Consider the following 288,358-nt stretch of genomic DNA (forward strand, 5'->3'; position numbering starts at 1 on the left):
CCACCCGTTCTTGTCCCCAGTGGTTCAGGTCTTCCCAGCCTAGGAGCTAGACTTGTAAATGGATGGTTCCAGCCCCAGACACTGCCCAACTGTAATTCCATGAGAAACCCTAAGGGAGGCTGGCCTTGTGGAGGTCGGTCAGCCCCAGAACCATGAGAGATAAAAATAAAATGATTGTTGTTTTAAGCCACAAAGTTTTGTGATGAATTGTTATACAGCAGTAAATAACACAAACAGACCCCATTTCAGAATAATGTTTCCAAGTACTAAAAGAGCATATATAGGATTACAAAGGCACACTGAGAGATTAAAAACCCAGTATATGACAATACATGTGCTTTTCATCAATGTATTAAATAAGATCTAGTGTTGCGTATAATGACTACTGTAATTTCAAAGTGTTGATTGTTTGGAGTTGTCCACACAGCAGACGTTTTTTGTCTGTGATATAAATAACATGATATAAAGATATTTGCTACTTTTTGATGAAGTCACAGGTAGTTCTAATACTATGGCCACATGCTGCTTTTATTCATTATGGAAGGAAAAGCTAAATTTCAGTTACCAGTGAGTGAAAAGAAAGGAATAATGGTGTAATTTTTTTCCCATCCAAGTTCATGGACTGCTTTCCTCCACCCCCCACACCCAACTGAGAACCACAGGAAGCTGGTGCTTGCAAGAATCTCAGGAATTATAAACCAATCCTGTCTTTTCCATATGTTGGAAGCAAGGGGCGTGACATTAAGTCTGATGATAAATTGAGATTATAATGGAGTAATCATAGCTCAGGCATACAAAAATGGAGTCAGGTGGCCATTGAGGATCTGGTCTCAGACATGTCCCTGCACCACTGAGGACCAGAACTTCCTGTGAACTATGCCTACGCCAAGGACACCAGCCATTTTTAAAACAACATCTGGTAATTGCAACCTTGAGTCTCAAGGTTGTTCCCCCTTGTAACTAATTATGCAACCATTTTGGACCCCAACCAATCCTTACTTCATAAGCACCCTTACTTCTTGCCAGCTCCAATTATGATTCATGATAAATCACTCATGTAACTAACCGGAACCTTGCAGTTTTTGCCTTTATAGACCTCCCCCATTTTGTAGTTTGGTGGAACACAGTTCAAGTGCTTCTTGAATACGTGGTCCCCTGGGCTTCTTGAATCTGTGTCTCCTGGGCTGCAGTCCTAACAAACCCCAAATAAACACCTTTTTATTTCAGTCAGGTCTCCATTTCTCAAATTTTGGTTAACAAGCCTTTGCTCAATGTGAGTGGCTCTTTGGTAGCCGTGTCTTTCCCAAGCCACTCCTCTGTTCCCCTCCTCTAGAGTTATCTGTCTTGTACTCTCCCTTCATGGATCTGTCTGCATCTCTTTCTCCATGGCCTTTTCTTCTTCTGTGACCCCTCCTAGTCATGAAATTAAATGCAGAGCTTTAAAATCAAAGCTGTGTGTATACTCACTTCTTTCTCAGTCTTGCCCCACGATTCAAGAATTCGTTTACCGGGTACTCAGTTTTCTTCTTTACATGCTGCGATTTGTCACGTGAACCCTCTACTTAGATTAAACAGATCATGAAACCAGGTACATCCCTGTGCCCCACCCCCAGAATGCTCTGTCCACTCCTCTACTTACCTAAATTAGTGTCTCCTCAGTATGTAGTCTGTGCTCTGCTTGTAGCAGAATCGCTTGGCTCCACCTCTAACCTAAAGACCGCCAGGGGGCAGGTCTTAAGAACCTGCTTTTTAACAAGCTGCCCTGGGTGGTTTAATGGCCCTGATAGTTTGAGAACCCCCCACCCTGGTCGACAGATGTCCACACAATTTCCACCTCTTCTGCCCACCACGGCCTCACCTGCCTCTGACATTCCCATTTTCAGAATTGCTATTTATCTTATCCTGCCCTGCCTTCTTGATGGAAACTTTAGAGCAGTGAGGAAGAAAGAAGAGGATCAGGTGGTGAGCACTTGTCATGTGCCAGACATTCTATGAGATCCAGTGAAGTAAATGTTATTGACCTTGTTTTACAAATAAGAAAATTAAAGTTCAGAAAGTTGAGTGACTTGTTCTGGGTCACACAGTTACTAAATGGTGGAAATAAACTTACAGCCGTGGTCTTTTTTTTTTTTTTTTTTTTAAGCTCCAAAGCCTCTGTTCTTCTCCTGACACAGACCTTATTCAACTGAGCGTCAGGGTTGAAGCATAGCCACTTTCCATATGCTAAGTCCCAATGTATGTTCCTTTTTCCCAATAACCTGAACTTAATAACCTGAGCTTTCCCTTGAGCCTTTACAGATTTTTCTCATTTTATGCCCCGCCCTTCCCATTCAACATATGTCTTTCTAAAAGTCCTTCTCTGGTCTCTTCTCTTTTCTCACTCTTCATACTGACCTCATTTTTTGAACTATATGCTGGATGCTCAAATCTATCTCCAGCCCAGCCTTCTTTCTTGAGCTTCAAACCCAGATGCCGGATGCCATAGGTACTAAAGTTCAACAAGCTGGACTCTATTCCTTGGCCCTATTCCCATCTACAAACCATCTCAGTCACTGTGGCAGATTCTGAGGAAGTGTTCTTTTAACATCTCTTCCAGCCTCTATCTAGTGGATATCCCCAATGCAGAAGCCAGAACGCTCCTTCTCTTCAACTCTACCTCTAAATTTTCCAGAGCCCAGAGCTCAGTCCTACACTTACACCTTAGGTGTTCTTTCAGTTCAAAGGCATTCAGTAGCATATATTTGCTGATGAATCCTGAATTTCTCTACCAGACCTCTCCCTTGAGGTTCAGACTTGTATATTTGACCTCATAAGGGCAGTCTCCATGTGGGCATCTAATCAGCATCTCAATATGTCCGGAAGAGAACATTGAGATCCCTGCTGCCTGCAATGCTCGCCTTCCACACTGTAGATGACTTACTCCTCTATCTCCTTCAGATCTCTGCTTGGAGATGCCTTGCTCTACTCATCCTATCTAAAACAGAGCATGCACTGTCACTTTAGCCCACCTAATTTTATTCCCATTGTATTTGCTTAACAGGAATTAGGTTATTATTGTCTCATTCCTCCACTATAATGTAAGATTTCTAAGAGCAAGAACTTGTTCACTGCTATATCTACGGTACCTAGAACGGTTCCTGCACATAGAAGTGCAAGAAATATTTCTTATTCTTAGATGCCCACTGCCACTTTCCCAATATAGGACACCATTACCTCTCACCTGGCTTGCTGCAAAAGTCTAAATGTTCTGTTTGTCTCCAGTTCCAATTGTTTTCCAAACTGAAGCCACTGTGACCGTCCTAAAATGCAAAGCTGTTCATCCGCTGCCCTTCTTAGACTTTTTGGGAGGATCTGTGTTAGTCTGGACCCTGGATCTCGAGCATCAGAAACCCAGCTTGCTCAGGCAAAAAGAAATTCTAGGGTACAAGAATCTAAAAAACTGTTGAGTCACGAAAGTGTGGGATGCGCTGGGATGCAGTGGGATTTCAAGAACAAAGGGGATGGGGGATTCAAATGCTCCCTCCTCCCCATCTCTCAGTGATGTTTCTGTTATCAACTTTATCCTCTCTCCTTCACACTGGCGTTTTTCACAAACAGAAAACACAGCTGCTCACAGGTTACAGGTTTTCCATCCCATTGTACAGACAGTGACTCTCCCTTTCTTTAGTTCAAGTTTAGTTGAAAAATTCCAAGTCAGAACTCCACTTGGCCTGTTTTGGGTCATATACCTAGTCAAGAAACAGTAACAGTGTTCAGGGGGTAGAGTAAGACACAGGCATTTTCTGTGGAAGCCCTTTGGCTGGAGTGTGGGGATGAGGCCCAGTTCCCAGAAGAGGGTGGAGAGGTGCTAGACGGACAGCACACAGTAGGCTGTCACAGTCCCTCATTGCTAGAGGAAAAGCAAACTCCTGGCATGCTGCAGGACCCTGCCACATCTAACTCCACCTACTTTTCCAGCTCAGCATGGGTCTTTCCCCTCCCCAGCTTTACCAAGATACTATTGACTTAGAATATATGTAAGTTTTAGGTGGACAGTGTGATTATCAGATACATGTATATAATGCAAATGATCACCACAATAAGGTTTGTTAACATCTCCCTCCCTTCACGTAATTACAATTTTTTTGTGTGTACGTGGTGATAGCATTTAAGATCTACTCTCTTAAGAACATTCAAGTATGTAATACAGGATTTTTAAAAAATTAATTAATTAATTAATTTATGGCTGCTTTGGGTCTTAGTTGCGGCAGGTGGGCTCTTCCTTGCCACATGCGGGCTTCTCGCTAGCTGTGGTGCGTGGGCTCGGTAGTTGCGGTGCGCGGGCTTAGTTGCCTCGTGGCATGTGGGATCTTAGTTCCCCAACCAGGGATCGAACCTGCGTCCCCTGCACTGGAAGACGGATTCTTAACCACTGGACCACCAGGGAAGTCCCTATGATACAGTATTGATAATTACAGTCACCATCCTGTGCATTTGATCTCCTGATCTTATTTATCTCGTAGCTGGGAATCAGCACGGGTCTTGATCTCTCATTCTGGGCACCAGGCATCCTGAGCTCTACTTGTGCCTCAAAGCACAATGTTGACCCTTCTATTTGGAATCTGTATCAGTTAGATTCTCCAGGAAAAGAGAACCAATAGTATGTATATGTGTATATAGACAGATATATTTTAAGGAGTTGGTTCATGCAATTATGGGGATGGGCAAGTACAAACTCTGGCAGTTTGGAGACCCAGGGGAGAGTTACAATTCAAGTTCAAGGCCGTCTCCTGGCAGAATTCCTTCTTCCTTGGGGGATGTCCATCTTTTTTTCTATTAAGGCCTTCAGCTATTTAGATGAGGCCCTCCCGCATTATGGAATCTAATCTGTTTTATGCAAAGCCTACTGATTTAAATATTAGTTCCACCTGAAAAATACCTTCACAGAAACACCTAGAATAATATTTGACCAGATCTGGATACTGTGGACTAGACAAGATGACACATAAAATTAACCATCAGAGAATGTTTTCCCTCCAACCTCCCAGGTCTTCTGGCTTATTCCTATCTTTCAGATTTTAGCTTAGTCATATCTCCTTTGAGAGCCTTTTGTGACCAGCATTGGAGTAGGTACCTCTCTTTTGAACCCCGTATATCAGCCTGTGTTTATTAATATGATAGACTTATTACATTATATTACAAATGCCAATTTTTGTGGTTTCTTCCCTTGCACAAGAAGTAAATGCATGAACATCAAAATTATTCACTATTGGATCTTTATGACTTTCATTGTACCTGACATGTAGGAATTGCTCAATAAATATTTATTGAAGTAATGAATTCTACGTGCTTCAAGTTTCTACACTTATTGGCTACATCTTCTTTCTTTCTCTTCCTTCTTCATAACCAGAGCTGTAGCTTGACCTGCCACTACATTTTTGCCCCAGGGTTCTGAGTTTTCCCCAGGGTGCCAAATTTTAAATAATTGTGAAATTAATTCAACAACACATGCATGTAGTATCACTAAGTTTAACACCTAGTTAGAAAGAATAATTAGTTAAAATAGGAAACTACCAGATGGAAAGTATTATCAATAACACCCCTATGTGAGCCAAGACATGAATTGCAAAGTTAATTTGAGGGAATGTTTTATGCTTGCCCTGGCACCAAAATTGATAGTTACAGTGATGCTGGAAGTTCTGTTCTACACAATAATTTCCGATGGCAGATCTATTAACTTTATTCAGTATGTGTGAGGATGAGAAGGCATAAAATATACTCACACCAAGAAGTGATCAGAAGGATAGATTATGGACCTGCCTTTCTGTATTCGTCCTGTTGTTTGGAGCATTAGGATTTGAGGTTTGGCCAAAAAAGACTACAGGATTACTTACTGGTGGTAATCTGTGAAGATCAAGGAAATATGCACGTAGGAGATACGTGTCCACCAGCAGGTAGAGCCTCCTCTAGTGCCTTCACTTGTAGGATTTGCAGCCATATGGGTCTGCCACTGGGAGAGAGAGTGTGAACTACTCTGGACAGTTGGTGCTGTAATGACCCCAGGTCTACCCAAAGATGTGGGTGTTTTACCATGCCTCCGACATTGAACATCAGCCTGGAGTTTTAGCCATAAAGGTATTAGCACATGAAGTTCTTCACTGCAGAAAATCAAAATTTAAAAGAGGGCTCCCTGTTTATGTAGCTTGTAATATTCAGCACTTCAGACTTTTCTCCATCATTATATAACTGAGTATTTTTTTCTGTCCAAAGTCCTAGTCAGATTCAGAGTTGCTTATGAAGCTCAGAGTTCAATCATCAACCATTCCATTGACTTCTATTTCTTTGCTCCTGTGCTTCCTTCAAAGACCATAAGTTGCATTTCTCAGACACTTGAAGCATTTGCTAAGGGGTCAGGGTCGTACCATCCCAGCGGCTCAATTTCTTGCCCACCCGTGTGGTTCTCCCAGGGGCTGGCATTTGTGGAGGAGTGAAGGTAATATGGACATCACTGGAAGACCCCTCTCTGCCACCTGTCAGCTCTGGGGGTCTCAGACTCCTCACCCGTATGGCAATGGCCATATTGATGATAAAAGTTATGCTTTCAATAATAAGTAATGCTTTCAATAATAAGTAAGTAAATAAACTAGAATAAAATAAAATAATAAAATGTGTGCTCTCTGGAACTTCAGAAAACCTTGTAACTGAGTGCCAGCAGGTAAAATGTTAACATCCCTCCTTTGCTAGTATAATCATTTTCACTCTCTTCTCTGCCACATCCTCCAGGTGCCCCCAATTTATCTATTGTAAAGAGTTTTCCTTTAAATGAATTAAGAGGCATTAACCATTGAGGTTTCTATTTCAGTTGCAGAAAGAAAATGTAATCAACAAGGAAGCCAACCTGGTATTCAGAGGGTCAAGGGAGGTCCTTAGATTTATTAGCACTTCAATCTGATGTCTTATAAATAGATTAAAATCAGGCTAATCTGGTATCATTTTGTCTTTATGTGTGAGGGCTAGGAAAAAGTAAATTAGCTGAAGAAATCTTGAATGGGGCTTGAGTGGAGGTGTAAAATGAAAAGATGCAATTGCATGTCTCTAGACCATCTCTGTGTTTCGAGGGAAATTATAACTGAGAAATCATTAGGATGAAAGGAAGACAATATGACACTGAGATGCCACTCTTGAAATAAGATCCCATGTAAACCAAGTAATGGGTGTGTTAACCATGGGGGAAGGGAAATGCCACACCACCCCTTGCATGATCAAGTGTGCTTGTTTCCCATAGCTTCTGTAACAAGAATGCAAATTAATTATCTTACCATTTTGGAGGTCACAAGTCTAAAATGTGTCCACAGGGCTGCATTTCTTCTGGAGGCTCTAGAGAAGACAGTGTGTCCTTGACTTTTCCATCCTCTAGAGATTGCCCACATCCCTTGGCTTGTAACCCCTCTCCTCCATCTTCAAAGCCAGCAGCAAGGCATCTTCAAATCTCTCTCTGACCTCTGCTTCCACTGTCACATCTTCTCTGACTCTGACCTTCCTGCTTCCTTTTTTTTTTTTTTGCATGGTTTTTCAACTTTTGATCACATGTAAGGTGAATGTTTTTACACTTTTTATTTATTTATTTAATTTTGGCTGTGTTGGGTATTCGTTTCTGTGCGAGGGCCCTCTCTAGTTGCGGCAAGTGGGGGCCACTCTTCATCGCAGTGCGCGGGCCTCTCACTGTCGTGGCCTCTCTTGTTGCGGAGCACAGGCTCCAGACACGCAGGCTCAGTAGTTGTGGCTCACGGGCCCAGTTGCTCGGCGACATGTGGGATCTTCCCAGACCAGGGCTCGAACCAGCGTCCCCTGCATTGGCAGGCAGATTCTCAACCACTGCACCACCAGGGAAGCCCTCCTGCTTCCTTCTTAAATAAAGACCCTTGTGATTACTACATTGGGCCCACCTGGGTAATCCAAGATACTCTCCTAATCTCAAAATCTTTAATTTAAGCACATCTGCAAAATCACTTTTGTCCCGTAAAGTAACATATTCATAGTTTCCAGGGATTAGAACATGGACTTCTTTGGGAGGTCATTACTCCGTGTACCAATTAAAGGATGTGAAAGTTATTTTTGTTTCCATGGTGAGTTTGGGGTCAAATTGACATGCAGCTAAACTGCTTCAACACTGGCCACTGCTGTCATGGTTTGCATTTCTCCTACAATTTCAGGGATAATACAGATCTAAGTGAGCACTGATCATATAACTAGAGCCTATCTCATGAGCTGTATTTAGCATGTGTTATTTTTAATGTAAGAAAACAATAGCAAAGAGGTGTTAATGTCGAGTCATATATACATACCTTGTTTCATTGTGCTTTGCTTTATTTTGCTTCACAGTATTGTGTTTTGTACAAGTTGAAGGTTTGTGACAACCCTGTGTTGAGCGTCTATCAGTGCCATTTTTCCAATAACATTTGCTCACTTCGTGTCTCTGTGTCATATTTTGGTAATTCTCGCAATATTTCAAACTTTTTCATTATTATTATATTTGTTATGGTGATCTGTGATCAGCGATCTTTGATGTTACTATTATAATTGTTTTGGTTGTCACAAACCGCATCCATTTAAGACGGGTGAACTTAAATGACAGATGTTGTGTGTATTCTGACTGCTCCACTGACCAGCTATTCCCCCATCACTCTCCCACTCCTTGGGCCTCCCTATTCCCTGAGACACAAAAATCTTGAAATTAGGCCAATTAGTAACCCTACACTGGCCACTAAGTGTTCAAGTGAAAGGAGAAGTTGCATGTCTCTCACTTTAGATCAAAAGCTAGAAATGATTAGCTTAGTGAGGAAGGCATGTCAAAAGCCGAGAGGCTGAAAGCTAGGTCTCTTGCATCAAACAGACAAGTTGTGAAGGCAAAGGAAAAGTTCTTGAAGCAAATTAAAAGTGCTGCTCCAGTGAACACATGAATGATAAGAAAGTGAAACAGCCTTACTGCTGATATGGAGAAAGTTTTAGTGTTCTGAATAGAAGAGCAAACCAGCCATAACATTCCCTTAAGCCAAAGTCTAATCCAGAGCAAGGCCCTAACTCTGTTCAATTCTATGAAGGCTGAGAGAGGTGAGGAAGCTTCAGAACAGTTTGGAGCTAGCAGAGGTTGGTTCATGAGGTTTAAGGAAAGAAGCCACCTCCATAACATAAAAGTGCAAGATGAAGCAGCAAGAGCATGTAGAAGCTGCAGCAAGTTATCCAGAAGATCTAAGATAATTAATAAAGGTGGCTACACAAAACAACAGATTGTCGATGTAGATGATGCAGTCTTATATTGAAAGAAGATGTTATCTAGGACTTTCATAGCTAGAGAGGAGAAGTCAATGCCTGGCTTCAAAGCTTCAAAGGACAGGCTGACTCTCTTGTTAGGGGATAATGCAGCTGGTGACTTGAGGTTGAAGCCAATGCTTATTTACCATTTTGAAAATCCTAGGTCCCTTAAGAATTATGCTTAATCTAGTATGCCTGTGCCCTGGGACTGGAACAACAAAGCCTGACAGCACATCTGTTTACAACATGGGTAACTTAATATTTTAAGCCCACTGTGGACCTACTGCTCAATAAAGGATTCCTTTCAAAATAGTATATTAGTATTCACTGTTCATTGACAATATACCTTGTCACCCAAGAATTCTGATAGAGAGGTACAGTGAGATTAATGTTGTTTTCATGCCTGTTAACACAACATCAATTCTGTAGCCCATGGGTCAAGGAGTAATTTCAACTTTCAAGTATTCTTATTTAAGAAATATATAATGTTTCATAAGGCTATAGCTGCCATAGATAGTGATTCCTCTAATCGATCTGGGAAAAGTCAATTTAAAATCTTCTGGAAAGCATTCACCATTCTAGATGCCATTAAGAACATTTTGATTCATGGAGAGAGGTCAAAATATTGACATCAATAGGAGTTTGGAAGAAGTTGATTCCAACCCTCATGGATGACTTGGAGGGGCTCAAGACTTAAGTGGAGGAAGTAACGGCAGATGTAGTGAAAGTAGCAAGAGAATTAGATTTAGAAGTGGAGCCTGAAGATGACTGAATTGCTGCAATCTCATGATAAAACTTTAATGAATGAGGAGTTGCCTCTTGGATGAGCAAAGGAAGTGGTTTCTTGGGATGGAAACTACTCGTGGTGAAGATTGTGGAAATGACAACAAAGTATTTAGAATATTACATAAACTTAATTGATAAAGCAGTGGCAGAGTTTGAGAGGATTGACTCCAATTTTGAAAGAAGTTCTACTGTGGGTAAAATGCTATCAAACAGCGTTGCATGCTGCAGAGAAATCATTTGTGAAAGGAAGGGTCAATTCATGCAGAAACTTCATTGTTGTCTTATTTTAGAAATTGCCTCAGCCACCCCAACCTTCAGCAACCACCACCCCGATCAGTCAGCAGCCGTCAGCATGGAGGCAAGTTCCTCTACCAGCAAAAAGATTATGACTTGCTGAAGGCTCAGATGATGGTTAGCATTTTTTGGCAATAAAGTAGTTTTTAATTAAGGTGTGTACATTTTTTTTTAGACATAATGTTATTGTACACTTAATAGACCACAGTATAGTGTAAGCATAACTTTTATATGCACTGGGAAACCAAAAAATTTATGTGACTCTCTAAATTGCAATATTTGCCTTAGTGGCAGTTTGGAACCGAATCCACAATATCTCTGAGGTATGCCTTTAATGTTAGAACTTGAAGGGATCTGAGAGATCATGTGATCCAATCCTGTTCATCTTACACATGAGGAGAATGAGGTGCAGAGAGACCAAATTGACTTGCCAAGGTTACCAGCTAATTAGCGACACAAAATACCAGCACCTCGCTTCCTAGTTCTTTTTTTTTTTTTTAGGCAGAATACTCTTTGACATAAATTGCAGCAATATCTTTTTGGATCCACCTCCTAGAGTAATGAAAATAAAAACAAAAATAAACAAATGGGACCTAATTAAACTTAAAAGCTTTTGCACACCAAAGGAAACCATAAACAAAACGAAAAGACAAACCACAGAATGGGAGAAAGTATTTGTAAACGGTGCGACTGACAAGAGATTAATCTCCAAAATATACAAACAGCTCGTGCAGCTCAATATCAAAAAAGCAAACAACATAGTTCTCTTCTCATTACATCACTTGGATTGTGAGTTAAGCTTGGGAAGCTCCCTGGAGTTAGTCACTGATGATCTGATCTTGTCATTTGTTTCCTCCAATATATTGGGTAATAACATTAGTTACATTTAAAAAACAAGAAAAATAGAAGTAAAATCTCAATGAAGTTCACTGATCTAGGATAACCACTGTTTACCAATGTAGCTGATGCATAGAGTGATAGAATAGTAGCAAATGGATTTAAATCTCAGGATGAAGAAACTTTTTTTTTTTGTAGTTTCAGAAATGTGGTCTAAGGAATATGGGTAAAATGAGTGTGGAGGAAAATGTCTAGTTTCCTTGGGCTTTTTAAAAATGCTTGTTTTACTTCAAAGTTTATAGAAAAGCATTTGCTGAAAGTCAACTGTGTGTAGGATGTTGTCCTAGGTTCTGTGAAAAAAATAATAAAAAAGTTTTTATTGAGATTTATTACTTACCATTTGAATTTCTCAAACTCCTAGAAATACAGAGAAAAACAACTTTAAATTTTAAAACACAACAATCTTGAAGTTGCAAAAGCAGGGCATTGAATGAGAATAATTGAATATGTGGCACATTAAAAAATGTGAAATGCAGTTCAGAGTATATTCATAACACTTTAAAATTCCTTGTGGATGGAAATCCATTTCCCTGCTTCCGTTGAAGTGCTTGATCTGCCAAAACTAGATTAGCCAAAGCACTAAGGCGTGGTTAAAGTATAGAAATCCAGTATTTTGCCAAATCCTAACACAGATGGGAAAAATAAGTACCAACCCTCACACCTTCTTGAGCCCTTTGCCATTTGGGTTCATAGTTCTTACAGGCCTGGTTTGCTGATTCCTGGTTTGTTTTTCCTGCAGTGTTTGTTAAATCAGTTTCTCCAGTACAATAAATTGCCCTGAAAGAGCAAGGCAGTTTGCTTTGGAAACCAAATGAACCCTTTCAGGTCACTTGGTATCTTGCGATACAATTCATTTGAAACTTTATTTTGCAATATGGAAATATTTAGGAAAATTAGTAAACTAGAGATGATATGAATAATTTGACTCAGAGAGTCACTCACGTTTTTACTTCTTTGTAGCTTTGAAATCATTGAAAAGGGAAATAAAAAAGAGAAGAGGAGAAAGATTGTGCTGGAAAGGATGTTTCTGAGATGAATTAGGAGTGGTGGCTGAGAAGTTGGGCATCTTGGAAGCCCAAATTGGTTTCAGACAATAACTCCTACAACCTGCAGGTCTGAGGCTTTTGCAGAAAGCTGATTGATGGTAGCTGCTGTCTTGGGATGACCAGTTCAGGCTCTGAGATTGACTGATCAGTCAAGCAATTTGGATATGGGCCCCTGGATCAGAAATTGCACAAAGGACGATGACAGCAGTGAGTAGAGTGAATTTCATAAGTTGTCACGATTCTCTTGAAGCACTCGTCTTGGCTCTCTGTGCAGCCTTGAACTGAATACCATTGAATTCCACCTGGGGGAAACAAGAGGTCATGGTAGAAGAATCCCTTGGGAGGTACAACCTACCTGGCCTCAGTTGCTTCAGATAACTAACAGGTTAAAAAAACAAAGACAAAGGAAAACAAAGCAAAAACTCTAGGTCTATCGGGATACAATCATCTTGCCTTTTAAGAACTCCCACCTAAAGTTATTCTAGTTGTGTGCATTGCAATACAAAAGCTTTGAAATTGTAAAGCAAAATAGCTTTCAAACTCAGTTCATAAAACTATGCAATTGCCAGTTTCTGTGTAGAAATTTCTGAAATGTTAGCTTTTTAGAAACTTGCTAATAATCATCCCCCAGTTTTACCAGGTCATGAGTTATTCAAAGGGCCGAATCCACAGAAGGGTCATTTAGATGTGTAAGTGCTTCTTAGGAATGGAGATGTGTCGTTGACCTCATTTAATTTTCCCCCAATTACAAGTAGTAATGCATGTTCGCTGTGGAAAATGTGGACAATACACAAAAGTGCAAAATAAGTGACAACAATGTCCTGTAATCTTAGCATTCCCAGTTTCAGTTGTATGGGGGAGAACACAAATGAGCAATTCTCTAAAGGCAGCAAAACATGGTTGGAAACTTGAGAAAACAGTAGCCTTTCAACTGTGGGCGATTTTGCTCCCCAACCCCAGGACATTAGATAATGCCCATAAACATTTTTGTTGCTACAACTTGGAAGATATTACTGGGATGTAGTGGGTATAGGCCAGCAGTGTGCTAAATATCCTACCATACACAAAATATCCCTGTATAACAAAGAATTATCCTGCCAAAGTGTCAGTAGTGTTGACAGGGGCTTCCCTGGTGGCGCAGTGGTTGAGAACCTGCCTGCTAATGCAGGGGACACGGGTTTGAGCCCTGGTCTGGGAAGATCCCACATGCCGTGGAGCAACTAGGCCCGTGGGCCACAACTGCTGAGCCTGTGCGTCTGGAGCTTGTGCTCCGCAACAAGAGAGGCCGCGACAGTGAGAGGCCCGCGCACCGCAATGAAGAGTGGCCCCCGCTTGCCGCAACTGGAGAAAGCCCTCGCACAGAAACGAAGACTCAACACAGCCAAAAATAAACAACAACAACAAAAAATAGTGTTGACAAACTATTGATAAAACCATCAAAAGCCTAAGTTCCAGTGGTATTTGTTTTGCATCAGCATGCAATGGCAGACTTTCCATGTTAGGAAACTGCTCTTCCCACAACATTGTAGTTATTCCAGGTCCTTGACCCAACCAAGAGCTATTGTCAAGATTTTGCTGTATAAGCTTCCAAGCTCTTTCTTATGTGCAGAGTTTTTATGGTAAGTTGACTAGATGGCTATCTGTCCACCTTCAGGAAGGGAAGTCACTGAGAGCTAACGTTTCATGGCTCCAGGGGGGCTTGGCCCCTTTCCTCTTCAATAAGGAAAGGGTTCTTGACTGGTATGGGTGAAAGTCAGAGGGAACTTGGGGCTCAGAGAGGGGACATAGGTTGAACAAAGCTCAAGTAACCCTGTTAAAACCAAAACCCCAGCAGACATGACCCCAAATTTTCTTCCTCTCTCCCAACTGACTTTGATTTCCTCTAATTTTTTTTCTCCCCTTCCATTTCCATAGAGAAATTTAGAGTTTTGCTTTGTGGATTTTTATACATAAGTGGCACACTATACGTACTGTTTTGCAACTGACTTTTTTTCTGCTCAACAATGTTTTAAAGATTTTTTTCATGTTAACAAAAGGATCTGGTTCATTCTAAGTACATAGCAATCCATGGTCTGAATATATCATAGTTTAACACCTATAGACAAACATTTAGATCATTTCCATTACTTTACTATTAAACATAATGCTGCAATGATAACCTTGATACATGCCTTTTTGTGTTACATGTAAATATTTCTTTGCAGTAGATGCCAAGAAATAAATTGCTTTGTAGACAACTGTGCTCATTTAAAATTTTAACTGAAACTCACAAAGTGTCTTTAAAAAAGTCAAACCAATCTAAACTGTCATTAGAAAATGTATGAGAGTTCCCATTTCCCCATATTGTCACAACCCTTGATATTATAAAACTCATAATTTTTAGCAATCTGATGGGTTAAGAATATTATTTCTGTAATTTGCATTTCTTTGATATTTACTGATGGGTTGAGCTGCTTTTTATGTGTTTTTTTTTTTCAAAGTTTAGGGCTGCTCTGTTTGTTTGTTTGTTTGTTTATTTATTTATTTATTTATGACTGTGTTGGGTCTTCGTTTCTGTGCGAGGGCTTTCTCTAGTTACGGCAAGCGGGGGCCACTCTTCATCGCGGTGCGCGGGCCTCTCACTGTCACGGCCTCTCTTGTTGCGGAGCACAGGCTCCAGATGCACAGGCTCAGTAATTGTGGTGCACGGGCTTAGTTGCTCCGCGGCACATGGGATCTTCCCAGACCAGGGCTCGAACCCGTGTCCCCTGCATTAGCAGGCAGATTCTCAACCACTGCGCCACCAGGAAAGCCCTGCTTTTTATGCTTTTAGGTTAAGTCATTTATATCTCCTCTTCTGAAAATTGCCTTTCTATTTCTTTAACAAGTGTGTTTTTTTTCCTTTTTTTTGATTGTTGGTCTTTTAAAAAATGAGTTTTTTAGAAGTTCTTTATTCTGGGTAGATATTAATATTTTCTTGTTTTTTCCCAATTATTTTTGCCCAGTTTATTCCTTATCTTTTATAGTTTTGGAGTTATCATTCATTTCATAAATTTTAAAATACTGATATATTCAAATTTATCATTTCCTTTATGATTTCTGTCTTTTGGATGTTAAGGAGGCCTCCTCTCTTTCAAGCTTAAAATATGTTTTTCAGTATTTTCTTCTAATGTTTTCATCATTTGGATTTTTATGTTTCTCTCTTTAATCCATGTGGACAAGGCCAGCTTCCTGGGCATTAAACCTGTGTGATTACACAGAGCCCTGCACTTAGAGGGAAATTATGTATTAATTTTTTGTGAGGATGTGAATGGTGTGAATGAGGCAGTATATAGATTTCTTTAGGAATGTGTGTTCTGGAGTTAAGTACTCACATTTGAATTAGACTACAACACTCCTTAACTGTGTAACATCATGCAAATTTCTTAATCTTTCTATGCCTCAGATTTCTTATCTTTAAATTGGGAATAGCGACAAGATCCAGCTCATATCATTGATTTATTGGTGTGATGTAATCTAGGTAAAGCCCTTAGTATAGCATGTAGTAAATGCTCAGTGAATGTTTGCTCTTACATAAGGAGTTTTCCTGTGCTCATTTTAGTTAAATGTTTTTAAAGTGTTATGACTTACCTTTAATATGGACCTCTTTTATACAATACTGTCCAGGTTTTGTTCTGCAGGTTCCAAAGTCCAAAAGACATCCATGGAAGGGGATTGAGAGGTTGCATGATCTACAAATCACACCTCCAACACCTCCAAATACAGGACAGAAAAAATAAGGGAAAAATAGAGATGGACACCAGAGACAGAAAAAAAGACAGAGAGAAAAGAGAAATCCAAAAATAAAGCAATGATTTTCAACTTTAAAAAGTATGCAGTATTTTATAAATTGATTCTAAAAAGTCACATAAATTTAAAATATTTTTATTTGGAGAATTTAATAGGGGAAATTTCATAACATATGCTACATTAAAGAACTGGAAGCACTCTGAACTGATACTAATTAAAAAAATGAAGCCAGGTGGGCTAAACAACTTAGTTGGTTAAAATGTATTCAGTTCCTCAGAGCCTAATTAAATCAAACCAAAGTTATTTGGCCAGGATATTTAATTTCAGCCATATATCCACTGTTAGGTCTTCATTTCCATGTCTAAGGAAGTACATTATATATAGTAGGTTCTCTGTATTTATTGTTTGATTAATATTTACATATTGGTAATCTTCAATACTCAAATTCAGTGGCTTAAAAGTGTTATTTATCTTGGTTATGTAGAAATAGCCCAGAGATTTTTGACCTTGGTCAACGTAAATAAGATTGGAAAACATTAACTGGAAGATTACTTTCCAAATCTGACTATGCATCAGATTTACTTAAGCAGTTAAAATGAACACAGATTTCCACAGCCTCCACAGAACCTGAGTTAGAATCAATAAGAGGTGGGGCCCAGGAATCTGTACTTTAGATATCCAGAAACAGTGGAGGGCGTGTGATTTGAATGTAGATGTCTGGACCAGTTTTTGAGAACCACTGGTTCTATTGAATTCAGGAATCTCCTTTATAATAACCCCTATAGGAAGCCTTGGCTAGTGATGGAGAGCTCATCATGATTAAACCAGTGCAGATTGTTAAAGAATTCTTCTGAAATTGAGCTGAAATTTGTCTTAATGTTCATGGTTCCAATCTTTTAATATATGAAAACTATTGCTGTTCCACTCCTATTCACTGGTTAACTCTAAAGAAGAGTTTACTAAACATTTTGTGCAATGTATTTTATATCTCCGACATATTGGGGATTAGAAGAGATCACTTTTAATAGAAAATAGTCTGGCTGATGAGGCTAATTAACCTCTGTTGACTATTCTCCCCAGCTTCAAACTCATCTAAAGATATTTTGGAAATATCACATTGGTTTTCTCATTGAGCATGACAGAATTTCAATCCATAATCAATGATCAACCAGCAAATATTTTTTAAAGAACTAAGCTTATGCCAAGGATTCTGCTAAGCAATTTACATTTCCCACAATAAATCTTTCAGGCAGGTATTATAGTTGCCCACATTTCACATAAAAGAAAACTGAGGCCTTAAGATTTTAAGTAGCTCACTTCAGTGGCAGAGACAGGAGTTGAAAGAGGTCTGATGAAATCCAAACCCCTTGTTTTTAGCAAGCACACCATGTCACTGAAGTTGCCTTTGTGTATCCCAAACCTTCTGATGTCACCTTCTTCTTGCTGGAGATTTTGACTCTTCCAAGATTCAGGGTCAGTCTCCTGCCCAGAATACTAGGGCTGCTTGCTTCTTCAGGTCATGCCTAAGGGAGTTTTCCTCCTGGACTCGTGATTTCTCAATTCATAACTTGTCCTTAATGATCCACTACATAGCTCAGACCTTGGTGCCAGTGGCCCCTCCGGTGGAGAGCTTATATGATGCCAGATCTTTCTCTGCTGTGCCTAAGGCCCCTGGACTGTTTTCCTGGATGAGATCTGCTCTAGTTTCTTTCTCTCCCTCTCAGATGGTCCTTCTTCCTTCTGATTCCACACCCAATATCCACAGCCTTCTTCCTAAAACCTTGGCCCTGACATTCTTTACTACAGCTGAAGGCGATGCCTTAACTTTTAGGCTTTCTGCTGACCGTATTTGTTCCATTGCATGAATACTTATAAATATGTTCACAGATCCATTTCCTTTCTTCCAGTCTCTTTTTGTCTGAAAATTTATTGTTGGTTTTATTAATATAACATATGATGTATACCAATTTGACAACTAAATTTAAAGTTTCAGGTTTTATGTTAAATTAATAGTTTCCTCACATGATTAATTCTGAAGTATCCTGTTCTACTTTATGATCTTATTGTGGGGAAAATCTAATAGACTATATTTAATTACTCAAATGCATATTATAAATATATATGTAATTATTTAAACATTATAAATCATGATGATGGTGATCTTTTTAAAATAGCCACCCCTTACTTCATGGACACTCCTTACTTCAAAATTTCTCTTTATGCTGAATTTTCTTCTTTTACCCTCACATCTTCCCTGTGTATTCAACAAAATTAATGCAATCTCCTGCCTCAATCATTTTTTTCATGATATCCAAGACAGGGAAGATGTTCTGTTGAAATTTTTCATCTATTCTTATGTTCCCTTCCACATTCTTTACAGAAGAGAAGTGTAAAGACTTAAAATGCAGCAGAGACCCAAGCAGTTTGAGTTTGCTCCTGCCCTTTCTGCAAGGGGTCATCAAAACTCTATTGCGCATTGTATATAGTAATGAGGGTAGTGTGGGAAGCAGAGACTACAAACAAGTGGTTCAGGGGCTAGACCTGGTCTGTTTAACTTGCATAGTGCTTTCAAAATGTTAACATTTAAAAGTTGGGAGAGTTTTCCTGCAAACCTGAATATCTGGCTTCTCCTGAAGAATCAGATTTGGCAGTGTTCAGCTCTCCTTTCTCCATGTCAGCTGGGTACTGGCTGCCCTCCTCTGGTTTTGTTACTGGATGATCCCCCCCACCCCCCCATTTATATTATCTGACCAAACACTTTAGGCATTTGAGATGGTGATCCCAGTATTAGGTACCAAAAGTCTCTAAGTGTCAGTATTAGAATTTTATTTACCTCTGGGATACCTTTTAGATTCTTCCTACTGACATGTGGTCTCCAGACCAACAGCATCGGCATCACTTGGAAGCTTGTTGGAAATGCAGACTCTCAGGCCCTACACCTGACCTGCTGAATCAGATTGTGCATTTTAACAAGATCCCCAGGTGACTCATATGTACATTAAATCTTCTGACTCTAAGAGACCCTGCCCTGTTAACCCCTGGGTTCAGCATAGAGCAGCCATCTTCATTAACCATATTACCATTTCATTGGGAAGGAGAATTCCCATGTGCTTAAACATGCCTGTTTGGAGATATTACCTTCATGAACATCTACCTAATTTGAAGGGCCTTAGGAATTCTGTAAAAGGGATTGAAAGCTCTCTGTTATGTGGTTCTTCTATAAATGAAGGAATATTAGAGTTGGTGGTGATGAGCACATAGAAAAAGTGCTGGGAGAGCCTTGTCTATGCTTATTTGGTCATTTTTTGGGTCATATTTATAAGGGCTTCCTGCCTAGATTGATTAGTTCCAGCTTAATGATAATAATAGCAACATGTGGGCCACCATCTACCAGCTCAGTTTACCCATGTATAAAATAGGAAATAATAGCACTTAACTCATAGGATTGTCATATGGATTCAGTGCATTAATACAAATAAAATATTTAGACCAGTACCTGGCATATAGTAAATGCTGAATAAAGTTAGCTCATTGTTATTTAAGGGTTTACTCAGGCTTTGTTTTAAGGACCTTTAGTACTTTATTAAGGCCACCCTCCACTTATATTGTAATTCTGCAATTTCTTGAGTAATTTTTCCTCTTTTTTGATTTATGTTTTCTTAATGACTTACCACCTAAGAGGCAGAATAAGATAAAAGTGCCACTGAAGACAATCCTTCTCATTCTAAGATTTCTAGCCAAAAAAGAAGATGGATGGAAGGACATGTACCACCATTAAATCTTTCCTAGGGAAGTAATAAAGTTGTACACTTGTTAGCTATTATAAAAAGGGAAATCACTAAATAAGTTTCATTTCTTTCATTAAGAAACTATAAAGAAATTCATTTTGTGAAGGAGGAAAAACAATGTACCTGTCTATGTCAAAAATTCACCATAAAACTTTTCTTAGTTCCAGAACATTTTAAGTTTAGCTGTCTTCTTATTATCAAATACCATTCCCTCCCTTAATAATTTCCCTGAATTGAAAAAATAGGAAATAATATAGATAACGTTTCTAGAACAATATCGTGTTAAAAATACTTTTAACTATTAGCCAGAAAATTTTTATTTATGCTTCCTCATAAACTACTGCTTTCATTGCAAATGATCATATTTATAAGGAAAGTATTTATATCATAGTTAACAATAGTTAACACTTATTAAAATGAAGAGAAAGAAATTGTCAGATTGGCTAAAATATAACATTTCAGTTATGCATAACTTACCTGCCTTCTTCATAAATGTATTGTGGGAATTTTCTAGGTCTGAACTTCTTTAAAAGATAACAAGTAAAATTTCTGATGTAATAAAGTTCGTTATAACTGAAACCAGCAAGTCTGATCCTCTAGATTCCAAACAGTTTAAACAGTAAAATTTGCCCAAGTAAACAGGAAAAATTTTCACCGGAACACTCTGATCTATAGGGAACTTAATTGCTTTATTTATGAAATTAACATAATAAGACTAAGTCAGGCAGTTGTTAAACTAATTAACTGTAAATATGGCTAAAGATTTCTATGTTCACTATGCTACAGATTAATTAGTTCACATACACATAGCCACGTGGGCCTTCTATCGGTTCAAAGTACTTGATCTTGATATTTTTAAAAATGCCATGTAATCTTTATAATAGAACTTGGTGCATTCAGAAAGCAATTTGATTTTTTTTTAAACATCTTTACTGGAGTATTATTGCTTTACAATGGTGTGTTAGTTTATGCTTTATAACAAAGTGAATCAGCTATGCATATACATATATCCCCATATCTTGTCCCTCTTGCGTCTCCCTCCTCCCCTCCCTATCCCACCCCTCTAGGTGGTCACAAAGCACAGAGCTGATCTCCCTGTGCTGTGTGGCTGCTTCCCACTAGCTATCTATTTTACATTTGGTAGTGTATATATGTCCATGCCACTCTCTTAGTTCGTCCCAGCTTACCCTCCCCCCTCCCCGTGTCCTTAAGTCCATTCTCTACATCTGTGTCTTTATTCCTGTCCAGCCCCTAGGTTCTTCAGAACTATTTTCTTTTTTTTTTTTTAGATTCCATATATATGTGTTAGCATACTGTATTTGTTTTTCTCTTTCTGACTTACTTCACTCTGTATGACAGACTCTAACTCCATCCACCTCGCTACAAATAACTCCATTTTGTTTCTTTTTATGGTTGAGTAATATTCCATTGTATATATGTGCCACATCTTCTTTATCCATTCATCCGATGATGGACACTTAGGTTGCTTCCATGGCCTAGCTATTGTAAATAGAGCTGCAATGAACATTTTGGTACATGACTCTTTTTGAATTATGGTTTTCTCAGGATATATGCCCAGTAGTGGGATTGCTGGGTCGTATGGTAGTTCTGTTTTTAGTTTTTTAAGGAACCTCCATACTGTTCTCCATAGTGGCTGTATCCATTTACATTCCCACCAACAGTGCAAGAGTGTTCCCTTTTCTCCACACCCTCTCCAGCATTTATTGTTTGCAGATTTTCTGATGATGGCCATTCTGACTGGTGTGAGGTGATACCTCAATGTAGTTTTGATTTGCATTTCTCGAATGATTAGTGATGTTGAGCATTCTTTCATGTGTTTGTTGGCAATCTGGATATCTTCTTTGGAGAAATGTCTATTTAGGTCTTCTGCCCATTTTTGGATTGGGTTGTTTTTTTTTTGTTATTGAGCTGCATGAGCTGCTTGTAAATCTTAGAGATTAATCCTTTGTCAACAAAGTTGCTTCATTTGCAAATATTTTCTCCCATTCTGAGGGTTGTCTTTTGGTCTTGTTTATGTTTTCCGTTGATGTGCAAAAGCTTTTAAGTTTCATTAGGTCCCATTTTTTAATTTTTGTTTTTATTTCCATTTCTCTAGGAGGTGGGTCAAAAAGGACCTTGCTGTGATTTATGTCATAGAGTGTTCTGCCTACATTTTCCTCTAAGAATTTTATAGTGTCTGGCCTTACATTTAGGTCTTTAATCCATTTTGAGTTTATTTTTGTGTATGGTGTTAGGGAGTGTTCTAATTTCATACTTTTACATGTACCTGTCCAGTTTTCCCAGAACCACTTATTGAAGAGGCTGTGTTTTCTCCACTGTATATGCTTGCCTCCTTTATCAAAGATAAGGTGACCATATGTGCGTGGGTTTATCGCTGGGCTTTCTATCCTGTTCCATTGATCTATATTTCTGTTTTTGTGCCAGTACCATACTGTCTTGATTACTGTAGCTTTGTAGTATAGTCTGAAGTCAGGGAGCCTGATTCCTCCAGCTCCATTGTTTGTTCTCAAGATTGCTTTGGCTATTCGGGGTCTTTTGTGTTTCCATACAAATTGTGAAATTTTTTGTTATAGTTCTGTGAAAAATGCCAGTGGTAGTTTGATAGGGATTGCATTGAATCTGTAGATTGCTTTGGGTAGTATAGTCATTTTCACAATATTGATTCTTCCAATCCAAGAACATGGTATATCTCTCCATCTATTTGTATCATCTTTGATTTCTTTCATCAGTGTCTTATAATTTTCTGCATACAGGTCTTTTGTCTCCTTAGGTAGGTTTATTCCTAGATATTTTATTCTTTTTGTTGCAATGGTAAATGGGAGTGTTTTCTTAATTTCACTTTCAGATTTTTCATCATTAGTGTATAGGAATGCAAGAGATTTCTGTGCATTAATTTTGTATCCTGCTACTTTACCAAATTCATTGATTAGCTGTAGTAGTTTTCTGGTAGCATCTTTAGGATTCTCTATGTGTAGTATCATGTCATCTGCAAACAGTGACAGCTTTACTTCTTCTTTTCCGATTTGGATTCCTTTTATTTCTTTTTCTTCTCTGATTGCTGTGGCTAAAACTTCCAAAACTATGTTGAATAATAGTGGTGAGAGTGGACAGCCTTGTCTTGTTCCTGATCTTAGTGGAAATGGTTTCAGTTTTTCACCATTGAGGACGATGTTGGCTGTGAGTTTGTCATATATGGCCTTTATTATGTTGAGGAAAGTTCCCTCTATGCCTACTTTCTGGAGGATTTTTATCATAAATGGGTGTTGTATTTTGTCTAAAGCTTTCTCTGCATCTATTGAGATGATCATATGGTTTTTCTCCTTCAATTTGTTAATATGGTGTATCACGTTGATTGATTTGCGTATATTGAAGAATCCTTGCATTCCTGGGGTAAACCCCACTTGATCATGGTGTGTGATCCTTTTAATGTGCTGTTGGATTCTGTTTGCTAGTAGTTTGTTGAGGATTTTTGCATCTATGTTCATCAGTGATATTAGCCTGTAGTTTTCTTTCTTTGTGACATCTTTGTCTGGTTTTGGTATCAGGGTGATGGTGGCCTCGTAGAATGAACTGGAGAATGTTCCTCCCTCTGCAACATTTTGGAAGAGTTTGAGAAGGATAGGTGTTAGCTCTTCTCTAAATGTTTGATAGAATTCACCTGTGAAGCCATCTGGTCCTGGACTTTTGTTTGTTGGAAGATTTTTAATCACAGTCTCAATTTCAGTGCTTGTGATTGGTCTGTTCATATTTTCTATTTCTTCCTGGTTCAGTCTCGGTAGGTTGTGCATTTCTAAGAATCTGTCCATTTCTTCCAGGTTGTCCATTTTATTGGCATAGAGTTGCTTGTAGTGATCTCTCATGATCATTTGTATTTCTGCAGTGTCAGTTGTTACCTCTCCTTTTTCATTTGTAATTTGATTGATTTGAGTCTTCTCCCTTTTTTACTTGATGAGTCTGGCTAATGGTTTATCAATTTTGTTTATCTTCTCAAAGAACCAGCGCTTAGTTTTACTGAGCTTTGCTATTGTTTGCTTCTTTTCTTTTTCATTTATGTCTGATCTGATCTGTATGATCTCTTTCCTTCTGCTAACTTTGGGGTTTTTTTGTTCTTCTTTCTCTGATTGCTTTAGGTGTAAGGTTAGGTTGTTTATTTGAGATGTTTTTTGTTTCTTGAGGTAGGATTGTATTGCTATAAACTTCCCTCTTAGAACTGCTTTTGCTGCATCCCATAGGTTTTGGGTCATCGTGTTTTCATTGTCATTTGCCTCTAGGTATTTTTGATTTCCTCTTTGATTTCCTCAGTGATCTCTTGGTTATTTAGTAGTGTATTGTTTAGCCCCCATGTGTTTGTATTTTTTACAGATTTTTTCCTGTAATTGGTATCTAGTCTCATAATGTTATTAGGTTGGAAAAGATACCTGATACTATTTCAGTTTTCTTAAATTTGCCAAGGCTTGATTTGTGAACCAAGATATGATCTCTCCTGGAGAATGTTCCATGAGCCCTTGAGAAGAAAGTGTATTCTGTTGTTTTTGGATGAAATGTTCTATAAATATCAATTAAGTCCATCTTGTTTAATGTATCATTTAAAGCTTGTGTTTCCTTATTTATTTTCATTTTGGATGATCTGTCCATTGGTGAAAGTGGGGTGTTAAAGTTCCCTACTGTGATTGTGTTACTGTCCATTTCCCCTTTTATGGCTGTTAGCATTTGCCTTATGTATTTAGGTGCCCCTCTATTGGGTGCATAAATATTTACAATTGTTATATCTTCTTCTTGGAATGGTCCCTTGATCATTATGTAGTGTCCTTCTTTGTCTCTTGTAATAGTCTTTATTTTAAAGTCTGTTTTGTCTGGTATGAGAATTGCTACTCCAGCTTTCTTTTGATTTCCATCTGCATGGAATATCTTTTTCTGTCTCCTCACTTTCAATGTGTATGTGTCCGTAGGTCTGAAATGGGTCTCTGTAGACAGCATATATATGGGTCCTGTTTTTGTATCCATTCAGCCAGTCTGTGTCTTCTGGTGGGAGCATTTAATCCATTTATATTTAAGGTAATTATTGATATGTATGTTCCTATTACCATTTTCTTAATTGTTTTGGGTTTGTTATTGTAGGTCTTTTCCTTCTCTTGTGTTTCCTGCCTAGAGAAGTTCCTTTAGCATTTGTTGTAAAGCTGGTTTGGTGGTGCTGAATTCTCTTTTGCTTGACAAGCTTTTGCTTGTCTGTAAAGGTTTTAATTTCTCCATGGAATCTGAATGAGATCCTGCTGGGTAAGAGTAATCTTGTTTGTAGGTTTTTCCCTTTTATCACTTTAAATATGGCCTGCCACTCCCTTCTGGCTTGCAGAGTTTCTGTTGAAAGACCAGCTGTTAACCTTATGGGGATTCCCTTGTGTGTTATTTGTTGTTTTTCCCTTGCTGCTTTTAATATTTTTTCTTTGTATTTAATTTTTGATAGTTTGATTAATATGTGTCTTGGCGTGTTTCTCCTTGGATTTATCCTGTATGGGACTCTCTGCGCTTCCTGGACTTGATTGACTATTTCCTTTCCCATATTAGGGAAGTTTTCGACTCTAATCTCTTCAAATATTTTCTCCATCCCTTTCTTTTTCTCTTCTTCTTCTGGGACCCATATAATTCGAATTTTGTTGCGTTTAATGTTGTCTCAGAGGTCTCTGATACTGTCCTGAATTCTTTTCATTCTTTTTTCTTTGTTCTGCTCTGTGGTAGTTATTCCCACTATTTTATCTTCCAGGTCACCTATCTGTTCTTCTGCCTGTTATTCTGCCATTGATTCCTTCTAGAGCATTTTAAATTTGATTTATTGTGTTGTTCATCATTGTTTATTTGCTCTTTAGTTCTTCTAGGTCCTTTTTAAACGTTTCTTGTGTTTTCTCCATTCTATTTCCAAGATTTTGGATCATCTTTACTATCATTACTCTGAATTCTTTTTCAGGTAGACTGCCTATTTTCTCTTCATTTGTTGGTCTGGTGGGTTTTCACCTTGCTCCTTCATCTGCTGTGTGTTTCTCTGTCTTCTCATTTTGCTTCACTTACTGTATTTGGGGTCTCCTTTTTGCAGGCTGCAGGTTTGTAGTCCCATTGTTTTTGGTGTCTGCTCCCAGTGGCTAAGGTTGGTTCAGTGGGTTGTGTAGGCTTCCTGGTGGAGGGGACTGGTGCCTGTGTTCCGGTGGATGAGGCTGGATCTTGTCTTTCTGGTGGGCAGGACCACGTCCGGTGGTGTGTTTTGGGGTGTCTGTGACCTTATATATATACAGTTTTAGACATCTTCTCTGCTAATAGGTGGAGTTCTGTTCCTGTCTTGCTAGTTTTTTGGCATAGAGTGTCTAGCACTGTAGCTTGCTGGTCACTGAGTGGAGCTGGGTCTTAGCGTTGAGATGTAGATCTCTGGCAGAGCTTTTTTTTTTTTTTTTTTTTTTTTTTTTTTTTTTTTTTTTTTTTTTTTAATTTTTATTTATTTATTTATTTATTTATGGCTGTGTTGGGTCCTCGGTTCGTGCGAGGGCTTTCTCTAGTTGCGGCAAGTGGGGACCACTGTTCATCGCGGTGCGGGGACCGCTCTTCATCGCGGTGCGCGGGCCTCTCACCATCGCGGACCCTCCCGTTGCGGGGCACAGGCTCCAGACGTGCATGCTCAGTAGTTGTGGCTCACGGGCCCAGCCGCTCCGCGGCATGTGGGATCCTCCCAGACCAGGGCTCGAACCCGTGTCCCCTGCATTAGCAGGCAGATTCTCAACCACTGCGCCACCAGGGAAGCCCTCTGGCAGAGCTTTTGCCATTTGATATTACGTGGAGCCATGAGGTCTCTGGTGGACCAATGTCCTGAACTTGGCTCTGCCACCTCAGAGGCACAGGCCTCACATCTGGCCGGAGCACCAAGACCCTGCTCTGTTTTCTTCCACCGGCCGCTGATGCCTCTGCCGTGCTTGCCATGCTGGAAGTTCTCAGGCTGTTGTGGATCATGCGCTGTGCGTTCAGACGTGGTGATTCTGGGAACAGTGAGAAGCTTCTTTGTTTGCAGTCTACCTGCTGTGGACCTCATATCTTCCAGGAGGGCTTCGAGCAGTAGCTCTGACAGAGAGATCCAGAAATCTGCTTACATTTCTCTCCCTCCTGAATCAATTCTTCTGTGGGAAACCAAATGCCATGAAACAAGGCTGTTCAAGCAGACTGTGGAGGAGTCTGTGTGTCAAGGAATGCAGGTCTCTGACCAATAGCCAGTGAAGAATGGAGACGTACGCACAGCATGCGGCTCTGTAGGCACGAGAAGCTGGGGCCACTGAAGGTAGCACCTATCGCTCCCTATGGGGTGGCTGGAGTGGCCCAATTTGATTTTTAAAAATGTTTATTTCCAAATTAATATGTAATTACAAATTAATATATTCTTTTTGAAACAGATTAAAATATGAAGACTGTTGAAATCTCTTTTCACCGTGTTCCCACCAAACTGAGTGTCTATCCGAAATGTAACCATATTAAATATGTTGGGTGTCCTTTTTATTCTGCGCATTTTCATAATACACTTGTAATTTGGGAATATGTGTAATATTGCTTTTTGTTTTATTTTTGTAAACATAGTATCATATGCTACATATTATTTTTCCCTTTGTATTTCACTCAAAAATATGTTTAAAATCTTTCTAGGTCAGTCTTTAAAACTACTTCATTGTTTTTCATTGCTATATAATATTTTTGGTATGGATATACCATGTTCATTTAGCCTTTCCCTGGTTGATGAGCACATAGGCTCTTCTTGTTTTGTTTTGTTTTGTTTTAATGACAAACAATGTTACAATGTGTGTATATGTCCTTGGGCACATATGCAAGTAATTTTTATAAGACAGATCCTGAAAAGTGGAATTGCTTGTCACAGGGTATATTTCTAATATATTTTAATAGATACTATATAATTGCCCCTGAAAGTAGCTATCAATCTTCCTACTTCCTAAAAGAGTATGAGTACTTTTTTCCCTCATACCCTTATTAATACTGAATCAAAGATTTGCAATATAATGTTTATTATTATCTACAAATCTAAATTAAAATAACATTATATTTTAGCCTATCAAGTTGACAAAGATGAAAAAGTTATTGTTGACAAAAGGTATTCTGAAATATGTACTTTTAGTCACAGTGTCAGGAAATGTAAATTAATGTGTGTATGTACAGGTACATGTGTGTGTTAGTACATACATACTATTAGTACATTTACTCATATATACATTAGTGTATTAGTACATGTATGTATTAGTACATATGCACTATTATTACATTTACTCATACATACATACATACACAAGAAATACTTTGTATTACACCATATATATAAATACTTTGTATTACACCATATATATTACAGATTTGTAGCTTGCTTTAAAAAAAACACTTCATGTTTTGAGTGTTTATTATGTTATTAAATATTCCTTAAGAATATATTTTAAAGATTCTGTAATATCCAACATAGTAAGTCAATAGACTTACTGTAGCTTATTTAATAATTCCCACATGTTTGTATATCTCTCATATTTTAGTTGTATCTGAATATATTTTTAGGATAAATTTGTAGAAATGGAATTACAGGAACAAAGACATAAACCTTTTATAAGGGTTTTGATACACATTAGTAAGTTGTTTTCTAGAAAAGTAACACCAGTTTAGAGCTATAGTGTGGCATATTCATTAAAAAAATTTTTTTAATTGAAGTATAGTTGATTTAAAATGTGTTAATTTCTGCTGTACAGCAAAGTGATTCAGTTATACATATATATACAGTCTTTTAAAAATTCTTTTCCATTATGGTTCCATTCTATATGTAATAATTTGCATCTGCTAACCCCAAACTCCCAATCCATCTCTCCTCTACCCTCTCTCCCCCTTGGCAACCACAAGTCTGTTCTCTATGTCTGAGAGTCTGTTTCTGTTTGTAGATAGGTTCATTTGTGTCATATTTTAAATTCCACATATAAGTGATATCATATGGTATTTGTCTTTCCCTTTCTGACTTACTTCATTTAGTATGATAATCTCTAAGTCCATCCGTGTTGCCACAAGTGGCATTATTTCATTCTTTTTTATGGCTGAGTAGTATTCCATTGTATATATGTACCACATCTTCTTTATCCATTCATCTGTCGATGGACATTTAGGTTGTTTCCATGTCTTGGCTACAGTGCTGCTATGAACATAAGGGTGCATGTATCTTTTTGAATTATAGTTTTGTCTGGATATGTGCCCACGAGTGGGATTGCAGGATCATATGGCAACTGGGGACCCACCATACTGTTTTCCATAATGGCTACAGCAACTTACATTCCCACCTTGGCATATTCATTTTTCAATTCCCAGTGCTTAGCTTGCACTGTGCCTAGGCCATAATAAGCTCTCAGTTAATGCTAATTTTCTTCAATCCCTCTGGACGTTTTCCTTTTGCTCACATACCTTCCTTGTAAGTTTGTTTTTGGCCCTGAGGAACCACTATTAGAAAAGTATTTCCTTGAATCAAGGTGAAATTATCTGATTAGTCAATCTGTAAACATATGTTTACACAAATATAAACTCTTAGGTATTAATTATGAGGATATTTTCCTTGATATATATTATCTATATCTCCTTTCCTTTAATGAGATTTTTTTTTGAGTCTCTAATTGGTATCTGTAGGAAATAGATTTTGGTGAAAGCAATCAATATGGAAAGTGGGGCCCTGAAAGTAGCCACTGGGGGTCTTGGAGTTTCGGGATAAAAATTTCCATCTGAGATGCCCTAAGAAAGGTGACTGGATACAAAATAATGATACTCAAATCAATAGCAGTACATACTGTATAATTCCATTAAACATATGAAATTCAAGAACAGGCAACATGAGTCTATAGTGATTGAAGATGGAATAGTGGTTAAATCTGGGAAGGAGGATAGACTTGAGAAGGGGCTTGAGAAAACTTTCTAGGGTGAAACGAAAATGTTCTGTATTTGATCTGGGCGGTAGACATGTGTTTATGCAAATGTAAAATGGTACTGAGCTGTACATCTTAGATTTGTACATTTTACTGAATAATACCTTCAGGGGTTATATGTTTTCATTACCCTCTTCATTAGGGATAAATCAGTGGGAATGTTTTGCAAGCACCTCTGTATGAATTAGGTTTTTACTGAATTGTGTAAAGGGAGTGACATTATTCAATAAATGTTTATTCAGTTTCTACTATACTCTAGACATACTGATTTCAATTTTTTTCTAAATCATTCTGGGAGAAAAGTGAAAGTTAAGTTGGCAAAGGTGAGACTGGAAGCAGAGAGAAAGTTCGGAAAGTGCTGTATTAGCTCTGTCAAGAGATGATAAAACCTGGAACCAGGGCAGAAGCAGGAGGGATGAAAAAGAGGAAATGAATGAGAGAAATGCTAAGAATTAAGTGTTCACTATCTTAACACTAATGGTCTTGAGTCAAGGAATACCTTAGTCCTAACTCTCTCTACTGTAGCACTCCACTTAACACCCTTTAAAAGAATTATCTCTTTATATTCTCTCTCACTAGATTGTTATCTCCTTGAGTGAAGAAATGCCAACTTGTTATCTCCAGCTTCTAGTAGGATGCCCGGCACATAATAGGGGTTTGATAAATGTTTGACAAATGAATGAGATATCTTTGGTGGAAGGAAGATCAGAGGAAAGAATCTCAGAGTAGTATGGGGGTAAGAGGTTGTGAGAACGGTAAGGGACATTGAGTGACAAGGATGAGCAATGTGGTTGGATGGACTCTCCTTGGGCTGCTGTAGACTGAGGTCCAAGGTGCTGGTTAAGGCTTGAGGAGATGAGCAAACTGATTTTTTCTAGGGGTTGTTTTTCTGTCTCCTAAGATAGTTCTCCCCTGGCAGTAAGAAGGAAGAAGTAGCTGGTCTCTAGGATGCAACCTTCTGATTGAAATCCTAAAATCTAAGCTAGCTACGAGTCCAGAGTTTTTAAAGTTGGATAGGCTGGAGCACCTTGGGAGAGCTCTATCCAGGCAAATCAGGACAGGATTGTCTGCCTCCCTGGATGGTCACCTCTGTGGTAGTACAAAGACATTTAATGACCTTAAATAATTCACTTCATTGTCCTGAGCCTTGATTTCCTCATCTCTATAACTAGGGGCTAGATTATAGTGTTCTATGGTTCTACTGGTTCAAAATCTTGGTAGCTCCATTTTAGTCCTCCATCTAGTGAGCAGAAGGAGGAACTCTAAAACCACAACTTAGATAAAACCTCCTTAGTATCAGGAAAGGACATTTTGTGTTCTATGAACCTTGATTTCTCACCATAGTAAGAGGAGTATATATGCATATAAGGGGGCTGGTACCTGTCACCATGGACACATAGATATGGACACTGCAGAGTACCACTAGTGAGTCACATTTAAGGTGCTCTCCTCTGTTTTCTGGTAGATTTTGTGATGAAGAGAAATGTGAAGGTGCATAATTTTACATTATGCCCGGGAGGGTAAAATCAGGGTTAAAAAGTGCTCTAATACTTTTGAAGATGATTTACCTGTGGAGCCATTGTCATCCTAATCTCTGCTAAGGACTAATGCTGAATTATATTACTTTGAAGCTAGAAAACATTACCAACAACCTGCTTAGGGATAGAAACATTTTTATTCCCATTTGGGGAAATTCAGAGAGATTACAATATTTCCTTAACATGACACATTGAGTAAATGAAGATCTGGGACAAAAAACAACCAAGTGTCCTCATGCTTCATGAGGTTGCTTCCTAAAATACAAATAGTCTGAACTTCCTTTACGGGTGACAGAGATGTTACAGTAGTAAATGAATGTTATAATTTATATGCAATAATAACTAGAATTTATAGCAGTTTAAGATTCTAAACCAAACTTTAGATATTGCCATTTATTCCTTTATTCAGTAATTACTTATTGATCTCCTCCTATGCATCAGATACTGAATAGTTAAAGCAAAAGAAAAAAAAAGATAAACAGTAGCTTGTCCTCATGCAGCTTGTATTTTGTTGGGAGAGAGAGAAAATCAGAAAGTAAATATACATACATATAAACAAATTAAATAATATCAAATAATGATAAATGCTATAAGAAAATAAAATAGGGAAATGTGATAGAGAGTGAAGACAGATAAGAAATATCTATCAGAGTCCCATCAGGTGTTATGGGTTGAATTGTGTTCTTCCAAAATTTATATGAAATCCTACCCCTGTACCTCAGAATGTGACCTTATTTGGAAATAGGGTTATTGTAGATGTAATTAGTTAAATCACATCATTAGAGTAATTCCTAATTCAATACGACATGAAGGAGAAATTTGGACACAGACACACACAGGGAGAACATCATGTGAAGATGAAGGCAGAGATTGGGATGATGATTTTATAAGCCAAGGAATGCCAAAGATTGCCAGCAGGGCTTCCCTGGTGGTGCAGTGGTTTAGAATCTGCCTGCCAATGCAGGGGACACGGGTTCGAGCCCTGGTCTGGGAAGATCCCACATACCGAGGAGCGACTAGGCCCGTGAGCCACAACTACTGAGCCTGCGCGTCTGGAGCCTGTGCTCTGCAACAAGAGAGGCCGCGATAGTGAGAGGCCCGCGCACCGCGCTGAAAAATGGCCCCCACTTGCCGGAACTGGAGAAAGCCCTCGCACAGAAACGAAGACCCAACACAGCCAAAAATTTAAAAAATAAATAAATAAATAATTCCCATTTAAAAAAAAAAAAAAGATTGCCAGCAAACCATCATTAGCTAGGGGAGAGGCATAGGACAGATTCTCCCTCACAGCTCTCAGAAGGAGCCAACCCCGTCCACACCTTGGTCTTGGACATCTAGCTTCCAGAACTGTGATACAACAGTTTATGAATGATAACTTTCTGTTGTGTAAGCCACCCAGTTTGTGGTACTTTGTTATGGCAACCCTATCCGACTATTACATCAGGAAATGGATGGCACGCTGAAGGTAAAAGGGATTTTAATGAAGGAAAACCAGCAATGGATGATGAAACACCCCAGACCCCAAAATAGGAAGTGACTATAACTCCTGAGCCTGAAGGGATGAAGGGAAGGAGCCATTAGTGGAAACTCATGGGAGGTGATAGCTATAGAACTTTGGTAAAAAAAACATGGCCACCACTAACCAACAACTCAGCATTGGGAGAACCAGGGAAATACCCAGATCTTTCTTTCCTTCTGCCCTTCTGTTTCCTGTCATTGCTTCCCATTGGCAAAACCCAATAGAAAGAGAGAGCAAAGAGGCCTGGTTGATGTATTCTATGAAGGTCAGCTTTCTGAGGGACAGGTTAGAATGGAGAATAGTAGACAGGATATCTGGAGGAACAAATGAGGACTATTTAGGAGGGGTTAGAGAAGGTCTTTTTTGAGCATATGGCATTTGAGCTGAAAACTCAATGAAGCAGTGATCATAGGGAAGTGTGTTCCTGCAGAGGGAACAGTAGGTGTAAAGACCCTGAGGTGGGAATGAACTAAGTAATTTGAGAAACAAAAAGGAGAGCCAGAGTGCTTATAGTGTGGTGAATGCAGGGGAGCATGTACTTGGTGAGCTGAGAGGTGGGCAATTGTTGGAACTTTTAGGGCCTCATGAGGTGTCAAGAAGAAGGTTAGACTTGTAATTGTAATGGGAAATAAACAGAGAATTTTAAATTATTGAGATGTGATGTGATTTGCATTTTGAAAGGATCACTTTAACTGTTTTGTGGAGCCTGGTTTTAGGAGGGTGAGTGTAGAAGCAGGGTGCTTGCGTAGGAGGTGATAGCAGTACCCAAATGAGACATCATGGTGGCTTGGACAAAGGTGGTAGAAAAGAAGGTGGAGCAAAGGGGACAGATTGAGGGTCTATGTTGAAAATAGGGAAGACAGGGCTTGTACTTCAATTTATGTGGGAAGAAAGGAAAAATGAGGAATTAAAGTTGATGATGTCTGGGTATTTTGGCTTGAGCAATTCAGTGTTTCATATTTACCGAGATAAGGAAATCAGGGGAAGAGCAGATTTGAGAGGAAAACTATGAGTTCTGATTGGGATACATTAAGTTTTAAATATCCTATAAACTTCCAAGTAAAGATTTAAAGTAGCAGCTGGCAATGAATCTCAAGCTCAGGAGAGAAGTTAGGGCTGGAAATATAAATTAGATGTGTTATTTGAAGCATATATATGAAATTGGCTAGAACTGCCTACTGCAAGATTATACATAGAGAAGAGAGGTCTTTTTCTGGCAATGTGGAAAGCTAGAGATTCTGAAATTCATGCCTGCTGCGTGACATCTAAAAATACTCAACAACAATAAAAAAAAAAAACTCTTTTGAAATAATCAAATGAGCTCTTTAAGAAACTAATGAAAATTCTCCAAGGTTAGGAATAAAGAGGAACAGGAGAACCTGGAGGTAAATGTTGTGGACTGAATATTTGTGTCCTCCCAAAATTCATATTGAATTTGAAGCCTTAGCCCCCATTGTGGCTGTATTTGGAGGTAAGGCCTTTGAGGAAGTAATTAAGGTTAAATGAGGTCATAAGCATGCTACCCTGATCTGATAGGATTAGTGTCTTTGTAAAAAGACATTGGAGACCTCCAGCTTCCACCCCCTTCCTCAGTGTGAAGACACAGGGAGAAGGTGGCCGTCTGCAATCCAGGAAAAGGGTCCTCACCAGAAATCAAATCTGCTAGAACATTGATCTTGGACTTTTAGCCTCTAGAACTGTGAGAAAATAAATTGTTGTTTAAGCCACTCAATCTGTAATGTTTTGTTATGGCAGCCTGCGCAGACTAAGACAATAAATGAACCTTGAATCCTTTGCATATATTGAAGCCATTGGATATGGGTGGCTTAGGGCCTTGGAACACAAGAGATATTGGAGACAAAGTCTTGGGTCAGTGCAGGACATAGATTTTACTAGAAACCACCTTACATAAATCCAGGACATAGAAAGAGCTATGCTCTTAGGTAAAGAGTGAACTGGAAAAGGAAAGCTCCTGTCTCAGAAGCAGACAGCAGTATTGGGCATGGTACTGAATGGAGATTAAAGAAAAGAACTGTCTCCTCCTAACAATCTCTTTCATATTTGGCTGAATTTATATTATTTTCATGGTCCTAAGAACTACAGGCTAAAGATTGTAGTTTAAAGTAGGTACTGGTGTCCTCAGGCACAGAGCAAAACCAATACAAATTCTCCTTAGGGGACTTTTTCTTTGTTTTAGGCCTCAGAGAATTCCCACAAAGTTTCAAGCAAATTTAAAACACGTGAGAAAACAAGCTACTTTGAACAAAGGTAGCAGAAGAAACAATAAAGCAGAATTAGAATTGTAAAATATTCAAATTTGGAATTACTGGATGCAGAATACAGAAAAGTATGTTATTGCTTAGCAAAGTAAAAGGAGGAAATAAAATCTGACAAAGAAATAAAAGACTACCAAATTGAGCAAATAGATTGGAAAAAAAGCAAATTGAATTTCCAGGAATAAAACATATACTCTTTAATTAAATATTTAGTGCCATGTAAGAGACACTAGTGGTAGGGTTTACTGACGTGAACAAAATAAACAAAAATATTTGACCTCATACAGCTTACCCTCTAGGTGAGGAAATATATAAAATTTGAAACATAGTGGAAGGGTTCAAGAGCAGACAATTCAAGCTTAAGAAAGAATTAGTGAAATGGAAAATAAATCTAAAGAAGTAACATAGAATTCTGCCTAGAAATACAAAGGTATGAAAAATGTGACAGAGAGATTAAGTGATAGGATAAGTAAGAAGGTATAAAAGACAGTAAAGTTACAAAAGGAGATAATAATGTGAAAACCAATTTTCAAAAGTTAATGGTTGATAATTTGTTAAAAGTCATGATTTTTCAGGTTCATATTACAAAAGTAAGATGTTAAAAGTGGCCTGAGACAAGAATATACAGTGGAGAAAAGACAGCCTCTTCAATAAGTGGTGCTGGGAAAACTGGACAGCTACATGTAAAAGAATGAAATTAGAACACTCCCTAACACCATACACAAAAATAAACTCAAAATGGATTAAAGACCTAAATGTAAGGCCAGACACTATAAAACTCTTAGAGGAAAACATAGGCAGAACACTCTATGACATAAATCACAGCAAGATCCTTTTTGACCCACCTCCTAGAGAAATGGAAATAAAAACAAAAAGAAACAAATGGGACCTAATGAAAACTTAAAAGCTTTTTGCACAGTAAAGGAAAACATAAACAAGACAAATAGACAACCCTCAGAATGGGAGAAAAATATTTGCAAATGAAGCAACTGACAAAGGATTAACCTCCAAAATTTACAAGCAGCTCAGTATCAAAAAAACAAACAACCTAATCCAAAATTGGGCAGAAGACCTAAATAGACATTTCTCCAAAGAAGATATCCAGATTGCCAACAAACACATGAAAGGATGCTCAACATCACTAATCATTAGAGAAATGCAAATCAAAACTACAATGAGGTATCACCTCACACCAGTCAGAATGGCCATCATCCAAAAGTCTACAAACAATAAATGCTGGAGAGGGTGTGGAGAAAAGGGAACACTCCTGCACTGTTGGTGGGAATGTAAATTGATACAGCCACTATGGAGAACAGTATGGAGGTTCCTTAAAAAACTAAAAATAGAACTACCATATGACCCAGCAATCCCACTACTGGGCATATACCCTGAGAAAACCATAATTCAAAAAGAGTCATGTACCACAATGTTCATTGCAGCTCTATTTACAATAGCCAGGACATGGAAGCAACCTAAGTGTCCATCAACAGATGAATGGATAAAGATGTGGCACATATATACAATGGAGTATTACTCAGCCATAAAAAGAAACGAAACTGAGTTTACTTGTAAGTGAGGTGGATGGACCTAGAGTCTGTCATACAGAGTGAAGTAGTCCAGCCACACCAGTCAGAATGGCCATCATCAAAAAGTCTACAAATAACAAATGCTGGAGAGGGTGTGGAGAAAAGGGAATCCTCCTACACTGTTGGTGGGAATGTAAATTGGTGCAGCCACTATGGAGAACAGTACAGTATGGAGGTTCCTTAAAAAACTAAAAATGGAGTTTTTTAGTTTAGTTGTATGATCCTGCAATCCCACTCCTGGGCATATATCTGGAGAAAACTCTAATTCAAAAAGATACACGCCTCCTAATGTTCATAGCAGCATTATTTACAATAGCCAAGACATGGAAGCAATCTAAATGTCCATCAACAGATGAATGGGTAAAGAAGATGTGGTATACTGTATATATACAATGGAATATTATTCAGCCATAAAATATATGAATAATGCCATTTCCAGCAACATGGATGGACCTAGAGGTTATCATACTAAGTGAAGTAAGTCAGACAAAGACAAATATCATATATCACTTATATGTGGAATCTAAAATATGACACAAATGAACCTATCTACAAACAGGAACAGACTCACATAGAAAACAAACTTATGGTTACCAAAGGAGAAAGGGAGGAGGGATAAATTAGGAAGTTGGGATTAATAGATACACACTACTGTATATCAAATAGGTACAATATATCAAATAGGACCTATATGTAAAATAGATAACAAGTATCTATGGCATAGGGAACTATATTCAGTATTTTGTAATAACCTGTAATGGAAAAGAATCTGAAAGAATACACCTGAAACATTGTAAATCAACTATACTTCAATTTAAAAAGCTCTTAAAAAGAACTAAAAGTACTAATAAAACTGACAAACTGCTAATAAAATTATTCAAGAAAAAATAGAATGCAAAAATTAATTATTCGACTGACTGTGGATTTCTTATCAGAAAAACAAAAGGCCAGAAGATAGTGGAACAATATAATTAAAGTACTAAGAGAAAAGAATTGTCAACCCTGAATTCTACATCCAGCAAAAGAAAATGTCTTTTAGGAATGTAGGCAAAATGGAGACGTTCTCAGGTGAAGAAAAAGCAAGAGAATTGTCACCAGGATACTTTTTCTAGAAGAAATTCTGAAATTCTGAGTTCTGCACACTGGAGGGAAATGATACCTGGGAGAAACTTAGAACATCAAGAATAAAGGAAGAACAACAGAAATAGCAAACATCTGGGTAAATGGTATAGACTATTTTTCTTTTCTTAAGTTCTTTTTAAAAAAATTTTTATTTTTTTTACAGCAGGTTCTTACTAGTTATCTATTTTATACATATTGGCGTATATATGTCAATCCCAATCTCCCAATTCATCCCACCACCACCCCCTTCCCCACTTTCCCCCCTTAAGTTCTTTAAATACATGCGACAGTTGAGCAAAAGTATTTAACATTGTCCGGTAGAGTTTTCAACATAGTACAAATGCTGACTATAATACAAAGGAGGAAGAGTGAAGGGTTCCATGTGGTTGGAAGGCTTTTGCATTGTATGTGAGGTGGCAAAATATTAGCTCTAAGTAGATCAAGAAAGGTTTGTATATTATAATCATGACAGCAACTACTAAAACAATAACACCAAGAGGTATAGCCTCCTGGTAATCCTAGAACAAATAGAAAATCAGCAAGGATATAGACCTGGATTTCTTTCAAGGGCACATGGAACATTTGCTAAGACAGATAATATAATTATTCATAAAATAAATCTTAAGTTTTAAAGAAATATTTATAATGTCAATAGATTTTTGACAAAGGTCAAGAAAGTATAGTGTTTTTCAACAAATGGTGCTGGAACTATTACATGTCCATGCAAAAAAATTCACCTGAACCCATACTTCACACTTCATACAAAAATTAACAGAAATGCATCACAGAGCTAAATATAAAACATAAAATATGTGTACTTTCCACAAGAAAACAGAGGAGAAAATCTTTGTGAGTGTGAATTGAGAGTTCTTAGACACCAAAAAGCAATTATCCATAAAAGAACAAAAAAAACTTGATAAATTGAACTTAATCAAAACTAAAAACCTCTGTTCTCCAGAAGATAGCCACAAGAATGAAATGAAAAGTCATAGTCTAGGAGAAAATATTTGTAAATTATATGTCTGAAAAAGGACTTGTATTCAGAAAGTATATAAAGAACTCCCACAACTAAATGATAAAAAACAAACAGCCCAGTTAAAAAAAATAGGCAAGGGATTTGAACAGACACTTCACCAAAGAAGATATACAGATGGCAAATAAGCACATGAAAAGATGCTCACTATCATTAGTCATTAGGAAAATGCAAATTGAAATCATAATTAGATACCAGTATATACTATTAGAATGGCTAAAATAAAATAAAAAGAAACCCAACAATACCAAGTAATGGCTAGGATACAGATCACCTGGAATTCTCATTCTTTGTGGGAATACAAATTGGCAGTGTCTTTGAAAAACAGTCTGGCAGTTTTTTGTAATAATAAACATACACTTAGCATATGACCTAGCAATCTCACTCCTACATATTTACCCAAGAGAATGAAAATGTATGTTCACACAAAAACCTGTACATGAATGTTTATGGCAGTTTTACTCATAGTTGCCTCACAATGGAAGCAATCCAGGTGTCCTTCAATCGGTGAATGGGTAAACAAACTGCAGTACCTCCATGCAATGGAATACTACTCAACAATAAAAAGTAATGAACTACTGATATACAAACAACATAAATGGATCTCGGTTGCATTATTCTGAATGAAAGAAATCATACCCATAAGGCTGCATATTCTTTGATACCATTTAAATGGCATCTGGAAAAGGCAAGACTATAGTGGTTGCCAGGGGTTGAGTTGGAGGGGAGGGACTGACTACAAAAAGATAGCAAGAAGAAATTTTGGGGGGGTGATCAAACTGTTCTGTACTTTTTTGTGGTTGTAGTTACAAGACTATGCATTTTTGAATTTTAGTGGATATAAATTTAAAAATTAATGGGAAAAAAATCCCTGAGTGTTGGCAGGGAGAGATACTGGGAGTTACAAGAAACAATAAAGGGGGGGTATTCTAATTTATTATTTATACTGGGGGATCAGGGAAGACTCTGAGGAAGTGACTTAAGCTGAGCTGTGAAGGATGTGGAGGAGTTGGCTAGGAGAGAGGTAAGGGAAGAGAAGATTACAGGCAGAGGAAATAGCTTATAGAAATACTTGGCAAGGCAAGTGAGTACTCTGGTTCTTAAAAGCTGAGAGAAAGCCAGTGTGGTTGTAGCCCAGAGCACTAGGGCAAGAGTGATGAGAGGTGGGATTTAAGAGAGAAGGCCTTATGGGCCATTTAAGGATTTTGGCTTCTATCTGAAAACAATGGGATTTTGCTAACAATTAGGAATAGCTTGATTAGATTAAGAATTGTGCTTTAAAAATAGGGCTGCATGTTGGAGAACAAATTGAAGAGGAGAGAAAGTAGCAGTTGGAAGATCTGCTTGGTGAAGTGACAGTTCCAGCATAAAGAAAAAATGGTCTGGGACATAATCCTTTCATAGACTGTATGTAATTCACACCCTCCTTCTGGGAAAAAATTAGCACTTCTAATAAATGGTTATGACAGTTTCTAATGAATTTTGATGAAATGAAGAATTGTTCTGGTTAACTAGTGACCCATACAGTTGACTATCAGCTAACTATCAGTCAGGGATCTACTGACCTTCAACCAGAATTATTCTTCCTTTCTATATCTAATCCATTTTCTTTGCTAGAAAATTTCCCTGCCTAGAAATAGATATTTTAATTGACCTAAAAAGAGCATTTTTTTCTTGCATGCATGCGAGAATTATAATAAAATGTTGACACATGTTTATTTTAAAAAAGATTTTTAGCAAAGTTTCTGGGTATAAGATCAATGTCCCAATATTAACGGCTTTCTGAAGATCATCAATAAACCACTAACATAAATTCTAAATAAAAGATGCCATTTCCAATAGCAATTGGAGGGAATTTGGGAATAATTACAACAAAAGTACATGTATACAATGGAATATTACTCAGCCATAAAAAAGAACAAAATAATGCCATTTGCAGCAACATGGATGGACCTAGAGGTTGTCATACTGAGTGAAGTAAGTCAGACACAGAAAGACAAATATATGATATTGTTTATATGTGGAACCTAAAAAAAAGGGTACAAATAAACTTATTTACAAAACAGAAGTAGAGTCATGGATATAGGAAACAAATTTATGGTTAGCAGGGGATAATGTGGGGGAAGGGATAAGCTGGGAGATTGGAACTGACATATACACACTACTATATATAAAATAGATAACTAATAAGGACCTGCTGTAAAGCATAGGGAACCCTACTCAATACTCTGTAATGGCCTATATGGGAAAAGAATCTAAAAAAAAAAAAAAAAGTGGATATAGGTATAACTGATTCACTTTGCTGTACACCTGAAACTAACACAACATTGTAAATCAACTATACTCCAATAAAAATTAAAAAAGAAAAAAAAGAACAAACTACTATGCATAAAATAAATAAACTACAAGAATATATTATACAGCACAGGGAAATATAGCCATTATTTTATAATAACTTTAAATGAAGTATAATCTATAAAAATATTGAACCACTATGTTATATATCTGAAACTAATATATTATAAACTATAATTCAATTAAAAAAAGATATGCAAGGTCATTATGAAGAAATTATAAAACTTTATTGAAAGTATGTGGCTGTCCTAGGACAGCCATAACAAATTACCACAAATTGGTAGATTAAAACAACAGAAATTTATTCTCTCACAGTTCTTTATGGCAAAAATCCAAAATCAAGATGTTGGCAGGGCTGCAGTCCTTCTGAAAGCTTTAGGGGAGAATCCTTCCTTGCCTTTTCCAGCTTTTGGTAGCTCCAGGTGTTCCTTGGCTTGCAGCTGCATAAATCTTATTTCTGTCTCTACCTTCACAAGGCCTGTCTTCTGTGTCTGTTCTCTTCTGTATCTTATGACACTTGTTCTTAGAGTTAAGGTCCACTTGGATAATCCAGGATGATAGCATCTTGAGATCTTTAATTATATCTGCAGAGACCCTTTTTTTTTCAAATAAGGTCACATTCACAGGTTCCAGGGGTTAATACATGGACATATCTTTGGGGGGCCGTCATTCAAAATAAAGAACCAAATAAATGGAGGGATGTACCATGTTCAAAATAATGACGACGACTATTATAATGATGTCAATTTTTGCCAAATTGATCTTGCCAAATTGATCTTGCCAAGTTGATTCAATGTTACTCTATCTCCAAAGGTTTTTCCAATGGAACTTAACTAATTGGTTCTAAAAAGGACAAATAGCCAGGATACTTTTTAAAAAAACTGGGCTAAGAGATGTGATCAACTAGATATAAAGATTTATTTGAAAACTATACTAAAAAAGATCACATAGCATTGACACAAAGATAAACAAACTGACCAATGAAACAGAAATTAACCTACAAATATATTGAAACCTGATAGATGTGGCAGTGCAGATCTGTGGGGAAGGAATGATTTTTTAGATGTTCCTGGAGCAATAGGTTATCCACACTGAAAAAACTGAAATCAGATCCCTACCTCACACGATATCCAAACATGAATTCCAGATGTATTAAAGCCCTACATATAAAAGCCAAAACTTTAACAGTATTTGAAGAAAATACAGAAAATTATGACAGTCGAGCAGGAAATGACTTATTAAGCAGAAGAACAAAAGTACTAACAATAAAAGATTAAAAATGATAAATTTTACTACATTAAAATTAAGAATTTTTTGTAAATGAAAAGATATCATAAAGAGAGTAAAAAGATATGCTGATTGTCCTTTATATGCCCCCATAACTTGCTGTATATTACACTACTATATACCCCCATCCTCACCTCCTTTACCTTCCAGTTTCAGGGGGCTTCTTGTCAATATTTCCTGTCCAAGGAGAGTTCCATCTCCTCAAAGAATGTCCTGCTGGTCATTCTTAATCACTTCCTTTTGGGAGTTCTTAGATTGTTTCCATACCTTTTGCTATTTGTAAAAATGCTGTGAAGAAAAAAAAAAAAAAGATAGGCTGAAAACTTAGAGAAGACATTGGATACATACAACAAAAGATAGATATCCAGAATATGTAAAGAATTTCTGAAAAAACTGAAAGACCAACAAAATATTCATATATATTCTATTATATCTACATGTATTACTATATCTATTAAATTATATTCTAATATAAAATTGGGCAAAATGCCTAAGCAGGCATTCTAAAGAGGAAATGTGAACAAAAAAACTTGTTCAATCTCATTATTAATTATGGAAATACAAATGAAAACATTAATGAACTATCACATTACACCCACTAGATTAGCAAAAATTTGTAAGTTTTAAAACATTGTATTCTGCTAGGCCTGAGAAGCAACAGAAACTGTTGTTGGTGATAGTGGATATTGGTACAAGCATTTTGGATCGCAATATGGCATTATCTAGTAAATTCCAACTTGTGCACACCATATGACTCAGAGATTCTCTTCCCAGGAGTAGATTTTGGGGCTTAGAGAACCTCCCAGCCTGTAGACAGCAGGCATGTATAAGAATGTTCACAGAAGCAAGGTTTGTAATGACAAGTAACTGGAATCAACCCACACATCCATCAGTAGGAAAATGGATGAATAAAGATGTAGTCATAGGGTGGAACACCGGAGAACCACGAAGAAGGGTGAACTACAGCTGCTCACCTAAGCACGAAGGACTGTTTGAGACTTAATATTAAATGAAGAAAAAAGAATGACTTAGAGGAATATATTAATGTTTTATAAAAAAACTGTGGTCAGTTTTTTCTTCTGTTTTTCACCTGTCATAATTGGCCTCAGAACTGTGTGAGGAAATAAGTTTTTGAGGCCTGCTTTGGACAGTAGAAAGGGCCAAACTAGAAGAAAGGAAAATAGACATAGGATCTTGGATGATTTAAGACAATGGGTGAGAAAATATTGATTACAAGATCTACACAATGAAGACACAGAAGCAGAAGGGGAGAAGGTATTCAGCATCTGGAGGTTGGTTCCTCATGGGCATGGCTGTGGACCATGTTACTTCTGGTTGGTCTTCTGCTGGGTTGGGCCTGGAATGACCATTGAAGTGTATGTCTCTGGCACCTTGGTTGCCAGGCTGAGTAGCCAATATCTCATAATAACTATAAATGTAGTATAACCTTTAAAAATTGTGAATCACTATGTCACACACCTGAAACTTATATAATATTGCACATCACCTATACCTTAATAAAATATTTTTTTAATATTTTAAAATAAATAAATAAATGAAATATCAAATTTGTGGTAATTTTTTGTATGTGAATTTTGCAATCTGGTAATTTTGTATATTTTGCCTTTTAAAAATATTTTCTTGTTCAGTCTTTCTAGTAGTTTGTCTATATATATATAATTGGTCTTTTTACAATCTAGCCTCTAGGTTAATTTATCAAATATTTTCAAATTCTCCAGTATGTGAATGTTTCATATTTCTCTCTTTTAAACTCATTCTTTTGGTTTGATTATATATATATTGGATCTCTTGGATTTGTACTCCACAGCTCTTATCTTTTGTTTATCTCTTTTATTGCTTTTTTATTTTTTCCCCAAGTTCTGGGAGGATTGCTTGGGGCTTAGATTCCAATTCACTGATTTGCTTGAAACTTGACAACCAGGTTTTCTATTTTCTCAGTCTTTTCTGATTTCATATTTTTTCCTTTTTAATTACTGCTTATTTTGATGTTCAATATGCAAAATCCTCTTCAACCAGTCAGAGAATTTCCAAAATTTCATACAGAAATATTTAATCTCATTATTCAGATTTCACCCAGATTAATACATTTTTTGACTTGTGCTACCTTTTCCTCTTTTCAGTTATTTACTGAATTAAAGAGGGAGGTCAGAGTTTGTCCAGTATTGTTGGTCTAAGTGCTTTTAGAGCTTATGTGGGTTTGAAGTTCCAGACCAACTAAGCCTAAGATTAGCTGGGGCAGCAACCCCATTCTTTCTCTGGCAGAGTTGCCTTTATTTGGAGAGATCTATAGCAGCCTTTTTATTTTTTTCCCAGCATGGCAGTCCATTTGCAGTGTAAGATATTTGAAAGGACTCCAAGATCTCTGCTCCTTGTGGCTCTGGCATGTAGTGCACTCCCCAGAGCTACAGGCTGATTCACATTTGCCCCTTACAAGGTCACCGATGACTATTGTTGACTCCAGCCCTTGCTACTACAATGAAGGACATAGTCAGATTTTGCTGAGATCTCTTTTCATTTAATTTCCAGACTTCAAAGAAACCTGGGGTGATAGGTCTTTTCTTTGTGGTATTTAGCAAAGATTCCTTCATTTCTTAATTACCAGCATTGCTATGTTTCCTATTTATGATAGCGATAGGTTATTTCAGTAGAAAACTTGGATGGAATATAAGGTAGTTAAATGTATCCTCAAGTCACCATTTTTAGCTGAAAGCCATCTCTGCCTTTCTGAAATCTGGGACAGCTACCAAATCAACACCCCCACGTACTAGTAATGGCTGGCAGAGTAGGGAATCGGGGGCAGAAGATTTATGCCCTATATTTATTTCATTTCTCAGTCATCACCTACAAGCAGATGTCTTCTACAAGAACATCATTTCGGTGGCCAAGAGTATCTTGGAAAGAGGAAGCCAAGATATTTTCCGTAATGCCTCATCTTCCAGTGTTTTTGATATCTCAAAGTCACCAGATCAATGAAATGTTCAGTAATGGCCATCTGCTTTCTGCATTCTGCAATCCCATCTGTTGCTGCTGTCAGGGTCCTTCAGGATCACAGGTAGATACCTTTATAACATCTCTGTTTTACCCCCTACAAACCGTTTCTTGTTAATAAGATTTACCTTCAGGTGGATGGAAATTTAAATAATTCCTTCCACATGTAAATTTTCTTCTTTTAAATTTAGATTGTCAGCATCCCATTGCACACGCCCATCAACTAGACTAAGGAATTTTGCCAAGCATGCCCAGGTTTTAATAGTGACATCAAGTTTCCTTTTAAAATTCTAGACACAAATACTTGGCTTATCATTTTATATTTAGGTTTTATTTCCCATATAATTTTTTTCCTCAGGTACTGGCCAGATTTCCTCTTATTTTCAACTAATTACTGTGGAGTAGGCAGTGCTCAAATTCAGTGAGTTAGGAGCAAAACTTTTGGAAGCTTAGCATTTGGCCAAAGCCTTGAAACTTCAGCAAGAAGAATGCCAAGACTTCAGTTATTTCTGGGAAGTACATGTGAGATAGGACACTTGAGCAGAGAAGCCTGTTAGGAGCTGAGGTTTGATACAAGCGCTACTTTGGGGACTTAGCAGGAAAGCCTAGATGGAGTGACACTTAATGTGAGTGAACCCAGTCTTATTCATAAGAAGATTGCCAGGGGCTATTTTTTTTTTTTTGTAACATCTTTATTGGAGTATAATTGCTTTACAATGGTGTGTTAGTTTCTGCTTTATAACAAAGTGAATCAGTTATATATATACCTATGTTCCCATATCTCTTCCCTCTTGCGTCTCCCTCCTTCCCACCCTCCCTATCCCACCCCTCTAGGTGGTCACAAAGCACCGAGCTGATCTCCCTGTGCTATGTGGCTGCTTCCCACTAGCTATCTATTTTATGTTTGGTAGTGTATATATGTCCATGCCACTCTCTCACTTTGTCACAGCTTACCCTTCCCGCCAGGGGCTATTTTACTGCTAACACTTATGAACAAAATCGGAAGCCTTCTAAATCTGTAGGTGACTAAACAAATTTGACAAGAGTAATAGAGTGCTACTGATGCTACAGTACAAGTGGTTATTACCATTCAATAAACATTTATTGAGTGACTACTGTATTCCAGTCACTGTGCCAAAAGCAAAGTCTACCAAGATGCTTAAGACCTGCCCACCAAAAACCTGATCATTTGGGGATAAGATTATATTAAAAAGAGGAGCCTATAGAATTCTGTGATTCAACCAATTGTGTTTCATCTAACTCTTATTGATGTTTTCAAATGTTGATTTAGAAAATTTCAAACATATACAAAAGGAGAGAAAACAGTGTAATGAACCTGGTGTATTCATTGCTCAGCTTCAAAAATTATTAATACGCGGTCAAGCTCTTTTTATCTAGATTCCCTCAACTCTTCCCTCATTGAGATTATTTTAAAATATATCCTGAACATCATATAATTTCCTCTGTAAATATTTCAGTCTGTATCTCTAGAAAATAAGGACTCTCTTTTTTAACATACCCACGATACCATTATCATCACATGTAAACAAATTTACAATAATTTATCAATATCATCACATAAAAGTTCACATTGAACTGATTGCTTGCCCTATTTTAAAAAACTTTTTTTTTTTTTTATAATAACTATTTTTTTTTAATTGGCGTATAGTTGCTTTACAATGTTGTGTTAGTTTCTGCTGTACAATGAAGTGAATCAGCTGTATGTATACATATATCCCCTCCCTCTTGGACCTCCCTCCCTCTCCCCCTCCATCCCACCCGTCTAGGTCACCACATAGCAGCGAGCTGAGCACCTTGTGCTACACAGCAGGTTCCCACTAGCTATCTCATTTACACATGGTAGTGTATATATGTCAATCCCAATCTCTCAATTCATCCCACCCCTTCCCCCCTCCCCCCGTTTCCACCTGTCTGTTCTCTACGTCTGCATCTCTATTCTGGCCCTGCAAATAGGTTCATCTGTATCATTTTTCTAGGTTTCACAAATATGCGTTAATATATGACATTTGTTTTTCTCTTTCTGACTTATTTCACTATATGACAGACTCTAGGTCCATCCACGTCTCTACAAATGACCCGACTTTGTTCTTTTTTATGGCTGAGTAATATCCATTATATATATATGTACCACATCTTCTTAATCCATCCATCTGTCGATGGACATTTAGGTTGCTTCCATGTCCTGGCTATTGTAAATAGTGCTGCGATGAACATTGGGGTGCATGTATCTTTTTGAATTATGGTTTTCTCAGGGTATATGACCAGTAGTGGGATTGCTGGGTCATATGGTAGTTCTATTTTTAGTTTTTTAAGGAACCTCCATACTGTTCTCCATAGTTGCTGTATCAGTTTACATTCCCACCAACAGGGTAAGAGGGTTCCCTTTTCTCCACACCCTCTCCAGCATTTATTGTTTGTAGATTTTCTGATGATGCCCATTCTAACTGGTGTGAGGTGATACCTCATTGTAGTTTTGATTTGTATTTCTCCAATAATTAGTGATGTTGAGCAGCTTTTCATGTGCTTCTTGGCCATCTGTATGTCTTCTTTGGAGAAATGTCTATTTAGGTCTTCCACCCATTTTTTTGATTGGGTTGTTTATTTTTTTGATATTGAGCTGCATGTGCTGTTTGTATATTTTGGAGATTAATCCCTTGTCAGTTGCTTTGTTTGCAAATATTTTCTCCCATTCTGAAGGTTGTCTTTCATCTCGTTTATGGTTTTCTTTGTTGTACAAAAGCTTTTAAGTTTCATTAGGTCCTATTTGTTTGTTTTTGTTTTTATTTCCATTACTCTAGGAGGTGGATCAAAAAAGATCTTGCTGTGATTTATGTGAAAGAATGTTCTTCCTATGCTTTCCTCTAAGAGTTTTATAGTGTCCAGTCTTACATTTAGGTCCCTAATCCATTTTGAGTTTATTTTTGTGTATGGAGGTAGGGAGTCTTCTAATTTCATTCTTTTACCTGTAGCTGTCCAGTTTTCCCAGCACCACTTATTGAAGAGATTGTCTTTTCTCCATTGTATATTCTTACCTCCTTTTTCATAGATTAGGTGACCATAGGTGCATGGGTTTATCTCTGGGCTTTGTATCCTGCTCCATTGATCTGTATTTCTGTTTTTGTGCCAGTGTCATATTGTCTTGATTACTGTAGCTTTGTAGTATAGTCTGAAGTCAGGGAGCCTGATTCCTCCAGCTCCGTTTTTCTTTCTCAAGATTGCTTTGGCTATATGGGGTCTTTTATGTTTCCATATAAACTGTAAATTTTTTTGTTCTGATTCTGTGAAAAATGCCATTGGTAATTTGATAGGGATTGCATTGAGTCTGTAGATTGCTTTAGGTAGTATAGTCATTTTCACAGTATTGATTCTTCTAGTCTAAGAACATTATATATTTCTCCATCTGTGTCATTTTTGATTTCTTTCATTAGTGTCTTATAGTTTTCTGCATACAAGTCTTTTGTCTTCTTAGGTAGGTTTATTCCTAGGTATTTTATTCTTTTTGTTGCAGTGGTAAATGGGATTTATCACTTCAACAAAAAGAATAAATTAAGGGATTACTTCCTTATTTCTCTTTCTGATCTTCATTGTTAGTGTATAGGAATGCAAGAGATTTCTGTGCATTAATTTTATATCCTGCAACTTTACCAAATTCATTGATTAGCTCTGATAGTTTTCTGGTGGCATCTTTAGGATTCTCTATGTATAGTATCATGTCATCTGCAAATAGTGACAGCTTTACTTCATTTTTTCCCGTTTGGATCCTTTTATTCTTTTTCTTCTCTGATTGCCATGTCTAGGACTTCCAAAACTATGTTGAATTACAGTGGCCAGAGTGGACATCCTTGTCTTGTTCCTGATCTTAGAGGAAATGCTTTCAGTTTTTCACCTTTGAGAATGATGTTTGCTGTAGGTTTGCCATATGTGGCCTTTATTATGTTGAGGTACATTCCCTCTATGCCCACTTTCTGGAGAGTTTTTATCATAAGTGAGTGTTGAATTTTGCCAAAAGCTTTTTCTGCATCTATTGAGATGATCATATGCTAAAAAACTTTTTTTTTTTTTTGAATCACAATCCAAATAAGGTCCATAGTTTGCCAATGATTGATTGTCTTGAAGTTTCTTTTAATCTATGGTGTCTTCCTACATCTCTCTTTTTTTCTTGAATTTTTTTTTTGTTTGTTTATCTTATAGTTTCCCACAGTCTGAATTTTATTAATTGCATCCCCATGGTATGTTTAAAGTATTTCTTTATTTGCTGCATTTCATATAAATTGGCAGTTAGATTAAGAAGAGGCTTGGTATATTTCAGGTTAGAGTTGTTCTTTGTTTTTTTTTTTTTGACACTGCTTCATTCGTGGTGTGTTTTCCATCATTAGGAAAACAATGTCCTAGTGTCTTTCTTTTTGTGACTTTCATTAGAGGTTACAAAATGGTGATACAACAATTCTATCATTCCTTTTTCATTTACTTTTTGAAATACTTCTATAAACAGAAACTTCCCCTCATCAACTATTTGGTTATCCTGTAATACAGACTAGATAGGAAGGGCAGGAAAGGCTTGATTCTGTCCCTTTATTTATCAGATTTCAAAATAATGAGACATTCCCCTGCCATCTTCCAAAGGAGACCAATTAGTTTGGTTTTAGTATAATTATAAACTCACAGTTTTAAACATATATAAAGTATTTCAATCCATTGAAGTTATTATGCTTATTGATGCTCAAATATCCTATTTTAGCCCAGCAGAACTTATTTAAATTGAGTCCTGAGTCCTTTTGACACCACCCTGGTGGTCTTCAATAGCTTCCTTGCTTTTTAGAAGAGCACGATGTCCTAGCATATATTTTACACTTCCTGTCCTAGACCCAAAGAGCCCTGGTTGTTTAATAGGGAAATGATATTTAGAGATTATAATCTGGACACTAGGGGTGCTCATTGCTACTGAGTTGGTCATTGGTTCTTTGCCTTTACAGTGATTAGAGTTAGGGAATATGTTTGTTTGTTTTTTTTGTTCAGGTAAAAGACATCATGAATTCATACTTATCCTTTCAAGGCCAAGTTATGACTTGGTTTTTACTTAACCTTATCAGTTATACATCTGTATCTCCTGGCAGTTCTCTATGACACTAGCCTAATTAAATGTTTTATTTTTCCCATACAGTACACACAGCAATCTCAGAGAGCAATTCTAACACTACCACCTCCAATATGATTACTGAAAATGGTTGAAAAAAATTTTTTGCAGCTGTTTTTGTCCTTAAAATACATCTCTAATGTCTCCCTTAGGAATATACAGTTCTTGTGTTTTAAAATTCTTTGTTATAATTTCTCTCTTTGAGATTATTCTCCCAACTACGAATTGTTAAAGAGGAAACCACAGGCTCAAGATGACATCACTTGTACTAAAAAGCCTGTTATACCAGACCTAGATTTAATACCTCACATATTGCTGTTTGGACCTTCACCAGAAATATAATCTTAATCAGCCAGTCTGGAATTTTCTGGTCAGCACCAGTGAGGTAATCTGTCATATGGGCCCTCTCCATCCCTTAAAAGAAGAAGTAATTTGCATGGTAGACTTCCTCCTTCCCCCCAAAAACGTAACTTGGGCTGAAACAATATTTTCTTTTCTTTTGCTAACAGCTTCCTTGCCCCATCCTCCTCCTGCCTATAAAATCTTCTATTTTGTACAACCCCTTGGGGTGCCTTTTTATTTATTAGGTGGGATGCTGCCCAATTCATGAATCCTTGAATAAAGCCAATTAGGTGTTCAAATTTACTCAGTTGTTTTTAAACAATATATAGCCAGATTCATTTTTTCATATTACTTTCAAATTCAGAGCTTGTTTTTATTATTTAATTTTGTTTGCATTTTTAAGTAAACTATCTACGTGGTTCTAAAGCCAAACCTACAGAACAAGGCATATTTAGAGAAGTCTTCTATTCTTGTCCCCTCTACCATGTTCCCTTCCTCCTCCTATAAAAAGCCATTTTAAAAAATGGTTTATCTTTTCATTATTTTAAAATATATAATTAAATAAATACATCTATGATAATTATTCATTTGGACCTTTGAACCCAGCCCAGGTACAAATGAATACAGTTGACTCAAAAACCCACATGAAGCAAAAGAACTGCCTGCGGGGCCCTACCCAAATCTCTGTCCCAAAGAATTATGAGAAATGATAAATTATTGTTTTAAGTAACTATGTTTTGGATGGTTTGTTATACAGCAATAAATAGATGATACTACAGTATATCCTATAGTTCATGCTATAATAGTGTATAGAATATTAATATTTATCTTTTAATGTGTGTCAGAAAATAGGTTTTTTTTTTTTTCCTTTGAGAGTGTGAAAAGAAAATCAAAATGGAGGCAGTACTGCTAAGAGAGCTCTTTAAAATGGAGGCAGGAGGCCATTGTGATTTATGCACATCTCAGCCCAGATGGGATCTAAACTTTGACCACTTATTGTCTTAATGCAGACATCCAGAACATCTGCACAATATTCCAAAAACTGAAGATACTTATTGGACCCATATCCTAAAATAACTAGTGACAGCCTATCCCTTCAGGACAAATATTCCTTTCAATTTTACCCAAGTGGCAATTCTTAAAACCCCAAATAAAACTTTTTGTTTTTTTGCAGCCTAAATACTGATTATTGTTTGACAAGAATAACAGGTAGGCTGAAAAATCATCGTTAATTAATATTAATACCATCATTAGGCTGACATTGGAGGGATTTGCCCCACAATCAACTTGATTACAAAGATACTCTCAATGGAGAAATGGCATGAAAATACACCATTTCCTGGTGTTAGGGAGGAAAATAAATTTCCCTCTACCGTCCTGAGTCTTTGGCTGAGACCCCCTGTAATAAAAGACAGATTAAAAAGAGAAAAACAAGCAGAAGTTTAATAACGTGTACCTCCTGTATACACGGGAGAAACCCAGGAAAACTGATTAACTCCTCGAAATGGCCCAAATCGCCACCTTAAATACCATCTTCAGCTAGTGACAAAAGAAAGATTTTTGGAGTGAAGGGGAACCAGTAATTGGAGGATACCAGAAAAAGCAGGGTAAGTAAGGGTAAGGTTTGTTATGCAGACTTAAATCTTATGATTTAGTCATCCTTCCATTCTTGGTACAGAGAGGGAGACACACTTACAAATGGAGGTTCCCTTTATAAATTGTAAATTTCCCTTACAGAAGGGTAAATTCTACTCTGTTTTCAGAGCTTCTCTTGGATCTGCTGTTTCTCAAAATAATCAGCTCAAAACAATCATTATGCCAAAGAGATATATTTTGGGGTGGTACCTTCTACTACCCCTTACTGGATTTGTTTGATGGACTAATAGAGATGCTGCAAGAGTCTTTGGTTTATGGGTGAATTTATATATATGGCCTGAGGAGCAAAATTAGACTTCCTTCAAGGTGCCATAACGCATTAGTGTTCTCACCATTCATTCATTCAGACTGTTATGTATATCCCTTTAGGAAGAACTAGGAGTCCTGTGACTCTGTTTTATTGCTGAACTATTGTTTAAGCTATCATTACTTTTCTTGCTTGACTGCTTTTCCTTTCTTTCTGCATTCCCTCACTTCTGTAATTAGTAACTGCTTGAGTCTGCTCTTTGGAACTTGGGGAAGACCTGGAAGACTAAAGCCTTTTTCTATAAACAAGGAAAGGAGGGCACAGAGGCGCTCTTGTACCTGGGAAGCCCTGCAGGGTCCTGCTCAGTTTCAGTCCCACTTTTTCTTTGATATTCCTCAATCTTGATAGGAACAGGAGCAAGACAAGAAAGGGAATAAATTTTTGGATAGAGAGGTTAATCATAGACTTGGCAGGGGAACTCTGTTTTAGGGGGACTTGGTTTCAACCCCATGTGACTAGGAAGCCATGGCACTATTTGAATTGATGGAGATTCCTCTTTTTCTGTTGTCTGCATTCCACCACCTCCCTTTAGTTTGAATAAGCCTTCTTAGACAGTATGGGTAGAGGAAGGCCCAATGGGCATACTGGACTGACAATAATGCAGTGATTAATTGAAAAAAAAAAAAAAGAAGCAAAATAAGAAAATGATGTGAGGACAGTGTTCCTGAGTTTGTGGAAAAGGCAGTACTAGTGATTTCTAGAGTGTGCTATCCTATAGCCACGAGACCAGTAGTGCACCTCCATGTGCCTGACAGGCATTTAGTGCTGTTGGATTTGCTTTGATGCTGGTGATTCTGTAGTTCTACCCATCATAAACTTCTCTCTGATTTCCAGTGCTTTGGTTTCTTTGGAACAAGCTCGCTGGTTAAATGCTTCTGGGAAAGTGGAGACATGGTTACACAAAATACATAAATAGGTGTAGGGGAAGAAAAATAATTTTCCCCCTACCCCTCTAGGTTCTTGGCTGAGAAACCCCCTGTAATAAAAGACAGATTAACAGGAGAAAAACAAACAGAAGTTTAATAACTTTTTAACCTCCTGTACACATGGGAGATACCCAGGAAACTGTATAAATCCCAGAAATGGCACAAGCCACCACCTTAAATAACATTTCCAGCTAAAGACAAAATAAGATTTTAGGAGAGTGGGATGGGCAGTTATGGGAAGTTATCAAGCAAAGCTTGGAAAACAAGGGTCTGGTTGTTATATAGATTTAAATGCCTTTCCCACTGATGAGTTTCTTATGATTTAGTTATCCTTCCCTTCCTGGTACAGAGAGGGAGACACTTAAAAATGGAGATTTCCCTTATAAATGTAAATTTCTCTTACAAAAGGGTAACCTACTCATTATTGGAGCTTTTCCTGTGTCTGCTCTTTCTTAAAAATGACCATCTCAAGATAATCCTATGACAAAGAGACATATTTTGGAGTGGCATATTCTGCTCTCCTTCACAGGCCAACTGGCTTACAGAAGTATCTCCCTCTTCAGGATCATTTCTTGATTTATTTAATTCTAACTGGTTTGGTTCATGGGGACCATGCCTTGGAAAACTCTTAGGAATGCTTTTAATAATAATAATTATCTCCCTGGTACAGTTGCATTCTCTCAAGGGTTTTAAATGCTTGTACACAGCCAGGGGCCAGCCAACAAATGGTCTCCTTCAGACTGGAATGACAAAAAAGATCCAAGGAACAAAGACAACATCAGGATTACGAACCTGACATCATTTCCTGCAAAATATATACCAAAGAGGCAATTATAACTTAGAATAACTTGCAACATTGTCTTTGATCAAATCTGTTGCTTGGCCAGAGGTTGATCAAAAGGTAGAATTGTCAAACTGATCTCACATTAACCTTCCTTGGTAGATCAAGTGCCACTTATCTTGGGAAACCACATCAGCAAAATGAAACTTAACTTTTAGGTTTCATATTCTTGTTTATGTTCTGTCAGCCCAGAATTCAGACCATCTGGCTAACCAGTTCATGATCACCAAGTAACGCAGGTGATCTCCTGTTCCTGTGTAACCCCAGCCAGTCAGATATTTTTATTCCTTATTTTCCTTGTCCCCTATTTTTCATCCAATAAAAGCTTCCTTCCTTCTGCCCCACTTTGCAGTTCTCCAAACTCTTTGAGAGTGGAGACGTCCCACTCCATGAAGTGTTAAAAACTTGTTTCTATTGCCTAAATTGTCTTTTTTAATCATCTTAAAAGCGCATACTGGGCATTTAAAAATAGTGAATTGAAAAAAAAAAATAGTGAATTGATCTATGCTAGGTCTTTGTAAATGCAGAACGAGGATTGAGCTCTCATAGTCACCAGAGCAATTTTCAAAAAATATATAGCTTTATGTTTAAACAGATCTACTGAATCAGAATTGTTGGGATATGGAGTCTGAGAATTTGTATTAAATAAAAGTCCTTTAGGATGATTTTAATGTTCAGGTAGGATTGGGGACCAGAAGTATATAACACGAAATATGAAAAGAATTTATTTTAACCCACAGAGATGTCAAAGGCATCCTGTTCCTCAGCATTTACTTTCTTTCCTTTGACTCTCCTAAAACAATATCCATAAATAAACATTGAAAGCAAAGAGATTATTGACATCGTTGCTATGTGTCATGCCTTCCGTTTGAGAATGTTTCTGAGTTCTCGTTGATGTTTGGCAGTCTTACCAGCACATCCTAAATTAAATCAGATAGCTGCTTCTCCTAGCAGGGCATTGGAATGACTCCAGCTAAGAATCGATCCAGTAACAAACAACTTAATTTATGATGGTATAAAAAGCCTCAGCCTCAGAATATCTGTAATTAGGAAGAGTCCAACTGAGATAGAGCTGTGCTAAAATGAATATTCTCGTCTCCTTCCTTTGCACACTGCGTGCACGCACACACACACACACACACACACACACACACACACACACACACACACACACACACACACACACACTCTTCTTCATAGATCCTCATAGCCAGAATACTCAGTGAAAAATCATTTGGTCTATCATGTGGGCTTTTAGGCTTTTTGGATGAATAGAATATCCTGAAACTGTGATAATCCTAAGGGATGAAGTTGCCCCAACAGCCCTTGGAAGGTTAGAGGAGCTCAAGATAAAAGAAAATAGAGTCCTTTATAAAGATGTTCATGGTACTGTCCATACTCTGTCATGTTCTTAAACAGAAATAGACTCATTAATAGGGGTCTACCCCCCACCCCTGCTCCCTGAGTCACCTAGCATCCCCTCCTGAATCAGCTAGGGTTAGCTTCAGGTATGAATGATGCAAACCCCCATGTATTAATGATCTAAGATAGAAATGTATGTCTTTCCCATGAAAACAAAGTTCTGAGGTAAGCAGTCCAAGGCTGGTGTGATGAGACCACCATTAACAGGGACACTGACTCTTTTCTGTTGCTTTGCTATTGTCAAAAGGGGGCTTTTCTCTCATGCTCCAAGTGTAGGAAGCCTGAGTTCCAGGAAGCAGGTCCACAATCTTGCCGGTAGGAAGAAGTGGGAGAGGAGAAGAGAGAACAACTCCTTTTTAAAGGACACAGCGTTGGCCAGCCAGAGCCACACGTGTTTGCAAAGAGAGCTGGGATATGTCATCTTTATTCAAGTCAGCCATGAGGTTAGCTAAAAGCTGGGGTTCTATTACTAAGGAATAACTGGAGAATAGATAGTGGGGGACAAATCAGTGATTTGATCCCATCTCTTTATAGGCAACCTTCGTTATCAATTTTTTGTGTAGCCTTCAAGAGATAGTCTATATAAATAGTTAAGCATACATGTGTACATATCCACACCCCTGCTTCTTTTTTTAAAACAACTAGAAGCCTACAAATTACACTTCACTATTTCTTGTTTGTTTGTTTTCTGTGTAAAGTATATTCAGGAGATCAATTACTATCTGTCAATATATAGATTTATCCTTTTTAAATGGCTGTGGAGTTCCCCATTAAGGTGATACACCATAACTAAAAGCCCACTAATGGCATTTAACTGTGTTTTGGTCTTTTTCTACTAGTATAAATATTCAACAATGGCTATAATTCTAAGTTTGCTCACATGTGTAAACAAAGCTATAGGATGTATATATAGGAAAGGAAACACCGGGTCTATATTTTGATAGCCGTTATCAAATTGCCTCCAAAGAATTTGCTCCAGTAGTTTTTTGGGAAAGCGTTCCTAAGAGAGAAAATATTCTGAGATCTCACAATATTCTACCTGTACACTTGATGTACATTTATATTTTGCCTGGGTATGGATTTCTAGGTGGAAGATAATTTTCTTTCAGACTTTTGAATGCTTCGTTCCATTGTCCTAGTTCAGTGTCATTCTGATTCCTAGACTGTTTTATTTGATACATAATATGTTTCTTTTTGAAAGTGTCAAAGACATATTCATTCCTGGCATTGTGAAATTTCACAATGATGTGCTGTAGTTTTCATTTTCACTTATTGGACCACCCACTTGCTGGGGTCTTCCAACCTGGATACGTAAGACTTTCAGTTGCAGGAAATGTTCTAGTACTCTTTCTTTGATACTTTGCTCTATTTTCTCTGTTCTCTCTTTATGGAACTCCTATTAATCAGATGTTGAAGCTCCTAAAATGATTATCTAATTTTCATATACTTCATATCCTATTGTCACCTCTCTGACTTTTAAAATTCTATATTTTGGTGTGATTCAATAGCTCTGTCTTCCAAAGGGAGACTATTGAAGTCTGAAAGACTTGAGTATATGCAGGAAATAAGTCAACAGAAGAGGAGAGATTGAAGATACGGGAAAGACAGAAGGAAACTGATAGAATAGATTCCTGAAGGAGTTAAGAAGGAATGGGATCCTCAAATGGGTTCACTAGTTTTGCTTAAGATGAGGCAAAAAACCTCATTCTCAGATATGCTAAGATTCTGCACCCAAGTTTCAACATGTGGTTTCTTTTTTTCCCCCAACAACACCAAGCAATTCTTGGACATGAGCTGGGTGTCTTACAGTTCAACTCAATTCTGACACTATATCCAAGAGATAATGTCAGATCCCACAGATTAAGGGCTCAGCCCTACAAGACTGCCAACTCCCAATCACACTTCAAATGCCAGTCGTAAGTCCAGGTTATCACCTGTGCCTCTGACCAACTGACTATAGACGAGAGGTTCCAAAGATTCCCTCCCTGGGTTCAGTTGATCTGTCAGAGTGTCTCAGAGAACTCAGAGAAACATTTTACTTACTAGATTACTGGTTTATTATAAAAGGATATAACTCAGGAACAGTCAGATGGAAGAGATGCATAGGGCAAAGTATGGGGAAAGGATGAGGAGCTTCCATGCCATCTCAGAGAACATTACTCTCCCCAAATCCCCATATGTTCACCAACCCAGAAGGTCTCTGAACCCTGTCCTTTTGGGTTTGTATGGAGGTGTTGACCTAAAACAAATAGACTGCCAGCTATTTCTCCAGCAAAAATGGGTTTATTCAGGATCAGCAGAGAATTACAATTTGGGGTCTGCAACCATGGTGGGCCATGTGCAAGTCCCCCACAGCAAGGGAAGGAGAACTCTTTTTTAGAGGGGAAAAAGAAGTTGGGAGGGCCTTAGTAAACAGAGTCCATGGTTATTTATTAGTTAAGTCCTTGCCAGGAAAGAAGAGGAGTCTTTCTTCTTCCTGCTGGGCTCTGCTATCATCACAGGGAGAGAGCGCTCCCCTTTCTGGTCTCCTGATTCTATTTAGTTGAGGTTTCTGTTTATGAATTTTTTACAGAGACATGAATGATTCATCACATAAGTATGATTAAAATTATTGGCTGTTGCTGTTTGATTCAACCTCTGGCCCTTCTCTCCTCCCCAAAGGTCAGGGGGTAGGACTAAAAATTCCAACCCTCTAATCACATGGTTGGTTCTCCTGGCAACCAGCCATCATCCTTAGGTGAATCCAAAAGTCATCCATTAACATAACAAAAGGCATCTTTATTGCTCTCATCACTTAGGAAGTTCCAAGAGTTTTAGGAGCTCTATGCTAGGAAAAATGGAGGAAGACCAAATACATATTTCTTATTATAAATCCCAATATCATAGATGCAGTAAGCAAAGCTATGCCTAAGCACTAAAAGTGGCACTGTGTAGTGTTTTAAATGTGGGCTCAGAGTCAGAGATCTGTGTTTAAGTTCTGACTCTCCTAGTTACTAGCTCTGTAACCATGGCCTTGATGGTGGACCTCTCTAAGGTATGTGTGTTTAGATGTAGATATAGATATGTATGTGTATGTGTATACATATATATATATATCCATAAGGAGAAAGCAATAATAATATAATACTAGTTCATAGGGTTGTTGATATTATAAGGATTATAGGACAAAACGTATATAGAAAGGATTTAAGGGAGGAAGTAGAGATTGAGTGTATGGGCTCTTACACTTGGACTAATCCCTTTACTTTCTGACACCATAACTACAAACATCTGTACTTGGGTTCATCATTCTATAGCCAACATTTATTGAGTGCTTAGTAGATGCGTGTTACTATGATACATAATCGTAATAAATGCTCATATGTTAGCAATCATATTATTTAGCACAGTACCTGCCATCTAGTAAGCATGTTGTAAATTTTAGCTCTCCAAAGATATGGTCAGATATAGATTATTTTAAATAAGAAAAAAGAAAATAATTTAACACCTAATAATCTCCACCTTCTTTGTGAAATATAGATCAAAGAAATCTATAAAAGTGTGGGTGTGAGTGTTTGGGAGAGTGATTGGGAGTGAGAAATAAGCTTAGATAAATGCAGTATAACACTGTTAAATAGCGGTGAGGGTCTGTTGAGATTAGACACCACAATTAGCTGCGGAGATTAGCAGTTCCATTGTCATATCATTAAGAAAACTAAGTCATTTTCTCCAGCAGTTCTCATCAGCATGGAGGCAAATATTTGGACTAATCCAGGTTAGAAATTAGAGGATGACTGCCATGTTGAGATAAGGGAATAAAGAATGATGCCACAATAATTGTTGAAGCAAAGTCCCAGGGAGTCTAGACTAAATGGGGAAAGAAGTGAAGCCAGGGGGCTTCTCATATGTTTGGAGATAAAGTGGCATCAAGATGGACAAGAGGAAAGAGTGTAGACTTGGTGGAAGTATGGAAATGAGAACACGGATACCTCAGATTTAATGTGAGTTTGGGCAGAGTCCTCAGGGATCCAGTCTTGAGGACAAAGTCATCTCAGATCAAGATCTCAGATAAAGATTTAAGAAATTAATCTTTAAAACTCTACTACTTGCTCTAGAGGTACAAAGCTGTAAGAATGATCAATCTTTGGTTCATTTAGTTTTGGAGGAGTCATTTATATATGTTCCACAAGAATAGAATAATTCTGTGACTCTGTGACTTCTTATTTATAACCTTAAACACTCAAAAAGACAAAAGTGATGCAGGCACAAAAGTTTAAAAGGTAAATCTCTCCCCTTCTCCAATCCAGTTCCCAGAGGTAATCACCCTTAGAGATGAGTGTTGTCCTAGTTTGGGATCCCCCAGAAATAGAGCCTGAGACAAGGGCTTGCAGGACTGTGGTGCAGGTACTCCACATGGAAGGTCACGGGGAGCAGGAGAAAGAGGCAAGAAAGAAGGGGCAGCCAATATATGGCACATTATCAAGATTCTGAGTGTAAATTCCACCAGAATCTAGAAATATACAGTTTGACAGGTCCTCAAACATTTAAACTTCTAGTTATCTTACAACTAGCATTTTCACTCATGGGTATATGTATCCAAAAGAATTGAAACAAGGACTCAGATACTTGTATACCCATGTTCATAGCAGCATTATTCACAATAGCCAAAAAGTGGAAACAGCACAAATGTCTATCAACAGATGAATGGATAAATGAAATGCAGTTTATACATGTAATAGAATATTATACTTCAAAGTTGGTAAGAGACAAGATCTTAAATGTTCTCACTACAAAAAAGAAATGACAATTATGTGAAGTGATGGAGATGTTAGCTAACATTTTGGTGGTAATCATATTGCAACATATAAATGTATGAAATCAACACACCGTATGCCTTAAACTTACACAATGTTATATGTCAATTATATCTCAATTTTTTTAAAAAAAGGAAAAATTATTCAAATTTAAATTTAAAAAAATGCAATTCTGTTATATGCTATGATATGGATGAACCTTGAAAACATTATGCTAAGTGAAATAAGCCAGACACAAAAGGATAAATATTAAATGATTCTACTGATAGAAGGTACCTACAATAGACCAATTCACAGACAGAAAAAATAGAGGTTCCCACGGTCTGTGGGGAGGGGAGAATGGGTAGTTACTGGATTTTGAGTACAGAGTTTATGTTGGGGATGATGAAATGGAAATGAATAGTGGTGATGGTTGCACAACAATTTGAATGTACTTCATGCCACTGAATTGTGTATTTGAAAATTGTCAAAATGGTCAATTTTTATGTATATTTTACCACAATAAAAAAAAAAGAAGTATGCAGAATGACTCCCAGACCTGTCCATTCAAAGATTGCAGTTGATGGTCTGGAGCATTTATCCATTAGCTTTTATTCCCCATTAGTTGAGTGTTTCTCATGGAGGTGTTCACTCACTTGTCCTTCTGGGTGGCTCTTTTTGCAAGTCTCAGTGGGCTCCCTTGAGAATCCCCAAGGCAGAGTTTGGAAAGGCCACAGGCATTCTCTTTTGGTGGGACATCATCAGCTTGAGTCTGAGCTTGTGTGGAATCATCTACCACAACTGTGGCTGATATCTGAGATGGACAAAGGAAATGTGACACGGGACCTCAAAAAGTCTCTGGCACAAGTATGTGTTCTTTTGGACAATTCTCTCATGCATTTAAAAATATACAAATAAAGCTATCTATCTATATCTATACCTACACACATTTCTACACACTGATATTTTTTTCCATTGCAAATATGAAATCATGCTATTCATGTTATTTGCCGACTTGCTCTTCTCATAGACATATTTCTAACTTAGAACTTATAGATGCTCCTCAATCTTTTAAACCACTGCAGAGCAGTCCATTGTACGGAGGTGCTTTACTTTTTAAACCCACTGCAGTTGTGCTCCTACATTCATCAATAACAAAATGACTCTTGCCACGGTCACTAATAACCTTCATATCTTTAAATCCAATGAGTCCATTTTTAGTTCTTCTCTTATGTGGCCCTCCCTTGCTGTCATCATCTTTGTTGTGTTTTTCTTTGATGTTTGTATTATGATGAGTATATTCTTTGCTTCAAGTCACACCTATTTCAGACATGATTTTAAAAGAATTAGCAAATGTGATGATACATTCAAAGTCAAATTGTAATATAAGATAGAATAGGGTTTGTTTTTCTTGCCCTATTTTTTTAAAGAAAGTATGTTTTTCCAAGCTGTTTGCTCTTGAATTTTCTGTAAGCAAGAAAAAAATTCTCAAAAATGTTTGACTTGATGTTTGAAGAAGATATCTGCTAATTATAGTTTTCGGGCATGTGCAACAAAATAACACACACGTGGATTACAGCATTCCATATTCTTTGCTGACACTGAGTGAAATAGGCTATTATTAGTTGAGAATTATGTGGGCAGAATATAGATGGGGGGGATTTTAACAATTAAGTGAAAAGACATCTTTTTCTCCTTTCAGTGTCAGTACATTTTATTGTATTTCAAGAGCCAGTCTTATTTAATTGAAATCACTTCAGGAGACTTAGGAGTATTAATTTTGAGCTTCCATTAACTTTCAAAATTTGGGTTTGGCGCTTGGGACTACGAGTACAAAGTATAACATTTATATTAGTTGGAATGCAAAGAGCATAGGGGTGAAAAGCACAGGCTCAGCCATCCTGGGTGTTTTAATCAGCTTGGGCTGCTATAACCATAGACTGTGTGGCTTACACAACAGACTTTTATTTCTCACAGCTCTGGAGGCTGGAAAGTCTGAGATCAGCATGTTCTGGGTTTGGTACGGGCCATCTTCCTTGCTTGCAGTCATCAACCTTCTTGTTGTATTCTCACACAGGAGAGAGAAGGAAGCTCTGGTGTCTCTTCCCCTTCTTATAAGGGCACTAATCCCATCATGGGGGCTCCACCTTCATGACTTTATCTAAGCTTAACCACCTCTCACAGGTCCTATCTCCTAATACTAACACACTGGGAGTTAGAACTTCAGTATATGAATATGGGGGTGGGGGAACACAAACATTCAGTCCATAATACTGGGATGTGTGTTTTGGCGCCTATTACCTGTATGACTTTGGTTATGTCACCTAACCTTAGTTTTCTCATCTGTAAAGTGATAGTCACATTTCGTAATCTCATACAGCTCCTGTAAGGATGAAACGGGATGACATTTCTGAAGTTCTTGATGAAGTGCCTTTTGTTTATGTAGCTATTATTAGGACTCTTCTATGACTACAAAGTGTCAATTACTCTTCACAACCCTTCAGTACGGTGGTGATCAGTTGTGTTGAAAGAGGAGGCTCTCAGACACAATGGAACCTGAAACTATTAACTGTGCCAACAAGGACACCTACTTGGAGAGGTGACCATCTACACTTGCTGCATTCTGACAAGGTTTTAGGATGCACTGAGGATTCACAGAATGCTAACTGACAGGCAGGTAGGCCAAATTCATCACACTGTAACCCCCACAGGGAACTACAGAAGTGCAAGAAGCCAGAGACCTGATGCAAGTGCTTTTAACTTAGGATCCCACCAGGATTGGAGGGAATGGACAAGCTTCAGATGTACCCATGCAAATGGGTTTTATCTGCAGAGAAGCCCAGAGTGTCCTCAGATTCTCAAATGGGTCTCCAGTTCAACAAACTTTAAGAGTCTCTGACCATAAAGAAACTTACAGTGTTTTCCAGAGCATCACCCTTAACTAAATTTCCTACACCCCATACTTTTGAATGAAAAACTTGTGTTTTTCTTCCCTAGGAAAAGATTAAATTCTATTTTGATTTTCAAGATCTAAAATTTGATAAATTAATACATTTTTGGAGGGAGTTTTTAATTAAGTAACAGAAAAGAGCTATCTGTAAATTAGAAAATAATGAAGGAAAAAGAAGCTGCAGTCATTTTCTTTAATTTTAATATTGCAATGTAAACTGAATGTCCCCAGCTCACCAACCAGTGGGTATAAATGAGATCACTGGAACATTAATAAGGCCTGCATTTAGCTTCCTCATAGACCATATATCAGGACCTCTGTTCATCTCCAGTTTTTTGGCAATTTCATGGGTATCTCACTTGAGCTCAGGAATAAGTCTGCACATGTTCTAATTTTGTGTCACTACTGATGTCCATTGCTATTAGCCATTGTATTGTAGTTCTGTGGCCAGGATCCTCAGTGGGAATGCTGCTTCCTGGCATTCCTGCTCCACAGCTGCCTTGAGATTCCTGCCAAATGTCACCCTGTGCTGTGCAGAGATTGCAGACATGCTCTTCTCTCTAAGTAGCAATTTGGCACATAGTGCTATTGTGTATGCAGTATACACAAAATGCTCATCAAAATGCTCATCTCATCAAAATGCTTTAGCTTTCACTTACAACTTCTCCCTTCTTCTCTACAGGGAGTCCCTGACAGGTGGGGTGGATAGCAGACACTTTTTAATCTTTCTTTTCCACATCACTCTTTTCTCTGTCCCAGATGACCATGAAAAAGGTCCCTGCCTTCTTTTGTGTGTGTGTGTTTGGGGGTGGGGGAGGGCACAAGTCTTACATACTGAGTGACACAGGCAAATAAATCTCTGGAGTTAAGGATTTGAGGATGTTACCAACATCTGCTTATGCTCAGCTTAGATACCTCTTTAACTTTTTAATAAAAGTAATAATAAACCTTTTATATCAATTAGAATGCTTTGGGCTGCAAGTAACAAAATATTAAATTTACAGTGTCTTAAACAATAATGACACTAACATCTTCTACAATGTGCTCTAGATAAATGTCTAATGTAAGATTGTCTATTTTATTTACCAGTGTATCCCTAAAGCCTAGGACACCTGGCAAGAGTAAGTGCCCAATAAATATTTTTTGAATGAACAAATGAATGTCCACGCAGTTCTTCTGGCTTTCTTTCACAAGCACAGGAGAGTAGCAGCTGCTCTAAATATCATGTTGTAACCAAAACAAGAATAAAACACGCTGGAGGATAAAAGACTCTATCCATATGTACCTATTCTAGCAGGTCTTTCCAAGAAGACCTCAGCTGACTTCCTATTCTTCAATGTCTAGAAATAGATTACAAGCCCACTGCAGACCAATCACAGTAAGAGCAATATGGGATTGTCATAATTGACTTAAGTCGGTCTTGATTCATCTGATGAGGCTGAGCACTTTGTAACCTAAACAAAATTGGTAGCTTGAATGGAGAGAATGTCTGTTGGGTTGCTAATCAACAGTGTCTGCCATACCCTTTCCAGTATTTCTAAACCCAGTTTTTGTATTTGTTCCATTTCCTCACTTGCAAACATATGTTGGTGATTGGAGTAAAATAATCGACCATGTCCTCATTTTTAAAAGTCTTCCATTGGATAGAAATGGGCAGAGTATCTGGTCTGTGTATTTTCTAAATGAAGAAAAAAAGCCCAGCAGTCCAGATCTTCATTATCCTTGGAAACTAGACTATAGCAAGGGCCTCCAAGTTGGCCTCCCTGCCTCCAGCCTCTTTCTGCTCTAATCCATCTGCCTCACAGCCAACAGAGTGATTTTTAAAATTACAGACATGATAGGTTAATTTTTCTGCTTAAAAATTTCTGATAGTTCTCATCACCTCTCATCTCATTAGTATCACAAACAATGCCCTTCACAGTCTTGACTCATTCTCTCTCTCCAGTGTCATCTTCAACTCCCTTTCTTACCCTCTTCAGCTTCATTTTGCCATGAAAGGCATTCTCACATATCTGTGCCTACTACAATGGCATTCCCTCTTTCTGGAACATCTTTCTCATTTTGTCTGCCTGGTCATCTTCATTTTATGAGCTTTCCTTGATAGCTCTGGGAGTCACAGATGCAAATATCTGTAGTTATCAGGTGGATGAGTGAGGTGAGGTAGGTATAAGGAAAAAACGTGCTTCTGATCATTGAACTTAGTGTCTTAGAGACAATAGGGAGTTGTGGAGACTGTGGCAAACTGGAGAACATATGCTAAAGGGGGCGTTCATTACTCAGCTTCAGCAGATTGTTGCCATGATGGAACGTGGGCCTTCATTTCCAAATATTCTGACTACTCCAGAGAAGCCAGAAATGAATATTTTATGTGAAATCTCCTAATTTTATGCACGTAGAATTTTAATTTTTCAAAATATTGTAGATGGAAACCAAGCGAGATAGAGTGGGCCGTCTGTTTTTCATCACAGCCTTGGTTACACCCTCCTCTGAGCACCCATAGTATAGGAAATTGCTGAGTGGCAATTATGTAAGTTTCAATTTGATACTTTGATCCTGCTATCAGTGTAGCATATAATACGGTGGAGAATGGTTATTTGAGAATGGCTTGAGCTGTTCCATAAACCTTGGGTACAGGATGTCAGACTTCTTAATTCCTTCCCAGAGTCTGCCCCAACTGGCATTGGTATGACATACAATTATTTATTTTTTAGGGCCTTCATCCGCATCTCTTCCCTGTGGAGAACACCCCTAACTTGAACAACCTACAGTGTGGGACAAGGCCATGGTGAGGTTTCCTGTCATGCTTCCAGTTCCATTCAGAGGCAGGCAGTTCCTTTGCTCTAGGCACATACTCTCTCTGTCTCACTCAGCCCTTGGGACTCGGCTGTGGCTTCCAAGGACATGGTACTCAGTAAGGAGGCATCCCTCTTTGGGGTGCTGTGTGAGAGCAGAAAGCAGGTCCTCACCACTGGTGGAACCACACCTCTCTCCTTATAGTCTGGGGGAATCCAGTTCTTCCCAGAGTTGGGCTGCTCCTCTCCTTCAAACTTGGAGCATTTTCCTTTTCAGACAATCTGGATTTTTGCATCCCTGGGCTTGGATTTTGAAAAGCAAAGACCTCTTAAGAAGGAAGAGAAAGCTTAACCCTTAAAATTAGAAACTCGGGTCCAACTTTTGAGCCTTTAAAGAAAACATTGCACAGGTTAAATGTGCCTATTAACTTATAACACTAGAATATCAATAATTCACGATGCTACATTTGTTCACACAAAAACCTCCCTTACATTGTGTAGCTCACACACTTAGCAAGGCACCTGGCACTTAGTAGATTCCCAACAACTGATCAATGAATTGACCTCAGTATACCAGGTTTTGAGAAAGAAAGGGTTGGAGAATGAGAGGGAAAGAGAAAGAGAGTGAAGAGGGGGCTGGAGGAAGAGGACAGGCAGGAGGGAGAGGAATGAACAATTATTGAGTACTGATCATATTTTGGTTCTTTGTAGTTATTGCATTTAATCCCAAGAGAAATAATCATATAGGCATTTTCATTCATATTTTACGGGAGAGGATACGAAGGCTGAGTGAAAGGTTAAGTAATGTACCAAGATCACTGAGCTTCCTAGCTGAGCTGGGATTTAGACTGATATGCCTTTCACTCCAAAGTCCTGCTAATTATTACACCTGCCTGTCCAAATAGTCCCAACTAATCTGGAGATACTTGAGACTCTGGTGGAAGCTGCCTGCATTTGTTGAATTTAAGATAATAGAAAACTCGCCTATTATTTGGCCTGGGGTCACCATGGAGTGAAATGCAAGAAGCTGAATGGATGAATTGGGAGATTGGGATTGACATGTATACACTAATATGTATAAAGTAGATAACTAATAAGAACCTGCTGTATAAAAAAATTTTTAATTTAATTTAATTTAATTTAATTTAAAAAAAAAAGAAAAAGCTGGAACCTGAGAGATGGTTTCCGTAGAGGCCAAATGTGACTGTAGCACAGCATGGCTTCTACTGCGCCTGTGCAAGAAGTCCAAATGCCCTCAGTTAACCAGTTCTGTGCATTCTAATGGCTCTGAACTCAGTTTTCTAAAGGAAAGTGCTCCCCTGCTCTACTCTAAGAAACTTTTTCTGACAGGAGACCTTTTACTAATGCCAGTGGTTTTTCACTGTGAGCTCTTAAGAGGACTAAGCATTGGGGCTCTCACACTGTCCATGCGAAATTATACAGGATTATTCTTCTAGTTGAGAAAGAGTACCTCTGTCCCCAGAATGTTCCAGACAGACAAGATCTTCTGGGGTCCTCACCACTGTAGGGGACAACTTATTCTTTTCTTTTACACCTTCTTTCTTTTCTATGCCTCCTTGATGTCTCTGTGTCTACAGAAACTCCTTTAAATTATTGCCTGTTCTAGCCAAGACAGCTCTGTGTATAAAAGTCTGGTTAGTTTCACTCCGGTGTCGCTTGGATTTCTTTTCTGTGGTGCACAGTTTACAATGTGAACCCAGATTAAGAGGGAATGAGTTGATCCTTTACTGGTGTATTAGTAGAATGTCAATTTAACAGAACCCACTCAAGCATCCTACAAAACAAAGGATTTTTTGAACGCAGGCTTCTGAATTTGCATGATTTATAAACTTGGGCTAGTTATGAGGGAGGTCAGCCAGAATTAAGAAAAACTCTGAATTATAGTTTAATATACTAGAAAGAAAATTTGTTATTCTTATTATTTTCCTCTAAGAAATAGAATTAATTCAGTCTAAAGTATTTCCAAATCAAGGTTACCTAAGCCTGCTTTTACATGTAGAAGCTTTGCATTTTTGGTTGTTAGGATCACGAATTTATACTTAAATTAATACTACAAAGTTGTAAAATACAGGCAATTCTCTTAAGTAAGTCACTGACCTTCAACATGATATGAATTTTTTAAAAATCAGAAACTTATACAAATGTAAATCACAGCTGAACTGCTTGAAAATGAGGGAGAAGGTACACAAGCAGATCTTTAGATGACAGTAATAGCTACTATTTATTGTGTTCCAGTGCTGTACCAAAAGGATAATCCTAAGAGGTGATAATTAGTATCCTAACTTTTCAGTTAAGTTACAGCTTTTGAGGAGGCTAAACAACTGGCCCATAGCCACACAGCTAGTAAATAACAGAACCCTGGCTCAAGCTGAGTGAGCTTGTCGCAGACCTTTGTTGCTAATGCCCAGTTTACACTGTTTTCATTTTAGTGCTAAAGGAGATTTAGAGTTGAGCTAGTCCAGTGTTTCTCAAACTGAATGATGAACGATTATCCCTTAAAAAAAAAAAAAAAAAACTCATGTGGATTCACAGTGTTGACATAAATTATTTTTATTATAAGAAACTTAAATATGTATAAACTATGTTCCTTTTATTCCCATATTTCTTATATAAGCCTAAAGTCAAACCACATTACAAATTAAATATCAAGAAAATTACAAAACCAATAAAATGTTAAGTTAATAGCATTAACATGACAGAAAATGCTTTTCTGCTGAAACTAAATTGCCTAGATTAGCTTTAAAAATATCAAAAGATATCTACTAATCACTAGGGTAGAAAATCGGAGTCTGTAGCAATGGGGTGTTCATATAAATGTAATGTTCAGAATGTTATTAATAATTTCAAGGCAGTGAGAGATGTTCAGATGCCAATTTTAATGGAGTCTTTTATAACTCTGTAAATTATCTTATTTACTTGAAGGTAAGGTTAGCATTCTGCCTTTTGGGAAATCTACATTAAAGAATATCTGATTGAATTATCACTGGGCTGTGAAACTAAGATGTACTCATTATGTGTTAATTGCCTTACAAAACTGTTCTTGAACTATTGCAGACTGGTACGGAGGGTACCAGAAAGTGGATTCTCTTGGGTTCAGCAACTCTAAACTACTGCTATGCTGCATGATGGTTCAATGCTCTGTCTACTTGTCTCTTTTCAAAGTTTTGTGTACTAATTAAGGATAGTGTTAGCGGTTACAACAGGTAACTGAATTTTCAGTAACTGAACCCAGTAAAATTTTGCTTCTCACTCCACAGTCTGGTCAGGCAGCCTTCCATGTTACTCTTTCAGGGACTGGTCTCCTTCCATTTTGTGGCTCCACTTGCCTTTGGTCCTCAGTGGCCTTTCTGTTCAGCTGGCAGATGGGGAAAGAGAGCAAAGGCTGTATGTGCTGTGAGGAGGAGAGTGGGTGCTTATTTGGGCCCAACGTGGAAATGGCACACATAACTTCTGCCAGTCACCCAGCCACACCCAAATACAAGAGAGGCTGGTAAATGTAGTCCAGCTGTGTGCTGAAAAAGGAAAAGGAAGCAATAAATATATAGCAGAATATTTCCTCATTGTAAGAAAAACATTGTTTTTTTTTTTAGTGAACCAGAATTTCTTAGATGAGCCAGATTATAAACACAGGTATGAAAATGGGTCCCGTAGTGATGTAGCAGTGACTAGATTAAGTGGCTATCCTGACCTACATATGCTTATACTAATATTTTAGATTATCCCTGAAATGAAAACATTAAGTGTAAAAATTGTCTCTGAAAACTCAAAGGCCTCTAAGAAGATACATAGAATCCTCAAGGTCCATACATCCTAATTTTAAGGACGATCACCCTAAATGAAATCTCCATTCTAGTGTGGCTAGAGGGTTTCCTGATGCCTGTTCATTCACCATAATTATTCCTAGCCTTAGGCTTTTGTTTATGCAGTTTACCTGCCTAGAACGCTCTACCCATTTCTTTCCAGAAATTTATCGAATTCCTACTGACCACTTGGCTGATGGTCCCACACCTCTAGGAAGGTTACCCAGCCTTCCTGTCATCCAGGATCTCTGATTTGGCAGAACTCTTACCTTACACAGAACTAAAAAGTTATTCATATCATTATTTAGTTTATGCATATATGTCTTGTTTCATGACTTGTTTCATCAAGTGATTTCCCAACCAGAGCCTGGAGGAGTTTTTCACTCCACAAAGAAATGAAGAAAATAAGGATAGAATGCTGGGTTTTTGAAAAGGTTTAATTAATTCAACCTTCAAAATTTTTTTCCTGAGAGTACATATTTTCTATTTTTTAAATGTTAAAATGACTTTGCTTTTATAAAATGATGATTTGAAATACAGAGAACAATCTCTGTCTTTCTCTCTGTTTCTCTGTCTCTCTCTCTCCCAATGAAGAGACTGAACTCAGAGAGGTGAAGTAACATTCCTAAGGTTACATTGCAAGGTCAAACCGAAGTGTTTCAGTCAGGATATTGTGGACAATGAATGACAGGAAACTCAAATGAAACCCAAGTGTCTTAAGCAGTAAAGAATCATATGAAGAAGTCCTGAGGAAAGGCTTCTATGCAGGGTTGATTTATTCAGTGGCTCGATGATGTCATCAAAGGTCCAGATTCTTTCTCTATTTCTTTTTTTTTAAATTTAATTTAATTAATTTATTTTTTATACAGCAGGTTCTTATTAGTTATCTATTTTATACATATTAGTGTACAGATGTCAATCCCAATCTTCCAGTTCATCCCACCACCACCACCCCACCCCCGACTTTCCCCCCTTGGTGTCCATCCATTTGTTCTCTACATCTGTGTCTCTGTTTCTGCCCTGCAAACCAGTTCATCTGTACCATTTTTCTAGATTCCACATATATGCGTTAATATACAATATTTGTTTTTCTCTTTCTGACTTACTTCACTCTGTATGACAGTCTCTAGGTCCATCCACGTCTCTACAGATGACCCAGTTTCCTTCCTTTTTATGGCTGAGTAATTTTTCATTGTATATATGTACCACTTCTTCTTTATCCATTCGTCTGTTAATGGGCACTTAGGTTGCTTCCATGACCTGGCTATTGTAAATAGTGCTGCAATGTACATTGGGGTGCATGTGATATTTTGAGTTATGGTTTTCCCAGGGTATATGCCCAGTAGTGGAATTGCTGGGTCATATGGTAGTTCTATTTTTAGTTTTTTAAGGAACCTCCATACTGTTCTCCATAGTGGCTGTATCAATTTACATTCCCACCAACAGTGCAAGAGGGTTCCCTTTTCTCCACACCCTCTCCAGCATTTATTGTTTGTAGATTTTCTGATGATGCCCATTCTAACTGGTGTGAGGTGATACCTCATTGTAGTTTTGATTTGTATGTCTCTAATAATTAGTGATGTTGAGCAGCTTTTCATGTGCCTCTTGGCCATCTGTATGTCTTCTTTGGAGAAATGTCTATTTAGGTCTTCTGCCCATTTTTTGACTGGGTTGTTTGTTTTTTTAGTATTGAGCTGCATGAGCTGTTTATATATTTTGAAGATTAATCCTTTGTCCGTTGATTTGTTTGCAAATATTTTCTCCCATTCTGAGGGTTGTCTTTTCATCTTGTTTATGTTTTCCTTTGCTGTGCAAAAGCTTTTAAGTTTCATTAAGTCCCATTATTGTTTTTATTTCCATTACTCTAGGAGGTGGGTCAAAAAAGATCTTCCTGTGATTTATGTCACAGAGTGTTCTGCCTATGTTTTCCTCTAAGAGTTTTATAGTGTCCAGTCTTACATTTAGGTCTTTAATCCATTTTGAGTTTATTTTAGTGTGTGGTGTTAGGGAGTGTTCTAATTTAATTCTTTTACATGTAGCTGTCCAATTTTCCCAGCACCACTTATTGAAGAGGCTGTCTTTTCTCCACTGTATATTCTTGCCTCCTTTATCAAAGATAAGGTGGCCGTATGTGCGTGGGCTTATCTCTGGGCTTTCTATCCTGTTCCATTGATCTATATTTCTGTTTTTGTGCCAGTACCATATTGTCTTGATTACTGTAGCTTTGTAGTATAGTGTGAAGTCAGGGAGTCTGATTCCTCCAGCTCCGTTTTTTCCCCTCAAGGTTGCTTTGGCTATTCAGGGTCTTTTGTGTCTCCATACAAATTTTAAGATTTTTTGTTCTAGTTCTGTAAAAAATGCCATTGGTAATTTGATAGGGATTACATTGAATCTGTAGATTGCTTTGGGTAGTATAGTCATTTTCACAATATTGATTCTTCCAATCCAAGAACATGGTATATCTCTCCATCTGTTTGTGTCATCTTTGATTTCTTTCATCAGTGTCTTATAGTTTTCTGCATACAGGTCTTTTGTCTCCTTGGGTAGGTTTATTCCTAGGTATTTTATTCTTTTTGTTGCAGTGGTAAATGGGAGTGTTTCCTTAATTTCTCTTTCTGGTCTTTTGTTGTTAGTGTATAGGAATGCAAGAGACTTCTGTGCATTAATTTTGTATCCTGCTACTTTACCAAATTCTTTGATTAGCTCTGATAGTTTTCTGGTGGCATCTTTAGGATTCTCTATGTATAGTATCATGTCATCTGCAAATAGTGACAGTTTTACTTCATTTTTTCCCATTTGGATTCCTTTTATTTCTTTTTCTTCTCTGATTGCCATGACTTCCAAAACTATGTTGAATAACAGTGGCGAGAGTGGATATCCTTGTCTTGTTCCTGATCTTAGAGGAAATGCTTTCAGTTTTTCACCTTTGAGAATGATGTTTGCTGTGGGTTTGTCATATGTGGCTTTTATTATGTTGAGGTACATTCCCTCTATGCCCACTTTCTGGAGAGTTTTTATCATAAGTGGGTGTTGAATTTTGTTGAAAGCTTTTTCTGCATCTATTGAGATGGTCATATGGTTTTTCTCCTTCAATTTGTTAATATGGTTTATCACATTGATTGATTTGCATATATTGAAGGATCCTTGCAATCCTGGGATAAACCCCACTTGATCATGGTGTATGATCCTTTTAATGTGTTGCTGGATTCAGTTTGCTAGTATTTTGTTGAGGATTTTTGCATCTATGTTCATCAGTGATACTGGCCTGTAGTTTTCTTTCTTTGTGACATCTTTGTCTGGTTTTGGTATCAGGGTGATGGTGGCCTTGTAGAATGAGTTTGGGAGTGTTCCTTCCTCTGCAATTTTTTGGAAGAGTTTGAGAATGGTGGGTGTTAGCTCTTCTCTAAATGTTTGATAGAGTTCACCTGTGAAGCCATGTGGTCCTGGACTTTTGTTTGTTGGAAGATTTTTAATCACAGTTTCAATTTCATTACTTGTGATTGGTCTGTTCATATTTTCTATCACTTCCTGGTTCAGTCTTGGAAGTTTATACCTTTCTAAGAATTTGTCCATTTATTCCAGGTTGTCCATTTTATTGTCGTAGAGTTGCTTGTAGTAGTCTCTTGGGATGCTTTGTATTTCTGCGGTGTCCGTTGTAACTTCTCCTTTTTCATTTCTAATTTTATTGATTTGAGTCTTCTCCCTCTTTTCCTTGATGAATCTGGCTAAAGGTTTATTGGTTTTGTTTATCTTCTCAAAGAACCAGCTTTTAGTTTTTTTGATCTTTGCTATTGTTTTCTTTGTTTCTATTTCATTTATTTCTGCTCTGATCTTTATGATTTCTCTCCTTCTGCTAACTTTGCGTTTTGTTTGTTCTTCTTTCTCTAGTTCCTTTAGGTGTAAGGTTAGGTTGTTTATTTGAGATTTTTCTTGTTTCTTGAGGTCGGCTTGTATAGCTATAATCTTCCCTCTTAGAAATGCTTTTGCTGCATCCCATAGGTTTTGGATTGTCGTGTTTTTATTGTCATTTGTCTCTAGGTATTTTTTGATTTCCTCTTTGATTTCTTACGTGATCTCTTGGTTATTTAGTAACGTATTGTTTAGCTTCCATGTGTTTTTGTTTTTTACGTTTTTTTCCCTGTAATTGATTCTAATCTCATAGCATTGTGGTCAGAAAAGATGCTTGATATGAGTTCAATTTTCTTAAATTTACAGAGGCTTGATTTGTGACCCAAGATGTGATCTATCCTGGAGAATGTTCTGTGCGCACTTGAGAAGAAAGTGTAAACTGCTGGTTTTGCATGGAATGTCCTATAAATATCAATTAAATCTATCTGGTCTATTGTGTCATTTAAAGCTTCTGTTTCCTTATTTATTTTCATTTTGGATGATCTGTCCATTGGTGTAAGTGAGGTGTTAAAGTCCCCCACTATTATTGTGTTACTGTTGATTTTGTCTTTTATAGCTGTTAGCAGTTGCCTTATGTATTGAGGTGCTCCTATGTTGGGTGCATCTATATTTATAATTGTTATATCTTCTTCTTGGATTGATCCATTAATCATTATGTAGTGTCCTTCCTTGTCTCTTGTAACATTCTTTATTTTAAAGTCTATTTTATCTGATATGAGAATTGCTACTCCATCTTTCTTTTGATTTCCATTTGCATGGAATATCTTTTTCCATCCCCTCACTTTCAGTCTGTATGTGTCCCTAGGTCTGAAGTGGGTCTCTTGTAGACAGCATATATATGGGTCTTGTTTTTGTCTCCATTCAGCAAGCCTGTGTCTTTTGGTTGAGCATTTAATCCATTTACATTTAAGGTAATTATCAATATGTATGTTCCTATTACCATTTTCCTAATTGTTTTAGGGGTTTTTTTGTAGGTCATTTTCTTCTCTTGTGTTTCCCACTTAGATAATTTCCTTTAGCATTTGTTGTAGAGCTGGTTTGGTAGTGCTGACTTCTCTTAGCTTTTGCTTGTCTGTAAAGCTATTGATTTTTCCATTGAATCTGAATGAGAGCCTTGCCAGGTAGAGTAATCTTGGTTGTAGTTCCTTCCCTTTCATCACTTTAAATATATCGTGCCACTCCCTTCTGACTTGTAGAGTTTCTGGTGAGAAATCAGCTCTTAACCTTATGGAAGTTCCCTTGTTGCTTTTAATAATTTTTCTTTGTCTTTAATTCCTGTCAATTTGATTACTATGTGTCTTGGTGTGTTTCTCCTTGGGTTTATCCTGCCTGGGACTCTCTGTGCTTCCTGGACTTGGGTGGATATTTCCTTTCCCACGTTAGGGAAGTTTTTGACTATAATCTCTTCAAATATTTTCTTGGGTCCTTTCTCTCTCTCTTCTCCTTCTGGTACCCCTATAATGCAAATATTGGTGCACTTCATGTTGTCTCAGAGGTCTCTTAGGCTGTCTTCATTTCTTTTCATTCTTTTTCCTTTATTCTGTTCTGTGGCAGTGAATTCCACCATTCTGTCTTCCAGGTCACTTATCTATTCTTCTGCCTCAGTTATTCTGCTCTTAATTCCTTCAGTGTATTTTTCATTTCAGTTATTGTATTGTTCATCTCTGTTCGTTTGTTCTTTAATTCTTCTAGGTGTTTGTTCTTTAATTCTTCTAGTTCTTCGTTAAACATTTTTTGCCTCTTCTTGATCTTTGCCTCCATTCTTTTTCTGAGGTCCTGGATCATTTTCACTATCATTATTCTGAATTCTTTTTCTGGAAGGTTGCGTATCTTCACTTCATTTAGTTGTTTTTCTGGGGTTTTATCTTGTTGCTTCATCTGGTACATAGTCCTCTGCCTTTTCATTTTGTCTATTTTTCTGTGAATGTGGTTTTCGTTCCACAGGCTGCAGAATTGTAGCTCTTCTTGCTTCTGCTGTCTGTCCTCTGTTGGATGAGGCTATCTAAGAGGCTTGTGCAAGCTTCCTGATGTGAGGGACTGGTGGTGGGTAGAGCTGGGTGTTGCTCTGGTGGGCAGAGCTCAGTAAAACTTTAATCTGCTTGTCTGCTGATGGGTGGAGCTGGGTTCCCTCCCTGTTGGTTGTTTGGCCTGAGGCGACCCAGCACTGGTGCCTACCTGGCTCTTTGGTGGGGCTAGTGGTGGACTCTGGGAGGGCTCACACCAAGAAGTACTTCCCAGAACTTCTGCTATCAGTGTCCTTGTCCTCACGGTGAGCCACAGCCACCCTCCGCCTCTGCAGGAGACCCTCCAACACCAGCAGGTAAGTCTGGTTCAGTCTCCTATGGGGTCACTGCTCCTTCCCCCTGGGTCCTGATGTGTGCACTACTTTGTGTGTGCCCTCCAAGAATGGAGTCTCTGTTTCCCCCAGACCTGTTGAAGTCCTGCAGTCAAATCCCTCTAGCCTTCAAAGTCTGATTCTCTGGGAATTCCTCCTCCTGTTGCCGGACCCACAGGTTGGGAAGCCTGACGTGGGGCTTAGAACCTTCACTCCAGTGGGTGGACTTTTGTGGTATAATTGTTTTCCAGTTTGTGAGTCACCCACCCAGTGGTTATGGGATTTGATTTTATTGTGATTGTGCCCCTCCTACTGTCTCATTGCGGCTTCTCCTTTGTCTTTGGAGGTGGGGTATATTTTTTGGTGAGTTCCAGTGTTTTCCTGTCGATGATTGTTCAGCACCTAGTTGTGATTCTGGTGCTCTCGCAAGAGAGGGTGAGCGCACGTCCTTCTACTCCGCCATCTTGAACCAATCTCTCCCTTTCTGTATTTCCTTCTCAGCCATCTGCAATTGGGTGGCTTTGGTTTCAAGGTGGTACTCATGGTTCTAGATGTCATAAGCAGACATGCTAGTGTTTGGCAACGTGAAAAGAGATGGTCTCTTTCTGTGTTTTTCTTTTGTAAAAGTGAGGAAACCTTTCACAAAGGTTACCAGCAGACTTCTCCCTCAACTCACTGGCTAAAATGTGTCACATGCTGAGACCCAAACCAATGACTGTGGAAAAAGGAATGGGGTGAACATGATTGGTCAGGATGTACCATTGAGTTGGTTTAGGGTCACCTTCCCTGAGGAGTAGAAAGAAAACAAAATTGGGTTTTATGAATGCAAAAGAAGGGGGAGAAATGGCTGTCAATAAACAATCATTAAGGCTCACTATGCCAGACTGATAGACTGATTCTAGGGGTCTTCCTACCACACAAAATACTGGTTGAATGAATAGAGAGAAGTGAAAATATACATGTAGGAGAAAGATATTTAGAATATCAATTAAGGCGTTGAGAGAAGGAAAACTGATTTCTCATTTCTTTCTTTAGAACCATCAAATACTTTTATAATTTATGATAATGCACATTTGTATGAACCATATAGAAATTCCTCCTTCAGGCTTTCTTATGTTGCTATAAAGATAAATGAGCTCTATGAAGTCATACACCATAAATATAAGTTTTTATCACAATACTGATTATTACAACTCTATTTCTAAAGAGCTGTAGAAATTTCATGAAAAGAAAAATGAAACTCTAGGAGATGCATAGAAAAGCCAAACAATTGCACAGATTTTTAAAGCAGCATTTTCCAAAAATATGTCAGCGCAATATAAATATATGAAAACATGTTCAGCTTCACTAGTAATCAAAGGAATGCAAATTAGCATGAGAAACATTTTCACTCATCAAACTGGCAATTGTTTTTCTAAGCTTGGTGTTAAAGGTTGGTGAGTGTGTAAGAAAATAGGCATTCTTATATACTGATGGTGGGATTGTAACTTGCTGCATCATTTCTGGTTGTCATTTTAACAATGTGTGACAAAGGATTATTTATTTTCCGTCTTCACTAGATCTTAGGGTCACTGAGTGCAGGGACTATATTTGTTCTGCTGAATATTCCTGGTGTCTAGACCATTGCCTAATAATTCAATAAATACGTATCTAATAGTTATTGACTGGTCACTAAATATTTGCTGAATTAATAAACAGATATTTTAAAAAGGTAAGCATAGCCTTTAACCTGGCATTAAAGTTTCTAGGAATATATATGAGAAAAATAAGAATTATAAACCAAGAATCATTTATAAAGATGTTTATCCCATTGTAATTTACAGCTTGAACAAGATAAAAATGTCAGTGGGGGAATAATGTTTAGCATAAGGGATTAGTATTCTAAATGTTAGCATATCCAGATGATAAGAGCTAATAAAAAAACATTGCAGACGGTTATTTAGTAACATTGAAGATGTTCATAAATGTGTATTCTCAAATCAAGAAAGTTTTAACAATAGCATGACCTCTTTTGTTAAATACATGGATATGTGAAAATGCTTAGAAAAAATGCTGTAAATATATACAACAAAATGTGCACAGTGATTATTTAACTTTGATGGGAATATAGCTGATTCTTTTTCATGTTTTTAATACTTAACATGTTTTGTAATAAGGAAAAGAAGCATAAATGTTCTTTTGTTCAAGTGAGTGATTTGGAAAAAAAAAACCTCTCTCCATTTGATTACTCCTAATCAAATGTCATTTTATTTTGGTAATGATGGCTTGATAAAGCTATATACTATATCAACCCAACTAAGCATAAAGAATCAATCTGTGGTACTTTTGTGGCAGATTGTGGGATGTTTTCCCACTGTGACTCCTGCAGCAGGTTTTTAAATGATATTTTAAACATTACCGAAAAGAGTCACAAATTTCTGTGTAAACTGTGGAAAAAAATTTAATCTATTGTATTTGAAGTTAAGCTTCAACCTTGTATATCTTATACTCGAGAGCAGCAACTTAATGTTTTAAAAAGCTGCTTGCCTACATCTCTTTCTTTGACAGTGCTATTTAAAGTGTGGTTAAGCACACTTATCAATAGGATGTATGAGTCATATCAATAATTATGAGCAACAGCAATAGTTTTCTCAAAGATGTGCAGCATTTTTTTAAAACATTAAGCAAAATGGCATCTTTATACAGTTGAATGGTGTTAGGGGCTGTTTAGAAGCAATGGAGTCTTTTGTTGTTTCCAATCAATCTGTATCATTGTAGATGAGAAACAAATCAAGTCATGCATTAACATAAAACATGACATTTTTAACATGACCCAGTTGATGCACATATTATTGGGCATAAATAAACTCATTGTCCCTAAGACATGATTCACATTCCCTAACATGTTTTATATGGTCTAACTTTGTTTATCAGCAGCCTCCAGGTAGCTCCCTGGTTTCTCCATAGTAGATATTTGAATATTTTTCTGCTCTTATCAAGCCTATGCTTTCACTAACCTGTCCCTTAATACATGACTTCAACACTTGCATCATTCAGAAAATAGAAGGCACCAGAAGGAAAATGACTGTACTTTGCTTCACTGAAACTACAGATTTACCTACCTTAGCACCCACCAATCCACTTTCCTTCCTACAGTGAATTCCTCTATCTGTGCTTTGGATCTCATCTTCCCCTGCCTTCTCAGGACTATACTCCACAAATTAGCCCCCTTTTCTTATCTCCAACTCTGACTTCAGCCATAGGCATCTCAATATCCTCACAAGTAGCACATGGATAGCATTAATAAAATGGCAATTCCCCATTTACTAAGCATTTCGTCTGTACTGGGCACAGAGCTTTGAATCTATTAGCTTATTTCTTTCAACCTCTTTGTATGGTGGGTGTTGTTTTCCGTATTATGCAGATGAGGGAATTGAAGCTCAGAAAGGTTAAGCACCAGCTAAGATTATGCAACACGCATGTGGCAGAGTTGGGATTCAAACCAAACTCTGTCTGATTACAAGATTATATCTTAACTGTTGTGTTATTTTGCTCTTGTTTGTCTCTGAAAAACCCTCTCTTGGACTCAATCTCTATCTCATCATAGACAACTTCCTGGAAGACCTGTATTCACCTGCTCTCTCTACTTCACTCCTCACACCTCACACCTCAACCCACTGCAACTTGGCCTCTGCAACATCGTCAGTTACCTTCTCATTTCTAAAGCCAGAAGGTCTTCTGAGTCCTCTTCACAACTTGATTTGTCGGAGACTTTGACTCTGTTGACAGCTCTCTCCTTGAAACATTTTCTTCTGTGGACTTTCATAAAATACCCACTTTGCTAGTTTTTTTCCCTACTTAATCTTTGGGGTTGCGAATTACTTCTTTTTTTTCTCTTTGTGTTAAAATTCCTCAGATCTGTCTTTTGTTTGTTACAAATACAAATGTTTTCATTACAAATACTGTCCTAGGGATCTCATCCACTCCCATGGCTTTATGTCTATTTGCTGATAAATCCCTCATTTCTGTCTGGATCCCGGGTCTTTGTTCTGACCTTCAGACCTGAATATCTGCTGCCTGTTTCACATCTGACTTTACCTGTCCCTCAGGCACAGAAGTGGAGTAGTGAAGTATTGGGAGCATCCTATCTAGACTCACGCCGGGGCTTGAATCCTGGTACCACCACCTAGGACCATGTGCCTCTGGGCATTCAACCCTCTGGGCCTCCATTTCCTCACCTCATCTGCAGTTACTGAGTACACACACATAAAATTTTTCTCTTTTTTAAGAAAAACAGGTCTTAGGCAAATAAAGATACTACTATACCATTGAAGGTTATTTTTCAAATTATTGTGCAGGCCACCTGCCACTCCATCAAGTGAGAAAATAATGGTATGTTCTTTATTTTAATAGTCCAGTATCCTATTTTTTATGGGTCAAAAACTGCAAAGGAGATGGAAAGAGAGATAAAGGAGGGAGAAGGAGAGGGAGGAAGAATGGTTGAAATTTTTAAAAAATTAAAAAAAAGAAAACCTGAATTTTCATAAAAATTTACACAGATTACTATTAATTAATGGTATCATTCAAGGTAATTAGTGTCAGTTATTCACTAAGAGGGACTTGTGGCATTCAAGCAGATTGGTACTCAGTAAACAATAATCAGGAATAGTGTTTCTCAAATCTGCTGATCATCAGAATCACTACAGAAAATTTAAAATATACCTATGTGAATTCCTCCCCAGATTTACTGAATCAGAATCTCTGGGGATGGGAGCCAGGAATATGTATATTTTAAAATTCTCAGCAGATTCTAATGATCTATCTTATTTGGAAATCACTGTTGAGCAGGGTTTATTTATTTTTATTTATTTATTTATTTATTTATTTATTTATTTATTTATTTATGGCTGTGTTGGGTCTTTGTTTCTGTGCGAGGGCTTTCTCTAGTTGTGGCAAGTGGGGGCCACTCTTCATCGCGGTGTGCGGGCCTCTCACTATCGCGGCCTCTCTTGTTGTGGAGCACAGGCTCCAGACGCGCAGGCTCAGTAAATGTGGCTCACGGGCCTAATTGCTCCGCGGCATGTGGGATCTTCCCAGACCAGGGCTCGAACCCGTGTCCCCAGCATTGGCAGGCAGATTCTCAACCACTGCACCACCAGGGAAGCCCCTGAGCAGGGTTTTAACCTCCAATATAATAAAATAGTCATACCTTCTTTAGAACAAATGAAAACTATTTTTAGTGCTATATGATATTTTATGTTTGAATCCTGGATACTTTGAGAAAGGACTCAAAGGACTCATCATTAATGGCATTGACCTAGGTAAAGACTACATTTAGGAGCTTCAAGATGGCGGAAGAGTAAGACACCGAGATCACATTCCTCCCCACAAATACATCAGAAATACATCTACATGTGGAACAATTCCTACAGAACACCTACCGAACGCTGCAGAAGACCTCAGGCCTCCCAAAAGGCAAGAAACTCCCCACATACCTGGGTAGGGCAAAAGAAAAAAGAAAAAACAGAGACAAAAGAATAGGGATGGGACCTGCACCAGTGGGAGGGAACTGTGAAGGAAGAAAGGTTTCCACACACTAGGAAGCCCCTTCGCGGGCGGAGACTGCGGATGGCGGAGGGGGAAAGCTTCGGAGCCACGGAGGAGAGCGCAGCCACAGGGGTGCGGAGGGCAAAGCAGAGAGATTCCTGCACAGAGGATCAGTGATGACCAGCACTCACCAGCCGGAGAGGCCTGTCTGCTCACCCGCCGGGGCGGGCGGTGCTGGGAGCTGAGGCTCGGGCTTCGGTCGGATCGCAGGGAGAAGACTGGGGTTGGCTGCGTGAACACAGCCTGAAGGGGGCTAGTGCACCACAGCTAGCCGGGAGGGAGTTCAGGAAAAAGTCTGGAACTGCCTAAGAGGCAAGAGACTTTTGCCTCTTTGTTTCCTGGTGCATGAGGAGAGGGGATTCAGAAGGCCGCCTAAACGAGCTCCAGAGACAGATGCGAGCCGCGGCTATCAGCGGGGACCCCAGAGACGGGCATGGGACGCTAAGGCTGCTGCTGCCGCCACCAACAAGCCTGTGAGCGAGCACAGGTCACTATCCACACCGCCCCTCCCGGGAGCCTGTGCAGCCCGCCACTGCCAGGGTCACGTGATCCAGGGGCAACTTCCCCGGGAGAACACACGGCGCACTTCAGGCTGGTGCGGCGTCACGCTGGCTTCTGCTGCCACAGGCTCGCCCCGCGTCCGTACCCCTCCCCCCCGGCCTGAGTGAGCCAGAGCCCCAAAATCAGCTGCTCCTTTAACCCCGTCCTGTCTGAGCGAAGAACAGATGCCCTCAGGCGACCTACATGCAGAGGCGGGTCCAAATCCAAAGCTGAACCCCAGAAGCTGTGCGAACAAAGAAGGGAAAGGGAAATCTTTCCCAGCAGCCTCAGGAGCAACGGATTAAATCTCCACAATCAACTTGATGTACTCTGCATCTGTGGAATACCTGAATAGACAACGAATCATCCCAAATTGAGGAGGTGGACTTTGGGAGCAACGATATATATATATTTTTTCCCTTTTTCTCTTTTTGTGTGTATGTTTCTTTGTGTGATTTTGTCTGTATAGCTTTGCTTTTACAATTTGTCCTAGAGTTCTGTCAGTTTTGGTTTTTTTAAAAATTATTTTTCTTAATAATTATTTTTTATTTTAATAACTTTATTTTATTTTATTTTCTTCTTTCTTTCTTTCTTTTTTTCCTCCCTTTTATTCTGAGCTGTGTGGAGGACAGGCTCTTGGTGCTCCAGCCAGGTGTCAGGGCTGTGCCACTGAGGTGGGAGAGGCAAGTTCAGGACACTGGTTCACAAGAGACCTCCCAGCTCCATGTAATACCAAATGGCAAAAATCTCCCAGAGATCTCCATCTCAATGCCAAGACCCAGCTCCACTCAACGACCAGCAAGCTACAGTGCTGGACACTCTATGCCAAAAAACTAGCAAGACAGGAACAAAACCCCATCCATTAGCACAGAGGCTGCCTAAAATCATAATAAGGCCACAGACACCCCAAAACACACCACCAGACATGGACCTATCCAACAGAAAGACAAGATCCAGCCTCATCCACCAGAACACAGGCACTAGTCCCCTCCACCAGGAAGCTTACACAACCCACTGAACCAAACTTAGCCACTGGGGACAGACACCAAAAACAATGGGAACTACGAACCCGCACCCTGTGAAAAGGAGACCCCAAACACAGTAAGTTAAGCAAAATGAGAAGATAGAGAAACACACAGCAGATGAAGGAGCAAGGCAAAAACCCACCAGACCTAACAGATGAAGAGGAAATAAGCAGTCTACCTGAAAAAGAATTCAGAATAATGATAGTAAAGATGATCCAAAATCTTGGAAATAGAATGGAGAAAATACAAGAAACGTTTCAAAAGGACCTAGAAGAATTAAAGAGCAAACAAACAGTGATGAACAAGACAATAAATGAAATTAAAAATTCTCTAGAAGGAATCAATAGCAGAATAACTGAGGCAGAAGAACAGATAAGTGACCTGGAAGATAAAATAGTGGAAATAACTACTGCAGAGCTGAATAAGAAAAAAGAATGAAAAGAATTGAGGAGAGTCTCAGAGACCTCTGGGACAACATTAAACGCACAAACATTCAAATTATAGGGGTCCCAGAAGAAGAAGAGAAAAAGAAAAGGACTGAGAAAATATTTGAAGAGATTATAGTTGAAAACTTCCCTAATATGGGAAAGGAAATAGTCAATCAAGTCCAGGAAGCACAGAGAGTCCCATACAGGACAAATCGGAGGAGATACATGCCAAGACACATATTAATCAAACTATCAAAAATTAAATACAAAGAAAAAATATTAAAAGCAGCAAGGGAAAACCAACAAATAACACATAAGGGAACCCCCGTAAGCTTAACAGCTGATCTTTCGGCAGAAACTCTGCAAGCCAGAAGGGAGTGGCAGGACATATTTAAAGTGATGAAGGAGAAAAACCTACAACCAAGATTACTCTACCCAGCAAGGATCTCATTCAGATTCGATGGAGAAATTAAAACCTTTACAGACAAGCAAAAGCTAAGAGAATTCAGCACCACCAAACCAGCTTTACAACAAATGCTAAAGGAACTTCTCTAGGCAGGAAACACAAGAGAAGGAAAAGACCTACAATAATAAACCCAAAACAGTTAAGAAAATGGTAATAGAAACATACATATCGATAACTACCTTAAATGTAAATGGATTAAATGCTCCCACCAAAAGACATAGATTGGCTGAATGGATACAAAAACAAGACCCATGTATATGCTGTCTACAAGAGACCCACTTTAGACCTAGGGACACATACAGACTGAAAGTGAGGGGATGGAAAAAGATATTCCATGCAAATGGAAATCAAAAGAAAGCTGGAATAGCAATTCTCATATCAGACAAAATAGACTTTAAAACAAAGACTATTACAAGAGACAAAGAAGGACACTACATAATGATCAAGGGATCAATCCAAGAAGAAGATACAACAATTGGAAATATTTATGCACCCAACATAGGAGCACCTCAATACATAAGGCAAATACTAACAGCCATAAAAGGGGAAATCAACAGTAACACAATCATAGTAGGGAACTTTAACACCCCACTTTCACCAATGGACAGATCATCCAAAATGAAAATAAATAAGGAAACACAAGCTTTAAATGATACATTAAACAAGATGGACTTAATTGATATTTATAGGACATTCCATCCAAAAACAACAGAATACACATTCTTCTCAAGTGCTGATGGAACATTCTCCAGGATAGATCATATCTTGGGTCAAAAATCAAGCCTTGGTAAACTTAAGAAAATTAAAATCGTATCAAGTATCTTTTCCAACCACAATGCTATGAGACTAGATATAAATTACAGGAAAAAATCTGTAAGAGATACAAACACATGGAGGCTAAACAACACAGTACTTAATAACCAAGAGATCACTGAAGAAATCAAAGAGGAAATCAAAAAATACGTAGAAACAAATGACAATGAAAACATGACAACCCAAAGCCTATGGGACGCAGCAAAAGCAGTTCTAAGAGGGAAGTTTATAACAATACAATCCTACCTTAAGAAACAAGAAACATCTCAAATAAACAACCTAACCTTACACCTAAAGAAATTAGAGAAAGAAGAACAAAAACACCCCAAAGTTAGCAGAAGGAAAGAAATCATAAAGATCAGATCAGAAATACCTGAAAAAGAAATGAAGGAAATGATAGCAATGATCAGTAAAACTAAAAGCTGGTTCTTTGAGAAGGTAAACAAAATTGATAAACCATTAACCAGAGTTACCAAGAAAAAAAGGGAGAAGACTCAAATCAATAGAATTAGAAATGAAAAAGGAGAAGTAACAACGGACACTGCAGAAATACAAAGCATCCCAAGAGACTACTACAAGCAACTCTACGACAATAAAATGGACAACCTGGAATAAATGGACAAATTCTTAGAAAGGTATAAACTTCCAAAACTGAACCAGGAAGTGATAGAAAATATGAACAGACCAATCACAAGCACTGAAATTGAAACTGTGATTAAAAATCTTCCAACAAACAAAAGCCCAGGACCAGATGGCTTCACAGGGGAATTCTATCGAACATTTAGAGGAGAGCTAACACCTATCCTTCTCAAACTCTTCCAAAATATAACAGAGAGAGGAACACTCCCAAACTTATTCTACAAGGCCCCATCACTGTGATACCAAAACCAAAGATGTCACAAAGAAAGAAAACTACAGGCCAATATCACTGATGAATATAGATGCAAAAATCCTTAGCAAAATACTAGCAAACAGAATCCAACAGCACATTAAAAGGATCATACACCATGATCAAGTGGGGTTTATCCCAGGAATGCAAGGATTCTTCAAAATATGCAAATCAATCGATGTGATACACCATATTAACAAATTGAAGGAGAAAAACCATATAATCATCTCCATAGATGCAAAGAAAGCTTTCGATAAAATTCAAGACCCATTTATGATAAAAACCCTCCAGAAATTAGGCATAGAGGGAACTTTCCTCAACATAATAAAGGCCATATATGACAAACCCACAGCCAACATCGTCCTCAATGGTGAAAAACTGAAACCATGTCCACTAAGATCAGGAACAAGACAAGGTTGTCCACTCTCACCACTATTAGTCAACATAGTTTTGCAAGTTGTAGCCACAGCAATGAGAGAAGAAAAAGAAATAAAAGGAATCCAAAATGGAAAAGAAGAAGTAAAGCTGTCACTGTTTGCAGATGACATGATACTATACATAGAGAGTCCTAAAGATGTTACCAGAAAACTCCTAGAGCTAATCAATGAATTTGGTAAAGTAGCAGGATACAAAATTAATGCACAGAAATCTCTTGCATTCCTATACACTAATGATGAAAAATCTGAAAGTGAAATTAAGAAAACACTCCCATTTACCATTGCAACAAAAAGAATAAAATATCTAGGAAAAAACCTGTCTAAGGAGACAAAAGACCTGTATACAGAAAATTAAAAGACATTGATGAAAGAAATTAAAGATGATACAAATAGATGGAGAGATATACCATGTCCTTCGATTGGAAGAATCAATATTATGAAAATGACTCTACTACCCAAAGCAATCTACAGATTCAATGCAATCCTTATCAAACTACCACTGGCATTTTTCACAGAACTATAACAAAAAATTTCACAATTTGTATGGAAACACAAAAGACCCCGAATAGCCAAAGCAATCTTGAGAAAGAAAAACGGAGCTGGAGGAATCAGGCTCCTGGACTTCAGACTATACTACAAAGCTACAGTAATCAAGACAGTATGGTACTGGCACAGAAACAGAAATATAGATCAATGGAACAGGATAGAAAGCCCAGAGATAAACCCACACATATGGTCACCTTATCTTTGATAAAGGAGGCAAGAATATACAGTGGAGAAAAGACAACCTCTTCAATAAGTGGTGCTGGGAAAACTGGACAGCTACATGTAAAAGAAGGAAATTAGAACACTCCCTAACACCATACACAAAAATAAACTCAAAATCGATTAAAGACCTAAATGTAAGGCCAGACACCATCAAACTCTTAGAGGAAAACATAGGCAGAACACTCTATGACATAAATCACAGCAAGATCCTTTTTGACCCACCTCCTAGAGAAATGGAAATAAAAACAAAAATAAACAACTGGGACGTAATGAAACTTAAAAGCTTTTGCACAGCAAAGGAAACCATAAAGAAGACGAAAAGACAGCCCTCAGAATGGGAGAAAGTATTTGCAAATGAAGCAACTGACAAAGGATTAATCTCCAAAATATACAAGCAGCTCATGCAGCTCAACATTAAAAAAACGAACAACCCAATCCAAAAATGGGCAGAAGACCTAAATAGACATTTCTGCAAAGAAGATATACAGATTGCCAACAGACACATGAAAGAATGCTCAACGTCATTAATCATTAGAGAAATGCAAATCTAAACTACAATGAGATATCATCTCACACCAGTCAGAATGGCCATCATCAAAAAATCTACAAACAATAAATGCTGGAGAGGGTGTGGAGAAAAGGGAACCCTCCTGCACTGTTGGTGGGAATGTAAACTGATACAGCCACTATGGAGAACAGTATAGATGTTCCTTAAAAAACTAAAAATAGAACTACCATATGACCCAGCAATCCCACTACTGGGCATATACCCTGAGAAAACCATAATTCAAAAAGAGTCATGTACCAAATGTTCATTGTCGCTCTATTTACAATAGCTAGGATGTGGAAGCAACCAAAGTGTCCATCAACAGATGAATGGATAAAGAAGATGTGGCACATATATATAGAGGAATATTACTCAGCCATAAAAAGGAGCGAAACTGAGTTATTTGTTGTGAGGTGGATGGATCTAGAGACTGTCATACAGAGTGAAGTAAGTCAGAAAGTGGAAAACAAATACCGTATGCTAACATATAGATATGGAAACCAAAAAAAAAAAAATGGTCATGAAGAACCTAGGTGCAAGATGGGAATAAACATGCAGACGTACTAGAGAATGGACTTGAGGATACGGGGAGGGGGAAGGGTAAGCTGGGACAAAGTGAGAGAGTGGCATGGACATATATACACCATGAAATGTAAAATAGAGAGGTAGTGGGAAGCAGCCGCATAGCACAGGGAGATAGCTCAGTGCTTTGTGACCACCTAGAGGGGTGGGATAGGGAGGGTGGGAGGGAGGGAGATGCAAGAGGGAAGAGATATGGGAACATATGTATATGTATAACTGATTCACTTTGTTATAAAGCAGAAACTAACACACCATTGTAAAGCAATTATATTCCAATAAAGATGTTAAAAAAAATAAAAGACTACATTTATTAGTCTGCATTGCAGCAAGGGGTGACCATGTGACTAAGTTCTGCCAACTGCATGAGAGTGGAAATGAGGCATGCAAATTCGGGTCTGGCCTTTCAAGCAGTGGATTTTAATGGTTTTTGTTCCATAGGCCCTTTTGACAGCCTGGAGTAGACTAAAAGCTCCTTTTTAAAATAATATTTTTATATGCATAAAGTAAATACTTAGAGTTACGAAGGAGACCAATTATATGACATACTGATATCAAAATATTAAAAGAATAAATTTGTGATACAGTGATATAGATGTTTATCAACACATGCAACACCAAGATTTAGCAGCAGGTTCATGGCAGAATTATGAACATTAGGGTTGCTTGGGGTGAAGGTTGGGAGATATTTCAGGGTAGGGTAATGCTTGGATTCAAAGCACTTAGGTTTCTCTGGGTTCTAAGAGTAAATGGACTCTATTCTCATGTTTTCTAGACTCTAGAAACTTCTAACTTTGTCCTAATCCTACCCAAAGTCCTAATTCTCAAGCATCACTTAAAGGAAAATTATAGATGCATAATGGACATGGCTTTCCTGTGAATTAGGAAGGTAAAGAGCAGGTTCAGGAATGTTTTTAAACAAGGCAGGACCTTTTAAAGTGTTCTGACTCTGGTTTACGTGATTTTGTCAACCCAGCTAAAAGAAGTGGTATTTCCTTTATTGGGCTCCTCAGCACCTAATTCATTTATCCATCCATCCATCCATCTATCCATCCGTCCATTCATCCAACAAATATTTTTTGAGAAAAATGAATCTGCTATAGTCCAGACACTATACTGGGTTAAAAATGTACCACTATACTGGTAAAAAATGTTGGCGACTCATAAACTTGCCAGATGTTGTGTAGTGGTTGTGACCTGTAGTGACAGGCCAATGGCACCTCAACCTTAAGTCTGATCACATCTGCCTGTCCAGTTAGAACAAGATAGGAATTAGATTTACAAAGCACTCTAAAGGGATAGTGAGGAACTAGTTAGTTTTTGGCTCCCTGTTTTAAGTTTGTCGTATAACTGCCTGATCTTTTCTGAGAGTATCTGTGTCTCTCTTTGAGCAAACTGCTGGCTTGTAGTAGGTCAGTTCAAGGAGAGCATACAGTCATTCCTAGGAAATTTCCATAATAAAAAATTCTCTGTGACCCTAATGATTCAAACTGGCCATCTGCCTTGCTCAAAATCACTGGGAAATATGTTGCATCCTAAATTTCCATTTATTAATGTCTGACTTAGCCTGATCTTTTAAAAACTGAATGGCACTTGCTATATTGAGCATTGCTATATTTAATGCTCATCTTGGAATAAAGTAGAAATTATGTCCTTTTTTTTAAAAAAAAAATAAACATTTGAACCAGGTTGAATCAAAATCAGTTTTTTAATTTAAATTGGTTGATGGGAAAATAAATCTTTCTGAAATGAGCACAAAAAAATATATGAAAGTAAATCTTTCCTGGGAGAATCTACAATATGTCTGTAGGTTTAGTTGTTCTTTCCTTTCAGGCTCATCCTTGGGCATTTTCTCAGGTTACCTGCCTATATCAGATCAAATGAAATGATGTATGAGACTGGCCTTGTAAGCACCACTGTTCCATGCAAAAGAAGGCATTGCCACTGTCAACTAATGGCCTAAGAGGTCATTTCCTCCAAAAGAAGTTAGGTGGTTTTCCCCATTATGTATCTGTTTATCTTTTACTTTTGGCTTGTTTATTCTTTTTCGTATCTATGTGTAACTGTAAACCATTTATTAGAGAGGACTTTGAATCCTGTCTGTCAGTTCTATCAAGTATTTTTCTTGGTGGATTCACTTGAGCCAAAGACTTCTAGATTTTCTGTTTAGTGGTTTACTGGATTTTTGTTACTGGTTACCCACATTCCCACAGAGAAGGGACTTCTGATAAATGGAAAATAATTTCATATCAGAAGGAGATAAATGTAACTGGCATAGAAATGAATAGGTAAGATAAATGAGAGTTGTATGGCTGCTTCTGAACCTGCCTATTACCACCATATTATCCTTGACGTACTTAAAAGCTATCTCTATAACTAAGTAAATGGCAAATGGCAAATGGTTTATTTACCATTCTATGTTCTCTTAAATAAGGGGTTCAGATATTGGAGTGGTAAAATGTGGTAGGGTGGGGGTGTGTTGGATGGCTTTCTTGACATTCTTTTGAAAAATTTGCTTTACGTTGGCAGTCTCTTTGCTAATCGTAATAGTAATAATGATAATAATTAAAAACTACTATCATTTTGGAGCACTTACTATGTGCTAGGCATTTTATATACATTATCTTCACAACAAAAAGGGAAAATAGGTGCTATTATTTGCTTGCCAATGCCTATATATGTGTGTATATATATTTATATATATAGATATATAAAGTAGTAAGCATATAATGTTGATATAATTAGAGTGGATTAGTTATTTGCATTAGGATTTTGACAACTTGTAGGAGTTCTTTACCCGATTTCAAGCCAGCTGTAAACCCTCATAAAAGTCTTGTGAGACAGGCTGGCAGCCAGCGTCTTTATATAGGCAGGGCTTGAGCCTGGTTCAGTTTTTTGCCTAACACCTAACTTATTTTTAGAATGCAATACATAGTAATAAAAATAAAATAGTGAACAACAATATAATCAAAGTAATACAAATGTACTTCTCAGATTAGATGGGCTCTCACTGGAATTTCTTTTAGGGTGTCTGAGGTATTCCTTGTCTGGCAATAGAGATGGAATAAAATTACACCAATTTTAGATTTCTTTTGATAAAAATTATTCAAGCTTTCAACAGAATAGGCCATCAGCCTCTCCCTGTGAGTAAGCCAGGCAGAGCTGGAGTCTCCACTGACTGCTTCACTCCTCCTGGCACATTTGCCTTGCCACAGTGAGCTTGTGTGTGCCCTCCACACCTGTGGGCATCCTCTGGCTGTGTCCACAATCCTCGGGTAACATTAATCACCACCCCTCTGCTTCCAGACCAAGTTAGGATGGAGTCAGGGTGTCACTGAAGGAAAATTACCTTTTGGGACCCACACAGGGCTCATGGCATCTGCTGCAGTATATTCTTCACATTCCCATATTCTGGCCTTCAGTCTTACAGCTCCACTGATGTGATATTGCTAGGAGCCTGGAATTCGCCAGATACGGGGAGACAGATTAATGCTTTATCTAGCTCACAACAGACTCCATGTAAAAACCACCAAGTTAGGGTATTTAACTGACAATGAGAAATGTAACTGCCAAAAAGAATTTCTCTTAGTGAAATCTATATGAGAAGCTAAATCTTAATCAGAGGGTTGCTTGGTTAGCATTAAAGCAGGGCAGGGGAGTTAGCATAATGAGTTGAATATTTAAAGACCCCAGGGTCATGTTAGTCTGGGACCAGGAATCTTGTGGCCACCAAGATGGGAAACGGTAAATTCTTAAGCCAGAGCATTTCTGCCCCTGGAAGTTTCCTGCCCTGGAGATGACTAGTGCCTGCTGGAGACTGTTAGATGATGCTGGAAATATTTCCCCTGGCCACTGGCACCTCCCCAGTGCACTGCACTGAGTAGGCACTAAGAGAAAGATAGTTAAACAACAAGCCCCTATAGCACATAGACGTAAATGCCTTTATTCTAATCCTACTACATTCACATTGGGAAGTGATCATATTTCTGAACTAAGATGCCAAGTAGTTTAAGAAAAAATTATCTAGCTAGAGAATAAAGGTGGTAGATTAAAATAAGCCAAAAAAAAAGGGGGTGGAGTCCAAATCCCATATAGATGTTTCAATTTCATTTAATGGCTTATTTGTGTAGATAAGAGCATTTTAAAAAAACAGACACGTCCAGGAGGTTTAAATCTATGTAATATTCATAACTTAGTACACTTAAATGAATAATTTTTGGTGACATATAATGCTTGATTTACAAAAAATGACAAGATACAGAGAACAAACTAGTGATTACCAGTGGGGAGAGAGAAGTGAGGAGGGGCAAGATAGGATAGAGAGTTAAGAGGTACAAACTACTATGTATAAAATACATAAGCTACAAGAATATATTGTATAGCATGGGGAATATAGCAGATATTTTATAATAACTTTAAATGGAGTATAATCTATAAAAATATTGTATCATTATGTTGTACACCTGAAATTAATATAATATTTTAAATCAACTATACTTCAATTAAAAAAAAGTGACAATCAAGAACTTTACACAAGAAGAAGCTGAGACCCACAGAGTTGAATACATACAAATGGTTAGAGGTAGAAGCAAAATATACACTTGCTTAACTTTCAGTCCAAAGTTGTTTGCATAATTAAGTACAGCTTATTTTTCTTCTATCACCCAGTTGATATGCACCAAATAAGGAATGGAATTTGGGTTTGAGAGAGAGGAAGAGGGGTAAGGGGTAATTTTTTTGAGAATGAGACAATGTTAGGGGCCAGGGAACCTAAGTAGAGCCCCAGTGGAAGGTCATAGGGTGCAGAGAGGACCATAATGGACATCTTCAATTCTGCAGTTTTTTTAGAACTGGTCAGCGGCTCTCATGCCAGAGTTTGGGTAGCTTTATGTTCTATTACTTCAACTACATTAGTTTTGTAATACACAAAACACTCATCATCAAGTACATGAGGGGAAAACAGAGCTGCGGGAAGATGATGACACTAAGACCTGGAGATCCTGGTTAATGGATAACTTATGAGAATGTAGCAAACTCATTTGTTTTTCATTCTATATTTATTGAGTACCTCTGCCCAGATATGCCCTGGGCGTAACCCAGAGGACACAAAGGTGAATAGCACATGGTCCCTGCCCTCAGGAAGCCACAGTCCAGTGAAGTCTTTCACTTAATCAATTACAGTTACTGCATAATATACCCGATGATCCAAAGGTATATAAGGCATGGTGATAACATAGAGATAGGAGAATATAATTCTATTGGGAGTGGTCAAAGAAGGCTTTCCAGAAAAGGTGACCTATGAACTGGGTTTTGAGTAATGAATAGCCTTAACCATGGCCTTAAGCTGTTACCTCATCCCACCACACCCCTGCTTCATGAACCCTGTGCTACCCACTTTGCCACTCTTAACTGCACCATGGATTTTTCCTTAATTGCAATGCCTTTTCTCTATTACTTAAAAAGTAAAAAAGCTTACTTGTCTTTCAAGGCCTATCTCTAGCACCCTCTAAACCAGAGATCAGAAAACTATGGCTTGTGAATCAAATTTGGCCCACTATTTGTTTTGTAAATAAAGTTTTATTGGAACACGGCCATATTCATTCAAGTATCACCTTATAGCTACTTTGGGGTTACAACAGCAGAATTAAGCAGTTGTTTAAGAGATGGCATGGCCTCCAAAACTGTGTATCCTTGAGATAATAGTTATTTAACTTTGATGTTTCAATTTCCTTATGAGTCACATGGCAGTAATTATAAAAGCTGCAGCATGTTTTTATAATGATTAAATGAGCTGTTGTGTATTTGATGGGTGCTGTGATGTGGCACCCTCATCCCTCTTCTGAATGAGGATCTATTTCCTCAGTTGTCAAAAGATAGCACTTAGCTGTCAACCTTCTGCTGTGTTGGAAGAAATCTTCACCTCAGGTCATGACTCTTTTCTGGGGCAGCGCCCATCTAATGACTAATTACTCTGGCAAGTATGGACTTACCCCCCTACCCCCCAACTCAGATCTGTACCAGCACCAGAGGTCCCCATGGATCATGGAAATTCAGGCTTTTCCTGTGCCCGATCCTGCTACCTTCCTCACTCTTCCATAGGTGTTGATCTCAAGAGCATTCCCTAAACTCCTTCTCAGGGTCTACACCCAATGACCCCCACCTGTGATAGTAGGTACCAGGATTGGTCTCCAAGCATAGACACTAAGATGGCATTTTGGAGCTGATCACCATCTCCTGGCTGCCAATGTGAGTGCTGTCACTGGTAGGTAGAACATGCATAGCCCAGGCAGCTGTGCAGTTGTTTCACCAGTCATGACCTGCTAGTGGAAGGGGCTGTGCTGGCTGGTGCTGTGTGTCAGGCATTTGAGAAGTGAGAAGGAAATAGTAATCTCAAGGGCAGTGAATTGGCTGGCTGTGGTCAAGTTCCACTGATGCCCTGGAAAAGGGTAGCAAAAGAGCTAAGATGGATTAATCAGCTATTAAATCCTAATTGTGAAGACCAGACGGCCTCCCTGGAAACATAAAAAAACGGCTCTTATATCATAAATTGAGGATAAGGGGTTCAAATACGAGGACCAAGGCCAGGATTTAATGGTAAGAGTAGCTGAGGCAGGTTTGTTTTGCCAAGGTTGGGAAAAATGGGCCCCTGACACAAGGGATGGGTGTATCTATGTGGATCCCCCCCAACCCTCCAAGAATCTTTAATTTCCAGATTACCCTGAACCCTCTGAGCCTGCACAAATGGCCCACTCTTCCTCTCTGTTAAGGGCTAGATACACACACACACACACACACACACACACACACACACACACACACACACACACACACACACACACACACACACACACACACACACACACACACACACACACACACACACTCTCTCTCTCTCTCTCTCTCTCTCTCTCTCTCTCTCTCTCTCTCTCTCTCTCTCTCTGTCTCTCTCTCTCTCTCTCTCTCTCTCTCCATGCTTGAAGTTAATCCTCTGTACTCATTCAGGATCTCCGCCATCTCCCCTCCCAATCCCCAGGTCAATAACTAGGATTAAATCACAATATACCTCTGCCAAGGACCTACTGGAACTGCTAAGGGAGGAAAAGGACTATCCCCCTATAGTCTAACTTCAGGAGTAGCCAACTGGGGAAGTATGCATGGGACTGGGTTCTGAGCGTGCCCGGCCAAGGTGGGTGGACGATAAATTTAGATATGAGAGTTTGCCAATATGAGAGCATTTGCCCACAGTACAGGATGTAATAATATCCTGGCAGGGACCCAAGAGAAATGATGTGAACGTGTTGCAGGCTGGCTCCCAGAAGCATGGAAAAAGCAATGCCACATACTAAGTGAGGTAGAAATGATGGAATTGATGTGCCAGACAGCTTTACACAATGGAGAAAGGAAAGAACATGTTCAACGGCTCTTCTCCCTTGCCCAAGTTGACAGTAAATGACACGTGCAGCAGTCTTAGCCTAGTTTTATTATTGCTATATCATTCTGAAGATGTCCAGATCAGTCAAGAGGATGCAGATTTGTGTCAAGAAGAGTACTCCAAGAATGTCCCATAGGGACACAGTAGTCCAGACACACTGGGAGATACACAGACCATTGAGGGTTCTGCTGGATTCAAACAGTTATAGTTTCTGGAATCCTCTTACCTCCCAACACCACATCCTCAACCAGATATCCCTGTATCTGTCCTAGGTGTGCAGGTTTGTGGCTCTGGCTTATGGGACCCCATTATGCAGGGCCGCCTTGTATAGTTGTGTCTGGCTCTGAGATGGGACCCATCATTTCCAAGGACAAAGTGTAACAGAGGAAGAAAAGGAGGCAGCTGGGTGCCCTTTGTGTGATTATCAATTTCAGGAGAACTGTTCTTCTCTAATAACAGGAAGTAATTTTTGCTTAGGAAGCAATCTCTGAGCTTTCTCTTTTCTGGTCTCCATCTATATTATTTATTGATTTGCAGGTTCCAGCATGTCAGCTATTTTACACGAATTCTTTTCTATTTTAAAAATCAGTAATGTATATAGTTTAGATACTATTCGGACATCCCTTGTGTATTGTTCTTTGGGAACGTTGAGCTGAGAATGCTTGCTTTTAGATTAGCCAAGTGACCTTATCACACAAAGAAATTATTACCCATCATTTTTTTTTAACATCTTTATTGGAGTATAATTGCTTTACAATGTTGTGTTAGTTTCTGCTGTATAATAAAGTGAATCAGCTGTACCTATACCTATATCCTCATATCCCCTCCCTCTTGCCTCTCCCTCCCACCCTCCCTATCCCACCCCTCTAGGTGGTCACAAAGCACCGAGCTGATCTCCCTGTGCTATGCGGCTGCTTCCCACTCATCCATAAAAAGAAACGAAATTAGGTTATTTGTAGTGAGGTGGATGGACCTAGAGTCTGTCAAACAGAGTGAAGTAAGTCAGAAAGAGAAAAACAAATACCGTATGCTAACACATATATATGGAATCTAAAAAAAAAAAAAAAAAAGGTTCTGAAGAACCATCATTTGTTTTTAAACTCCATGGCCTTACATCGTCCTGATTTTCCATGGGTAGAATACATATTCACGCTGGTTGCAGTTTAAGGAGAGTTAAGAAAGCTCCCTTATTTTCTCTTAGACTGACTTCCTAGAAATATTCTCCCCAAAAGTGTTTTAAATTCCACTATAATCAACACTGTTGTACAATAATGCTATGAATGGGTCCAAAGTAGTCACTCTACATAATGCAGTGCTGCTTTAATGCAAGGTTCAAGACATAAGCCCGGGGAGCCTGCTGGAAGGACTGAAGCCAATGCCAAATCCCATTACATTGGAATCTGAGCTATCACAGGACTGTGTTATCATCGTTTCATTCCATGTTTAGCAAACTGGTCTCTGGTTACTCGTTGAACTCTCCCTGTGTTTCTCATTTACTTCAGAAGAACCAATCGGGTTCTCTCTTTACTCTTTGTTTAAAGAGTGGATATCATTGATGTAATGGGGAGCAGGAAGACCATGAAAAAGAGAACAATAGGAGAACAAAGGGAAGAGATTCAGCAAATAGGTATAAACACCAGTTTGGGGCTGAAACAGTTTGCTCAAATAAAAGACCAAATAGGGTGATGGAAAGAATTTGGAGTTAATTGCCAGAGTTCTGAGGCTCTTAGAGAACCAGTGTTGCAGTCTTGAACATAGCAATTAATGTTTGTTTATCTCAGTTACTTCATCTGTAAAATGCAAAGTACTATGCTTGCCTTGCCCATCTCCCTGGCTGATTGTGAAACCCAAGTTTATATTTCTGATGACTCTCCGTGAAACATACTGTGCTCTAGGAAGGCACTTGGTTTTTGTTATGGGTTTCTGAGTGTGTATAAATCATGTCTCAAAATCTATTGGGAAAGTAGTTGGGTATAAAAGAGTACATAGAACTGAATTAATATTTATGAGACATATCAAGAATAGGGGAGTGTCTACTTGACAATTTTGCCAGGTTGCAATCCTGGTGCTGCTATTATAGAGCTGAGGATGTCCCAGTTGACCAGCCTCCACTGGGGGAACTGTGGTTTTGGCGAAGAAGGTGGCTGGTCCAGATCACATCCGTCTATGATATCCAGTAACTTGGGTTTATTGTTGGTTACCTCTCAGTTGAGTGATATTTCCCTGGAAGCACAAGATTCTACAGTTTAGGGAAGACAATGTCAGCTAAAAAAGAATTCCTGCTCCATTTGCTTTGTTTTGTTTTTCTGTATCAGTATCCACAGTTAGCTATTCATTGGCAAGACTGACCCATTTTTACATCCACTTTTGAATAAATAAATTTTTACCCAAGAAAGAATTAAGGTATGGTCCTGGACATCATGGCCTTTTTTTCCTTTGAGTTTTCAAATTTCAGTCAACAAAAGAAATCACATCATCAAATAATAAAAATAAATAATATTGAGCACCTTCTATATTCTAACTGCTGTGCTAAGAATTATATGTATATTATTTCACCAATTCTAATAGTGAAACTGAGAGTAGGTATTTGTGTTTCTGTTTGGAGAAAGCAAGATTTAAGATGAAGCCACACACACAAGATTGCATAGTCATAAGGGGTAGATCCAGGATTCAGATCCAGCTTTATCTTATTTTGAATTCCAGATCCTTAATCACTTTGTTCTCCTACCTTCACCTAAGGGCATCTGCTCTGAGGAAGGTGTGCTGTGTACTGGGGATGGAAGGATGAATAAAGTAGTAATTCTGTCCTCATCAAGTTCCATTTGATGTTTGAATGAGCATTATAAAAGCTATTATTGAGAGGCCCACAAGACTGAAATGATTACCATAATAGTTTTTCATAGAAATAATAAATTTTTACAATTTGAGGGGAAAATATTCCATTTTTAAGCAGTAAAAATGATAGCAGAATGTGTGTTATATCTTGACTTCAGCAAGGCGCCAGACAGTATTTCATAACATTTTTGAGGGAGAATTGTAGAACTATCATGTAAATGACAGTGTAATATGGAGAATTCAGAGCTGATTAAACCCATACATCAAAATGTATTGACTAATACAGTCAAGGTCAAGCTGGAGTGAGGTTCTGGAGGTGAGCCATTGGGCTCTGTCTTTACTCATGACCTACTCATCTCTTTTAACAGTGCCTTAGGTCATTGATTCGTTTAGCACATAACAAATCTGTGGATGGCATAAGACTTTGAGAAATAATTGACACATTGAATTAAACAAGGTCATTATCATTAAGGATAATGTAAAGCCTTTGATTTAGGTTCAGGAAGTCAACTACATTTGTATAGAATGATACTAATAATGGGCTAGAAAGATTTAAACGTGCAGTATGTCTAAATAACAAAATATGTATGCTAATGGAGCAGGTGTTACCTTAGACTGAAATAATAGAAGTCTTATGTCCAGATCAACAAAGGTAAGTTTCAGTGTATTTATTGCTGTACTTTAAAAAAATATTCTGACAGTTCCAGGTGTCTTCCTTGAAATGAGATATTGACCAGATAGAGGCAACAGAGACATTTATTGAGGACCTACTATGTACCAGATTATGTGCTAGGTGTCATCCAGATCTCACGACATCTCTGTGAAACACTTTTAAAGAAGACGTAACAACTGAACCTCAGAGAGGTTAATAAGTTGTTTGCAGTGAAGCTGAGATTTGATGTCAGATTGATGTAACTCCAAAACTCATAGCCACACCACCACATCAGGCTCCCAGAGGGCTCTAACCTCTGAAGGGAGCAACCTGGGGGTGGGAATGAACGGAGGTAGCTAAGAGTAGAGGAGAAGTGAATTAACATTTATTAGGCATCTACTATTTGCTAGACATGTTACATGCATAGTCTCAATTAATATAGTAACTCAACAAAATAGGTATTATCACATACCCATTTTAATATGAGAAAACTGAGGTTCAAGTGGCTAAATACGACCTAGGCATTTTGAATGTATAGAAATATTGAACCACTATGTTGTATAACAGGAACCAACATAGTGTTGTAGGTCAGTTATATCAATACTTCAAAAACAAGCAAACATGCAAACTCATAGAAAAAAGACATCAGATTTGTGATTAATAGAGGCAGGGGGTAAGGGTGGGAATTGGATGAAGGCAGTCAAAAGGTACAAATTTTCAGTTTAAAATAAATAAGTACTAGGGATATGATGTACATGATAAATTAACACTGCTGAATGTTATCCATGAAAATTGTTGAGCATAAATCCTAAGAATTCTCACTGCAGTGACAAAATACTTTTTTTCTATTTCTTTAATTTTGTATCTATATGAAATAATGGATGTTCACTAAACTTGTGATAATCATTTCATGATGTATGTAAGTCAAATTATGTTGTACATCTTAAACTTATACAGTGTTGTATGTCAGTTATATCAAAATAAAACTGGAAGAAAAAAATAACTTATCTAAGGTCACCTAATAAATAAGTAGTAGAGTCACGATCAGGCTACTCATCTGTTCGATTCTATGACCATGGTTTGCCATTAGTTCCCCACTTTCAGGTATAACACATGGCACCCATATTGATTTTGCCCAGTCTGTAAATCTGTGTTGTAATTAACTTTTTAGAAAAAAAATCTCAATTTTTAAAACTTAAATTCAACTATTTTTAAAAATATTTATTTATTTATTTTTGGCTGCATTGGGTCTTCGTTGCTGCACGCGGGCTTTCTCTAGTTGCGGCAAGTGGGGGCTACTCTTCGTTGCGGTGCGCGGGCTTCTCATTGTGGTGGCTTCTCGTTGCGGAACACGGGCTCTAGGTGCGTGGGCTTCAGTAGTTGTGGTGCACAGGCTTAGTTGCTCCACAGCATGTGGGATCTTCCCAGACCAGGGCTCGAACCCGTATCCCCTGCATTGGCAGGCGGATTCTTAACCACTGTGCCACCAGGGAAGTCCCTAAACTCAACTACTTAACTGGAAAATTGTATACAGAACCATAAATGAGAAGCCAATTATGCCAAATCTATAAAAGAGAAACTAACACCCCTTTGCTATAAACAAGAAGAGACCATAAACATAAGAATGTTATCGGGCTTCCCTGGTGGCGCAGTGGTTGAGAATCTGCCTGCCAATGCAGGGGACACGGGTTCGAGCCCTGGTCTGGGAAGATCCCACATGCCGCGGAGCAACTAGGCCCGTGAGCCACAATTACTGAGTCTGCGCATCTGGAGCCTGTGCTCCGCAACAAGAGAGGCCGTGATAGTGAGAGGCCCGTGCACCGCGATGAAGAGTGGTCCCCACTTGCCGCAACTAGAGAAAGCCCTCGCACAGAAACGAAGACCCAACACAGCCATAAATAAATAAATAAATAAATAAAATTAAAAAAAAAAAAAAAAAAGTGCTGAGTTTAAAAAAAAAAAAAAAAATGTTATCAACAAAAGGATGTTGGATACTAGCTAGATATTGTTGCCTGCAGAAGGTTCTAACTCTGAGGTCCCCTTTCTCTTTGTTAGAAAGCAAAATTAGCATGGTTACTAAGCCATTTAGAACCCTGACCTGAAAAGAACTGAAGAATTCAAACAGAAGTAATTTTCTCACAATAATTATATGTAATTCAACGCTGTTTAATGCAGTGTCTGGGAGATAGCTGAAGTCATCTCCTGAACCATCTGAAGACATCTCAGCTTTCACCAGTTGCTCACATCCAATATTTTTGAATATACTCTTTACCATTCTTCTTAATTGCCTTGCAGAATAGTAGGATGATGAATCTGGTGGGGGGAAAAAAAGGCTTAGGACAATCACCACCATTTCAAATTCTGGAGGGCTGACATGTGGGAGATAGTACTTATTTCTTATTTTATCCTCAAGAAAGTCAAACAAGGACAAATTGTGTGATACTTTGAAATACAACTTTCAGTTCAATGTAATATACAATATGAACATTAAAACTAACAAAATAGATGGCTATTGCTCAAAGAACTGAGTTCTTTGCTCATGAAAATTGATAGTGGACCATCTTCCAAGATTGATATAAAAGAAATGATTCTATTGTTTGGGGGATTGAGGTCAAATTAAAGATCATTTAGAACTTTAAGATCATTTTCAGTTCCATCATTCTCTATGATTCCATGATGCTGCTAGTAGCTCAAAGATCACTGGACATTTAAGATCCTGTAGCTGATGATCTTACCTAGACAAAGATTTTTCAACCTCAGCACTACTGACATTTTTTGACTAGAAAATTCTTTGTCCTCTGCCTTGTAGGATGTTTATCAGCATTTCTGGCCTCTATCCACTAGATACTAGTAACACCCCCGCAGTTGTGACAACCAAAAATGTCTCCAGGCATTACCGAATTTCCCCTAGGGAGCAGACCACTCTTGGTTGAGGATCACTGTTCGAGACCCACTTCTCTCTGTGCATATTTGTTCTTTTGAGATAGTAATCAGTAAGAAATTTCTTAAATATTTATATCTTATACATACCTTTACCATTGCACTTAATGCATTTAACAAACATCTACAACATGCCAGATGCTGTGTTAAGCACTGTGGCTACAGTGGTAAAGGAGACAGAGCCAGTCCACACAGAGCTCTGTGGTGGGTGGATGGGATTGCAGGGGTCGAGGGGAGAAGAGACAGACCTGTTTATGGTTTATCAGAGTTAACCTGTGTTCCTGTCCACCTGTTCCACAGGTGGAAACCTGTGTTTCCACCATTACCTTGGGAGCTTCCTAAGGGTGAGAACCACGTCTTTGAAATCTTTGGGTTCCCAGGGCCTAGCTGAATGCCTGGAATATAGTAGGTGCTCAACAAACATTTGCTGACTAAATGAATGAGAGGGCAGAAGATTGGGTAAGGGCAGGAAGTGGTAACCTACCCAGCACATTAAACCACCACCACAACAAAATCAACCATGTTTAGTTGATTGGGGAAGGAGGTAAATTTATATAGTTTTTGTTAGGTCTTGTGGAAGATTAATATCATTGCATCTTTCCATAGTTTCATTTTTTTTTTAATCATAGAGTTTTACTAAAAGCCAGGAATAGAGAAATCTCAGAATGAGGGAAGTGTACTTATAGGGGTATGGGTAGGGGGGAGGGAGGGGAACTTTGGCTCAGAGGATTTCCATACTTTCATTGTGTGTTGTTTTTATGAGCATTGTCCCTTATCCTAACACATCTAGGAATATAAAAAAAAGATGAACCAGGCATGACCGGCCACCCTTCTTTATAGCACTTTACCTTAAGGTTGACAAGTAAAAATTTGACCCAGAGAAATGATCAAAGCAGTGCGTTTTGTTGTGGCTCATTTGAATTAGGCATTTTGGTGTATTTGGTCTAAGTGCAAATTTACTGAATTTCATTACCAATTTCAAGATGGCATGAGGGATAAGTAAGGATTGGGAAGATTAATGATCAAATTGACATTGCAATGCTATATGTTTTAAGTCATTAAACTATCTCTCCATTGAAATAACCACATCAATATGTCCCATACCTGGAAATGACATAATTTACATAAAGTAAGTGCATGGCAAATAGAGAAATTCCTTATGGCACCAAAAATGTTAAATATCTTTATTCTAAGTCATAATGGCTGAATCTCTGACCCAGATCTATGTATTTATGTCCTTCTAAGGGAAGAGCAGTCTGTAAATAAAAATTAAAAGAGTAGTTCATTCTGCACTTTATTTTTTAAAAGGTCCCTTACACTTGTGATTCTTAGTGTGAGGACAGGAACTATTTCACACTTATTTTTATATCCCATACAACACACAGCACATTGTCTTACTCATAGGAGGCACAAAGCAAGGTTTATTGAAGGAAAAAAGAAAGCATGTTGCAATATAATTATTTCATGTACATCATGGATTCTGTCATACTTTACCAATATTTATACTTGTTATATAGTTGACCCTTGAACAATATGGATTTGAACTGCTCAGGTCCACTTACTGTATATGTATTTTTTTTCAATAAATATATTGGAAAATTTTAATGGAGATTTGAGACAATTTGATAAACTCTCAGATGAACCATGTAGCCTAGAAATATCAAAGAAATTAAGAAAAAGTTAAGTATGTGAAGAATGCATAAAATATATGTAGATATTAGTTGATCCTTACATAGGCATAAGGTGAGTGATATTTAATATAAAACTAATAATGTGTTCATTTTCTTACTGTTTCATAACTTTGCTTTCAGAGAATTACATTACTGTTCACTATGCCTCCCTCTTTCATAATTGGTGAAACTGCACATCAGTCTGTCATCACAGGTAAGTGATTTTTTAAAAAATGAAGTTTCCAGTACTCTATTATGAATATGATTGTAATACTGTATGCCATAAAAATTTTATAATGATTCATTCATTAGTGTATAGGGTAGGCTATACAATCGATATGTGAAGCAATTGTATTGATTACACTAGGCTACCATATTGCTATCATATTGCTGCTGCTTTATTATCAATGCATGAATCATTACACCTGTAAATAAATATGAATTTCTTTTTCACGTTATCTTTTCATTTTTGATGTCTAGTGTTAATAATAACCTCTACAGTATTTTATATCATATAAGACAATTTTGATATAGGTACTGACAGATGATTCATCTTGTAAACAGATGATTCAAACTTACTGTAACGATAAATACAATACCGTACTGTAAATGTATTTTTGCTTACTTATGGTTTGCTTAATAACATTTTCTTTTCTCTAGCTTAACTTTATTGTAAGAATACAGTATATAACACATATAACATACCAAATATGTGTTAACTGTTTATGTTATCAGTAAGGCTTCTGGTCAACAATAGGCTATTGTTAACTTTTGGGGGAGTCAGAAGTCAAACACAGATTTTTAACTGCTTGGGGGTCTGCACCCCTAACCCCCAAGTTGTTCAAGGCATCACATCTCACATTGCCCTCTATGGTGATTGTTGTGGGACCGGACATTGGTCCAGTTGGGGCAAATAAGGCAAAGAGCTGTCTGTTGTTGTTTTCCTGGAAATTTGGAGGAAGGTTGTTTGGTACTTCCCTCAGTTGAATTTGAGAGAGTATGAAGTCTAGAGCTGTTGCTGCCATGTTGTAGCCATAAGAGAGATGCTAGAGAATTAAGTCTGTGTGAAGGAGGGATGGAGGAGGGGGGAGGGAGGGGGGGGAGAGAGAGGGGGAGAGAGAGGGGGAGGGGGGGTGGGGGAGGGAGAGGGAGGGAGGGGGGGAGAGAGAGAGGGAGAGAGGAGAGAAACAACCGGGTGCTGTAGACATTGATGGAACCTGCAACCAAGCTGTGCCAGAAGCCAGTGAGATTATGTTTTTGGTTATATGAGACAGTATATTCTCCTTTGGCTTAAAAAGTTTGAACTGATTTTCTGCCACTTTCAACTCAGTCTTTACTTACACATGCCCTAAACTCAAATTTCATTTTCTTCATTTCACAGCATATTATAGTATTATACACACTATGGCAATTTTAGTGCTGCGGGGGGGAGATGAGGGTGTCTGAATCGGGGGTTTAGGATATATAATGTAACATTAATTCATCTAATATTTACTGAGTCCCTATTATATTCCATTGCACAAAGAATTCTGAAAAACAAACCAAACTTATAAAAGCAATTAGAAAAACTGCTTTTCTTAGATGTTTTTATTCTCCGATTAGGGCTAGATTTTTGTTATAAATATAATCAATGTTTTTGCATTTCATAGGGAAGAGTCTTCTGTAAATGGTAGGTTCCTTCATTTATACGTAATATTAAAAATGATCCCTTTAGAAATATGCAGAGAGGAATTTTTGACATTTATAGTTTCCCAAATAAATTTAATTTTATACATTCAAATAATACTCTAAGAATTCCTCAGAACTCTTTTTTTCCTTTAAAAAATCATTATTTTATCATTTAATTTGAGTTTCAGTTAGCCTTTAATTTCCATATCCAAAGGGGCTCTAATTGTGTAGCTTTTCTAAGGATGGTAATATTTGGCTTTCTGCTGGGATAGAGTCCAACCTTGACATGGCTTCTAGAAGCATGGACTCTATAGGCATGCAATAGCTGTTATAGTATATTGACTATCATGTCATTAGCTGGCGCCAGCATTTTCCCAACTTCGGAACCATGATTGCTCAAGCCACTTGAGTTGTGCATTGATATCCTTGAGGAAAACCAACCTTTCTCTGTGGTCTTAAGAATTAACACCTAAGTAGTATTCACTTAATCCTCTAGGTCTCAGTCATTGATGTGGCATGATGGATATGTGTAAAATATACTCTTTTAGTTCAAGGCAGAAAATTAACAACTAATTCCCCAAAATGTGTGCAATCAGGTCAATGATTCCCCACCCTAGTTTGGTTTTTATCAACCTAGAGTCCCAGGATACTAAGGAGGATTATTCAATAAATTAAAAAACATATTCCTTAAGCTATTTCTAACATTTCACAAAGCCTAACAGAATTTGTGCAACTTGAGATAGATTGCATGGGCTACATGAAATGTTAGATGTGCTTTTGTTTTGAATTATGTTAACTCAACATACTGATACTAGACAGTTCATGTTGATCAGCAAAATTTGATTGGTAGTTAATTTGGTCTTTAATGAAAAATAGGGAAATAATTTATTCAACAAAAATTTATATCAAGCATCTATCTTATCTTCTTGATGGATAAAATGTTTTAAAACTTAAGATCTTAGCAGTCCTTGAGAGTAAAGAAGTATGGAGCCAGTGATAGTATGTGACCTTCCATCTTATAGATGGAGAAACCAAGCCAAAGAGGTGGAATGACTTTCCCAAGGCACCACTGGCTAGTGGCTAAGCTGGAACAGGAGTCTATAGATATTGATTCTATCTGGTGCTTATCCTTTGATATTAAACATAGGAAAATATCTATGTTAGGGCAGAAATGTAGGCAAAGTAACATCAGGTCAATAGTATTTGCTTTGAGCTTGCTGTCATGACATGGAAAGTGGCATAAGGTAATCTCTGCTAAGGTGCTATGTGATTCTAAGAATCAGCAGTATGAGTAGGTGGAGGTAGCTACTTAACATGGTTCTGAAAGCTTTCCAGCCAGGAAAAATATCTTCCTGCACCAGCTTGGCATAAAACCTAATTCATGTTGAAACACAATCCTCTCGTTTGGAAGTTTTCCTTTCTTCGTTAAAATTCAAGTGAAATATATGCCTTCTTCCAAATTTCTCCAAATTTAATTGCTGTTCTACAAAGTAGAGGTAGCTTCTCTCTAGCTTAGTTTTCCTTTCTACAAACTTCTAGGCTGTCTATTATCTTTTGTCTTTTCTATACTTGAACTTTTCTAAGAAAATCTCAAGGGTGCTAATGGTGATGATATATCTGGGTAGTGAGATGTGAGTATTTTTTAAAATAATCAAATCTTGAAAAATGAACATATATCAGTTTTACAAAAGCAATAAAGTAGCTACTTAAAAATCCAGACTTCTTTAAAACAAATAACGTTAAAGAAATCACATAACCTCTGCATTGTTATCAACATGTGTCACTTCAGCCTTAGTCTTAAGTGCATTTTATTATATTCATATAATTTACAATTTGATATGTAGTATATATGATAATATGCTATTTGCCAGTCATGCTAGGGAAATGTTATAAAAACTAATCCTACTCCTAGAGGTGATGGAGAGAAAGAAGATTAGTATAAATTGCATATGGACAAGATAATATGTTTCATACACTGTTACATCCACAGAGCCTGGCAGAGTGCCTATCGTAATATAGATTTCCAATAAATATTGGCTGAATGAACAAACAGAAGAAAATGTATAGGGACTAGTACCATATTCTCATAAAAATCGGCTCAGTGAGGTTTGAGCCATTTCTCTGTTGCCAGTAAATGCAGAAGTGAGATATTCACAGACATAACTACTGCTACACAGATGATTTTGGGGAGCCAAGGGTGCTCCTTTGATGGGTATGCAATCCTGTGTTCCCACTTAAGAAGTGGAAAAAATCAAGATCATTATGATTTGCTATCTATCAAGGCTTCCTACTCAGGAGCACACAGTTTTAAAAGAAATCCATTTATCCCATCTCAGATTTTTGGTGTGTGTGTTTTTTTCCCTAAAGCATAACGAGCTTGTCAGAGTTTCCATGGTGAACGTGGGGCACCATGGAAACTGATAGATTTAGCTACACGAAAAGAATAAATAAAATAGGCAGGCATTTATTTCACTATGCAATGACAACTTGTCTCCCAGATAGGAGAGGAAAGTGGCTTCTCATTTAACCCGCCTGACCTTCACTCTCTGTGCCTCTTGAAAGTGTGAGTTATTCTCACTGGATCATTTTACTGACTTATGTTGATTGGATTGTTCTTCTCCTCAAGGTGCATTAGTCTTACTTTGGTTTTTCTTCAGGGTAGATCTGTATGTCACTGGCAGCTGTTGAAAAATCATGTACAATGTGAAAGTTGTAGATGACAACCCACAATGTGGTGACCAAATGAGTCATGGCAAAATTGAATGGAAATTCTTCACAGTCTACTGTGATGAGACAATGAGTGAGAATAACTGGAGTTAAAACCCAGGTCTATCCTATACTAATTGGATAGGCAAGCCAACTGCCCTGAACCTCAGTTTCCCCATCTCTGAAATGGTTAAAATACATCCTCTTCCTACTTTATAGGGTTGTTGTGAGGTTCAAAATGAGATAGTAAAAGAGAAAGTTTTTAAAACAGTCAAGCTCTATCTAGCAGGAGAGATTGACCAGCTGCAGGTATAGTTACACTGATAAGGTGATCAAAGTGTCAAAACTGGTCATGCTATGGTCCTGTTCCTTGCTTCACACAATTAGAGGTTCAGTTTCTACTGGTCCCATCCAGTTGTTGTTGAGTTTGAGATCACTTGGCTCCATCTGAAGAAGGGAAAAATGTGATCTTAAGAAATGAAGCTTTTCAACTTTTCTGTATGTTTGAAAATTTTCACAATGAAATGTTAGAAAACTAAATAAATGAAATAAAACTCTTCCTTAAATTCTGGTCCCAGTGAATTGCTCACCATTAGCACACACCCGCTGTTCTCTTCTTTTTTATCACTGAAATATAGACAATAGAGTCATCTCTTGAAATCCAGCATTTATATGTTTATCGAGCAGCTCCTACTGGTCAGACGCTGTGTTAAGGGGGTACAGAGGAAAAAGGGAAGGAAGAAAACATGGTCCTTAAGGAAACAGCAATCTTCTCAGGGAGACAGACGGATAAGGAATACTTACAGCAACCCCACAAACTCAGAGGAGGAGCACTTAACACCTGAGAGAGAGAGGAGGTGTAAAGATTTCCTGGAGGTGGGTGGGAGTGCGCAATTAAGATGAGGGATTTAGCCAGGGGAGAGTGGGCAGTAAAATGAGGCAGGCGCAGTATAAAGTGGTATAAGGGCGCTGCAGGCAGAGAGATCGTGAGCAAAGCAGATGCATGGTATGTGGGATACTGGAAGAAGAGCCTGAAGAAGCAGCCAGGGCTTCAGGAAGCGTCCACGGCAAGGAGAGTCTCTTTTCTTCGGTAGGAAGTGATACGTAGGGGTAGGGCACTGAAAGTGCATACCACCGTTGGATTTCCTTTAGAGAAATTGAGTTGGTGAGGGTTGAAAGGAGCCATTATTGGCAGGGAACAGTGATCCTAGAAAATAGCAGTGAAATGCACATTGAATAATAATCTCTAAGGCTCTTTCAGTTCTAATATTGCATGAATTTAAAATGGGCTACAGAAAGAGCTGATGAATACGAACAGGTATTTCCTTGAGACTTCGGAGGCACAATAAGCACCACTTGTCACATACTTTGCCCTGGTCAGAATAATTATACTAAACCAGAGGCTGGCTTGCCGTATGCTTGAGCTGTGTTTCAAAGGTAAATATAAAAGCTCTGCACTCCTTTCTTCCTCCAAACCTCAGTAGCCTCCAGAACGTTTCCCTAGGGATAACAGGATGGGAGTCAAAATTGCAGGACTAGGAATTTAAAGGAGTCTCCACCCAGGTGAGGATAGTTGGGAAGCCAAGATTTCTTGATGTGTGGCTGAGCTGAGGGTACTGGATCCTGAGCGAGGTGCCTACACCTTGGCTGGGAATGGAAGTGAAATTGTGCCCTGCTTGGAAGAGCTAACACTCACCTGAGAAGTGCTAATGCCATGTCACGTGGAGGCCCATGGCCATATCTTCTGTTTAAGAAGATCAGCTTTATTCAAAGCTACACAATGATTAGTCATTCCATAAGGCCACATGAAACAAAGTCAATAAACATCAAAACACAATTCCCCAGCAATTCCACTACCTCAACAGAATGACTGCCATTGTTTGGTACACTTTTTTAATTCTAGCCATTATGCCCTAGGCTTTTCCTGATTTTAACCATAGCATAAATGCCATTAAAAAAAAAACAAAAAAACTTGACATTTTATTATACGTAATTCCTACAAGATTACATATATCCCGTATTGTTTTCAATAACTGCATAATATTCTACTAAGTAAATAGATTCTAATTCACTAAACTAGACTCAATTGTTGGACATTTAGGTGGCTTTCATTAAAAAATATATTAGCTGTATTTATGTTAGGAAACCAATACATCTTTTAGAAATATTTAATTGATTCCTCTTTTACAATAACAGCCAGACATTTTCTTCACTTTTCTTTCTGAGGTTTGTGTGTACACAAGCCTAGATCAAGAGGATGTTTTCAGTGTTCTGTCTCTTGCGACTGCAAGCAGGGAGTGTGGTCTGCATAATCAGAAGTAAGCGACAGGGAGAAAGGGCTGATGTCTCCCTGAGGCAAGTGCAAAGCTCTCAGCTTCCTGATCTCAGGGCTTCCTAATCTGAGTTCTTGGCAGGTGATCAACCAGCTTGGTGTGCCTGGGACTGAGGAGTTTCCTGCATTGTGAGACTTTCAGTGTTACAGCAAGAAAAGTCCCCATAGTTGGTCACCCTACACCTTGGTAAGGGGGAGGTGAAGGAACTGAGAAGGGAATGAATCATTTATATAAGCTACCCCTGTGTCATAAAAGCAGCAATTCAGAGAAAGCTTGCTCATGCACGGCAATGTGAAACCCTTATCCTTTATGTAGGAGCCAAAATAGATATTTATCTCAGGTTACTGCTCTGCTCCCAGAAAAACCATTCATTCATTCATTCATTCATTCAATATGTATGAAACACCAGGCACTGTTCTAGGTATAAGACTGCTGTTCTTGTGGTGCTTCTATTACTCTGTGTGTGTGTGTACTGGGGGAAGGGAAGCAGAAATAAATGAAAAAGCATAAAATAAATGAGAATGGATATGATAAATGCAATAAAAGAAACAAAATAGTTTAATGCGATAGAAACTGCCAGGGATGGGGACGTGCTATTAGCTTGGTGTTGGAGGGAGGTTACTCTGAAGAGCTGACACTTGAGGCAAACCAGTGATGAGAAGAGCCAGTCATGTGAGTATCCACAGGAGGCATTAGGGGCAGAAGGAGCAGCATGTGCAAAGGCCCTGAGTGGAAACCAGTTCTTCTTCCTGGAGGAACTTAGTAAAGTACTTTGTGCACATACTGTAGGGAAGGAATGCTGACCTAGAATCAGTCTTAGCAACCACGCAGTCCAAGTTCCATTTTCACAAACAAGGATAAGGATGCCGAGTCCCACCTGCACTGACCATAGTCTCTTGATTCCTAATCCAGGACTCTTTCCACCAAGCCATGCCACACTGCCATTTCTGGCTACTTGGCTTGAGTACTTAATTTTCTCCCCCTGTACAACTGGAAGTAAATCAAAGAGATTCATTTATTTTAGGTATGAGAAAAACTGGAATTGGAGTTGTTTGTGGGTGGACACAAGGGCCAAAACATTGGCCTCAGGTGAAGAGAGGAACTTTGGGGTCAAGATTAGCCTCCACCGGTGGGGCCCCCATAATTCTGTAAGACATGCTTTCAGAACATCAGGTTAGGACAAATTCTGCAGCCCACAGAAAATGAAACTGGTTGGTAAAGTAGGCAGCCCTAACAGACCTGTCACCCTGGCACTGAACTTGTGCCCGTTCAGACCTTGTGGTACTACAGGTTGAAAATGTCCAGGGTTTGGCCACAAATAGTCCTAAGAGTTTAAAGGGCAGAGAAAGCAGATAGATGCAACTCTGGGCGTGCCAACTAAAGGAAGGTGGAGGAAGTTGGGGCCCGCGGCAAAAGGAAATTTAATGACCAGTTAAAGGTACAGGGATGGAATCCTGAATTCTCCAGCTCCTTCCTTCATCTCCCGCCCCCTGGGTGGGTGACAACAACCAAGGGTTAAAAGAACCGCAGCGTGAACGGTGATTTTGGAAACTCAAAGAGTTAACGTATCAAAAACTAAAGCAGGGGAGGAGAGACTGGAGCCAACTCACGGGAGAAAAAAATCCTATTGGCATCGAGGAGGCAGGGAGCCAGCCCCTGGGCGCGGTCTGCAGGGGGCAGGCGATCGCGCGGGGAAGCGGGGGCAGGACGAGGCCGGCGCTGGTGCCGGCTTGGCAGCTGCCCGCAGCCGCAGGGAGTCCTCGCCGCGCCTCCGCCCCGGTGCGCCCTCCTTGGGCCGCGGACTCCGCGCTGCGCTCCACCGCTGTCATGTGTGCCGCCCGGATGCCGCCCCTGGCGCACATCTTCCGAGGGACGTTCGTCCACTCCACCTGGACCTGCCCCATGGAGGTGCTGCGGGATCACCTCCTTGGTGTGAGCGACAGCGGCAAAGTAAGCGGGTGCGGGGTCTGGCGCACCCTGACGGGCGGGCGGACAGGTGGAAGGAAGCTCGCCGCGTGAGCCGCGGAGCCCGGAGTTAGCTCCGTGTGGAGCGGGCGCCGCGGCGCCAGAGTTGAACTTGAGCGTTTTGGCTTTGGGAGAACACCGGGAGAGCCCTGGCACTGGGTTCGTGGGCTGGACTGGGAGTAAAGTGTTCCCAGGTGCTGGGAGCCGTGGAGTACGCACACCCACGATTGGTTCGACAGCCATGCAGGCTGTGGTGGCAGGGAGCGAGGCTATGCCCTGCCAAATCTTAAGAGATCATTAATAAACTAGCAGCGCGCTTCATTCATTTTTGTATCTCAGGCGCCTGACACAGTGCCTGGCACCGCCTAGGCGCTCCGTAAATTTGATTGAATTTATTGTGAAAGAAATAACAGAAGGGTCATTTGATCAGTGTTGTTGAGCCCTTTCAGTGCATTGGAATAAGTAAAGAACTGATTTCATTCACCTGATCATTCAGCAAACCATATATGAATGATTCAGACTAGATAACTTGTAATACTAGAAAAGATAGTCTGAGATAAATTACCCACCCAACCCCCCCCCCCCAGCCATTTGCATCAAAGCAAGCAGTTCCATTTTAAGGTTCAAAATGTCTTCTATGAGAGTATCTTTCACACTTATGTTTCCAAAATCAGGATTTCTGCAAACGACATAGGTAACTTGACTCTTCCATACACAACAGTGGTAACTGTATTGGCAGTGGCCTGGCCAGTTTCAGTGGAAGCCATTCCATTTTTAGGAGAAAAATTAAAGATAGAGATGGGTTATTTTTGAGCTTTTCCCCAACTACCGGTTTGGTTAGCATAAGTACACATATTTGGAACTTGTCAGCTTGAAGATACTATTCCTGACTAAAGATGCTTCCAAGTCAGTGACAGTTTTGAATCGTGACTCTTACATTTGGGGATAACTAAACCCTGTTTTCTTTTGGTGCTTAAAAATCTATACTCCCTGTGTATATTCAGGGAGCCTGCTGTTGTGTTTCCAAGGTGATGAAACTCTCAGAGCTCTCCCAAATGGGGAGACTCCAATAAACCCTGAGACTGATGAATTGTTGCCTTGGGTACTTGACCCTCAAGTTTCAGGGACGCCTTAGGCTTGGGACAAGTCCCAAGAAGCAAAGGAAGAGAGACTGCTAAACCAGGGAAAGATTAGAGGTATTTGCTTAATCACAAGGAATTGTTCAACAATTAGGTTTCTTTTTAAAATTTAAATTTTCATTTCCAAGATTTGAATTGGTAGGATAGCAGGTGAGAGAATTGACTAGGGGACTGCCTTTAACCAGTGGAGAGGAGGAAGAAAAGGAAGTAATTTATCTAAAACTTTACCTTTTCTGGGGGTTGCACAGAAGAAGAATAAAAGAGTGTCCTGAACATGAAATTAGTAGTTGAGTCAGGGAGTCTATTTATATCTAAGGAGCATATTGAAGTTATAAATTTAGAAAAATGCCATTCCCCCACAAGATAAAATTAACTAGGAATCAGATACAAAGGTGAGTTAATCAACTGGATTAGATTTACAGTATACAATGTCCTAGTCAGTGAAATGGCAACTGTTTTATCGCTCTCCTGCTAAGTGCAAGGCAGTTAATTCCTGACTGTGTGTAAAGGGTGGACATGTCATATATATTTTAAGACTTGATTTTCTTTCATTTGAAAATGGGACTGCCTCACCTTTAGAGTTGCTGGGATAAACATATTATTCATTTAAAACTTTTCAAGGTTCTTACAGAAAATTATATTCCCATGAAGTAAATAAATATGCAGCTGATCTTTATACTTTTACTGAGCTCCCAAAGCTGTTCTCAAACCTTGGGATGAATCAGAAACATCTGGGGTGTTTGTTAAAATGCCAGTTCCTGGGTGTCGTCTTCAGAGAATCTGAATCTGTAGGCCTGGATTAGGTCCTAGGAAGTGGCATTCCAACAAAGGTCCCAGGAGATTCGGACACAGGTAGTGGATGGATTACATTTTGGGTAACCTCAGTATATAGGTTGTGTGATGCAGCCAGTTATGTGGGGTCTTGGGTGCTCAGTTCTCCGTTTCCAGCCCTGGGCTGGGGTAGCATCTCAGAGAGACGGGACATGATTTCCTCTGTCCTCCCTCTCCCTTCTAGACCTAATCTTTCATTTCATTTAGGCCCAGAGAATGGTAATGATTAACTGCTTTTAGTTCATTAATTAAAACTCATTCAAAATTAGGTTAATTTTAAAAAAAATTCTCTAGTCAATATTTTAGTATTGGGCATTTTGAATTCAGAGTTAGTTTTTCTCCTCAAGTGGCATGTAGCTTTTTGAAAGAAAAACTCCAGCATGTGTAATTCATTTGCAGATAGGTAATTAATTGTGAGACACTGTGTGCTCAAATATTACTAAATTATCTGATTCTTCCAGCAGGGTCAGGTTGACTTTAAAGATAGGTAAAGATGTCTTGGGTCTTTTAAGCACACTTAGCTGAAAGCAACAGCAAGGAAGAGAATCATTTTGGAAGTAGTGCCCTGGGGTAGCAGGAGCAAGTCCTATGGAGACCTGAGTTCAAGTCAGGTCTCCACCACCTACATGTTCAAAGTCCATGGGTGAGACCTTAACCTCTCTGAGCCTCAATTTCCTCACTTGTAGAATCAGATACTTTTGCTAAGGATTAAATGAGATAATGTATGAAAATTCCTGTCACTTAGTGGATACGCAACACATACCATGTTCATTTTGTCCCCTTCCTTCCCTCTGTGCCTAGCAAATCCTTAACCTCTTGCTCACTGTAGCATTTTTGCATATTTCCACATGGTGGCACCCATGCAGGCCAACAGGTAGAGAAGGAAGCCATGGCCTGGGATGAAATATGTGGGAAGTGGGGGAGGTCACTGGACCTCTGGTGTGCAGCCTCACTGCTCATGCCATTGACCCTCTGGGACACAAAGATGCAACTAGGAAGAAAGATCTAAACAGCAGTTGCTGCCAGTTCGCTAGCACATCATTTTCAGTGTCTCTTTTAGTCTTCAGTGTGATTATCTCCTCTTAAAGTTGGGAAAGTTGAGACTTGAAAAATCATGCATCCAGAGACGGATTTTGAATTAACATGGCCAAAGCCCATATTCTCTCTCTCTCTCTCTTTTTTTAATTGGGGTATAGTTGCTTTACAATGCTGTGTCATATTCTGCTGTGGCCACCGCAGAGGACGGAGCTGAGCTCCCTGTGCTATACAGCAGGTTCCCACTAGCTATCTACTGTACACATGGTAGTGTATATATGTCAATCCTAACCTCCCAATTCATCCCACCCCCTTCCCCACCAGTGTCCACACATCCGTTTTCTACGTCTGCATCTCTGTTCCTGCCCTGCAAATTGGTTCATCTGTACCATTTTTCTAGAGTCCACATATATGCGTTAATATAAAATATTTGTTTTTCCCTTTCTGACTTACTTCACTCTGTATGACAGACTCTAGGTCCATCCACATCTCTACAAATGACCCAATTTTGTTCCTTTTTCAGAATGGCCATCATCAAAAAATCTACAAACAATAAACGCTGGAGAGGGTGTGGACAAAAGGGAACCCTCTTGCACTGTTGGTGGGAATGTAAATTGATACAGCTACTATGGAGAAGAGTGTGGAGGTTCCTTAAAAAGCTAAAAATAGAATTACCATATGACCCAGCAATCCCCACTACTGAGCATATACCCTGAGAAAACCATAATTCAAAAAGACACATGCACCCCAATGTTCATTGCAGCTCTATTTACAATAGCCAGGACATGGAAGCCCATATTCTATTTACTAGAGTAGCCTACCTCCCTGAGGCACAGTCCCTGACCTCAGTGAACTTGCACTTTTAGCAAGGGAGCTTAGAATTTTACCTGTAATAAAAGTGGATTGATTCCTGAACCAAAGACTGGGCTCATTGCTGGAGATACACTGATGAATGAAATATGCAAACTCTGCCCTGCCCTTGTGAGGTTGATCATCTCGTGATTAACAGAATCTGCTATGACCTGTCAGAACTTGAACTAATCTGGGAGGTAGGGAAGAGCCTTCTAGGTAGAGGGAATAGCCTGTGCAAAGGCCCTGGGGTAGGAAGGAATGAAAACATCAAGGTGGTCAGAATCCAAAGTTCTAGGAGAGGATAACACAATGTAAATCTGGAGAGGTAGGCAGGGCATAGGGAGTTGGGGGAGGGATTGTGCCATGACCAAATTTTGCATTTTTTTTTTAAAGATCATTTTAGCTTCAGGATAAAGAATGCATTGGAGAGGAGTTAAGTGCAGGCAAGGAGATCAGATAGGATCCTGTTGCAGTAGTTTAGGTGAAATGGGATGTGGCTTAGAAGAGAGAGGCAGTGTAATGTATCAATTAAGAAATGAACTCTCAAGAGTACTTCTATCACTTATTACCTATGTGAATTTGAATAAGTTACTTAACAATTCTACTTCCAAGTTTCCTCATGTATAAAATGATTACTATAATCTACCTCACTGAGCTATTGAAAAGACTAAATGAATTAATAATTGTAAAGTGCATAGAATAATGCCTTGCAGCATAGCACATGCCCAGTAAACATCAGCAGTTATTATCAGCAATGGAGATGGAAAGAGGTGGACAGAATTGGTAACTATTTAGGTCAAATTAATTGGATTTGATGATAGGATTAGAAAGATGTTTGTGAATGTATTAAATAGTATGGTGGGATACAAATTGGTTGGTGATAGGAAAAACTTGATGAAGGAAGCCAAAATTGAACTGGACATTAAAGAACACACAGGACTTGAACATGCAGAAGAGGGTTAAATAGCCCTGGTTAAGGGAAATGAGTCAATGTTCTGTAATTTCTAAAACTGCTAGGAGGAGCAAGAGTTGTGTTTCACCTGTGACTGCATCATCACCTTGCTCTACCAGGAGTTATCATAGTCTGAATCACAAATCTTAGTGGTTGTGTGTCATCTTTTCCTTCTGCTTGGGCAGGTGAAGACCCGTCTTCCTATAAGCTCAAGACCTCAGGATATCTTATCATTTTGAAGCGGGAATTTGGGATAAGCTATCCCTTCTGAGGCTGCTGAATCAGGGCTTCACTTTCATCAGAAACGTGTTCGTGCCCAAGGATCACATTATCATCCTGTAAATTCCCATTTTCTGGAAGGCAGATTGCTTTGTTCAAAATGCTCATGGCAGACCCTGTTGGTTACCCACTCACTAGCCATAACCACTTCTTCCTTATTAACACTTCCTGAGTTTGATAGCCTGCAATATACTTGGCTCATGGATAGATCATGGTGTAAGCCAGTCATAGTAATCATAATCCTGTTTGCTGGATACTTATTTTTCCAGTTTCCAGGTAGCTAAGGGTGGCCAGTGATGCCATTCCAGCATTCAGGAAGTCATCTCAGGGGCTTCTGGGAAATATTTTTTTCCCTAATAAATAGACACAGATGTGGGAAGAGAAGTCCTTCATTTTTTGGATACTTTCATGCGAGGAGTGGAGCTGCTGCCACCACTGTTTGAGACTATGAGGAAAAAATTAAGAGGTTTTCAGAGGCACCAACCTAGTCCCTCTTTGAACATCATTGAATACATACGTGAATAATATTGAGTAGTTAACGGTCCCTGGAGCTGCCTACTACCTTGACTTCTTTTGCGAGATAATGAAATGTCTTTATTGTCTACCCTTCTGTCAATTGCAGCTCAAAGCACCTCTAACAATTATACCACTTTTTCAAAGAATCATATTATTTTTCAAAGGACTGCTAGCTGCCTTCTCCTTTTTCCGTTTCTGTCTTCTCCTTATTTGCCAAAAATGTCAGTGTCTTTCCAGGCACCCATATCAGTATTCAGGTCCCCCCAGTTATCCCCTGGGGTATCTTTGTGCACACCCTTTCCATTTTCATTGGCCCTGTCCAGCCTTCCATTGCCTCTTGCCTGAAGTATTACAGGAACCTCCTAACCGTTTTCTCTTCCCCCATTCTAATATCTCTTCCACATTACTGACAGTTACTTTCCTGGAGCATGGGTAGTGTCATGTATCTTCTCTTTTGCAACTACCTATGGCTCTCTATTGCCTCTAAGATCCAAATGCCCCAGGAAGATATTTTAGACATGACTTTGGCCCTAACCTGCTTTCCTAATACTTCCTCCTGTTCCATCCTTCTCTCTTGCAAATAGGAGTAGGATTACCATGAGGTATCCACAAGCTGAGGGATATCTATCCATGCCAATTTCTCACTGTTTCCCAGCACATCACATCTTTTTACACCTCCACCTTGTTGGTGCCAATCCCTCAGCCTGGAATAGTCCTCCTTTATATAATCCCTTTTCCATTCCACCTCTGTCAAAATGAAATCTTGCTTTTCCTCCAAGGCCCAGTTCTGATGTCCCCTTCTTCCCAAAAGCTTCTCTGGCGACCGTCCCCCAGTTGAAATAAATTACCTTTTGTTTTTCCATAAAATTTGCATATATATTCACACCAGTGTTTTCCTGGTGGTTAAGAGCATGGCTTCTGGAGTCAGATTATGTGGATTCAAACCCCAGCTCTGCCACTTACTTGGAAACATTTCCTAACATATTTGAGCCTTGGTACCCTCACTTATAAAATGTGGACAACAGCACCCTGAAGAAGAGGTAAGGCAGACGAGATAGTGTATGTAAAGCACTCGGCATATAGTAATTGCTCAGTAAATACTGGCCATTGTTATTATTTTTCTCTCGCTAAAGTGATTATTTAACTTTTGCCTTTTTTTTTTTTAATTAATTAATTTATTTTGGGCTGCATTGGGACTTTGTTGCTGAGCGCCGGCTGGCTTTCTCTAGTTGCCGCGAGCAGGGGTTGCTCTTCGTTGTGGTGCACGGGCTTCTCATTGTGGTAGCTTTTCTTGTTGTGGAGCACAGGCTCTAGGCACGTGGGCCTCAGTAGTTGTGGCACACGGGGTCAGTAGTTGTGACTCGCAGGCTCTAGAGCACAGGCTCAGTAGTTGTGGTGCACGGGCTTAGTTGCTCCGCGGCACGTGGGATCTTCCCGGACCAGGGCTTGAACCCATGCCCCCTGCATTGGCAGGCAGATTCTTAACCAACTGCGCCACCAGGGAAGTCCTCACTTTTGCCTTTGATTATACTTAGCTTTATAGAATGTTCTCACTCATTGAACTGATTTAAAGTTCTTTGACAAATGGGAGGTGAACTGGAGAGAAGGTAACGTTTATTAAGTCATAATTTGTGTCAGACACTCTGCCAGATTCTTTATACGTCAGCAGTTCTGAGATGAGACATCATCATCATCATCATCATCATCATCATCGTCATCATCATCATCATCAATCTTCTTCTTCTTCATGATCCCTACTCTACAAATGAGGAAATGGAGGGTCAGCTAGTTAGTTGACTTGACTGCAGTCACGGTGAGTAAGTGGCAAAACCAAGAATCACACCCAAGTCCGTCTAATTTCCAAGGTTCGTGCTCTTTCCAGGAGTTCTGGCTGCCTCCTGTCATGAGGAGGGCTGACACTCTATTGTCTTTAAGGCTCCTCAACATTGTCTTATTGTTTTAACACAAAGTAGGTGATCAGAAAAGTGTTTTGAAAGTGATGTGTAGTACAAAGACATTTGTGTGTGATGATTTAAAAAAAAGACATTTCTAATTCCAGAGTTCTGTTTTGTTTTTTTTTTAAAGCACTATTTGACTTATTCTTCGAGGCCTTGAAGCAACACTACTGGGCATGACTGGAGTTTGCCGCCCTTCTGGTTCTGTAAAGTTGTCTGTTAATTCCTGGAATTTCTTGGCAGTCTGGTTGATTCAGCGCTGTGGCTGTGAGGCAGCATAGGTGTTGGTGTATCTGACACATGGCTGACTGGGAGCTTCTGACAGGTGCAGAGGTGGTGGGCAGGATCTCCTGCAGGCCTATGGCATGCCCATTCACTTAATGGGCATTGATCTGACTATTTAGGGATAAAGGCCAGGTGGACTTCCCTTACCTGCAAGAAGAGAATCCAATCGGTCATGTGTTTACAACCCCCTTTTTGTAGAAAGGATTTAAGGCAGCTCTAGAGGGCACAGGCAAGTGGTGATGCTTTTATACATTTAAGGGAGAAGAGTCAGTTGTTGACATAAAACAAAGCTAGGAATTAGATTTAAAATGCATCTCGAAATGACCTACACTCTTATTGGCCTCTAACTTTCCTAGGTGCCAGCCATTAAAAGGACACGTGTTACCTAGCTGGCAATATCTGTACTAAAAGCAGTTGCTCAAGAGGAACACCCCTGTTCTTGATGCTGAGTTCGGATGGGAATTTCTCCTAGATGGACACTGTCTCTTATAATTATGCTTAACAACTTTCCAGTGCAAGGTAGCATTTCATAGGATTGCCTCTCTTGAGCTGAAGATGTGACAGGAAGAAGGGGGTCCATAAAACTATTCTGTAGTGCTGAAGCTGTGGGGAGGGGACAGTGGGAGGTGGTCCAGGTACCCAGGTCTTGGCTGTTCTGAAATGTCCTAGAGATGGACTTCAGGATGTCAGAGGGGTGGCAGGACTCCATGTCTTCCAGGTACTGCTAAGAGTGGTCCTTTGGATGGGGTTATGATGAACACCAAGAGGGAGGAGCCTAGTAGTTATTGGCATAAGCCTGGAGTGCAGTTTGTTTCGTGTTGCCAGTAAAATTCAGAACCACCTACCTTTACTGCTAATCCAACTTTGTGGATGTTGAGGAGCCTCACAAGAGACTATTCAATAATTTCAAACCCATTGACATTGGTGAGAAATCCATTTCCATGGTGGCCGTGGCTGCCCTTTGTGACCACACGATGCTACACTTGGGTGCTAATCCCAGCCATCTGTCTGCCATTACTATGCTGTTCTGTCCAGGCTGGAAAGGGCTTTCCTCTAGGTCAGCTCAGTGGCAACTCCACACCCCTGTGCTGTTTGTTCTAGAACAACTCATACAGACTGCTGTGGTCACACTGGTCTTAATATTTAGCTCCCACTCTAGGGAGGAGAACAATGTGTTATTCTTTCCCGGTGCATCCAAGGCACTAAGAAAACAAAATACAAGATAAATTCTCAGTTGGTCACTCAACTACAACAGTAAGTTTTAAAAATGAGTTCCATGGTATATTTAAATTATGATTTTAAAAGTTTGATCAATAAAAATATAAGTAGCACATTTGTTATGTTAAGCAGATGTGCATTAAAATACTATAACATGAATAAAAAGGAAATAATTTTGTGTGTAAGTCATCTTCTTACATTGCATTGGGTTTCTAGCCCATGACACTGGGTTATAAACTCATAGACAGGAGGTACATTGATGGTGCTATTGCTCACATTAACAACTACAATAATATTGAACATTTATTAGACACTTGTTATGTGCTAGGTTCTGTACTCAGTGCTTTGCAAAGCATAATTCTCCTGACTACTTTATGAGGTGAAACTATTACCGATTCCTGATTAGGTTCTTTCCCTACCTGGTTATTGTTCATATCAATAAGGTGAAATTACTTTTTTAGTAGCAAACAGAAACTTTATTCGTTGGCCAAAGAGTGGAGACGGAGGAGCTCATGCTCTAAAATCACCTTCTCCCCATTACAGGCAAGGCGAAATTCCTATAGAAAAAGGTGAAGGAGGCTATGGGGCACGGGCATCTTTTATTATCCTGACTTGTGGAAAGGGGTGGTGATTTTCCAGAATGCAGCCCACGCCTATTTTCAGCCCTTGTATGGTCCTTCAGTGTCTGGGTCAGAAGTGGGTTTAACCAGCATGGCGCAGGTGGGAAGAGATCTTATTACAGTGAGACGGTAATGAGCTGTAGAGAGACCTTTGTTCCAATTTTTAATTCGGCTAGCTTATGCCAGTTTCTTGTGGTTAAGCGCTCTTGTTCTAATTATGTAAAAACAACTAGAAGATACAGTCAGTTTTTGGTTTTCTGCAAGTTTGCCTGGAGTAGAGAGTTTACCAGAAGTGGGGCACTTCTTTGTCTCCTTGCCTGAGACAGGTGCACTTGTGCTTTACAGAGACAGTTTAGGTACAGATTAAGGACCCTTGACCTCATCCCCTGGGTGACAATACTTTTCCTTATTTTATTGACAAGGAAACTGAGACTCAGAGTGTAAATCCTAACTTTGAAATAAACATCTGATTACTCTACATTGGATGACTTCTCTCTCCTAAAGCCACTGTGTAGCTCTTTGTTTTCAGATAGTCAAATGGCAAAGTTATAATAGCGTTCTGTACTTAAATTGTTAATACCAATTTAATCCCTAAGATTAAAGGTGAAGACAGATTCATCTCTTCTGATACATTTTTTAAGACTGAGCAATAGGGAATTTACTGGCAGTCCGGTGGTTAGCACTCTGCACTCTCACTGCCGAGGGCCCAGGTTTAATCCCTGGTTGGGGATCTAAGATCCCACAGCCACAAGGCGTGGACAGAAAAAAAAAGAAAAAGACTGAGCAATAAATGTTGATCATCTCCCCCAAAATCTTACTTTGACATTATTTCCTACCTTCTAAAAAGCCTTACCCTTTTCCTTTATGAAAGCGTTGTTTCATTGACGTTATTACACTAACTTATTGACTCTAAAGGATAAATTACATTAACTTTATTTTTTTTCTTTTTTAAAGTATTTGATATATTTTAAGCATCAAACAATAGACTACATGCTGTGTTAGATATTTTATCTTTTATCACATTAATACTCTACAATCATATGAGGTAGATTTTTTTTCTCTTATATTGGAGTAGAGTTGATTAACATTAACTTTAAATTTAACTTCTAATTGAGATCTGTTTTTCAAAATCTTTTGACTGTTGAAGTTGGTGCCTTTGCTTGTGAAATGGTGATTTGTTTTTCATGAATTAGTTATTCATGCACTGTTACCTGAAACCGTTTCATAATAAATACCCTTCATGCCTTCTCTTCTCATCATGGTTCTGCTCAGGTTGGCATCACCATTAGACCTGCTTATATAGTCACAATGCTTTTTCTCTTCTCAGCCTGTTACTGGGTTTTAAAAAATTATTTTGACAGAATGAACTTTCCTCAGTAACCTCCACCTGAAAACCCAGCTGTGTTGATCTCAATTTATCAACCAGCTATTGATTCGTGAGTTAAAAAAACTTTGAAGGCTAAACAATTATAAGGTAATTCTAATTTAAAGTGAGTCCTTCTAGACTTACATATACTGATATAGGAATTTTAAGAACCCAAAGATTTCCCAATAGTTTAAATGGACAAAAAACTGTATCGTATGACCATACAACACTCTCCATTCACCCACACACTTATGTACACACATATAAAACACATTTCTGGGAGGCAATATTAAAATTAAAAACCTAAATAACATTTAGTTTTGTAGAGTAGGATTGGAGAGTTGGGGATGTGGAGAAGAATTTTCATGTTCCACTTTATAACTTTCTGCATTATTAGTTTTTGTTTTATAATTTTCCATAAAATTCACCATTTTAAAGTGTACAATTTAGTGTCATTTATCACATTCACAATGTTGTACAACCATCAGCACTATCTAGTTCCAGAATATGTTCATCACCCCCAAAGGGAAACCCATTAACCATGAAGCAGTCCCTCCCTATTCCTCCCCTCCTTCCCCTGAGCAACCACTAATTTGCTTTCTGTTTCTATAAATTTGCCTATTCTGGATATTTTATATAGATGGATACATACAATGTGTAACCTTTGTGTCTGGCTTTTTTCACTTAATGTTTTCAAGGTTCACTCATGTTGTGGCATGTGTCAGAACTCCTCTCCTTTTTATGGCTGATTAATAGTCCATGGTATAGATATACAACATTGTGTTTATTCATTCATCAGTTGATGGACATTTGAATTGTTTCTACCTTTTGCCTATTGTCAACAGTGCTACTGTGAACATTCATGTGCAAGTTTTTAAAACCAATTTATTGTTTAAAGTCGTTTTATGGTTCCACGTTGCTTAACTGTGGGATAATTCCTGGCCTAGCCTTGCTAACTGATTGCCCCACCTTTCATATTGTTTACGCCCTTGTGTCTTTGTTTATGCTCCTCCTTCACCTTCCTTCTGCTGGTTGAATGTACCTTAGAAACTAGTTTAAATGTTACTTCCTCAAGGAGGTCATGGCCGACATTGCTCCCTGCCATCCGTTTGCAGGCGGAGCTGAACCTGAACCTGGCTTCTTTGTGCCTCAGTTTGTGCTTGGCACCTCTTTGTGGCTCTTTATTTTGTGGGTCTCTCCTATAACCCAACCTTGAAGGCAGGGGCCATGACTTGATCACTTTTGTATTCACGGCTCCTAGCACATGGTAGGTAGGCACTCAGATGAATATTTGTTAGATAAACGATTCTTGGATTTTTTTTTTTTACTGCAGGATAACCAGGTTGGAAAAGTTCACTTTAGGATCACCAAAATGTACAGCCAACGAAAAATATCTTCCAAATAATTGTTTGAATAAGAACTCTGGGTTTTTCTAATCTGGATGTTTGATACAATGTACTTGGCCACTGGGAGCTATAATTAGTTTCATGTCCTAGTGAGTAATTAAGAACCTTGGAAGAGTAGATTCTAATTGGAACTCTGAGACCTCATAAAGTTTTCAAATGCCTTTAACTTGGACTGTGTTAAGGATCTGGAATAATGCAGATTATATAGGCCTGCTTTCTCCCTTTGGTTTTATATTATGGTTTAAGTGTTCACTTCTTCATAAAATGGTAATTTACTTGAAATGTTGCTTGTAAATTGCCACTTACAATTTACAGTCCTGGAACATGGTAGACCCTCCGAAAACAATAGCTCTTATTATCCATCCCCTGCCCCTCACAGTACTTGGTGCTTTAGCACAAAATCAGCATTCAATAAATGCTTCTGAGTAAAAGAATGAACAGAATGGGCTGCTATACTGAGAGTACACTATTCCTTTTGACCCTCAGATAGTCCTGGCTGTGTAGGCAGGAAATAGTTAATCAACATGCTCAGCTTGTTGTAGCCAATATCTGTGAAGGTGCAACAGAAGAAGTAACATTGTTAATGCCTTCCAAGAGTGGGACAGATTTTTTTCTTTGTGCTATTTAACTTGGAAGTTGTTTCCCTCCTGCCATGTGGAGGGTGGTCTTATGTAAACCCTAACTATTTTTTGAAGTGCAAAAACACAGGGAGAAACCGTTCCAGCTCCCTGGGACATGAACCTCCAGCTCCAGCCTGTGGACTCACTAACCTGTGGAGTTAGTGCCCTTGGAGCTCATAACAACTGATAATGGCTGATGAAGAGCAAAAACTTAAAGGGGTTCAGGATAAAATGGTGAGCAAAAGGAATGCAGATGCTGCCTTATTTGTACTCAGAGTCAATAATCAAATGAGCATGAATAAGTATATGATCTCTACAAAGGAAAAATGCAGAGTGCTATGGAGGTATGAAGCCAGAGGACCTGGCTTATTTTGAGGAGGTGTTTCAAGATGCATCCCTAAAGAAGTGACATTTGGTTGAGTCTGAAGTCTAAATGGAAGTTAACTAGGCAAAGGAAAGGAGGGGAAAGGCCATGCAAAGACCCAGTGGGGTGGAGGAATTAGGAACCTGTGATGGAGGATGGGGGTGGAAATAGATGAAGCCAGAGAGATGAGCAGTAGCCACGGCAGTGTCTTTGTAGGCCTTTCCCTTTATTCCAAGGGCAATGGGAAGGCTATGAAGACTGTTAGAATGAAGAAGATAGATCAGATTTGCATTTTAAAAATATGTAAACAGTCACACCTGTCAGAATGGCTATCATAAAAAACCCACAAATAACAAATGTTGGCAAGGATGTGGAGAAAAGGGAAACCTAGTACACTGTTGGTGGGAATGTAAATTGGTGCAGCCACTATGGAAAACAGTATGGAGGTTCCTCAAAAAACTAAAAATAGAACTACCAGCAATTCCACCCTTAGGTATATATCTGAAGAAAAGGAAAACAGTAATTCGAAAAAAGGCATGCACCCCAATGTTCATGGCACCATTATTTATAATAGCCAAGATATGGAAGCAACCTAAGTGTCCATCAACAGATAAATGGATAAAGAAGATATATATAAATGAAAACAAACAAACCTACATATATATATATATATATATATGAATTGTAGGGCGGAGAACAGACTAGAGCAGAGCAAGAGTGGTTGCTGTAGGAGATGTGTTGGAAGGAATTGAAGTGAACCACGAAAGAGAGGTAGGTGGTGGTAGACTTGGAGAGAAGTAGGTCCATCTGTGAGACAATAAGGATGCAAAAAACTCAATGGGATTGGGTGACAGGTTGGATATGGGGTGGGGACAAGCTTCCCCTAGATTTCAGGCTTATACAACTGGATGGATGTGGTGGACATCATTGAGTTAGGGAACAGAGAAAGAGGTCAGACCCTGAGGTCTGTTTTGGTCATGCTGAGTTGAGGTGCCCTTGAGATATCTGAGTAGGAGATAGTGGAGTAAGGATTGAGCACAAGAAGGTAATGTCATAGAAGGCAAAAGATGGGGATTCTTCAAGATGGAGGGAGTAGAGCAAATGTCACATGTTACTGAGAAGTAGAGGAGGAATAATACTGGAAAAATTTCCAATGGATTTAGCAACATGAGATTATTGTTGAACTTACGAAGACTTATTTTGGTGGAGAGAGAGGGTGATAGTCATCTTGGTTTGGGTTTGAAATGGGTGAAAGATAAGGAAATACAGATAGTGATCATAGACAACCCGTCTGAGATAAGTGTGTAATATTTTTATTTATCATAAAGTGCCTCCAATAGTAATAAAATACAAATAAGTTACGTATGTTTTATTCCCCCAGTTAAGTTATTTGAGGGCTTTTCTACAAATGTTTGTGCTTGTAAAAGTTACATAAGCATGCTAGTATTGCCCATTTACAAATATTTGAGTGGACGCTAAAGCATTGGCAAACGTGTATGTGCCAGAGTCTAGAATTAGTTACAGCCTTCTTAATAATCATTTTACTATCTTATCTCAGAAATGTAATTTAGCACCTCAGAGTCACTGGAAGTCTTGATATTCAGTCAGTATTTTTGTTTTAAAGTGTGGGATGCTACTAGTGAAGCTATTTTCATTTTATTAAGACCAAACAGGGAAGGCATCATTTTTCTGTACATTTAAGATTGTTTTGAAATTAAAACAAACAAAAGCAGGTAAGACAGTAGAAACAGATGTTTCCTGTATTTTAAATGCGCTTTGATCCTGGGGAAGCATTTTTGGACTCCTGCCTTCTCTAAGGGAATTAAGAAAACCTCACCTCACTCCCTCTCTCCCGGGTGGATGACTGTGCAAGAAAGATGTAATCCGGTTGAAAAAAACCACATATAAATGACTCACATTAGGAGGGAAAACTGCAACCCGTATGTGTATGAATGGAGGCCTGAACAATCATTCTTTTTTTCTTTCTCTGTCCAGACAATCAAATAGGAAGGAGAAAAACAAGATTTATGCTAGATTTATGACAGTTGAAATTAGAATAAGGAAAACTATCCGTGTAATCTAGACAGGATTGGATTCTTCAAAAATGCCAAATCATTGGGTACATAGAGTGAGAAGACAGTTAAGAGGAAAATATGTGGAAAAGGAATGATGTGACGATTATGACGATATAAATACACATCAGTTTACATTTTTTTCATGTCTTTGGGCTTCCCCATCTTTGTGTCTTACCCTGAATGCCCTAACCCCTTACTCTTCCCTACTTATAACTTATCCATCACCTCCTCCAAAAAACAACCTGATTTTTGTTGTCCTCACTGATTTCTCCTTTCTCTGAGTTTTCACAGCTCAGTTCATAATGCCAGTTTGGCTCTTAGAAACATGCCACTGTGCATTGTTCTCAGTTTCCTATCTGCACATAAATTTTATTTCCTCTGCCAGAAAATAAACTTTCAAAAGGCAAGAATTATTTCTTATACATTTATCTGAATCCTTAACAGTTTGATGGGCATATGATGTACATTTAAACAATATGTGTTGCCTTGAATCATTACCAGGTAAAATGCGTTACTGAACATGACAAAAGGTAGGCCAAGGAGTATATTTTATACAACTTCCAGCCAAATGTTGGCATTTTTCCTCCAAGCCTCTGTACCTAATGATTTGTTTGCCATACACCCTGTAACAGGCCCTTGGTGAGCACAGGTGTGACTTTCTCAGATGAATTTGGAAGGTATTTGTAATTTAGTGGAGGTGTATGTCTGAATCCCTAAAGCTGCATGGTGGTGTACTGGTCAGTATCACTTAACCAGCCATTGAGCCCATCTTGTCCTCCAGCGTCAGCACCTCAGTATCATTTCTGGTCCTTTTTGTATATGCAGTAACTCTCATGAAGAAGGTGAAAAGCAACCCACACTTAGCATATTTATTAAATGTTACTATGTTCTTGAAAAATTGATGACCCCAGTGTTTGTAGCAGTATTATTTACCATAGCCAAGATATGGAAGCAACCTAAGTGCCCATCAACAGATGGATGGATAAAGAAGAGGTGGTAAAAATATATACAGTGGACTATTACTTAGCTATAGAAAGAGTAAAATCTTGCCATTTGTGACAACTTGGATGGACCTGGAGGGTATTACGCCTAGTGAAATAAGTCAAACAGAGAAAGACAAATATTGTATGTTTTCATTTATATGTGAAATCTAAAAAAGCAAAACAAAGAAATATAACAAAACAGAAACAGACTCACAGGCATGAGAACAAGCTAGTAGTTGCCAGAAAAAGGGGAGTGGGGAGGGGGGGTGAAATAGGTGAAGGGGATTAAGAGGTATAAACTACCAGTTATAACATAAATAAGTCACAGGGATATGATCAATATGTTATAGTCAATATGTTACAGTAACTTTGTGTGGTGCATAATCTATAAAAATATCGAATCACTACTTGTACACTGCAAACTAATATAATATTGCAAGTCATCTATACTTCAATTATTAAAAAAATGAGCAAGTGAAGATGTACTGCTGTCAAAGCAGTTTCCTTTTACTAGCATTGCTGCTGCTGTAGATTATTAATTCCTTGAGGGCAAGGATTTATGTCTTACTCATATCACATTCACCAGGCTGGGCACATCATCTGGTAGATAGAATGTGCTCAGCAAGTATTTGACGAATGAACAAGTAAGCAAATGATTAATCTCTAAAAAAGGTAAAAGATTGTATAGCATTTATTGTGTGCCAGGCACTAGTCTGAGTCTTTTACATGTATTAACTCATTTAATCATTACTACAACTCTGTGAATTAAGTACCATTATATCTCCATTTTGCAGATGAGGAAACTGAGTCACCAACAGATTGAGTGCCTTGTTCAGGGTCACATAGCTGGAAACTGATGGAGTTAGGGTTTAAATCTACATGGTCTGGTTCTAAAATCTGTACTTTTAGCAGCTCTGATTTGGGAGAAATTAAATGCTGTACTGGTAACCAAATATTTGGGGATATATGAAAACCTTAGGATATAGTCACCAGTCTCTGTTATAAAATTTTTGTTTGCTTTTGGCTTTTTGTCTTACCAGAGAAAACTCATAAGGCATTTTGGCGGTTTGTCAGTAAACTTTCTAAAGCGATTATGTGTCCTTTCCAAGATCACTAATTTGCTAATTCTTACTCAGGTTTTCAGGGACGCTGTTATGTCGTTGCATGTCAGAGCTTTGGAACCAGGGGCGTAGGCACTGGCTTTGGGAGTGGGGAAAAGTAAACTAGTGTCAGTGCTTGGCTCTGGCATCCTCATACAGGAGAGGGATTTGCAAAGCCAGTAGTGGGGCTTGTTCTGAATTTCTTTATTAGCTTCAAGAGTTGAGTTTGTTGAGCTAATAAGCAGGCAGTTCAATGAAACTCACAATATGTTGGCTGTTTGAAACCTAGCATCAGGTCTATCCAGAGCCACCACAAAGAAAAGAGAGACAAACAAGAGCGAGTATCAATCACATGGAATAGTTCTGATCAGACTCAGATTTTATTTTTTAAATCTACTCTTTTGGACATAGAGCCACAATTTGACAAACCTTGGCTGCTCTGTATGCATATTCTCTAGATGGCCACCATGATTTCCATACATGTTCATACCGACTTTTAAGTAGGCTTTGTAAATCAAACCTTGGACTAATTGTCCTGGTGTAACTTATTTAAAGAGCTACTCCCAGTCGCAGGTACAAAGTCTTGGGAGTTCTGTTTGGCAGAAACAAATGGAACCAAAATTTTGCTTTTCTACTTTCATCCAATTCCCTATATGTAGTCAATCTGATTAAAACAAACAAATAAACACCCAAAAAACAAACCTGGCTACTGAGCTCACACTGGAATTGGAAATTGTGAAACATTTGGTTTTCCAGGGGCACTAGGAAGGTCTTTGTAATTAATGTGATAGAAACAAAGAGGTTTTCAATTTCACCACATATGATAGAAAAAAATAGTAATTTAAAAAATGTATCTTCCAGCTCTGAGAGCAGGTAAAGGTCCCCTGAACCTCCAGTAGGAGGTGCTCTTGCTAATTCATACAGCTGTGTCCCAATGACCAAATGGGATGAAGAGAGATGAACTGTAAATTAAACAAACAGAATGAAGCATAAAGTGCTTTTCCCCCTTTAAAATTAGGGAATATGACATGAAATAGCATTCTCTGGTTGCCATAAAAATACAACAGGAAAGTTGGATTAGACTCACAGTTTTGACTAATGAATGCTGTGCTCATGAAAACACATAATTATCCCTGAGCTCTTTTTTTTTTTTTTTTTTAATTTATTTTTGGCTGTGTTGGGTCTTCGTTTCTGTGCGAGGGCTTTCTCCAGTTGCGGCGAGCGGGGCCACTCTTCATCGCGGTGCGCGGGCCTCTCACTGTTGCGGCCTCTCCCGTCGCGCAGCACAAGCTCCAGACGCGCAGGCTCAGTAGTTGTGGCTCACGGGCTTAGTTGCTCCGTGGCATGTGGGATCTTCCCAGACCAGGGCTCGAACCCATGTCCCCTGCATTGGCAGGCAGATTCTTAACCACTGTGCCACCAGGGAAGCCTATCCCTGAGCTCTTGATGTGAGCCAATTGCAGTAGCTTGGGTGAGGGGGCACTTGCACATATTAATTTTAAAGATAGAATACTGGTTGGCAAAAATGACTCTCCTAGTACTATATTAAAGGATACAGCAAGAAAGAAGGAATACACATAAAGACTGAAAGAAACATAAATCTCATTGCTGTTTTCATTGAGAACAGATTTCTTAGAACTTAATAACTGGATTTTTGTGGAACTGTATTTAAAGAAAATTTTATAGATTAAATATTGTGAAAAAATGTATTAGGCCATAAGTTGGGATACCTTAACTAGAGAAGGGATTCTACTACTCATAGGATTGTGTGATCATGGGCTAGTCTGGGTCCTTTGTGTGTCTTTCTTCCTCATCTGTGAAGTGGGTTTGGGGATACGGTCCTCCAGAAAGGACTTTTATTTTCTTCTGTTGGGAGCTGGGGACCGTTGGGGTCACCGGGCATTTTGTCTGAGCTTACTGCTCATTGGTCCTCTTTCACCCTAGAGCCTCTTTTTAGTCTCTCTCTTTTTTTTTAAACCTTGATACTTCCCTTGTGTCCTGCAAGCATTACCTAAAAAGTCTTATGCAGCATAGAGTTATTTGTACCTTTAGAGTATCTCACCCCCTTATTTATGGAAGCAGAAATTGCTGGTGTTACTGAATACTTACTCTATGCCAGGCATTCTTTTGAGCATTTTACTTGTGCCATTTCACTTAATGCCAACGACAACTTTATGAGGAAGGTAGTATTTTTATTCTCATTTTATGAGTGAGGAGACAGAGGCCTAGTGAGATTAAGTAATGATTTGCCAATGTTACACAGCTGATAAATGCTGGAACTGGGATTTAAAAAAATACACCAAAAAAAAAAATCCATGCACATGATAGGAAATTCCAAGTTTACAAAAGGATATATGTAGTGGCTAGCAGGTCCTGTTTTTATTCCTGTCTCCTGGACATGACAGTGCCCCTCCCAAAAGACAACCACTATTACCAGTTTCTTATATATTTTTCTAGAGATAATGTACAACATATAGAAGCTAATATATATATTTTACGTATTCAAGTACTTATATATTTTTATATATTCATTTTTTCCCCACAAATGGTGGTCTACTAAATGTTTAATGCTTTGCTATATACTGTCAGCCCTCCATATCTTCAGGTTCTGCATCTGGGGGTACAAAGGGTCAACTCTGGGACTTGAGCATCCCTGGAGTTTGGTACCCTCACGAGTCCTGGAACCAATACCCCGTGGATACTGAAGGATGACTCTTTGACATCCTTGCATACCAGTACATAAAGATTTGCCTCATTTTCTCACTTTTCCACAGTTTTCCATTGCAGTGATGGGCCAGAATTTATTTCACCATTCCCTATTGATGAGTATGTAAATTATTTCATCTGTTTTGCTATTACAAACAGCGTGGTGCTGGGATGTGAACTCAGATAATCTGACTCCTGATCCCTACTTCTTTGCCAACCTTCTCATTTGCTTTCTGCTAAGGAGTTTCCTCTGTACTCTGAAAATGATGATGAGAAACATTTTAAAATAGGGCAGTGACATGTTACCAGTGCTCTGTTGTTGAAAGAGAACTCTGGTGGCTGCAGGGAGGAGAGTCTAGATAGAGAGGAGTTTGGAAGCAAGGGTATTCTTTTTCCAATAATTAACACCACTTTCCCCTTCACCATGTGGACAATGTGATCTCTTATTCTTCCATCTCCAGGGACCTCCATCCTCCTTCCACTCCAGCCACTAGCATGGCCTCACGTGGAATCTTCGCAGCTCTGACCACGACCTGTCCCTTGCTTCGTTCCCAGCCCTCAATTTTCATGGGAGTGGGCCTTACCCTGTTCTCCTCTGTCTGGATTTGATAGAAAAATAGAAATAACAAAACTAGAAAGTAACGTTTCTTGAATTCTTACTCTATCCCTGGCATTTCTCATTCATTACCTCTTTTAATCTGAAGAATTATTAGTTTTATTTTAAAGGTGAGAAATTGAGCCTTAGGAAATTTAAGTAACTTGTCCAAGGATTTTCAGATAGTAAGAAGCAGAGCTTAGATGCAAACCCAGGTCTTCATGGTTCCTGAACCTGCACTCTCAGCCCTCAGATGATGCTACCTATGGCTTTTTCAGAGGGATGGATGCCCTTAGCCCCCCTGTACTGGGTTAGGGTGAGGGTTAGAGTTAAGGCTGGGCTAGGGTTCACCTTAGGATCGCCCCTCTATCTCTGATGCCCAGCCTGGATGTGGCCTGTCCCAGGCTGTTTTGGGATTGCTGGCTCCTGGGGGACATGGGGGTTGGCACGAAGCTCAGCCCTGCCCAGTTTCTCTACATTCATATTGTCAGTTTCATGTTTAAGGATAAGCCTTTATCGGCCCCTCTCTCTATTTTGAAACTCCCTCCCTCTTTTTTCTTCTTGTTCTGATTCTTTTCTTTCAGCCTTTCTATATTTGAGTTCCTTTGTGTGTCTAGCACTTTGGTGCCAGAAATACCAAGGACCAAGGGCATCACTGTCTTCTGAGGAGGTTATACTTTAGTGGGGAGACAAATAGATGAACTCTAGATTATACTGTATTGAGTTTAGTGCTTGTATCAATATTAGCTTCCTGTGGTGTTACCGCAGACTTGGTGGCTTATAACAACACACGTTGATTCTCTTACATTTCTGGAGGTCCAAAGTCTGAAATCCGTTCCCCTGGGCCAAAATCAAGGTGTCAGTAGGGCCCTGCTCCCTCTGCAAGTTCTAAGGGAGAATCTATTTCCTTGCATTTTCCAGTTTCTAGAGCTACATTTTTTGCATCCTTGATTCCTGTGCCTTCCCTCCATCTTCAAAAACAGCATCTCGCCCCAGTGGTCACATTGCCTTCTGCTTCTGTGTCAAATCTCCCTCTCCCTCTCTCCACTAAGGACACTTGTGATTGCATTTAGGGCCCACCCCGGTAATCCCGAATAATCTCTCCATATCAAGATACTTAATTTAGCCACATCTGCAAAATGCCATATAAGGTAACATTCGCAGGTTCCAGGGATTAGGAACCGGCTATTTCTGGTGGCCATTATTCGGCCTACCACATTGCTGATGGCAGGTGCATGCAGACATTGCCAAAGAGCAGTTTCTTTAGCTTGAGGGGTCAGGTCAAAAAGGGCACCTGAGGAAGTGGTTGACCCTTCAGCTGAATTCTTAAATAGGTAGGAGTGAGCTTCCATTCATTCCATTCATTACTCCCCAGGCCTGTCTCCCTGACTTTACCTTTTCCAGTTCCTTTCCTGGCTCCTCTCACCCTTCTAGACTTTAAAAATCAGCCACAAAACCCCAGGCTTCCCCTGTCAGCGCTTCTCACTCCATCTTCTCTTCCCCAGAAATGTCAGCCTCTTGCGTGGGGTTCACATTCACCTCTGCACAGATGGATGCGATATCCATCTCCAGACCTGTGAGTTTCCGTCCTCTGCCCACACCTGCTGTTGGACAGCTCTGTCTGCAAGTCCTGCTCCCCTGCGTCATCTCCCCTCAACACCTCCGACTCACATCTCCTTTGGTTGTCATAGTTCTCTCATTTCATCCTCATTCTCTCATTCAGAGACTTAGTATTTCTATATATCCTCACTGTTTCTTCTGGATCCACTGCAGTACCAAGTTGTGTGGGTCCTTCCTTAACATTCTGCTCCCATGATACTTCTTCCCTCTCTGCTCCTCTCTCCACTGGCCATTGCCTCTACCCAGATGAACCATTCAAATGGTTGGCTAAGGGTTCTTTCTATCTCTAAACTCTCCTCCTAAATTACCTTACGATCATTGCTCCGTTAATTTTCATCTGCGACCCTTGTTTAAAAACTTCTAGAGAAAAAATTCTAAAGTCCTTTGTGTGACACTTCAGGGTTCTTCAGAGGCCAGCCCTACATCACATTCATTTATTCATTCATCAGGTGTTTAGTAGGCATCTCTCATGTGTTCCCCTCATGCCAAGAAGTGGAGGTATGATAATAAGTAAAAATAGACATCTCCACCTTTGTGGAATTTGTCATCTAATGGTAAAGACAGATATGAATAAAACAATAATTATGAATATGTGTGAAATTGCAGCTGTCGTAAAACAGTAGTTCAGACTTATATAATGTCTGTGATGTGTCTGTCACCCATCTAAGCATTTTACCTATGTTTCATTTAATCTTCATAACATGTTCATAACTATTATTCCCACATTACAGGTGAGAACACAGGCACAGAGAATTTAAGTAACTTGCCCAAATTCATAAAACCGGAAAGGACTGAAGTCAGGCATCCTGGTTCTAGATTTGTGTATTGAATAACCACGATGTTGTATTTTCATAAAGAATAGGTGCCTGGTGCTTAGAGAATTGTTAATCGGGGGTGGGATATGAATGAGGGGTGTTATGAGGGATTTGAGTTCATCAGGAAAGGCTTCCTAAGGAAGGACAGCTGAACTGAAATAGGAAAAATCAATTGGGATTAATTGGGCAGGAGGAAAGAAAGGTGTTCCATGCAGAGGGGGGGAAAAAAAGGCCCGATGGTGGGGAGAGCAGGCTGCTTACAGAGTCTTCAATGGGACCAGTGTGGTGGAGCAGAGAGAGAGGGGGAGGGAGGAACAAAGAGTGGGATTTGGCTGAGGTGGGATTAGGCTGGGAGGCAGGTAGATGCCAAACCACCCAGGACCCTACAGACCATGTTACGAATGTTTTTCTTGGCCCTAAACACAGTGGGAAGCCACTGAGGTTTTAAGCAGGGGGTAAGAGAGATGTGACAAAGGTTTCTGGATTGTGCCCTGAAAAGATGTGGTCTCATTTTCTAGAGCAGAAACTCTGGAAAGGGACTCAGTTCAGGAATAAGATCATGGACTTTGTTTGCACATGTTGACTTTGAAGTGCTTTGTGAGAAATACTAATGAGATATCAAGGACAATGTCAGATATAGGAATCTGGAGTCCATATAGAAGTCTGAGCTGGACCTTTAAGTTTGGGTGAGCAGATGGTGCCACACTGAAGGAAATGGTTCCTTCGTTATATGAAGCATGGAAGGGCTCAGCCTTGTTTCATTGACCATTTGTGACACAGAGATGAACTTGCTGAAGGAATTCTCTCCTGCTAAAGAGCACATTAAGACCTCTTTGTGAGGTCTGTGTTAATCTTTTTGCAGCAGATTTGAATGTGGGTTGATAATCAGCCAGAGTGGGAGGAATTAATTTTAGATTCCTTCTCTACTTTCTGCTTTTTACAACAGAATACTATTGGTAATCATTTATCCTTCAATGATGAGAACTAGTTTTTGGAAATTGTGGTTTGAGTGTATTAAGAGGAGACTGGCAGGAAAAAAGAAAGAAAAAAAAGCTCTGTGAGCAGGCTTCTTAAGATTACAGTGTACCCTCACTGTTCACATCAAAATGGATTGTATTTGTTAGCTGTTGCTGCATAACAAATTACCCCAAAACTTAGGGGCTTAAAACAACAATTTATTATCCTTACAGATTCTTTGGGTCAGGGATTCAGGAGCAGTTTAGCTCAGGATGTCTCATGAGGTCTCAGTCAAGGTGTTGGCCAGGGCTGAAGTCATCTGAAGGCTTGACTGGGGCTGAGGGATCCACTTCCAAGGTTCAAGTTCATTCACATGACAGTAAGCTGGTGCTTACAGTTGCGGACAGCAATCCTTGGTTTCCCCCCATGAGAGCTTCTCCCAGGGCTTCTTAAGTATCCTCATGGCAAAACTGGAGGCTTTCTGCCATAATAATAATTCAAGAGTGAAAGAGCCAGATGGAAGCTGTCCCTTTCATAAGCTAGCCCGAGAAGTCACATAGCATCATGAGTGCTTTATTCCAAGCACATTAAGTTTGGTACACCTCAAGGCACCTTTTGAAGAGAGGAGTGTCGAAGAATTTGTGGACATATTTTAAAGCTACCACATGGATGTTTAGAATCTGAGCTGTGGATGGAGCCTCCACTCTCATCCTGTGTAGGAACTAAATTCTGCTACAACATCCCTGACAGATGGTCACTCAGCCTCTGCTTAACACTTCCAACTATGAGGAGTTCACTACGTTGTGAGTCAGTGAGTTCCATTTATATCCAGTTTTAATTGTTAGAAGTTTCTTCTATTCATGAACTTGAGAACACTATTGCTATTTCATTATTGAAGCTACTTTTGCTGCTCTAGAATGGCACTTTTATGTCATGACTTTTCCATTATTTGCAATGATGGTAATCTTCTTGACTTCTCTCTTCTTCAGACAAAATACTGTCAGTTTCATTCAGAATTTACTCTCATGTTTTGATTTCAGGGTCTTTCCACATTCTGGTCACTTCCCTATAAAAACATTTCAATTCAGTTCATCCCTCCACAACTGAAGATCAATTAGTCCTGTACCCCAAGCTAAGCGTAAAAGAACACCACAAGGTAGTCTTCACTTTGCATAATAATGCAACAGAAAAAGGGCCCTGAAAGCTGAAATCATGCAAGTAATTTTAAGAATCAATGGGAAAAATTAACGATTACTCTGAGACCTTTTAAAACTGTTAAAACATTAAAAACTTTCAGATCTAAATGCATGGGGAAATGAAATAAACAGTGAAACTAGTGTTCATTTAGTATACTGTAATTTAAAACATTAGAAACATAAAGTGTTTCATTTCTTTGTTTTAAAAAATCTTAGCAAGAGTAGTTTGAACAGTGCTTGCCTTTTTCTTCTTATCATAAAACTGATAATACAGAGTAAGCATCTTTTGTTTGCCTTGCAAATTGTCATCCTGCTTTATAAATTTGGATCAGCTTCCAATATTTTATCTTTTGAGCTCTGAATGTCGTGAATATCTCTGAGACACATCTCAATGAATGAAGCTTTTTGCTGCTGTTGTTTCTTCTGAGACATCTTCAATCACTATCCTAATTTGTGTCAATAAGTTCACCTCCACTGAGTCCCTGGGGCCATAGATCTAGAGTATCTTGAATGGGGGCAGTGCCAACATTCCCGACGATAAGCTGTTTTTTCCATAACTCCATTTATGTTAGATTCAAGTTTCATTGTTTGTGCTATCATTTTTCATTTCTTTGCTGCACTTTCATCTTTGTTGAGCAGTTTGCTCTTTCAATTATTCATTTTGTAAAATGCTGTGTGAGTTTATTGCTGGAAGACAAGGAGGCAACACAACTACATGCTTTGTTGTCTGTGTATTGAACTGATGCACAGTGATGCACAGTGACCAATCACCACAGACTTTGGAAGAAGTGATGTGATTGGCCACTGATCATGATACACATCTGTTATGTATATAATGATTTGTGGAATGGAGAGTGAGGAGCCAAGTTTGTACTTCATTCAGTCACTCACAGTTAATATACCATGGTAACTGATATTTGAACCATGTTTTGGGGGGCTGGTTTTATTTAACTGTCTCAGTACCTGAGATTTATGTATATGAGAACCATGCAAAGCAAGGACTGCCTATGTTTATACAAATCTGACCTTAGAATCCGTTTCTATAGGCAACTATTCCATACTGCTAATTTTGAACTCATCATCCTTGCTCTTATCAGGTCTCATAATCTTTACCTCGTGCATTTGATTTTCCTTAAATATAAATGTTGGATTTTACTTGCATTCCTGTTCAGCTTCGTCTTATTAGTCTTAGCCCGTGGCTATCTTTTAAAAACTTGATTGTGCTACCTGGGGAACAAACTGTCCCTTCCAAATGGTTATCCTTTTCACATTTAAGCTATTGATAAGAACAGGGCTGGGGCAGAGCTCGGTGATATGTCTCTAGAGCTCTCCAGCCACGCTTCCCTCATCCTATTAATCAACCCTTTGAGTAGGAGTAGACAACCAGATATGAATTTCTCCACATCTGCCTATTTTGAGCTTGTTCAACAAAGTTAACTTTCCGGTGCCATCAGGTGCCTTTCTGAAATCAAAGCGCACTGTGTCAGCAGTTGCCTCCTGAAATAACCCCTCCGGTTACCATGTCAAAAATCAGCATTACTCATAATACCTTACATTTATGGAGAACTTTTACAGTTCATGGAGTGTTTTACATATTTCCATTAAAAAATATTTTGTCTTGATAGCATTGAAAGGAGATGTGGCAGATATTCTTACCATATTTTCAAACATGATAAGTCAGAAAGGTTAAGGGATTTGCTTTGTTCACAGAGCTAGTAAATGGTAGAATCTTGATTCTTTAGTTAAGTCTAGTGTATTTTTTGCCACCTCAGATTTCTCAGATGAAGTGCCTACAGTAAACACAAAAAGAGAGTTTCTGTAATGTTTTTCCTTTGTTGATTTATTAGACCAGTCTTATAATCCCCTCTCCCATAGAGTCTTGTATTGGTTTGCTAGGGTCGCCATAACAAAGCACCACAAGCTGGGTGGCTTAAACAACAGAAATTTATTGTCTTCCAGTTATGGAGGATAGAAGTCCAAGATCATAGTGTTGGCAGGGCTGGTTCTTTTTGAAAGCCGTGAGGGAAGGATCTTTTCCAAGTCTCTTTTCCTTGGCTTGTTGATGGCCATTTTCTCCAGGTGTCTCTTCACATCATCTTCTCTCTATTTACGTCTCTGTGTTGACATTTCCCCTTTTTTTATGGACACCGGTCATACTAAATTAGGGCGCACCCTAATGACTTCATTTTAACTTGATTACTTCTGTAAAAACCTCATCTCTAAATATTCTGAGGTACTGAGCATTTAGGACTTCAACATATGACTTTTGGGGAGACAATTCAACTTATAACAGGTCTCTAAGGCAGATTTTATATTTGAAAATAATGATCAAAGGAGCAGGCTTGTGTAGCCAGTGTAGGTAGTACATGCCTGTATTTTCTTATCCATATCTATGCAGTCTGATGAGATAAACTTTACCATCAGTTGATATCCCCTTTCAGTTTTCAAAAGAGAGAGTAGGTGTTTTTCCTAAAGTCATTCTCAGTTGTCCACTTGCTGAATTTAGTCTCTGAAGATGTCTTTTGTAAGGCAGCTGCTGAAATTATTAGCTTGTTTAATGACTTCAGGATTCAGATGTGTCATTTAACCTTGGCTCTGAGATTTGTGGTGAATTTGGCTCAGTGCTTAGTTATGATTATACTGCCATCTAAGTAGATTCCTTATTCCACAAATTGGTTAAGGCATCAAGGGATTCTTAATTTAGGGGACAAATAAATTAGAGAGTAACAGTTTGTACCCCCAAAACATTCACAACTATCAGGTGCATGTAAAGATTGTTTAGCACGTTACTGACCTTTTTAAAAAGAAGGGACAAATATAATATCATTTTAGATTACTAGCATCAGCATCAGAATACTATAAATGTTTCACCCGTGTCACTCTATTTTCTCATTGCCTCTACCTTCCTGTAGTTTTACTTCTTGGTCATTTGGGTGTTCCACAGAGCATTAATGCTCATACCAATGTGAGCATTTCATATGACACGGATTTTGCTGTTTAAAAAAAATTACATTTAGTGTGAGCGGAGAATTTTTTTTGCTCATATATTTGTTCATATAAAAAAACAGTTATAATGTTTCTGTAAGGTGTAATGAATGAAGACATGGTGAACCCTTCTGTTATCTTTGATGCCTCCTATATCCCATTTTCTTCCCTTGTACTCTGGTGAAATCATTATCCTAAATTTTATGTTTATCATGTTCTGAACTTATACTTTAAGTATTTGTGTTTCTAAACAAATATACTGTTTAAGTTTTATAGTCAAAAATTTTAAACTTTTTAAGTCATTGAGAAATTATTTAAATAGTTACAAGAATAATATAAATAACTCTCATATAGCCTTCACCCATGTTCCCCAGTGTTAACATTTTACCATATTTGATTCACAGTTCTTCCCTACTCTCTCCAGATATATGTAGGTATACATATGCCAGTACATACACACATATTTTTTCTGAGTAAGTTACAGATATCCTGTTCCAGTTTAAATACTTCAGTGTGTATTTCCTAAACGTAAGGATGCTGTCTTACACAGTCATATGCAAAAATCTAGATCAGGAAATTAACATAGATATAATTCTACCACGCAATCCACAGATCCATTCAAACCTCGCCCATTGGTCCTATAATATCCTTGGTACCTTTTTTCCCCTTTCTGGTTCAGGATCCTCTCCAGAGTCACAATTGCATTTAATTGTCATGTTTCTTTAGTTGCCTTCCATCTGGAACAGGTCTTCAGTCTTTCTTTCTCTTTCATGTCCTGGATAATTTTCAAGAATACAGAATAGTGTTTTTTCAGGAGTATCTCTCAATTTGGGTTCATCTGATGTTTCCTCATGTTATGCATTTTTTGGCAGGAATGATGCTGTGTTCTTCTCAGTGCATTATATCAAGAGGCACAACCTTGATTTATCCCATTATTCTTTTTTTTTTAACTTCTTTATTGGAGTATAATAGGAGTATATACTCCAATTTATTGGAGTATAAAAGGCTTGTTGCTATGGAACAGAGTAAACTGCTCTTTGGGCCATTGTGAAATACCTTGGCCATCTAACAAAACAAGGTAATATATATTGCAACACAAAATCCACTCAGGCACAGTAATGGGAGATAAAATCAGATAAAAATGTGAGGTCTCAGTGATTTCTGAAGCTTTTGGACAGAGATGAAAATTGCCATACTAGCTCAATTCATATCAAACAGATAAATGGAAAAGATGAAGGGAGACTGCTTTTTAAAATAAACTGTCAGCCTATAAAAGTAGAATCGAGTGAATTCATGTTACGAAGGCACCAAAGGGTAGCATGAAGGACTTAGATCTTCAGGTACAATATTCTCATTTCACAGATGAGGAAACAGACTGGGATATGTGACTTGTCCAGGGTCACCAGGCAAGGCAGGAGTATCTGCTGGACTTGACCCATCTTCCCTGAGATTCTTCCAGACCTCTGTGACTGCTTCTCTAACAGTATAAACCAAGAGTCAGCACACTTTTTTTTTTTTAACATCTTTATTGGAGTATAATTGCTTTACAATGGTGTGTTAGTTTCTGCTTTATAACAAAGTGAATCAGTTATACATATACATATACACCCATATCTCTTCCCTCTTGCGTCTCCCTCCCTCCCACCCTCCCTATCCCACTCCTCTAGGTGGTCACAAAGCACCGAGCTGATCTCCCTGTGCTGTGCGGCTGCTTCCCACTAGCTATCTATTTTACATTTGGTAGTGTATATATGTCCATGCCACTCTCTAACTTTGTCCCAGCTTACCCTTCCCCCTCCCCATATCCTGAAGTCCATTCTCTAGTAGGTCTGCGACTTTATTCCCGTCTTGCCCCTAGGTTCTTCATGACCTTTTTTTTTTTTTTTTTTGATTCCATATCTATGTGTTAGCATACGGTATTTGTTTTTCTCTTTCTGACTTACTTCACTCTGTATGACAGTCTCTAGGTCCATCCACCTCACTACAAATAACTCAATTTCGTTTCTTTTTATGGCTGAGTAATATTCCATTGTATATATGTGCCACATCTTCTTTATCCATTCATCTGTCGATGGACACTTAGGTTGTTTCTGTGTCCTGGCTGTTGTAAATAGAGCTGCAATGAACATTGTGGCACATGATTCTTTTTGAATTATGGTTTTCTCAGGGTATATGCCCAGTAGTGGGATTGCTGGGTCGTATGGTAGTTCTGTTTTTAGTTTTTTAAGGAATCTCCATACTGTTCTCCATAGTGGCTGTATCAATTTACATTCCCACCAACAGTGCAAGAGGGTTCCCTTTTCTCCACACCCTCTCCAGCATTTATGGTTTGTAGATTTTTTGATTATGGCCATTCTGACCGGTGTGAGGTGATATCTCATTGTACTTTTGATTTGCATTTCTCTAATGATTAGTGATGTTGAGCATCCTTTCATGTGTTTGTTGGCAATCTGTATATCTTCTTTGGAGAAATGTCTATTTAGGTCTTCTGCCCATTTTTGGATTGGGTTGTTTGTTTTTTTGATATTGAGCTGCATGAGCTGCTTGTATATTTTGGAGATTAATCCTTTGTCAGTTGCTTCATTTGCAAATATTTTCTACCATTCTGAGGGTTGTCTTTTCGTCTTCTTTATGGTTTCCTTTGCTGTGCAAAAGCTTTTAAGTTTCATTAGATCCCATTTGTTTATTGTTGCTTTTATTTCCATTTCTCTAGGAGGTGGGTCAAAAAGGATCTTGCTGTGATTTGTGTCATAGAGTGTTCTGCCTATGTTTTCCTCTAAGAGATTTATAGTGTCTGGCCTTACATTTAGGTCTTTAATCCATTTTGAGTTTATTTTTGTGTATGGTGTTATGGAGTGTTTTAATTTCATTCTTTTACATGAGGCTGTCCAGTTTTCCCAGCACCATTTATTGAAGAGGCTGTGTTTTCTCCACTGTATATTCTTGCCTCCTTTATCAAAGATAAGGTGACCGTATGTGCGTGGGCTTTCTATCCTGTTCCATTGATCTATGTTTCTGTTTTTGTGCCAGTACCATATTGTCTTGATTACTGTAGCTTTGTAGTATAGTCTGAAGTCAGAGAGTCTGATTTCTCCAGCTCCGTTTTTCTTTCTCAAGATTGCTTTGGCTATTCGGGGTCTTTTGTGTTTCCATACAAATTGTGAAATTTTTTGTTCTAGTTCTGTGAAAAATGCCAGTGGTAGTTTGATAGGGATTGCATTGAATCTGTAGATTGCTTTGGGTAGTAGAGTCATTTTCACAATGTTGATTCTTCCAGTCCAACAACATGGTATATATCTCCATCTGTTTGTATCATCTTTAATTTCTTTCATCAGTGTCTTATACTTTTCTGCATACAGGTCTTTTGTCTCCTTAGGTAGGTTTATTTCTAGGTATTTTATTCTTTTTGTTGCAGTGGTAAATGGGAGTGTTTCCTTAATTTCTCTTTCAGATTTTCATCATTAGTGTATAGGAATGCAAGAGATTTCTGTGCATTAATTTTGTATCCTGCAACTTTACCAAATTCTTTGATTAGCTCTAGTAGTTTTCTGGTTGCATCTTTAAGATTCTCTGTCTATAGAGAATATACATATTCTCTATGTATATATCATCTGCAAACAGTGACAGTTTTACTTCTTTTCCAATTTGGATTCCTTTTATTTCTTCTTCTTCTCTGATAGCTGTGGCTAAAACTTCGAAAACTATGTTGAATTAGAATGGTGAGAGTAGCCAACCTCATCCTGTTCCTGATCTTAGTGGTTTCAATTTTTCACCATTGAGAACGATGTTGGCTGTGGGTTTGTCATATATGGCCTTTTTTATGTTGAGGTAGGTTCCCTCTATGCCTACTTTCTGGAGGGTTTTTTATCATAAATGGGTCTTGAATTTTGTCAAAAGCTTTTTCTGCATCTGTTGAGGTTATCATGTGGTTTTTATCCTTCTATTTGTTAATATGGTTTATCACATTGATTGATTTGCATATATTGAAGAATCCTTGCATTCATGGGATAAACCCCACTTGATCATGGTGTATGATCCTTTTAATGTGCTGTTGGATCCTGTTTGCTAATATTTTGTTGAGGATTTTTGCATCTATGTTCATCAGTGATATTGGCCTGTAGTTTTCTTTCTTTTTGACATCTTTGTCTGGTTTTGGTATCAGGGTGATGGTGGCCTCGTAGAACGAGTTTGGTGGTGTTCCTCCCTCTGCTATATTTTGGAAGAGTTTGAGAGGGATAGGTGTTAGCTATTCTCTAAATGTTTGATAGAATTCGCCTGTGAAGCCATTTGGTCCTGGGCTTTTGTTTGTTGGAAGATTTTAAATCACAGTTTCAATTTCAGTGCTTGTGATTGGTCTGGTCATATTTTCTATTTCTTCCTGGTTTAGTCTCGGAAGGTTGTGCTTTTCTAAGAATTTGTCCATTTCTTCCAGGTTGTACATTTTATTGCCCTATAGTTGCTTGTAGTAATCTCTCATGATCCTTTGTATTTCTGCAGTTTCAGTGGTTACTTCTGCTTTTTCATTTGTAATTCGATTGATTTGAGTCTTCTCCCTTTTTTCCTTGATGAGTCTGGCTAATGGTTTATCAATTTTGTTTACCTTATCAAAGAACCAGATTTTAGTGTTATTGATGTTTGCTATCATTTCCTTCATTTCTTTTTCATTTTTTTCTGATCTGATCTTTATGATTTCTTTCCTTCTGCTAACTTTGGGTTTTTTTGTTCTTCTTTCTCTAACTGCTTTAGGTGTAAGTTTGGGTTGTTTATTTGAGATGTTTCTTGTTTCTTGAGGTAGGATTGTATTTCTATAAACTTCCCTCTTAGAACTGCTTTTGCTGCATCCCATAGGTTTTGGGTTGTCATGTTTCTAGGTATTTTTTGGTTTCCTCTTTGATTTCTTCAGTGATCTCTTGGTTATTTAGGAGTGTATTGTGTAGCCTCCATGTGTTTGTCTTTTTTACAGATTTTTTCCTGTAATTGATATCTAGTCTCATAGTGTTGTGGTCGGAAAAGATACTTGATACAATTTCAATTTTCTTAAATTTACCAAGGCTTGATTTGTGACCCAAGACATGATCTATCCTGGAGAATGTTACATGGGCACTTGAGAAGAAAGTGTATTCTGTTGATTTTGGTTGGAATGTCCTAGAAATATCAATTAAGTCCATCTTGTTTAATGTATCATTAAAAGCTTGTGTTTCCTTATTTATTTTCCCTTTGGATGATCTGTCCATTGGTGAAAGTGGGGTATTAAAATCCCGTACTATGAGTATGTTACTGTTGATTTCCCCTTTTATGGCTGTTAGCATTTGCCTTATGTATTGAGGTGCTCCTATGTTGGGTGCATAAATATTTACAATTGTTATATCTTCTTCTTGGATCAATCCCTTGATCATTATGTAGTGTCCTTCTTTGTCTCTTGTAATAGTCTTTATTTTAAAGTCTCTTTTGTCTGATATGAGAATTGCTACTTCAGCTTTCTTTTGATTTCCATTTGCATGGAATATCTTTTTCCATCCGCTCACTTTCAGTCTGTATGTGTCCCTAGGTCTGAAGTGGGTCTCTTGTAGACAGCATATATACGAGTCTTGTTTTTGAATCCATTTAGCCAGTCTGTGTCTTTTGGTTGGAGCATTTAATCCATTTACATTTAAGGTAATTATTGACATGTATGTTCCTGTTACCATTTTCTTAATTGTTTTGTTATTGTAGGTCTTTTCCTTCTCTTGTGTTTTCTGCCTGGAGAAGTTCCTTTAGCATTTGTTGTAAAGCTGGTTTGGTGGTGCTGAATTCTCTTAGCTTTTGCTTGTCTATAAAGGTTTTAATTTCTCCATCGAATCTGAATGAGATCCTTGCTGGGTAGAGTAATCTTGGTTGTAGGTTTTTCCCTTTCATCACTTTAAATATGTCCTGCAACACCGTAGTGGCTTGCAGAGTTTCTGCTGAGAAATCAGGTGTTAACCTTATGGGGATTCCCTTGTATGTTATTTATTGCTTTCCCCTTGCTGCTTTTAATATTTTTTCTTTGTATTTAATTTTTGATAGTTTGATTAATATGTGTCTTGGCATGTTTCTCCTTGGATTTATCCTGTATGGGACTCTCTGCACTTCCTGGACTTGATTGACTATTTCCTTTCCCATATTAGGGAAGTTTCCAACTATAATCTCTTCAAATATTTTCTCAGTCCCTTTCTTTTTCTCTTCTTCTTCTGGGACCCCTGTAATTCGAATGTTGGTGCGTTTAATGTTGTTACAGAGGTCTCTGAGACTGTCCTCAATTCTTTTCCTTCTTATTTCTTTATTCTGCTCTGCGGTAGTTATTTGTACTCTTTTATCTTCCAGGTCACTTATCTGTTCTTCTGCCTCAGTTATTCTGCTGTTGATTCCTTCTAGAGAATTTTAAAATTTCATTTACTGTGTTGTTCATCATTGTTTATTTGCTCTTTAGTTCTTCTAGGTCTTTGTTAAACATTTCTTGTATTTTCTCCATTCTATTTCCAAGATTTTGGACCGTCTTTACTATCATTACTCTGAATTCTTTTTCAGGTAGACTGCCTGTTTCCTCTTCATTTGTTTGGTGGGTTTTTACCTTGCTCCTTCATCTGCTGTGTATTTCTCTGTCTTCTCATCTTGCTTAACTTACTGTGTTTGGGGTCTCCTTTTCACAAGCTGCAGGTTCGTAGTTCCTGTTGTTTTTGGTGTCTGCCCTCAGTGAGTAAGGCTGGTTCAGTGGGTTGTGTAGTCTTCCTGGTGGAGGGGAGTGGTGCCTGTGTTCTGGTGGATGAGGCTGGATCTTGTTTTTCTGGTGGGCAGGAGCACGTCCGGTGGTGTGTTTTGAGTGTCTGTGAACTTATTGTGATTTTCGGCAGCCTCTCTGCTAATGGGTGGGGTTGTGTTCCTGTCTTGCTAGTTGTTTGGTATGGGGTGTCAAGCACTGTAGCTTGCTGGTCTTTGGGTGGAGCTGGGTCTTAGCATTGAGATGGAGATCTCTGTGAGAGCTTTCGCAGTGTGATATTATGTGGGGCTGGGAAGTCTCTGGTGGTCCAATGTCCTGAACTTGGCTCTCCCACCTAAGAGGCTCAGGCCTGACACCCAGTCAGAGCACCAAGACCCTGTCAGCCACATGGCTCAGAAGAAAAGGGAGAGGAAAAAAAGAAAGAAAAGTCAATAAATACAATTATTGAAATAAAAAATATTATTAAAAATAAAAAAATTTTAAAGTAATTAAAAAAAAGAAAGAAAGAAAGAAGAGAGCAACCAAACCAATAAACAAATCTACCAATGATAACAAGTGCTAAAAACTGTACCAAAAAAACCCAAAATGGACTGACAGAACCCTAGGACAAATGGTAAAAGCAAAGCTATACAGACAAAATCACACAAAGAAGCATACACATACACACTCACAAAAAGAGAAAAAGGAAAAAAATATATATACACACAAAACGAAGAGAGCAACCAACTCAATAAACCAATATGCCAATGATAATAAGCTGTAAATACTAAACTAAGATAAACATAAAACCAGAAACAAAGTAGATGCAGAAAGCAAACCCCAAGTGTACGGTTGCTCCCAAAGTCACCGCCTCAATTTTGGGATGATTCCTTGTCTATTCAGGTATTCCACAGATGCAGTGTACATCAAGTTGATTGTGGAGATGTAATCCACTGCTCCTGAGGCTGCTGGGAAGAATTTCCCTTTCTGTTCTTTGTTCACACAGCTCCTGGGGTTCAGCTTTGGATTTGGCCCTGCCTCTGCATGTGGGTTGTCTGAAGGCATCTGTTGTTCACTCAGACAGGACAGGGTTAAAGTAGCAGCTGATTAGGGGGCTCTGGCTCACTCAGGCCGGGGGGAGGGTGGGGTATGGAATGTGGGGCGAGTCTGCAGCGGCAGAGGCCAGTGTGACATTGCACCAGCCTGAGGCGCAGCGTGTGTTCTCCCGGGGAAGTTGTCCCTGGATCACGGGACCCTGGCAGTGGTGGGCTGCACAGGCTCCCGGGAGGGGAGGTGTGGATAGTGACATGTGTTTGCACATAGGATTCTTGGGGGCTGCAGCAACAGCCTTAGCGTTTCATGACCATCTCTGGTGTCCGCGCTGATAGCCACAGCTCGTGCCCGTCTCTGGAGCTCCTTTAGGCGGTGCTCTGAATCCCCTCTCTTCGCACACCCTGAGACAATGGTCTCTTGCCTCTTAGGCAGGTCCATACTTTTTCCCGGACTCCCTTCTGGCTAGCTGTGGCGCACTAGCCCCCTTCAGGCTGCGTTCATGCAGCCAACCGCAGTCCTCTCCCTGGGATCTGACCTCCGAAGCCTGAGCCTCAGCTCCCAGCCCCTACCCGTCCCGGCTGGTGGGTGAGCAGATAAGCCTCTCGGGCTGGTGAGTGCTGGTCGGCACCGATCCTCTGTGCGGGAATCTCTCTGCTTTACCCTCTGCACCGCTGTTGCTGCGCTCTCCTCCGTGGCTCTGCAGCTTCCGCCCTCCGCCACCCCCGTCCCTGCCATTGAAGGGGCTTCCTCATGTGTGGAAACCTTTCCTCCTTCACAGCTCCCTCCCAGAGGTGCAGGTCCCGTCCCTATTCTTTTGTCTCTGTTTTTTCATTTTTCTTTTGCCCTACCCAGGTACGTGGGGAGTTTCTTGTCTTTTGGGAAGTCTGAGGTCTTCTGCTAGTGTTCAGTAGGTGTTCTGTAGGAGCTGTTCCACATGTAGATGTATTTTTGATGTATTTGTGGGGAGGAAGGTGATCTCCACATCTTAATCCTCCACCATCTTGAAGGTCCCCTGTCCCATTATTCTTGATGTTAACTTTGTTCACTTGGTTAAGGTGGTATTTACTAGGTTTCTCCAGCATAAAATTACTGTTTTTCTCTGTAAGCTAAATTTTGTGGGAGATACTTTGAAATTATGTAAATATCCTGTTCCTTAACAAATTTTCACCCACTAGTTTTAACATTCATTGATGATTTTTTGCATGAATCATTTATTACAATGATGGTTGCCAAATGCTCATTTTCTAATTCTGTCATTCCTTCCACATGTATTAAGTGGTATTCTACTGTAGGGAAGAACACTCTGTTATTCGTTCATTCATTTATTTAGACTCAAGGATTCATATTTTATTTATTGGGGTTTAATTCATTATTATTATTATTTATTTTGATGCTCAAATTGGCCTATATTTGGCTAGCAGGAGCTTCTTCAAGAGGGTTCCTAGGTGTTTTTTACCACTTTCCAATCGCATCTTTAGCATTTCCTCACTTTTGACACTTTTATTCCAGACTTATGTTGTACTTTCTGTGCTCCACCTGTAGTGTCATTCTGGTTCTTTCTAGTGGAGAATGGTATGTAGAAACCAAGATCTGAGCATTAGGGGTGCTGATTAATACAGGGTGTCATTGTTTCTAGGCCCTTTTAGCAAATAGAGCTAGGAAGGATAGACATAGACACACACAAACACACACACACACACACACACACATATATTTTTCTTGGTCATTTGGGCGTTCCACAGATTACCAGTGTGAGCATTTCATATGATATGGATTTTGATGTTTTTAAAAAGTAACATTTACAGTAAGCAGAGGCCATGTGTGTGTGCACATGCATACACCTGTGCACGTATATGTATGTGTATATCCTTCTTAGCTCTATCTGCCTATGTGTGTGCATACATGCACTTACTTGTTTATTTATTGATCTACCTAAGTTAAAAACCATGAGTTGACACAAATACCTCCAGTTCAAATCCAGTATGACAGAGTTTGTTTTAGCCTTTCCCTTTTCCATTTTTGAAACTCCTTTCTGAGAAGCCTGGCTTTCATTATTCACAATATATTTACATACTTGCCTGTTACCCTCATGTGTAATCACCGTGGTGGCTGTCTCCTTAGCCACATCTCTGCACATTTAACTTGCCTCTTTGACTCTGTACTTCTCCAGTCCCAGTTCCCTTGGCACTGTTAGCCTTCTCAGTCTTGACCATCCCCTTCCCCCAACTGTCTCCATATTCCTGGCCCTGGCAGGCCCACCAACCTGGGCTGTATTAAGGGAAGGGAAGGAAGAGGAAAGACACTAAGAAATATATTATAAAGAAAAAGAAACGAAAGGGGAGAGCTGTTTTATTTATTTCTGTGTGAAATGCTGTTCTAAAAATATATAATAGTGTTGAGTAGCCCTTACTTCGAGGCTGGCTGTGGTTCAAATTCTAAATTTACCCCCTACCAGGTGTGTAATCTTGGGCAAGGTACTTAACATCTGTGTGCCTCAGTTTTCTCACGTGTAAAATGGGGCTAGTAATAATACCTGTCTCATAGGGTTCTGGTGAGGTTTAAGTGAGTTAATACGTATAAAGTGTACAGGACAGTGTCTTGCACACAGTATTTTTATTATTATCAGACAACCTATCATTGTGAAATATGTTGTTTTTTTCTAATAAAAAATTACTAAATACCAATGAATCATTAGTGATGTCTTCAGTAGAGATAAGAAAAATTACTACAGTTACTTTGTCATCTATCAAAAAGTATATGTTTTCTACAGGAAAATAAGGCAGCCAGAATTGGTACTTTTCCAAGAGTTGTTTTTTTTTTTTTTTTTTAAATCAGGCTCTAAGTTAAAGGAAAAATCATTAAAAGTTATTGCCAAATAGAGATATTAGTCTAAGCCACGGGGATGGTTTTCAAATTATACAGTTTTAATTCGCATGCATCTTTTTAGGAGTCTGCATCAGAAGTTGGCAGTCTGTGGCCCACAGGTCAAATCTAGCCCATTGCCTGGTTTTTATATGGCCAGTGAGCTAAGTGTGGTTTTTACATTTTTAAAAAACTTATTTATTTTTATTGAAGTACTGTTGATTTACAGTGATGTGTCAGTTTCTGGTGTACAGCAAAGTGATTCAGTTTCATTTATATATATATATATTTTTTTTCTTTTTCATATTCTTTTCCACTGTGGTTTATTATATGATATTGAATATTTCCTATGCTATACAGTAGGACCTTGTTTTTTTAATCTATTTTATATGTAGTAGTTTGTATCTGCTAATCCCAAACTCCTAATTTTTCCCTCCCCCACCCCCTTTCCCCTTTAGTAACCATAAGTTTGTGTTCTATGTCTGTGAGTCTGTTTCAAAAGTAAGTTAACTTGTGTCATATTTTAGATTCTACATATTAGTGATATCATATGGTATTTGTCTTTCTCTTTCTGACTTACTTCACTTGGTATGATAACCTCTAGGTCCATTCATGTTGCTGCAAATGGTATTATTTCATTCTTTTTTACGGCTGAGTAGTATTCCATTGTGCATATATACTACATCTTCTTTATCCATTCATCTGTCAGTGGACATTTAGGTTGCTTCCATGTCTTGGCTATTGTTAATAGTGCTGCAGTGAACACTGGGGTGCATGTATCTTTTCTAATTATAGTTTTGTCTGGATATATGCCTAGGAGTGAAATTGCTGGATCATATGGCAACTCTGTTTTTAGTTTTGTAAGGAGGCTCCACACTGTTTTCCACAGCTGCTGCACCAGTTTACATTCCCAACAATGTAGGAGGGTCCCCTTTTCTCCACACCCTCTCCAGCATTTGTTATTTGTAGCCTTTTTAATGATGGCCATTCTGACTGGTGTGAGGTGGTACTTCACTGTAGTTTTGATTTGTATTTCCCTAATAATTAGCAATGTTGAGCATCTTTTCATGTGCCTATTGGTCATCTGTATGTCTTCTTTGGAGAAATCTCTATTTAGGTCTTCTGCCCATTTTTACATTTTTAAATGGTTTAAAAAAGTAAGAATATTTTATGACAAGTGAAAATTATGTAAAATGCAAATTTCATTTTCTATAAGTAAAGCTTTATTGGAGCATAGCTACACCTATTTGTGTATATCTTATCTATGGCTGATCTTGCTCTACAGTGACAGGGTTGAATAGTTACAACAGAGACAATACGGTCCACAAAGACTAAAATACTTACTGTATGGCCCACTCTCACCACTATTATTCAACATAGTTTTGGAAGTTTTAGCCACAGCAATCAGAGAAGAAAAAGAAATAAAAGGAATCCAAATCGGAAAAGAAGGAGTAAAGATGTCACTGTTTGCAGATGACATGATACTATACATAGAGAATCCTAAAGATGCTACCAGAAAACTACTAGAGCTAATCAATGAATTTGGTAAAATAGCAGGATACAAAATTAATGCACAGAAAACTCTTGCATTCCTATACATTAATGATGAAAAATCTGAAAGTGAAATTAAGAAAACATTCCCATTTACCATTGCAACAAAAAAGAATAAAATATCTAGGAACAAACCTACCTAAGGAGACAAAAGACCTGTATGCAGAAAATTATAAGACACTGATGAAAGAAATTAAAGATGATACAAATAGATGGAGAGATATGCCATGTTCTTGGATTGGAAGAATCAACATTGTGAAAATGACTCTACTACCCAAAGCAATGTACACATTCAATGCAATCCCTATCAAATTATCAATGGCATTTTTTACGGAACTAGAACAAAAAATCTTAAAATTTGTATGGAGACACAAAAGACCCCTAATAGCCAAAGCAGTCTTGAGGGAAAAAAACGGAGCTGGAGGAATCAGACTCCCTGACTTCAGACTATACTACAAAGCTACAGGAATCAAGACAATATGGTACTGGCACAAAAACAGAAACATAGATCAATGGAACAAGATAGAAAGCCCAGAGATAAACCCACGCACCTATGGTCAACTAATCTATGACAAAGGAGGCAAGGATATACAATAGAGAAAAGACAGTCTCTTCAATAAGTGGTGCTGGGAAAACTGGACAGCTACATGTAAAAGAATGAAATTAAAACACTCCATAACACCATACACAAAAATAAACTCAAAATGGATTAAAGACCTAAATGTAAGGCCAGACATTATTAAACTCTTAGAGGAAAACATAGGCAGAACACTCCATGACATAAATCACAGCAAGATCCTCAGAATGGGAGAAAATATTTGCAAATGAAGCAACTGACAAAAGATTAATCTCCAAAATTTACAAGCAGCTCATGCAGCTCAATATCAAAAAAACAAACAATCCAATCCAAAAATGGGCAGAAGACCTAAATAGACATTTCTCCAAAGAAGATATACAGATTGCCAACAAACATATGAAAGAATGCTCAACATCATTAATCATTAGAGAAATGCAAATCAAAAGTACAATGAGATATCATCTCACACCAGTCAGAATGGCCATCATCAAAAAATCTACAAACAATAAATGCTGGAGAGGGTGTGGAGAAAAGGGAACCCTCTTGCACTGTTGGTGGGAATGTAAATTGATACAGCCACTATGGAGAACAGTATGGAGGTTCCTTAAAAAACTAAAAATCGAACTACCATACGACCCAGCAGTCCCACTACTGGGCATATACCCTGAGAAAACCATAATTCAAAAAAGAGTCATGTACCACAATGTTCATTGCAGCTGTATTTACAGTAGTCAGGACACGGAAGCAACCTAAGTGTCCATCAACAGATGAATGGATAAAGAAGATGTGGCACATATATACAATGGAATGTTACTCAGCCATAAAAAGAAACCAAATTGAGTTATTTGTAGTGAGTTGGATGGACCTAGAGTCTGTCATACAGAGTGAAGTAAGTCAGAAAGAGAAAAACAAATACCGTATGCTAACACATAGATATGGAATCTAAGAAAAAAAAAAAAAAAGGTCATGAAGAACTTAGGGGCAAGACGGGAATAAAGTCACAGACCTACTAGAGAATGGACTTGAGGATATGGGGAGGAGGAAGGGTAAGCTGGGACAAAGTGAGAGAGTGGCATGGACATATATACACTACCAAATGTAAAATAGATAGCTAGTGGGAAGCAGCCGCACAGCACAGGGAGATCAGCTCGGTGCTTTGTGACCACCTAGAGGGTTGGGATAGGGAGGGTGGGAGGGAGGGAGACGCAAGAGGGAAGAGATATGGGGATATATGTATATGTATAACTGACTCACTTTGTTATAAAGCAGAAACTAACACACCATTGTAAAGCAATTATACTCCAATAAAGATGTTAAAAAAAAAAAAAGTGTGCTGACTCTTGGTTTATACTGTTAGAGAAGCAGTCACAGAGGTCTAGAAGAATCTCAGGGAAGATGGGTCAAGTCCAGCAGATACCCCTGTCTTGCTTGGTGACCCTGGACAAGTCACATATCCTGGTCTGTTTCCTCATCTGTGAAATGAGAATATTGTACCTGAAGATCTAAGTCCTTCATGCTACCCTTTGGTGCCTTCGTAACATGAATTCACTCGATTCTACTTTTATAGGCTGACAGTTTATTTTAAAAAGCAGTCTCCCTTCATCTTTTCCATTTATCTGTTTGATATGAATTGAGCTAATATGGCAATTGTCATCTCTGTCCAAAAGCTTCAGAAATCATTGAGACCTCACATTTTTATCTGATTTTATCTCCCAATACTGTGCCTGAGTGGATTTTGTGTTGCAGTATATATTACCTTATTTTGTTAGATGGCCAAGCTATTTCGCAGTGGCCCAAAGAGCAGTTTACTCTGTTCCATAGCAACAAGCCTTTTGCCCGCATTTGCCATCTGGTGTTTGAAGCCTGTATCTTGTGGAGATTTTTTTCATTAGCTGACAGTCATTACTCATCTGCTTTTGGCTTTAGTATATCTGACATTCTCATTATTGCTCATCCTAAATAGTCTCTGTTTTAAGTAAGAGAGCACTTGGAGTTGTTTGCTTAATAGAAGGGATTCAATTTCCTCATCTGGAAAACAAGGGGGTTGGATGAGAAGGTTCCTGCCAGTTGGCACCATCTATGATTTTATGAAACTTGGGTTTTAATGACTTATGTATGTGATTGACAGCCCACCTAGACTGTGGTCTGTGAAAAGGAAGGCCATGCCATGATAGGCTCTCTTGATGATGAATAACTGAGTAAGTGAATGAATGGCCACATCAGCCCAGGTAACATCAGGATGAGAGAGCCATTGCCCCATAAAAGCAATACCAATGATATTTTGTAATTTTTCCACATTCATTTTCCACAATATTTTTAGAGGTTTCCTAAAAATAAATCTCAAGGCCATGACCTACAAAGCCCCTTGCTACCTCCTCCATCTGATTTTTTACTACTCTTTCTTCTAGTCTTTATACTATATCCCCAGTGGTCGTCCTGGTATTTCAAAACATGCCAAGCATCTAATTTAAGTTTAATTTAAATATACATATCAGGGTCCTTGTACTGGCTGTTCCCTCTGCCTGGAATGCCGTTCCAAGAATATGCAAGTGGTTTATTCCCTTCATGCCAATCTGTGCTCAAACATCGTCTCCCAGAGAGACTATCACATCCCACATCTTATTTTATCCATTTACTTTGCTTTATTTTTCATCATAGCACTCACTAATATAGTCAATGTGTCTTATATTCATCTATCAATTTATTGTTCCTAGCCCCTGGAATAGTGCTTTGCACACAGGAGTCACTCAAGCAGTAATTGTTGAGTGAATACATGAATGAGAACAAGAAAAAAAAATCTATTAAGTACTTGATTTGTGAATTAAGGTTCTCTCCAACTCCACTGTTAAAATACACACCTGTTTATAACACAACTTGTAGTTTTTTGCCTCTATGCCTCTGCACCTATCATTATTTACCCCTTCTATCCCTTTCCCACTAATTCTGGATACTTATTAAGTCCCAAATCCTACCCCTCATTGTCTGAGTTCTGCCTTTTCTTTGAAACCTTCACTGATCCCGCCCACTATCTCTTCATCTGAACTGGTGGGGCCAATGGCACTCTGTCATCATGCCCTCCCCCATCTGATTCATTATCTATCTCTGCATGTCTTAACTCCCCGACCATAGGCTCTATGAGTAGAGATTATTTTTATGTATTTCTATTTTGTTTTACTTTATATTTGCATGTATATTTTAAATGGAATTGACTTTATTGTTTTAGATAGAATAAAACATTTACTATTAACAATTTTGAATCTGCAAAGATATAAAGATGAAAGCAAAAATTACCCCCAAATTCTACTGTAAAGAGAAAATAACCACTGTGAACGTTTAGACACACCAACCCAACACACACACACACACACACACACACACACACACACACACACACCATATTCTTATAAAACATTGGATACCATATATGTTATCTAGTACCTTGAATTTTTTTTTTGCATTTAAAAAAAAAACTTAAGATTATATCGAGGATAATTCAGTAAATATGTCTTCACTGATACTTCTAATTGCTGCAGTTTCATCATATTTAACCAATCCCTTATTTGACTGACTTTGAAATTATTTGCAATTTTTAGCTATTGCAAATGTTTGATGTATATTTTTGGGGTAAGTGGGATGAGAGATTTGAAGAGAGGGTAGACTTGAAATCATCGTGGTGGAGGGGTGGAACATGAATTGACTAGAGAAATACTCTTCACATTTTTTTTACTAATGTGCCCCCTAAAAGAATTTTGAAAAATTCTATTTGCTTTTGCATTTTTATAAGTTGATATGTATAGTTTTTATTAAATTTTAAAATGTTTAAAGCTTATAATTTCTGGCAAATTGTAAATATATACATGTTAAAATTAAGCTATGCTATTACTTTTTAAAAGATGTCTGATGGAATCAAAATATAGTGGTTTGATATCTACCTTAATCTATTTTTCAAAAAATCATGAACTAGCTCCGTATTAATGATCTGAAATGGTATACAGTCCCTTTTTCTTCTAGAATTACTAATTCTGTTCTCCTTTTCTTACAGAGTTTGTGCTAATACAATATAGTTTTACACTTCAAAGCCTTTTACTGGTCAACCATTGCAATGAAATTTGTGTGCATAAATTTAAATATTTAAAATTTTCTGGGACCACAAGGAAATTTTTAAATGTGTATTACACATTTTGAAAAGTAATTTGTTAAATGTATTAATAAAATAAAAAAGCTGTTTTTTTCTTCCAACTAGGTAATGTATTTATGGATGAGTGTTACTTGTTGGTAGAATTAAATAGGAGCAGTATCAATTTTTTTCTTATTTTTCATTTTTATAGATGTAAGTTCTGAGAAACATTTTCACATTAATCAAGTAGATGGGAATGGGCAGAGTTTTGTTATAGCAATTTTCCTCAATCCTTTGAACTCCGTTTGAGTTATTTGATAAAAAAATTGTGTATAAATTTATTACCAAAAAATACTTCTAATGATCTGTCAGTGGATAAGCAATTAGGCCTCCTGTCAGTTTTATTGACAGTAAAGACAGGGCTGGAGAAATGTCTTAGGGGGCCAGGCACAGACATTGGTTGGAGCACCTTTGAACTTGATGACTATGGATATTCTGTCTACTGTGTGGTGTGCTTGCCCTAGTGCTGCTTGGCTCCTCAGGTGCAGCCCAGAGAAGCAGGGCTGGGTTTCGTCAGGGCTGAAAATTCAGCACATGTGTGTTCACTAAAAGATATTAGAAATATGAAAAAATAGCTGGTGGAATCCAGGCTGGACAAGGAAAGTGGTGAAAGATGGACTGGGGGAAAGTAGAGAGGAGAAAGTAAAGGGAGGGCTCTTTAAGGTAGATGATTGTTTGGAATAGCTGAAGTGGCAAACAGGAAAAAGAGGGAATGGTGGTCAGTTGTGTGATTCCGTAGTTTTAGAGGTAGAGCAGTTACGGGTCGTGAACATGCCCAAGGTGTGGCCATGACGTGAAGTTCATAAACTTCATTTGTTCATAAACAGATCACATGAAGATGAGTTCATGGAAATAGGTGCTATGATCTCAAAAGGGTTGTCCATGTTGATATGATAAGGAGTGAAGGCAGGGCTTGCAGTGGAGAGATAGAGTGTGGGGCAGGCATCAACAGATTTGAACAGTGAGAGAAGGTTGGTAAAGCAGAACAACAAAGAAAGAGGAAGAATGCCTTGAAAGCTGAAAGGAGTGGGTCTTAAGGGAGCTTTGCATATTTACAAGAAGCTGCAGGAAAAATGGTTTAGAAATGGCCATGGTGGGTATGGAAACTCATTGCCTGACCCTGATGTATGAATACCTGTCATTTGAGAAGTGTAGGGGAGGCCATGTCCTCAGGGAAGAGCCCCAGTTATCAGGAGGGAGAAACTCAGAGCAGATATTGAAGACACAGGGAAATTTGCTGTTGATGGATGGGCAGTAACAAGAGGTCACAGTGAAGTGGAGAGTGGTAGGAGCAGGTCCGGAACAAGAAAGTAGCACAGAGCTTTTTGAAGAGAATGTTACAGATCAAGATCCCTGCTGTGTATTTGAGGAGCAGGTGAATTCTAGTTTTCATGTTGACTGAAGAAAACAGAAAAGAGGGCAGGTGGATTTAGCCCAGTGGTCTCTGAGGAGTAGGGCCTTTGCCCAGCTACTCAACATCAGCTTTAAGTTCATTGAAGATGTGTCTTGCTTGGTTGAAATAATTGAGGCTTACATGCTGCAGACATGCTGAATTATTATTTTAACGTATTTTTGCTTTTTATTGCCAGTATATCATTGGGATTATTTTTGCATCTGTATTATTAATTATTTATTTAGTAATTACGTTACAAAAGGCATTGGCTTATATTATAATTTTCATTCTCTGTATATCTGTGTTTATGTATATGGTGTATTTTTTCAGGTTTTGGTATGAGGATTATGGTAGCTTTTAGAAATAGAGAGGTGTCCATTGTTTTCCACGCTCTGGAGCTCTTAGCACAGACATTTTCTGTTCTTTGTAAGCTAGAAAGAACTTTGCTATAAAATTCTCTGAATGTGTGCTATCTAATATGGCATAATAAGCACCTGAAATGCGGCTAATATGACTGAGGAACTGAATTTTTAAATTTATTATTTTTATTTTAAATTTAATTTCTCATTTAAAAATTGATACTCATCTCAGTGTTTCAGTGTTTTGGGGACAAACTGGTTATGTGAGTCTATGTTTTGTAGATTATGTAAAGTCTAAATATACAGATGAAGTATTTCTAATGAAAATTTACCAGCCAGATTGAAATGTACTTTAAATGCAAAATATACCCTGGATTTTAAAGACTAAGAAAAAGTAAAATCAATAACTTTTACATTGATTTTTATGTTGACATAATAATTTTTTGTCATGGCCACCTATGTTGTTAAATAAAAGATGTTATTAAAATTAATTTTACTGTTCCTTTTTACACTTTTAGTGTGGCTATTAGAAAATTTAAAATTATAAATGTGGCTTTCATTTGTGACAGGCATTATATTTCTATTAGACAGCATGGTTCTGAACCATGAGCTTTCCTAAAAGGAAGTAAAACTTCCTCAGTTTCTTTTTTTTTTAATTTTCATATCTGCTTTTATTTATTTACTTATTTTTAATTAATTTTTTTGGAGTATAGTTGATTTACAATGTTGTGTTAGTTTCTACTGTACAGCAAAGTGAATCAGTTATACATATACATATATCCACTCTTTTTTTAGATTCTTTTTCCATTTAGGTCATTACAGAGTATTGAGTAGAGTTCCCTGTGCTATGCAGCAGTTCCTTATTAGTTATCTATTTTATATATAGTAGTGTGTATTTGTCAATCCCAATCTCCCAATTTATCCTTCTCCTCATTTTCTTATAGAGTTACTGGCTCATTCAGTTTTCCTATCTCTCCAGAATAAATTTTGATCATTTACATCTTCCTCAAAAGTATTTATTTCAAATATATGAATATAGTACTTTGCAAATATTTCCTTCCTCCCTCCCTCCCTCCCTCCCTCTCTCCCTCCCTTCCTTTCGGTAATGGTAAATGGTAAATGGTAAATCAGCTCTAAGATACATTGATAAAATTCTGTTTTTGTGATTTTCAATTAATTTTGTATCTGCTTTGACATTTATTGATTCAAACATATTTTTAGAATCATCAAATTACTTTTCCTTATTTGTAGGAATTACATTTTTATTTTCTCTTCTGATAAAAATCCCTGTTTTTTAAAAAAGGATATCATCAATGAATAGAGAAGTCAATATTTATTTTATTTTATTTTCTGTTCCACAAACTATTTTTCCTGCAGTATATTGCCTTGCTTCTAATTGTTTAGATACATTTTATATAACAGTTTTCTTTCAATATTTCATGTTCCATGAAACATTTATTTTTACAATATTGCATTTAAAAATGAAACAGGATATGTCCTGCACATATATTTCATTTTTCTTTGTCCTTTCTTGCTTTGCAATCCACTTTTACAGAGAAAGCAATCACACTGTACTTAAAAAGAATCAACAGTAGATGCAATGTATCTACCATTTAAATGTTCCAGGGATGTGCTAACTTCTTAATTGAAATTACCATATTTAGCCTTCACAGTAGCTCTGTGAAGTATGTACTGATGGTATCCTCAGTTTGCAGATGGGGAAACCAGACCAAGAGGAACTGGAACCCATCCAGGGTTTCCCACCTATTGCCCATGGACTCATATGCTCCATGGGAGAGATCATTCTGTTAGTTTCTCATGCACAATACTAGAAGAATATAGCAGACCTCTTTATAGCAGATGTCTAGCATCAGAACATCAACATAGTTCATGCTAAGAGTCCATTGTCAGGCAATTATTACATGCAGTTATGTTCAGTGTTAATAAATTGTCCCATGGTATACTACTACCGTGTTCTGGACTTGGGTTTCCTATAACAGCCTAACAAAAATCTTTCATTCATCTGCAGTGAGGTACACTTTCTATAAACAATTGTTTCCTTTAATCATTTGGTGGGTGGGGAGAAATAGATACCAATTAACCATTTTTAATACTGTGTATCTTCAAATTAGAATTTTTGAAGTCTTACTTATATCTATAGAATGGCAGAAAAGGAGACACTTCATACAGTTTACTTCTTTGGGCAAGCAAAGGCAAATCCCTGTCTTTTTGCCTCTGAACTCTATCCCATTTGCTGTCAAATACCTTTTAAAATTAATTTAGCTATGGTATAGTCTCTTTTAAGATTTAGATAGTTAATAACAACAAATGACTATGGTTCATTAATTTGTGATTCTTTTCTTTCTTTTTTTTAAAGATAGTGTTTTTGGAAGAAGCATCCCAACAAGAAAAGCTGGCCAAAGAATGGTGCTTCAAGCCATGTGAAATAAGAGAACTGAGCCACCAGTAAGTCAGAGCCAACATTTTCCCCTTTTACTTGATGCTGTTAACTAGTCTCAAATGATAACCTGTCTTGAGAGACAGAGAGGCTTTTTTTTTTTTTGAAGGATGAGGTGGGAACGAGAAGGTAAATAGAGAACATGGAGCTGAAAGACAGAAACTTTGAAAACTAGAGGCTGCCATCATTCATTTACTTCTTCAGCAAATATTTGTTGAGCTGATTATGTGTAAGAATAGGATCTGGAGGTGAAAATGATCTACAGAGCCTTGGTCCTCACTGGGTTTACGGACCATGGGGAACAGGGAGCATAAGCAAGTGCACAGATATGTAAGCATGACAGTGAAGCCTTCTATAAAGGAAGTAACAAGGGAGCATGATAGAGATAAACTAGTGCGGTGGAGGGGAGTTTGGGGAGGAATAACTCTGACAGTGTGCTTAGGGAAGACCTATTTCCAAAAGTGCATTTGAGCTACGATTTTATGTTCCAGCTACTTTAGTGGTTAATATTTGTGCCAAATGTGTTTCCTGTTGATTGGTCTACTCTCTTCATAGCCTGGGTGATTTGTCTTATAGAAATGGGAATACTTCTTTTAAACTCAAAAGATTTTGTCTAGTTTCAGGCCAAGTATGTTTCCAAAGTCAATAAAAGTTCCAAAGTCAACCAAAATGGTTTTCATTCTAAAAACACTTCTATAACTGGGGAAGTGGCTTTAGAGTAATGTAGTGGGAACACTGAATTAGGAATTAGAACACCTGCCACAAATCCTCACCCTACAGCTCTGCAGCTGTTAGATGGAAAGCAAGCCACTTCCCCTCTTTGAGCTCGTCTCCTGGGCTGTTGGCAAAGGATTGTCCTAGATTGTGGTAGACACCTTGCCCACTGCAGGAGGACTGTGAATTGGGTTCCCCCTTAGGCTTTGAGGCAGAGGAGCTGGCCACAGTCCAGAGAGATGGGGTGACTGACCCTAAAGTTTTGTTGCATTTATACTCACATCTCCTCCTCCTTCCCTCTCTGTGCTGCCTCCCTGTTGGCTTAGAAGCATGTGGCCAATGGGCATGCAGATGAGTCCAATGGGCATGGAGGTCATTTTAGGCACCTCTGCTGTTGCTATCTGTTTCCTCTGCTAGATTTTCTTGAGAATATATGTTGAGCAATAACTGACATTTGTAAGTCACCTTCTTGCGTTGCTTTGTCATGAAGGATCAGAAGGTGGCTTGGGAGTGGATGAGATGGAGGTTGGGAGAGGGTGGGAGGATGGTGGAGTGGCTGGAGGGTGAGGAGTGAGGTGAACACATCTGTGGGTCTTCATATCCTTTTGTCCCTCTTTATGAGGCTGCTTTTGGAGTTAAATCCATCTAACAAATGCGTATTCCAGGAGACCTATAAGCACTACACACAGAAAAGTGGGAAGGTAAGAAAAAATGTGAACTTTGGTGGAAGACTAAGATCTTTGAAGAAAAATTATATTTAAAATGCAAAGTGATTTTTATATCAAACCTATAAGATAGGTACAGTTGAATTTCTTCAAGTCAGGATTAAAATACATGATGTCTCTGACAGTCTGTTTAATAGAGTCAGTGTACCTACAGCTATCTCAGCACCGTGTGGATTTTTTTTAAATGAAAATTACAGCTGGAGCACTCTGAGTCGTGCTTTGATAGGAGTGGATCAGACTATGACCATGGACCAGAGAGAGGTTGACAGGGCCAGGATTAGGGTGAGGCAAGTGAGGCATTCACCTTGAGCACAGAATTTAAGGATGTTGGGGAGGGCAAAAAACTTACTAATCAAGATAAATAATACTTTAATGCAGTATTTTTAAAAATCAAAATTAATGCAAAAAACCCACAATGAACAAAATACCAAAATTTTTAATAAGGACAAGATGCTGTTGTTTGTTTCACACCCTTGCATTTTTGTGCAATGAAAGAGTGGTTTTCAAACAGCCCAGGATTCCCAGGCCCTTGGGACCATTGCATCCCCAGCAGTGCATGTTGATGAGGGTTGCCAATAGTGTGCAAGCAGACTGAGTAACTTAGGCTATTATATAGAAGGTCATGTGTTTTGATTGTAGGGCTTTTTCTAGCATTTTCCACTTGGTTAAAAGACAGGTGGATGTTCTGACACGTGTATATAGGGGCACATATTGTTCTTTTCCCTCAGGTTCTGATACAGCCTAGGCAGCACTGCAAGTTTGGGATGTGAAGTTGATGGTTTTTATCTGGGGAAAGTTGAGATTTTCTAAGGAAGTTAGGATAGTGATTAAGTAAAGTGAAAAGAGCAAAGTGGAAAAGCAGAAGGAGAAAGGAGAGCTTTTTCACCTTCTCCTGCTTCAGGCTTCAAGCCCCCCTGCTTTGCCTGCAGTTTGACTTTTGATGGCAACCATTTAGCTGCAAGTGATATCTTGAGTGGAGTTCTAAGCCTGGCTGGGCCACTCATCATCCTCAAGCTTCCTTTGTTCTTTCCGTAGATGAGTAGCTGGGCTCAGTGACCGCTAATCTCACGTGCAGCTCTGACGGTCCACACACTCCTGCCTGTACTGCTATCTGTAATAATCCTGGAATATAATTTTGATTATGTGAATGTTTCTATTAATAAGCATTTCATAATACTTCCTGTTTCCTAAAAAGGATTGCTAGGCTTTCTGGATGAAGGTTAAACTTCTGATACAGTAAATCCTTGCTCCCTGTCGCCTCTGAAGACTTTGTATCCTGTGTTATCTCCTTTACTTCTTTCATCTCTGGTACCTTCAGAATATGCTCAGGTTTCTCCTACATGGAAAACAAAAAGTGACTTTCACTCTTCCCCTACATTACCATTCTAACTTTCACTACTGAATAGTTTTTGCCCAGTACTTTCTCTACACCTGTCTTTCCTGTTCATGGCTCTCTCCTCAGCACCTAGGACAGTAACTAAAACATACTAGGACTGGGTAAGTACTTAGATAGTAAAGGACTGAATCCATGTGAAATCAGGTGTCTCCCCAGTCATTGTGTGGAAATGAGAGCTCGCAGGGTCTGGACTCTTGCAGTTTTTAACACTGGTCACTGTCCTGCACTCCTTCCCTAAATTGCTGTCCTCAACACCTCTCTGTCATAGGTCTCTATCTTCCTGACAGTGATTCTGTCTAGATTGAACACGACCTTCTCTTCCTCAATCCTGCTCTTTAAGTGGAGGCTACTGCTCAAGGTTTAGTTTCATTCTTTCTTCCACAGAAATCTCTGGCACCACCAACTTCTAGGGTTACCTAATCAGGGGAGACTCTCCAATCTGAATGCCATCTTTAACTCTGTGACCTCTTATCCCATGTGTTCAATTGCTTTTTGGAGACTTGGAGGTCATAATTTGACTGTAGGCTTAGTATGACATTGTCCCTCCCTGAAAGTGGACTTTCCTTTTAAATTCTCTGTACTTTATGTCATTTATTCAGCATCACATGCTCAGAAACTTACTCTGACTCTTTCCTCTGCTACCTAGAGCTAATAAAAATCAAGTTCTTTCTCTCATATTTATCCTTTTCCTTTATTCAGAAATGCTCTCATGCTTGAGAGATTTAAAGAGTGTCCCCACACGTGCCTGCCACCACCAGATTCAACTTCCTAAACCTGGGGTTCAATATGTCACAGTTCTGCCAAAGAAGATAAAAAACAAAGGATCAAATATTCTCATGATCCCCTCCCTCTTGGCTACTTGTCTTATTTTTCTTTGGACTCAAGGTGTAGCAGAGTTTCTTAAACATAGTAGATACTTGGGAAATATTATTTGATTGAACAATTCAACTACATGAAGAAGTCACACTGCCATTCCATGTTATGATGGTGGGGACAGTAAAAGCCCCAAGGACTGAAGTGTTCTGGAGAGGTCAGTGACTGACACCGAAGAGGAATCTGTATTTCCTTCTCCCTCTCTGCATGCCCCCACGTTGTAGGCCCACTTACTGCAGCCTTCTTGACGTACTTGTAGGTTGTCACTGCTTTTCATTTCCAGAGTGAATGAAAAACTCAGAGGGTAGTGACCAAGAATACTGAGGCTACTGCCTGGGTTTGAGTCTAGGCTCTAGAGCTGAAGTTGAATGATTACTTTTTTCAAGCTATTTAAATTTCCTGCGCTTGAGTTTACTCTTGTGAAGATGGGGATTACAATACTACTTCTTAAGTTTGTTGTGAGCATTACATCATCATCACAACTAATTTTTTTGGTGCTTTCCATTATCTAGGCACTGTTTTTGCAAATATTAACTCAATCCTCACAACAGCCCTACGGTGAAACTACTATCTCCGTTTTATGTAAGGGGAAACTGAGTCACAGAGCAGTTAAAGAATATGTTGAATATCCCACTGCTGGTTTATGGTGGGATATAAATTCAAAATCAGGCAGTATCAGTCAAGAATGTGTATACTCAAACCCTATAATAAACCGCCTTCCACAAATAAGATGATGTACGTAGAATGCTGTGCCCAGTGGCCAGTACATGTTCGACTTCAGTAAACATTACCTGCTGTCACCATCATCATTATCATCTTCACCACCATTCCTAGTTCTCATTTTTAAAAAATAAAGCATTTATAGATACCCGTGGCTTTATTTGTCTTCCATTTAGGTGGTATACATTTGAATTGGTACTATATGGGATTCTTTATTATGTCCAATTCTGAGTTCAAGTTCCTTATGTATATGAAAATGTAACTAATATTTCCTTGTGGTGATGGTGGTGGTGGTGGTGCATACTGTATTTTAACAAATATCTGCTTGGATGCAATTAGACACTTAATAGACACCAGTGAACCAGATTATTTCTTTAGAAAAGCTTTAAGTATCAGCATTGGGCTGCCTCAATTCTGTGGGCAGTGCCTCTGAAAACTCTAAAAAACATCGTTCTAGGACTTGCTGTTATAAGAGTTAACAGAAATAGGAAAATTGATGGGTGGAACAGTGGAGTGATCAGAAACATCTGGAGAGTGGTTGTCATAGCACTGCATCTGTATCTTCACTTAACTGTTTATACCACTCACCCACTGACACTCTCGTCTTCTCAGATTGCCCTTCCCTAACCAGCCTCAGTTTGCTCTTGTTGCTTCTGTTTCAGAACTCAGCCCCTCCATCACATGGGACAGGACTAGATTTCTTGCAGTCAGCCAAGGCCAAGATGACCATTGGGACTAAAATTGTGGCCATTCTGTTTCTCATCATCAGCCATCCTTAGTGACTTGTGTATAATTCCTCATCATGGCTCTAGAAGTTTTGGCCTCCTCTCTCACCTTTGCCCTCTGTCCTACAACCCCCAATTGTGAGAACAAAGTCATACGATTAAACTGTAGCTTCACGCATTTCTTGTGCAACGACTGCTTTGCTTTTGCTCAGTGCTGTGGTTTTTCCTCCTTTCATGATCTCTGGTAAACTTTACACCAAGACATTCCAATTTAGGACTGTTATCTCTCCTAGCAGAGTTTCATTTTTATTTTCTGATCTCTAAATAATAGAATAATTTACATTCATCTGATTGCATTGGCTCTAAACCTGGGTGGAGTAAACAGTTAAATCACTGTATAGAGAAAATGTGATTTAAAGGTATGGAAAATGACTAAAGATGTTATTAAATTCTTTTCTCCCTATCTTAATTTCCAGTGAGTTCTTCATGCCTGGGCTGGTTGATACACACCTCCATGCCCCTCAGTACTCTTTTGCCGGGAGTAACGTAGACCTCCCACTTTTGGAGTGGCTGACCAAGTACACATTTCCTACAGAACACAAATTCCAGAGCATCGACTTTGCTGAAGAAGTATATACCAGAGTTGTTGTAAGTATCCTGCTTATGAGTATTGGTGCATTGTGTTCAGTCATCTATAGAAACATCCATTTCTTGGGGGCAGATTTAAGTTATTAAAAATAGGCAGTTAAGGCTATAATAGACTGTACAGACTTTTTCAGTTCTTTCACAGCTCAGTGAGTTTGTGACCACTTCACCTACATAGCTAGCCACTAGCAAAGAGACAGCTTGAATCTATATCCTCAACTCCCCTGGGTTCTCATTACTCTCATTTACTTCTCTGTTTACTTTACTAAATTTGGGTTTAATGCATATGTGTGTTCCTTTACTCTTGCCTATCCACACTGCTGTTCTAGGTACCATATGGAATAGCTGTGTAACCTTTGGAAAGTTCTGTGACTCATTTTCCCCATTTGTAAAAAAATAGGGATAATGATAGTACCTACTTCTTAGGATTGTTATGATAATTAAGCAAGTTAATATTTGTTAAGCTCTTAAAATAGTGCCTGACATATGTATTTGCTTTACAAAATACCCAAGGAAATCTAAAATTAAACTTTCAAGTTACAGTGAGAAGGGTATCACGTTATTTTGGTAGCTTCGAAAGGAAGGAAAATAGGATGGTCCCCTGTTGCAGGGCGTGTGGGAATGTGATGAGCATTAACCCAGTAGAGGGAACTATGGAGCTAGTTCAGTCAGAGAACAGTGGCTGTGGTGTGTGCCAACTAAAGGCCCTGAAATGTCCTTCCTTCCACTCTATCAGGAAAATCAGTTCCCTTTATTCTACTCCAACCCTATGCCCAGTCCACTCAGCAGCCAGAAATAACTTCTGCAGCTGAGAATTAAAGCTGCAAATACCCTATCTGACCACGAACTCTTGTCATCTAGCATACTTAGTCTGAACATTCCTGCATTTTTATTGGACCCATTGATGGTTTTTCTCTTAAAGTAATGGTGTGAGGGTGATAATATTATAAGCCTTATACAGTGACCTAGCCACCCTGCCAGTTTCCCAGATCTTGCATCATCCAAGCCTTAAAGAGTAAAAGCAAGTGCTATCATTTATATACTTGCCTTGCTTAGTTATAAATTCAGTGTAATTGTGGACTTTACTTATTTAGCACGGATCCACATGACACCAGGAAAACTGAGAAGGACTAAGGCTGTGTTGGAAGTTGCTAGTGCATTGTGTTAATGAATTGTGTTAACCACATCAAATCTTTTTATTCTCAAAATTTATTTATACCTTGCATTGTTCTGAAAAGGGTTAGAGATATCTTAAAATTGCACTGTATACAAGAGAAGAAAATGAGTCATGAAATCACGGCAAAGGAAAAAAAAGGAGGAAAAATAAAATAAAGCCAAGAGGTAAATGTATACCATGGGGGTCCATGCACTTGTTAGGATTTGTCACACATTTGGCTTTAACTGACCCAGAGAGGGAAATCAAAGTATTTGATGTCAGTGAGTACAAAATAGGTGAAATAGGTGTTATTCTCTACAAGTATTTTCGGTGTACACATCCTCTGTTTCTGATTATGAGCAGGCCCATAGACTTTAAGAGTTGGATGAACTGAGAGTATAATTGACATTTGTTTAAGAAAGTTGAGATTTGTTAACTAGAACCCGTCCCTAAGGCTGAAGACTGCCTGTGGCAATGCAAAGGGGGTGCTAAGGCAGTACCCATGAACCAAGACATTTTTTGTTTTGTTTTTTATTTTCTGCCTCAGAAAACAGTCCTGGATCTATTCTTCAACAAATGGGCAATCCAGACCCCTGAGTTTTGCACCACAGATTTTGACAGTGATAATTTAATCTGAAAGTAATTTAAAGTAGATATTAGCAAACATCTCCTAAGATTGTTAAGAAAAAAATCCCAGTAAGTCAGTCCTGGAATATCTCCCTTTAAACATTGCAAACTGGGTGAGAGATTGAAGTTTCAAATAGACTTTGGACTGAAATGAACCAAAAAGACTCGAAAGTTCAGGAATCTGTATATTATATAGATTATAGTCAAGGGACTGGAGAGTGAGATTTTTGGTAAATAATGCCAAGACAAACTGGTTGCAGATATTCTCCTGGATAATAGAATGAATATGCTTACTCTATGGGGTTGTCAAATTCAGCAGATAAATTCAACTAATTCCAAAGAGGTGTCAAGTCATTAAAGTACAGGTGAAAAGACAAGGAGTCAGGCCACTCTTTTCCCCTATTTTAGCTCATGGAAATTGTATAACCTGTTAAGGGACCTGTTGATACTGGCGTTGAAGCTCAGTAGTAGTTTGCAATCTATTTTGAGCTCAAAAGGCTTGGTCTCAAGAACTGACAATTCTTATCAAGAATTGAAAGCAGGGGAAAGGTTGGGAAGCACAGCCAATATTTTGATGTTATTCCTGATAGATTTCTTTATAAATTGGAAAGTCATCATTAATGGAAAAGCCCTGTCAAAAGCTTATGAGAAACTAGGGTGGAACAGGTGCCCGAAACCCAAACATATAACATGCGAAGAAGAAAAGTAGCTGCATTTTAGACGGCTTACCTAGTAAGATTTTTCAGCCAAATTCTTTCCTTACTTTTTTAACTACCTAAGTCACACACATGTGGCTGAACGCAGTGGGAACCAACAGGAGTAGCTTTGGGGGTTCTTTCTTCTCTCCCTCCTTCCCTCTCTTCCTTCCTTTTTTTCCCCTCCTCTATGGGCTCTCCCTGTCCTGTCCCTTAAATGTAATTTGGGCCGATTCTTGAGCTTTCTAGTCTTTCTAGTTTGTTCCAATCCAATTTGAAACTGCAGTTTCTCATCTAGAAGCTTTTCTGTATGAGAAGCGTTTTCCCCCCTGACTCAGAGGAATGACTAGCTGTTGGTGTCTGGGTAGTACTTCCATTGTCATTGTTGCTAATTAGCTGAAATTTTCCATTTTGATCTCTTCTTCAAGCCCCTGTTTTAGAAAGGTGTTTAAAGTGTTGAGAATTTAGAAAATGTCAGATTACACTTCTGTTTTAATTTTGAGTTTCATTTTATTTTGCTTAGTAAATGTAACTTGTGTGGTTATTTTTCTTGGGAATTAGTTCACTGTTATTTTATGACCCAATAAAAGGTCAATTTTTATGATTATTCTACACATTTTTAAAAAGACTGTGTTTTCTCTGTCAATATGACTTTTTAAAATATCTGTTAGATTAGGTTGTTAAAAGTGTTAAACAAGTCTTGTATCATTTTCCTCTATAGTCTCCCACATAATAAGACAAGAAACTTAAATAGTCTTCCCTTCAAGATGCAGCCCCCTCACCATGTCCTGTGTTACATCACGTGAGATTTTAGTTCCAGTGTTTTTTTTTTTTTTTTGCCATCTAATACATTTAATTTAAAATGTTTTTTTAAATTTAATTTAATTTTTTTATACAGCAGGTTCTTATTAGTCATCAGTTTTATACACATCAGTGTATACATATCAATCCCAATCTCCCAATTCATCACACCACTCCCACCCCGTCACTTCCCCCCCTTGGTGTCCATACGTCTGTCCTCTACTTCTGTGTCTCAATTTCTGCCCTGCAAACCGGTTCATCTGTACCATTTTTCTAGGTTCCGCATATATGAGTTAATGTACGATATTTGTTTTTCTCTTTCTGACTTACTTCACTCTGTATGACAGTCTCTAGATCCATCCACGTCTCAACAAATGACCCAATTTCGTTCCTTTTTATAGCTGAGTAATATTCCATTGTATGTATGTACCACTTCTTCTTTATCCATTCGTCTGTCGATGGGCATTTAGGTTGCCACCGTGACCTGGCTATTGTAAATAGTGCTGCAGTGAATATTGGGGTGCGTGTGTCTTTTTGAATTACGGTTTGCTCTGGGTATATGCCCAGTAGTGGAATTGCTGGATCATATGGTAATTTTATTTTTAGTTTTTTAAGGAACCTCCATACTGTTCTCCATAGTGGCTGTATTAATTTACATTCCCACCAACAGTGCAAGAGGGTTCCCTTTTCTCCACACCCTCTCCAGCATTTGTTGCTTGTAGATTTTCTGATGAAGCCCATTCTAACTGGTGTGAGGTGGTACCTCATTGTAGTTTTGATTTGCATTTCTCTAATAATTAGTGATGTTGAGCAGTTTTTCATGTGCTTCTTGGCCATCTGTATGTCTTCTTTGGAGAAATGTCTATTTAGGTCTTCTGCCAATTTTTGGATTGGGTTGTTTGTTTTTTTAATATTGAGCTGCATGAGCTGTTTATATATTTTGAAGATTAATCCTTTGTCCATTGATTCGTTTGCAAATATTTTCTCCCATTCTGAGGGTTGTCTTTTGGTCTTGTTTATGGTTTCCTTTGCTGTGCAAAAAGCTTTGGAGTTTCATTAGGTCCCATTTGTTTATTTTTGTTTTTATTTCCATTACTCTAGGAGGTGGATCAAAAAAGATCTTGCTGTGATTTATGTCAAAGAGTGTTCTTCCTATGTTTTCCTGTAAGAGTTTTAGTGTCCGGTCTTACATTTAGGTCTTTAATCCATTTTGAGTTTATTTTTGTGTATGGTGTTAGGGAGTGTTCTAATTTCATTCTTTTACATGTAGCTGTCCAGTTTTCCCAGCACCACTTATTGAAGAGACTGTCTTTTCTCCATTGTATATCCTTGCCTCCTTTGTCATACATTAGTTGACCATAGGTGCATGGGTTTATCTCTGTGCTTTCTAACTTGTTCCATTGATCTATGTTTCTGTTTTTGTGCCGGTACCATATTGTCTTGATTACTGTAGCTTTGTAGTATAGTCTGAAGTCAGGGAGTCTGATTCCTCTAGCTCCATTTTTTTCCCTCAAGACTGCTTTGGCTATTCGGGGTCTTTTGTGTCTCCATACAAATTTTAAGACCTTTGTTCTAGTTCTGTAAAAAATGCCATTGATAATTTGATAGGGATTGCATTGAATCTGTAGATTGCTTTGGGTAGTATAGTCATTTTCATAATATTGATTCTTCCAATCCAAGAACATGGTATATCTCTCCATCTGTTGGTATCATCTTTAATTTCTTTCATCAGTGTCTTATACTTTTCTGCATACAGGTCTTTTGTCTCCTTAGGTAGGTTTATTCCTAGGTATTTTATTCTTTTTGTTGCAGTGGTAAATGGGAGTGTTTCCTTAATTTCTCTTTCAGATTTTCATCATTAGTGTATAGGAATGCAAGAGATTTCTGTGCATTAATTTTGTATCCTGCAACTTTACCAAATTCATTGATTAGCTCTAGTAGTTTTCTGGTGGCATCTTTAGGATTCTCTATGTATAGTATCATGTCATCTGCAAACAGTGACAGTTTTACTTCTTCTTTTCCAATTTGTATTCCTTTTATTTCTTTTTCTTCTCTGATTGCCGTGGCTAGGACTTCCAAAACTATGTTGAATAATAGTGGTGAGAGTGGACATCCTTGTCTTGTTCCTGATCTTAGAGGAAATGCTTTCAGTTTTTCACTATTGAGAATGATGTTTGCTGTGGGTTTGTCCTATATGGCCTTTATTATGTTGAGGTAGGTTCCCTCTGTGCCCACTTTCTGGAGAGTTTTTATCATAAATGGGTGTTGAATTTTGTCAAAAGCTTTTTCTGCATCTACTGAGATGATCATATGGTTTTTATTCTTCAATTTGTTAATATGGTGTATCACATTGACTGATTTGCGTATACTGAAGAATCCTTGCATCCCTGGGATAAATCCCACTTGATCATGGTGTATGATCCTTTGAATGTGTTGTTGGATTCTGTTTACTAGTATTTTGTTGAGGATTTTTGCATCTATATTCATCAGTGACATTGGTCTGTAATTTTCATTTTTGTAGTATCTTTGTCTGGTTTTGGTATCAGGGTTATGGTGGCCTCATAGAATGGGTTTGGGAGTGTTCCTTCCTCTGCAATTTTTTGGAAGAGTTTGAGAAGGATGGGTGTTAGGTCTTCTCTAAATGTTTCATAGAATTCACCTGTGAAGCCATCTGGTCCTGGACTTTTGTTTGTTGGAAGATTTTTAATCACAGTTTCAATTTCATTACTTGTGATTGGTCTGTTCATATTTTCTATTTCTTCCTGGTTCAGTCTTGGAAGGTTATACCTTTCTAAGAATTTGTCCATTTCTTCCAGGTTGTCCATTTTATTGGCATAGAGTTGCTTGTAGTAGTCTCTTAGGATGCTTTGTATTTCTGCGGTGCCTGTTGTAACTTCTCCTTTTTCATTTCTAATTTTATTGATTTGAATCCTCTCCCTCTTTTTCTTGATGAGTCTGGCTAATGGTTCATCAATTTTGTTTATCTTCCCAAAGAACCAGCTTTTAGTTTTATTCATCTTTGCTATTGTTTTCTTTGTTTCTATTTCATTTATTTCTGCTCTGATCTTTATGATTTCTTTCCTTCTGCTAACTTTGGGTTTTGCTTGTTCTTCTTTCTCTAGTTCCTTCAGGTGTAAGTTTAGATTGTTTATTTGAGATTTTTCTTGTTTCTTGAGGTAGCCTTGTATAGCTATAAACATCCCTCTTAGAACTGCTTTTGCTGCATCGCATAGGTTTTGGATCGTCGTGTTTTCATTGTCATTTGTCTCTAGGTATTTTTTGATTTCCTCTTTGATTTCTTCAGTGATCTCTTCATTATTTATTAACGTATTGTTTAGCCTCCATATGTTTGTGTTTTTTACTTTTTTTTCCCTGTAATTCATTTCTAATCTCATAGCATTGTGGTCAGAAAAGATGCTTGATATGATTTCAATTTTCTTAAATTTACTGAGGCTTGATTTGTGACCCAAGATGTGATCTATCCTGGAGAATGTTCCATGCGCATTTGAGAAGAAAGTGTAATCTGCTGTTTTTGGATGGAATGTCCTATAAATATCAATTAAATCTATCTGGTCTATTGTGTCATTTAAAGCTTCTGTTTCCTTATTTATTTTCATTTTGGATGATCTGTCCATTGGTGTAAGTGAGATGTTAAAGTCCCCCACTATTACTGTGTTACTGTCGATATCCTTTTATAGCTGTTAGCAGTTGCCTTATGTATTGAGGTGCTCCTATGTTGGGTACATAAATATTTATAATTGTTATATCTTCTTGGATTGATCCCTTGATCATTATGTAGTGTCCTTCCTTGTCTCTTGTAACATTCTTTATTTTAAAGTCTATTTTATCTGATATGAGTATAGCTACTCAAGCTTTGATTTCCATTTGCATGGAATATCTTTTTCCATCCCCTCACTTTCAGTCTGTATGTGTCCCTAGGTCTAAAGTGGGTCTCTTGTAGACAGCATATATATGGGTCTTGTTTTTGTATCCATTCTGCCAGTCTGTGTCTTTTGGTTGGAGCATTTAATCCATTCACGTTTAAGGTAATTATCGATATGTATGTTCCTATGACCATTTTCTTAATTGTTTTGTGTTTGTTTTTGTAGGTCATTTTCTTCTCTTGTGTTTCCGACTTAGAAAAGTTCCTTTAGCATTTGTTGTAAAGCTGGTTTGGTGGTGCTGAATTCTCTTAGCTTTTGCTTGTCTGTAAAGCTTTTGATTTCTCCATCGAATCTGAATGAGATCCTTGCTGGGTAGAGTAATCTTGATTGTAGGTTCTTCCCTTTCATCACTTTAAGTATATCATGCCACTCACTTCTGGCTTGTAGAGTTTCGGTTGAGAAATCAGCTGTTAACCTTATGGGAGTTACCTTGTATGTTATTTGTCGTTTTTCCCTTGCTGCTTTCAATAATTTTTCTTTGTCTTTAATTTTTGCCAGTTTGATTACTATGTGCCTCGGCGTGTTTCTCCTTGGGTTTATCCTGTATGGGACTCTCTGCGCGTCCTGGACTTGGGTGGCTATTTCCTTTCCCATGTTAGGGAAGTTTTTGACTATAATCTCTTCAAATATTTTCTCTGGTCCTTTCTCTCTCTCTTCTCCTTCTGGGACCACTATAATGCGAATGGTGTTGCATTTAATGTTGTTCCAGAGGTCTCTTAGGCTGTTTTCATTTCTTTTCATTCTTTTTTCTTTATTCTGTTCTGCAGCAGTGAATTCCACCATTCTGTCTTCCAGGTCACTTATCCGTTCTTCTGCCTCAGTTATTCTGCTATTGATTCCTTCTAGTGTAGTTTTCATTTCAGTTATTGTATTGTTCATCTCTGTTTGTTTGTTCTTTAAATCTTCTAGGTCTTTGTTAAACATTTCTTGCATCTTCTCGATCTTTGCCTCCATTCTTTTTCTGAGGTCCTGGATCATCTTCACTATCATTATTCTGAATTCTTTTTCTGGAAGGTTGCCTATCTCCACTTCATTTAGTTGTTTTTCTGGGGTTTTATCTTATTCCTTCATCTGGTACATAGCCCTCTGCCTTTTCATCTTGTCTATCTTTCTGTGAATGTGGTTTTTGTTCCACAGGCTGCAGGATTGTAGTTCTTCTTGCTCCTGCTGTCTGCCCTCTGGTGGATGTCTACAGTGTTTTAAATTTGGATCCTCTGTCTTTGTTTTGGATTTATTTTCTTAGACAATGATAATCTTTTCCAATAAGGTGAGTGACAAACAATCCAAATCCTTGAACTACCAAAAATGATTTTACTTTTTTCTGACTCTTGAATGATGCACTTCAGCTATAGAGAGAATTCTCTTTAAAATGATTTTCCCACCAGCATCCAATGTGCTGATGTCAATCTGATTCTCATTCCCTTCTAGCTAATTTGCTGGCCTTCAGGATTTTCTTCATTCTTTTTTTTTTTTTTTAAACGTTGTTTTATTATTTATTTATTTATTTATTTATTTATTTATTTATTTATTTATTTATTTATGGCTGTGTTGGGTCTTCGTTTCTCTGCGAGGGCTTTCTCTAGTTGTGGCAAGCGGGAGCCACTCTTCATCGCAGTGCGCGGGCCTCTCACTATCGCGGCCTCTCTTGTTGCGGAGCACGAGCTCCAGACGCGCAGGCTCAGTAGTTGTGGCTCACGGGCCCAGTTGCTCCACGGCATGTGGGATCTTCCCAGACCAGGGCTCGAACCCGTGTCCCCTGCACTGGCAGGCAGACTCTCAACCACTGCGCCACCAGGGAAGCCCCCTCTTCATTCTTGAGGTTCTGAAATTTCACTTAGAGATCTGTTTTTGTTTTTGTTTTTTTCAGTCCATTTTCTTTAATATAGTATTACTTCTGTTCTGGGAAATGAATTTCCTTCTCTCTCTCCCTTTCTTGTGCATGCACGCTCAATCATTTTCTCTGCCACCCCCCAACCCCATTTCCCTTGCTCTTAGTATATTCTTCCCTCCAATCTGTTCTTTTTTTCAGCAAGTCTTCTTAGAAAAATAGTGAAACATCTGTGTATACTTTTGCACTACATTCTTAGAGAATGCCAGTGGCCCAACTTTGCAAGTTATTAATTCACTCTCACTGTTACAGTAGCCTGTTCCTCTGTCAAGGAGACTATGTCCTATTCTATGCACGTAACAATGCTTATTTTAGATCATTTTATGCCTCTTGTTGCTTTAGTAAGTCTGATTCCTCATGTGTTCACTCAACAATATTTACTAGGCACACACGAGGATCCAGGCACTTTTCTGGTTGCTGGAGATTGAATTTGATGCCTCTGTCATGGTTTTAACTTTTCTCTTGGGTGTGTGATTCTGGTAGCAAGCTAGCACATCCTTTTCTATATGTGACAGGCTATATAAACATCCTTTACCTGCAGCCAGAAATACTTTTTTTCATGTGCAAAGTGTCTTAAAATTTGAAAAGACTGACATAAAAATCCAGTTTTCCTAATTCTCTTGCCCTTCATTACTAACTGACATCACTGGTCTCTCTTTTTTGTTGTTGTTTTTTTAACAGTTGGCTGAAGCTGAATAGAGGCTGCTAGGATATGGCATGTTCTTGCCTATTACTTTAAGTCCAAATTATTTTCCTCCTGCAGACATTTACGTTTCTAATCCAACCCCATTCTAGACAAGAGTCCTCTTATTTCACAAATGAGGAAACTGATGTTGAGGATGTAAAGCAACTTTCTCAAGGTCACACAGGTCATAATATGCAAGAAGCAAGAACTCCAGTGCAGTTTTTCCTCTGCACTTTAAAAAGCTTCTGCTATGTGTGGGGGCTGGGGGCATATGGGAAGTCTCTGTACCGTCCTCTCAATTTTGCTGTGAACCTAAAACTGCTCTTAAAAAATGTCTTAAAATTTTAAAAAAGAAGAAGAAGAAAAAGCTTCTGCTTAAGACAGACCCCACTCAGGTCAATCAGTACTTCTCCAAGTGCTCAGACAAGTCAGGCAATATCAGTTCCGATTTCTTTCTCAAAATCTTCCTACTGCCGTCTATTCCTTTGTTTCACTCTGGTTGGGATTGTCTCTGGCACTGCTATAATCTGGGCATTCCCTTTGCTTCTCCTCTGTGTTTAATTCCCATTTTCTGGACCTAAGAAGTTCTTTTTCTTTGCATTACTCTCACATTTTTTAAAAACACATCTTCTAGGAGCTTCCTAAGCTCTTAAAGGAGAAAAACATTCAAGATTTTGTGTATCTAATCATATCTCTATTCTGTTTTCACACTTGACTGATAATTTACCAGGGTATAAAATTCTACTTTAAAATAACTTTCCTCCTTAAATCAACTATACTTCAATAAAATAAATTTTTTAAAAATTAAAAAAAAACTTTCCTCCAGAATTTTAAAGCCATTGTTCTGCTTTCAGCATCATTGGTGATAACACCAGTGCCATTGTGATTCCTGCCATTTGTCTATGACTGGTTTTCTTTCTCTGGAACCTTTCAGAATCTTCACTTTACTTGTAGACTTAATATCTCACAATTATATGCCTTACTTGGCTTCTGTTTTTCATGCACTGAACTGAGCATTCTATGAGGATTTTCAGTTTGGAGAGACTAGTATTATTTCTCAGACAATTTCACCGCCTCCATTTCCTTTAAAAAAAATTTGTTTTTTTTAGAACTTTTATTCTAAATGTTAGATCTCTTAGATTGAGCATAATTTTCTTATCTTTTCATCCTTGACTTTCATCTTTCTTCTCTGAGAAATTCTCTTCTAATTTAACCTTCTGTTGACTCCCATATTTCATTTTTAACATTTTTACTTTTGGAGAGCTCTTATTCTCTGATTTCCACAGCATTCTGTTCTTTTTTTTGTGGATACAATATCTTCTTTTATTTCTTTGAGATTGTTAATCATAGTGTTGTTGTTTTTTTTTAAATCAAGCTTCCTTCTGACCTACAGATTGCCTGTTTCCTCCAATATTTTATCCATATTCTTTCTTCCTTCCCCTCTCCCCTTCTTTATAGTAGCTTTCCTTCAGTGTCCGTTGAACCTTAAATGTACATTCATATTTAAGTGTGATGCTCCAAGATGCTGATTGGAAGATCTGGGTGGGGTAGCATTTGTTGACTGGTAAACTTCATTATATGATGAACAGTGAAGGTAGTAAACAGCCCTTTAAATTGTGGGTCCCAGAAGTCATTGTGAGGACATCTTCCTTCTAGAGCCATTCATCTTCTCTAGGAAGAAGTCCTTCAGTTCTGTCAGGACTGGTGGAAACAGTACATGTGGCATTTTGGGGAAGATGACCAAGGGTCCCAGAGGTCAGCCAGATGCCCACTTAAACCTCTTCTTTTCAGCCTATGCCTCACCTTGTCCTTTTGGGCTTGTACCCTCTAAATACTACCCAATTTCTACAAAGCGTAAATCTTTTCTGCAAGGAGCAGGTTAGAGGTGGTTGGCTGATTTCAGCAGGGAAAAGAGTCCTGCCAAGGTTTAATTATCTGTATACAGACTTTCAGCCAATTCCCTGTTAACAACCACATGCTCCTCTCTCTTTCCAAGTTGCCTCCAGGTTCTTATACTTGTTTTTTCTTCCGAGAAGATGTTGAAATATTTCCTCTGCTCACGTCTCCTCTCTGCTTATGGTTTAATAAATGTTATACTCCTTTACTGGTATTTTAGTAGAGATTTGCTGAGGAAGAGAGATGGATACATGTTATCAATCTGCTAGGATGAACTAAAAATCTGGCTGAATAACTGTATCCTGTAATCGCTAGAAAAATCTCATTTATTCACTCCCAGATGCAATAAAGTTTGCATATTCTTAAACAGTCCTAAAAAAATAAGGAATTAATTAGTATCACATTTTATAAATCCTGCAACACAGAACTGTGTGAATCTAGGAAATCGAAAGCATCAACTTCTCCTCTAGCTAACACTTTTAAAATATAAATACTTTTACCATTTGCCTTAACTACATTTCATATTGAGATGGCATGCCTTTAAATAAAGACATCTTAAAATTGAAAACTAAAATTCCATTTTCATCTGTATATACCATGTGACTTTTCTGGGCACAGGCGATTCATGGTTTTTGTGATTTATTTTTAGAGGAGAACACTAAAGAATGGAACAACCACAGCTTGTTACTTTGCAACAATTCACACTGACTCATCGCTGCTCCTTGCGGAAATTACAGGTGAGGAGACGACAGGATGATTTACGGGCACGTGAAGCATGTCCAGACCATGCTGGCAGTGACTTATACTTGTGAGCAGTCCTGCCTTTTAATTGCTAGAATTTAAGCCCTGCACTTCTTGCAAGTAATTAGGTATTTGTGTATCACTGTGGCCCTTGAACTTTTTCTGTTGTTTAAGTAATTTGATTATTTACTTTTAGTTTTTGGCTGCAGAATGATGTGAATGGGTCTGAATTTTGTGTATTAATTTAGGGCTTTTTGGAGCAGGTTTACTAATTCTAGCAATAGCAACAGTTTATCTATCAGCAGATAGATCTTAGCTGTTGGCTAGACTCAGGGCACTATGCTAGATGCTGGGAACACAGTAAAACGGAAAATAGTCTCTGCCCTTGAGGAACCAGACAGGATTAACTGATTAATAGGTACATGCACTGATTAATGACTTTAGTAATAGCTGTAGTGCTTTTACTAGATGCCTGGTATTGTGCAAAGAACTCTATGTGTATTAGTTCAGCTCAGTTGCAAACAGCCTTCTGGAGCAGTTATTCAGATCCTTGTGTTACAGATGTATAAACTGATGCTCAGAGAGGTTATGTAACATGCCGAAGTCACACAGCTAGTAAGCAGAGCTGAGACTGGATTTACACTGATGATTCCAAAACTTGTACCCAGTACAGTGCCTGGCACATAGCAGGTGCTCAGTAAATACTGTTGACTGATGTGCTGACACTCCTGCTTGCTGGCCAAGGTGGTTTATACCAAAGACCTCAAGGGTGACACTGAAAGTAAATATTGCAAATTTTGGAGGAGACAGAATGAACCCAGAATTGGATCACCTGGGAAGATTTCATTGAAGGGATCTTTAAATTGGGCTTTGAAGGGAAGATAAAATGAGGAGAGAGGAAAATGCCTTTCAGATAGGAAAGATGACATGGGGGTATGGGTATGGGGACAGGAACATTCATAGTGGATATACAGGAGGCAGGGAACAGAGTAGCTGAACTAAAGGGAAGGATTCATGGCATGGTGGGATGGGAGAGGTTGGGCAGAGGGGATGGTTCAGTCTCTGGAGAGATTCAAATATGCATCAGACTCCAAAAAGTTTTCAGCGAGATGAGGTATGTGATGAAGTTGGTGTTTTAAGGAAGAGTAATCTAATGGCCAGGTATTACAGTGAATTACAGGGGAAAGAGAGCAATAGAAAGACTTCTGAAAGACTCAAGACAGAGGTGGAGACATTGTTGAAAAAATGAACATTGCCTCATGTAGCATCAACTTTCTAGCTGAAATAGAATTCCTCTAGCACCTCTGATAAGCATGAGGTTCTTCAGTGCTGAGAACTGCTGGTAGGAGTAAGTAAAATCCCCCACAGATAATGATATTGGCACTGCTACACTTAAGAATAGCGACAGTATCTTTTCTAAGCCCTATGTGCCAGGCACTTTACATACATTATTTGGTATAGTCCTCATAACCCTGCACATAGCAGAGGACACTGGCACATCTGGGTTTAGACCTTAAGCAAATAATATCCTTCATTCTGGGAGTAATCAGAGGAGTAAGGTGCTAATGGGAGAACCTTTACTACTTACAGAATTGATCGGGGTCTTGTTATTATTGTTCTTAAATGGTGTGATGATCTTTTACATTCTCACTTATGTTTTTATAACGATTTTAATTTAAGATGTTTTAAAGAGGCTTAGGAAAGGTACAGTTTGGGAAAGAAACATGACTTTAGATTCTTTTTGTGTGTCTCACAGATAAATTCGGGCAGCGGGCATTTGTGGGCAAAGTCTGTATGGATTTGAATGACACTGTTCCAGAATACAAGGAAACCACTGAGGAATCAATCAAGGAAACAGAGAGGTATGTTTGTCTTGATTTGTCTTATGGATGGAGTTGGAGATGGGAAAAAGAAACCTCTTTAACCCAGGCAGAATGTGCACATATATCACTGCCTGGGTTTGCCTAACTTCATGAAATTGATCTGATACTAAGGAAAATGTTGCATGTCAGTACTATTTTTGTATATCAAATCATATTTTAAAGCCTCTGGGAACTTGTTATAGGAGTCCTAGGGCAAATCCCTTTTAAAATGAAGGATTTTTTAAAAAGTAAATGATTTACCCACTCCCTGTCCTTCGTTATAGACTGGGGCTTCTCCTGTAGATTAACCTGGCACAAAGTGTCTGTGGCCTGCTCATCAAATTACTTTTGGTTGTGGGTCATCCTGTTGCTTGAGATCATGTGCTTTTGTTATGTTCTTTTTATTTTACATGGGGATATGCTAGTGATACCATAGGTACTTTTTCTATATTTCTTTAATGGCTTTTCCATGGTGCCTTGAGGATTTGACAAGGATTTGTGTTGTATGACACTCAACATCCAAGAGATATAGAAGAAAATTCTTTAGGTTTAAATCTTGCCTAAGACCAAACATATCCTGATGCAAGTTTGAGAAGTCCAGCTTTTCTCCATTCCCCAGGCCTCCTTCACCTTAGTGTGTCCTCTGAAAAGGGTGGCTTAGGTGCTGCTATGTTCCCATAGAGAGAAGGAAGCACACACTTTCCCTTTAGCATTTGGCCATGTGCTCAACTTTTCTATGAATCTGTGTTTGTGGAAATAGTGAACCCTGATTCACATTTTATTCTTAAACAAAGGATTACCAGAAAGCAGGAAGCTATAGCTCATAAATATTTCCAGCCAGGGCAGAAACAGTCATTTCATAGGCCCTACAGATACCACCATCGCTGCAGATATAATTGGTAAGATCACCATCTCTGTCACTACCCATTTCACAACCAGGTCTGGCCTATTCCTTCTGCTTTACTCCAACATCCATGCCCAGTAGGACTCAGCCTTTGAAAATAAATGATGCTATTGTGATTTTGTGAGCAAGCAGCTTCCGCTTTAGGGAAACTGGGAGTAGAGAGCCCCATGGCTTCTAAACACCTCCAGATACATAGGACTCCATGACTCTGATATCCATGGAACATAACATACTGCAGTATTCCCCCAAACAGAGCTTAAGCTAGTAGAATGGCTTGAGTGCTGTGGGAATACTTGTGAACAGCTCGGCTGATGTTAGATGATAAAATTGCATTTCCCTGTGATTTTGCACTCCATCGCTCTGGCTGCAAATGAGAAAGCAGGGTAATTACTACTTGTTAATCCTTAATTAGTGGTGGTGCAACATGTGCAGCATTAGAAATGTTTACATGGAAATTAGGACATGTAAGGGTCATGTCTTCATGCTTTTAAAAAATTAATTTGAAAAATGCCTAAAATTTCTAACTCCCCGTTTGTTGCTTTCTTTCAGATTTGTGTCAGAAATGCTCCAAAGGAATGTAAGTAAACTTGTTCCCAGCTCGTTTTTTAATTCCCTTCCTGTTAGTTGTAGGATTTGTTATTAAGCTGTTTGGTAGAGGTTAGCCTGTGTACGTTTGGCTTATTCCATGCATGCAGAAGTATTTTCCTAAAGCCTTAAATTGTTTTCATGGTGGATGCATCAACTTAGCTCAGGGAAGGTCAGGTGTTTTTTACTTTCTCAGTGGTTTTCCCTCCCTCTCCTCTGGGACCTTCTAATTTCATAGGACAGGCCGGTGGGGAGGTGGGAGAGGGCTTCATGGATGTAGACAGATCGGTGGCAACTGGATGTTGTGGCATGGTTTGTTGGCTACATCACCATTGGCTCTGGCCTCTTGTACCCCCTGATCTGGTCTGAAACACAGGTGGTGTCCAGCCCTGATGCCCCAGCCAGACTGCCTTGGTCCATAGATGCGTGGCATGTCGTGTGGCCTGCAGGCACTCAGCCAGGCACCCCGTTCCACAGTGCCCCAGTGTTGGTGATCCTGTGAAGACAGTGCTGTCTTCTGTCCCACCCCCAGCAGGCTGGTCTATGGCTGTACTGTGCAGTCTCTTAGATTTGCAAACCAGACTCTTCCCTCACCATTTTTTTAAGGTCTGATTGGAAGCCATAGGAAACCTCAGTATTTCTTTCAGTCTAATCTTGGGAGACCCAGGTGCAGCTTTGTGGATCCTTATCCTCGCCACTCTTCTATGAGTCCTTCTCTACTGCTCAGCCACGAAGGTGACATCAGAGCCATTCCTGCAACTAATAGTCCTCAGGGAGGCCATGGCCAGCATACCACCCCAAGATGTAGAAAGGGGAACAAGCCACCACTTCATTCTTAGTCTTCCCAGCACTCTCCTTTAAAACGTCTCCTCTGCCTCCTAATTCTCTTCATAAAAGCCACCCAGTCTAGGCCTGGTCTGAGCCTTCATGTGCCTTGCATTTGAGATGGGATCTTCTTCCATTGAACTTGGTGCTACAGAATATACCCTTCCTTGTTCTCATCCATGAGCCATTTCCATGAAACCCAGCACTTCCACCCACTCTCTAGGAATGAAGGACTATCCCTAGAGATGAAGACATAAAATCATTTTGTGGTATGATATGCATTTCCTGACCGAGTGTTTTTGATTATTTGCAGTATTCTAGAGTGCAGCCCATAGTGACACCACGTTTTTCCCTTTCCTGCTCTGAGACTTTGTTGGGTGAACTTGGAAACATCGCGAAGACCCATGATTTGCACATTCAGGTGGGCATTTTTCTCCTATTTGCCTCTGTCTAGACTGCAAGACTTCTCTGTACCCTAAATTCTGGCAGTAATCTCGTAATCTCCAATTCTTTTACTGAGATTATGGAGGAGGTGGGTTTCCCCTTTTCTCTTTTAGTTCTTTTGGTTGGCAATTAACATGACATAAAGCAGATTAACAGGAGAAAATCAAATTTATTATGTGCACACAGGAAATCCACATAAGTATGAAGAATTCCAAAGACAGGAAGGCAAGGTGAGGTATATATATATATTCTGGACTAAGTAGAAGGAAGCAGGGGTCTGAGGTTTCAAGGGGAAATAAGGTAATTCACTGGAAGATAAAAAGTGTTAATATTTGGTAAACAAAAGTTTTCTGAACCATTCATTCAAAGACAATGGGACACAGACAAGTTTGATCAAATGGGCTTTGCTAGGTTCCTCTTGTCTACCATGCCTAATACCTTACTACAGTTATCTGTGGTAATAGCTCCTTCCTCAGACAGGCCTCCTATCTTAAATTCTTTTAGGTGGTAAGGAGGGAGTTCAGAGGTTCTTCCTGAGTCTTTTGGGCCTTGATTAGTTTTTAACTCAAAATAATCTACATGCCAGAGTGGCACATCTTGGGGGCGGCCTGCCTTTAGCCCCATAAGATCTCAAGAGACAGCATCATAGGACATAAGGTCCCTTACAGATATCACCTAAATCTAGTTCTTTAATTTTTTAGTTAAAAAAAGTTAAGAAACCTGAAGTTCCTTTTGCCTTCAGTCTTCTCTGATCTGGCTCCGAGAGATGAGAACATCTTAAGTAACCAAGCAAGATCAATGGCAAACTGGTTACCTGTTCTCTGTAGAATACATTTAATGCATTTCTTTCCTGCTCTCTTTTATTTGATACTTTCTCAGTGTTCTAGTCCTTCCTTTTTGGAGGAACCATCTATTATTTGAAAAACAAAAAGAACCTAATTTCCACCTTACCAAAATGGATTTAAAAGCCCTTTTGTTCCAAGTTTCTTAATTTAAAATCAGGAACAAAACAGTATATCTTACTTTGTCATTAAGCAGTTGCAATTTAGGAATAAAACACTTTCTAAATCTTCCAGCTGGGTTAAAATTGGGAGCTCCCCTCCCCCCATCCAAACTTCATTACATACTGCACTAAAATTCTCCCTCTTAAGAGCTATCTTAAAACAAAGGGCATGTCGGGGAAAGGCAACACATAGATCCTATATCATTTTGTAGGGTGGAAGCATTTTTTTTTTAAGATTTATCTTGTTAGGACTCATTAACTATTTTCATTCCCCCCCCCCTTTTTTTTTTTTGATGGGCTGTGATATTCAATCCCACACAATTGTAGGGGAGGAAAAAGTTATCCTTGACCTATTTAGGGTCCCTGGCTGGGCCTGAAAACTAAACTGACAAAGCTAAACAGGAGAAAAGCATACAAATTTATATAAGGTTTACATGGCACAGGAGCCTTTATAAGGAAACAAAGACACAAAGAAACAGACCTGAGTATTTTTATGTTAGGTGTGGTGACAAGTGTACAGTCCTGGAGGAACATAAGTTAAGGAGTACAAGGTAAGTATAGTAAACTGGGGGAAACTTAGCAAGGCCTGTTTCTTCTTGGTTCCCTTTGTCTTCAGAGATAAGGATGCCCCTTTCCTCTATGTATAGGGCGGGCGCCTCTCATTTACGAGTTTTATGACCTGTTTCAGGGGAAAAGGGTGGGGGCAAGATCAGAGTGATCTTCCTGCTTCTGCCATTTTCTCAAACTCCTTCGGCATAAAATATTCAGTATTCCAAGGTGGCATATTTTGGGTTCATGTGTCCTGAATCCCAGAAACACACAACAAAATCAAGTATATACTTACTGGGGGTGTATATATGTGTATAAGTGCATATACTCAAATCTATCAAAATGACACAAATCTTCTCTTCTGATGCCCATGCCCATTTCTTCAGTGGTCTGGAGTTCCTCAAGGCCAAGGATAGAACTCATTCTGCAGGTGGAACATTCTGTTTTTAGTCCATTGCTGTTTTTTTTCTTTTATTTATTTGATTATGCATACTCTACCTCAAGGAGAAAGGGAAATGGCATTGCTGTTCTTGGAAGTGGTAACTTGCTCACGAGTTACTTCCCATAGTATATGGTCATCACCAGTTGGTCAGAAATGATTTTTGTTTTAGGTGAGGGGTTGGGATGGTGACACTTACGTTGTGTCTCCAAAGCACTTTATGCTGTCTCAGGTTTGTGGTGCCCTGGAGAAAGGAGAGTGTGGGAGCCAGGACTCACTTGTTTTGCTTGCGTGTGGATTCTTATAGGCTCTTTCTTGACGACTGCAGGACTGCCTAGCTCTGTTATTTTCAAACTGTTTCCTGCAGAAGAACTCATCCTGGAAGCTGACAAAGGGGATAGAATGGGGACAGGGTCCCAGAGTCCTAACCCTGCTTCATCCTGCATAGCAATTTGTTTATGCTGTTTACATATTGAATTTCTATGATTTTTTAAATAAGAATAACACATCTAAAGCTAAAAGAATTTGGAAAATCACTCATCTAGCCCAACCCTTTTATTTGAGAGATGAGAAAATGGAGGCCCAAAGAAAACAATGGACTCAACCCTAAGACACATAACTAGGGTCAGAACTTGGGCTAAAATTCAGCTTTTTAATTCAAATTTCAGCTTTCTATGAGGGAACCATGCTCTGTCCTTTTGATGGCCAATGAACTCTTCTTAAACGGCCAACACCAGAAGAAGCAGGTGACCATGAATAGCTAGGCTCTTGACTCTCTTCAAGGAGTACTTTTTATTTTTACTTATTCTTGCTATAGTTTGGAATTTGAAAAGACTTTGTCAGAAAAACATTACATGGGTTAGGGTTAGGATATTACATGTTCATATAATTACATTTTCATAGTTTCTTTGTCATATATATCTTATAAGAATTGTTTCAAATAAAATACACAAGAATCTTCATTTTTTTTACATAGGCAAGTAGAAACCATCCATATCATTTGGGGTAGGAAGTATAATTTCTAATGGTATTTTACATTAAAAAATTGAAAATATTTCTTTTCTTTTAGAGCCATATAAGTGAAAATCGTGATGAAGTTAAAGCTGTGAAAAACTTATACCCTGGTTATAAAAACTACACAGATGTGTATGATAAAAACAATCTTCTGACAAATAAGGTAAGTTGTACATCATGATATAATCTATATGAAGTAGGGCATATTTATCTAAATTTTAAAATCTCAGTAGTAACCTTCAGACTTCTATAATACACGTGCATTTCCCAAACTAAAGTACAGAGTGTGCATATGCATGTGTGCGTAGAATTAAAAATGGGCCTGAAGTTTCATCCCTAATGAATAAATCATTAAATTTATTGGTAAATAAATCTAAAAGCTTCTTTGAGGTAGGAATGTCATGTGGTCCAAGGACATTTTGTCAGTATCCATTAGAATGTAAATGTGCATTCCTTTGAGTTAGAAAATGTATTTCTGAAGATCCATTCTGTAAGGACTATGACTAGGGATGTTAATTACATATGAAAGTTAAAAAATGGCTATCAGTGGAAAATTGTTTAAATTATAGAACATACATAATTAGAATTTTCTCCAACATTCACAAAGAATGAGGTATACAGACTTACAAGGAAGAGTGTGTGTACAGTATTGTTTGATATGTGTGTATACGTGTGGGTGCATGCTCACTTAGCAAACATTGTCTGGAAGACACACATTGAACGTTAAAAGTGATCCTGAGGGAGAAAGCAGAGGACTTTTTACTTTTTATTTTTAAACACTCTAAGATTGCTCTGTAAAAGAAATGAGTATTATTACATTTATAATTAAACAATTTTAAGTTAATTAAAATTAATATGAGTGAGGAGAGACCTGATTACAACAATATACCCCCTGGCCTTGGCATTTAATGAAATGTATGAACTGCATAGAGAGTTTAACTATTACAGCAAATAAATTCTTAGGGACTCTGTGCTCAGAGATCTGAATGTGACTAATTTGAAAGGTTAATACTCTGCATAGATCTTGTTTATGCTGCATCATAATTTTCATCCTCCTCTACATATATTTCTATATAATTAATAAATTAGCCTTCAATTTGCATGTTAATTTTACTTGCATAGAGGTCAACTGGACCAACCCTCATTTATTTTATAGATTAAAAAAAAGAGAAAAAGATCCACAAATGTGTGGCACTTTCATAATCCAATGTTTTCACAGGCCTTTTCTGAGGTGTAACTTGTACACAGTGATTTTATACATACAGGTAATCATCAGTGTTCTTGTGAAGATGATAACAGATAAGTCAGAGCTTTTATGTGCACCTATAATATCTTGTTGTGAGTGAGGACTGACTTAAGCATTTTTGAGTGGTAGAGTCCACATAGGATGCTCTTCTCTCCAGACAGTGATGGCACATGGCTGCTACCTTTCCGAAGAAGAACTGGATGTATTCAGGGAACGAGGAGCATCCATCTCGCATTGTCCCAATTCTAACTTATCGTAAGTAGGCAATTATTGATTAGTAGATTATGAACGTTTGGGTTGCAAAGTAGCTGCCAAATACCTTTGTTTTCTCAGTCATTCCTCCAGTATCTCTCTTCTGTAGTTATGTTCAATTGGGATGTGAACTACATAGAAGGATACCTACCTATACTGTACTGGGGAGACAGACAGCACTTAAAAGAGGCTATTTTTTGCAGAGTATGCATTTGAAGAGCACCACATCTCTTAAAATTTCTGAGTTTTCACAAAACAGAACAATAGGAAATAGAGTTCAAAACCAATAGCACTGAGAACTTAGAGCTAAGGACCGAAAGAGTGGGTGTGCCAACCAGGTGTTCCAGAGAGAGTGTACTGACCTCTTATTACTTTGTGTTGTACAAACTACTAGAAATGTGCACATTACCAGAAATGGTGCAATGCTACTAGAAGCCAGCACCCTTCAGTAAATGTCATGCTGCTACATCTGACGAGATGCACTTAGGAGGGGCCTTGTCCTACTGTAATTCACCCAAGCAAAATTTTTATTTATACCTGGTTCTTAACCTTTGAAAGGTTATAGATGCATAAGGGAATCAGATGAAACTTGTGGCCTGTATCTTCAGAAAAAAAAGCCCATAGACATAAAAATGCTGCATCCAATTTCAGGGAATTCATAGATTCTATAAATGCCAATCCTTGGACGCTAGGCTAAGAATTCATGCTCCATGATTAGATACAGAAAGGATTTCTCATTTCTTGTGTTAGTTGGCCCAGAACAGAGCTAGAGGCAGGCTGGGGTGGATCATTCATATATTCATTCAATAAATTTATTAGCTTCTGCTGGATTTTTTTTTCTTAACATCTTTATTGGAGTATAATTGCTTTACAATGGTGTGTTAGTTTCTGCTTTATAACAAGGTGAATCAGTTATACATATACATATATCCCCATATCTCTTCCCTCTTGCATCTCCCTCCCTCCCACCCTCCCTGTCCCACCCATCTAGGTGGTCACAAAGCACCGAGCTGATCTCCCTGTGCTGTGCGGCTGCTTCCCACTAGCTATCTATTTTACATTTGGTAGTGTACATATGTCCACGCCACTCTCTCACCTTGTCCCAGCTTACCCTTCCCCCTCCCCATATCCTCAAGTCCATTCTCTAGTAGGTCTGCGTCTTTATTCCCGTATTGCCCTTAGGTTCTTCGTGACCTTTTTTTTTAACTTCTTAGATTCCATATATATGTGTTAGCATACGGTGTTTATTTTTCTCTTTCTGACTTACTTCACTCCATATGACAGACTCTAGGTCCATCCACCTCACTACAAATAAGTCAATTTCATTTCTTTTTATGGCTGAGTAATATTCCATTGTATATATGTGCCACATCTTCTTTATCCATTCATCTGTTGATGGACACTTAGGTTGCTTCCATGTCCTGGCTATTGTAAAGAGTGCTGCAATGAACACTGTGGTACGTGACTCTTTTTGAATTATGGTTTTCTCAGGGTATATGCCCAGTAGTGGGATTGCTGGATCATATGGTAGTTCTATTTTTAGTTTTTTAAGGAACCTCCATACTGTTCTCCATAGTGGCTGTATCAATTTACATTCCCACCAACAGTGCAGGAGGGTTCACTTTTCTCCACACCCTCTCCAGCATTTATGGTTTGTAGATTTTTTGATGATGGCCATTCTGACTGGTGTGAGGTGATACCTCATTGTAGTTTTGATTTGCATTTGTTGAGCATTCTTTCATGTGTTTGTTGGCAATCTGTATATCTTCTTTGGAGAAATGTCTGTTTAGGTCTTCTGCCCATTTTTGTATTGGGTTGTTTGGTTTTTTTGATATTGAGCTGCATGAGCTGGTTGTAAATTTTGGAGATTAATCTTTTGTCAGTTGCTTCATTTGCAAATACTTTCTCCCATTCTGAGGGTTGTCTTTTTGTCTTGTTTATGGTTTCCTTTGCTGTGCAGAAGTTTTTAAGTTTCATTAGGTCCCATTTGTTTCTTTTTGTTTTTATTTCCATTTCTCTAGGAGGTGGGTCAAAAAGGATCTTGCTGTGATTTATGTCATGGAGTGTTCTGCCTATGTTTTCCTCTAAGAGTTTAATAGTGTCTGGCCTTACATTTAGGCCTTCATTCCATTTTGAGTTTATTTTTGTGTATGGTGTTAGGGAGTGGTCTAATTTCATTCTTTTACATGTAGCTATCCAGTTTTCCCAAAACCACTTATTGAAGAGGCTGTCTTTTCTCCACTCTATATTCTTGTCTCCTTTATCAAAGGTAAGGTGACCATGTGCGTGGGTTTATCTCTGGGCTTTCTATCCTGTTCCATTGATCTATGTTTCTGTTTTTGTGCCAGTACCATACAGTCTTAATTACTGTAGCTTTGTAGTATAGTCTGAAGTCAGGGAGCCTAATTCCTCCAGCTCCGTTTTTCTTTCTCAAGATGGCTTTGGCTATTTGGGGTCTTTTGTGTTTCCATACAAACTGTGAGATTTTTTGTTCTAGTTCTGTGAAAAATGCCAGTGGTAGTTTGATAGGGATTGCATTGAATCTGTAGATTGCTTTGGGTAGTATAGTCATTTTCACAATGTTGATTCTTCCAATCCAAGAACATGGTATATCTCTCCATCTATTTGTATCATCTTTAATTTCTTTCATCAGTGTCTTATAATTTTCTGCATACAGGTCTTTTGTCTCCTTAGGTAGGTTTATTCCTAGGTATTTTATTCTTTTTGTTGCAGTGGTGAATGGGATTGTTTCCTTAATTTCTCTTTCTGATCTTTTGTTATTAGTGTATAGGAATGCAAGAGATTTCTGTGCATTAATTTTGTATCCTGCTACTTTACTAAATTCATTGATTAGCTCTAGTAGTTTTCTGGTGGCATCTTTAGGATTCTCTATGTATAGTATCATGTCATCTGCAAACAGTGACAGCTTTATTTCTTTTCCAATTTGGATTCCTTTTTATTTCTTTTTCTTCTCTGATGGCTGTGGCTAAAAATTCCAAAACTATGTTGAATAATAGTGGTGAGAGTGGGCAGCCTTATCTTGTTCCTGATCTTAGTGGAAATGATTTCAGTTTTTCACCATTGAGGACAATGTTGGCTGTGGGTTTGCCATATATGGCCTTTATTATGTTGAGGAAAGTTCCCTCTATGCCTACTTTCTGGAGGGTTTTTATCATAAATGGGTGTTGAGATGATCATATGGTTTTTCTCCTTCAATCTGTTAATATGGTGTATCACATTGTTTGATTTGCGTATATTGAAGAATCCTTGCATTCCTGGGATAAACCCCACTTGATCATGGTGTATGATCCTTTTAATGTGCTGTTAGATTCTGTTTGTTTGCCAGTATTTTGTTAAGGATTTTTACATCTATGTTCATCAGTGATATTGGCCTGTAGTTTTTAGATTTTCATTTTTTGAGGTTTACTTTATATCCTTACTTGTTTTAGAGTTCTTGCAGAAGCAGAATATGATGTGAGGATTTATGTACAAGTAATTTATTTGGGAGGTGATCTCAGGAAGCACCTTTATGGGGTGAGACAGAGAAGGGGAAGGAAGACAGTAAAGAGCACGTCACCAAGCTAGTTACCACCATGGGTTCCTGGAATTTAATCTTTCTGGAAAACTCAGGGAGCCAGTGTACAAAGCAGACCTCAAAGACAACCTGCCCAAGGGTGGGGGAGCCGGAGTAATTATACCTAAACTTATCAGTTATTGGTGGAGGGCTGCTGGGTGGGTGCGAAGGGGCATGAAGTCCCTGAAACTTTGGACCTTTCCCCAACAAGGGCAGAGCGGGCTCTACCCAAGTGAAAGAGCCTCCAGGCAAAGAGTAGGAGGTGCCAGCAGTCAGAAGTCTAGGAACTTTGCAAATAAAAAAGTTCTACATCAGTGGCAGTATGGGAAAGGCACGAGAGCCACAGCAATGTATTTCTGGAGTGTTTTGAGAGGTTCCAGAGGCTTTTAGTTTTCAGACATAAAGTGGCCATACATAACAGGGAATCTTGCCTATGTACAGCTTAGTGACCGTAATTATGGTCTAGTGACCAGTTAGGGGAAGGGTTTAACATCCTGTGGGTTTAGTTACACAACATCTAAATTAAAACATGACCCAGTTTTGCAAACTGAGGTTTGAAGTTAAATTTCTTTATGGCTAATATTTTGGTTTGAATGGTCACTGTTATTCTTTCTCCAGCCACTTTGAGAGATTTATTGCATGTGCACTGGCAGTTTGAAAATGATAATTATGTGGATTTTCAAGCAGACTACTTTGACCTTTGCATCTTCTCAGACTTCTAAGTATTGCTTTAGTTTTTCTTTGTCTCTTTAGAAAGGCAGCACATCTACTGAGACAGGGTCACGAGCTCCGGAATTCAGTCCAGGAACCATCTCTCTTAGTTGCTGCTGTCCTCAGAAGTAGCATTTGAACCACCAGGCCCTGACTTACAACCTGCATCCCCTCTTCCAGCTATACCCCTCTTTCTTTGATCTTGCAAGTCACTACTCATTCAGAGCAACAAATGATCCCAGGAAGAGAGGAAAGGCAACGCTTTACAATTTCTACTTCCTAGCATAGAAGGATGGGTTGGTTAAAAAAAAATTAAAAAAAAAATTAAAGACCTATAGTTGATAACACCATATTGTATAACTGAAATTTGCTAAGAGAGTAGAACTTGTATGTTCTCACAAATAAAAAAGGTAAATATGTGAGGTGATAGATGTATTGGTCGACTCAGTGGGGGGAAATCCTCTCGCAATGTATACATATATCAAATCATCATGTTGTACACTTTAAATATCTTACAATTTTGTCATTTGTATCTTAAGCTGAAAAAATACTAAAAATCGCAAAAATTTTTGAACTAGTTGCAAGATTTAATTTCTTCATTTATTTTTCCTTACAAATGATCCCCTGCTCTCCCTTCTAATTCTTGCTGCTTTGTGCCCTCCTGATACTAACCTCTGCTCAATGGTTCAAACTCCTTCATGATCCTTTTTTACTCCAGGACTCGGATGGTCTGATTTGACTAATGTGTTTGTGTCAGCATTAGAGCTGAGATGGGAATCATAATTTTCAGTGATATCACCATCATTTTTGTTAGTGCCCTTCTCTTGTTGGACCCACGTGGGTCTCCTTGTTCTGACTATCTCCTCTCTCTGCAGGCTCAGCAGCGGCCTTCTCAATGTGCCAGAGGTCCTGAAACATGGAGTGAAGATAGGGCTGGGTACAGGTTAGTAGTTTCCTATGAAGAACCATGGCAAAGTGGTTAAGTGCATAACTTTCAAATGTGACTAATTTTCAAGTAAGAGTTCTATGTTTTAAAAGACTTAGTTTTATTTTCTAGTAGTCATATCTAGAGCTAATAAAATAGTGAGGTTGGAAGCAGTAAAAAAAGTGTATGTGAAGGGAAAAGTTTTGATGACATTAACCTCTTGAAAGCCATTAACCATGTTTACTATTCAGACACGGGGCTATAAAGGATAAGTCCTTCTCAAGTGTTTTAGAGATTCTTTTTGAAAAGTCCTTGTTTTTTTGTTTGTTTGTTTTGTTCTTCCTGCTAAATGTCAATGGTTTGGATTTGTATGTTTTTGGTTTTCAATAACTGTGTCATCACAAATACTGTCTCAAAAGAAAATTATTCAACTTTGCCAGTAGTGAGCACAAATTCAGTCTATGCCATAACGGAGAACTCTAAGATATGTTAAAAAGCATGCTTTGCTTTTAAGCAGTTTTTAACAAAATGAGATTCTTATTCCCACAGGCAGTCTGATGTTTGCTAGGCTGAAGGACAGTCTAGGTGGTTGATGAATTAGTGATGTCTCCTTTTTTTTCACAGTACATTTGAATTGTTTTTCTTGAGTGTGTACAGTGCTGCTCACTTTAGAAGTGTCAGTCAGGCCCAAATGTTTAGGCATCCGCTGTGAACCTTTTTTTTTAATCACTGTGTGTGAATGAACTAAAACAAAAATTTTTTTTAATGGCTGTGGGGCACAAGGTCTTATTTTTCATTCTTGATGCGTTTGTCTTCCTGATATGTAAGAGCACCAGAATGTTTGCATATTGACAATAATGGTTTTTATCATTCTCTGCAATAACTCAAGTCTCAGTTAATTTTTATACCAAGCAATATTGGTAAGACATACAATAATACAAAATGATTTATCTATAATTGGAAAGAGGTGTGCTAGATTAGAAGCTTTTCTTAATTTTACATGAATCAAAGCAATTAAAGTTCTTAAAATTTTGAATTTAAGCCTTGAATCATGGAGATTGTGTAGTACCTGGATATAGTCTCAGGTATTATGGCAGGAAACCAGTTATTTTTAACTTCACAGAAAAGCTTTAATGAATAAGAAAAAAGTGGCCAAGAGTTTTTGTCAATTAATGGAAAATTTGGTAGAAATGCAAAAATCAGATGTACTGCTTTCAAATTTTCTAGGATTTTGGTCTCCATGATTTAAGTTCATCACATGATTTCCAGTTCTTGATTTTGGGTTGTATAGCGATGGTCTGAAGGTAAAGCATGTCACTTATTAGCTGTAAGACCTTGAGCAAATTACTTTAATTTTCTAAGGCTTCGTTTCCTAATTTCTATAACAAGAACAACAGTAATTATAATAATGTCTACGTTACAACCTTGTTTTGAGGCTTAAATGAAAAAAAAATGTGTGTGAGGTGGTTAGCACATACCTGGCATGTTGCAGTAGTTAATAGAGATAGATAGGCTTAAAAGGGAAAAAGTAACGTTGGTTTCCTGATTAAAGGTTTGATTAAATATGATATATTATCATATCAACTTGGAGAATGTTGTTGCATTTTACATAGTCTCTGTTGTAACAGCCATCCTATGCACCAGTATTACCTAAACATGACCTTTATGTATAAACTTGTCCTTCTGCTTTGGACTTCAGTAGATTATTTAACTTATACTGTGGACAGAGAGCAGGTCCAAGAATGGATTATTCACCATGTCTATAAGAAGTAGAGGCAGATCTGGACTTTCTCAAATACTAAATAGGAGAAACCCTCATGAAGCTTCACAAAAATATTGCAAAACAAGAGAAAGCAGTATCAAAAAGAATAAGAAGATGAACATACCTCTGAAAAGCATCTACTTCAGGATCCAGAATAAGAGTTCAGAAAATTGCTATCATCCTTAGAGTACAAGAAGACATGGCAGTATGAAAAGACCATGAGTTCTGATGGAAAAGGAAAATCTGAAAATGAAAGAAGAAAACTGAAAAAGAAAAGAAAAAAAGAATAAGAAGCATGTAGACCCTCATACGCTACTACAGGGAGATTAAATGGTACAACCAATGTAGAGAACTGTTTGGCAGTTTCTTATAAAGTTAAATATACATCAGTAATTCCATTTTGGGTATTTACCCTAGAGAAATGGACACACATATTTGCACAAATAGTTGTACAAGAATATTTATAATATCTTTATTCATAATAGCCCCAAACTGGAAATAGTCCAAACACCTTCCAACAGGAGAACAGATAGGCAAATGTGGCATATTTATACAATTAAATATTATTCAGCATTCTAAAAACAGAACAAAACATTGAAATATGCAGAATATGGATTAATCTCAAAAATATTTTGTTAAAAATACTGGAGAGGGTGTGAAGAAAAGGGAATGCTCCTACACTATTGGTGGGAATGTAAATTAGTGCAGCCACTATGGAAAACTGGAGCTTCCTCAACTAAAAACAGAGTTGCCATATAATCCAGCAATCCTACTCCTAGGCATATATTTGGACAAAACTATAATTCAAAAAGATACATGCACCCCTATGTTCACAGCAGCATTATTTACAGTAGCCAAGACATGGAAGCAACCTAAATGTCCATCAACAGAGGAATGGAAAAAGAAGATGTGGTATAGAAGATTTAGATGCCTAGAGGAGACAAGATGGCAGAATGGAAAGACTTGAGCTCACCTCCTCTCACGAAAACACCAAAATCACAACTGATTGCTGAACAACCATCGACAAAAAAGACTTGAACCTACCAAAAAAGATATTCTACATCCAAAGACAAAGAAGGAGCCACAACAAGATGGCACGACGGGTGCTTTCACCATATAATAAAATCTCATACTTGCCAGGTAGGTGACCTGCAAACTGGAAAATAATTATATCGCAGAGGTTCTCCCACAGGAGTGATAGTTCGGAGCCCCATGTCATGCTCCCCAGCCTGGGGGTCTGGCATCAGAAGGAGGAGCCCCCAGAGCATTTGGCTTTGAAGGCCAGTGGGGCTTGAATGCAGGAGCTCCACAGGACAAGGGGAAACAGACACTCCACTCTTGAGGAAGCACACAAGGTTTCACAGGAACTGGAACCCAGAGCAAAGCAGTGACTCCATAAGAGGCTGGGCCAGACCTATCTTCAAGTCTTGGAGGGTCTTCTGGGGAGGTAGGGGTTGGCTGTGGCTCACTCTGGGGGCAAGGACATTGGTGGCGGATGCCCCAGGGAATACTCATAGGCATTAACTCTCCTGGAGATAGCTGTTTTGGCACTGAGAACTGGCCTCACCCAACAGGTTGCAGGCTTCAGTGCTGGGATGCCTCAGGCCAAACAACTAACAGGGTGGGAACACAGCCCCACCCATCAGCAGACAGACTGCCTAAAGTCATCCTGAGCCAAAAGCTGCCTATAAACACACCCCTTGACATAGCCCTGCCCACTTGAGGGACAAGACCCAGCTCCACCCACCAGTGGGCAGGCACCAGTTCCTCCCACCAGGAAGCCAGCACAAGCCCCCAGACCAATCTCACCCACCACAGGGCACCCACGAGAACCAAGAAGAATTACAATCCTGCAGCCTGAGGAATGGAGATGGCAAACACAGAAAGTTAGACAAAATGAGACAGGAGAAAGAAGGAACAAGATAAAAACCCAGAAGAACTAAGTGAAGTTGAGATAGGCAATCTACATGAAAAAGAATTCATAGTAATGATAGTAAATGTGATTCAAGATCTTGGAAAAAGAATGGAGGCACAGACTCAGAGGATACAAGAAATGTTTAATAAAGAGCTAGAATCTTTAGAACAAACAGAGATGAACAATAAAATCACTGAAATGAAAAACATACTAGAAGGAATCAATAGCGGAATAAATTAGGCAGAAAAATGAATAAGTAAGCTGGAAGACAGATTGGTGGAAACCACTGCTGCAGAACAAAGAAAGAAGAATGAAAAGAAATGAGGACAGTCAAAGAGACCTCTGGGACAACATTAAACACACCAATATTTGCATTATAGGGGTCCCAGAAGGAGAGGAGAGAGAGAAAGGGCCTGAGAAAATACGTGAAGAGATAGTAGTCGAAAATGTCCCTAACATGGGAAGGAAACACTCACTCAAGTACAGGAAGCACAGAGTCCCATACAGGATAAACCCAAGGAGGAACACACCAAGACACATATTAATCAAACTGACAAAAATTAAAGACAAGGAGAAAACATTAAAAGCAACAAGGGAAAAGCAATAAGTAACCTTATGGGAGTTCCCTTGTATGTTATCAGCTGATTTTTCAGCAAAAACTGTGCAGGCCAGAAGGGAGTGACATGATATATTTAAAGTGATGAAAGGGAAAAACCTATAACCAAGAATACTCTACCTAGCATGGCTCTCATTCAAATTTGACAGAGAAATCAAAAGCTTTACAGACAAGCAAAAGCTAACAGAATTCAGGACCACCAAACCAGCTTTACAGCAAATGCTAAAGGAACTTTTCTAGGCAGAAAGAAAAGGCCACAACGAGAAACAAGAAGATTATGAAATGGGAAATCTCACCGGTAAAGGCAAACATACAGTAAACGTAGGAAATCATCCACACACAAATATATCAAAACCAGCAAACATGAGAAGAGGAGAGTACAAATGCAGGATATTGGAAATGCATTTGAAATTAAGAGACCAACAGCGTAAAACAAACTTGCATATGTATATAGACTAATCTATCAAAACCTCATGGTAACTGCAAACCAAAAATCTACAATAGATACACACACACACAAAAGAAAAGAGAATTCAAACACAACATTAAAGTTAGACATCAAATCACAAAACAAAAGAGGAAGGGAAGAAAAAAGACGTTCAAAAACAAACCCCAAACAATTAACAATGGCAATAAGTACATACATATCGATAATTACCTTAAATGTAAACGGATTAAATGCTCCAACCAAAACACATAGACTGGCAGAATAGATACAAAAATAAGACCCATATATATGCTATCTACAAGCAACCCATTTCAGATCTAGGGACACATACAGACTGAAAATGAGGGGATGGAAAAAGGTATCCCATGCAAATGGAAATCAAAAGAAAGCTGGAAGAGCAATACTCAGACAAAATAGACTTTAAAATAAAAACTGTTACAAGAGACAAAGAAGGACACTAAATAATGATAAAGGGATCAATCTAAGAAGATATAACAATTGTAAATATATATGCATCCAACATAGGAGCACCTCAATATATAAGGTAAATGCTAACAGCCATAAAAGGAGAAATTGACAGTAACAGGGTAATAATGGGGGCCTTTAACACCCCACTTTCATCAATGGACAGATCATCCAGAAATAAAATCAATAAGGAAATACAGGCCTTAAATGACACATAAGAGCAGATGGACTTAATTGATATTTATAAAGCATTCCATCCAAAGGCAGCAGAAAAAACACATTCTTCTGAAGTGCACATGCAACATTCTCCAGGATAGAACACATGCTGGGCCACAATGCAAACCTCAGTAAACTTAAGAAAACTGAAATCATACCAAGCATTTTCTCCAACCACAACACTATGAGATTAGAAATCAACTACAAGAAAAAAAATGGAAAAAACACAAACACGTGGAGGCTAAACTATATGTTACTAAACAACCGATGGATCACTGAAGAAATCAAAGAGGAAATCAAAAAATACCTAGAGACAAATGAAAATGAAAACACAACAATCCAAAACCTATGGGACACAGCAAAAGCAGTTCTAAGAGGAAAGTTTATAGCAATACAATCTTATCTCAGGAAACAAGAAAAATCTCAAATAAACAATCTAAACTTATACCTAAAGAACCGAGAGAAAGAAGAACAAAATCCAAAGTTAGTAGAAGGAAAGAAGTCATAAAGATCAGAGCAGAAATAAATGAAAGAGAAATGAAAAAAAGAAAAGATCAGTGAAACTAAAAGCTGGTTCCTTGGGGAAAATAAACAAAAGTGATAAACCTTTAGCCAGACTCATCAAGAAAAAAAGGGAGAGGGCTCAAAGCAATAAAATTAGAAATGAAAAAGGTGAAGTTACAATTGACACTGCAGAAATACAAAGGATCATAAGAGATTACCACAAGCAACTATATGCCAATGAAATGGAAACCCAGAAGAAATGGACTAATTCTTAGAAAGGTACAATCTTCCAAGACTGAACCAGAAAGAAATAGAAAATATGAAGAGACCAATCACAAGTACTGAAATTGAAACTGTGATGAAAAAGCTTCCAACAAACAAAAGTCCAGGACTAGATGGCTTCCAGGTGAATTCTGTCAAACATTTAGAGAAGAGTTAATAACTATCCTTTTGCAGAGGAAGGAACACTCCCAAACTCATTCTAGGAAGCCACCATCACCCTGATACAAAAACCAGCCAACGATACCATGAGAAAAGTGAATTACAGGCCAATATCACTGATGAACATATACTCAAAAATCCTCAACCAAATACTAGCAAACCAAATCCAACAATACATTAAAGGATGATACACCATGATCAACTAGGATTTATCCCAGGGCTGCAAGGAGTTTTCAATATCCGCAGATCAATCACTGTGATACACCCCATTAACACTGAAGAATAAAAACCATATGATCATCTCAATAGATGCGGAAAAAGCTTTTGACCAAATTCAACACCCATCTATGATAAGAACTCTCCAGAAAGTGGGCATAGAGGGAACCTACCTCAACATAATAAAGGCCATATATGACAAACCCACAGCTAACATCATACTCAGTGGGGAAAAGCTGAAACCATTTCCTCTATGATCAGGAACAAGACAAGGATGTCTGCAATCACCACTTTTATTCAACATAGTTTTAGAAGTCCTAGCCATGGCAATCAGAGAAGAAGAATAAAAGGTATCCAAATTGGAAAAGAAATAAAACTGTCATTGTTTGCATATGACATGATACTATACATAGAAAATCCTAAAGATGCCACAGAAAAGTACTAGAGCTCATCAATGAATTCAGTAAGGTTGCAGGATACAAAATTAATACACAGAAATCTGTTGCATTTCTATACACTAACAACGAAAGATCAGAAAGAGAAATTATGGAAACAATCCCATTTACCATTGCATAAGAAAGAATAAAATACCTAGGAATAAACGTATCTAAGGAGGTAAAAGACCTGTATTCTGAAAGCTATAAGATGCTGATGAAAGAAATAAAAGATAACACAGACAGAAAGATATTCCATGTTCTTGTATTGGAAGAATCAATATTGTCAAAATGACTGTACTACCCAAGGCAATCTACAGATTCAATGCAATCCCTATTAAATTACCAATAACATTTTTCACAGAAATAGAACAAAAAATTTTTAAATTTGTGTGGAAACACAAAAGACAACAGAGCCAAAGCAAACCTGAGAAAGAAAAACGGAGCTGGAGGAATCAGGCTCCCTGACTTCAGACTATACTACAAAGCTACAGTAATCAAAACAGTATGGTTCTGGCACAAAAACAGAAATATAGATCAATGGAACAGGATAGAAAGCCCAGAAATAAACCCATGCACCTATGGTCAATTAGTCTACTACAAAGGAGGCAAGAATATAGAATGGAGAAAAGACAGTCTCCTCAATAAGTGTTGCTGGGAAAACTGGACAGCTACACATAAAAGAATCAAATTAGAACATTCTCTAACTCCATACACAAAAATAAACTCAAAATGGATTAAAGACCTCAATGTAAGACCAGATACTATAAAATTCTTAGAGGAAAAACACAGGCAGAACACTCTTTGACATAAATTGCAGCAAGATCTTTTTGGATCCACCTCCTAGAGTAACGAAAATAAAACAAAAATAAACAAATGGGACCTAATGAAACTTAAAACCTTTTGCACAGCAAAGGAAACCATAAACAAAATGAAAAGACAACCCATAGAATGGGAGAAAAATATTTGCAAATGAATCTCAAAATAAACAAACAGCTCATGCAGCTCAATATCAAAAAAAACCCCACAACCCAATCAAAAAATGGGCAGGGGCTTCCCTGGTGGTGCAGTGGTTAAGAATCCGCCTGCCAATGCAGGGTACACGTGTTCGAGCCCTGGTCCGGGAAGATCCCACATGCCACGGAGCAACTAAGCCCATGCACCACAACTACTGAGCCTGTGCTCTAGAGCCTGCGAGCTACAACTACTGAGCCCGCGTGCTACAACTACTGAAGCCCACACGCCTAGAGCCCATGCTCCACAACAAGAGAAGCCACCACGATGAGAAACCCGCGCACCGCAATGAAGAGTAGCCCCCGCTCACCGCAACTAGAGAAAGCCCACGCGCAGCAACAAAGACCCAACGCAGCCAAAAACAAAAAAAAAGGGCAGAAGATCTAAATAGACATTTCTCCAGAGAAGACATACAGAGGGAATTCCCTGGAAGTCCACTGGTTAGGACTGAGCGCTTTCACTGCCATGGCCCAGGTTCAATCCCTGGTCAGGGAACCTGCAAGCTGCGTGGTACAGCTAAAAAAAAAAAAAAGAAGACATACAGAAGACCAAAAAGCACATGAAAAGATGCTCAACATCACTAGTTATTAGGGAAATTCAAATCAAAACTACAATGAGGTATCACTTTACATCAGTCAGAATGGCCATCATCAAAAAGTCTACAAACAATAAATGCTGCAGAGGGTGTGGAGAAAAGGGAACCCTCTTATACTGTTGGTGGGAATGTAAACTAGTACAACCATTGTGGAGAAGAGTATGGAGGATCCTTAAAAAACTAAAAATAGAACTACCATATGATTCAGGGATCCTACTCCTGGGCATGTATCCACAGAATAACATACTTTGAAAAGATACATGCACCCCAATGTTCATTGTAGCACTATAAACAATAGCAAAGACTTGGAAGCAACCTAAATGTCCACTGACAAAGGAATGGATAAAGAAGATGTGGTATATATATATACAAGGGAATATCATTCAGCCATTAAAACGAGTGAAATACTGCCATTGGCAGCAACATGGATGGACCTAGAGATTATCACACTAAGTGAAGTAAGTCAGACAGAGAAAAATATCATATGATATCACTTATATGTGGAATCTAAAAAATGATACAAATGAACTTATTTCCAAAACAGAAATATACCCACAGACATAGAAACCAAACTTATGGTTACCAAAGGGGATAGGGGGAGGAAGAAGTTAGGAATTTGGGATTAACAGATACATATTACTATATATAAAATAAACAAACAAGGATCTACTGTATAGCACAGGGAACTATATTCAACATCTTGTAATAATATATTCAATATCTTCTAATAACCTCCAATGGAAAAGAATCTGAAAAAGAATTTTTTATATATAACTTTTTAATAAAGTTTTATATATATAATTTATCACTTTGCTTTATACCTGAAACATGTAAATCAACTATACTTCAATAAAAAAAAATCCTTAAGCATTCCCTCCCATTACCAACAGTGTCAAGTCTAAATTCCTTAGGGAAGTAAAGATATCAGGCACCACCTGGTCCCTCCTGTCCTTCCCACTCATCTCTTCCTGTATCTACGGAACAGAAACAGACTCACAGACATAGAGAACAGACTTATGGTTGCCAAGGGGGAGGAAGTTTGGGGGAGGGATGGATTGGGAGTTTGGGATTAGCAGATGCAAACTATTATATATAGGATGAATAAACAACAAGGTCCTACTGTATAGCACAGGGGACTATGTTCAATATCCTGTGATAAACCATAATGTAAAAGAATATGAAAAACAATATATATATAATATAGTTTATATATATATATATATATATATATATATATATATATAACTAAATTACTTTGCTCTACAGCAGAAACTAACACAACAAATGTAAATCAACTATACTTCAATAAAATAAATTTTAAAAAGGGGTCCAATCAAGACGGCAGAGCAGAAGGACGTGGAGCTCACCTCCTCCCACAAATACAGCAAACAATTCTCACAGAATACCTACTGAACGCTGGCAGAAGACCTCAGATAACAGAAAACTATCTGAGAAATTTCTCCACCTTAACTGGGTAGGATGAAAGAAGAAGGGAAAAAAGGAAGTGGGCTGGGACCTGTGCCCCTGGGAGGGAGGTGAAAAAGAGGAAAGGTTCCTGCACCCCAGGAAGCTGTCTCTCTGGTGGGGAGATAAGCCCTCTCTCTGGTGGGGGACAGAAAGCAAGCTTCAGAGGCTTGGAGGAAAGCACAGCATTCGGTTTGTGGCTGGCAGAACAGAGAGAGAGCTTCCCAGAAGGTCTGTGCCACTGCCCTGCACACCCCAGCCTGAGACATGTGTCTGCTGTTGCAGGTGGGGGCTGGGTGCTGAAACTTGAGCTTTAGAGGACAGACCTAGGGAGAGACCTGGGGTTGGCTGTGGGGACACAGCCTGAAGGGGCTGAAGTATGGTATGGCCACAACCTGGGATGTACATAGAGAAGCCCAGGCCCACCATAGAAGTGAAGCACCATTAAGGGGCGCGTGAAGGGAGTGGCAGGGCCCACCATAGCAGCCTTTTTCTCCGTGCTCGCTCAGGTGGCACAGCACCGCCTCTGTGAGCTCTGGGAGCACGCAAGCCAGTGGGTTGCCTACACACAGAGGTGGGGCTGAAATCAGAGCTCAGCCCCAGGGGTTGCACAACTTAGGAAGCAGGACTGAAATCTCTCCCTGTGGCTGCACAATACACGGATTTATGCCACTGCCTTTGTAAACTCAGTGCCTGTGCGTCATCAGAGTGGATGGCGGGTCCTCCCATGGCTGGGATAGGTCTGGCCTTAGCAGCTGTGGGCTTTGTGGGCATGTTCATGTGGAGGCTGGGCCAGGCCAGGGTCTGGGCTGTCTCCACAGCTTCCATGGTGAGCCCAGGTGTGAGACTGCTGCAGTCCTGGTATCTGACTTCAGTGGATCCGCGCCTACAGATCTCTGCTGGTGGCTGTGTGATAACAATGCCTGAGCGACACCAGAGCCAATTGCTGGCATTCCCACGGTGGAGGCAGAGCCAAGGGCAGTGCTAACCTCAGTGTATTTTGTGAGCCTGTACAGCGGGTGACAGGTGACACACCAAAGTGCACTCCCAGGTGGACAGCTTCGGTGGAGGAATACTCAGTGGCTCCTCTCCCAGTGGGAGTGCTCCAACCCTGCTTACCTCACACCACAGCTCAGAAATGGATAAGGGGCTTCTACTCCAACAACTAGGGAGAAGACCCTGCCCCCACAAGGCTGTGACAACCACAGAGCAAAGAGGAGGCCCCACTCAACATCTAGTACTGGCTCTGATCACCGCAACACCAGTCACACCCCCCATCAAGAGGATAATGGCCAGCACACACTGAGGAAAGAGGCAGCAGGCATCCATATTAAAAATAGCACTTGTACCAAAAATATTAAACCTACACAGGCTAATTAGGGATGCTCCCACATAAAAATAGCCCTCCAAGACCACAGTAGATAATTGTTTCTCCTAAACTCATAGAGTAAGATAAACATAAGAAAAATGAAGAACCAGAGGAACCACTCCCAGTTAAAAGATCAAGAGAATTCCCCTGAAAGAACAATTAACCAGACCTCTCCAGCTTAACAGACACTGAATTCAAAAAGGAGAAAATCAAAATCCTGAAGGAATTTTAAAAGGCTATCAATAGAAAGGCAGATTACTGTAAAAGGGAAGTAGAAACTATAAAGAGGAGCCAAGAAAAATAAGAAAACTCATTTGTTGAGATGAAAGCTGAGCCAAAGGCAATGAATAGCAGATTGAATAATGCAGAAAAATGAGTAAGTGATCTGGAAGACAGAATAATGGAAATCACTCAAACAGAACAGCAGACAGAAAGCCAAATGAAACAAAAATGAAAGCAATATAAGAGACCTATGGAATAATATAAAACATGTCAATCTATGCATAATAGGGATTCCAGAAGAAGAAGAAAGAGAAAAGGGGATCGAAAGTGTATTTGAATAAATTATGGCTGAAAACTTCCCAAACCTAAAGAAGGAAACAGATATGCAGGTACAAGAAGCACAGGGCATCCCCAACAAGATGAAGTCAAACAGACTACACCATGACATATTATAATTAAAATGGCAAAAGTTAAAGATAAAGAGGGGGATTCTAAAGGCAGCAAGAGAAAAACAAAGAGTTAATTACAAAGAAACCCCCATAAGGCTATCAGCTGATTTCTCGACAAAAATGTTGCAGGCCAGAAGGGAGTGGCAAGATATATTCAAAGTCCTAAAAGGGAAAGATCTGCAAACTGGGTTACTCTACCCAGCAAGATTATCATTTAGAATAGAAGGAGAGACAAAGAATTTCTCAAGACAAGCAAAAGCTAAAAAAAACCCCACAGCAATACTAAACCTATCCTAAAAGAAATATTGAAAGGTCTTCTCTAAATAGAAAAGAAGCAAGAATCTATAGGAAAGAGAAAATCACAGCTGGAAATAAGTCACTTAAATAAGCCAGTATACAGATTAAAAAAAATCAAAAAATGTTTGTGAAAGTGATGATAACCACAATGAACAGTAAAAAGATAAACATGAAGATGTAAAAGAGGACATCAAAATCATAAAATGTAGAGTAGGAGAGTAAGAAAATGTAGATTCTTTTTTTTTTAGAATGTGTTTGATCCTATATGACTATCAGTCTAAAGCAAGTATATATAGGAAGGGGTTAACATACTTGAACAACGTGGTAACAATAAATAAAAAACATACAATAGATTCACAAAAACCAAAAAAAACAGAACACAAGTGTAATATAAAAGGAAATCATCAAACCATAAAAAGAAAAACAAAAAAAATTAAAACAAAAGGGACAAAGAAGATATACAAAATCAACTGGAAAACAAGGTTTAAAATAGCAATAAATATCTATCAATAATTATGTTAAATGTCAATGGATTAAATGCTCCAATCAAAAGACACAGAGTGGCAGATTAGATTAAAAAAACAAGTGCCTACAATATGCTGCTTACAAGAGACCCACTTTAGGGCAAAGAACACAATAGATAGAAAGTGAGGGAATGGAAAAAGATATTTCATCTTTTGGGGACTGCAATACTAATATCATACAAAACAGACTTTAAAACAAAGGCCATAAAGAAAAAGAAGGACACTACATAATGATAAAAGGATCAGTACAAGAAGAGGATATTACACTCATCAACATATATGCACCCTACATAGGAGCACCCAACTACATAAAACAAATAGTAACAGACATAAAGGGAGAAACTGATGGGAATCCAATAATAGTATGAGACTTTAACACCCTACTCACATCAATGGACAGATCTTCTAGACAGAAAATGAATAAGGCACATTGAGATCCTAAATGATACAACAGAATAGACTTAATTGATATCTTCAGGACATTACATCCAAAAAAAAAAACACACACAATACATATTCTTTTCAAGTGCACATGGAATAGTCTCTAGGATTTACCACATACTAGGACACAAAACAAGCCTCAATAAATTTAAGAGTGTAGAAATTATTTCAGGCATCTTTTCTGACCACAATGACATGAAACTAGGAATCAACCAGAGGAAAGAAATGAGAATAAAACGATTACATGGAGACTAAACAACATGCTACTAAAAAACCAGTGGGTCAACAATGAATACAAAGAGGAAATTAAAAAATACCTTGAGGCAAATGACAATGAAAACATAACCATATAAAATCTATGGGATGCTGCAAAAGCAGTTATTAGAGGGTAGTTCATAGCAATACAGACCTTCCTCAGAAAAATCTCAAATAAACAACCTAACTTACCACCTAAAATAACTAGAAAAAGAAGAACAAAAGCTAAAGTCAGCAGAAGGAAGGAAATAATAAAGATCAGAGAGGAAATAAATAGAGATTAAAACTTAGAAAAAAAAATCAATAAAACCAAGAACTGGTTCTTCAAAAGGGTAAATAAAATTGACAGACCTCTGGCCAGGCTCACCAAGAAGAAAAGGGAACCCAAATAAACAAAATAAGAAATGAAAAAGGAGAAGTAACATCCAATACCACAGAAATACAAAAAACCACAAGAGAATACTATGAATAATAATATGCCAACAAATTCAACAACCTAGAAGAATGGACTTGTTTCTAGAAACATACAGCCCACCAAAACGGAATAAAGAAGAAATAGATAATTTGAACACTGATCACTAGAAGTGAAATAGAATCTGTAATTTTTAAAAACTCCCTATAATACAAAAGTCCAGGACCAGATGGCTTCACAGGCGAAATATACCAAACATACAAAGAACTTATACCAATCCTTCTCAAACTCTTCCAAAAGATTGAAGAGGAGGGAACACTCTCAAAGACATTCTATGAAGCCACCATCACCCTGATAGCAAAACCAGACAAAGACACCACCAAAAAAGAAAATTACAGGCCAATATCTTTGATGAATATAGACGCAAAAATTCTCAGCAAAATATTAGCAAACCAAATCCAACAACACATAAAAGATATCATACACCACAACCAAGTTGTATTTATCCCAGGGTCACAAGGATGGTTCAACATACGCAAATCAATCAAAGTGATACACCACATCTACAAAAGTAAAGACAAAAATCACATGATGATCTCAATAGATGCAGAAAAAGCATTTGATAAAATTCAACATCCATTCATGATAAAAACTCTTACCAAAGTGGGTAGAGAGGGAACATATCTCAACATAATAAAAGCTATTTATGACAAACCCACAGCCAATGTAATACTCAATGGTGAAACACTGAAAGCTTTCCCACTAAAATCTGGAACAAGACAGGATGCCCTCTCTCACCACTTCTATTCAACATAGTATTGGAAGTCCTAGCCACAGCAGTCAGACAAGAAAAAGAAGTAAAAGGTATCCAAATTGTAAGGGAAGAGGTAAAATTGTCATTACATGCAGATGACAAGATATTATATATATAAAACCCTAAAGACTCCACACAAACACTAATAGAACTGATAAATTCAGCAAGGTAGCAGGATACAAGATTAACTTAAAGAAATCAGTTTTATTTCTTCATACTCAAAATAAGAGAAAGGGAATGTAAAAAAACAACCCCTTTTAAAATTCCATCAAAAAAATAAAATACTTAGGAATAAACCTGACCAAGAAGGTGAAAGACTTACATGCTGAGAACGATAAAACATTAATAAAGGAAATTGAAGATGATTCAAAGAAATGGAAAGATATCCCATGCTCTTGGATTGGAAGAATTAATATTGTTAAAATGGCCATACTACCCAAAGCAATCAACAGATTTAATGTGATCCCTATCAAATTACCCATGACATTTTTCACATAACTAAAACAAATAATCCTAAAATTTATATGGAACCATAAAAGACCCAGAATTGCCAAAGCAATCCTGAGGAAGAAGAATAAAAGAGGAGGCATAACCCTCCCAGACTTCAGACAATACTACAAAGTTACAGTAATCAAAACAGCATGGTATTGGCACAAAAACAGACGTGTATCAATGGAACAGAAAAGAGAGCACAGAAATAAACCCACACACCTGCAGTCAATTAATCTTTGACAGAGGGGGCAAGAATATACAATGGAACAAATACAGTCTCTTCACCAAGTAGTATTGGGAAAGTTGGACAGCCACATGTAACCCAATGAAGTTAGAACACACCCTTACACCATACACAAAAAAAACCTCAAACTGGCTTAAAGACTTAAATATAAGACATGACACCATAAAACTTCTAGAAGAGAACATAGGCAAAACATTCTCTGACATAAGTTGTACCAATGTTTTCTTAGGTCAGTCAATAGAAATAGAAAGCAAATATTAATAGAAATAAAAACAAGGCCAATAAAAATAAAAGCAAGGCAATAGAAATAAAAGCAAAATAAAAATAAAAGCAAAAATAAACAAATAGGACCTAATCAAACTCACAAGCTTTTGTACAGCAATGGAAACCATCAACACAGTGAAAAGACAACCTATGGACTGGGAGAAAACATTTGCAAATGATGCTCCCAACAAGGGCTTAATTTCCAAAATATATAAACAGCTCATACAACTCAACAACACACAGACAAAAACAAACAACCCAATCAAAAAATGGGCAGAAGACCTTAATAGACATTTCTCCAAAGAAGACATACAGATGACCAACAGGCACATGAAAAGATACTCAACATCACTAATTATTAGAGAAATGCAAACCAAAACTACAATGAGGTACCACCTCACACCAGTTAGAATGGGCATCATCAGAAAATCTACAAACAACAAATGCTGGAGAGGGTGTGGAGAAAAGGGAACCCTCCTTCACTATTGGTAGGGATGTAAAGTGCAGCCACTATGGAGAACAGTATGGAGGTTTCTCAAAAAACTAAAAATAGAGTTGCCATATGATCCAGCAGTCCCACTCCTGGGCATATATCCAGGTAAAACTATAATTCGAAAAGATACATGCACCTCTATGTTCATAGCGGTGCTGTTTACAATAGCCAAGACATGGAAGCAACCTAAAAGTCCATCAACAGATGAATGGATAAAGAAGATGTGGTACATATATACAATGGAATACAATTCAGCCATAAAAAAGACTGAAATAATGCCATTTGGCATTACCTAGAGATTATCATACCAAGTGAAGTAAGTCAGAAGGAGAAAGACAAATACCATATGATACCACTTACGTGTGGAATCTAAAATATGATACAAATGAACCTATCTACAAAACAGAAACAGACTCACAGACATAGAGAACAGACTTGTGGTTGCTGAGGAGGGTGGGAGGGAGAGGGATGGACTGGGAGTTTGGGGTTAGTAGATGCAAACTATTACATTTAGAATGGATAAACAACAAGGTTGTAGTGTATAGCACAGGGAACTCTATTCAATATCCTGTGATAAACCATAATAGAAAAGAATATGAAAAACAATGTATATATGTGTGTAAACTGAATTACTTTGCTGTATAGCAGAAATTAACACAACATTGTAAATCAACTATACTTCAATAAAATAATTTTTTAAATTAATTAATTTAAAATTAATTTTGTTAAGTGAAAAAAGCCAGGCACAAAAGAGCACACAACTGTATGGTTTGTTCCCTATGTATGAAATCCAGGGATCAACAGAGCTAACCTACATTGACAGAAATCAGAAAGTGGTTGCCAAGGCTTGGGGGTGGGTGTGGGGAGGGGAATTGACTGGAAAGGGCCATAAGGGACCTTGCTGGAGTGATGGAAATGTTTAATATCTTGTTTTCTTGAAAGGTAGTTAAATGCCTATATACAATTGTTAACATTCATCAAACTGAACACAAGTTCTGTGCATTTTATAATATCTTAATTATCCTTCAGTTAAAAAACAAGAAACAAGCCATATAGAAAGCTATGAGATGTAGAATTATTGTTGCAGAAAATTAAATCAGTGGTGTGGAGAACAAAGTTGACCAAAGATCAAAGGGGGTGTTTGAGCATGATCCACACAGAGGGCAGAGAGCACAGCACCAGCACACGGGATTTTCCTGACCAAGGTTCCAGAACTAATGGAACAGAAGCAATAATAAGAGCTCTGAAGGATAAATCTTTTCTGAAGTTAAGAAAGAACCAAGTATCATATTGCAAGAACTTACCCTGTTCTAGGCTAAACCATAATTGAACTCATTATGGCAAAATATTTGAATTATAAAGAAAAAGAAAAAAAGTTCTAAAACATTGAGGCAGGGGGAAAAGTCAGTTATCAATAAAACAAAAACCAATTTGGTTGCAGTTGTTTTTGTTGGCCCACAAAATATCAAGAACAGGAGTTTGGAGACAAAGTGGTTGTTATTCAAGAATATTATACTGGACCACATTCCCCCTCATGTGTGAAGGCAACAAAATTCTCAGATGTACAAAGGTTTGGAAAATATTCTCCCCATGAACCCTTTGAAGAAATTAGTTGAAAATATTTATCATTCAATGAGTGATGAGGCAAAATGAAGGGTCATGGTATAGAGGAGTAATGGTACAACAGAATGTCAGGGAAAGCTAAAATCATTTAAAACAGGAATAAGAAAAAAAATTGTAAAGGAGTTTAAAAAATGATAGTAAAACTCAATGTATTTCAAGAGAGAATACACACAATGTTAAAAGTAATATCCTTTTTAAAAAACTATCAGACTATGAGTCAAACTGCTCTAAAAACAAAGTCTTAATAAACAACAACAAAACATTTAAATAAATCAAAAGGGCAACATAAATCAAGAAGGTGTTTCCCTCTGTTTGGGCAGAGGTTCCTGGGACCTGAATATATGATGCTTTTTAAAAAAAATTTTTTATTGGAGTATAGTTGATTTATAATGTTGTGCTGGTTTCAGGTGTACAGCAAAGTGAATTAGTTATACATATATCCACTTTTTCAGATTCTTTTCCCATATAGGCTATTAGAGCATTGAGTAGAGTTCCCTTTGCTGTACAGTAGGTCCTTATTAGTTATCTATTTTATATATAGTAGTGTGTATGTATGATGCTATTTTCGAAACTGCATGTCAGGTCCTTCCGTTTTGGTATTTTCCCTGTATCATTTGAACGTCTTCAATATTTTATCATAAAATTTTAAAATAATATACGGGCTGCAAGAAGAACCTTCCGAGTACTAAAAATTATTCTACTTTCTGATTTTCTTAACGGAAACTGAGAAGTTGTAGTTTATGTGTAAGGTTGAGAGGATGAAGATATATTTGGCAAGTGGGAGCAAAATTATAAGTGTATAAAATTCTTTGTCTCAGAAAAAAAAAAGACATAACAAATTACCAAAAAAACAGTAACCTGAAAAAAAAAAATGGAACGAGTTTATATCAACAAGACCTACAAATTCATCAAAACAACATATATGGAGCCAGGATTCCACTTTCTAGGGACAAATTCCTATCCTTCTAACTTACTTCAGTTAATCCCAAAGCAACATTCTTTGATGAACTTGTAGACTCCAATCCAATGTTTACATGCTTTTTCACAATCCATTATCCCCTTCCTAATTTACGTATCTTAGATGCCAGAGTACTCACTATAATCATTCCCTTGGAACTTCCTCGTTTCTCATGTCCCTCTTGTTTTCTTTGTATTCACTTTCAAAAAGCCCAACCCCCTTGGTTGTCTCAACTATTCCCCTTCTCAGTGTTTACAGCTGAGCAGCTGGATGTTGCTGGAAAAAAATTTTCTAGTGGTTTCATTTTAAATGTTGCTCTCAAATCCTAAGTGGCCCTTAGCCCTACCCAAATAGACAATTATGTTCCTCTAATATGTCCCCATATTCCAAGACAGACTTATCTCATTTCTTCCTAAACTTTTAATCCCAAATCATACCCTCCTCACTTCCAGCTAATGGCCTTATCTCATAAATCTTTGAGAAAATAGAAACAATCAAAAGCCCTACCTATTTCTCTCTCTCTCTCCCTCCCTCCCTCCCTCTCTCTCTCTCTCTCTCCCCCCTCCCTCCCTCTCTCTCTCCCCCTCCCCCTCTCTCCCTCCCTCCCTCTCTCTCTCTCTCTCTCTCTCTCTCTCTCTCTCTCTCTCTCATTTTCTCACTTTCTCACTTTACTTCTAAGCCGTGTGCCTAACAGGGCCATGGTGCTCCAGCCAGCTGTCCGGCCTGGGCCTCTGAGGTGGGAGAGCTGAGTTCAGCACACTGGACCACCAGAGGCCTCCCAGCTCCACGTAATATCAATTGACGAGAGCTCTCCCAGAGAGCTCCGTCTCCATGTTAAGACCCAGCTCCAACCAGCAAGCTCCAGTGCTGGACACTCCATGCAAAACAACTAGTAAGACAGGAACACAACCCCACACATTACCATAGAGGCTGCCTAAAATCATAATAAGGTCACAGACACCCCAAAACACACCACTGGACGCGGTCCTGCCCACCAGAAAGGCAAGATCCAGCCTCATCGACTGGAACACAGGCACCAGTCCCCTCCACCAAGAAGCGTACACAACCCACAGAACCAACCTTACCAACTAGGGGCAGACACCAAAAACAACGGGAACTACGAACCTGCAGCCTGCGAAAAGAAGGCCCCAAACACAGTGAAGCAAAATGAGAAGACAGAGAAATACGCAGAAGATAAAGGAGCAAAGTAGAAACCCACGAGACCAAACAAATGAAGAGGAAATAGGCAGTCTACCTGAAAAAGAATTCAGAGTAATGACAGTAAAGATGATCCAAAATCTTGTAAATAGAATGGAGAAAATACAAGAAACGTTTAACAAGAACCTAGAAGAACTAAAGAACAAACAAACAGTGATGAACAACACAATAAATGAAATTAAAAATTCCCTAGAAGGAATCAATAGCAGAATAACTGAGGAAGAAGAACGGATATGTGACCTGGAAGATAAAATAGTGGAAATAACTATAACTACCACAGAGCAAAATAAAGAAAAAAGAATGAAAAGAATTGTGGACAGTCTCAGAGACCTCTGGGACAACACTAAATGCACCAACATTTGAATTCTAGGGGTCCCAGAAAAAGAGGAGAAAAAGAAAGGGACAGAGAAAATATATGAAAAGATTATAGTTGAAAACTTCCCTAATATGGGAAAAGAAATAGTCAAAAAACTCCAGGAAGTGCAGAGAGTCCCATACAGGATAAATCCAAGGAGAAACATGCCAAGACACATATTAGTCAAACTATCAAAAATTAAATATAAAGAAAAAATATTAAAAGGAGCAAGGGAAAAGCAACAAATAATATACAAGGGAATCCCCATAAGGTTAACAGCTGATTTTTCAGAAACTCTGCAAGCCAGAAGGGAGTGGCAAGACATATTTAAAGTGATGAAAGGGGAAAACCTAAAACCAATATTACCCAGAAAGGATCTCATTCAGATTCGATGGAGAAATTACAACTTTTACAGACAAGCAAAAGCTAAGAGAATTCAGCAGCACCAAACCAGCTTTACAACAAATGCTAAAGCAACTTCTCTAGGCAGGAAACACAAGAGAAGGAAAAGACCTGCAAAAACAAACCCAAAACAATTACGAAAGTGGTAATAGGAACATACATATTGATAATTACCATAAATGTAAGTGGATTAAATGCTCCAAGCAAAAGACACAGACTGGCTGAATGGATACAAAAACAAGACCCATATATATGCTGTCTACAAGAGACCCACTTCAGACCTAGGGACACATACACACTGCAAATGAGGGGATGGAAAAAGATATTCCATGCAAATGGAAATCAAAAGAAAGCTGAAGTAGCAATTCTCATAACAGACAAAATAGACTTCAAAATAAAGACAATTACAAGAGACAAAGAAGAACACTATATAATGATCAAAAGATCAATCCAGGAAGAAGATATAACAATGGTAAATATTTATGCACCCAACATAGGAGCACCTCAATACATAAGGCAAATGCTAACAGCCATAAAAGGGGAAATCAACAGTAACCCAATCATAATTGGGGACTTTAACACCCCACTTTCACCAATGAACAGATCATCCAAGATGAAAATAAATAAGGAAACACAAGCTTTTAATGACACATTAAACAAGATGGACTTAATTGATATTTATAGGACATTCCATCCCAAAACAACAGAATACACTTTATTCTCAAGTGCTCATGGAACATTCTCCAGGATAGATCATATCTTGGGTCTCAAATTAAGCCTTGGTAAATTTAAGAAAATTGAAATAGTATCAAGTATCTTTTCCGACCACAATGCTATGAGACTAGATATCAATTACAGGAAAAATCTGTAAAAAATACAAACACATGGAGGCTAAACAATACACTAGTAAATAACCAAGTGATCACTGAATAAACCAAAGAGGAAATCAAAAAAAAACCTAGAAACAAATGACAATGAAACACAACGACCCAAAACCTATGGGATGCAGCAAAAGCAGTTCTAAGAGGGAAGTTTTTAGCAATATATTCCTACCTTAAGAGACAAGAAAAATCTCAAATAAACAACCTAACCTTACACCTAAAGCAATTAGAGAAAGAGGAACAAAAGAAAACCCAAAGTTAGCAGAAAGAAAAAAATCATAAAGATCATATCAGAAATAAATGAAAAAGAAAGAAGGAAACACTAGCAAAAATCAATAAATGAAAAGCTGGTTCTTTGAGAAGATAAACAAAATTGATAAACCATTAGTCATACTCATCAAGAATAAAAGGGAGAAGACTCAAATCAACAGAACAAGAAATGAAAAAGCAGGAGCAACAACTGACACTGCAGAAATACAAAGGATCATGAGAGATTACTACAAGCAACTATATGCCAATAAAGTGGACAACCTGGAAGAAATGGACAATTTCTTAGAAAAGCACAACCTTCAGAGACTGAACCAGGAAGAAATAGAAAATATAAACAGACCAATCATAAGCACTGAAATTGAAACTGTGATTAAAAATCTTCCAACAAACAAAAGCCCAGGACCAGATGGCTTCACAGGCGAATTCTATCAAACATTTAGAGAAGAGCTAACACCTATCCTTCTCAAACTCTTCCAAAATATAGCAGTGGGAGGAAACTCTTAAACTCATTCTACGAGGCCACCATCACCCTGATACCAAAACCAGACAAAGATGTCAAAAGAAAGAAAACTACAGGCCAATATCACTGATGAACATAGATGCAAAAATCCTCAACAAAATACTAGCAAACGGAATCCAGCAGCACATTACAAGGATCATACACCATGATCAAGTGGGGTTTATCCCAGGATTGCAAGGATTCTTCAATATACGCAAATCAATCAATGTAATACACCGTATTAACAAATTGAAGGAGAAAAACCATATGATCATCTCAATAGATGCAGAAAAAGCTTTCAACAAAATTCAACACCCATTTATGATAAAAATCCTCCAGAAAGTAGGCATAGAGGGAACTTACCTCAACATAATAAAGGCCATATATGACAAACCCACAGCCAAAATCGTTCTCAATGGTGAAAAACTGAAACCATGTCCACTAAGATCAGGAACAAGACAAGGTTGCCCACTCTCACCACTGTTTTTCAACATAGTTTTGGAAGTTTTAGCCACAGCAATCAGAGAAGAAAAAGAAATAAAAGGAATCCAAATCAGAAAAGGAGGAGTAAAGCTGTCACTGTTTGCAGATGACATGATATTATACATAGAGAATCCTAAAGATGCTACCAGAAAACTACTAGAGCTAATCCATGAATTTGGTAAAGTAGCAGGATACAAAATTAATGCACAGAAATCTGTTGCATTCCTATACACTAATGATGAAAACTCTGAAAAAGAATTAAGGAAACACTCCCATTTACCATTGCAACAAAAAGAATAAAGTACCTAGGAATAAACCTACCTAGGCAGACAAAAGGCCTGTATGCAGAAAACTATAAGACACTGATGAAAGAAATTAAAGATGATACAAACAGATGGAGAGATATACCAAGTTCCTGGATTGCAAGAATAAACATTGTGAAAATGACTATAGTACCCAAAGCAATCTACAGATTCAATGCAATCCCTATCAAATTACCAATGGCATTTTTCACAGAACTAGAACAAAAAATTTCACAATTTGTATGGAAACACAAAAGACCCAAATAGCCAAAGCAATCTTGAGAAACAAATCAGAGCTGGAGGAATTAGGCTCCCTGACTTCAGACTATACTACAAAGCTACAGTGATCAAGACAGTATGGTACTGGCACAAAAACAGAAATATAGATCAATGGAACAGGATAGAAAGATAAATCCCCACACATGTGGTCACCTTATCTTTGATAAAGGAGAATATACAATGGAGAAAAGACGGTCTCTTCAATAAGTGGTGCTAGGAAAAGTGGACAGCTACATGTAAAAGAAGGAAATTAGACCACTCCCTAACACCATACACAAAAATAAACTCAAAATGGATGAAAGACCTAAATGTAAGGCCAGACACTATAAAACTCTTAGAGGAAAACATAGGCAGAACACTCTATGACATAAATCACAGCAAGATCCTTTATGACCCACCTCCTAGAGAAATGGAAATAAAAACAAAAATAAACAAATGGGACCTAATGAAACTTAAACGCTTTTACACAGCAAAGGAAACCATAAGCAAGACGAAAAGACAAACCTCTCAATGGGAGAAAATATTTGCAAAGGAAGCAACTGACAAGGGATTAATCTCCAAAATATACAAGCAGCTCATGCATTTCAATATCAAAAAAAACAAACAACCCAATCCAAAAATGGGCAGAAGACCTAAATAGACATTTCTCCAAAGAAGATATACAGATTGCCAAAAAACACATGAAAGGATGCTCAACATCACTAATCATTAAAGAAATGCAAATCAAAACCACAATGAGGTATCATCACCTCACACTGGTCATAATGGCCATCATCAAAAAATCTACAAACCATAAATGCTGGAGAAGGTGTGGAGAAAAGTAAACCCTCTTACACTGTTGGTGGGAATGTAAATTGATACAGCCACTATGGAGAACAGTATGGAGGTTCCTTAAAAAACTAAAAATAGAACTACCATATGACCCAGCAATCCCACTATTGGGCATATACCCTGAGAAAACCATAATTCAAAAAGAATCATGTACCACAACGTTCATTGCAACACTATTTACAATAGCCAGGACATGGAAGCAACCTAAGTGTCCAGCGACAGATGAATGGCTAAAGAAGATGTGACACATGGAATATTACTCAGCCATAAAAAGAAATGAAATTGAGTTATTTGTAGTGAGGTGGATGGACCTAGAGTCTGTCATACAGTGTGAAGTAAGTCAGAAAGAGAAAAACAAATACCGTTTGCTAACACATATATATGGAATCTAAAAAGAAAAAAAAATGGTTCTGAAGAACCTAGGGGCAGGACAGGAATAAAGATGCAGATTTAGAGAATGGACTTGAGGACATGGAGAGGGGGAAGGGTAAGCTGGGACAAAGTGAGAGAGTAGCATTGATATATATACACTACCAAGTGTAAAATAGATAGCTAGTGGGAAACAGCTGCATGGCACAGGGAGATCAGCTCGGTGCTCTGTGACCACCTAGAGGGGTAGGATAAGGAGGGTGGGAGGGAGGCTCAAGAGGGAGGGGATATGGGGATATGTGTGTGCATATAGCTGATTTACTTTGTTGTACAGCAGAAACTAATACAACATTGTATAGCAATTGTACTCCAATAAAGATGTTGGAAAAAAAATTACTGTAGAAAATAAAATTTGTTTATTTACCTATTTGAAAATAAATAAATGGGCTTTCTACCTCCATTTTCTTTATCACTAACTGAACACAGTTTATAGTTAATATTTGCTTGTTTATGTCTCTTTTCCTTATCCTCCACTAGATAGTAAGCTCATGTGGAACCTGTAACTTTCATTTATGAGTGCTTAAATAAATCAGGCACATAGAAGGTGCTTAGTAAATCTGTCAGTAAATGGATGAACGCATAAGATGAACACATACATATAAAATTACTTCCTTTTATTTTTCTGTTGCCCTCTTGCTCAAGTTTTTACTCTTATACAGTTTTCTTAGCTTCTTCTTGTAATAAATAATGTCCCTATATTGACTCTGGCAAGGAAGTGATAGTGCCACTCTTTTTCATGATAGTAGAGGTGGCATGGGGTTAGGGAACAGATTTTCTGAGAAAAAGCACCCATTTTCTTCCCTCCACCATTCTCCCATGCAATTTCTACCCTTTGGTCCTCATTCCCCAGCACTTATATTATTTAAGTGGATTTTCTCAGCAACTGTTAAGATAAATGATGTTATTTCTGTTTTCTGAGAAAATTGAGGGTCATAAGTACTGAGTAACAATCAAAGGTCAACAAAGCAAAAAACAGTCCAAATCCACAGTTTAAAACCAGGTCGGTAAAATGTGGAAGTTCACCGTTTCTTTTTCCACCCTATCACTCTGCCTCTTGTTACAGATAAAGCGGGGATTCTGCCTACATTACATGTGCTGTAGAGGGAAGAAGAAGCCTCCCGGGCTTTAGCTCACTGGGCAGGGCAGGGATCGGGAAGTTAGTATCATGCTGGAAATTCTTCGAAGAAAAGCTTTACTCTTACACATATGGTTCTGACTAAATATCATCGTTTGTGTGGTCCAGGGTTCATTCTTTCATCTGCCCAGTATTGTTCCGTGTTGGAAGCTACTTCATTAACAACATCCAGAAGAACATAGGATGATTAAGTCATCTTATAATTCAGCAACATAAGACGGCTCTCAAAATTTTCTCAATAAATTACATAGCATTATTTCCTAATCTATCCTTATTCTTTCTAAATGGATAGTTCTGGTTAGATACGAAGGAAAAGACTACTTTCTGTCATATTTTATAACACCTGTTTTTATAACTGCAAGTATTTAAATCTTCCATGTTCACACCATCCTAACAGCATTGCTTTTGTTTTTCTGTTTCCTTCCACTCTTCACCTACATATTTTGAAATATATATTTAATCTTTACATATTTCCATACCATGCAGTGATAGCATTTTATTCTTCTTTTAGACTGAACATTTTCTTTGTTCTGGTAATAAAGAATAAGGAGACAAAGTATTTCAAAGCTTAATGTGCATTAGTCCCAAATCGTATTTGTTTTCTTAGTTTGATGCTATGATAAAATGAAAAGCTAATTGATGGTTACTGTATATGAAAGTGAACTAACTAAGTAGATGAATAAAAGTTGTCATGGAACTGGATGATCTACTGGCAATACTATTCTGGCTAAAAAAAAGTATTTTCCAAAAAAACAAGTCATACAAGTTTATCTAAAGACATGTAAGACAGTTGAACATAAAATTAAACTGCAATCTAGGATTATTACTTAATAGGCTATTACTTTTGATCTTTGCAATATATATAGGCACTAACAATTATATATATCTTCCTAGACATGACAGAAGGAACCCTTGAAATATAAAGTGTATTTTATAAGCTATAGATGTACTTTTCCTCTAATAAAACATGTAAACTTACTTGACATTTATTTATACAAACTCATTAAATAACTTCTATATTCATTCTTGTCAAAGGTAGTATTTCAATTTAATTATGATTAGGGATTTATTTAAATCACTATAAAAATCTAATTCCTCATCTAATGATGCCAGTGACAAATATAAAGCTGTCTACATCAGCATTGCTCATTTATTACACCAATTTTCCAGAATATATAGGTCATTCTAAAAGCTCTTCCTGAAAAAAATATCATAAAGCAGCTTTTTAATTCTCAAAGTTCTCATCAGAATTAAAATAGAGTTAGGTCACGTTTTCAGAGCATAGAGCTGTGAGATTATTTTACATTATTTTTATTTATTTGAGTTTAGGGAATATTCAGAGATGTTTTTTCTCTTAACTTTATTAAACATTTGGGCATTGTACTGGGTTGAACTGTGCTCCCCCTACCACCTCCCCAAAAAAGAGATGTCTACCAGGAACATGTAAATGTAGCCTTATTTGGAATAAAGGTCTTTGCAGATGTAATTAAGGTAAGGATCTCAAGATGAAGTCATTCTGAATTAAGGTGAATCCAATAACGAATGTCCTTATAAGAGACAGACAATGAGAGGTACATAAAGACACAGAGGGAAGAAGGCCATCTGAAGATGGAGGCAGACATTGGAGTTATACTGCCACAAGCCAAGGAACGCCAGGAGCTGCCAGAAACTGGACGAAACTAGGAAAGATTCTTCCCTAGAGCCTTTGTAGGGTTGGTGGCCCTGCCAACACTTTAAGACTTCTGCCCTCCAAAACTGTGTGAGAATGAATTTCTGCTGTTTTAAACTACCACATCTGTGGTAATTTGTTGCAGCAGCCCTAGAAAACTAATACAAGTATACATTTGATACTAACTGCAGGTTTTGAATTCCTTTAAATGTTAGTCTGTGTCTATTCTGTGTTTATAGATAAGATCTTTTCTTTGAAGTATATTAAAGAGTGAATATCTGTCATTAAAAACAGAAAAAATCCTATATACCTAACATTCCATTTATCTCATAAAGTTACTGTTTTGGCTTTATTTTATCTACCACAGATGTGGCTGGTGGTTATTCATCTTCCGTGCTTGATGCCATCAGAAGAGCAGTGATGGTTTCCAACATGCTTTCAGTTAATAAGATAAATGCAAAAAGCCTCACCCTCAAAGAGGTCTTCAGACTAGCTACTCTTGGAGGCAGCCAAGGTAATGAGCATTTTATTTCTCACACGATGTACAACCATGCCAATCTGTGTCCTTCGCTGCAGTGTGAAGGCTCGTGATAGTGGCATCAGCAGGCACCCCCATATTCATGACTGTTGCATCTCATATAATATAACCAAAACTTAGCAAGTACATGTTCAAGCATGTGGTGGAGGCATCATTCTTTTAGCAAGTTCCCTGTTATGGGCAGAAGAGATGTTCAGTATGCAATTATCATATTAATTGTTTTAATGGATACTTGGCATTGGTCACATGCATACGAGTTCTTTAAAATAATCAGTTTTTTTCCATTGAGTCAAGTAACATGCTCTCTATTGGCCTAAGTAGTAATAATAATAATAATAGCCAAGACTTATTGGGCCCTTACCATGTGATAGGCACTATGCAACATGCTTTATGGATGCTGTTATTTAATCCTCAGAACCACTGTTATTAATTCCATTTTACCAACAAGGTACCTGAGTGAGGCTTACACACCTGTCAAGCTACAGTGTGCCATGATTTGAATCCAGAAAATCTGATGCCAGAGTGCAGGGTGTTACCCACCGCCTTCCACTGCAATATCTTCCTGTATAAATCTTAGCTTAGACTATGTATTTTGTTTATATACTTAAGTACACTAATTACCCAAGCCTATTTCAAAGGAGAAAGATGGAGAAGTATAGTTGATTGATAGGCAAATATTGTTCATCACCTTTTCCCAGTTCTCACATGTAACTGTATTTTTACTGAAAAAATAGAAATTGGTAACTGTATTGCTTTCTGTCACTTTAAGTATTATAGTATAATCTGGATGGATGATAGTGAATATATCATGAAACCTTAGGTAGCTAGTGAGAAAAACAAAGATCTTGAGACAGGTGTATATTTTTAATGTATTTTAATATTTTTATATTTACAATATATACCCTAGATCTTATAAATGAAGTATGATGGAGGCCAGGGTATCCTGGGAAGAGAAACTTCCTGGCTCTTCTCTGAATGTTCTGGGCTATGATGAATGCCATAAAGAACATTTCAAGAAAGAAAGCAAAGGTCATGCGCTTTGCATTTCCCCCAGTCTTATGATTTCACTGTCTGAAGTTCCAAGTTTTAAAAGTTCTGTTCTTTTAGCAAGTGTGACACTCCCTACCCCACCCCCGTTTTCACATCTGAGTTGTCCTACCATCTTATTTTCATGGTGCAAATGACTTGTATTTAAATAGTGCTTTTTTTATTCTAGGCTCTCTGTGAGTTGTTTCATCAGGATCCTGTATCTGACCAGGCCGGCATGGGGTGCTTACCAAATCATTTCTACCTTACCGTATAGCTTTCAAATCTATTTTCTGGGCCGCTGTTATGCAATTTCTTCTCCTTAGCTTGTGTCTCTACAAGAGTCTGAGTGAATGAGATGAATGCATCCCTGTTTAAAGTTGGCATCTTCCCCGCTTTACATTCACTCTCAAGATCAAGATGTGCATAAATCACCTTCACAGTGCCAACATTTGCTCCAAAGACAGTAAAACTGCGTTTCCTAAAATGCATTTGAGTTGCTTACCAGCCCAGCTAGGGCTCTCTGAAATAATGTGAATTTAGATCAATTTACAATTCACTGACAGTAGTTGTGTTTTTTTGGTTAGTTCATACCTGAACTCTCCAGGTTCTAACAAATAGTCCAGTTAGTTTATATATATATATAATACCATCAATTCCTGGCAAATGAACCTGGTTATCTGGCCTATTAAACACAGTTTTATGTTGAATACAGTCATCAAAAACTCATGTTTGTCATGCTGTTTGTCAAGGGAAAAACGAAGTAGAGTGTAATCGATGGAGGAGAAAATTTCCAGTGATTTTCTATTACATTCAGTTCTTCCCCCCATAATCAGTGGAAGTCACCTAACCACTTTTAACGTTTCTAATTATGTTTGCGCCTCTTTAAGAACTCTTTAGCTAAAAAAATCTTTTTCTTTTCTGAGAATAAAAGAGTTGCCCTTTAAATAACCATTTAAGAACAAGCAAGATTTCTAAATCTGTGCTTAGAGCATTGCCAAAAGACTTCTGGATATCCATACCTAGAAATATAACGTAGTGGGTATTGTCTAACAGGAATATGGTGTCTAATATTTTCACATACGACTGTATTCTGACAGTGACAGAATACAACAAATACATGTAAAAATTCAATTAAGTAATGCTGCACTCCAGTTGACCTTTCTTTCATGCATGCTTCTATTTGGAACACTCTATCCAGATTCTGACTTTAAGGAGCTTTAAATTCAATACCTTCATTAACCAGGAAAACCAACTACCCTCATCTTCTGAAACTAAACCATAAATATGAGAGATGTTCTTCCTCAACATCCACTATTCATGGAACAGGAATTCTAGCTGGGAGATGGATCAAGTCAATAGATATTATTGACCTATGCCCTATTTTAGAGAACCATTCTTCTCTGGCAACCAGAAAATCTTTAAGGTTACAGAGAAATTAGTCTGCTTTCAAAAGCATTGGGACTCTTGAGTTATGAAAATCTGTTTACTTTCAGAAGTGAATTTTTTCTATTCAAAGGATTTAAACTAAGGAACTTAGGATGGATATGCCTGCATTGACAAATATGCAAAAAGATAATTATTTTTTACTTATTTGAAGTTCATTTCACTGCCACAAAAATAGATCTTGTCAGCTATTTCATAGAACAAAAAGAACAAAAAGAACAAAAAGGGCAAGGAAAGGAGTTGGAATGTTGGAAGGAGAATAGGAGGGAAAGAGAAAGATATTATGTCCATCATCATGTTTCTTAGAGGTGAATGGAAATCACAGACCAGTTGGACTGTGAAGGGAACTGATAGAGCTGAAATAGACAACATCAGAATTATGATCATGGTGTTGAAGAGAACTCTTTTTATTCTCAGATTTTGCTTTCCCTGTGCTTACTCTGCCTTCTATAAGTCAAAGTCTTTCGACCTATTGGAATGCTTCACTATTAAAATACTAATTTTTTTCTAGTGACACACTGGCAGATTCTGTCCTTGCAAATTGGGATATTTGCATGGTCCGATGGCTAAAAATACTAACTGTTTATTAATTTATTCCATCCTGTAGCCCTGGGGCTAGATAGACAGATTGGAAACTTTGAAGTGGGCAAGGAATTTGATGCCCTCCTGATCAACCTCAAAGCATCTGACTCTCCCATTGACCTGTTTTATGGGGATTTTGTTGGTGATATTTCTGAGGTACGTAAAAGGAAGTTGATCAAAAAGCATTTATTTCATGAACTAGTCAGTCAGAACAGCTTCCCTATAGAAAAAAAATAGACACTGAAACATTTTAATGGAGTGCAGGAGAATCTTCTAAGGGAAGCTAGATCCTTTTTTTTTTTGAACATCTTTATTGGAGTATAATTGCTTTACATTGATGTGTTAGTTGCTGCTGTATAACAAAGTGAATCAGCTATACGTATACATATATCCCCATATCCCCTCCCTCTTGCGTCTCCCTCCCACCCTGCCCATCCCACCCCTCTAGGTGGTCACAAAGCACGAGCTGATCTCCCTGCTGCTATGCGGCTGCTTCCCACTAGCTATCTATCCCACGCCTGGTAGTGTATACAAGTCACTGTCACTCTCTCACTTCGCCTCATCTTACCCCTCTCCCTCCCCGTGTCCTCAAGTCCATTCTCTACGTCTGCGTCTCTATTCCTGTCCTGCCCCTAGGTTCTTCAGAACCCTTTTTTTTTTTTTAGATTCCATATATATCTGTTAGCATATGGTATTTGTTTTTCTCTTTCTGACTTACTTCACTCTGACAGACTCTAGGTCCATCCACCTCACTACAAATAACTCAATTTCATTTCTTTTTATGGCTGAGTAATATTCCATTGTATATATGTGCTACATCTTCTTTATCCATTCATCTGTCAATGGACACGTAGGTTGCTTCCCTGTCCTGGCTGTTTTAAATAGTGCTGCAGTGAACACTGTGGTGCATGACTCTTTGAATTATGGTTTTCTCAGGGTATATGCCCAGTAGTGGGATTGCTGGGTCATATGGTAGTTCTATTTTTAGTTTTTTAAGGAACCTCCATACTGTTCTCCATAGTGGCTGTATCAATTTACATTCCCATCAACAGTGCAAGAGGGTTCCCTTTTCTCCACACCCTCTCCAGCATTTATTGTTTGTAGATTTTTTGATGATGGCCATTCTGACTGGTGTGAGGTGATACCTCATTGTAGTTTTGATTTGCATTTCTCTAATGATTAGTGATGTGGAGCATCCTGTCATGTGTTTGTTGGCAATCTGTGTATCTTCCTTGGAGAAATATCTATTTAGGTCTTCTGCCCATTTTTGGATTGGGTTATTTGCTTTTTTGATATTGAAATGCATGAGCTGCTTGTATATTTTGGAGATTAATCCTTTGTCAGTTGCTTCATTTGCAAATACTTTCTCCCATTCTGAGGGTTGTCTTTTTGTCTTGTTTATGGTTTCCTTTGCTGTGCAGAAGTTTTTAAGTTTCATTAGGTCCCATTTGTTTATTTTTGTTTTTATTTCCATCTCTCTAGGAGGTGCGTCAAAAAGGATCTTGCTGTGATTCATGTCATAGAGTGTTCTGCCCATGTTTTCCTCTAAGAATTTGATAGTGTCTGGCCTTAAATTTAGGTCTTTAATCCATTTTGAGTTTATTTTTGTGTATGGTGTTAGGGAGTGTTCTAATTTCATTTTTTTACATGTAGCTGTCCAGTTTTCCCAGCACCACTTATTGAAGAGGCTGTCTTTACTCCATTGTATATTCTCCTTTATCAGAGATAAGGTGACCATATGTGCATCAATTTATCTCTGGGATTTATGTCCTGTTCCATTGATCTATATTTCTGTTTTTGTGCCAGTACCATACTATCTTGATTAGTATAGCTTTGTAGTATAGTCTGAAGTCTGGGAGCCTGATTCCTCCAGCTCTGTTTTTCTTTCTCAAGATTGCTTTGGCTATTCGGGGTCTTTTGTGTTTCCATACAAATTGTGAAATTTCTTGTTCTAGTTCTGTGAAAAATGCCATTGGTAGTTTGATAGGGATTGCATTAAATCTGTAGATTGCTTTGGGTAGTATAATCATTTTCACAACGTTGATTCTTCCAATCCAAGAACATGGTATATCTCTCCATCTGTTGGTATCATCTTTAATTTCTTTCATCAGTGTCTTATACTTTTCTACATACAGGTCTTTTGTCTCCTTAGGTAGGTTTATTCCTAGGTATTTTATTCTTTTTGTTGCAATGGTAAATGGGAGTGTTTCCTTAATTTCTCTTTCAGATTTTTCATCATTAGTGTATAGGAATACAAGAGATTTCTGTGCATTAATTTTGTATCCTGCTACTTTACCAAATTCATTGATTAGCTCTAGTAGTTTTCTGGTAGCATCTTTAGGATTCTCTATGATAGTATCATGTCATCTGCAAACAGTGAGAGTTTTACTTCTTCTGTTCTGATTTGGATTCCTTTCATCTATTTTTCTTCTCTGATTGCTGTGGCTAAAACTTCCAAAACTATGTTGAATAACAGTGGTGAGAGTGGGCAACCTTGTCTTGTTCCTGATCTTAGTGGACATGGTTTCAGTTTTTCACCATTGAGAATGATGTTGGCTGTGGGTTTGTCATATATGGCCTTTATTATGTTGAGGTAAGTTCCCTCTATGCCTACTTTCTGGAGGGTTTTTATCATAAATGGGTGTTGAATTTTGTCAAAAACTTTTTCTGCATCTATTATCATATGGTTTTTCTACTTCAGTTTGTTAATATGGTGTATCACACTGATTGATTTGCATATATTGAGGAATCCTTGCATTCCTGGGATAAACCCCACTTGATCATGGTGTATGATCCTTTTAATGTGCTGTTGGATTCTGTTTGCTAGTATTTTGTTGAGGATTTTTGCATCTGTGTTCATCAGTGATATTGGCCTGTAGTTTTCTTTCTTTGTGACATCTTCGCCTGGTTTTGCTATCAGGGTGATGGTGGCCTCGTAGAATGAGTTTGGTAGTGTTCCTCCCTCTGCTATATTTTGGAATAGTTTGAGAAGGATGGGTGTTAGCTCTTCTCTAAATGTTTGATAGAATTCGCCTGTAAAGCCATCTGGTCCTGGGCTTTTGTTTGTTGGAAGATTTTTAATCACAGCTGCAATTTCAGTGCTTGTGATTGGTCTGTTTATATTTCCTATTTCTTCCTGGTTCAGTCTTGGAAAGTTGTGCTTTTCTAAGAAATTGTCCATTTCTTCCAGGTTGTCCACTTTATTGGCATATAGTTGCTTGTAGTAATCTCATGATCCTTTGTATTTCTGCAGTGTCAGTTGTTACTTCTGCTTTTTCATTTCTAATCCTGTTGATTTGTCTTCTCCTTTTTTTTCTTGATGAGGCTGGCTAATGGTTTATCAATTTTGTTTATCTTCTCAAAGAACAAGCTTTTAGTTTTATTGATCTTTGCTATTGTTTCCTTCATTTCTTTTCCATTTATTTCTGATCTGATCTTTATGATTTCTTTCCTGCTGCTAACTTCCGTGTTTTTTTTTGTTCTTCTTTCTCTAATTGCTTTAGGTGTAAGGTTAGGTTGTTTATTTGAGATGTTTTTTGTTTCCTGAGGTAGGACTGTATTGCTAAAAACTTCCCTCTTAGAACTGCTTTTGCTGCATCCCATAGGTTTTGGGTCGTCGTGTTTTCACTGTCATTTGTTTCTAGGTATTTTTTGATTTCCTCTTTGATTTATTCAGTGATCTCTTGGTTATTTACTAGTGTATTGTTTAGCCTCCATGTGTTTGTATTTTTTGTATTTTTTTTCCTTAAGTGATATCTAGTCTTATAGCGTTGTGGTCGGAGAAAATACTTGATACTATTTCAATTTTCTTAATTTTACCATGGCTTGATTTGTGACCCAAGATACGACATATCCTGGAGAATGCTCCACGAGCACTTGAGAAGAAAATGTATTCGGTTTTTTTTGGATGGAATGTCATATAAATATCAGTTAAGTCCATCTTGTTTAATGTGTCATTTAAAGCTTGTGTTTCCTTCTTTAATTTCATTTTGGAAGAATTGCCCATTGGTGAAAGTGGGGTGTTAAAGTCCCCTACCATGATTGTGTTACTGTCGATCTCCCCTTTTATGGCTGTTAGCATTCACGTTGTGTATTTAGGTGCCCCTCTATTGGGTACATAAATATCTACAATTGTTATATCTTCTTCTAGGATTGATCCCTTAATCATTATGTAGTATCCTTCCTTGTCTCTTGTAACAGTCTTTATTTTAAAGTCTATTTTATCTGATATGAGAATTGCTACTCCAGCTTTCTTTTGATTTCCATTTGCATGGAATATCTTTTTCCATCCCCTCACTTTCAGTCTGTATGTGTTCCTAGGTCTGAAGTGGGTCTCTTGTAGACAGCATATATACGAGTCTTATTTTTGTATCCATTCAGCCAGTCTGTGTCTTTTGCTTGGAGCATTTAATCCATTTACATTTAAGGTAATTATCGATGTGTATGTTCCTATTACCATTTTCTTAATTGTTTTGGGTTTGTTTTTGTAGGTCTTTTCCTTCTCTTGTGCTTCCTGCCTAGAGAAGTTCCTTTAGCATTTGTTGTAAAGCTGGTTTGGTGGTGCTGAATTCTCTTAGCTTTTGCTTGTCTGTAAAGGTTGTAATTTCTCCATCGAATCTGAATGAGATCCTTTCTGGGTAATTAATATTGGTTGTAGGTTTTCCCCTTTCATCACTTTAAATATGTCTTGCCACTCCCTTCTGGCTTGCAGAGTTTCTGCTGAAAAATCAGCTGTTAACCTTATGGGGATTCCCTTGTATATTATTTGTTGCTTTTCCCTTGCTTCTTTTAATATTTTTTCTTTGTATTTAATTTTTGATAGTTTGACTGATATGTGTCTTGGCATGTTTCTCATTGGATTTATCCTGTATGGGACTCTCTGCACTTCCTGGAGTTGTTTGACTATTTCTTTTCCCATATTAGGGAAGTTTTCATCTATAATCTCTTCAAATATTTTCTCAGTCCCTTTCTTTTTTTCTGGGACCCCTATAATTCGAATGTTGGTGCGTTTAGTGTTGTCCCAGAGGTCTCTGAGACTGTCCTCGATTCTTTTCATTCTTTTTTCTTTACTCTGCTCTGTGGTAGTTATTTCCACTGTTTTATCTTCCAGGTCACTTATCCGTTCTTCTGCCTCAGTTATTCTGCTATTGATTCCTTCTAGAGAATTTTTAATTTCATTTATTGTGTTGTTCATCATTGTTTATTTGCTCTTTTGTTCTTCTAGTTCCTTGTTAAATGTTTCTTGTACTTTCTCCATTCTGTTTCCAAGATTTTGGATCATCTTCACTGTCATTACTCTGAATTCTTTTTCAGGTAGACTGCCTATTTCCTCTTCATTTGTTTGGTCTCGTGGGTTTTTACTTTGCTTCTTCATCTGCTGCATATTTCTCTGTCTTCTCATTTTGCTTAACTTACTGTATTTGGGGTCTCCTTTTCTCAGGCTGCAGGTTCGTAGTTCTCGTTGTTTTTGGTGTCTGCCCCTAGTGGGTAAGGTTTGTTCTGTGGGTTGTGTAGGCTTCCTGGTGGAGGGGACTTGTGCCTGTGTTCCAGTCGATGAGGCTGGATCTTGTCTTTGTGCTGAGCAGGACCGCGTCCAGTGGTGTGTTTTGGGTTGTCTGTGACCTTATTATGATTTTAGGCAGCCTCTCTGCTGATGGGTGGGGTTGTGCTCCTTTCTTGCTAGTTTTTTGGCATAGAGTGTCCAGCACTGGAGCTTGCTGGTTGTTGAATGGAGCTGGGTCTTAGCTTTGAGATAGAGGTCTCTGGGAGAGCTCTCACTGATTGATTATTATATGGGGCCAGGAGGTTTCTGGTGGTCCAATGTCCTGAACTCGGCTCTCCCACCTCAGAGACTCAGGCCTGACACCTGGCTGGAGCACCAGACCCTGTTAGCCACACGGCTGGAGTGCCTCCATAGTTGGAGAAGCTGGCTTGCAGTGGCTCTCCTTCTGCGCTGCACATTAGAATCACCTGCTTCTTCCTTGTTTTGCCCCAAAGGCAGTGTTCCACAGAGAAAAACAGTCCCCTTGAAAATAGTCACAGCTCTGAGATGGCTTTTTTTTTTTCCTTTGTGCTTAGTCAGGTTTCACTTGCTCACAGGGGGTCACGTGCAGAGGCCTCGCACCCGGCTCTTCCTACTGGAGTTCCTAGTTTGGAATCTAGATCCTTTTAAGTTATTATAATTTCATGACAATAATGGTTTTAAGAAACATTTGTATTTTGAATATATTTGTATATTTGAAGGTATTTGGCTATAAGAAGCCATAATATAGCTACCACTTATTGAACATACTTGCTATGTGCTAGATGGCATGGGATTAATACATCATTTTTGTTTAATTATCAGAACAACTATTATGACAGCCAGGTGCTATTAATATTACCATGTCGTTTATGGGGCAGTGAGGCTTAAGGGAGGTTATATGGTTTACCTAAGAACTCATGGCTAGTAATTAGTAGACAGAGTTTGGATTCCATCCCAGGACTTTCTGACTTCTGGAGTCTGGGCTCTTGATCACAATGCTACATGGATTCTCTTAATTATAAGAAAATGAGTTTTATTACTTTGTTCATCTTATCATGTTTTTCTATGTATAAAATAAACTAGTTCTTCTTACTTTAATAACAATTCTTGTTGGACAGTTTTTCCTTAAAAATTAACTATTGCCATTTATAAATTGATCCATTTATGAGAGTAAATGTGATACTAAATGTAACATACTGAGGTTTTTTGAAGAAAGGTGCTGGATTATTTGAAGTTGATACCATTAGTTATTTACGTATTACTTATTCTTTTAGTTTTTTATTAGAGTGAGTTTCTGGGAATAGGGCTCAGGCCCATTCATCCAGTCATTTTTCTTGTATTATACACCTCTTGAAATATTTAAATTATTATATTAAATTAAATTCTTTAATTTTTGTTAACACTTTCCTCTGAAGATTTCAAGGTTCTATGTTAAGAACTTTCAGGCAATGGGAAACATTTGTTAATAGTCAGTACTTTTTTTTTTAGGCAAAAGACCATTTCTTTTTCATTAATAAAAGTAGATTTTGGGATGTTCAGTCGATGCCAGCTTAGGTGAGACAGTGATTGTTAGCCATAGAATCCAACTCCTATGAGTAGAGTTAGGTCTTTTGGGGCATAGATTAGCATTTTGACTTGGGATACTGGATTGTTGGTGACAAATAATTCTTCCCCTTTACCCTTCCTGACTAACTCTGTTATTGGAATAGCCATCAGTGTATCCATTTCTGGGACCAAGTTCCAGCCAGGCTAATGTACACAACAGAGAGAAATACCTTTTAAATGGATGGATTATGTGTCTTATCTCAAGACCTTTTTCGGGTTTAAATTCAAAATATTTTCACTGTAACTCTTTGATATGGAATGCAAGACTAAAGAAATTCACATGTGGAAATGCAAACAGACATTGATTGATCAAGATAGCATCTTTTATATAAATATATAAATAAGTTTCGGCACTGAAATGTACAACTAACACATTTTTCTCCTTTGTGGGTTTAGCCATAATTCCAGTAATATATATATTTACAAAAGAAAAAAGTCTGTTTAGAAAAAAATAAAAATAGATTTTTGCCATTGAGAAATAAATTTATATTTCTGGATTTTGCCAACCACTATTGGCTGTGAATTTGCTTTTCTAAACGCACAAAATATTCTTTCTTCTTCTTATTTTTCATTTTAGGCTGTTATCCAGAAGTTCCTCTATCTAGGTAGGTATATATATCTATCTCTATGCTAAATAAAATCTTTGTCTCTTGGGTATGCTCTCTGCATTTATTGTACCATATGTTAAGCCTTATGTGTGACCATTTGCTTTGATTCATTATATTTTTGAACATTCCTTGGCATTGAGTCCATTTATGGCACAATATTTAAAGGCACTATTTGAAATGAATATGCTCCTCTAGAACATAGTCATAAATCCTAAACTGAGGAATGGCAGGCCAAGGAGAAGAGATCATCCTGTACCTTCTTCCTACACTCGTTCTGTACCCCCAAGTCTGCCCTAGCACGTTGTATTTGTGATTGTGGTGGAGTCTTGCCACACATGCTTTTTAACGTACTCACATTCAATTCTATTTACTGAGAGAGAGAAATAAATAGTGCAGAAGATTCTACTCTTCCTCCCACTCCGTTGAGTGAGCTCTGAGTTCTGAGTGAATTTGGGGTGGGAGAGCCACATGTGGTATTTCTTTAAAAAGCTCAGTTCTTGCAGGCCCTTCATCTCACCATGCTGCGTATGATTCTGGGGTGTAAAGATAAGTATTTCTTTTACACTTGGGGCTGGAAAAGGAAACCACTCACTTCAGCTGAAAGAATGGTGATTGGGGGTTGATTTAATTTTATGTGAATTCTGCTTTAGGCGTGTATTTCAGACTCTAATCCTCAAATTAGGTGCAGCGTCTTCTTTTGGTCATATCTACCTGTTCAGATTATAAACAATGATTCCTTGATTTTTCTTTCAGGAGATGACCGAAATATTGAAGAGGTGTATGTGGGTGGAAAGCAGGTGGTTCCCTTTTCGAGCTCAGTGTAAGAGCCTCTGCATCTACGAGTTCTCCTGGGGTAACACAGTTCTGTGTTTTCTTGTGCCCAGGCGGAGTTAGGAAGTCAAAAAACAGTACCTTGTTCTTGGGATGACTATCTCCTTCTGTGTCTAGTTACAGTATTCACTTGACAAATCTTTCGAGGGAAGTTGCACTAATTCTCAACTCTGGTTGGGAGGATTAAAAATTTTGCCTTTTTGAGCTGTTTAGATTTACTTTAAAGCTCAAACATAAGGGAATGTTATTACTGGTGGTGTTCTTATTATGAGATTTAAATAAAATCTATTTCACATTTGGACATGTGGAGAGAAAAGATATTCTTATAAGGTTAGATATTTTGAGCTAGTAAATGTGAAAATTAGGAAACAGAAAATGAACCAGTGAGTATATTTTTGAGGGAGAAAAAATTAGACTACGAACACGCGTTGGAAAATGACTTCAGATTGTGTTTGAAAATTATATACTGAGCATACTAATTTAAAAAGAGAACTTGTTGAATTTTAAAATGTGTTTCTAGATTGACCTTGTGTTCTGGAAATATGCACTTAATGGAATTTGCATTTCAGAGATATGTTATTGTTGTGCTTTGCCTTCTTTGGGGATGAAATGTCAGAAATTGAATGCCACATGCTTTCTTAATATAGTTCTGTGCTTCAAAGTGTTTGACAGAAGTTGGGTATTAAAGATTTAAAGTTTCTTAGGAATATTATTCATATAACTACATGGCATAAATAGCTATACTTTTGTGTACTTTAAAATCACCTTAATGTATAATTGTGTGATGCTATTATTGCTTCAGTTTTATTAGAAAAGAAACAAATTTCATACTCCACTGTTGTGTAGATTGGAGTCTTTCATATACTGGGGCAAGTGCTGGACATCCAGGAGCTGTCAATACTAAAAGGAAGGGTTTCATTGCAATGACCCGTTCTCTCAAAGAACTATTCCATAGTTGCTGGAAATTTCATACTCAGATATCAATCTGTTAGAACTTTAAATGAAGGACAAATCCTACTAGATAAATATTATTAAAAGTCTTTAAACCTTGCATATTGTAAGTACTCTATTTTTCAATTTTATCATGTCTTTTTCATTCCTAATAATTTTCAGGACATTAGAATTTTAGGATAATGAAGAATATTTAGATGTCCCACTACTGTTTATATTAATAGGACTTAATCTGTACTAGACATCTAGAAACATTAAACAAAGCAAAGAGTGTTTTTATGTTTCCTAATATAGTGTGCTTTCCCATAACCTGGAATTAAAAACAAATTATGACTTCATGATAAATCCTTAAGAAATATTGACATGAATATTATTTAAATATTATAGTTTTCTCAGTTAACTCCAAATCCTATAAACCAACAAGGAAAAGGAGTAGTTTTCTTAATATATCATAACACTCATACCTAGGTCTTAGGGCTTAGGGCTTAGGGCTGACTCCTTATTATCACCTTATAGTAAAGAACTTTATGTAATATAGCGAACTCCATATCTGCAGAATGAAGAAGAAAATTTGTTCTCTAGTACTATAAATTTCATTCTTATATAATCATGCTAATTCAGCAGTAATTTGCTCAGTCTCTGGCCCCTCACCCCTGCAGAAACACTTCTAGACTTGGGTATAACCTACACCTAAAGGTAGAACAAATTTTTGGTCTTATTTAAAAAACAGAAACAAAAAACAGTTTGTGTTGTGAGGTATTAAGTAACTCAGTAAACCCAGTTTCCAGTCTCAGTCTCTGCATTTCTAGAATTCCTAGTTCCTGAGCCATGTCAAAGATGCCCCACCAAATTTCTTTCCATTTCTCTATAGTGCTGGTAGGTATTTTCTGCTCTGTCTCCCCAGTCCCTGCCAAAGGAACTTGGTTACCTAGTTTCTAACCCACATGAGTGGGCTTAGGAATTTGGAATGACATGTGCAAGATCCAGTAATAGGCAGCAGCTGTACTTAGCCTTTGCAAGATCCTACACTTTTACCTTCCGTAAGGGTGTACATTTTGATGTTGAACATCAACTTTCATTTAGATTTAGGACTTACATGCAGTAAATATAAATAAGTGTGGCATCAGAAGCAGGAATAATGGCCATATACAACCAATCTGTCAAATGTTTTTAGCCCTGATAATATGTTAAGACCTGAATATCTTTTCTAGTACGAATAGAATGTGTTGAAATGTTTACATGTACTTTGATCTCCCTGCATCACTTATAACTTGTGTTTTATTTCCCAGAGTGCAGTGTTGCTGAATGTTGCACCTGCTTTTTGCAGTACTGCAGGCATTAGCCATACACGTGCCCAGATGTTCTGCACTTTGAAATGTTGCCTTTGCTTAATGTGGGTTGACTTTCTGAATTGCGGAAAGGCAGTATTCCAGGCCAATCCTATTTGTCACTTTATGTTTGAATATTTTGCTCTCTGACAGGAAAGGAAGAATTAAAACATCTTCTCAGCCCCCTCACCCTACTCTGCACTATTTGCCTCAGGTTTCATGACATTTTTAATGGAATACACTTTAACAGGTAAAAACGTATTCAGTAGTAGTGACTATCATACATTTAAAAATATTTTTGCAACCAGAACACAAAAGCAGGCTAATCAGCCAACATGAATTTAATTTTCAAAAGAGAGTAAAATGTAGGATTAGAACAGGAAAGGTTGTCCTAGTAATTGTAAACTGAGACCAAAGAAACTCTGTCCCCTTATTTATTCTCCCAGCTTCTTCTGATTTAATTGTCAAAGGTTTTAGAATCCAAGAGAATATCTTGGAATAAGCTTCCTTCATGCTAGGAGGAGGTCTTTCTAAATTACTATTATAAGCATTGAACCCCATTGCATCTCTTTTAATTTTTGTGAGAATTCTGCACAGTCAAGAAAGGAAGGCAGTGGGGAAACACCCCTGTTATGCTTAGCTGATTTGAAGTATGCCCTTGAATATCCCTGTTGGCAGCTACAGTTGAGATCTCAGAAGGGAAACAATGGCTGTGAGATCCAGCAATGTATTTTGAATCTTCATTCCCTTCCAGACTCTTCCTATTTTTAATTTTTTCACCTCAGAACCAGACATATGGAAAGCTTTAAAGACAAGCTGGAAGGCACATTGTATCAATTCTACACATGTGCTATACATGGAAGACATCCCGAGTTGGAGTCTCCTGTAGCCTGCTGGACAGAGGTGATGATGCCGGAAGCAATCACATGCTTTTTTTTTCTTTTAAAGAGTGTTCTGAGTTATTAAAAGGTAGACTACAAAATATGTCATGGGCAATGTCTTGAAGAAATTTTTAAACTGGTGGATTTTTGTGAATTTTTAAGGTTTTTTTTCTTTGCAATTTCAGATCTACTTAGCCACTTTAGGTATGACTTTGGACCCTGACACTTTTTTAATGTCTCTAAAGCATGGAAAGAAGTGCAGAAATGAACAGACATGTATCAGAAACCCTGGCATTGGTCCCATGCATGTTTTCATGCCCAGCCCCTCCTTCCTTTCCCTCCTACAGTCCTGAGTGTGAGAGATCAAGAGGTGAGGAGTTAATTTGTAAATCTGGTACAAATTGAGTGAAATGCAAAAGTTGAACAGGCCAGTGATGAAACTAAATGTAAATTCCAAGATGGTTTCCACAGTCCACCGGATTCAAGTGACTTGAGTAAGAGCTATTATGTGGCAGTGATTTATGTGTTCACTTCCTACTCAAAAGCCTGTCAGAAAGCATTCTTTATTGAAAACCACCTTACATTGTATTAAACTTCTGATCACTGCTCTTAAGAATATATATACATATGTATTCATGGGAACATTTTTTCTCAATATTTGTATGATTTGCTTATTGTTCCTGTGCTGAGTGAGCTCCTTTGTGCTTCAGACGAAAATAAACGAGATTTTGTGTTTATGTGTTTTTGTTGTTGTGAGTTCTATCAATCTGATAGAAGGGGGATTAATCTTAAAGTGGTTTCTCCTTTTAACGTGAATTTTAAGATTGAAGGGGGTCAACTGTCTGGTGATGGATGGAAACTAAAATTTTTGGTGGTGAGCATGCTGTAGTGTATACAGAAGTAGAAATATAATGTTGTACACATGGAACTTATATAATGTTATAAACCAATGCTATCTCAATAAGAAAAAAAATATCATAAGACTGAAAAAAAATAGAATATTTAGCTGTGCAACATGTATCTTCTATCCTATAACAGTCACTATACACAACTTTTAAAAATTAAGCTATAGCTATAATGTTCAGCTCTTTAGAATCAGATTACCGTTGCCTTTGATTTAAGCATAGTTGATATTTCTTATTTTTTAAGCCACAACCCAGAGTGAGACATGCACTTTAACATCAAGAATTAGTTCACACATACAAATGTGCATGAGCATTTAAAACAAAAGTCTCACAAAATGATACTTTCCCTGTCTGTGATACCCTGGGCTGTTTCTCATTCTATTCTATTCTCTGTAATTTTTTAAATGCTGATAGCGAATTTCCCACTTGGTTTCTTGAACCTCTATTGGGTTATCACCAGCAGTGAGGAAGCAGTTTCCAGTGTCATTTGAGCTGTATACTTTAAGTCTCCATGACTTCATTCTGTGATTTGGCCATGACATGAGGGCCTGCCTTAGGATCATGAGGATTAAATAAAATAATACATAGCCAGCACTTAAGATAGCAGCTGGAGCAAAGTGAGTGCTCACTGTATGGTAGTTATTATTTTTAAAATGAATACAAACTGAACAGAAATAAAAATAATTTAAAATGTGTTTTTCTCAGTTTAGTTTTTAGAATTGAAATCAAGTGGTGTTAAGGATCTCTCTGTACATAAAAATATTCTGTAAGGATTAAATCTGATTTTTTCCGGCACTATTCGGCACTATGTTCATTATTTTTTATTTATAACAAGAAGCCTATGAGAGTAGTAGATTTGGTCTATAAATTCTCCCTCAATGTTCTGAGCAACTTACTAAGCATCTTTTTTTTTTCTCCCAAGGAACAACTTAGTCAAAATACCCAGAAGAGAATGTTCATGTGCATTATGTATAGCAATAAAGTCTGCCTAATTTAATTTGCACTTTGTAGGCCAGAGTTCTGTAATGGGTACTTAATAGACAAAAACAAATTACTGCATGGTACTCAATTCAGGATTTAAATAAAATAAGGTTTAGACATGAAATATATATAACTGCCAGTAGCAAAAAGGGCCTGTAGTAGGGTATTTTAAGACTCCATGAAAAGGCACTCAAAGGAACTGGGCCCACAAGCAGTTAGTTATCACTCACAAGGAGTAGGGGTTTTTTTTCAAACCCTGTTTTTAAATGGGATAAGCAAAGTATTCTCTGTTCTTTGAAATGATAGAATATTATTTTAAAGTATAATTAACTTTTTTTCACTAATTCAGACTCATATCCTTTCACCATCAAGGCTGCCTACACTATCATTGTAAAGTTACATTACATTAAATTTGTCATACTCCTTGAATTTTTTCATGCTTCTTTATTAGTAAGATCTATATTTCAGCCTGGAAAGAGAGAGAGAGGTGGCTAAAAAAACATTCTCCATGGCAAAAACTTTGTAGAGAAATTTTTCAGTGGTAACTCAGAAAAAAATAAAACATTTTTGCCCCAAGGTAAAAAGTGCTAAAATATGAACAGATATGGAATTTCTCAAGTCACTGGGGCCCTCCTCAATTGCCTAGATTCTGCTCACCCCTAGGGAATTAAGCAAACATTTGTTTCCCTATTTGTAGAAAGAAAGCACAAAGTCATAGCAGTAAAATCTAACATAAGAGAAATAAAGGCCCTAGAAAGATTACCATTTATTCAGATGATAAGAGGTTCTCATGCACTTGCTTAAAAACCTAAACTTGAAGCTTCACTGTGAAGTTAATTTCTGTCCTTTTAATCCTGGATAGTCTCCACATCAGGCTTTTGTTTTACTGCTGTCAAAGCCACGATCCATAAATGAGTAAACCAAGGAAGAATTTTACTCTTGATTTTTTTCATGACTAAATTTGCTTCCTGGAGCACTTGAGAGACCTTAAAGAGCTTTGATGTTTTCTTTCTCTTTCTGCAAGAGTTGATTCCATCCACACCTGAGCTGGGGAATAAATGCAGAGATGTCTTTGTGCTTGGAAAGCACTTTGAAAACATTGACTGAAGCACATGAACAGATAAAGACATGAGAGGCTTCTGTTATTTCAAAGGATAAAGAGCCTTCAAAGAGGCTCAGAAAAAGCAGCACACATACTTCTTTCAATTCATGAACACTCTCCTCCTGGCTGAACTATGAAAGATGAATCGGGCTTTGAAAATTACGTTTTCTGGATTAATTCATATAACCACAACAAACCCTTTAGCATCACAAACATGTCCCTGCCTGGTGCAATGGCACAGTATGCACTCAGTAAAATCTCATGGCAAAGTTTTGGTAGTGTGCATGTAAAAGAGAAGCTATGGAGTTTGGGTTGTTTGTGGTTGTTGTTTTAAGCTCAGTGATCTGTTGATGTCCAGGACAATTGCACAATCTCCTTTGAGTGGATTATTTACTGTAACTTATAGGGGGAAAAAGACACCATTATGAAAAAAACCTGTACAAAATCTTCATGTTCCGTATAAAATTAATGCCCAGGTAAGAAAGAAGTCAACATAAATGCATATACAACCTTCATTTAATGTCATTTGTGGTACTGTAGACCATTTAACATGGCATAATTGATTCTAAAGGAAATCAGAATTGGCTCACCTCCTCTCACGAGCACACCAAAATCACAACTAACTGCTGAACAACCATCAATAAAAAAAAGACAAACCTACTACAAAAAGATATTCTACATCCAAAGACATAAGAAGAAACCACAAGAGACGCAATATAATCAAATCCCATACCACCTGGCTGGGCGACCCACAAACTGGGGAATAATTATATTGCAGAAGATCTCCCACAGGACTGAGAGCTCTGAGTCCCACATTAGGCTCCCCAGCCGAGGGGTCCGGCATCAGGAGGAGGAGCCCCCAGAGCATTTGGCTTTGAAGGCCAGTGGGGCTTGATTGTAGGAGCTCCACAGGACTGGGGGAAACAGAGACTCCACTCAAGGCGGGTGCACACAAGGTCTCGTGCACATCAGGACCCAGAGCAAAAGCAGTGACTTCACAGGAGCCTGGGCCAGACTTATCTGCTGGTCTTGCAGGGCCTGCTGGGGGGGTGGGGGGGGGTGGCGGCTATGGATCTATCTGGGGTCGTAAAATATGGTGGCGGAAATAGCAGGGAGTGCACATCTACTTTAACTCTTCCTAGAGGCAGACATACTGTTTGGATCATTAGCAACAAGACCTGGCCTCACCCAATGGCCTGTAGGCTCCAGAGCTGGGACACCTCAGGCCAAACAACCAACAGGACAAGAAAACAGACCCACCCATCAGCAGACAGGCTGCCTAACATTAAAGACAGTCATCAAATCACAAGAGAACAAAAGAGGACAGGGAAAAAATGACCTACAGAAACAAACAGCAATAAGAACATACATATCAATAATTACCTTAAACGGATTAAATGCTCCAATGAAAAGACATAGACTGGCTGAATAGATACAAGAACAAGACCCATATATATGCTGTCTACGAGAGACCCACTTCAGATCTAGGGACACATACAGACTGAAAGTGAGGGGATGGAAAAGGTATTCCACGCAAATGGAAATCAAAAGAAAGCTGGAATAGCAATACACGTATCAGACAAAATAGACTTTAAAGACTGTTACAAAAGACAAAGAAGGACACTACATAATGATCAAGGAATCAATCTAAGAAGAAGATATAACAATTGTAATTATACATGCACCCAACATAGGAGCACCTCAATACATAAGGCAAATGCTAACAGCCATAAAAGGAGAAATTGAGAGTAACACAATAATAGGGACTTTAACACTCCACTTTCAAAATGGACAGATTATCCAGACAGAATATCAATAAGGAAACACAGGCCTTAAATGACACATTAGATAAGATGGACTTAATTGATATTTACAGAGCATTCCATCCAAAAGCAGCAGAATACACATTCTTTTCAATTGCACATGGAACACTCTCCAGGACAGATCACAGGCTGGGCCACAAAACAAGTCTTGGTAATTTAAGAAAATTGAAATCGTATCAAGCATCTTTTCCAAACACAACACTATGAGATTAGAAATCAACTACAAGAAAAAAAAACTAAACACACACACACACACAAACGTGGAGGCTAACGAATATGCTACTAATCAACCAGTGAATCACTGAAGAAATCAAAGAGGAAATCAAAATACCTAGAGACAAATGAAAATGAAAACAGGACAATCCAAAACCTATGGGACGCAGCAAAATCAGTTCTAAGAGGAAAGTTTATAGTAATACAAGCTTGCCTCAGGAAACAAGAAAAAATCTCTAATAAATAACCTAACCTTACATCTAAAGAACAAACAAAACCCAAAGTTAGTATAAAGAAATAATAAAAAATCAGAGCAGAAATAAACGAAACAGAGATGAAGAAAACAATAGAAAAGATCAATGAGACTAAAATCTGGGTCGTTGAAAAGATAAACAAAATCGATAAACCTCTAGCCAGACTCATCAAGAAAAAAAAGGGAGAGGGCCCAAATCAATAAAACTGGAAATGAAAAAGAAGTTACAACCAACACCACAGAAATACAAAGGACCATAAGAGACTACTACAAGTAACTATATGCCAATAAAATGGACCAACCTAGAAGAAATGGACAAATTCTTAGAAAGGTACAATCTCCCAAGACTGAACCAGGAAGAAACAGAAAACATGAACAGACCAATCACAAGTACTGAAATTGAGTCTGTGATTTAAAAACTCCCAACAAACAAAAGTCCAGGACCAGAAGGCTTCACAGGTGAATTCTACCAAACATTTAGGAAGAGTTAACACCTATCCTTCTGAAACTATTCCAAAAAATTGCAAAGAAAGGAACACTTTCGAACTCATTCTATGAGGCTACCATCACTTTGATGCCAAAACCTGACAAAGATACCACAAAAAAAGAAAATTACAGGCCAATATCACTGATGAATATAGACGCAAAAATCCTCAACAAAATACTCGCAAATCGAATCCAAGAATACATTAAAAGGATCATACACCATGATCAAGTGGGATTTATCGCAGGGTTGCGAGAATTTTTCAATATCCACAGATCAATCAGTGTGATACACCACGTTAACAAATTAAAGAATAAAAACAATATGATCATCTCAATAGATGCAGAAAAAGCCACTGATAAAATTTCACATTCATTTATGATAAAAACTCTCTAGAGTGGGAATAGAGGGAACATACCTCAACATAATAAAGGCCATATATGACAAACCTACAGCTAACATCATAATCAATGGTGAAAAGCTGAAAGCATTTCCTCTAAGATCAGGAACAAGACAAGGATGTCCACTCTCACCAGTTTTATTCAACATAGTTTTGGAAGTCCTAGCTACAGCAATCAGAGAAGAAAAAGAAATAAGAGGAATCCAAATTGGAAAAGAAGACATAAAACTGTCACTATCTGCAGATGACATGACACTATACAGAGAAAATCCTAAAGACGCTACCAGAAAACTACTAGAGCTCATCAATGAATTTGGTAAGGTTGCAGGATACAAAATTAATATGCAGAAATCTGTTGCATTTCTATACACTAACAATGAAAGATCAGAAAGAGAAATTAAGGAAATAATCCCATTTACCACTGCATCAAAAAGAATAAAATACCTCTGAATAAAATCTCCCTAAGGAGCCACTCTGAAAACTACACAATGCTGAGGAAGAAATCGAAGATGGCACAAACAGATGGAAAGATATACCGTGTTCTTGGATTGGAAGAGTCAATACTGTCAAAATGACTATACTACCCAAAACAATCTACAGATTTAATGCAATCCCTGTCAAACTGCCAAAGACATTTTTCATAGAACTAGAACAAAAAATTTTTTAATTTGTATGGAGACACAAAAGACCCTAAGTAGCCAAAGCAATCCTGAGAAAGAAAAACAGAGCTGGAGGAATCAGGCTCCCTGACTTCAGACTATACTACAAAGCTACAGCCATCAAAACAGTATGGTGCTGGCACAAAAACAAATACAGATCAATGGAACAGGATAGAAAGACCAGAAATAAACCCACACACTGACGGTAGATTAATCTATGACAAAGGAGGCAAGAATACAGAATGGAGAAAAGACAGCCTCTTCAATAAGTGTTGCTGGGAAAACTGGACAGCTACATGTAAAAGAATGAAATTAGAACACTCTCTAACAGCATACACAAAAATAAACTCAAAATGGATTAAAGAGCTCAATGTAAGACCAGATACTATAAAACTCTCAGAGGAAAACATAGGCAGAACACTCTTTGACATAAATTGCAGCAACATCTTTTTGGATCCACCTCCTAGAGTAATGAAAATAAAAACAAAAATAAACAAATAGGACCTAATAAAACGTAAAAGCTTTTGCACAGCAAAGGAAACCATAAATAAGACGAAAAGACAACCCTCAGATTGGGAGAAAATATTTGCAAATGATGCAACTGACAAAGGATTAATTTCCAAAATATACAAACAGCACATGCAGCTCAATATCAAAAAAAACAAACAACCCAATGAAAAAATGGGCAGAAGACCTAAATAGACATTTCTCCAAAGAAGATATACAGATCGCCAAAAAGCTCATGAAAAGATGCTTAACATCACTAATTATTAGAGAAATGCAAATCAAAACCGCAATGAGGTATCACCTCACACTGGTCAGAATCACCATCATTAAAAAGTCTACAAACAATAAATGCTGGAGAGGGTGTGGAGAAAAGGGAACCCTCCTACACTGTTGGTGGGAATGTAAATTGGTACAGTCACTATGTAGAACAGAATGAAGGTTCCTTAGAAAACTAAAAATACAAAGAAAAACACAACAAAAAACTAAAAATACAGCTGGGCATATATCCAGAGAAAACCATAATTTGAAAGGATACATGCACCCTGATGTTCATTGCAGCACTATTTACAATAGCCAGGACATGGAAGCAACCTAAATGCACATCCACAGACGAATGGATAAAGAAGATGTGGTACATATATACAATGGAATATTACTCAGCCATTAAAAAGAATGAAATAATGCCATTTGCAGCAACATGGATGGACCTAGAGATTATCATACTAAGTGAAGTAAAACAAAGAAAGACAAATATCATATGATATTGCTTATATGTGGAACCTAAAAAGATGATACTAATGGACTTACTTACACAACAGTAACAGACTCCCAGACTTCGATAACAAACTTATTGTTACCGAAGGGGAAAGGTGTGTGTGTGGGGAGGGGGGGGGTGGATAAATTAGGAGTTTGGGATTAACAGATACACAACCTTATATATAAAATAGATAATCAACAAGGACCTACTGTATAGCACAGGTACCTCTACTCAATATTCTGTAATAACCTATATGGGAAAAGAATCTGAAAAAGAATCATTGTATGTATATGTATAACTGAGCCACTCCGCTGTACACCTGAAACTAACAACATCATAAATCAACTATACCCCAATATAAAATTAAAATTAAATTAAAAAAAAATAAGTGAATGCTGGCACATTCCTCCCAAAGAAGGACCTGCTCCCTCTGCAGAGGCAGCCACACCTTGATTCCATGGATTGGAGACCAACTGCAGGACAACCTTGGGAGCCATGAGCTGAATATGGCAGGGCCATGTGATGGAAGGAGCCTGGGTCACAAGTCACCAGTGGAAGAGAGTGTCCCCAATCTGGGAGTACATGGATTGAAAGAGGACAAACTGGCCCCACAGCAAATCCATGAAGTGTTAAGACACTGCTATTCAGATAGTGAAATCCAGATCTGTTAGTTTATACCTTGGCTGAGTCCTTTCAGTGCTCTCCCCCCTGCGCTACTGGACAGTCCAAACACCAAGCAGGGGCAGCAGGAGGGGAGCCTCCAGGCGAGAAAGAGCCCTGTGACCTTTGCAGGCAGGATCAGGCTTCCCTGCTGCCGAAGGAAACTTGAACTTAGAAGAATGAGTCGAGTCCTCCACCACAGCGTGCCCCATCGTTACTCCCTGACCTGCTCATGGGCAGAGAATAGGTAGTGGCATGGCACTGCTTTGATCTCCTAGTCTTCCTGGCACCGGGTCAGAGTGGTCAGAGCTCAGGCTGGTTTCCTCTGCCTGCAATGAGCGTTTCCACTTGCCCAATGCACTGGATACATAATTGCACTTTCTGTTTGTGCAGAATCATGAGCAGAGCCAAGTTAGAGACACTGTTTTATAGAACTCAACCCCCAGCCTACTGATGGTCTGTCTTGTTTGCCAGGCACTTGTTTGGATTAGCAGGGAGACACTCCACAGGGTTCCTTTTGGTCAGTTGTGGCCCACAGGTATTGGCAACTGGAGACTGAGTGGTGGTCCCTTTGGAGTCATGGAAGGCCTGATGACGGCCACAAAAATGTCTGCCCAGCCAGTTCTGGAGGTGCTGTTCAGTGCTCTGGTGATGGTGTATGAATGCTTGAGCCAAGGCCTGGGTCTCTGTGGGTCTCTGGAAGATTCTGGTATATGCTATCCTGATTGTTGTTATAAAAAAAAGAGTCAACATACTTTAAGGAGCTAGTAAAAAGAGCTAATAAAAGATTTTTTGCTCGGGTTGAAGAATGTTGTAATGTCCATGAGAGGATCAGACTGATTCCGCAAACCGATGGAACCCTCAAGTCACCTGGAGAGGAGGCCAGTCCTCTGAATCACACACTGAATTTGGCAGCATTTAGTAAATATCCAAACAGGTTCACGTCTTTATTTGAGGACACTGTAGACCTTCTCCAAAAAGAACAGAAAAGCGAACCCCCTAAACTTTCATTTCATGGAGTAATGATGGCTGGACTTCAAGGACAGACAAAACCACTTGAAGATGCATTAAAATCCTGTCACTCCCTGGTGACTCATGCCATAAACATCTTAAAAGCATCTCAGAAGAATGCAGAGCAATTTCAGAGGGAAATCATGGATGGTCTGGATAAAAATACTAATTTTCAGGAAGGCCTGTAACTGCTTTTCCAAAGAGCTGCCAGGTGGAAGGAAAAAGTGCAAGAATTGAAGGAACAGGAAAAAAATATCTGAGGACTCGAATACGCGAATGAAACAAGTTGTAAACGATAAGGAGAGCCAGTCAAAATATCTAAAACTACACACAGAAAGCATTTTATGTTGGCAACTTGATATTAGACCAAAAGAGTAAATCAGAAAATGGAGATCACCTAGACTATGAATCAGTTGATTTGAAGAAACTCATTGATGCTGTTTACTTAAAAAGGCTTGAAGGACAAAGTCAAGGACACATTTTTGAATTTTGTGAAGATAATCAACTGAATAAAGAGCACATGGTCAAATAAAACGTCATCAGCTTGAGGAAGCATATTTACAGCTTAAAAATTCACACCTTCAAAATGAAATCTAAAAGCTTCAGCTGAAACTTCAAATACTCCTTGAACTACCCCAAGAACGTAATGTAACTTCACAGAAAATCAACTGAGGAGGGAGTTAAACATTTAATAGAGAAGAAACTTCCCAAAGTGAATGAAAACATCAGCTATCTACATCAGAAGTGTGACTCCTACAGGCAGATAGCAGCAGACTTGGAGAACGAATCAGAAAGAACCATTTCCTTCCATCAAAGATGGATTATTAATCATGAGGGAAAAAAGCACAAGGAGGTTGGTTGGTAGCTCTGTCGACTGAGAGAAAGTTCAACGAGCTAAGCAAAGAATATAGTCACAAGGGACAAAAATTGGCTGATGCCGAGTTTAGATCCCAGCTTTTCCCCAGTGGCTACCCCACTGTTCCACATGCAGCCCTGGGGAGAGGCCTGAGAGGGTCAGAGAATCCCCTGGACCATCAGGTCCCTGAAAAGGAGAATTAAGCTGTGAGGACTCAGGGATCTGGGTCACCTGCAGATTTGATTCAGGTTTGCAGCAGGTGATTCCCAAATATCTACAACCACAATCTGACTGTTTTCTCTCTTTGAGAAGAATAATTTTGATTTACCTTTTTAGTTTAACTGCTGTTATTTAATTAATGCTACATTTGTTCTTACTGCCGAAAACAGTGTTTTCCAAATATAGACAGTTTAAATATAATTCTTATCGATACTGTATTCCCACTTCAATTTTATTTCCTCTAGAATCAGATGGTGTACGTATTTTATTTTGATTGAAATTAAAAGTCCACTATACTAAACCATAATTGAGGGAGGTTTGACATCACTGGATGAAGACATTTGAAACAATAAAGATCATTTCTATATGCTGTGAGTTTTTATTAAATATCTATAAAAGTTACTTAATATTTATTTCAATAAGTTTGAATTGGTTTTAAAAACAATGAAAAAAAACCCACAAAAGACCTAAATAACAACACCCCCAGCTAAACTTAGCAATATTTTTATTAGTTTAATCCTAAATTTACTGGTTATTTTACAGGAGTTAACATTTTGCAACCATTTGTTTCTTTTGTAACTTTTCTGACTTTTCTTAGCCTTTATTTTGCTTAAGATATTCTTTGCTGTTTAAATACTCCAAAATTTTATGCAGTCAAAAAAGTCTTCATTTATGAAAAAAAATTGCATGTGCTCTCCTGCCAGCAGGCAGTCATTGCTGAACTGTCCCTTACAAAAGGTGACAGTCATTTCCTCCACACAGGATGCTCTACTGTGATACCCCATCCCCACCATCACAGATGATTGGCCAAGTATTTGTATTTGATCCAAGCTAGACCAATCCAATGATCTCTCCCTAGAATTAGAATTCAAGACCTAAATAAGCTAAGCGGGTTTGTCGCTGGAGCCATAATGGCATTATATTCAGAGACTGAGTATATATTCCCATTTGGAAATGGATGTTTAAAGCCATCAATGAGCCAGATGAGTAAGCAGGTTCAGCCTGTAGAGAGAAGTAGAGCAGGGTAGACCTGTGCAGAGAAGCAAAGACAAAAGACCACGTGGCCCCAGAAGACAGCAGCTGTGTTGGCCTCTTGATATCTTTTTTTCACCCACAATTAAGGCTCCCAAAACGCCTGTGTATACTTCCTTGTCATTGTATTAAATCCTCTTTGGCTTTTTTTTTTTTTTTTTTTTGGTAATCATACAACTTTTTTCTTTTTTTGGCATAAACAACAAGCATTTATTTCTTACAGTTCTGGACACTGGAAGTCCAAGATCAGAGTGCCATCATAGTCAGGTTCTGGTGAGAACCCTTCTGAGTTACAGACAGCTAATTTCTCATTGTACCTTTCTTTTTTAACGTCTTTATTGGAATATAATTGCTTTACAATGGTGTGTTAGTTTCTGCTGTATAACAAAGTGAATCAGCTATACATATACATATATCCCCATATCTCCTTCCTCTTGCGTCTCCCTCCCACCCTCCCTATCCCAGCCCTCTAGGTGGTCACAAAGCACCAAGCTGATCTCCCTGTGCTATGCGGCTGCTTCCCACTGGCTATCTATTTTACATTTGGTAGTGTATATATATCCCTGCCACTCTCTCACTTCGTCCCAGCTTACCCTTCCCCCTCCCTGTGTCCTCAAGTCCATTCTCTACATCTGCATCTTTATTCCTGTCCAGCCCCTAGGTTCTTCAGAACCTTTTTATTTTTTTCTAGATTCCATATATATGTGTTAGCATACAGTATTTGTTTTTCTCTTTCTGACTTACTTCACTCTGTATGACAAACTCTAGGTCCATCCACCTCACTACAAATAACTCAATTTCGTTTCTTTTTATGGCTGAGTAACATCCCATTGTATATATGTGCCACATCTTCTTTATCCATTCATCTGTCAGTGGACACTTAGGTTGCTTCCATGTCCTGGCTATTGTAAACAGAGCTGCAATGAACATTGTGGTATATGACTCTTTTTGAATTATGGTTTTCTCAGGGTATATGCGCAGTAGTGGGATTGCTGGGTCGTATGGTAGTTCTACTTTTAGTTTTTAAGGAACTGCCATACTGTTCTCCATAGTGGCTGTATCAATTTACATCCCCACCAGGAGTGCAAGAGGGTTCCCTTTTCTCCACACCCTCTGCAGCATTTACTGTTTGTAGATTTTTTGATGATGGCCATTCTGACTGGTGTGAGGTGATACCTCATTGTACTTTTGATTTCCATTTCTCTAATGATTAGTGATGTTGAGCATCCTTTCATGTGTTTGTTGGCAAACTGTATATCTTCTTTGGAGAAATGTCTATTTAGATATTCTGCCCATTTTTGGATTGGGTTGTTGTATCTTTACACAGCACAAAAAGCAAGAGAGTTCTTTGGGGTCCTTTTTTTTTTTAAAGAGTATTAATTCCATTCATGAGGTTGGCACCCTCATGACCCCTAATCATCTCCCAAAGGCCCCACCTCCTAATACCATCACACAGGAGAGTAGGATTTCAACATATGAATTTTGAGGAACCCAAAAATTCAGTCAATAACAATATGGTTGATCAGTCTGACTCAAAATCTCAACTTTTTGTGGTAAATGATTACAAGGTAGCTCAGAAGTCCAGCTTTAGTATAAAAGAAGATCTAACACTGTAGCCCAGAGGTGATCTCTTTCAATCATTTTTTTTGAATTTTTGAATTTTATTTTATTTATTTATTTTTTATACAGCAGGTTCTTATTAGTCATCTGTTTTATACATATTAGTGTATATATAGAACTCTTGAATAAAGACCTGCCTGCCATTACAATGGGATTTTAAAATTCCTTCTGAGGCAACTGTTACGCTGGCACACATTTCTTAAGGCCAGTGAGGGGGTTGAGGGGTGGGGGTGGGGTGTAATCAGGGGTTTCTTCTGCCATTTTGACAAGTTAGAGTTAACAGTCTTCACTGGTAAGGTGAAATAAGCTTCTGTTACCACAGTCAGTTGGTCTGATTACCCTATTAGTATTCTTTATGTTTCCACCTATGAAATAAGCCTCTGCACTTAAACAGCTGCCACCTCCTGCCTACTTCTCAGTTACACACCAATAGTAGCTGAATATCTCTTAACAGTTTATAAGGGGAGGGAACAAGTGACTTATGCAGTGGAGTCTGCCGTCCTAGATAGGGTAGCACCAGTTTCCCAGAGGTAAGACACCCCAACCAGATGTACTCCCCACTCTGAGGAGGAACAGATTTTTCTGATTTCCTCTCCTACTTTTCTTTTAAAAGTGAAAAGTAAAACTAAGGGAGGGGGGCAAGATGGCGGAAGAGTAAGACACGGAGATCAACTTCCTTCCCACAGATACATTAGAAATACATCTACACGTGGAACTGCTCCTACAGAACACCCACTGAACGCTGGCAGAAGACGTCAGGCCTCCCAAAAGGCAAGAAACTCCCCATGTACCTGGGTAGGGCAAAAGAAAAAAGAAATAACAGAGACAAAAGAATAGGGACGGGACCTGCACCAGTGGGAGGGAGCCGTGAAGGAGGAAAGGTTTCCACACACTAGGAAGCCCCTTCGCGGGCGGAGACTGCGGGTGGCGGAGGGGGGAAGCTTCGGAGCCACGGAGGAGAGCGCAGCCACAGGGGTGCGGAGGGCAAAGCGGAGAGATTCCCGCACGGAGGATCAGTGCCGACCAGCATTCACCAGCCCGAGAGGCTTGTCTGCTCACCCGCCGGGGCGGGCGGGGCTGGGAGCTGAGGCTCGGGGGCTTCGGAGGTCAGATCCCAGGGAGAGGACTGGGGTTGGCTGCGTGAACACAGCCTGAAGGGGTTAGCGCATCACAGCTAGCCGGGAGGGAGTCCGGGGAAAATGTCTGCAGCTGCCGAAGAGGCAAGAGACTTTTTCTTGCCTCTTTGTTTTGCGGCGCGCAAGGAGAGGGGATTCAGAGCGCTGCCTAAACGAACTCCAGAGATGGGCGCGAGCCGCGGCTATCAGCGCGGATCCCAGAGACGGGCATGAGACGCTAAGGCTGCTGCTGCCGCCACCAAGAAGCCTGTGTGCGAGCACAGGTCACTCTCCACACCTGCCCTCCCGGGAGCCTGTGCAGCCCGCCACTGCCAGGGTCCCATGATCCAGGGACAACTTCCCCGGGAGAACACACGGCGCGCCTCAGGCTGGTGCAACGTCATGCCGGCCTCTGCCGCCGCAGGCTCGCCCCACATCCGTGCCCCTCCCTCCCCCTGGCCTGAGTGAGCCAGAGCCCCCGAAGCAGCTGCTCCTTTAACCCTGTTCTGTCTGGGCAGGGAACAGATGCCCTCAGGCGACCTACACGCAGAGGTGGGTCCAAATCCAAAGCTGAACCCAGGGAGCTGTCCAAACAAAGAAGAGAAAGGGAAATCTCTCCCAGCAGCCTGAGAAGCAGCGGATTAAAACTCCACAAACAACTTCATGTGCCTGCATCTGCTGAATACCTGAATAGACAACGAATCATCCCAAATTCAGGAGGTGGACTTTGAGAGCAGGATATATTAATTTTTCCCCTTTTCCTTTTTTTGTGAGTGTATATGTGTATGCTTCTTGGTGAGATTTTGTCTGTATAGCTTTGCTTTCACAATTTGTCCTAGGGTTTGGTCCGTCCGTTTTTTTTTTTACTTAAAAAAATTTTTTTTTCTTAATAAAAGTTTTCTTAATAATTTTTTACATATTTTCTATTTTTAAAAATAAAAAAATTTTTTTTCTTAATAAGTTTTTCATATTTTTTATTTTAAAAAATTAAAATTGTTTTTCTTAATAATTTTTTTCTTAATTTTTTTCTTATTTTTTATTATAAAAAATTAATAAATTTATTTTAAAAAATTAAAAAAATTTTTTCTTAATAAATTTTTTCTTTTTTTTTTCTTTTTAGAAATTTCATGTAATGTCTGAAACATTTATATTAACATATTTCCATACAAATAACCCAACGAAAGTTTAGTATTAGTTGTTTTGTTTGTTTTTTTATACTGCAGGTTCTTATTAGGCATCAATTTTATACACATCAGTGTATACATGTCAATCCCAATCGCCCAATTCAGCACACCACCATCCCCACCTCACCGCAGTTTTCCCCCCTTGGTGTCCATATGTCCATTAATAATTAATAATTAATAATTTTTTTCTTATTTTTTATTATAATAGCATTATTTTGTTTTATTTTATTTTATTTTATTTTATTTTATCCTCTTTCTTTCTTTCTTTCTATTTTTTCTCCCTTTTATTCTGAGCCGTGTGGATGAAAGGCTCTTGGTGCTCCAGCCAGGCATCAGGGCTGTGCCTCTGAGGTGGGAGAACCAACTTCAGGACACTGGTCCACAAGAGACCTCCCAGCTCCACGTAATACCAAATGGCGAAAATCTCTCAGAGATCTCCATCTCAACATCAAGACCCAGCTTCACTCAATGACCAGCAAGCTACAGTGCTGGACACCCTATGCCAAACAACTAGCAAGACAGGAACACAGCCCCATCCATTAGCAGAGAGGCTGCCTAAAATCATAATAAGGCCACAGACACCCCAAAACACACCACCAGATGTGGACGTGCCCACCAGAAAGACAAGATCCAGCCTCATCCACCAGAACACAGGCACTAGTCCCCTCCACCAGGAAGCCTACACAACCCACTGAACCAACCTTAGCTACTGGGGACAGACACCAAAAACAACGGGAACTATGAACCTGCAGCCTGTGAAAAGGAGACCCCAAACACAGTAAGATAAGCAAAATGAGAAGACAGAAAAACACACAGCAGATGAAGGAGCAGGGTCAAAACCCACCAGACCTAACAAATGAAGAGGAAATAGGTAGTCTACCTGAAAAAGAATTCAGAATAATGATAGTTAAGATGAACCAAAATCTTGGAAATAGAATAGACAAAATGCAAGAAACATTTAACAAGGATGTAGAAGAACTAAAGAGGAACCAAGCAACGATGAAAAACACAATAAATGAAATTAAAAATACTCTAGACGGGATCAATAGCAGAATAACTGAGGCAGAAGAACGGATAAGTGACCTGGAAGATAAAATGGTGGAAATAACTACTGCAGAGCAGAATAAAGAAAAAAGAATGAAAAGAACTGAGGACAGTCTCAGAGACCTCTGGGACAACATCAAATGCACCAACATTTGAATTATAGGGGTCCCAGAAGAAGAAGAGAAAAAGAAAGGGACTGAGAAAATATTTGAAGAGATTATAGTTGAAAACTTCCCTAATATGGGAAAGGAAATAGTTAATCAAGTCCTGGAAGCACAGAGAGTCCCATACAGGATAAATCCAAGGAGAAACACGCCAAGACATATGTTAATCAAACTATCAAAAATTAAATATAAAGAAAACATATTAAAAGCAGCAAGGAAAAAACAACAAATAACACACAAGGGAATCCCCATAAGGTTAACAGCTGATCTTTCAGCAGAAACTCTGCAAGCCAGAAGGGAGTGGCAGGATATATTTAAAGTGATGAAGGAGAAAAACCTACAACCAAGATTACTCTACCCAGCAAGGATCTCATTCAGATTTGATGGAGAAATTAAAACCTTTACAGACAAGCAAAAGCTGAGAGAGTTCAGCACCACCAAACCAGCTTTACAACAAATGCTAAAGGAACTTCTCTAGGCAAGAAACACAAGAGAAGGAAAACACCTACAATAAAAAAACCCAAAACATTTAAGAAAATGGGAATAGGAACATACATATCAATAATTACCTTAAATGTAAATGGATTAAATGCTCCCACCAAAAGACACAGGCTGGCTGAATGGATACAAAAACAAGACCCATATATATGCTGTCTACAAGAGACCCACTTCAGACCTAGAGACACATACAGACTGAAAGTGAGGGGATGGAAAAAGATATTCCATGCAAATGGAAATCAAAAGAAAGCTGGAGTAGCAAGTCTCATATCAGACAAAAGAGACTTTAAAATAAAGACTATTACAAGAGACAAAGAAGGACACTATATAATGATCAAGGGATCGATCCAAGAGGAAGGTATAACAATTGTAAATATTTATGCACCCAACATAGGAGCACCTCAATACATAAGGCAAATACTAACAGCCATAAAAGGGGAAATCGACAGCAACACAATCATAGTAGGGGGCTTTAACATCCCACTTTCACCAATGGACAGATCATCCAAAATGAAAATAAATAAGGAAACACAGCTTTAAATGATACATTAAACAAGCTGGACTTAATTGATATTTATAGGACATTCCACCCAAAAACAACAGAATACACATTTTTCTCAAGTGCGCATGGAACTTTCTCCAGGATAGATCATATCTTGGGTCACAAATCAAGCCTTGGTAAGTTTAAGAAAATTGAAATCGTATCAAATATCTTTTCCGACCACAACGCTATGAGACTAGATATCAATTACAGGAAAAGATCTGTAAAAAATACAAACACATGGAGGCTACACAATACACTACTTAATAACGAAGTGATCACTGAAGAAATCAAAGGAGAAATCAAAAAATACCTAGAAACAAATGACAATGGAGACATGACGACCCAAAACCTATGGGATGCAGCAAAAGCAGTTCTAAGAGGGAAGTTTATAGCAATACAAGCCTACCTCAAGAAACAGGAAACATCTCGAATAAACAACCTAACCTTGCACCTAAAGCAATTAGAGAAAGAAGAACAAAAAAACCCCAAAGCTAGCAGAAGGAAAGAAATCATAAAGATCAGATCAGAAAAAAATGAAAAAGAAATGAAGGAGACAATAGCAAAGATCAATAAAACTAAAAGCTGGTTCTTTGAGAAGATAAACAAAATTGATAAGCCATTAGCCAGACTCATCAAGAAAAACAGGGAGAAGACTCAAATCAGTAGAATTAGAAATGAAAAAGGAGAAGTAACCACTGACACTGCAGAAATACAAACGATCATGAGAGATTACTACAAGCAACTCTATGCCAATAAAATGGACAACCTGGAAGAAATGGACAGATTCTTAGAAATGCACAACCTGCCAAGACTGAACCAGGAAGAAATAGAAAATATGAACAGACCAATCACAAGCACTGAAATTGAATCTGTGATTAAAAATCTTCCAACAAACAAAAGCCCAGGACCAGATGGCTTTACAGGCGAATTCTATCAAACATTTAGAGAAGAGCTAGCACCTACCCTTCTCAAACTCTTCCAAAATATAGCAGAGGGAGGAACACTACCAAACTCATTCTACGAGGCCACCATCACCCTGATAGCAAAACCAGACAAAGATGTCACAAAGAAAGAAAACTACAGGCCAATATCACTGATGAACATAGATGCAAAAATCCTCAACAAAATGCTAGCAAACAGAATCCAACAGCACATTAAAAGGATCATACACCATGACCAAGTGGGGTTTATCCCAGGAATGCAAGGATTCTTCAATATATGCAAATCAATCAACGTGATACACCACATTAACAAATTGAAGGAGAAAAACCATTTAATCATCTCAATAGATGCAGAGAAAGCTTTTGACAAAATTCAACACCCATTTATGATAAAAGCCCTGCAGAAAGTAGGCATAGAGGGAACTTTCCTCAACATAATAAAGGCCATATATGACAAACCCACAGCCAACATTGTCCTCAATGGTGAAAACTGAAACCATTTCCACTAAGATCAGGAACAAGACAAGGTTGCCCACTCTCACCACTATTATTCAACATAGTTTTGGAAGTGTTAGCCACAGCAACCAGAGAAGAAAAAGAAATAAAAGGAATCCAAATTGGAAAAGAAGAAGTAAAGCTGTCACTGTTTGCAGATGACATGATACTATACTTAGAGAATCCTAAAGATGTTACCAGAAAACTACTAGAGCTAATCAATGAATTTGGTAAAGTAGCAGGATACAAAATTAATGCACAGAAATCTCTTGCATTCCTATACACTAATGATGAAACATCTGAAAGTGAAATTAAGAAAACACTCCCGTTTACCATTGCAACAAAAAGAATAAAATATCTAGGAATAAACCTACCTAAGGAGACAGAAGACCTGTATGCAGAAAACTATAAGACACTGATGAAAGAAATTAAAGATGATACAAATAGATGGAGAGCTATACCGTGTTCTTGGATTGGAAGAATCAACATTGTGAAAATGACTCTACTACCCCAAGCAGTCTACAGATTCAATGCAATCCCTATCAAACTACCACTGGCATTTTTCACAGAACTAGCACAAAAAAATTTCACAATTTGTATGGAAACATAAAAGACCCCGAATAGCCAAAGCAATCTTGAGAATGAAAAATGGAACTGGAGGAATCAGGCTCCCTGACTTCAGACTATATTACAAAGCTACAGTAATCAAGACAGTATGGTACTGGCACAAAAACAGAAATATAGATCAATGGAACAGGATAGAAAGCCCAGAGATAAACCCACGCACATATGGTCACCTTATCTTTGATAAAGGAGGCAAGCATATACAGTGGAGAAAAGACAGCCTCTTCAGTAAGTGGTGCTGGGAAAACTGGACAGCTACATGTAAAAGAATAAAATTAGAACACTCCCTAACACCATACACAAAAGTAAACTCAAAATGGATTAAGGACCTAAGTGTAAGGCCAGACACTATCAAACTCTTAGAGGAAAACATAGGCAGAACACTCTATGACATAAATCACAGCAAGTTCCTTTTTGACCCAGCTCCTAGAGAAATGGAAATAAAAACAAAAAGAAACAAATGGGACCTAATGAAACTTAAAAGCTTTTGCACAGCAAAGGAAACCATAAACAAGACCAAAAGACAACCCTCAGAATGGGAGAAAATATTTGCAAATGAAGCAACTGACAAAGGATTAATCTCCAAGATTTACAAGCAGCTCATGCAGCTCAATAACAAAAAAACAAACAACCCAATCCAAAAATGGGCAGAAGACCTAAATAGACATTTCTCCAAAGAAGATATACAGATGGCCAACAGACACATGAAAGAATGCTCAACATCATTAATCATTAGAGAAATGCAAATCAAAACTACAATGAGATATCATCTCACACCGGTCAGAATGGCCATCATCAAAAAATCTACAACCAATAAATGCTGGAGAGGGTGTGGAGAAAAGGGAACCCTCTTGCACTGTTGGTGGGAATGTAAATTGATACAGCCACTATGGAGAACAGTATGGAGGTTCCTTAAAAAACTAAAAATAGAACTACCATACGACCCAGCAATCCCACTACTGGGCATATACCCTGAGAAAACCATAATTCAAAAACAGTCATGTACCAAAATGTTCATTGCAGCTCTATTTACAATAGCCAGGACATGGAAGCAACCTAAGTGTCCATCATCAGATGAATGGATAAAGAAGATGCGGCACATATATACAATGGAATATTACTCAGTCATAAAAAGAAATGAAATGGAGGTATTTGTAGTGAGGTGGATGGAGTTAGAGTCTGTCATACAGAGTGAAGTAAGTCAGAAAGAGAAAAACAAATACAGTATGCTAACACATATATATGGAATCTAAGGGGAAAAAAAAGGTCATGAAGAACCTAGTGGCAAGATGGGAATAAAGACACAGACCTACTAGAGAATGGACTTGAGGATATGGGGAGGGGGAGGGGTAAGATGTGACAGGGTGAGAGAGTGGCATGGACATATATACACTACCAAATGTAAAATAGATAGCTAGTGGGAAGCAGCAGCATAGCACAGGGAGATCAGCTCAGTGCTTTGTGACCACCTAGAGGGGTGGGATAGGGAGGGTGGGAGGGAGGGAGATGCAAGAGGGAAGAGATATGGGAACATATGTATACGTATAACTGATTCACTTTGTTATAAAGCAGAAACTAACACACCATTGTAAAGCAATTATACTCCAATAAAGATGTTTAAAAAAAAATACACATTAAAAAAAAAAAAGTAAAACTAAGACTGAGTTAATAACAATAGCAGACAGTGTGTGCTTTGCTGGGAAGGAAGAAATTTTCCTCTACCGTTCTGGCTGGTCTAAGAATTAAATTGACATGAGAGAGATTAACAGGAGAAAATCAAACAAAAAGTTCAATAACATGTACACATGGGAGAGAGCCAGAAAAACTGAGTAACTTGCCAAAATGCAAGAATACATACGATTATTTCAAAGTGAATGAAACTGGCTTTTTGGTACAAGATGTAAATTGGTATTTTTCGAGTACAAGTTGAGATTGCAAGGATCCAGGAAGATGGAGATACTGTTTAACCAGTGTACCACCTAGTGGTCAAAGCTTGAACAGATTGCTCTGTGAAACAATCAAGGTCTCCCTCCAAAAGGGCCAAGGTGCAGAGGAAAAAAGAGGCTAAATTAATTTTATCGTGATACCCAGAAGAATAGAAATTCATAATTTTAATAAAGGTTTAAAACAATAAAAGAAAATTTAGAGTATTATTTTTCTAGTAGGAAGTTGGACTTTCTTTTTTCCTGTAGAAGGAAATTAATAAATAATTTCTTAGGTTGAACCCGGACTCTATAATAGACCATGCAAAAAGAAAATTATATTCTTGATGCAAACAAATATCATTTACTTACTGTCCTTAAAGAAGACAATTTTACAAGGAAAAAAAATGAAACAAAATCATGATATTCCAAATGGCTTGCCTGAATCACTTTAGTACTTAGAAGATAAAAGACAAAGATTTGTCCATCAAAAGGAATCTTGCTTGTGGAAATACTGCAAAACGATGAACTTCCATGGGCATATTGAAGTTGGCTTAAGAAGTAAGAATGTAGTAAAAACTGTTTTACACATCCACCATAATAAAATTCAACAACACTGCCTAGAATTTGGCCAATTATTTTAGATACATGATTCAAACCATAAAGCTTCTCCTAGCTTATACAAACCAACTACAGTTAAAGGCAACAGCCTTTAGGCCAGGATTACACAGTCAAATGAAATCATCATCAGGGAAATGGGGGAATGGTGCTGTAAGGGTCCCAAGAAGGATGTTAAGAATCAAGTCTTAGAAACTTAGAACCTCAGATTTGGAAGGAAATGTTAAAGATTATCTTGTCTGAGCTCAGGACATTGGTCTACCAGAGACCACCCGGCTCCACATAATATCAAATGGCAAAAGCTCTCCCAGAGATCTCCATCTCAATGCTAAGACCCAGCTCCACTCAACGACCAGCAAGCTAAAGTGGTGGACACCCTATGCCAAACAACTAGTAAGACGGGAACACAACCCCACCCATCAGCAGAGAGGCTGCCTAAAATCATAAGGGCACAGACACCACAAAACACACCACTGTATGCAGTCCTGCCCACCAGAAAGACAAGATCCAGCCTCATTCACCTGAACACAGGCACCAGTCCCCTTCACCAGGAAGCCTACAAAACCCACTGAACCAACCTTAGCCACTGGGGGCAGACATCAAAAACAATGGGAACTACAAACCTGCAGCCTGCGAAAAGGAGACCCCAAACACAGTAAGTTAGGCAAAATGGGAAGACAGAGAAACACACAAGACATGAAGAAGCAAGGTAAAAATCCACCAGGCCAAACAAATGAAGAGGAAATAGGCAGTCTACCTGAAGAAGAATTCAGAGTAATGACAGTAAAGACGATCCAAAATCTTGGAAATAGAATGGAGAAAATACAAGAAACGTTTAACAAGTACCTAGAAGAACTAAAGAGCAAACAAACAGTGACGAACAACACAATAAATGAAATTTAAAATTCTCTAGAAGGAATCTATAGCAGAATAACTGAGGCAGAAGAATGGATAAGTGACCTGGAAGATAAAATAGTGGAAACAACTACTGCAGAGCAGAATAAAGAAAAAAGAATGAGAAGAATTGAGGACAGTCTTAGAGACTTCTGGGACAACATTAAATGCACCAACATTCGAATTATAGGGGTCCCAGAAGAAGAAGAGAAAAAGGAGGACTGAGAAAATATTTGAAGAGATTATAGTTGAAAACTTCCCTAATATGGGAAAGGAAATGGTCAATCAAGTCCAGGAAGCACAGAGTCCCATACAAGATAAATGCAAGGAGAAACACGCCAAGACACATACTAATGAAACTATCAAAAATTAAATACAAAGAAAAAATATTAAAAGCAGCAAGGGAAAAACAAAAAATAACATACAAGGGAATCCCCATAAGGTTAACAGCTTATCTTTCAGCAGAAACTCTGCAAGCCAGAAGGGAGTGGCAGCACATATTTAAAATGATGAAAGGGAAAACCCTACAACCAAGATTACTCTACACAGCAAGGATCTCATTCAGATTTGACGGAGAAATTACAACCTTTACAGACAAGCAAAAGCTAAGAGAATTCAGCACCACCAAACCAGCTTTACAACAAATGCTAAAGGAACTTCTCTAGGCAGGAAACACAAGAGAAGGAAAAGACCTACAATAACAAACCCAAAACAATTAAGAAAATGGTAATAGGAACATACATATCGATAATTACCTTAAACGTAAATGGATTAGATGCTCCAACCAAAAGACATAGACTGGCAGAATGGATCCAAAAACAAGACCCATACATATGCTGTCTACAAGAGACCCACTTCAGACCTAGGGACACATATAGACTGCAAGTGAGGGGATGGAAAAAGATATTCCATGCAAATGGAAATCAAAAGAAAGCTGAAGTAGCAATTCTCATATCAGACAAAAGAGACTTTAAAATAAAGACTATTACAAGAGACAAAGAAGCACACTACATAATGATCAAGGGATCAATCCAAGAAGAAGATATAACAACTGGAAATATTTATGTACCCAACACAGGAGCACCTTAATACATAAGGCAAATACTAACAGCCATAAAAGGGGAAATCGACAGTAACAAAATCATAGTAGGGGATTTTAACACCCCGCTTTCACCAATGGACAGATCATCCAAAATGAAAATAAATAAGGAAACACAAGCTTTAAATGATACATTAAACAAGATTGACTTAATTGATATTTATAGGACATTCCATCCAAAAACAACAGAATACACTTTCTTCTCAAGTGCTCATGGAACATTCTCCAGGATAGATCATATCTTGGGTCACAAATCAACCCTTGGTAAATTTAAGAAAATTGAAATCATATCAAGTATCTTTTCCGACCACAATGCTATGAGACTAGATATCAATTACAGGAAAAAATCTGTAAACAATACAAACAACTGGAGGCTATGCAATACACTACTTAATAACCAAAAGATCACTGAAGAAATCAAAGAGGAAATCAAAAAATACCTTGAAACAAATGACAATGAAAACACGACGATCCAAAACCTATGGGAGCAGCAAAAGCAGTTCTAACAAGGAGGTTTACAGAAATACAATCCTACGTCAGGAAACCAGAAAGATCTCAAACAACCTAACCTTACACCTAAAGCAATTAAAGAAAGAAGGATGAAAAAACCCCATATTTAGCAGAAGGAAAGAAATCATAAAGATCAGATCTGAAATAAAGGAAACAATAGCAAAGATCAATAAAACAAAAAGCTGGTTCTTTGAGAAGATAAACAAAATTGATAAACCATTAACCAGACTCATCAAGAAAAAAAAGGGAGAAGACTCAAATCAACAGAATAAGAAATGAAAAAGCAGAAGTAACAACTGACACTACAGAAATACAAAGGATCATGAAAGATTAACAGAAGCAACTATATGCCAGTAAAATGGACAACCTGGAAGAAATGGACACATTCTTAGAAAAGCACAACCTTCTGAGACTGAACCAGGAAGAAACAGAAAATATGAAGAGACAATCACAAGCACTGAAAATGAGACTGTGATTACAAACCTTCCAACAAACCAAAGCCCAGACCAGATGGCTTCACAGGCGAATTCCATCAAACATTTAGAGAAGAGCTAACACCTATCCTTCTCAAACTCTTCCAAAATATAGCAGAGGGAGGAACACTACCAAACTCATTCTACGAGGCCACCATCACACTGATACCAAAACCAGACAAAGATGTCACAAAAAAAGAAAACTACAGGCCAATATCACTGATGAACATAAATGCAAATACCCTAAACAAAATACTAGCAAACAGAATCCAACACCACATTAAAAGGATCATACACTATGATCAAGTGCAGTTTATCCCAGGAATGCAGGATTCTTCAATATATGTAAAGCAATCAATGTGATAAACCATATTAACAAATTGAAGCAAAAAAACCATATGATCATCTCAATAGATGCAGAAAAAGCTTTTGACAAAATTCAACACCCATTTATGATATAAACCCTCCAGAAAGCAGGCATAGAGGGAACTTACCTCAACATAATAAAGGCCATATATAACAAACCCACAGCCAACATCTTTCTCAGTGGTAAAAAACTGAAACCATGTCCACTAAGATCAGGAACAAGACAAGCGTGCCCACTCTCACCACTATTATTCAACATGGTTTGGAAGTTTTAGCCACAGCAATCAGAGAAGAAAAAGAAATAAAAGGAATCCAAATTGGAAAAGAAGAAGTAAAGCTGTCACTGTTTGCAGATGACATGATACTATACATAGAGAATCCTAAAGATGCTACCAGAAAACTACTGGAGCTAATCAATGAACTTGGTAAAGTAGTAGGATACAAAATTAATGCACAGAACTCTCTTGCATTCCTGTACACTAATGATGAAAAATCTGAAGGAGAAATTAAGGAAACACTCCCATTTACCACTGCAACAAAAAGAATAAAATACCTAGGAATAAACCTACCTAAGGAGACAAAAGATCTGTATGCAGAAAACTATAAGACACTGATGAAAGAAATTAAAGATGATACAAACAGATGGAGAGATATGCCATGTTCTTGGATTGCAAGAATCAACATTGTGAAAATGACTCTACTACCCAAAGCAATCTACAGATTCAATGCAATCCCTATCTAACTACCACTGGCATTTTTCACAGAACTAGAACAAAAAATTTCACAATTTGTATGGAAACACAAAAGACCCCGAATAGCCAAAGCAATCTTGAGAATGAAAAATGGAACTGGAGGTATGAGGCTCCCGGACTTCAGACTATACTACAAAGCTACAATAATGAAGACAGTATGGTACTGGCACAAAAACAGAAATATAGACCAATGGAACAGGATAGAAAGCCCAGAGATAAACCATGCACATATGGTCACCTTATTTTTGATAAAGGAGGCAAGAATATACAATGGAGAAAAGACAGCCTCTTCAATAAGTGCTGCTGGGAAAACTGGACAGCTACATGAAAAAGAATGAAATTAGAACACTCTCTAACACCATACACAAAAATAAACTCAAAACGGATTAAAGACCTAAATGTAAGGCCAGACACTGTTAAACTCTTAGAGGAAAACATAGGCAGAACACTCTGTGACATAAATCACAGCAAGATCCTTTTTGACCCAGCTCCTAGAGAAATGGAAATAAAAACAAAAAGAAACAAATGGGACCTAATGAAACTTAAAAGCTTTTGCACAGCAAAGGAATCCATAAACAAGACGAAAAGACAACCCTCACAATGGGAGAAAATATTTGCAAATGAAGCAACTAACAAAGGATTAATCTCCAAAATATACAAGCAGCTCATGCAGCTCAATATCAAAAAAACAAACAACCCAATTCAAAAATGGGGAGAAGACCTAAATAGACATTTCTCCAAAGAAGATATACATATTGCCAACAAACATTTGAAAGGATGCTCAACATCACTAATCATTAGAGAAATGCAAATTAAAACTACAATGAGGTATCACCTCACACCAGTCAGAATGGTCATCATGAAAAAAATCTACAAACAATAAATGCTGGAGAGGGTGTGGCGAAAAGTGAACCCTTTTGCACTGTTGGTGGGAATGTAAGTTGATACAGCCACTATGGAGAACTGTATGGAGGCTCCTTAAAAAACTAAAAATAGAATTACCATGACCCAGCAATCCCACTACTGGGCATATACCCTGAGAAAACCATAATTCAAAAAGAGTCATGTATCACAATGGTCACTGCAGCTCTATTTACAATAGCCAGGACATGGAAGCAACCTAAGTGTCCATCAACAGACAAATGGATAAAAAAGATGTGGCACGTATACAATGGAATATTACTCAGCCATAAAAAGAAACGAAATTGAGTTATTTGTGGTGAGGTGGATGGACCTAGAGTTTGTCATACAGAGTGAAGTAAATCAGAAAGAGAAAAACAAATACCGTATGCTAACACATACATATGGAATCTAAAAAAAAAAAAGGTTCTGAAGAACCTAGGGACTGTACAGGATTAAAGACGCAGATGTAGAGAATGGATTTGAGGACACGGGGAGGGGGAAGGGTAAGCTGGGACGAAGTGAGAGAGTGGCATGGACTTGTGGCATGTAAAATAGATAGCCAGTGGGAAGCAGCCGCATAGCACAGGGAGATCAGCTCGGTTCTTTGTGACCACCTAGAGGGGTGGGACAGGGAGGGTGGGAGGGAGGGAGATGCAAGAGGGAAGAGATATGAGGACATATGTATAACTGATTCACTTTGTTATAAAGCAGAAACTAACATACCATTGTAAAGCAATTATACTCCAAAAAGATGTTAAAAAAAAATAAAAAAATAAAGATCATCTTGTCTGGCCAGAACGCTGATGCCTGAATCCCTTCTTTAACATTTCCAACAATGAATACCCAAATTTGTTTAAGCCCTGAGAGTGATGGGGAGCTCAAGGCTATGTCTCAAAGCTCTTTCCTTTCTTGAACCACCAAATTGGAAAATCCTTTCTTGAGGAGACAAAATCTTACAATCTCTTACCCTACCCCATCCCATTGTTAACCCTTACAAGAACAAGTCTACTCCATCTGCACGTGACAGTCTTCACATATATGAAGATACCTACTATGTCCTACTGAAGCACTTTCTTCTCCAGATGAAGCATCCCCAGTACTTTATATCTCACTGTTCTTCATCTTTTCATCATTAAGACCTCTTCTCCCCGAACAATACCCAGATAGTCCATACTCCCTCTAAATATGTTGCCATGGATTAAAGGTAAGTTTTTAAACTTGGGTGGCCAGCAAAGAAAGATACAAATCCTTAATTCTGGACCAATGTTTCTCAAAGTATGTTCCCCAGAATACAGGTTCTGGGAGATGTCTCATGAAAAAAAGAGTTTCTGTGGCCAAATAAATTTGGGAAATATTGCATCCTTTTTCCATATCCCCCTTCCCCTGAAGATTCACTATTTATAGTAGCACACTATTGATTTTGAGGAGTTCTTCAACATGGTTGGAAGGTGATTCTGTGGCTAAAAATTTGGCTAGCTTTGTTTTACACATTAGTTCTAAAATTATTAGTCTACAGAACCACCTTCTGGTCATTTTTCACCATAAGATACCTATTAATATCCCACTAATATTTGGTGACGTTTTGCAAAAAAGTTTTTTAGATACAGGACTTTAATCCATGGGGGCTATGACCACTTTTTGGTATTTGACCACATGACACTATAGATGCATATTGAGCTTTATTATCTACCTAAACTTTTCATTCTCTTTCAAACTGCTCTGTTATGTCATATGTCTTCTCATCATCAATTTTTTTTTTTTCCACTGGAGTTTTAGATCCAGCTGCTGGACTTTTCCTCAACCCCTACTGAACTGCATGGTGCTAGAGTCCATCCACCTTTTCGACCTTTTAGTCTTTGGATCCAGAATTTACTATGCATACCAGTTTTATACCGTCTTCAAATTGATGAGCCTGCTTCCTTTCATCCAGAACAGGCAGTCACCAGAGATTTTCCCATTCCTTATTTCATCTTTACAACCTTGTTACTAGGTGATGATGCTTCGAAAGTGATGATAATTGAGAGTCAGGCAATATTAATCCCATTTATAAAAAAAAAAAAAATCAGGTGGCCAAGCTAGTCTCCGAAGGTGGACCTTAATGAACCATGCCTCCCTGTATTCATGCCTTTGTAGAGTACTCTTATATACTGAGTCTGGGCTGGACCTTTGACTCACTTTGATCAACAAAATTCAGCAGAAGTGATGGTGTGCTGGTTCTGGGCATGCCTTATGGAAGCCTGGAAACTTCTGCTTTTGTGCTTTTTGGGAGCTCTGAGCCACAATTTAAGAAGTCTGGTAAAGCAGCCATTTGGAATGACCACACAGAGAGGGCACATGGAGATAAAGAAGTCCTAAGATTACATGGAGAGAGTAAGAGAGAGAGAGAGACTCAGCTTTTCCAGCATCCCAATTGAGCCTTCCAGTCATCTCTGCCAGATGCCATACATGTAAGCAAACCACCTTGGCTGTTCTAGCCCAGGTGAGCCTCCAGATGACCATAGCCCAGATGCCATCACAGAATAGAAGAACTCCCCAGCTGAGCCTCATTAACCCTCAGAATCATGAGAGAAAATAAAATGATGGTTCTTTTAAGCCATTCTATCTGGGAATATTTTTTTACAGTCCAATAGATAACTCAAATAGGCAGGGTAATACGTACAGTGTCCATGGCAGTTATCAATTTGTTGCCTGTCAACCTTAAATTCACCTTTTGTTGACTGATCTATAAGAATGCAACTGGCCCTTTAAACATTCTTCCTTTGGCAGCTGACACAATATTAAGCTTCATCGGTAGAGGGCACTGGAGAGACATTCTAAGAGGAAGGGTTCCCCAATTCCTCACTAGAGGGATTTCTTTCCAGAGCTAGACGCCTGTGGGGCACAACTCTCCCCACAGTTGGGACCAATTATTTTCTCCAGATCTTGACTCAGGCTGTGGTGATGTGGCTAGCAGTCCCAGACAGCGCAGATCTACATCCCAGCCTGGGCTGCTTCCCACATGCTTTCCTCAGACGCACAGCTTATATATATATACATATATACATATATGTATATATATATAGAGAGAGAGAGAGACACACACACACACACACACGCTGTGAATATTTGCTTACTTCAAGGAAGGAAGATTGGAGGCAGACAAGTTGGTTACTGAATTTTACTTTATATGCTTCTATATTGTTTGACTTGCTGGTAGGCAGCAGTGAACACCCTGATTTGGGCTTCAAACTGATCCAAAATTTCAAGGCCTCTCTTTGGCTTGTCACTGACACACGTTTCTGTAGATTTTTGTATTTATGATCACATATAAGCTGTTCATTAGAGATCATACACAAATCCGTATTCTATTACTAAATCAGATATACATAATCTTCCATACATACTAATTTAACAGAGAGGATGTAGAGTGACACTTCCCAATGTGTCTTAAACTGTGTTCCCTGAAAGGAAGGAACAATTAGAATAACAAGGACCAAGGGTCTTTTGCCTGAGCTAAGTAGGCCACAGTTAAAAATTCTGATATTTCAATTGTCTGAGTTGAGCATGATTCATTATTACCCTTTGGGTCAAATTATTCAGCTGATAATGAATGCAACTAATGTCCTCCTGTCTAAGAAACAATTGACACAAAACTAAATAGTGATGTGAATGAGGTAGAATTGGAAAGTATGTTGTGGGCAAAAATGCAAATCAGAGCACATCAGATGTTTTATTCAACTGGGATATAACCCAATGTTCAAACCAGAAAGTGAATACAGCATATTAAGTTGATTTGTCTCTGTGAATTTTAAAGTGTATGACTAGCTTTGTACATATCTCAAGTGTCATTAACAGTGCTACTCAGTCTAATTATAAGAATTTCACAGGCATCTTGCTGTGACAATAATTGAAAATAATGTCAGCTATTTCACTTTCCTAAAATTACTGTACCTTCAGTTCAATAAAAATGTTTTCACATTGGCTAATTCATATTTTTTTTCCATCCACGAAGAGAAGACTTTGATACATATAGTCAGCCCTTTGTATCCGAGGATGTGGAACCACAGGGATACAGGGGGCCAAATGTACTAGCCATTTTATATAAGGGACTTGAGCATCCATGGGTTTTGGTATCTGTGGGAGTCATGGAACCCATACCTTCAGATACGAGGGACAACTGTATACTATTTACTTACTGTAATGGAAATTGCTCATTACATTTTGAGGCTTGATAATCTTGGAAAGGATTTGTCTTTAAGGGAAAAAAGAAAATGTACCTGATCTGTGTTTTAAGACTTTGAGGACAGATGTGGGCTTGCCTAGAGGTGTAGACATTTACAACTTCTGGATCAAAAAGAGACTATGACATTTGTATCGATCAGGATTCTTTGTTGTAAGCAACAGAAACTGACCTGGGCTAATTTAAGAATAGCTGCTTAAAAACTCATCGTGGAGGCTGAAGAATCAGGCTTAGAAATCAGGCACTGTCCTACGTGAGTCTGACTTGCTGGAATCACAATCAAATAGGAGCGGTCTGTTCAGGGCCCTGCTGACACCACTTTCAGTGGATAGTGCCAATGCTGAACACCACTGGGTCCTCTTGCCATTGTGGAACACCACCAAGGTGAATAATTCTAACTGCCCTTCTACTTTGTTCCTGGGCATCTGATGGGCCAGCTTGGGTCATGTGCCCCTACCTCTCTAAGGGGCATAAGTAGGAAGACTTCATCCTGAGTTTCCTCAGTGAGATTGGGATACACCACACTGAATGAAGGATTCTTACAAATAAAAAAGGGAGATGTGGGGACAGTCTGGATAAAGTAAAAACTGCCTACAATATTTATTTCTATGGTACAGGCAAGTTCTGACTACAAGTCCCATTAAAGTTCGTATCTCCCAGAGCAATATTTTTATTCCTCATATCAAATGCCCTGCCTCAGTTCCTGCTTCCTGCCTAAGCCTCAGAACTCCTGATCCACCAGTAGTTTTACGCACCGCCCCCCCAACCATCACTACCATTTCCTTCCATTTTATGTTAGATCTTTCTTCCCAGGTCACGAGAGACACTCCTCACTAGTGTTTGAAGAAGGATAAACAAAAAGGGGAGGAGGCAGAGGCAGAAGGTCATTTGCCCAGGACAGTCCTTGTTCTCACTGTCAGAGCTACAGCAGGAGTAATGTGTGTTCTGATACCCATTGTTAGAAATCTGAATGCATGTGTTATACAAATGGGCCAAAGGTGAGCTCTGCACATTGGCCCTGTGTTTACTTCTTCATAGCAGGTAAGGACTATTAGCCCAAAGCCCACCAGCACCAAACTCAAACAGTTACACATCCAATTGCTTTAAATATAGCCCAACTAAGGATGGAGACAAGATGGCAGTGTAGAAGGACGTGAGCTCAACTTTTCTTACGAAAACACCAAAATCACAATTAACTGCTGAACAAACATTGATTTTAAAAAATGCTGGAACCTACCAAAAAAGACACCCTACATCCAGAGACAAAGAAGAAGCCACGATGAGACAGCTGGAGGAGCGCAATGCAACAAAATCAAATCCCATACCCCTCAGGTGGGCAACCCACAAACTGGAAAATAATTATACCACAGAAGTTCTCCTACAGGAGTGAATGTTCTGAGCCCTGCGGCAGGCTCCCCAGCCTGGGGAGTCTGGAACAGGAGAAGGAGCCCCCAGAGAATCAGACTTTGAAAGCCAGCGGGTTTTGATTACAGGAATTCCACAGGACTGGGGGAAACAACTACTCTTAAAGGGTGCACACAAGGTCTTGTGTACACCAGGACCCAGGGGAAAAAGCAGTGACCTCATAAGAGCCTGGGCCAGACCTACCTGCTAGTATTGGAGGGTCTCCTGTGGAGGTGGGGGGCAGCTGTGGATTACTGCAGAGACAAAGACACTGGCAGCAGTAGTTCTGGGGAGTACTCATTGGCATGAGCCCTCCTGGAGGCCACCATCTTCTCATCAAGACCTGGTCTCACCCAACAGCCTGTAGGCTCCAGTGCTGGGATGCTTCAGGCCAAACAACCACAAGGCAGGAACACAGCGCCACCCATCAGCAGACAGGCAGCTTAAAGTTTTCCTGAGCACACAGTGGCCTGGTAAACACAATCCTTGTCACTGCCCTGCCCACCAGAGGGACAAGACCCAGCTCCACCCACAAGTGGGCAGACACCAGTCCCTCCCACCAGGAAGCCTGCACAAGTTTCTTAGACAGCCTCATCCACCAGGGGGCAGAGAGCAGAAGCAAGAAGAACTACAACTCTACAGCCTGTGGAATGGAAACTGCAACCACAGAAGGTCAGACAAAATGAGACAGCAAAGGAATATGTCCCAGATGAAGGAACAAGATGAAATCCCAGAAGAACAACTAAGTAAAGTGAAGATAGGCAATCTACCTGAAAAAGAATTCAGAGTAATGATAGTAAAGATGATCCAAGACCTCGGAAAAAAGAACGGAGGCACAGATTGAGAAGATAGAAGAAATGTTTAACAAAGACTTAGAAGAACTAGAGAAAAAACAAACAGAGATGAACAATACAATAACTGAAATAAAAAATACACTAGAAGGAATCAATAGCAGAATAACTGGGGCAGAAGAACGGATAAGTGAGCTGGAAGACAGCATGGTGGAAATCACTGCCATGGAATAGAATAAAAAAAAAGAATGAAAAGAAATGAGAACAGCCTAAGAGACCTCTGGGACAACATTAAATGCGTCAACATTCACATTATAGGGGTCCCAGAAGGAGAAGAGAGAGGGAAAGGACCTGAGAAAATATTTGAAGAGATAATAGCTGACAACTTCCCTAATGTGGGAAAGGAAATGGTCACCCAAGTCCAGGAAGCACAGAGAGTCCCAGGCAGGATAAATCCAAGGAGGAACATGCCTAGACACAGAGTAATAAAACTGAAAAAAATGAAAGACAAAGAGAAAATATTCAAAGCAACAAGGGAAAAGCTATAAATAACATATAAGGGAATTCCCATAAGGTTATCAGCTGATGTCTCAGCAGAAACTTTGCAGGCCAGCAGGGAGTGGTATGATACATTTAAAGTGATGAAAGGGAATAACCTACAACCAAGAATACTCTACCCAGCAAGGCTCTCATTTATATTCAAGGGAGGAATCAAAAGCTTTACAGATAAGCAAAAGTTCAGAGAATTCAGCACCACCAGACCAGCTTTGCAACAAATGCTAAAGGAAGTTCACTAAGCAGAAAAGGCCAAAACTAGAAACAAGAAAATTATGAATGGAAAAGCTCAATGGTAAAGGCAAACATATAGTAAAGGTAGGAAATCATCCACACACAAATATGATATCAAAACCAGCAACTGGACATAGCTTTTAAAATCTGTTTACTTTGTCCTATGCTTAGGTGCTTCTGCTATAAACAGCAATTAGCTAGGTTTATTATTATCATCATAATCATCATTATTATAGTTCATATGCTATACCTCTTCATTCATTAGCAAAGTTCATCCATTTATATTTATTTTTATTACAATAGTAAGATATATGATTTAAAAACAAAAAACAAAAAACCAGCAATCGTGAGGAGAGTACAAATGCAGGATATTGGAAATGCATTTGAAATTAAAAGGCCAGCAAGTTGAAACAATCTTGTTTATATATAGACTGCTATATCAAAACCACATGGTAACCACAAAGCAAAAATCTACAGTAGATATACAAGCAAGAAAAACGAATCCAAACACAACACTAAAGTTAGACATCAAATCACAAGAGAAAAGAAAAAATGAGGAAGGAAAGAAAAAAGACCTACAAAAACAAATCTTAAACAATTAACAAAATGGCAGTAAGAACATACACAACAATAATTACCTTAAACATAAATGGATTAAATGCTCCAACGAAGACACAGATTGGCTGAATGGACACAAAAATGAGACCCATATATATATGCTGTCTACAAGAGACTCACTTCAGACCTAGGGACATATACAGACTGAAAGTGAGGGGATGGAAAAAGATATTCCATGCAAATGGAAATCAAAAGAAAGCTGGAGTAGCAATACTCATATCAGACAAAATAGACTTCAAAATAAAGACTGTTACAAGAGACAAAGAAGGACACTACATAATGATCAAGGGAGCGATCCAATAAGAAGATATAGCAATTGTACACATATATGCACCTAATATAGGAGCACCTCAATATATAAGGCAAATGCTAACAGCCATAAAAGGAGAAACTGACAGTAACACAATAATAGTGGGAGACTTTAACACCCCACTTTCATCAATGGACAGATCGTCCAGAGAGAAAATCAATAAGGAAACACAGGCCTTAAATGACACATTAGATCACATGAACTTACTTGATATTTATAGAGCATTCCATCCAAAAGCAGCGGAATACATATTCTTTTCAAGTGCACATGGAACATTCTCCAGGATAGATCACATCCTGGGCCACAAAGCAAAGCTCAGTAAATTTAAGAAAACTGAAATTATACCAAGCATCTTTTCTGACACGAAGCTATGAGATTAGAAATCAACTACAAGAAAAAAAAACTGTAAAAAAAAAAAACAAAAAAAACCAAAACATTTGGAGGCTAAACAATATGGTACTAAGCAACCAATGGGTCAATGAAAAAATCAAAGAGAAAATCAAAAAATACCTAGAGACAAATGAAAATGAAAGCACAATGATCCTAAATCTATGGGATGCAGCAAAAGCAGTTCCAAGAGGGAAGTTTATAGTGATACAATCTTACCTCAGAAAACAAGAAAAATCTCAAATAAACCTTACGTAGGGGGGCAGAGTCAAGATGGCATACTAGGAGGATGCACAATTTGTGTCTCCTCACAACTAGAGCACCTACCAGGCACCTGTGGGGGACCACGGACACCTAAGGGGACGGGAGGAACCCCCAGCCACCGGGTAGGATGTGGGGTGTGGGGAGAGTGAATGGGGAAGAGACGTGGAGGTGGGATGGGACTGGCGACCCTGACGGGTGGCTAGGGGAGGGGAAGGGATCCCACGCCCAAAGGGGGAAATTGGGGAACCATTGGGAGGGCAGAGGATCAAAAGGGAGCGTGGCCAGGTTTCCCCTGCCCACTTGGGCACCCAGGAACCTGCTGAGATCCCGGGCCTGATCCTCTGCCTACCTAGGCCCCCTCCAGCCATGTGGGCCCTGAGGGAGTGGGAAGGAGGGAAGGGGGAGTAAAATTAAAGGCCGGACTTCCTGGACTGGCACCCCCGAGGGTTAGCTGGGAGAGGGGAGGAATTCCTACACCCAGCAGGACCCACCCATGGTTAGGGGTCCAGCAGCAACGCGGGAGACCTTGGGAGAGATGGTGGGGGAGTGGCACAAAGGAATGGAAGGGAACAGGGCCAGTGCTTTCCCTGTCCACTTAGGCACCAGGAAGCCTGTTGGGCTCCCGGGCCTAATTCTCTGCCCTCGGAGCCTCCCTCCTGCCATGCAGAGCGCAAGCCCTGCACCTACCCCACACCCAGGGCCCTACCTCTACACTCGGAGACCCCCTCCAATGAGCTGGACCTAAACCCCACCCACACACCCTCACTCAGGGCCCTACCTCCAAACTCCAGAACTCCACACTCCAGAGGCCCTCCTTTCAACGTGTTGCCTCTCCTTTTCTGCGCAGGTCCTAAGCAGAGGCCCCACCCCATGCTTGAACGTCGCCCCGCCTCACGCTCAAACGTCACCCCCCAACCTGCCTAGGTCCCACCCCACACTTCCTAAGTTCCACCCCCGCCTAAATTCCACCCCCATAACCAAGGCTTTTTTTTTTTCTTTTTTCCTCTTTTAAATGGGGGTTCTGTTTTACCTTGTTGATCCATTGTTGTTGATTCTTTTATATTTTTATTTTTCCTAATAAATCTTTTATTTTTCTAATTTTATTTTATTCTTTATACTTTGCTATTGTTCTCTCCTTTAGGCTTGTCCCCACCCCCCCTTCTTTTTCTTTTTTCTGTTGTGGTTTTATTTTACCTTGTTGCATTTGTTTCAATTATAGTTTTATTTTTCCTAATATATTTTTTATCTTTCTAATTTTATTTTGTTTTTTATTCTTTGATATTGTACTGCTCGTTTTTTTCTTTCTTCCTTCTTTTTTTTTTTTACCGTGCCATGAAGCTTGCGGGATCCTGGTTCCCAGGCCGTAGGTCTGGCCCGAGCTCCTGTGGTGGGAGCTCTGAGTCCAAACCTCTAGAATAACAGAGAACCTCAGACCCCAGGGAATATCAATCAGAGTGAAGTCTCCCAGAGGTCCTCACCTCAGCCCCAAGACCCAGCTCTATCCAACTGCCTGCAAACTCTAGTGTTGGACGTCCCAGGCCAAACAACCAGTAAGACAGGAATACATCTCCACCTATCAAAAACAAAGTGAAATGACAAAAAAAATACGTGACAGACAAAGGAGCAAGGTAAAAGTACAAGACCAAATAAATGAAGACGAAATAGGCAACCTACCTGAAAAAGAACTCAGAGTAATGATAATAAAGGTGATCCAAAAATCTCAGAAACAGAATGGAGAAAATACAAGAAACATTTGACAAGGATCCAGAAGAACTAAAGAGCAAACAAACAGTGATGAACAGCACAATTACTGAAATTAAAAATACTCTACAAGGAATCAATAAGAGAATAACTGAGGCAGAAGAATGGATGTGAGCTGGAAGATAAAATGGTGGAAATAACTGTCAGGGAGCAAAATAAAGAAAAAAAATGAAAAGAATTGGGGACAGTCTCAGAGACCTCTGGGACAACATTAAATGCACCAATATTCAAATTATAGGGGTCCCAGAAGAAGAAGAGAAAAAGAAAGGGAGAGAAAATACTTAAAGAGATTATAGTCGAAAACTTCCCTAACATGGGAAAGGAAAGAGTCATTCAAGTCCAGGAAGCACAGAGAGTACCATACAGGATAAACCCAAAGAGAAACACACCGAGACACATAATAATCAAACTATCAAAAATTAACTATAAAGAAAAAATATTAAAAGCAGCAAGGGAAAAGCAACAAATAACATACAACGGAATCCCCATAAGGTTAACAGATGATTTTTCAGCAGAAACTCTGCAAGTCAGAAGGGAGTGGCAGCACATATTTAAAGTGATGAAAGGGAAAAAACAACAACCAAGATTACTCTACCCAGCAAGGATCTCATTAAAACCTTTACAGATAAGCAAAAGTTAAGATAATTCAGCACCAATAAACGAGCTTTAAAACAAATGCTAAAGGAACTTCTCTAGGCAGGAAACACAAGAGAAGGAAAAGACCTACAAAAACAAACCCGAAACAATTATGAAAATGGTAACAGGAACATACATATTGATAATTATCTTATTTGTAAATGGATTAAATGTTCCAAACAAAAGACACAGACTGGCTGAATGGATACAAAAACAAGACCCGTACATATGCTGTCTACAAGAGACCCACTTCAGACGTAGGGACACATACAGACTGAAAGTGAGGGGATGGAAAAAGATATTCCATGCAAATGGAAATCAAAAGAAAGCTGAAGTAGCAATTCTCATATCAGACAAAAGAGACTTTAAAATAAAGACTATTACAAGAGACAAAGAAGGACACTACATAATGATCAAGGGATCAATCCAAGAAGAAGATATAACAATTGCAAATATTTACGCACCCAACAGAGGAGCACCTCAATATATAAGGCAAATGCTAACAGCCATAAAAGAGGAAATCAACAGTAACACAATCATAGTAGGGGACTTTAACACCCCACTTTCACCAATGGACAGATCAACCAAAATGAAAATAAATAAGGAAACACAAGCTTTAAATGACACATTAAAAAACATGGACTTAATTGATATTTATATGACATTCAATCCAAAAACAACAGAATACACTTTCTTCTCAAGTGCTCATGGAACATTCTCCAGGATAGACCACATCTTGGGTCACAAATCAAGCCTTGGTAAATTTAAGAAAACTGAAATTGTATCAAGTATCTTTTCCGACCAGAACACTAATGAGACTAGGTATCAATTACAGGAAAAAAAATGTAAAAAATACAAACACATGGAGGCTAAACAATACACTACTAAAAAACCAAGAGATCACTGTAGAAATCAAAGAGGAAATAAAAAAATACCTAGAAACAAACGACAATGAAAACACGATGACCCAAAACCTATGGGATGCAGTAAAAACAGTTCTAAGGGGAAGTTTATAGCAATACATTCCTACCTTAAGAAACAAGAAACATCTCAAATAAACAACCTAACCTTAAACCTAAAGCAATAAGAGAAAGAGGAACAACAACAACAACAACAAAAAAAACCCAAAGAGAGCAGAAGAAATCATAAAGATCAGATCAGAAATAAAAGAAAAAGAAATGAAGAAAACAATAGCAAAGATCAATAAAACTAAAAGCCGGTTCTTTGAGAAGATAAACAAAACTGATAAACCATTAGCCAGACTCATCAAGAAAAAAAGGGAGAAGACTCAAATCAACAGAATAAGAAATGAAAAAGGAGAAGTAACAACTGACACTGCAGAAATACAAACGATCATGAGAGATTACTACAAGCAACTCTATGCCAATAAAATGGACAACTTGGAAGAAATGGACAAATTCTTACAAAAGCACAAACTTCCAAGGCTGAACCAGGAAGAAATAGAAAATATGAACAGACAATCACAAACTTGAAATTGAGACTGTGATAAAAAATCTTCCAACAAACAAAAGCCCAAGACCAGATGGCTTCACAGGTGAATTCTATCAAACATTTAGAGAAGAGCTAACACCTATCCTTCTCAAACTAATCCAAAATATAGCAGAGGGAGGAACAATCCCAAACTCATTCTAAAAGGCCACCATAACCCTGATACTAAAACCAGACAAAGATATCACAAAGAAAGAAAACTACAGGCCAATATCTCTGATGAACATAGATGCAAAACTCCTCAACAAAATACTAGCAAACAGAATCCAACAGCAGATTAAAAGGATCATACACCATGATCAAGTGGGGTTTATCCCAGGAATGCAAGGATCTTCAATATACCCATTCAGTGTGATACACCATGTTAACAAACTGAAGAACAAAAACCATATGATAATCTCAAGAGATGCAGAAAAAGCTTTTGACAAAATTCAACACCAATTTATGACAAAACTCTCCAGAAGCAGGCATAGAGGGAACCCACTTCAACATAATAAAGGCCATATATGACAAACCACAGCCAACACTGTTCTCAATGGTGAAAAACTGAAACCATTTCCTCTAAGATCAGGAACAATACAAGGGTGCCCACCCTCAGCACTATTATTCAACATAGTTTTGGCAGTTTTAGCCACAGCAATCAGAGAAGAAAGAGAAATAAAAGGAAACCAAATCGGAAAAGAAGAAGTAAAGATGTCACTGTTTGCAGATGACATGATACTATACATAGAGAATCCTAAAGATGCCACCAGACAACTACTAGAGCTAATCAATGAATTTAGTAAAGTAGCAGGATACAAAATTAATGCACAGAAATCTCTTGCATTCCTATACACTAATAACAAAAGATCAGAAAGAGAAATTAAGGAAACAATCCCATTCACCACTGCAACAAAAAGAATAAAATACCTAGGAATAAACCTACCTAAGGAGACAAAAGACCTGTATGCAGAAAACTATAAAACACTGATGAAAGAAATTAAAGATGATACAAATAGATGGAGAGATATACCATGTTCTTGGATTGGAAGAATCAACATTGTGAAAATGACTATACTACCCAAAGCAATCTACACATTCAATGCAATCCCTATCAAACTACCAATGGCATTTTTCATAGAACTAGGACAAAAAACTGCACAGTTTCTATGGAAACAGAAAAGACCCAGAATAGCCAAAGCAATCTTGAGAAAGAAAAACGGAGCTGGAGGTATCAGGCTCCCGGACTTCAGACTATACTACAAAGCTACAGTAATCAAGACAGTATGGTACTGGCACAAAAACAGAAATATAGATCAATGGAACAGGATAGAAAGCCCAGAGATAAACCCACACACATATGGTCACCTTGTCTTTGATAAAGGAGGCAAGAGTACAGTGGAGAAAAGACAGCCTCTTCAATAAGTGGTGCTGGGAAAACTGGACAGCTACATGTAAAAGAAGGAAATTAGACCACTCCCTAACACCATACACAAAAATAAACTCAAAATGGATTAAAGACCTAAATGTAAGGCCAGACACTATAAAACTCTTAGATGAAAACATAAGCAGAACACTCTATGACATAAATCACAGCAAGATCCTTTCTGACCCACCTCCTAGAGAAATGGAATAAAAAAAAAAAAAAAGGGACCTAATGAAACTTAAAAGCTTTTGCACAGGAAAGGAAACCATAAACAAGGCGAAAAGACAACTCTCAGAATGGGAGAAAATATTTGCAAACGAAGCAACTGACAAGGGATTAATCTCCATAATATACAAGTAGCTCATGCAGCTCAATATCAAAAAGACAAACAACCCAATCCAAAAATGGGCAGAAGACCTAAACAGACATTTCTCCAAAGAAGATATACAGATAGCCAACACACACATGAAAGGATGCTCAACATCACTAATCATTAGAGAAATGCAAATCAAAACTACAATGAGGTATCACCTCACACCAGTCAGAATGGCCATAATCAAAAAATCTACAAACAATAAATGCTGGACAGGGTGTGGAGAAAAGGGAACCCACTTGCACTGTTGGTGGGAATGTCAATTGATACAGCCACTATGGAGAACAGTATGGAGGTTCCTTAAAAAACTAAAAATAGAACTACCATATGACCCAGCAATCCCACTACTGGGCATATACCCTGAGAAAACCATAATTCAAAAAGAGTCATGTACTAAAATGTTCACTGCAGCACTATTTACAATAGTCAGGACATGGAAGCAACCTAAGTGTCCATCGACAGATGAATGGATAAAGAAGAGATGGCACATATATACAATGGAATATTACTCAGCCATAAAAAGAAACGAAACTGAGTTGTTTGTAGTGAGGTGGATGGACCTCGAGACTGTCACACAGAGTGAAGTTAGTCAGAAAGAGAAAAACAAATACCGTATGCTAACACATATATATGGAATCTAAAAAAAAAAAAATTGGTTCTGATGAACCTAGTGGAAGGACAGGAATAAAGATGCAGACGTAGAAAATGGACTTGAGGACATGGAGAGGGGGAAGGGTAAGCTTGGATGATGTGAGAGAGTAGCATTAACATTTATACACTTCCAAATGTAAAACAGATAGCTAGTGGGAAGCAGCTGCATAGCACAGGGAGATCAGCTCGGTGCTTTGCGATCACCTAGAGGGGTGGGATAAGGAGGGTGGGAGGGAGATGCAAGAGGGAGGGGATGTGGGGATATACGTATGCATATAGCTGATTCACTTTGTTATACAGCAGAAACTAACACAACAATGCAAAGCAATTATACTCCATTAAAGCTGTGGAAGGTAGGAAGGAAGGAAGGAAGAAAGGAAGGAAGGAAGGAGGGAAGGGAGAGAGGGTGGAAGGAAGACACACAAAAAAACCTTACCTTACACCTAAAGCAACTAGAAAAAGAAGAACAAACAAAACCCGAAGTTAGTAGAAGGAAAGAAATCATAAAGATCAGAGCAGAAATAAATGACATGGAGAAGAAGAAAAGAGAAAAGATTAATGAAGCTAAAAGCTGGTTCTTTGAAAAGATAAACAAAATTGATAAACCTTTAGTCAGAGTCATCAAGAAAAAGAGAGGGCTGAAATCAATAAAATTAGAAATGAAAAAGAAGAAGTTATAATGGACACCACAGAAACACAAAAGATCATTAGAGACTACTACAAGCAACTATATCCCAAATAAAGTGGACAACCTGGAAGAAATGGACAAATTCTTAGAAAGGTACAATCTCCCAAGTCTAAACCAGGAAGAAACAGAAAATATGAACAGACCAATCACAAGCACTGAAATTGAATCTGTGATTTAAAAACTCCCAACAAACAGAAGTCCAGGACCAGATGGCTTCACAGGTGAATTCTACCAAACATTTTTAGAAGAGTTAACATCTATCCTTCTGAAACTATTCTAAAAAACTGCAGAGGAAGGAACACTTCTGAACCCACTCTATTAGGCCACCATCACCTTGATACCAAAACCGGACAAAGATACCACAAAAAAAAGAAAATTACAGGCTAATATCACTGATGAACATAGACGTAAAAATCCTCAATAAAATATGCACAAACCAAATCCAACAATACATTAAAAGGATCATACACCATGATCAAGTGGGATTTATCCCAGGGATGCAAATATTTTTCAACATCCACAAATCAATCAGTGTGATACACCATGTCAACAAATTGAAGAATAAAAACCATATTATCATCTCAATATATGCAGAAAAAGCTTTTGACCAAATTCAATATGCATTCATGATAAAAATCTCTCCAGAAAGTGGGCATAGAGGGAACAAAACTCAACATAATAAAGGTCATAGATGACAAACCTACAGCTAGCATCATACTCAATAGGGAAAGCTGAAAGCATTTCCTCTAAGATCAGGAGCAAGTCAAGGATGTCCACTCTCACCACTTTTATTCAACATAGTTTTGGAAGTCCTAGCCATGGCAATCAGAGAAGAAAAATAAATAAAAGGAATCCAAATTGGAAATGAAGAAGTATAATTGGCACTATTTGCAGATGACATAATACTATACATAAAAAATCATAAAGATGCTACCAGAAAACTATTAGAGCTCATCAATGAATTCAGTAAAGTTGCAGGATACAAAATTAATACACAGAAATCTGTTGCATTTCTATACACTAACAACAAAAGATCAGAAGGAGAAATTAAGGAAACAATCCCATTTACCATCACATCAAAAACAATAAAATACCTAGGAATAAACCTCCCTAAGGAGGCAAAAGACCTGTACTCTGAAAACTGTAGGATGCTGATGATAGAAATTGAAGATGACACAAACAGATGGAAAGATATACCATGTTCTTGGATTGGAAGAATCAACATTGTGAAAATGAATATACTACCCAAAGCAATCTACAGATTCAATGTAATCCTTATCAAACTACCAACGGCATTTTTCACAGAACTAGAACAAAAAATTTCACAATTTGTATGGAAACACAAAAGACTCCAAATAGCCAAAATAATCCCGAGAAAGAAAAACAGAGCTGGAGGAATCAGGCTCCCTGACTTCAGACTATACTACAAAGCTACAGTCATCAAAACAGTATGATACTGGCACAAAAACAGACATATAGATCAATGGAACAGGACAGAAAGCTCAGAAATAAACCCACGTACCTATGGTGAATTATTCTATGACAAAGGAGGCAAGACTATACAATGGAGAAAAGACAGTCTCTTCAATAAACGGTGCTGGGGAAACTGGACAGGTACATGTAAAAAAATGAAATTAGAACATTTTCTTTAACGTCATACACAAAAATAAACTCAAAATGGATTGAAGACCTAAATGTAAGACCGGATACTATAAAACTTTTAGAGGAAAACATAGGCAGAACACACTTTGACATAAATCTCAGCAATATCTTTTTCAATCCATCTCCTAGAGTGATGGAAATAAAGCAAAAATAAACAAATGGGACCTAATTAAACTCAAAAGCTTTTGCACAGCAAAGGAAACCATAAAAAAAATGAAAAGACAACCCATAGAATGGGAGAAAATATTTGGAAACGAAGCGACCGACAAGGGATTAATCTCCAAAATTTACCAACAGCTCATGTGGCTCAATATAAAAAAACCCAACAACCCAATCAAAAAATGGGCAGAAGACCTAAATAGACTTTTCTCCAAAGAAGATATACAGATGGCCAAGAGGCCCATGAAAAGATGCTCGACCTCACTAATTATTAGAGAAATGCAAATCAAAACTACAATGAGATATCACTTCACACCAGTCAGAAAGGCCATCATCAAAAAGTCTACAAACAATAAATGCTGGAGAGGGTGTGGAGAAAAGGGAACCCTCCTACACTGTTGGTGGGAATGTAAATTGGTATAGCCACTATGGACAACAGTATGGAGGTTCCTTAAAAAACTAAAAATAGAACTACCATATGATTCAGCAATCCCACTCCTGGCATATATCTGGAGGAAACCACGGTTCCAAAGGATACATGCACCCCAATGTTCACTGCAGCACTGTTTACAATAGCCAAGACATGGAAGCAACTTAAATGTCCATCAACAGATGAATGGATAAAGAAGATGTGGTACATATATACAATGGAATATTACTCAGCCATTAAAAAGAATGAAATAATGCCATTTGCAGCAACATGGATGGACCTGGAGATTATCATACTAAGTGAAGTAAGTCAGACAGAGAAAGACAAATATCATATGATATCACTTATATGCAGAATTTTAAAAAAAATGATACAGATGAACTTGTTTACAAAACAGAAAAAGACTCACAGACTTAGAGAACAAACTTATGGTTACCAGGGGGAAAGGTGCGGGGGATAGATTGGGAGGTTGGGATTGACATGTACACACTGCTATATTTAAAACAGATAACCAACAAGGACCTACTATATAGCACAGGGAACTCTGCTCAAGATTCTGTAATAAACTAAATAGGAAAAGAACTTGAAAAAGAATAGACACATGTATATGTATAACTGAATCACTTTGTTGTACACCTGAAACTAATAGAACATTGTTAATCAACTATACTCCAATACAAAATAAAAAATTTTTAAAAGTCACAGTTAAGAAAACATAAAATAAATTTAAAAATGTGTGTGTGTGTGTGTATAGCCCAACTAAGCCTATTTTTGCAATCTAGAACCTGCCTGCTTTGCATACCTCATGAAACTGCACCAAACACTGTGCTAACCACATAGAGGATAAAACCCACAGCTATAAAAGATTCCAAACGGTCTTGGTCCCTGCTGCCCTTCAGAGCTCTCTGACCCAGAGATCCCTGCCTTGCTGCTGAGTGACACAGCCTAGACACATAGCCCCTTCTCCAATTCCCCTCTCCCCGAGAGTTCCCTGGTCCTTTCCCCTTCTGGGTGGTGGCCTTGCACCAGTGCCTCTGGAAGATCTTCTACTGTTAGGGACGTCCCCTCTCATGTAGCCCTGTCCTAGAACTGCCCAACAAGCATATTGTCCAATACTACCATCTCCTGGTCCTGGCTTTTCCTTGATCAGCCCTGAGATTCTCAGATACACCATAGCACCTTACCTTATCTTATCCATTATTCAGAACTTCTCCAAGATCAGGACTAAATTTCAACTCTACCAAGGGTTAAATAGGCTTCTGTGTACTAATCTGGAATCATAACCATCAGAAATAAGTAGAGTAACCAGTTGTCTTGGTTTCCCAGGACTGAGGGTGTTCCTAGGATGTGGAACTATCAGTGCTAAAACTGGAAAAGCCCCCAGCTAACCTCAATTAGTGGATCACCTTAAGAATAGCTGTTTCTATGGGAAAATACATTCTGCACTCCAAACAATTTCAAATTACCTTAGTGAATACAATCTTTGGCACCAGCCTGTTGGAAACTATTTGGTTCATCTATACAGTGTGATCTGGCTTGTAAATGGGGCAGACATGGATATCTTAATATGATTTTCTGACAGCTTTCACTGGAAGTCTTAATGTTCAGGAATATTTTATAGAGGCCAAACCTAGGGTACCAAGGATATAAGAGATTATCCATGACTTGGCTGAGTCAAAGGAACATTTTATAGTGGCTTAAGAAAAGAGCCAACAAATGGTTAGTGTCTTTCTTTAGAAATTTTTCATTAAAAGTTTGATTATTTCTGGGGACTTCCCTGGTGGCACAGTGGTTAAGAATCCACCTGCCAATGCAGGGGACATGGGTTCGATCCCTTGTCTGGGAAGATCCCACATGCCGTGGAGCAACTAAGCCTGTGCACCACAACTACTGAGCCTGCACTCTAGAGCCTGCGAGCCACAGCTACTGAAGCCCGCACACCTAGAGCCTGTGCTCTGCAACACCACAATGAGAAGCCCTGCAACGAAGAGTAGCCCCCGCTCACCACAACTAGAGAAAGCCCGCACGCAGCAATGAAGACACAACACAGCCAAAAATAAATAAATTAAATAAATGTATTTTTTAAAAAGTTTGATTGTTCCTGGTTCCTGGTCAAAATTCATTGCAAGCAGGCTGGTGAGACAATGCTGGCCAAGAGCCCGGTTGGCAGGGCAGCTGCGCTTCAAGTCTTGTGGGAAATTTTGTCATCAACAAAATTTCAAGGTCAGCTCTGCAGGTGGGAAAGACTCATGGCTGGAAACTGCTAACACCAATGAAACCAAACTCAAAGCCTTCCGAGTCATGCAAATCAATTTGGGGGAAGGTTCATATTTTCAGGTGTTCCTGAATCTATTTTCTTTCTGACTGGAAAAAATAAAAATAAAACCCAAAAAAACCCCAGCTCTATGAGTGAAGAGTACTTCTTCCCTACATTCCTACATTTAAACTCCTTGCTTAATATGTTTTTAATAGAACATCATTTGAATCTGTAAAGGCCAAGCTCATCATGATGTTTGTGTAAGTTTGGGTTTTCCCTAAAAACAGAGCCTGAGAAAAGAACATGGGTATAAGAAGTTTATTGAAAGGTGACCCAGGAAGCAGGAGTGAAGGAACTAGGAGTGTGAGTGTGAGACAGGGAAGGGAGAAAAGCAAATATAAGGGTGCATTATCAAGGTTACTATCATGAGCAGTGTGGGCTCAGTCCTGTTGGGAACACTGAAAAGCATACAGTTTCTGTGGATAGGGAATTTGGGAGCAGCTTGGCTGGGCTGTTCTGGCTGGCAGTCTTTCGCAAGGTTGCCATTAGATGTCAGTTGAGGCTCTCCACAGGGCTGCTTGAGCATCCTCACAGCATGGCAGCTGGCTTCTCCAAAGCAAGTGATCCAAGAGACCAAAATGGAATGTGTGGTACGTTTCATGATGTAGCCTTGAGAGTCACACATGGTCTATTCCTCCATATGCTATTGGTCACACAGACGAGCTCTGATTCAATATGGAAGAGACTACATGAGGGCATGAATTCCAGGAAGAGAGGATTACTGGGGTCATCTTGGAGGTTGGCTTCCACTTAGCCTCAGTTTGCTTATCACTGGGAATAATTATAGGACAATCACATCGGGTTGTTAAGAAGATTAAATGAGATAATGTATATGAAGTTCTTAAAACATTGCTTGGTATAGTAAATGCTTAATAAATATTAGTTATTATTATTGTTACTAGCCTCTTCTCTTCCTTCTACTCAGTGGCAAACCATCCTCACAGAAGCCATACACAAATTTACAATCATTACTGACCACATTACCAAAAGAGCTTGAGATTGCTCTCTATCTGAATTAAATAACCTAGTGTAAAATTTACATTTTTGAAGAGCAGCAGGTTACCTGAAAGCTTGAGAGCTCTCTCAGCTCAAGAGCTGTGGTATGAATATCACTGCATTCATAGCTCTGCATCCAGTTCAAACCATCCCTGCTTGGAGGGCTTAGCTATACTTTTCTCCTCTCCTGGCACCACCCTGGTCATGGTAAGTAATGATCACCTGAGAGCTTCTGGAGCTTGTACCAACTCACCTGTGTTCATCCCACAGGGTCAGGGGGTGGCAAAGAGAGTGCTTCCTTGTGGGCTTGAATCCCTCTCTCGATCCCCACTCCCATGGCTGTTACCTGGCTTCTTTGGAATCAGAATAGCATCCTGCTGACTTCTTTGGTTTCATCCCTATTCTTTGGGGACAGCTCTGTGGATAGATTTTATTACTTTATGTCCCTAAAAGCTGCTCAAATCCTCACCAGGTCACATGTTAACGGATTCTCCTTTGTCGCATTCTTGGCAAGAGAAAAAGCTTTTTGTCTGATTGCTAGAGGTGCAAAATATCCCCCTTGTCCTGTTGTACTTTTGGGGATAATGTGATAGAGTGATTGCTTGTTGCTTTTCTCCCGCCACTCACTATTAAGAATTGTATTTGCTTTCCCATTATTTGGCCATGGCTGTGCTTGTTTTGACATCCAGTAAAAGCCTTTAGCCTAGAGCAGTGGTTCTCAACCTTGTCTGTTCATTAGAATTGCCTGAAAGCGTTTAGAAATCCCAATACCTTGGCTGTACCCCAGACCAATTACATAAGGATCTCTGGGCATGGAACCCAGGCATCAGTACTTTTTCCCGGTTCCTAGGTTGACTCCAATATGCAGCCAAGGTTGAGAGCATTGATTCTCAAACTTTTTTACCTCAGAACCTTATCATTCTTCAACATCATTGGGACCCCTGAAGTGTTCTTATTTATGTGGATTTTTATCTGTAGATATTTGTTGTGTTAGAAATTAAAATATAAAAATTTTATGTATTAATTTACTTAAAAATAACAGCAGTAATAAGCCCATTATGTTAA

General features: G+C 38.4%; 2 protein-coding genes across 2 annotated transcripts; one reads left to right on the forward strand and one right to left on the reverse strand.

Moving 5' to 3' along the window:
* Nucleotides 1-12,491: 12,491 nt before the first annotated feature.
* On the reverse strand, nt 12,492-19,805 carry C6H9orf57 (chromosome 6 C9orf57 homolog). Its single transcript, XM_036854151.1, has 3 exons — nt 19,754-19,805; nt 15,924-16,046; nt 12,492-12,616 (listed from the first exon to the last, which is right to left on the reverse strand). Exons 1-3 carry the CDS (start codon nt 19,803-19,805, stop codon nt 12,492-12,494), a joined length of 300 nt encoding a protein of 99 aa, XP_036710046.1.
* Nucleotides 19,806-112,876: 93,071 nt separating this feature from the next.
* Nucleotides 112,877-235,636, forward strand: GDA (guanine deaminase). The gene is made up of 14 exons (XM_036855917.1): nt 112,877-113,082; nt 162,632-162,720; nt 168,342-168,513; nt 180,852-180,939; nt 182,700-182,805; nt 184,259-184,286; nt 185,433-185,540; nt 188,624-188,731; nt 189,972-190,069; nt 195,227-195,294; nt 223,344-223,490; nt 226,594-226,724; nt 234,275-234,302; nt 235,059-235,636. The coding sequence occupies exons 1-14, from the start codon at nt 112,960-112,962 to the stop codon at nt 235,127-235,129; spliced, it is 1,365 nt and encodes a 454-aa protein (XP_036711812.1). The 5' UTR covers nt 112,877-112,959; the 3' UTR covers nt 235,130-235,636.
* The last annotated feature ends 52,722 nt before the right edge of the window (nt 235,637-288,358 follow it).

This window comes from Balaenoptera musculus, chromosome 6, assembly GCF_009873245.2.
Source record: "Balaenoptera musculus isolate JJ_BM4_2016_0621 chromosome 6, mBalMus1.pri.v3, whole genome shotgun sequence".
Classification (NCBI taxonomy): Eukaryota; Metazoa; Chordata; class Mammalia; order Artiodactyla; family Balaenopteridae; genus Balaenoptera; species Balaenoptera musculus.

Bases quoted from the DNA above. Each gene is read 5' to 3' on its own strand.
- GDA (XM_036855917.1), top strand. From the start codon at position 112,960: ATGTGTGCCGCCCGGATGCCGCCCCTGGCGCACATCTTCCGAGGGACG. The intron at 168,514-180,851 runs GTAAGTATCCTG...ATTTATTTTTAG, and splicing joins AAGTATATACCAGAGTTGTT to AGGAGAACACTAAAGAATGG. The intron at 188,732-189,971 runs GTAAGTTGTACA...TCTTCTCTCCAG, and splicing joins ACAATCTTCTGACAAATAAG to ACAGTGATGGCACATGGCTG.
- C6H9orf57 (XM_036854151.1), bottom strand. From the start codon at position 19,805: ATGAGAAGGATTGTCTTCAGTGGCACTTTTATCTTATTCTGCCTCTTA. The intron at 16,047-19,753 runs GTAAGTCATTAA...CTGTATTTGGAG, and splicing joins CTTATTCTGCCTCTTAGGTG to GTGTTGGAGGTGTGATTTGT. The intron at 12,617-15,923 runs GTAAGTCATAAC...TGTTTCCCCCAG, and splicing joins AAAAGAGGTCCATATTAAAG to GTGGAATTCAATGGTATTCA.